The sequence below is a fragment of the Globicephala melas genome, chromosome 1 (genome assembly GCF_963455315.2).
Source record: "Globicephala melas chromosome 1, mGloMel1.2, whole genome shotgun sequence".
Lineage (NCBI taxonomy): Eukaryota > Metazoa > Chordata > Mammalia > Artiodactyla > Delphinidae > Globicephala > Globicephala melas.
Genome location: NC_083314.1, coordinates 175,677,337 through 175,882,236, shown reverse-complemented (window position 1 = coordinate 175,882,236; position 204,900 = coordinate 175,677,337). Strand labels below are relative to the sequence as shown.

Genomic DNA, 204,900 nt, shown 5'->3' with positions numbered 1-204,900 from the left:
TCAATAATGTTACTACTTATAGAAAAGGTTGAGGAATACACACCACGTTGTTGATGGTCTTGACTCTGCAGAAGAGAGCATTTTAGGGAGAGTTTACTTCTCTTGCTCTGGGTTTATATAGTGCTTAAATTTTATGTATTATGTCATGCATATTTATTATCAGTAAAAAAAAAAGATAAAAAATAACCTTACCTTGAATTGTCTTACAATGTTTCATATGCTTTCCTTTTTCCTTTCTTCATAGAGACTTGTTTTGTTTTCAGATGAGTCAAGATGATCAATTACAGGAATGCTCCCAGGAGCCTTTGAATTATGCAGCGTTAATTTGTCTTTAAGCAGAATGCCCCCAGACTGCAGGACTTTGGGTTGATTTTAGGATGTACAAAAGAAAACATATATCAAGAAGCATAATAAACTGTGAACTTGCTGCTCAATTTAGGAATTAGAACATTACTGATAATGTGTCCTTCTCTGTCCCATCCCCTGAGTCCCCACCAGAGGAAACCACTATTCTAAATTTTGTATTCAGGGAATTCTCTGGCAGTCCAGTGGTTAGGACTGTGCGTTTCCGCTGCTGGGGCCCTGGGTCTGATCCCTGATCACGAAACTAATTCCCACAAGCTGCAGCGTGGCCAATAATTAAATAAATAAATTTTGTGTTCAATATTCTTCTCTTTTTATTGTTACTCCCTTTTAAAAAATAATTTTTGACTTCTCACCTTCTGAGATGGCCCAAACTCTGTCTGTGGAGTGTGTTTTTCCCAAGGCTGTTCTCGCCTTTTGAGATGGACTGAATTCTGTCTATGGAATGTGTATCTCTCTAAATAAATCCACTTCTTACCTAAGGAAAGTTTTTTAAATATAAAATACAACATAATTTTTATGATAAATGCATACATCCTTGATCAATGTATTTGTAAAAATTCATCAAGCTGTATACCTACAACTTGTGTACTTTCCTATCTGTATGTATGAACATCCATCAAAAGTTAACAATAAAAAAAGGACGGGGGGCTTCCCTGGTGGTGTAGTGGTTGGGAGTTCGCCTGCCGATGCAGGGGACGCGGGTTCGTGCCCCGGTCCGGGAGGATCCCACGTGCCGCGGAGAGGCTGGGCCCGTGAGCCATGGCCGCTGAGCCTGCGCGTCCGGAGCCTGTGCTCTGCAATGGGAGAGGCCTCGGCGGTGAGAGGCCCGCGTACCGCAAAAAAAAAGAAAAAAAAAAAGAGGACAGGTGCTCAGATAGTTCTGCCCTAAGACCAATGTAGGAGGAACCCCTGCCCTGGGCTCTGCTTTAGAAGACCCTGCTTAGTGGCAAGTCCCCAGAGCCCAAGGGATGAGCCCACCCAAAGCCCGTGGCCCAACCTCTCCACCTTATTCCAGGGGGACTCTGAAATTTCCGGCCCCTATACTCTGAGTCAACTTCCCAGGCCTTCCCAGGACTCTTCCTGAGTCCATTCTTCTGAATATTGACTGTCTTGCTGGTGTGTGGGCCCCTAAGCCAGAGGAGCGGCCAAGGGCTCTTTTTTTTCTTTTTTTAAAGAATGTCACGGAGCTTCCCTGGTGGCGCAGTGGTTGAGAGTTCGCCGAGTCCGCCTGCCGATGCAGGGGACACGGGTTCCTGCCCCAGTCCGGGAAGATCCCACATGCCGCAGAGCTGCTAGGCCCATGAGCCATGGCCGCTGAGCCTGCGCGTCCGGAGCCTGTGCTCTGCAACGGGAGAGGCCACAACAGTGAGAGGCCCGTGTACCGCTAAATAAATAAAGTGCCAAAGAAATATAAATGATTATTAAAAAAAAAAAAAAAGAATGTCACAGGTGATTTCTCCAGAGGGTTCTTCCTTTTCTTTCCTTTTTAAAATTTTTAAAATTTATTTTTTGGCTGCGTTGGGTCTTCGTTGCTGCGCACAGGCTTCTCTAGTTGCGGCGAGCAGGGGCTACTCTTCGTTGCTGTGTGCGGGCTTCTTATTGCGGTGGCTTCTCTTGTTGTGGAGCACGGGCTCTAGGCACGCGGGCTTCCGTAGTTGTGGCGCGTTGGCAGGCTGGTTCTTAAACACTGCGCCCACCAGGGAAGTCCAGGGCTCTCTTTGTAGGAAGCGTGACTAGCTCCTAGACGCGGAGGCTGAGGTGCCCACACCTGTGTGCATGAGGCTCCAGGTGCGGAAGAGCAGTAGAGGCGGGAAGAGGAGAAAGGGGGAAAGGCTGCAGGCCAAGAGCCGACTCTCCTCCAACTGCCACCTCTAGTTTGGAACTCCAAAGAGTCAAAGAACTGTACATTTGAACCTGGACTTCCAAGCTATTATAAAGTTGTATTTGTCAAGATGGGAGAATAGAAAAATATTTGAATTAACAGTTTGTTTGCTTGAATTTTAAGTATTTAGACTCAGGTATATGAATCTCCAGTGGTACTCTAGTTCCAGGTCCTGCAAATGTTAGGGATGAGGCTGTGCCCGGGGCCCACTCCCAGAGGGGATGTGGCCCGAGGATTTCTTTGTTCTTTCTTTCTTTTTTCTTTCTTTCTTTCTTTCTTTTTTTTTGTGGTATGTGGGCCTCTCACTGTTGTGGCCTCTCCCGTTGTGGAGCACAGGCTCCAGATGCGCAGGCTCAGCGGCCATGGCTCATGGGCCCGGCCGCTCCGCGGCACGTGGGATCTTCCCGGACCAGGGCACGAACCCGTGTCCCCTGCATCGGCAGGTGGACTCTCAACCACTGCGCCACCAGGGAAGCCTCTGAGGATTTCTTAAAAGCCCCTCAGGTGATTCTCATGTGTAGCCAGAGTTGAGAACGTCTGTTTTAAGATATCTTTTGATTAGTGTTTTTTTTTTTTTTTTTTGGCTGCATTGGGTCTTTGTTGCTGTGCGCGGGCTTTCTCTAGTTGCTGTGAGCGGGGTCTAGGTTATTTTTCATACCTAATATTTAAACTAATCCATTCTTTTTTTTTTTTTTTTTTTTGGCTGCGTCGCCCAGCTTTCGGGATCTTAGTTCCTAACTGTCAGAGAATTCCCTAAACTACTCCATTCTAAATGTACACTTTCAGGGGGAGTTCCCTGGTGATCCAGTGGTTAGGACTTGGCACTTTCACTGCAGTGAGCCTGGGTTCGATCCCTGGTCAGGGAACTAAGATCCTGCAAGCCGTAATGAGGGAAGAAATATTAAACACCTATCAAAAAATCATTTATTCATTTAAAAAACAACAGAATCGGGCTTCCCTGGTGGCGCAGTGGTTGAGAGTCCGCCTGCCGATGCAGCGGACACGGGTTCGTGCCCCGGTCCGCGAAGATCCCACATGCCGCGGAGCGGCTGGGCCCGTGAGCCATGGCCGCTGAGCCTGCGCGTCCATCCGGAGCCTGTGCTCCGCAACGTGAGAGGCCACAACAGTGAGAGGCCCACGTACCGCAAAAAAAAAAAAAAACCAGAATCAGTGAACATGCAAAATTAAATTACTTTTGTAGACTTTGGTAATATTTTATTACCTACACAGACCTCAATCTTACTTAAAGATCTTTTTATGCAAAGTCACCATCAGGATTTACTGAGAAAAAATCGTGGGTATTCACATGGCCCTAAATGTCCTATTCCAAAGAGGAACAGGTGACTTTTGAGGAAAAGAACTGCCTTGGTAACCTCCCTCAAATACTTATTTTAAATGAGCATAGTTAATGGAAATATTTTGTAAACCACCTTTGGGTACTACAGAGCACAAGGCCCACCAAACAGAAAAGGAAATCAAAACTTTCTTTCCTTATTCAGGAAACTTTCCACCTTTACTTTTAAGATTACAAGCTTTTCACCTTTTTTTGACTGCTTCATGCAATTTTTAAAATTCTGCATTTCGATGTTGTAAGAGTTCTTTTTCAAATGATCTTCAGAACACAGACAACAGAGCAACACTCTCAAGTCATATTGTTTGACAGTGATGAAGAGATGAAAATGGACGGATGTCTGAAAAGAGGTATTCCCTCTGCTCCAAAGGTGAGCAAACTTTTAACATGTGAGCAACACAGAACTCCATTCCTCTGGCGATCCCTCAAACTCAGAATGCTTCCATTTAATAAGTCGATATATTATTCTTTTTTAAAATTTTATTTATTTACTTTTGGCTGCGTTGGGTCTTCGTTGCGTGCGGGCTTTCTCTAGTTGTGGCGAGTGGGGGCTACTCTTCGTTGCGGTGCGCGGGCTTCTCATTGTGGTGGCTTCTCTTGCTGCGGAGCACGGGCTCTAGGCACACGGGCTTCAGTAGTTGTGGCTCACGTGCTTAGTTGCTCCGCGGCATGTGGGATCTTCCTGGACCAGGGCTCGAACCCGTGTCGCCTGCATTGGCAGGCGGATTCTTAACCACTGCACCACCATGGAAATCCCTGATATATTATTCTTAAAAATTAAAGTTGGATCACTAGGAAAGACTGAACAAAAGTTATTCCCCTTCCCCCCAAAACGACAACAAAACAGCTTTAATCACCTCCTTCTCTCCCCACAAAAACAGGGAAGTAGTTGGGGTTGAAGCCTTTAAATCTGAAATTTCAGCTCCTAAAACATTGCTGCTCTTTGCTCAGAAGTGCAAGTCCACATATTTTCTTCTCCAATATTTCCCCCATTTATAAGTTTATTTCCATACATGCATGCATGCACACACCCACACATACTCACTCACACGTGCTCTTAGTCTCAAGTGAGACACTTTTTTTGTGTCTGTTGATAAATTATGAGGATTATGAACTAGGTGTGTACAGGATTTCAGAGGTGCTTTGTCAACATGAGTCACTTGAGTCCTTTTCTCCAAAAGCCTGAAATCAAATTACACAGCTGAAACTGTTAGGTGTCCTTTTGGGGGGCTCCGAAGAGCTCTGGTCCTTTATGTCTCAACACAGAAAGAATTCAGTGAGAGGCAAAGTGATAGATAAGAAGTGATTTATTAGAATAGGATGCTATGAGGCTTACAAGCGGGCAAGCGAGAGGATGCTGCCCGGGAGAACTTAGTGGGCTACACTTTTATAATCAAAGGAAAAGTGGGGAGGAGGAAAAGACCACCTTCTGCCTCATTCTTGGGTAGATGTCATGCTTCCATCATTAGCTCCTCCTCCAAGTTGGGCAAGGGAGTTTTCTTGTCCCTACATGGTCAAGCTAGGGCTGTCATGGCACTATGGAAAAATTATTTTAGGTCTTAGTATAATGAGGGTCTTTCACTTTGAAATGTCACCTTTCCATAAATTATTGTTTTTAATGTGTGCAGAGAGCATGTCCTAGGGGTCACTAACTTACTGAGCTCACTGGGCAGGATGTGGGTCTCATGCCACCATTATTTTATTGTTTTGGGGCATGTCTCGTGCTTCTGTTGCATAGTTTTGTTGCTAAGCAAGCCTGCTTGGTTTCGTGCATAAGCAAACCTGCTTTCTTGAGTGATCATTAACTTAGGGGGGTCTCCCATACTTTTTTCTTTACTTACAATCCCCTAGTGGGATTGACTATTTAATTACCTAAATTTGTCCCTTTATTCTGTCCCTATCACAACCAAGGATCACTACTTTCCCAGATGCTGTTCACAGGCTGCATATTGACGAAGGGCAGAGAAAAAGTCCTCATAACTGATGTTTAGGTGGGAAGGCAAAGAGACAATCTCTGTCAGGCTGATGTGCCAGGGCAGAAAGCCTAGTGCGCTGTCCTCAGGACTAAACTTCAGTACTAAATCAGGACCACGGGCACCATTCGAACTAAATAAACGGTCTGATATATCTACATCCAAATCTGTGGATTTCTTTTGCTGCTGGGCTACTGACTGGCAAAAGTCTTGAGCAGCTCTCACCATATCTGCTTTTGCATCTTCTGGGGACAGCACCTTGACTGCCGAATGGCAATCTTCGTCATTACGATTTGCAAATTCTGGTGAGTATTTGGAACCATCTATGTCCAGAAGTTCCTGCTGTTGTTTTAAGATTTCATCCGTCAATCTGGAGTTATTTCTTTTGAAAATTCCTTTGTGGTCGTAGACGCTGATGTAAGAGGTGCCCACTGCCATACATCACACCACGAGGCTTGCGATGTCGGAGAAGCTGGGCTCTGGCTCTTCAGAGATCCCTAGGTCTACGTGCACAGGCAGCTTCTTCAAGGAGCTGGCGTCCTCGTGCCATTGCAGCCACGGGTGGGCGGCGAGCGGGGCGGGCTCCCCGCGCGGATGCCTGTGGTCAAGGCTGTTCCCGCCGACAGCCGGGGGCTGGCGGAGCGCGAAGCCGAGCGGCGCTAGGACCGCGGCGGAGGCGGCGCAGCAGTAGCTCCGCCAGGTCCAGTTCCAGGTGCCGAACCGCAAGCGAAGCCGGGAGGTGAAAGTGCGGTGCAGGCCGAGCAGAGCCTGTAGCCCCGTCATAGTCTCGTGGCGCCCGAGCGTCCTCTCCTCCCCCTCCCCCTCCCCCACCCGCGGCCAGACCGCTTCTTATCCGGCTATCGCCCCGCGTTCCCCGCCCCCCGCCCCCGAACCCCTTTTTATATACTTTTTTTTCCGAACCCCTTTCTGCTGCGAGCACTTCACCTCGCCTCCGCCGCTAGCTCCCTCCAACACCAGACTGTTTGAACCACGCAGACCTGAGTTTGCACACTGGCTCTGCCAGCCTAAGGGCTTAATTTGAGTCCCAGTTTCCTCCTTTATAAAGTTAGGATAATGCTGCCTCCATCACACAGTTGTAATGAGCCGAAGTATTGGAAAGGGCTTTGTAAACTTTAAAGCTCCTACCAAATGTTAGCCCTATGAGTAAGATGTCCGTCTAACCTTCTGGATGACCGTCATCCCAAAAGATTACTCTCCATAGTCTTTCCTAAGCAAGAAGAAAAGAGATTTTTGAGAGTAAGTTTTGTAATTCACTTACCCTAACACCATTGGGCAAGAGCTGAATCACAACATGTGAATTACAGCCTGGACGAACGCTTGCTAGAAACATTCTCCAACATTTTTAGCTAAAAAGTTGTTCATTCCTCAGTGTTCTCCCTCTTTTGCATCCCACACCCATTCAAGGACTGACTCAGTCGTAAGGCAGAAGTAGCATGAATTCAGCTGCAACTTTGTATTTAACATCTTCTTATATTCTTACACTGAGCCAAACTTCTTTAGGTAAGAAGAGCCCGGGAACTGGAGGTCTTCAAGAAACCGAATCAGAAGTTGCCAGAGATGTCGGGGATTCAGACATTAGGTGAGAGGTTGGACCAGATAAACACTAAGATCTCTTCCAACTGTAAAGGTCTACATGGAAGAGTTCCTGCCTCTAGAAGCATAGAATCTAATTAGGGAGATAAGACGCGAAGAACATGAAGGTGTTGTAGAAAAAAGGCCAAAATGAGTGACAATGAAGAAAATGCTATACGATCTCAGAGACCAGTGGGAGCTGGAGAGGGGTGCATTCTTTTTTTAAAAAAATTTATTTATTTTATTTATTTATTTTTGGCTGCATTGGGTTTTCGTTGTGGTGAGCAGGCTTCTCACTGTGGTGGCTTCTCTTGTTGCAGAGCACGGGCGCTAGGCGCGTGGGCTTCAGTACTTGTGTCATGCGGGCTCAGTAGTTGTGGCTCACAGGCTCAATAGTTGTGGCTCACTGGCTCTAGAGCACAGGCTCAGTAGTTGTGGCACACGGGCTTAGTTGCTCCGTGGAATGTGGGATCTTCCGGGACCAGGGATCGAACCTATGTTCCCTGCATTGGCAAGTGGATTCTCAACCACTGTGCCACGAGGGAAGCCAGGGGTGCATTCTTGCAGGTGAATCTTGAGGTGAAGCTGGAGGGGTTTGTTGGATTGGGAAGGGGAAAGGGAAGAGAAAAATACATTTGTAGCAAGTGGCAATGGATGATATTATCCAAGGTTGGAATTCAATTCAACAACCATTTACTGAGTGCATCTGTGGGGCAGATACAAACATAACTCAGTATTTTAGTCCTGAAGAAATTCTGAAATATCATCTTGGTGTCAGGTGAGTGACTTCCTCTTCAAACTGGTTGGTTCTGTGGACAACGGGGTAGGCTGTTCTTTGATCCAGGGCAGTGATCCACCGGAGTATGTGGAAACCTGACCCAAGGATGGTCCAACAGCATCAAGACAGGAGTGGGCTTCTGGGCTCCTTCCTCCATTTGCTCCTCCAGCCCTCTCAACCCTTTTGCTATCAGTTGCCTACGTAAAATCCACTTCTATTTGAACTACCTAGACTATTTTCTGTTTTTCCTAACTGTTCTGATATAGCATTCGACAAACTGATAATTTAAAAAAACAAAATATGGGAATTCCCTGGCAGTCCAGTGGTTGGGACTCCAAGCTCTCATTGCTGAGGGCCCTGTTTAGGTCCCTGGTCGGGGAACTAGGATCCCGCGAGATGCGCAATGTGGCCAAAAAATTAAAAATAAATTAAAAAACGCATTGTATGGTGATAGAAGTAGTCACTGGGCACCCAGAAGAAGCCCTGGACCCACGTAAGGCACAAACTCTCATTGGGATAGCACTGAGATTGGTCTGGCTGGGGCAAGGATACTCTGGGAGGTGGCTAAGTCGAGAAGGAGAAGGCTGGAGAGATTCACTTCACTGACTGCTTATTGCCAGACTTTCTTCTAGGCACTGGAGCTTACATTTCAGCGGGAGAGTAAACAAGAGATCGCAGATAGAAATAAGCACAAAGAACAATAACATAAGGGAAAGATATAGGGCAACGGTGTGGGAGTGTTCTTGATGGTCACAAAGGACCTAAGGAAGTGCTAGCTGAGATCTAGCGATTGATGTCAAGGAGACTTGTGTGTGCAAATCTAGATGAAGAGACAGCAAAGAGAACATCCTGAGGCGGGAATAAGCATTGCGTATTTGAATTACCACTGCAAGGAATGGTGGCAAGTTTTCAGCTGGGTGAGGCGTGAGGGTTTAACCCCTTGAGGCGCTCCTTGGAACTGAGAGGTATGGTTTAATAAGTCAGCGAATGTGACTTGGGACAACTAAAGTTGGCAGGCTTGGATTAGCTGTCACTCAAGGAAGGGTGGGTCCTTGGTCTGTAACTGCCAATCAGGTTGTGGAGATTTTAGGGCAGCCGCAGCAGCAGCAGCAGCAGCACTGCAGTTGAAGGAAGAGTACAGCCTGCTAGTCAGAGGGAGGCTAGAGGCAGCAGCTACCTGTCATCGCTACTTGCTTTCTGGAAACTGTTGGGATATCGTAGAGCTCACAAACTCTCATACATGTTCTTAGTTCCCGGGGGGTACAGAGGATCTATTTTATTCTCATATTGTAGATGAGGAAACTTAGTGAAATGCCTTACCCTTTACCTAGTGAGCTACAGGTTAGGCTGAGACCCATTTATCCTGACTTCCAGATGAGTGCTTGTTCCTTAAAGACGGTCATGTGAACTCCAAGATATTAGGGACTTTAAAAAGTGGATGTGTGGGGAGAAGCTGACTTCTGTCTCACCCCAACTCTATGTTTTCAGTTGTATCTTGACTCCCCACCTTCCATTTCCAGACCCACACAATGATGATAGTTAAATGTATTACTGCAAATGCAAGAATACAGCATTTGAATGTGAAACAAATCTGAAATCAATGAAACAGGTAACGTCCTGGAGCAGTGCTGTTCAGTAGAAACATGTCAGCCACGTATGTTACATTTTCTAGTAGCTCCTTTTTATAAATAAAAAGGGACAGAGTAAATTAATATCTTTAATTTAATTCAATATATCAAAAATATTTTTAAAACAATCAATATAAAATATTAATGAGACAGTTTAAATTCTAAGTCTTCAGAATCTGGTGTGCGTATTACACTTAAGGACATCTCAGTTTGGACTAGCCATATTTCAAGTACTCAATTCAACTTGTAGCTTGGACAGTCTTGGTCAGTGCAGTTCTAGAAGTAGAATTGCTAGTCTTTGAGGCTGACCAGTGTGAAGTTGGCAGACATCTTTTTGGGGACAAGATGTCTTCTAACATCCCTCATGTCACACGAAATAAGCATGTACTAGGCCATCCTTCAAGAAAAGGAAATGAAAAGGAACTATAGCTAAGTCAACTTTTTAAATTGTAAAAGATTGTATTGGAAGGGCTCTCTGAGATGACCTAGTCCAGAAGTTGGCAAACTTCAGCCCTGGGCCATATCTGGCTCACTGCCTGCTTTGTTTTTTAAATTTAATTAATTAATTAATTAGGCTGCGTGGGTTCTTCGTTGCTGTGCGCGGTCTTTCTCTAGTTGTGGCGAGCGGAGCTACTCTTCGTTGTCATGAGCGGGCTTCTCATTGCACTGTCTTCTCTTGTTGCGGAGGACAGGCTCTAGGTGCACCGGTGTCAGTAGTTGCGGCTCGTGGGCTCTAGAGTGCAGGTTCAGTAGTTGTGACGCACGGGCTTAGTTGCTCTACAGCATGTGGGATCTTCCCGGAGCAGGGCTTGAACCCGTGTCCCCTGCATTGGCCAGCGGATTCTTAACCACTGCGCCGCCAGGGAAGTCCCTGCCTGTTTTTTTTCTGTGGCCTGAGAGCTAAACAATGGTTTCTACATTTTTAAATGGTTAAAAAAAACTAAATGAAGAATAATGCTTCATGACGTGAATATTATATGAAATTCAAAATTCAGCGTCCATAAAATAAAGTTTTTTCAGAACACCTCCACCCTCATTTGCGTACATTTTGTCTACGGCTGCTTTTGAGCTACAACGACAGAGTTGCCACAATGACAAGTGACCCACCAAGCTCTTTTACAGGAAATGCTGGCTGACTCCTGCGCTGACCAGTCGTTCCCATTCTATTGGTAGGGAATTGAGGCACAAAGAAATGACGGGCCTGAGATCACACAGTCCGCCAGTGGCTTAAATGAGAACTCAGCGGTGCCCTGTTAAGTGTTCTTTTCACTACACCATCACATAAAAGCAAAAGCTTCTCAGTTTATCATGATAATGTCTGCTTGGTCCTTTTACTTGCATATCTGCTTCTCACCCGCAGGCCTAACCTAGGTTTCAGTAGGGGCGGCTGCAGTCTGCAACCTCGAGAGGGCAGCAATGGTTAAGGTGACTCCAGAGTGCAGCCTCTTATCCAAGAAATAACCAAAATAGAGTATATTGTCCCGACTTAAAAAAAAAAAAAAAAGGAAAAAAGAAAGCAGGTCAAAAAGGGCCTGAGTTGCTTTTGATGATGACATGCATACATACTAGTGCAAATGTAAGGCATTTTCAGTTTTTTTTTTTTTTTTGGACAAATTGCCAAAGGTGAGTTCACGCTCAGAAAATCTCCACATCTAGCTGGAATTGAAAGAACAAAAGCCAAATCGGCAGCGAAACAAAGGTAGGCATTTAAGAGAAAAGCACCCACACATTAAAAAAAAAAAATCTATTTTCTGAGTATTGGGGGAACATGGAGTGGAAATTAGTTCTCCTCGAGCCCTAGGGACAGTTTTAAGTAGGCGAGTGGAGCTGTGCTCATGACCCAGATTTGTCCTCGTTCTGAGTGGGCTGAAGAAGGGGTTCCATCTCTTCATTTGGGGGATGTCTAATCATAAAATGTGTCTAGTGAGGCTTACAGCCTAGTATCTATGAAGTATCATTAATATTTGCAGGGCTTCCCTGGTGGCGCAGTGGTTGAGAGTCCGCCTGCCGATGCAGGGGACACGGGTTCGTGCCCCGGTCCGGAAGATCCGCGGCTGGGCCCGTGAGCCATGGCCACTGAGCCTGCGCGTCTGGAGCCTGTGCTCTGCAACGGGAGAGGCCATAGCAGTGAGAGGCCCACGTACCACCAAAAAAAAAAAAAAAAAAAAAAAATTTCAGTGGTATGTAAGATCCTTCATATTAAAAGGTGCCCTGTGCAAGATGCAAGATAGACTGGTGTTACTGTGAGGGCAGATATATTTTGTGGATGTCACCACTGTTGTTGTTTACTGAGGTGTCATGGGAAAAAAAAGTAGGTTAAGACCAGGTGGCACAGTCTTTCAACATGACCTAGAACTGGGCCACAGGAACCTGTATAGGCAGACTATCACATCAGATGGTGTAGGAGAAATCTCCCCAAGAATGCATAACTCCTCAGAGGCAGAATGGTTAGTTTCATGACACATAATCACGCCTGGAAGAAATCTGGTGGGGCTAATTAGAAACACACATATGGCACTCCCGACTTTACAGGGGAGGGGACTGAATTGTATTACTCAGCAAATATTTTCCTCAGCCTGAGCTTGACTTCTGAGATTTTCTGAGAACTGAGCATTTTTTCTAAGTAATCCTAAAAGGCCTGGTGCTGGGTAACAGCAGGAACTAGGCTGGTAGCCTAATTAAGCATCCCAATACTGCAATACTTAAAAACACTTATGGGAACCCCAATGAGTTCCTAATGTCTAATTCCTAAATTTAATCCTAAAGTGCTCCACTGAATCCTCTTGTATGACCTTGGTTAATTATGTAATATCTAATCACCAGAGATAACGATGAAAAATTGAAAATGATGGCATGAGCTGATTCACTCTCCTTGCAGGTATTCCATCAGGACCAAAGATTAGGGCTTCTCCTAGGAATAAAACTTCAGCATATAGGGAATTGCTTTCAAACTCTAGCAATTAAGTGTATTACTTACTTTAGTCCCTGGAATGATAAGAAAATGGAAATGAACTGAACGGGATTTTTTTTTTTTTTCAGTCACAACTCTGGTCCAAATCAGTCCTATAATGTGGGAAGACCATACAGAATTATCATGAAAATAGTCTGGTGTACTTGGAGTATGTTAAGAAATCCTCAGCAGAAATATCATTATGTTTAAACCTTTTTTCTTTTACCTAGAAAAGTAAATCCACAACTCCAATACTGTATTTACTTTGGAACTTATAAATTACCAGAAAATAAAACAAAGACAGGAAGAAAGAAAAGAAAAAGAGAGGTATTATACCACTCATATGCCCAGTATTGTAAATATAACTTGGAACTTAATTTACGACATTGCATAAAGCTAACTGACTTAGATGGTTTGGGTTTTCTGGCCTTTGTATATTTTTGTCAGTTCTGTAATGTTACATGGTTTATAGGATCAAATCCTATTTTACAAATTCAAATACAAAGGTTGTATTCCACCTTTGAATTTCAAACCAGTTGACAGAATCTTTAGGTCTTGGTATATCCCTCAAAGGAAAAAAAAAATCCAAACTAACAATGACTCTGTTTCCATATTTATATTGTATTTCTCATTTAAGGAGTCAAAAACTCAGTGGACTTTACTCCAACTCTTTCTAACATAATACCTTGGATTTCAGTAGCATTTCTCAGATTATAAAGTACTTTTACATCCACTCTCTCATTTCATCGGGTCTTCAGAACAACCCTGTGGGGTAGGTATGGCATACATAGTACAGTTCTTTAATAGATTAATTTCCAAAAATTAATTCAATGAATATCTATTGAATAGCTATTGTTTGCCAGACACTCTTTTAGATAATGACCATTCAGTGGAAAATAAAACACACCAAGGGCCTGCAAAAAATGTTTGTGATTTGCCCAAGACCATAGAAAGTAAATCCAAAACATTTTGACTGTTCCCATCCTCAGCTGGAAAAACGGAGCATGGAAAACTTACTTATCTCGACTCTGTCTCTTAGTACAGTAGTGGCATTTCTTGTATAGACTTGCTCACCAGCATTTGCTCCCATACATTCCAGCTCCTGGTCTTTCACTAGATCAACTATTTTATACTCCCAGCTAAGGTCAATTCCTTGGGACTTCCTTGGTAGTCCAGTGGTTGAGAATCCTCCTTCCAATGGAGAAAAGTGGGTTCGATCCCTAGTCAGGGAACTAAGATCCCACATACCGCTGGGCAACTAAGCCCGAGTGCCACAACTACTGAGCTCACGCGCCTCAACTAGAGAGAGAAAAAACCTGCATGCCACAACTAGATAGAAACCTGCGCGCCGCAACAAAAGATCCCGCACGCTGCAACTAAGACTCGACGCAGCCAAAAATAAATAAATAAAATAAGTCTTAAAAAAAAAAGTATTGAAATTCTTCCCCCTTAAAAACAAACTTCTCGGGAATTCCCTGGCGGTCCAGTGGTTAGGACGCCACACTTTCACTGCCGAGGGTGTGGGTTCAATCCCTGGTTGGGGAACTAAGATCTGCAAGCCGTGCAGTGAGGCCAAAAAGAAAAAGAATAAATAAAATAAAAACAATCTCTCAATCCTACTTCCCCCCCAGCCACTCTCCCCTTACCAGGGACCACTCCATTTTTCTTCTCTTCTTTCACAGCAAACTGCTCCCATTCTCTAATTTATAAGTCAAATAAGTATTTATGGAACAGATACAGAATAAATGAACTAGGAATGTTTCACATGAAGATAAGTAAGTTTGAATATTCAGAGGACTTGTAACAAAAAAAAACAAACAAAACAAAACTGGTTTTATATTTCTCCAAAAGGGAGAACTGTTAACCATTGGCTAGAAACATCCAGCATAATATTTGCACATATAGTTTCAATACAAGGGATCCTACACTTTTTCAAAGTAAGAAATCTTTTTTTAAAAAAATAGTATTCTTGGACCTTCCAAGGAAGTCGATTTTTCATGACATATCCTCCACACCAGCAACTGATGCACTCATACCATCAGAAATACATCTCAAGTCAACTAACTGGTTTGTTAAGGAAGTGGTCTTTTGTTCCTCAGTTATATTTTAAGTTCCACATCAGGGATTCTCAGGAGGTATGAGAAAAGTCCTACAAAGCAGACATATCAGAATCCCTGGAATTCTGATATTCCATTCTAGGGAGACAGTCTCCCTTCAACCCCTGAATGACTCTCTTACCAGTACAAATCAGTATGAATTGATGGAAGTATAGTCTGTGCTAGTACAAGAGAGTAATTAGAAAATATAAACTAAATAATGAGCTAGGCTTCATAAGTAGAAATTGTTTCAACAATTATTAAGCATAAATGTTTCAGGATAAAATATACATAATACTTTATATTTTATCACAAGCTCCAATAAGGAATGATAAAGTAATACAGTTGAAAGTAAAAATTTTAATGTCTGTATTTATCAGAACACAAGATTCTGAAGGTGGAGCTTGAGCCCAGGATGATAAACACATTTTCAAATAAAGCATGTAGCAAAACTAGTTAACTGTTGTTCATTGGGGAACTACAGCAGGCTCCAATATGACAGGTGGAGAAAACCTGTTAAAAGGAAACTTCTGGGCACTTACCTTCTAGGGCATTACCATTCTTGTGATGGAGTCAGTTTGTCATCATTGTTCTAATACTTTTACAGGAAGTCCAACAAAAGTTGCAAAGTCATCAGCAATTATTGAAGTATACACTTGAGAAACCAGGGTAAAGTCTGCCTTGTTGCATCTCTAAGCACTGCACGACTGGCTGGCTGAATCACCTCAGACCACTGGTGAGCATCAATACTTATATAAATTCCAGGAAAATCTCTCTGCTAGATTCTTCGTCCTACTAACCAAATTCTTCTAAGTACTGACCAAATTCCAAGTTCAGAATTTTCAGATTTCAAAAGATAGTATTCTTTCTCAAAGAAATCGTGCATTATTCAGATCATTATGGAACAGATACAAGGCTAGCAGCAGGCCGTATCTTGAGAGTGTAATAACTCTTCCAAAAGCCTAAAGGTTTTGAGTTTCTGATTCTTGCACTGATCCAGGAACTTTTTGAAACTGACAGTACTTTATATCACCATAGTCCCTGGCATCTTTATCTCCAAGTCCACTGTAGTACATTTCCAAAGGTCAGACTTCATATACTAATTTTTTTTTTTCAACCCGGTCCAATCAAGCTTTTGTCCCTTCTGCTCCATTAAAACTGCTCTTGCCAAGATCACCAGTGACCTCCACATTGCTCCAAGAGTCAATTCTCAGGCCTCACCTTAACCTCTCAGCAGCATTCCACAGTTGATCACTTCCTCCTCCTTCAGATATTTTCTTCACCTGAATTCCAGGACACTACTCATCTCTTGGCTTTCCTCCTGCCTAACTGGTTTGTTCTTACTCAGTTGCTCTGCAAGTTCCTTGCTTCTGAGACCTCTTAAGTGAGAAATGCCTCAGGGCTTTCCTGGTTCTCTTTCCTTCTGTATCTACACTTACTCTCTTGGTGATGTCATTCCGTTTCAGACTTTAAATGCCATTTATATGCTAACAACTCCCAAATACACACGTACACACGATTATGCATTTTATATATATATATATATATGTAAAACACATCTTCAGAACTTCATCCTGAACTAGACTCATATCCAACAGCCTACCTAATGTCTCCATTTGAATATTTAATAAATATCTCAAATTGAACATGTCCAAAACTGAACTCGTAATATTCCCCTGGATAATTGTTCTGTCTAGTGTTTCCTATTTCAGATGACTGCAACTTGATCTTTCTCGTTGCCCAGGTGAAAAACCTCAGGCTCATCCTTGACACCTTTTATGAACTCTATATTCAATCCTTCAAAAAGTCCTCTTGGATTTACCTTCAAAATATATCCAGGATCCCTTAGTCATTAAAGCTCTCTTATTTTTCATTTGGGTTACTGAAAGAGCCTCCTTTCTAGGTTCCTGCTTCTATCCTTGATTTTTTTTTTTAATTTATTTATTTTATCTTTGGCTGCACTGGGTCTTTGTTGCTGTGCATGGGCTTCCTCTAGTTGCGGTAAGCAGGGGCTACTCTTCGTTGCGGTGCGAGGGATTCGCATCGCAGTCGCTTCTCTTGCTGTGGAGCAGGGGCTCTAGGTGCGTGGGCTCAGTAGTTGTGGCGCACAGCCTTAGTTGCTCCGCGGCATGTGGGATCTTCCCAGACCAGGGCTCGAACAAGTGTCGCCTTCATTGGCAGGCGGACTCTTAACCACTGCGCCACCAGGGAAGCCCCTATCCTTCATCTCTTATTCTCAACGCTTCTCAAAACCTAAGTCATACCATGCAACACCTCACCAATTAAAAGCCAAAGCGTTCCTGCTATGGCCTACCAGGTAGTGTAGATCTGCCTCTCACTCCCTTTACCTCTTTGATATCCATCATATCTTATACTCTCTCCCTTGCTCATTCTGTTTCAGCCACACTGGTTTACCCTGCTGCTTTTCATGTGCCCGTCATGCTTCTACCTCAGGGTCTTTGGACTTGCTGTTCCCTCTCCCTGGAATCTCTTCCCTAGATATCCACAGTTTGCTCCCTTAGCTCCTTCAAGTCTTCAGTATTTTCTTGAGGCCTACCCTGGTTGCCCCATTTGAAACGGCAACACATGCTTCCTCTCTCTTATCTTTATATTTCACCATCTTACTGCTATTATTTAATTTCCTTTTTATTGTATTTATTGCCTCTTCTTCCCCTCTCCCCCACAATAAGCTTCACGAGAACAGGTATTTGTTTTATTCTGCAACGTATCTTAAGTATTTAGACTAGGACCTGGCACAAGGGTGACGCTCAAAAATTATCTGTTGAGTAAAGACCCTGATTTTAGAAGTCTTTTTGATGTGTTGTCTAACTTGGCCATTTAAAACTGTGATGCCAAAATGATAAGCCTACAGGTTTCATATAATCTGCACAATTGTCTTGTTTTAGGGATGACCATATATACTCTGGCAGGACAAACAAATGTTGGGCTGTTCAAGAGTATTTTTAATTTGTAGAGATATATTTCTATTTTAATAAAAAATATACTGTTGGCTGCAAGGATTTGTTCTTTGAACTCCAGTACTTCTGAAGTGCTGAACTTCTCAGCTTTGCCTCAGAAGGGAAGAGACTATTACAGCATGTGGGAGTGCTTAACTACGGCCAAAAATATTTTGAAAAACTTCTCATATTACTAAAGTCTTTAAAGAAGATCATTTATCTTTTCCAGGAAAAGGTTATTATTGTTTTAAATTTGCTTCTACGCCAGAGTTTGACATGAAAAGCTATCCTTTCCTGGAACAATGAATAGAGATATTTAATATTTCTATATGTTGTTTAGAAAAGTTGCACACAAGCTTCACCAAATGCCAAAAGATAAAATCAAAGGCATGAGCCAAAGAGGCCTAGCACATACCACTTCAATTCTACACCAGCTGTCTTAAGGATCTGGGTATAATTAAAGGTTTTGGTTAACACTTAATTTCTTTCAGGGAACACAAACTGCTACAAATTAATTCAAAACCTGTTTTAGAATAAGAAAGAAAAACTAAAGGAACAATGGATTGGTAATCCTGGAATTCACTAGTCCTGCCTGCTTCGACAAAGTGAAGAGACCCAGGACTACATATACAAAAGTATTTTCACTCCTGGGGCAGATTATGAGACTATGAAAAGTTGGAAAATGTTTTGAGGCCAACAATAGAAGGGGAGAATGGGGAGGAGAGTTATTCCTGAATTTCTGTTCGACTGTTTTGCAAATGTATGGCATTGGTCATAAGGGAGAAGTGAACAGTGCAAGACACTACCTACTTTTTTTTTTTTTAAGTGGTATCACTTTTTAAGTTAACCATTTTTTAGAGCAGTTTTAGGTTCACAGCAAAATAGAGCAAAAAGTACAGAGTTCCTATATACCCCGTGCCCTCAACACATACAGCCTCTCCAACTACCAACATCCCACATCGGAGCAGTAAATTTGTTACATTTGATGAGGGTACATTGACACATCATCACCCAAAGTCCACAGTTTACATTAGGGTTCACTCTTGGTACTGTAAGTCTATGGGCTTTGACAAACATATAATGACACATACCCACCATTGTATCACTGCCCTAAAAAGCCCCTGTGCTCTGCCTATTCATTCATCCCTCTCCACTAACCCTTGGCAACCACTAATCTTTTTACTGTCTTCATAGTTTCGCTTTTTCTAGGATACAGTTGGAATCATATAGTACATACATAGATACTACCTACTCTTAAGAATATACGAATTGCGGGACTTCCCTGGTGGCACAGTGGTTGACAATCCGCCTGCATGCAAATGCAGAGGACACGGGTTTGAGCCCTGGTCTGGGAAGATCCCACATGCCGCGGAGCAACTAAGCCCGTGCGCCACAACTACTGAAGCCTGCGCGCCTAGAGCCTGAGCTCTGCAACAAGAGAAGCCACGACAATAAGAAGCCCACACACCACAACAAAGAGTAGCCCCCGCTCACCGCAACTAGAGAAAGCCCACGTGTAGCAACGAAGACCCAACAACGAAGACCCAATGCAGCCAAAAATAAACAAATAAAATAAAATGAATGGGATTACTGCAAAAAATATATATGTATATACGAATTGCAAACATTTTTGTGTAAAAAAACGATGTGCTTTTGTGTTAAATGTAATAGCTAAAGATGTGAAATAAGTACTCGTTTTATAAATTTAAAAAATTCGAATTAGAATTGTTTAAACATACTTCTATGTCTGTACAAAGTAAAAGAAAGGTTGTGCGATCATTCTCTGAATTTCAACTGCTTGGCTAATTAGGGGCATGATATTTTGTTTGCATTATTAGGATACCATATTCTAATTTCGCAATAAAACTAATAGTTTCATACCATTTAATTTTGGTTGTGTAGGCAAAAAGTAACAGCATTTAAAAATAACACATTTCAGGGACCTCCCTGGTGGCGCAGTGGTTAAGAATCCGCCTGCCAATGCAGGGGACATGGGTTCAAGCCCTGGTCTGGGAAGATCCCACATGCCCCGGAGCAAGTAAGCCTGTGTGCCACAACTCCTGAGCCTGCGCTCTAGAGCCCGGGAGCCACAACTACTGAGCCCACGTGCCACAACTACTGAAGCCTGCGTGCCTAGAGCCCGTGCACCGCAACAAGAGAAGCCACTGCAATGAGAAGCCTGCGCCCCACAACTAAGACTAGCCCCCGCTCGCTGCAACTAGAGAAAGCCCGTGTGCAGCAACGAAGACCCCAGCACAGCCAAAAATAAATAAATAATTTAAAAATATACATTTCAGTAAATCAACTATACCCCAATATAAAATTAAATTTAAAAAGGAAAAAAAATGTTTCATAAACTCTCACAACCAAAAGAATGTACAGTATTCTGCTTTACAGAAATCTTGGGTATAAAAAATCAAAACTCCGTGCAGTGCTTTTAGTCATACTGGAACTGAAATAAAATTTGGAATCTAACATCCACTCCTCAGACACATCTTTCATCTGGAAGCCATCAAATCCTGATCTGTTCCCTCAACAACAAATATATTTTTTACATTTCCATCCTATCATTATAGCTTACCCCCCCATTACTGAAACAGATAGCCGCCTATAATTAAACGTAGTAAGAAGAAAGAAAAACCTACTGTAGCTGTGACACCAAAAAACTTGAGCCAGAAAAGTCTGTTTAAATTATGAACTCAGGCTACTGTGGAAAAAAAAAAAAAAAGTTAAAAACAAAAATACCTTGTACAAAAAGCAAGTCTAGAAGACAAATTCAGCAGCATTACTGTTGAATTTCCTGGCTTTGTTGATTCGAGTCGCAAAGTTAAGATTAACAATGCCAACATTCATATTTAAATATGTCCCTTGAAATCAGGAAAATAGCTCTTTCAGGATTTCAAATGATACTGGAAGGCACAGAACGGAGATTTTATTGAGTCAATTTGTTATTCACATACTCACAAAGGATTTTAAAAAGAAGTCAAATGGAAGATATTCTCAATAGACAGAAATAAGACATTCCAATCTATTGTTCCAGTTTATAGCTCAGATATAAATGGGCTATAAAACCTGATCTGAAAATAGTTGCGCAGTGCGTGCTTCACAGCCAGCCAATGAAAAGCAACGTCTCGTTTCTCCTACAGCTGACAGCCCTCCAAAGACACTACTTTTTTTTTTTTTTTAAAGAGACCAACCTCTTGGTTACACTGGCGTTTAGCACCTTTGTTGGGTCTCCCAGCTCCGCAGTTTTAACTTCTATTTGCGGAACGCCACTGTGATTCAAGGCATGGCATTCCAGCGGGCTTAGTACCCCCGGCAGCACAGGGCTGCAGAAAGCGCCTCCACTCTCAGGGTGAAATTACAGCTTCCCACGCTCCAGTTCTGAGCACTACCTTGTAAAATCGATCCCTTTCACACTGCAAGGGTGGGGGTGAGCAATCCCACTTTTCAAGGGCTTAGAGAGCAGAAAGAATTCGGGACTCCGTGCACGCCTCTTGGAGCTTTTCAGAGGTTCACACGCCGCGCGCACCCGGCGCGTGTCCGGGGCGGGTCGCGGCACAGCCCGAGCCGAGCCCAGAGCCCAGAGGCGAAGAACAAAGGGCATTCGCCCGCCTTCGCTGCCGGAGGCTGCCCGCGCGCGCTCGCCGGCCCCGCCCCTCCCCCCCACCCCTGCGGCTGCGCGAAATGGCGGCCACACCACAAAATGGCAGCCCGAGCGGGCCCAGGCGAAGAAATGAAAGGCGCCGCGGACCCCTCCCCCACAGCGCAGCAATGCCAGGCCGAGCTTTCTCCTGATGGCACTCAGGGGCCTCGGCGCGCCTCCTTAGCCGCACGGAGACACCACGGCCTCCCCGCGGCGCCCCGCCGGGCAGCACCGTCGGCCACCCCGCCTCGAGTCCAAACGACGCAGCGGCTTTATGCCTGGACTGCCTCTGCTCTTCCAAACGGGCCCCTCTTAAGGAGTCTCTTACTTAAGGGGGTACAAACTGGAAAGAACTGAGCGTGGCACACCTGCCGGGCGACCCTTGCCCGCTCAGGTCGCCCCTCGGGCAGGGCGCGGGGAGGGAGCAACCTTTTCTAGGGTCTCCACACTCGCAACTTTAGCTCCAGGTCACCAAAGAGAGGAAAGGGGTGATCAAAGAAGCCCCCAAATGAGGGGGAACTAAGGAACCAGGGGCCAAAGCCCCAGACCACTCCTTCAGCAGCCACGTCGACCCCAACGCACTGAGCCCACACCCGAGAGCGCAGCGAAGAGCCGCTGGTGGCCCGTCGTGCGCGGGCAGCTCCAGAGCGCGGATGTCGGCTTTCCCTCCACCACGCAAACATCCAGTGAGCGTTTTAGGTTTTTCATCGTTCCCCCCTGCCCTCTCCCTTCTCCCTGTGGTGAGGGGCCTCGGGGGCTGGGCACAGGTACAGGAAGGAGCGGTTGCTGTGGTTCCCTTGCTTTTTCCCCTGGCGTAAGGGTCTCGATGGGCTTGGGCTTTGCTTTGGTCGTGGCTTGATGGAGGCAGGGTGGTGGCGGTGTGCTTTGGATTTTTCGCTTTTCGTTCTCTCAAACGCTCGTTTCCCTGCCCTCCCCATCCCCCAGCTTCCCCTGAGCTCCGTCTTTCCAGAAACTTCTCAGGGAAACTCAGCAAAAAGCCGTAGGCTCCGACACCACCTTCCTCCCGGAGCATGCGCGACGCACTGGGCGGCAAGCTCAACGCCCGAGTGTACGAGTGTGAGAGTCGTAGGTGTGCGCGCGCGCGCTCGCCTTGCGGGGCGGGGCGGTTCTCTCACAATGAAGGGAATAGGTTTTTCTCCCCTCCCCCAACGTTCCGTCGTTGCGCAAGCGCGTTGAGCCAACTCCCCTGGCCTTTTGAGAGTAGTGGGGGAGGGGCAGGCCTAAAGCTCTGGAGTCGCTGCTCCGCGCGCCTGCGCACTGGGTTGGCCGCGATTTTTCCGCGCAGCTTGTGGTAGTGTCTTTGATGGTGAGGTGCGTCTGAACACCTCGGTTGTGCCCTACTCACTGTGTCCTCTATTCCCTCTCGCGAAAACTGTAGCCTCTTGAGGGGTTATTAATTACGTCCCGCGGGTTTCCTGAAGATTGGCCTTCCCTTTGTGTCTCAGGGCTAAGGTTGCACCGTGTCTCGTTGGCCCCCTTCCACCCCTGCCTGTGCCAGGACCCCAGACTGGAATCGGTGACTGGAGTGTGTTGGAGCCTTCTCCCAAGTGGGGGAAACAGCCCTGGCCGAAGGACTGGGTGATGGCCGCGCTGGCTTCCATCAGGAACTGCCTGCAGTTCTTGCTTACTAAGCCAAAATAAAGGTGTTCTTTATTTGGTACGCTGCCCTTGGTCCTCGACACCAGCCTCTGCTCGGGCTGGCGGGGCTGGCTGCTGGGTTGGTCCTCCATGTATGGATACAGACAAAGAAAGGGCCTTGGCGTACCGCTCTGTCTTCATTTGCAGAATTGAGCTTGGAGCGTGGTAACCATAGTAACCGCATTTACTCTCTTAAGGTGCCTATTGTTTTGTTCTCCTTTCCTCTTCCTTTAGGAGTGTGATGGAAATTACTGCCAGAGTTGTAGGTTCTTAACCCGCCCCCCCTCCCACCCCAAGCTCTTTACCTTGCCATGTAATCCACTTCCACCCAACCCTGTTTTTGAAATCCAGAAGGTTAAGTAAGGTCGTCTTGGCAGGGCATGGAGGCTTGCCACTTTTCCAGTCTGAGCTTTGTTTCCTTGCCACTTTTCCTTTTGAAGTACCTTCGTTTCCCCAGTGGAGTAATTGTCTTCCTATATTCGTTAGCCGGGTAACATATTCAAAGCCTCAGAGATGTAAGGTTTAAAAGAGGGAGCTTGTTTGCGAAAAAGGCACCTTTCGGGGCTCCAAAAGACTGACGTGGCGGTTGCAATTTGGCATTTTATCATCGTGAGCGCTTGCTAACTCGCCCGCAGGTGCTAGGGAGCCATTGACCACACCGAGTCCGAGGTCAGTCCAGGTCATCGCTGTGGGAGGAGCCACTCAGTGGGTCCCACCTCAGGGATATCTTTCTTCCTGGTGGGAATTTTGAGTTGGTGCCAGATTACTAGCAGGAACTCTTAGTTATCTCGAGGCTGTTGAAGTTCTAGCAAGCAATAGAATTCTACCCCTGCTAACAAGGCTGTACTGTCATTTGAGGCTTGGAAATGACCAGATCAAGAGTCCCTTGAGTTTGCAGAACTTCTGTTAGAGATTCTGCCTTAACAAATTATGGTTAGTGAGAGTATTTAAAGACAAAGTTCCTACAATAAGGATAATGCTACTAAAAAAGGGGAAGAAAAATTTGAGTATGTACGTTTTGCAATTTTAGAAAGGCATAAAATCAAAGTTTTTATGTGCTGTCTAATAATTAGAATCTTGCAAAACTGATCTCGAGGGAAACAATGTATTTAAGTTGAAAACTATGGAGAACAAAAGTAACCAAGTTTAAAGCCACTTTTTCGGATGAATGTTTTTAAAGTAAAGGGTTTAGGCTTGGGTGTGTGTTTAAATTATCTTGTGGGGGTGGGCAAAACACAAACCCCTTTTATTAGTTCGTCTCACTGCACCCCTCCCACCAGCTAACAGTATACAGTGAAATCTTTAGTTGTGACTCTTGCTGGTTCTGTTTTCTTAGAAAAAAACATTTTAAGTTAATCTCCTATCTTCAAAGAGAGTTATCTTGGGACTTTCTTGGTGGTGCCGTGGTTAAGAATCCTCCTGCCAAAGCAGGGGACACGGGTTCGAGCCCTGTCTGGGAAGATCCCACATGCCGCGGAGAAGCTAAGCCCGCGAGCCACAACTACTGAGCCCACGTGCCACAACTAACTGATACCCGTGCACCTAGAGCCCGTGCTTCACAAGAGAAGCCACTGCAATGAGAAGCCCGCGCACTGCAACGAAGAGTGGCCCCCACTCAACGCAACTAGAGAAAGCCCGGGCGCAGCAACGAAGATCCAACGCAGCCAAAAATAAATAAATAAATAAGAGAGAGTTATCTTGAGGCGAATGCTTTTCAGCCAAAGAATTTTCCAAATAAAACTGTAAGGGATGGTTCCTAGGACTTTTGTAGTATATAGCCTGAAAAAATTCTATTACCTCCTTTATCAAAATACTGAAATTTAACTTTTAAATATACATTTAAAAATAATTCCAGCATTTAACTCAGAAATGCATCATATCCTACCTAGCCTTTAAACAGAATGTGGTTTTATTTTAAGCCAAAGGTTTCAAGTGTCTAATTATGGCATATCATGTAAAATTAGCAATCATTACCATCCTGAAGATTAATAGCAAAATATTGAAGCAGTTACGTGATTTAAAGAAGCATTACTGGGACTTCCCTGGTGGCACAGTGGTTAAGAATCTGCCTACCAATGCAGGGGACACGGGTTCGAGCCCTGGTCCGGGAAGATCCCACATGCCGCAGAGCAAGTAAGCCTGTATGCCACAACTACTGAGCCTGCGCTCTAGAGCCTGTGAGCCACAACTACTGAGCCCACATGCCACAACTACTGAAGCCCGTGTGCCTAGAGTCCGTGCTCTGCAATAAGAGAAGCCACTCATTCACTGCAATGAAGAGTAGCCCCTGCTCGCTGCAACTAGAGAAATCCTGCGCGCAGCAAGGAAGACCCAACGCAGCCAAAAATAAATAAATAAAGGGCATTACTATTAAATAGAAATAATTTAATTAAAATGGAAACAGGTTTTTTTAAAAAAATAAATTTATTTATTTTTGGCTGCGTTGGGTCTTCGTTGCTGCGCGCGGGCTTTTTCTAGTTGTGGCGAGCGGGGGCTACTCTTCGTTACAGTGCCTGGTCTTCTCATTGGGTGGCTTCTCTTGTTGCAGAGCATGGGCTCTAGGCGCATGGGCTTCAGTAGATGTGGCACTCAGGCTCAGTAGTTGTGGCTCGCGGGCTCTAGAGAGCAGGCTCAGTAGTTGTGGTGCACAGGCTTAGTTGCTCTGCGGCACGTAGGATCTTCCTGGACCAGGGCTCGAACCCGTGTCCCCTGCATGGCAGGCAGATTCTTAACCACTGCGCCACCAGGGAATCCCAGAAACAGTTTTAAAACATATTTGGAACAAGTTCATGATGTTTTGAATTCTCTACTTCAAACTAGAGCAAGGCTTTCAGAGGAGCAGTAGGGGAGCTTAACACCCGAAGTCTGAAAATGTCAAGACACATGTAATAAGTTACTAAATATATTTTATTTGGTATCATTGTTTTTGAGATTCCCATCAAGTGCACTTTGATAGTCTTCTCTGAATTAAATAGTAGCCTTGATTTGCATTATGTGTATTCTGCTGACTTCCTGATGTTTAAGTGACAATCTCTTAGACCTGGGGTGTTTTTGCTATTGTATGTCATTTATAATGAAGAGGTTAAGTTTTTTCTCACATGAGGATTAGTAGTAGAATTTTAAAAGGTTGAATGAACTCTCTGAATTAACATAGAGAATAATAACGTTTTGTTCATGTGGGATCTGTTAACATAAATATGTTGATTTAATGTAGTGAAGTATCAGCATTTCATAGGAGCCCTAAACTAAAGTAACCCAGATGCTGACTTCCAGCTCATTTTACTGTAACTTTTTCTAATTACAAGAGCAATATATGTTAACCAAAGAAAAGTTTAGAAAATATAGATGAATAAGAACTTTAAAAAAAATTGAATTCTACCACATAGGCACAACCATTATTAATATTTGCAAGTATCCTTCCAGTCTATCTTTTATTCAGTGCCATAAACATTAGTAAATTGTATTCACAATTCTAACTATTAGGTATAATCTACTGTATAGCACAGGGAACTCTGCTCAAAGTTATGTGGCAGCCTGGATGGGAGGGGAGTTTGAGGGAGAATGGATACAGGTATATGTATGGCTGAGTCCCTTTGCTATGTACCTGAAACTATCACAACATTGTTATTATTTATTTATTTACTTTAAAAATTTTACTTATTTCTTTATTTGGCTGTGTTGGGTCTTCGTTGCTTCACGCCGGCTTTCTCTAGTCCTGGCGAGCAGGGGCTACGCTTCGTTGCGGTGCGCGGGCTTCTCATTGCAGTGGCTTCTCTTGTTGCGGAGCACAGGCTCTAGGTGCACGGGCTTCAGCAGTTGTGGCTCGCGGGCTCTAGAGCACAGGCTCAGTAGTTGTGGTGCATGGGCTTAGTTGTTCTGCAGCATGTGGGATCTTCCTGGACCAGGGCTCGAACCCGTGTCGCCTGCACTGGCGGGTGGATTCTTAACCACTGCTCCACCAGGGTAGTCCTTATCACAACACTGTTAATCGGTTATACTCCAATATAAAATAGAAAGTTTACAAAAAATAATAAAAGGTATATTAGCAGTATTTCCTCATAGAAGGAAGAAAGTTACCTTTAGCAACTTTCCAAGGAAATGGTGGAAATATAAAAATTGATTTTTTAAAAAAGAAAATATCAGCCATTATATTCATTTCTGGAAAACCAAAAACAATGTGGAATAAATTATTTAGCTTTCTTAGAGAATTGAACAGTAAAGTAGATTATGAAGTGTTATGCTGAAAGAATGATTTCGAGAAGGACTAGCTAGCTAATACTATTCATCTGATTGGCGTTTTGATCATTTATGTATATATAATTTCACTACAGTGAGCCTGCTATATCAAAATAAATCCGTTAATAGACTGGTCTGTCTTTTTCACTAGTTGACCCTCAGAACTAGCAAGATGTCAAACACTCTTTGACAATAATATATTAGTGTTGTCTGTTTTATTTTCTACTGTTTAGGAAAAAGCAAAAAACAAACCCTGATTCTAATAATAGGAGTTTGTTAGTATTGACAGGTTCTCATGTGGTTGGTTCTTTGATCATTTTAGAGCTAGTTAATATATATTTATATGATGCCTTTAGGAACAGTGTTTATATTTTAAATATATGTTTTCTCATGAAACAGTTCAATTTTAATAGTGTGGAACTCGATTGGTAACAAAATTTTTGTTAAATATCTGGTAACTATTCTGTTCTCCTGTTTAAATGGTGGTAGTAATTTATCTGCTCTATTGGCTAGGTTAGCATTCAGAGCCTGAGTTTGAGGCTCAGATGCTTTCCCCAACTGGGCTTCCATTATGCATGACTGAACTCTTTGAGCACATCTAGCATGCTAAATACAGGTGCTCTTCACAGTGTGAAATAAGACCTGATTAAAAACACATCTTTTTTTTTTTTTTTTTTTTTTTTTCGGTACGCGGGCCTCTCACTGTTGTGGCCTCTCCCGTTGCGGAGCACAGGCTCCGGACGCGCAGGCTCAGCGGCCATGGCTCACGGGCCTAGCCGCTCCGCAGCACATGGGATCTTCCCGGACCGTCCGAACCCGTGTTCCCCGCATCGGCAGGCGGACTCTCAACCACTGCGCCACCAGGGAAGCCCAACACATCTGTTTTAATTCCACTTTTCAAATGCCTCTGCTTTAATGTCACCTTTCTGAATTGTCTTTCACACTCAAATGGGGAAATTCACTTCACCATCCATTTATCATAGATGAGAGATCACACCCTACGTTTTGATCATTTTCAGTGAGCGTCAATTATTAATTGTTAGACTAAATTAAAAAAATCAGAATAAGAGTGGGTTGTATTTCTATTGAAAACATACAAAAATAAATGCTTATGAAAAAAATTTGTAAATATTTGTAACAAGGACAGAAACAAAGAAAAGCTTTCCCAGTGTTTCCTGATACATTGCCAATAAACATGAAAGCACTGAGAAAACCCAACACTTGATTTGGGGCTGTGCAAAGGGCATGTACTTACCAGTTTTGTTGTTATTAAGAGTTTTGCAATAGAAAAAGTCAGCAAAAGAGTGCAAGGAACTTCGTACTTGATATGCAATCACTGCATGTTGATTTGATTATAAGACCTGGCTATAATCCTGAAAATGTTATAAATGGATCATGGTATGTTTTTAACTTCAACTGATGCTTACTTTTGGTATTCAAATGAAATTAGCAGTCAACTTAATAGTATTCATGATATTTTTATTCTGTGTTACTTCCAAATACTTTTACATATATTATCTCATTTGATACTTCTAGCAACCTTACCAGGTAGAGAAAACAGATATTTTTATCCTCATTTTGCAGATAAGGGTATTGAGACTTTGAGGATTTAATTGACTTTACCTAGGCTGTATAGCCAGTGACAAAATTGGAACTGGAATTTTTGACTCTTTATTTATTTTTAAAAATTTATTTATTTTTGGCTGCATTGGGTCTTCGTTGCTGTGCACGGGCTTTCTCAGAGCGGGGGGGCTACTCTTTGTTGCGGTGTGCAGGCTTCTCATTGCGGTGGCTTCTCTTGTTGCGGAGCATGGGGTCTAGAGCGCAGGCTCAGTAGTTGTGGCACATGGGCTCAGTAGTTGTGGCTCATGGGCTCTAGAGCACAGGCTCAGTAGTTGTGGTGCATAGGCTTAGTTGCTCCGCGGCATGTGGGATCTTCCCGGACCAGGGCTCGAACCCATGTCCCCTGCATTGACAGGCGGATTCTTAACCACTGCGCCACCAGGGAAGCCCCTGGAATTTTTGACTCTTAACCCAGAGGTACTTCCATTATACTATAATGTCTCTCATTCATACCATCAGTGTTTTTCAGTATCCCCCAAAGTTCAGGGTCAAGTAGCATTATGCTGAAAGAATCTGTAAGGAGCATGGACATTACTTTTAACCTGCAAATATTAACTTTTATAGAGATGGATAGAATTCCCACCTGAATTGCTCATTTGAACTTAGCATCTATAATGTGAACTATTTTTCCTTCAAATGAATCTGCCTTATTGAAATTAGAATAATATTTTTGGGGACATCATAGGAACACATTAAAAATTTGAACAGAAATGAAATTTGTTTTACACATTAAATAATCTGCATGTCTATTTAAGCTGATGTATTGACATTTTATAAACTGAGAATTCTCTTTTGATAAGTGTGTATCAGATTTTTTAAAACCCAAGAAGCTAAAATGAACACCTTGGGTGCTATTTTTGGTGTCTGTAATTCTGAAAACAAGTATTTTGATGAAAGTAACACTTCAAGAGAATCTGAGTATGAGGTGCTATCAAATGATGTTTAATGGAATTTTGCGAGCATATGTGTGTGTGTGTGTGTGTGTGGTGTGTTTGTGTGTGTGCGCGTGCAGGCGCGTGCCTTGCTGCTTGTGGGATCTTAGTTCCCTGACCAGGGATTGAATCTGGGCTCTGGGCAGTGAAAGCGTGGAGTCCTAACCACTGGACTGCCAGGGAATTCCCTAGCCTTTATATTGTTAAACAGAGACGGTTTCTCAGTTGTTTGATAAATCTCTGGTAAAATGAGAAATGATAATTAACTTAATTTGGCATTTGCTAATCATCTTTTTGATATCCTGTGATCTCTAAAGGTCTTTGGGAGAACTTTAACTCAACTTTGTTTAACAATTTGTATGTTAGTAATTTTCCACGCAATTTCTCTTCTGTTACCTCCCAAAGGTGGGGAGCTTGAAAGGATTTGCAAACAACTTTGTCCATTTCAAATTAAATTTTATATAAAAATTATGTATCTACTCTGCTTTCTACATGGGGAAACAGCACTGCTGTAACAAGACCTTTAGGATAATCTAAGAGAACTACATTAAAAAAAAAATTAGCTGGCAAACATGTTGCTTTTAATTTTCATTTAATGTCTCCTTATTCTTGTGCCATGGAGAAAGTATAAATACCTCTTAGTTGGTTCTTTGTTTTAGCTTATCCTTTTACTGTTCTGTGGGAGTACATAGATGGATACAAAATACCACATTTAATAATGACTCTAACTAGGCTCTCTTCTGAGATTTTGCTCTGAAAGCCCCCCCCCTTTTCAGCCCTTTAATTTTCTTCAGCATGATTTTAACTGAAGGCTGCCTTCAAGGTGAGATATGCCCTTTATTTCTCTAATTGCAAGGTAGTGTTTTCTGAATCCTCTTCTTTGTTGCCCCTTTTAGTGTGATTGAGCTCAGCCTTTTCTGTTCTTCCTGGTGACACCAAGAAGATGCAGCTAATTCAGGGCCTATCAGGTTTTATTTATTTCATTTTTAAAAATTTATTTATTTATTTTTGGCTGCGTTGGGTCTTTGTTGCTACACGCGGGCTTTCTCTAGTTGCGGCGAGCGGGGACTACTCTTTGTTGTGGTGTGCGGGCTTCTCATTGCGGTGGCTTCTCTTGTTGAGCACGGGCCCTAGGTGTGTGGGCTTCAGTAGTTGTGGCTTGAGGGCTCTAGAGCACAGGCTCAGTAGTTGTGGTGCAAGGGCTTAGTTGGTCCGCGGCATTTGGGATCTTCCCGGACGGGGGCTCGAACCCGTGTCCCCTGCTTTGGCAGGCGGATTCTTAACCACTGCACTCCCAGGGAAGCCCCGCCTATCAGGTTTTAAATGAGTAATTTACATAATATTTTTAAATGTGTTTCAAATTGTGGTTGCTAATATTGAAATTTATGCTTCGTGGAAAAATGCCCATCGGTTCAACACTAACTGCAGCCACATATACAGAACTATGAAGTTCATGAGTTTAGGTAACTGTGCTGGCCTGACACTCCTTATGTGATAGTTGTGGCAAATGTAAATGGCTAATCCTACATCTGAATGTAGGTTGATTTGCTTTCACTTTTACTGAGGAATCAATTCCATAATATTTTCAAGAACAAAAATTTCCATATCATTTAATGACTGATTTGCATGAAGACAAGGTCAACCTCTGTGGTGGCGTTAAAGGCCTTAACTGAATTATGAATGAGGGCCGTTATTGTGGTGGTGCTTTTTCTAACTTTTCTAAACCACCTCTTTCCATTTCTGCCTGTTACTGGCCGGCCCCTCCCCCCCGCAAAAAAAGTGTGTTGAAATAGAAAATGTAAACATAAGCCAGAAAAATAGCATAGAAAAAAATTACCTGGCTCAAAATCTAGAATTTTTAGAAGTAACTTGTCAAAATTCCAAATATTATTTCAATGGATGGTAAGGTTATTACCTGAGCTAGCACATCTTGTTCTGTAATTGTTGCAACTGTGTAAGTAAGACAAGGGCTTGCTTAGCCTTCTAACATCCTGAGAGAGGAAGGAAGAGAGACGATCTTAGTTGAGAGTTGAGTAGACCTGCTGAGATCAAGTTTAAGTATAGACAATTAAACCAAATGCAAGAAAAGTTGATGTGACTCTCTGACACATCATTAAGAAGCTTATGTTAAACTATATGGCAAACAAAAAAACTACTTGGAGCTTTACCATATGTGGAATTAAAGAAACAATTTATGCACAGGTGACCCCATATATTAGTACTATTTATTATGGTGACCATATTTTCCAATTCAAAATAGCACAGTTTGATGATAAGTTGGCTTGTATCAATATTTATGGAGAAAGTGTATGAGATCGAATATTTAAAATCTGGTCTGTACCTAAAGCACTACACCTGTGATATTTTATTTCTGTAGATAGAAAATGTAAAAGAAAGCTGAGTTACTGACTGTTCTAAAAAATTCCATTTTTTCTGGACTCAGTACTGTTGCCTTAATTTTGTGGGTTTTCCCCGGGGTTCTGTAAACTAAAAGGTTCAACTGTAGGCTTTAAAATTTAAAAGCTTTTAGGCCTGGAAAGGCTGGAGTTCTAATCCCCTCCTCGGCTTAGATATTAAATTATATAGCAAATCCTCTGAGGGGAACACCATCAGGCATGTAACCGTCTCACTTCATTCAGTTCTATTCCTGGTATGCCATAACGATCAGCAAAGAGAACGTGCAAACGGTTTCGCAAGATTCTATATAAAATGAAGTTGCTTAATGTTACATTCTTGGGAGGGATGGGTTTCTGAAGCCGTCACAGCTTAGCTGGGCCGTGAGAAGGGCGGCCTTGTTCTGACACTTTCCCAAGCAGGCGCGTCTCTAAGTGCCCGGAAACGCCAGAAGCTGGCCAAAGGTGAGCAGGGGAAGAGGTCCTGGCTTCTCCTAGCAGAGAAGCCTTGGCAGCCGCTTTGACACGCAGCCCTGTGAATACCAACCCCCTTTCTCTCTTTTATTCCCCCAGGCCAGCGCCTGGGACACCCTACTCGAGGGGCTGGAGGCTATGCCCGCCTCTGCAAGCGCGGGGCCCCAGGCCTGACACGGCACCCGCCCTAACAGAGTGCTGCGCGCCTGCGCACCGGGACCGAGCGCTCGAGCGTTCCTTCCTGGCCCTGCGTTCCTCCCTCCCCCGCGCGCCTGCGCATCGGCTGGGAGGAACTCGGCGTCTCAGCCTCGGCGGGCTGTCGGGAGGCTGCGCGCGCGCCCGAGGTGAGGGAGGCGGGTCGCGCGCGCCGGTGGGAAGCGTCCGGCTGCCACAGCGCCAGCTCCGTCGTAGTCGCTGCCGCACGGGTCTCGCTCGCCCCTCCTACCCGCTCCCCCTCCCGCCGCCTCCCGAGCGCATGCGCCGCCGGAGCGCGGGGGTCGGCTTCGGGTGTGTGGTGGCGGCAGAGCGGAGCTGCGAGGCCCGAGAGTCAGAACCTGGGGGAGAGGGATGGTCTCTGCACGGGGGGGAGCCGGAGGAGCCGCCGCCGCTGCCGACGCCACCGCCGCAGCCGCCGCCGCCGCCGCCTCGGCGCCCGCCTCCCGGCGCTGACGGGCTCGTACGAAGCCGGCGAGGGGGAACCAGCACCAGCGGTCGCCGGCACACCGCCCAGCATGGTCCGGGAAACCAGGCACCTCTGGGTGGGCAACTTACCGGAGAATGTGCGGGAAGAGAAGATCATCGAGCATTTCAAACGGTGAGTGACATGAGGCCCGGGGCCGCGCTCTGTCCTCGGGCGCCGCTGGCCCCTCCGGCCCGTTGCCGGCCCCTCCCCGTGCGCGGAACTGGTGAGGCGACCCGGGCCAGACCCACGGACGGGTGCGGGGGGCGCCCGGCTGCCTGGCCGCTGCTCGGCCCGTGTCGCGGCGTTGGGCCTCGGGCCTCGGCGGAGCGGGCCCGGCTGCCGCCCTCTCCGTTCCCAATAAGGAGGCGGCTGTCTCTCGGCCTCCGCGAAGCCGGCGCCGGGAGGGTGCCCTCAGGCTGGCCAGCCGGCGGTGGGGTCGCGTCCTAGCGCGCCGCTGCCCCGGCTCCGAGCAGCCGCCCCCGCCGGCCTGGCAGATGCGGCGGAACCGAGCCGCCGACGGGCCGGGACCCGAACCCCTACCCCGCCCCGACAGCCCCCGGCCCGGCCGACTCCAGAGTCCCGCAGCAACTCGCGCTTCTCGACCTGCGGACGCGTGGACATGTCTGATCTAGAGAGGGTTTTGTGGGGAAAGGAAAGGTTATACAAAAACAAAAGTCTTGGTAGGTATCGTAGGGATATCTCGGAACTGGGAAGACCCTGCTGGATTCTAGGGACCTCTCACGGAAGGTTCACAGACCTAGAAACGAAATGGAAATGGCAAACGCAAATGTTTTGATTTCTTCCCCTTGTTTATGTGGGGTTGGGTGGGGGGTGGTGTCTGAAAATAAGTTGGTGCGTCTGTTTCGGCTCTTTTCGCCTTTCTCCCTTCAGCGCTCTGGGGTCCCTGGATGAGGAGGGTGGTGGGGACCGAGTGCTCGCAGAGGAGGAGCCACCTCATGTAGCAGAGTCCCCACCGCGCTGTGCTCCCAGCCTCGGGAATCTCCGCTGCTGCGGCCGCGCCGGCGTTAACACTGCAGAGCCTTTTTAAAAAGGATGGTGTTTCCCTCCCACCCAGGATTCCTAAATCAGTGGTTAAAAAATGCATGCCTTTTCAGATTAGAAGATGTAGCTCTTTTAAAAAAAGATGTAGCTTTTAAAAACGTTCTTCCCAGAATATTTTTTTTTTGTTCATAGCGGAGTAGGAATGAATGTTCTTATTACATTTTACTTATTTAGTAGCTTTTACCGTTTGATTTTGTTTTGTGAAATCTATGTGGGTCATAGCTGATAGAGCCCTCCATGTGAAATACTGAAAATGACGGTTTACTTACACTGGTGTAAATTGAGAAGGACTGTAGCAGATATGTGATTGTCCTCGAAAATTACTGTTTCTTGCGATATTAAAGACTGCGGAAGGTTTTAAGTTTGGTATACTCTAAATTCCTCTTACTGTCTACTGAGTGAAGGGGAAATTATGGAGCGTCCTTATTAGTGAGTCACCATGGGAAAAAGAGATTGCGTCGCTTGCTCTTGAGCAGCTTGCATAAGGAAATGGAAGCAGAGGCAGCGGAGCTCCGCTCTTTCAAATGGAGGATCATTGATTCTGTTGGTGGTTGCTGTTACTGGGGTATTAAATCTTCACCGCTGGAGCGCGCGTCTGCGCGTGTCCGCGTGTGAAAAGGAGCCTGGAATAGTGAGGCCGTTCATAACCCGCTAAAGCTGTCCTCGTTAGGACTGGGGGAGGCGCGCTTCCAGGCACTCCCGGTGTTTACTACGTTGTGCTGAGAAATCAGGCAGCGGGAAGGCAGGAGCAAAAACTCGCCTCTGTCCCCTGTGACAAAGGGGAGATTTCGGGCTCAGTGGGGAAACAGATGGGAACTCTCCGTGGCGCTGCTCCACCCCTTACCCCGTATGGAGGCCCCATATCTTCAGTATTTTGGTGGAAAAATCATTTAGGTGCAGATTATTGGACTGGAAAAGCCACTTAGATGTGCTCACTTTTATCTCCTTGTGGACCTTCTCTGTAGGTGTCTGCCTGGGAAATTCGTATGCACCGACGTGCAAACACGTGCATTGCAGCATTTGCTTTGCCCCCTCAGTATCATGTGGCCAGACGTGTCATTTCGCATTATGCAGATTCTAGAGACACTGTATGCCTGTCGCGGGGAGTTTGACCCCTCTGCAAGATGAGGGGTTAGAGAGGAAAGAGGAAATCGTCCGAGGGAGTTTTGGAAGGTTTTTTAAGTGGATGGTGCTGCCGGCCGGCTTGTGTGAATGACTTTCTAAAATGGCGGCCAGGACCCACTTTAAGTGGGAATCAGCAGAGCAGATCTCAGAATGCACAGAGGGAGGAGCGGGCAGAGGATGCGAGCTGCCTTGGAAAGCGGCGGTCTGGAGGAACGTTGCTGTATTAAAGAGGGCTTAGCTGGCACATTGCTCACGACTGCATTTAAAGGAGTGTGTTACGTATTGCAGAGCAAAAGCAGATGCTATTGATGAGATTATCTTAAAACTAAGTAGACCTAGTGTCCCTGAAATTCCTTTATTTTAAAAGCGACTTTTGAAAATTTTAAACAAGTTTGCTTAGTTCTTTGGGTAGATAGTGCATTCTTAGTGGGTTTAAAGAGTGTAAAAAGGTTTACAGAGAAAAATCTCCCCTTTACCCCGACGCTGGGAATTCCGGTTCCCACTCTCCCCTTCCCATCTCCACCCCCTAACAGGTAATCTCTATTTCTGGCTTCTTGTGTATCCTTAAAACGGGTACAAGAAATGTTCTTGCTGATCCAGCTGTGAAGCTAAATGGACTTTGTTTGGAGAAATTCAAGGTCTTTTATCCTTATTGTAGAAAATGTTTTGTAAAGTGTGTGGTTGCTACCGGGAGGAAAACTAAATGTGAATGATTTAAGTGAAAGGGATAAAACGGTGCTTGTACCAGAATGAGAGTTCTGCAAGAAAATTTAAGAACATCCAATTCTGATGTCTTCTAGAAATCATAATGAGAAAAACCATGCAATACCTATACTAAAACTGAGGTTGAAGTGCCTACTTTTACCGTTTTCCCTAGCTGATTTCAACGTTAATAACTGTTTTACAGGATTAAGAGGTGTACACTGGGAATACATTATATAAAATGTTTTCAAAATGAATGTTCTCGTAACGGTGATTAGGCTTTTGTAGTAAGTATTTGGATTAAAAAAATGATTAAATGAGGCAGCTTTGGGAGCAGGGCAGTTTAAGAGGCATTTGGGATGGGGGAGGGTCAGAGCCAATTCTTTTATTTATATTTTGATCAGTGTTTTTGGTAGAAAATAGGTTGAGGGAAGGTTGCTGATTTGGCTTTTTTTTTTCCCTCTGTGCCAAAGAAAGAGCAAACCTTTAAAATGTAATCAGAACATTTTCAAAATTTGGCTTTACCTTCTTGCAATAAGAATAATCTATTGTGCTCATGATTTTAACAGCATTCAATATGCTGACTGAAAAGAATTAAATGAGTATTTCTGAATCAGATTTAGTTAACAAAGATCCATTGCAGGGACTGAATTTGCACAATAGAGAAAGTCCTTTCCTTTGTATGGTATGTTAGCTGGATTGAAGGGGGAAGGGAGGAGTTATACAACAATTGGTCGCTGTCTTAGTTGTTAGAGGGAGAGAGGTGTGTGCAAAGGCGACTCCCTGAATCAGAATGAGCAAATGAATAGAACCCTTTAAAGGACATAAAAGTCTCTGTATCTTATTTTCAGGTTTGAAGTAAATCACATATTCAGGTTCTTCCCATCCATTCTCCACTTCTAGAGAATAAGTTAAAGATCACAGAGAGGTTGAGCAAGGTAGCAGCTCATGTAAAAATTTTGTCAAAGAATGAAACTCATTTAAAAGTGTTTTGTTTTCTTAACTTTATTTATTTTATCTTGCTGCGGTCACTTTCTTTAACCTCTTTATTGGAGTATAATTGCTTTACAATGCTGTGTTAGTGTCTGCTTTATAACAAAGTGAATCAGCTATACATATACGTATATCCGCATATCTTCTCCCTCATTTTGCTAACTTTACATGTCCAATCATAATAGTTTTCCTGAGTTTAAATAGCTGGAATATATGTTATGTTACATGAATTTGGTTTACTTCTGGGACACAATATAAAGTATTGTGGTAAAGTTTCCTTGTCCTTACATACTCCTATAACTAGAGATACTTTTAGACTTAAACAAATTTGACTCCCTAGCCCGCATCACTGCTACATGGTTTATTCTTTTGAGCTGAGCCAGTTTCTTTGAAGAAACCCCTCTGTTTTTGAATGTTATAATTTTGAATACCTATTTTCATGACAGGCTTTTTGAACATTAAAAAAAGTAAAGTAAAATAATTTTATACTTATCTTGAGAAATAGCATTAGAAACTAATACAGAATACTTGCGATGTTGTATTTTATTTCCTGAGTTAGAATGCTTCTGGCAGATTGGAGGAAAACATAGGGCTCAGTGCCAAGAAGAATGATGGTGTTTGACTTGTATAGAGGGCACCTTTTCCCAACTACGTTTCTTGTGGACTCTTGATTGCTCAGGCGTTGTATTGTTTGGTATGCTTATGAAGAGATTTCGGGCTTGATTTAGGAGACATTTTTAATCCTGTACGCACCAGTGGTTTGGAAAGACTTGTATAGAAGTTATAGAGATAGTGGTAATGTGGAAGTTTTTCCAAATATTCTTCCAAGTCTCATTTTCCTCTTAGTTTGAAATTTTGCCTAAATTAAAAAAAAAATTGAAATATTTCATGAAAACTAGCATATTCCAGTTGGAGACTATATATTTTTTTGCTTTTACTTTTAAGACTCCCTAGTGTTTGAGCTGTATTTAACTAGTCACAGTATTTAGAGTAAACGCTGTAGGCTGAAAAATACCTTGAGTATGTATATTCATTCAGATTGTGCTCCTGAATGTTGATGTTGGATGATTTGAAATAAATAGTTGTTCGTCAACTTTAAACTGACATATTAGTCTGCTGAACAAGGAGACTAAATAATGTAACACTTTTCTATAATTCAATTTCTAACCTTTACTGTTTGTTTTGTTTAATGTTTTCTTTATCATTATATGTCTTACAGCTACTCAAAAATTTTTTTAAAATTTTTTCTTTCTTTTCTTTTCTTTTATATTTTGGCTGCGTTGGGTCTTCGTTGCTGCTCCCGGGCTTTCTCTAGTTGTGGCAGGCGGGGGCTACTCTTTGTTGCAGTGCGTGGGCTTCTCATTGTAGAGGTTTCACTTGTTGTGGCACAGCATGGGCTGTAGGTGCTCAGGCTTCAGTAGTTGTGGCACGCGGGCTCAGTAGTTGTGGCGCACGGGCTTAGTTGGTCTGCGGCATGTGGGATCTTTCCGGACCAGTGCTCGAACCCGTGTCCCCTGTATTGGCAGGCAGATTCTTTAACCACTGTGCCACCAGGGAAGCCCGCTACCCATATTTTGAATGAAAATAGCATACTCTATTGTGGAAACCAATTAGGATGTTTAGTCAATTTATTAGAAATTATATAATTTTGCGTGCTGTCTAGCTGGTTTTTAGTGTGTGGAAATACGCTTTGCAGTGAAAAGATGTTCTTGGTATGATATTAAAGTATTGCAATATTCCGATTTTTCCCCCTACATGTGGCACTGTCTGCCAAGTTGAAAATTATAAACATCTAAAAAAACCCCACAACGGGATGTCTCTATAAAACCCTAACTTAAATTTAGTGAATTTTTGGATTTAATTACTTAGGATTTCATTTTGAGTATAGGGATGAATTGAAATCTAGCATGTTTAAAGATTTTTATTATATAAGAACTGCTCCACCTCTTACAGCTAAGGAATATTTCTGGGAAAATTCAAATGGAAGACACCTATTATTGCTTGTGTTATGCACTTGGTGCTAGATTTTTAGTCCAGCATTAATCTCTGGGGGTATGTGTATGTCTTTGTATCTTTGTATTAGATGCTGAGTTTGGGTGACATTGACAAATGAAATTAAGATTTTTCTGTTTATATCTTGTATTGGCTTTGTTACATTTGTATCATGTTTACACACAGTATGTGTACTTTTACATATAATACATTTATAGTTTCTTTGATTCTCAAAATTGACTCTGATTTTTTTAGAAAAATACCCCATCATTTTATTCCTTTGATTAAAAAACTAGGGGCTTCCCTGGTGGCGCAGTGGTTGAGAGTCCGCCTGCCGATGCAGGGGACACGGGTTCGTGCCCCGGTCCGGGAAGATCCCACATGCCGCGGAGCGGCTGCGCCCGTGAGCCATGGCCACTGAGCCTGCGCGTCCCGAGCCTGTGCTCCGCAACGGGAGAGGCCCCAACAGTGAGAGGCCCGCGTACCGCAAAAAACAAACAGACAAACAAAAACCCAAAAAACTAGGATATTTTTACTCAAAAACACTTTGTATTTTACAAACTATATTGGATGTATAGTGATTTGCATCTTTTGTAAGTCAGTAAATTGGTAGGTGGTGGATTTTTGTTTCAACCATTAATTTTTAAAATTTATGCTGTCTGCAGTAAAGGCTCTTTTTCACTCAAGATTTTTTTATTCTTTATTTTAAAAATTTTTTAATTTTTATTTTTTGGCCACGTGGCTCAGCATGCAGGATCTTAGTTCCCCAACCAGAGATCGAACCCATGCCCCCTGCAATGGAAGCAAGGAACCCTAACTACTGGATTGCCAGGATATTCCCCACTTAAGATTATTTAAGTAACCTCGGATAAAAAGAAAAAAGATTTTAAAAGTTCATTGCTTTATTATATCAAAAGGATGTTAGAATGAAAACTATTACTATTTAGACCAGAATTTAGGAGGAGGTACTTAAATTTGGATAGGAAAATAGTATGTCTTTATTTTCACTAACTTCTTAATCAGAATTTAGCATTTCCATCAATTATAACTATATTGTGGTGTAGTACCAACCTGGTAGTATTAGTAGTACCTGTGATGATTTCACCACCAACGCCAATCAGATGTATTTTCATATTTTACATTACAGTTGTTGCAGATATTTCATTTATGCTCATCACAACTTAGAAATGACAATAGCTGTTAGACCTGCTGCTAAATACTTATATTTAATGCATCAATAAAGATGCATATATATATTACTGTATGATCAATCTGTGTTGTAGATATACTTTTAAACTTTACCTTGGAGAATTTTGAACATACACAAAAGTAGAAGAATAGTAAGTAAATCTCATGTACCCATTGTTCAGCCCCAGTGACCATCAACCATGACGTATTCTGCCTTATGAGGAAAAATAAAGCAGAGGAGGGGATGGAGAGTAAATGCGGGTGGGAGTGACGAGGAAGGCCTCTTTGAAAATATGGCATTTGATACACAGGAATGAAGGCCTATCCATACACGCAGATCCACTTCTCGCCTTCCTATGTGTTTGTTTGTTGTTTTTCATTTAAAATTTATTTTGAAATAGTTCAGGAAAAGTGCAGAGAATTCTCACATTCACTTCACACAAATTCCTCAGTTGTTAGCATTTTGCCACATTTGCTCCATTACCTTCTCTTGTCTTTTCCTGGCATGACATCCTTAAATTCTCCAGTGTATATCTCCCCAAAACTGCATTGCACCATACAGTATTTTCGGCAAGGAAATCAACATTGGTATAGCACTATTACTCAATCCATAGACCTCATTCAAATGATGCCAGCCATCCCAACAATGTCCCTCTTTCCTTTTTGGTCCAGGATCCTAGCCGGTACGTGTTGTTCGTCTGGAACAGTTTCTTACCCAAATTCTCATGTGCCTGATAGTCTTAAAGAGCACAATTCTTTTTTTATTTTTAATTAATTAATTTATTTTTGACTGCGTTGGGTCTTCAATTTTTAATTAATTAATTTATTTTTGACTGCGTTGGGTCTTCATTGCTGCGTGCGGACTTTCTCTAGTTGTGGCAAGTGGGGGCTACCCTTCTTTGCGGTGTGCGGGCTTCTCATTGCGGTGGCTTCTCTTGTTGCGGAGCACGGACTCTAGATATGCGGGCTCAGTAGCTGTGGCTCGCCGACTCTAGAGCACAGGTTCAGTAGTTGTGGCACACGGGCTTAGTTGCTCCGCGGCATGTGGGATCTTCCCAGACCAGGGCTCGAACCTGTGTGCCCTGCATTGGCAGGCAGATTCTTAACCGCTGAGCCACCAGGGAAGCCCAAGAGCATAATTCTTTCATTCTGCAGGCTGACCCTCTACCCAGGTCTGTCCAGTATTACCTCATGACCAGATCAGGTCTTGCAATCTTGGCAGGAATACCAGAGAAATGATTCTGTGCTTTTTCATAATATGGAGACAGTATTGGATCCATCCCACCACTGGTGATGTTAACTTTGATCACCTAATAAAGTTAGTGTCTTCACCATTTTTCCCCCTTTATTTGATTAGAATTTTATGGGAAGATATTCCAGTATTACACTGATAGTCTTTTCCATCATCAACCCTAAACCCAGTAGTCTTAGCAGCTATTGATAACTTTTTGTGAAAATATTTATTTATTCATTTATTTATTTTTGGCTGCATCGTGTCTTAGTTGCGGCATGCGGAATCTTTTGTTGCAGCATGCGGGCTTCTCTCTCTAGTTTTGGTGCATGGGCTCAGTAGTTGTGGCGCGCGGGCTTAGTTGCCCTGTGGCATGTGGGATCTTAGTTCCCTGACCAGGGATCAAACCCACATCCCCTGCATTGGAAGGCAGGCTCTTAACCACTGGACCCCCAGGGTAGTCTCCCATTGATAACTCTTGACTGTATTATATACTGCTGTGATTGTTGCCAAATGAGCATCTATTACTGTGATTTCTTATACATTTATTCTGTAGGTAAGAATTTTCCATAATTATATTTGGAAATATATATACACACACGCATATATATGATTTCCATTTTTTTCAATGGGTTTTAATTCAGGACTTGCTTATTTTGATACCCAAATCATTCTAGATTTGACCAGTGGGAGCTCCTTCAAACTGGCTACTGTGTCCTTTTGATATCTCGCCACTACTCTTTTAAGCATTTCTTTATTTCTGGCAACAACAAAGGCTCATCTTGTATTTTCCCTTTCCCAGTCCTGTAATCAGCCATTCTCCAAGAGACTCTGGTTCCTTTTAGGGAGGGATGGTATTTAGAAACCCAAGATCTGGGTGCACAGTTTACCCATTGCTGCAGAGCTAAGAGGATATGTATTGTGTGTGTACACATGTATATATGTTTACATGTATATATAATACATGTATCTCTATATAATATATTTTGAAACTATGTTCACACATGTTTCAATACATGAGGATTCTTTGTAACCTCCCCATTTCCATGTTTATAAATCCCTTCTCAGACAGTGAGAAACTTATTATTCTCAATATATTTACTTAGTTGCCCAGTATGTTCTTAGTGTAACTAATAGGCCAACCACTCTGCCTCCCCCACCTCTGCCTGCCACCTCTGGGCATCTCACCCCTGCTGCCTCTGCCTCAAATCACCTCCCTCTTGGCTTATCTCGTTGGAAACCAACATTGTGGGGGAGGTGGAAGGCAAGGCAAGAAAAGGAAGGTGGGGCTGGAAATGACTTGCATGTTTTTGTCTTCAGTTTTTTCTCTCATAGGAGGCAACTTGTGGATGAATGAATTACCTGCCTCTGGTACCATTTGTAAGCAGATTTAGAGCTACCCCACTTTTAAAATTTTAGTTTTGGTTCTACTTCCACCACTGACTTTATGACATGAGGTTAATCACAGGATCAGTATGAGCTGTATTATATGCTGAGTCATTCAGAAGAGGGGCTAGTAAGAAGGGAGTTTGTTTTTTAGGTATCATCATTGCTCCATTTATTTGGGCGTCAGTCACTCACTTTGTGTGGTATCTCAGCAAAATCTTGCCCTCGCCCCACTTCCCCCAGGCTTACTGACCTCAACCTTATTTCTTTTTTTGTTTAACTTAAAATTTTTAATACTAATTTTAAATTAAGAAGTTTTAATTAATTTAATTCTTAACTGAAGTATAACTGTCATATAACATTATATTGGTTTCAGGTGTACAACATAATGATCTGATATTTGTATATATTGCAAAATGATCACCACAGTGAGTCTAGTTAACATTCCTCACCATACATAGTTACAAAAAACGTTTTTTTTCCTTGTGATAAGTACTTTCAAGATTTACTCTCTTAAAGTACTTTCAAGATTTACTCTCTTAGGAACTTTCACATATGCAATACAATATTAACTGTAGTCACTGTGCTGTACATTATATCCCCATGACTTATTCATTTTATAATTGGAAGTTTTTATCTTTTGAGCCCTTGCATTCCACCCGTCACCCCAACCCCCAACCACCAATCTGTTTTCTGTATCAATGACTTTTTTTTTTTAAGATTCCACATATAAGTGAGATCTTATGGTATTTGTCTTTCTGTAACTTATTTCACTTAGAATAATGCCCTCAAGGTTTATCCATGTTGTTGCAAATGGCAAGATTTCCTTCTTTTTTACGGCTGAATAGTATTCCATTGTATGTACGTCCGTGTGTGTGTGTGTGTGTGTGCGCGCGCACATGTGCACACTCCACATATGCCACATGTTCTTTATCCATCCATCAATCCCTGGACACAGGTTGTTTCTGTATCTTGGCTTTGGTAAATAAAATGCTGCAATGAACATGGAGATGCATATCTTTTCAAATTGGTGTTTTCCGTTTCCTTGGTTATATACCCAGAAGTGGAATTGCTGTGTCATATGGTAATTCTATTTTTAACTTTTTGAGGCACCTCCATACTGCTTTCCATAGTGGCTGCATCACCTTTTTTTTTCTGCTCCCTCTACACTACTCTTCACCCCTGTCCAAAGAGTTCCTTAATGAATCAAAATCTTATTCCTTTGCACAAGCCCTACAATGTGTATAGTTGGTATTATTTTGAAGTAGATCCCAGACATCTTATTTAATCCACAAGTATTTCAGTGTTTCTCTCTAGAAGATAAGAACTGTTTAAAGATGTTCAGCAATACTGTGGTATATCCTTATTTCAAATACCCAGTCAGTATTTTCAAATATCCAGCCAGTACTTGAATTTGTAATTGTTTTAAGAATCTTTTTTTTTCACTCAGTCTCTAAATAAGGTACATAAGATATATTTTAAAAATTTTATTGAGGTATAATTTGCATACAGTAAAATGTACCTATTTCAAGTGTTGAGTTTGTTGAATTTTGAGAAATGTAGGCATCCTTGTAATCACCACCACCACAGTCAGGATACCACAGTTTATTTACTTACTGATGGACATGGGACTGTTTCAACCTTTTTTAATCCATAGGTTTTAATCTCTCTCTCTGCTTACAACTTAATTTGTTGGAAACCAAGTTGTAGAGTTTCTCAGTGTGTGTTTTGCTGATTACATGCCTGTCCTGTGGTATACATTAACATCACCTTTTGTCCTCTGTATTTCCTGCATGTTCAAAAGTTGATAATTGTATTTCAATATAATTGGTTTCTTTGTAATTCGTGCATTTTACTTGATTAATTTAGTAATAGTCCAAGAAAGGGTTTATAGGTTTCACTGGCTGTCAAAGCAGTCCGTGGAAAAAAGTGTAAGAAATATTGGTTTAGGCAAACCATTATGTTAAGAATAGAATGCTAGCAGTATATTTAAGTACTTAACTTTAGCTTTGACATAAAAAGGTTGAGGTTAAAAAGTTAAGAATCACTGAAAAACTTTAAGACTAGTAAACAAAACAAAGATAGTGTCCTGTGAATAGCTTTATTTTTCCCCTCCTCTTTTTCCTCATTGTAAACTTATAGGATTAGAACTGCTGTTTTTCTTGTGGGAATTTTTTTCTGTTTTTTCATCCACCGGCCCCCCACCCCCACCCCGCCTCAGTTTTATCGTAGAAATCATGGAATCCTTAGATTTTTTAAGGTTGTTCCTTTTAGTCAGCTTGAATTCTTTCAATGAAATGAATTTCAAGCACATTCAATGTTAGAATTAAATGCCATAATAGATATTAATTTCTCTTATGTGAGGGGGTTCAGCCTTAATCAAAGAAAACAAGGTTTGCAAAAATCTCAATTTATAGAGAGTATCTAAAATTCAGTTAGTATGTGATGCTGTATATAAAAAAGACAGGGAATTCCCTGGCAGTCCAGTGGTTGGGACTCTGTGCTCTCACTTCCTAAGGCCCAGGTTCACTCCCTGGTCGGGGAGCTAAGATCCTGCAAGTTGTGCGGCGCGGCCAAAAAAACAAAAACCAAAAACAAAATAAGACACCTTAACTCTTCAGTAAAACATTTATTTGTTTATTTATTTAAATATTTATTTTGGCTGTGCTGGATCTTCATTGTTGCACTCGGGATCTTCGTTGTGGCACGTGGGATCTTTTTTGCAGCATGTGGACTCTTAGTTGCAGCATGCAAACTCTTTAGTTGTGGCATGCATGTGGAATCTAGTTCCCTGATGAGGGATTGAACATAGGGTCCCTGCATTGGGAGCGCGGAGTTTTACCCACTGGACTACCAGGGAAGTTCCCAGTAACACATTTATTATATAAAGTAGGTACATTTATTTTCTCCCATGAATTGAATGGGTCGGATTATAAGATTTATAAGGGGACTTCCCTGGTGGTGCAGTGGTTAAGAATCCGCCTGCCAGTGCAGGGGACACGGGTTTGATACCTGGTCTGGGAAGATCCCACATGCCGCAGAGCAACTAAGCTCGTGCACCACAACTACTGAGCCTGTACTCTAGGGCCCACGTGCTGCAACTGCTGAGCCCCCGTGCTGCAGCTACTGAAACCCATGTGCCTAGAGCTTCGCAACAAGAGAAGCCACCGCAATGAGAAGCCCGAGCACCGCAATGAAGAGTAGCTTCCGCTCACTGCAACTAGAGAAAACCCGTGCACAGCAACAAAGACCCAATGCAGCCAAAAAAAAAAAAAGATTTCTAAGGTCTTTTTAGTTTAGAAAATCTTGTTGTAGGGCACACCGTGTTAGAACTGGCAAAGGGTCTTTATTGGCATGGAAAAATATTAAATGACAAAACAAGGTGTAAAATGGGACATGTAACATCTCTGTGGGGTCAGTGAAAATCTATACGTGACTCTCCTGTGTCAGCTTTTGATACAAATGGTGTTTCCATTGATAACTGAAAATCTAAAGTGAGAGATGAATAAGTATAATATTAAAAGCTCTCTCATGCAAAAAAAAAGAAAAGAAAATCTTATTCTAGCCATTCTCCATAGTGTATAAAGGTCACTGGAATGCTGTGAAGATTTTTAAAAAGTATATTTTGATGATTAGTTGGATTATAAAAGAGCTTAATATCTAGAAATACTGTGTAGCCATCATACAAAACATTGGTGTACCAGTTCCTTTCAGATAAATCATCTCCTAACCAGCTATGCTCATCAATCAAAAATAGGCTTTCTTGGGTTCAGACTTAAGTGGCATTTGTAACGTTTCAAATAGTTTTAAATTATATTGCAGTTAATTTAAAAAAATGGTGTCTGTGCTTTGTTATACTAATCTAAGGTGTATAATGATATACTGTAGTTTTTCTTGTCACTTATACCTTTCTGTGTTTTTTTTTTTTTATGAAGTAGCCCTTTCCACGGTGGTTTTTGACACATATTATTCCTTTTCAGCAAGTTTGCTGTGCCGCTCTAAAAGTAGATGTATAAAGGGAACTTCAGTCACAGCTTGGGGTCTCACAAGGTTATGACATTTGATTTCCTTTGTGTTGATCTTATTGGAAATTTGTATAAAGGTTTTGCTTGTAAAGAAAAGCTTTTTAGTTCTAGAGATTATAATTAATGACTAAAGTGTTGACTGGAGAAGTTTGCATATTTAACAGGTTTCAAGAATGATTGGCATAGAGACTGGTGACTTATTTCTTAATTTAATAGGCTTAATTTCATGCAGAGTTTTTATTGGGAAGTATGATTATTTAAACGTTTATAAACCATTGGAAGTGAGTAGAAAAACCCAAAGACCTTTTAAGATTAAAGAGTGATAAAGAAGACCCATTTCCTTAATCTGGAAGTATTGGTAGTCTTTAAAGATTTACAGAAATGCAGTGGTGATAAAAAGAATATGGAATTTATGTATATTACAAAAAGATCACATTTGTCCTGATTCTGTTCTAAGTAACCATATATTGTGAAATAAGGATAGAAGTCTAATCAAGTGAAATATTAGAGGGAATTTATAAATTTCTGAAAGTCTTTTTTTAAACTGTTATTTTACTAAGAAGTAAGCCATAGGTTAGAAGTTAATTTCCTTCTCAGCAGTTGTACTGTAATAGTCCTATTAAGCCAGGTAGGAAGCACATTTTCAAAGAGTCCTTTGTATTTACACCCCGGACTCTTGATGTGGATTTTTGTTAGTTTCTTGGCTTCTGCTACTTCAACTTTGTTTTCTCCAGCCTTCCCCTTTTGATCAACTTGCCTTGCTCCTTTTTTTCTTCATCTAACTGTTTTATTTACTGCCATTACTTTAAGAAATGGTTAATCATGGTCATTTGCATTCTCTTTACAATTGTACTTGAGCTTTTCTCAGTACTATGTAAATCAGACACATTTATGAAGTTGTTCATTAATTATTGTGAGAAGAAATGTCCAAAAGTTAACTTAGTGGCCACCATCATTGTCTGTATTCCTGCATTGTGTGTGTGTATGTATATATTTTTTTTTATATATATATATATATTTTAATATTTATTTATTTGGCTACACCTGGTCTTACGGCACGTGGGATTTTGCGGCGTGTGGGATCTTTAGTTGCGGCATGTGGGATCTTTTAGTTGCGGCATGCGGGATCTAGTTCCCTGACCAGGGATCGAACTCAGGCCCTCTGCATTGGGAATGTAGAGTCTTAACTGCTGGACTGCCAGAGAAGTCCCCTGCACTATATATTTTGACTTTTAGAGTGTAAACTCCTCCCTCCTATTCTCTGAAGAAGTACCTTATGAATTCTTTCTAAGATTGTCTAAAAGATTCAGGCTTCCTATTTTATGTAGCCAGTAACGTCTAAAGATCATAGAATCTTTGGGATTGTTTTCTCCTTATAATTGGATAATCTTTCAGAGGTTTATGTATCAGTTGCGCACTCTCTTTTTGTCAACAATTAATTTTAGTTAGTAAATAGTTATTTTGCACCATAAGATTGGTGCAAAATAATGCATGTACGTATTTTTTTCACTGAAGTAATGGTGCCGTTAATAGTTCTGAAGAATTTTGTCATTCAAAGCTTTACTGAAAACATTGCCTTTTCCCAAGAGTTGTAGTCATCAAGTTTTCATGTACAGGAATCTAGGCACTAACCATGGATTTGATAAACAGCTGACTATAGTTTTGTTGGTTGAATTAAGCTTATCTTCAGTCTTCAAGTTTTCTTAAACCTTTTCTAATTAGAGTCAATAAATCGTTTCTCATCTTAAAAAAGTAATGTATTATGTTCATAGAAGCATTTACAATAGCCAAAAGATAGAAGCAATCTAAGTGTTCATGACCCATGGAAGGATAAACAGAATGTGTGACAACAAAATACGTATCACGGAGTATTATTCAGCCTTAGAAAGGAAGGAAATTCTTCTTTTTAAAATTGAAGTATTGTTGATTTACAGTATTATGTTAGGAGAGGAAATTCTGACACATGCTTCAACATGGATGAACCTTGAAGACTTTATGCTAAGTGAAATAAGGCTGTTACAAAAGGACAAATATTGTATGAGTCTACTTACATTAGCTTCCTGGAGCAGTCAAATTCATAGAGAAAGTGGAATGGTGCGTTCCTTTTTTTTTCTTCTTCTTTTTTTTTTTCTTTCTTTCTTTTTTTTTTTTTTAACTGTTATAAGCAGTGTTGCTTACTAAACAGTCTATCAAATTGTCTTCCTAAGAGGTTTCTCTAATTTATACTCCTGCAGACGGTGTTATGAAAGTATCTATTTTCTTAGACTCTAGCTAATATCTAGGTATTATTAAAATTTAGGTCTTTGTGTTGCATGGCATTTTTTTTTTAATTTGGATTTTTGAAATTTTGAGTGGAAATTGAGCAGCTTTTTTGAGTGTGTTTGTTTTGTTTACCATTTTGTGTGTATGGGTGTATTTTTAAAGAATTTCCTGGAACTTCCCTGGTAGCGCAGTGGTTAAGACTCCGTGCTCCCAGTGCAGGGGGCCTGGGTTCGATCCTTGGTCTGGGAACTAGATCCCACATGCATGCCTCAAGTAAGAGTTCGCATGCCACAACTAAGGAGCCAGCCTGCTGCAACTAAGACCCGACGCAACCAAATAAATAAAATAAATATTAAAAAAAAAAATTTCCTATTTGGGTATTTTGCCTGTGTTTTGTTTGGACCTCTGTCTCCCTTGATTTGGAAGAATTTTTATATTTAGGAAATCACTTATTTCTCATGTGCAAGTATTTTTCCCCATGTGTTTTTTGACTGTATTTTGCTATTTAGGAGCTGTAATTTTTATGCGGTTTAATTTATATGGTCTTTTCTTTTATGACATAGGGATTTTATCTCAGGCTGAGAGTCTTTCCCAGACTACAACAAACTAACATATATATATATATATATATATATATTTATTTTTGGCAGAGAGAGAACACAAATCAGCAAAATATTACAAATCATTCTCCCCCCGCCCTTCTTTTCCCACCTCTCCCCCATTCCTCCAAGTAGAGAAACACTTTAGGATATTAGCTTTTTCTAAAATGAGGCTAGGGGTCCTGTGTTTGACTGCGCTTTGCTGGCTTTAGGGATTCTGAGTCTGTTTTTTTCATCTTTAGTAATCATTTGTACTTACTCCAAAGATAAAGTGATTAAAGGGAAATATATTAATTATTTAAGAATAATTTTAAAATCTTTTATACATAAATTTATTTCACAGTAGATTTCCCGAAAGAATTCTGTATCTCCATGAAGTGAAGATAGGTTTTGGCTGTCATCTAATGGGTTACTTATCTTCCCAGGCAGGCATGCTTGAAATAGAAAATGTCTTCCTTAAATGTGCCCATTTACAGGAAACATGGCAGGCAGTTGATTTGTATTGAGATAACGCAGACACTTGTGACTAAAGGATATGTAAAATCTGTTGTATTAAAAGACGGTGACAGGGACTTCCCTGGTGGTCCAGTGGCTAAGGCTCTGTGCTCCCAGTGCAGGGGCCCCAGGTTCAGTCCCTGGTCAGGGAACTAGATCCACATGCCGCAACTAAAGATCCCGCATGCCACAACTAAGACCCAGTGCAGCCAAATAAATAAATATAAAAGACAGTGACAGGTACTATTTTTTGTCTTTTTTTCTTTTAATAATAGTTTTAACGAGATATAATTCGCATGGCATAAAATTTTTCCTTTGAAAAGTGTACAGTTGTTTTTAGTATATTTGCAGAGTTATGCAGCCATCACCACTAATTTCAGAACATTTCCATCACTCCAGAATGAAACCCCCATACCCATTAGCAGTCATTCTCCATTCTTCCTTCTCCCCAGCTCCTGGAATCCACTAATCTATTTTCTATTTCTGTGTATTTGCCTATTTTGGACCTTTCACATATATATGGAATCATAAAATATGTGATTGGCTTCTTTCCCTTATAGTGTTCTTGAGGTTCATCCATGTTGTAGCATGTATAAGAACTTCATTCCTTTTTATTGCCAAATGACATTCCATTGTATGGACATATACCACATTTTAAAAACTCCACTCAGCAGTTGAACGTTTGTTTCCATTTTTTTGGCTATTATGAATAATGATACTGTGAACATTCCTGTATGTGTTTTTATGTGGACTTCTCTTTTCAGTTCATACCCAGGAGTAGAATTGCTGGCTTATACGGTAATTCTAAGTTTAACATTTTGAGGAACTGCCAAATTGAATTCCAAAGTGGCTGTACCATTTTACAATCTCACCAGCAATTTATTAGGGTTTAGATTTCTCCTTATACTTGTTATTGTCTGTCGTTTTCATCAATATTCTAGCCATCCTATTTCGTGTGAAGTGGTATCTCATTGTGGTTTTGGTTTTTATTTTCCTAAAGTCTAATATCGTTAAGCAAATTTTTGTGTGTTTATTGGCTATTGGCTGTTTGTATATATTTTTAGAGAAATTGTCTATATCCTTTGCCTTTTTTTTTTTTTTTTGCGGTACACGGGCCTCTCACTGCTGTGGCCTCTCCCGTTGCGGAGCGCAGGCTCAGTGGCCATGGCTCACGGGCCCAGCCGCTCCGCGGCACGTGGGATCTTCCTGGACCGGGGCACGAACCCGTGTCCCCTGCATCGGCAGGCGGACTCTCAACCACTGCGCCACCAGGGAAGCCCCCCCTTTGCCTATTTTTAAATTGCATTTTTTTTTCATTGTTGAGTTGTAAGAGCTCCTATCAGATAAATAATTTGCAAATATTTTCTATTTTCTGGGTTTATATCAATTTTTGATCATTGTCTTTGGATAGAGTAAAACTGTTAACTTGTAATTTATCATTGTCATGCTAACAATTTAAATTTATCTTTGTCATTCTAGATAATTGTTAAACCAAGTTCTTCTTTTGGATTTTAACTTATTTTAACTGATATAATGAGACATATGACATATTAAAAATATTACTATCTTACTTGGTTATGTCCAAATTGCAGGAGTTTTGCCATCTGAGTATATGATTCTGAGCTACTTACTACATTTAATGGTTTGAAGTATGGGCGATATCAGTAATTGTGAATGAGGTAGCTTTAATGTCTGCCTCTACTATGTTGATGACAAGAAATAGCCGTGATTAATTTGAAAAGATTGGGATTGTACACTTAAAAATGGTTAAAATAGCTAATTTTATGTTATATTTTATATAACAATAAAATTTTACAATAAAAAATTTTAAAAATTTGATCTGTGATTATGTAGGAAAAATGTGTCCAGTTCCAATTTAAATGCTGTTATGATGCATTAAGTTTCTAGGGAATTCTGCCTTTTGGCATTCTTGAAGTATTTGTAGTCACTGGTATAGAAAATAAAATAAAGGTCTAACACAGAGGGGAAACCAGTCTTTTGGTTTAAATATAGGATCAAGTGGTTGATTTATAAATTAGTAATTCCTTCATAAAAATTTTTTACTATGAAAGGGTTATATAAATAAGTGTTGATGTTACTGCATTATTGCAGATAATTTGCTGGTTGTAATGGGTATATTTATGACCCAACTGTCTGAGTTTGGAAGAGGAATGATTTTGAATATTTTCATAATATAAAAAATAAGTGAGCTTCCCTGGTGGCGCAGTGGTTGAGAGTCCGCCTGGCGATGCAGGGGACGCGGGTTCGTGCCCCGGTCCGGGAAGATCCCACATGCCGCGGAGCGGCTGGGCCCGTGGGCCGTGGCCGCTGAGCCTGCACGTCCGGAGCCTGTGCTCCGCGGCGGGAGGGGCCACGGCAGTGAGAGCCCCGCATATGGTAAAAATAATAATAATAATAAGTAAACATAAACATTTATTGTTTCTACTATTATAGGTCACCCAACCAGACTGTAATACTCATCTCTTAGGCCTTTTTATCCCTTACAGCATGCTCATTTGCTTTTCGCTTTCTGTCTATTCATACTTATTGATCGTTTTCTTTTGAATAAGGAACAGCTTAGCCATGATGGTGTGGAAGGGTGGAAAAGTGGGCAATACGCAAAGAATTGATAGTTTGATAAAATATGTAATCTTTGGAAAATGATGTATTGGGTTTTAGATGAATGGGTGTTTTAGGTTAATTGCATGCCTGTTCAAAGAGGCAGATATTCTCCTCATTACAATTCTGTAAGTCTATCCTGAATAACAGGTAAATGTTTCAAGAATGACTTGGGGAGGATTGTTTTCTGTAGTAGGAGAACTTGTGTGAAAACGAATTGTGGCTATTCTTTGTTATTGCTTATTATTAGTAGGGGCACTTGCAAAAAAAGGTAGGATTAAAATAAATAATTGCATTCTTATTGATAAACCAGCTAATAAAAGATAAATGTAGTAACTTTTAGAAAGAAAGGGTATTGAGAGAATTCATTGGGTTTTAGCATACTAATGATCTTTAGCTTTATGTATTTAGTGTTGCTTTGGAAATTAACAAAGTAAGTTTCTTGTAGAGTTGAGGAAAAGTTTAGAATAGGAGGAATCTTCTTTTCACATATCAAGGAGCTGAAAATTGTAAATAAATCAATTCCATGAGACTAGGGATCTTTGTTTTATTCCCTGATACGCATCAAGTGCCTACAACAGTGCCTGTTAAGAACCATAAAATTAAAAATAATTGATTCAGGATTAGAACCCTACTCTTTTCTCATAGTGGAGGAAAAACATTAGAGTATATCATGATGCTCTCAAATGTAAAATGTGAGGCCATTAATACACTGCAATTATATTCTTCAAGGAGATGCTAAGGACTATAAATTTGACTGTATAAATAGTCACATGTTGAAAGACCAAACATCTCAGCAAATCTGGCATTGTTTTGGGTTATTTTAAAATTCTCTCTTAAAAACGTAGAAGAATTATAGTGTATGTTGATCAGTTTAATATTTTTTGATGGTGAATATTTTTGACCAAACAGAAACCAATTTAATGTTGTTTTTTGATTGTGTTTTTGAAGACAAACCCATTAGATTGTTATATACTGCAGCTTTAGCAATCAAGCACACTTTCTTAATTTTATGTTCTTATTTAAAAAAAAAAGGTTTTCTTGATTCTTTAAAAATTACAAATGAGTTAACTTATTACTACAACCTTTGACTATGTAATTTAAGAAAATATTTTGTGCATATTACTGGAGACTATTCCATAGGTTCTCTGAAAACCTGTAACTAAGGCTCTATGTTTAAAAAAAAGAAATACTATTTAACTGTGGTTTTATTATTTTTGCTCTTTTTTCTTTTTTAATTAGTAGATGTCAGTAAATGTTTCGTTTGAATACTTAAGGAATACTTGAATACTATAGGAACTGTGTTGTTTTGGAAAGAGTAGATAAAATCAGGACATCACATTTACATTTACCAGCTGAGTTCTCATGGCTGTGAAGAGTTAACAGGTTTTTTTTTTTTAGTATAGAAGAGTAATGCAATACCTGATAAAGTTCTCTTATGTTAAATTTGGAGATAAATTCGTATTTTGTTTCCAGAGTGTACTCTCCTTATGTAAAAATTATGGGAACCGTGAGCCCACCCTTTTGAAGACGGAGGGCCATTTGACTTTGTTCTGCATGCATAATCTATGCATTAAGTATTTGGTTCTTCTTTTCAGTATTGCATTTAGCTCTTTGTTATTAAGAATTTAAGCTTAAATATTTGTTTTCCCTGTATTACACTTTGGCTAACTGACTTTTTTGATGGGGAATTGGCTGATGCTTCCCTCTTTTTTTCTTCTTTCTAATAGAAAAACCTATGTAGTCTTGGGCTTAGTGATAAGTTGTGTGTGTGTGTTAAAATATACAAAATTTATTATCTTAACCATTTTTAAGTGTACAATTCAGTGGCATTAAGTGCATTCACAGGGAATTCTCTGGCAGTCCAGCGGTTAGGACTCGGCGCTTTCACTGCCAGGGCCCAGGTTTGATCCCTGGTCGGGGAACTAAGATCCTACAAGCTGCTTGGCGTGGCCAAAAAAAAAGTGCATTCACAATGTTATGTAACCATCGGCAATATCTATTTCTAGAATTTTTTTCATCCCACACAAAAACTCTGTGTCTCCCCAGTCCCTGTTAACTTCTGTTCTACTTTCTGTCTCCATGAATTTGTCTATTCCAGATTCTTCATGTAAGTGGAATCATAAACTAATTGTCCTTTTGTGTCTGGCTTATTTCATTTAGTATGATGTTTTCAAGGTTTATCCATGTTGTAGTGTGTATCGAAACTTCATTTCTTTTTATGTTTTAATATAATATTCCATTGTTTGTATATGCCACATTTTGTTTATCCATTCATCCATTGATGGACAGTCGGGTTGTTTCCATCTTTTGGTTTTTGTGAATAATGATGCAGTGAACATTCGTGTAATGTATCTTTTTGAGCCCCAGTTTTCAGTTCTCTTGGGTATATACCTAGGAATGGAATTGCTGGGTCATATGGTAATTCTGTGCTTAACTTTTGGAGAAAAATGCCACTTTCCACAGTGGCTGCGCCATTTTACAGTTCCACCAGCTATGCAGGAGGTTTCAAATTTCTCCATATCCTTGCCAATACGTGTTTTGTTCTGTTCTGTTCTCTTTTCTAATAGCAATCCTAGTGGGTGTGAAGTGGTATTTTATTGTGGTTTTGATTTGTATTTCCCTATGCCTACTGATTTTGAGCATCTCTTTCTGTGCTTATCTGCCACCTGTATTTCTTCTTTGGTGAAGTGTTTTTCCTATTTTTTATTTTTTACAAATCTATCTATCTGTCTAACTATCTATCTATCTATCTATCTATCTATCTATCTATGTTGGGTCCTCGCTGCTGCGCGTGGGCTTTCTTCAGCTGTGGCGAGCGCGGGCCACTCTTCACTGCGGTGCACAGCCTTCTTATTGCGGTTGATTCTCCTGTCACGGAGCACGGGCTCTAGGCACGTGAGTCTCAGTACTTGTGGCTCACAGGTTCCAGAGCACAGACTCAGCAGCTGCCGCTCCGTGGCATGTGGGATCTTCCCAGATCAGGGCTCGAACCCGTGCCCCCTGCATTGGCCGGCAGATTATTAACCACTGAGCCACCAGGGAAGCCCATCTTCCCTATTTTTAAAAAATGGGTTGAGTTGTAAGATTTCTTATATTCTAGATACAAGTCCTTTGTCAGATACATTGGAAGGTATTTTTTTTAATGTTTGTATGGAAAGAACTATTTCAGTTTCTATTTTTCCCCCGAATTTAAGAGATCCGTTCATCAGTTAATTTACGCCAAGTAATTTCGTTACATCTAGTTCAGTGGCCTGATGAAACTGCATTTTAGGATTATGTTTCCCTTCTGAGAGGTAATAACTTAAATCATACTGTAGGATGTAAAAGGAAAGTTCGGCTTTCTGATAATGTTGTCAGCTTCTTCAGGGGAAGTGTAAAATTATGATATTGGGGACTTCCCTGGTGGCACAGTGGTTAAGAATCCGCCTGCCCATGCAGGGGGCACGGGTTCGAGCCCTGATCCAGGAAGATCCCACATGCCGCGGAGCAACTAAGCCCGTGTGCCACAACTACTGAGCCTGTGTGCCACAACTACTGAAGCCTGTGTGCCTAGAGCCTGTGCTCCAGAGCAAGAGAAGCCACTACAATGAGAAGCCCATGCACTGCAGCAAATAGTAGCCCCCATTCACCACAACTAGAGAAAGGCTGTGCACAACAGCGAAGACCCAATGCAGCCATAAATTTTAAAAAAAGAAAAAAATTATGATCTTGGATTGTCAGCATGTAAGAGTGCTATATTTAAAAGTGCTGTGCCCTTCTTTCTAAAATGCCAAATTATAAGTATACATAAGAACCTGTCAAAAGATTTTCTGATTTATTAATTTATATAAATAACAATTATACATAAATTATAAATTTTAACACTTTTTCTTTTAATCCCCTGGAAAAGAGAATTAAACGGCAAAAGATTACATTAAAAACTAGACGCAAATGCACAAAATATTTGAATTTATTTTGCCTTCCAGTAAGGAGTGTTTGAAGTCATCTCATTTTTTCACTAAGATCATTTTCACTTAATGAATTAAATTAAAATGAGATCTGTAAAATAGCCATTTTTAGCTACAGTTTTTACTTTAATGAAAATCTCTTAAGATTGGTAAGTTACTTGGATTATCTTAGGTATAATATCCTTTTTTAGAATGTAAAAATGCCTAAAAACTTCTGAGAGTCATTTCAGCTAAGTGTTCCAGGAAGGTAAAAGGCAGTTTATAGTAAATACTATATTTAAAAAGTTAGAGCAATAAAATAATGTGGTAAAAATGTTTGTAAATATTTGCCTCAAAAAAGAAAAATGTGAGTTTAAAAGCCATTTTAAATTAACTTGCAACCCCTCCCCCATACATGCATAATGTAAATTGTTTAAAAATAACAAACAGTTTTTAAAACTATTTTTGGAAAATTATTACTATGCAACAATAACGTTGACTTTATTTTTTTTCAGATATGGCCGCGTGGAAAGTGTCAAAATTCTCCCCAAGAGGGGTTCTGAAGGAGGAGTGGCTGCCTTTGTGGATTTTGTGGACATCAAAAGTGCACAGAAGGCTCACAACTCAGTCAACAAAATGGGAGATAGAGACCTACGCACGGATTATAATGAACCAGGCACCATTCCGAGCGCTGCTCGGGGATTGGATGATACAGTTTCCATAGCATCTCGTAGTAGAGAGGTTTCTGGGTTCAGAGGAGGTGGTGGAGGGCCTGCTTATGGCCCCCCACCATCACTTCATGCACGAGAAGGACGTTATGAGCGGAGACTTGATGGGTAAGTTCCAAGGTTTCTGTAGGCAGGTATTTTGTATTTGATATGGTGAAACAGAAACTCGTATTTAGGGGCCCCAGATGGATTTAAAGTTTTGGGCATTCTCAATGTTTCCTATTTTGGGTTGGAAACGGAAGTGATTTCTATCCCAGTGGCTGGTATCTTATGGAATCGTAGAGGATATTTCCTGCAGCTGGTTGGATATCTACTCCTGAGATATAAAGTGGTGGAAGATTTTATATTGCAGCATCATTTTTGGAGTTACCTGTCTTCTAGAATTAATTATTCCTTCTCTTGGATAATGTTAAGTCTTTCCTTGGATATATCCCTTCTACCTGATGGAGCTACTTGGCTACAGATTTTGTGGTTGTACTATATGGAATATTTCTGGAATATTAGAGCCTACAGATTCTTTTAGAATTTGATATCTGCTTCTCAGTTTTCACTACACAAAGTGTACAAACGAATTGGATTGTCACCAAAAAACCTAGCAGACCATATGATTCAACCTCTTGGATTCTACAAACAATACTTTAACCTGGAAATGTGTACTTGGATGAAGAAGAGTGAAGGCAATGCTTCATTTTTCCATTTTGGATCTACACAGTTTCCATGTTGGAATTATACTCCTTGATGGAATGGGGAAAAATTGAGATGATGGACGTTCCTAAATCCTGGAATATAGCCATTCTTTTCTGTTTGCTGGAATGTATGGGATGTCGTGCAGTCAAGATTCCATTAGCCCAGGAGAAGAGGATTACTATCTTGTTTCTTAAGCAAGTTGCTGTCCAATTAAAGGTACTTTAGCTTTGAACATATGGTGACGATCAGTTGTGGATACAGCAATCAAAATTGACTGTGCTGGATGGCTACAAAGGTGAACTGTTGGCGAGCAACTGTGCCTTCCTCATTTGGTGGAATTGTAGAGGATATTTCCTTTTCTGTCAGCTGCCTGATTCATACTTAGGGCTGGACATTTTTGTGAATGTGGATCAATTTATAATTTTCTGCTATCTCAAGAAAGAAGTCTGGGGGTTTGAGAGTTACAGTTTGTCTGGGACTGCTTGCTTCCAGTGGAATTATTTTGTCTGGTCATTAAGATTTTTTTTTTCCTTGTGGTTCATCTAAATATCATTTGACACCCTTACCCATTAAGAAGGTGGATTACCCCCATAAGAGGGGCCAAAATTGGGGAAGTTATGTTCACAATTCTCTCCCTAGATTTAATTGGGATTATAGGTCGTGTTTCCACACTTGGAAAAGGTTGGTATGTCCTGACCTGTGTATATTAGCCCCTCTCCTAACCCAAGTCAAACTTTCTTTTTTTCCCACTAACTCTAGAATCATTTAGTACTAATAGATGAATCAAAGAATAGCTATTAGATTTCAGCTCTGCTAGCTCTGTGCCTGCCTTCTATATCTTCCTAATGGTTAAGAACTTTGCATATTTATAAAATATCAGCTGTAACAGTAATTCTCCTAGAACTATTGCCTGTTGCTTCTGTTATATCATTAATAACAGCTCTTACTGATTAACATTTGATAGGGTACTAATGGAATTATTTATGAAATTTTCTCTTGTCTCAAAGGAACACCTCTTGTTTGTTAGAAGTTGAAATATCTATTCAAATTCCAGAAATAGTGAATAAAAAAGGAGAAAGTCATTTAATATATTTAAGTAGGAAAGATAATACTGAATTTTTGCCATGCCAGTTGCTTTTAATAATAGCAGTAAAAAGAAAAAAACAGCCTAGGAGAAGGTATGGTTGCTAAGTGAAATGGTGGGTGAAAATGAAGGTTAGTGGAGAGATTTGGAATCTAAGCACGTATTGGGGACATAGTATTAGTTGTAAGATTTTGCCACATATTCTTTATTGGAGAGATTCTAATTCTTCTATGTCTTTCATAATTCCTTAATCACTTTTGATAGAAGATAGACCCAAAGGTGAGGTTGAGAAGAGACTCAACCTCATGTTTGAGATTCAAGTGAAATTGTCTTTTAGGAACTCTCTTAAGTAGAGAACTTAAGATTTCTTTGTAGGATTGGAATCGGTTTTTAATATTAATACGTAATTGCATGTGTGTAATTGTACATGCAACAGTTTTTGTACTCTTCGATTGACAAGTATTCATGCCCTACAGGAAGATTTTTTAAAGTTAAACCATTGCTAATAGCAGTTTTTAGCGTATCTTAACGGTTTCCCAAGTTGACTTATTTCATCAGAGGCAATTTGAATATAGCTGAACCCTAAGAGAATATATTTCCTGTAACCATTAAGTAATATATTAACACATTGAATCATGGAATAGGCATTTTAAAAATTATGTGGAATTTGATAGCACAAGAAGATAAAATAACCATTATTCTTTAATTAGTTAAGTTCATCATAGAATAGCATGTGGCAGCCCAATATTTTTATATCCCAAGTGGTTTTTTGGTTTGATTTTCTTTTTAAAATTCCATTATTAAATGTGATTGTTTGGGCACAACAATTTACATAATTTAGTAATTTTTATAATTACCCAAGAAGTTGAAAGTTAATAAGAAAAAGTTACACTTAACATTTTTTTCTGTACTTCTTTGAAAATGCCCTCCTATTTCTGGGACATGGGCATGCATTGCAATGGGGCTTTCATGTCTGTGTGAGAAATCTATCATGGAAATTTTGCCTGAAATACACTTGCAAAGTAAATAAAGTTTGGTATATATTTTAATCAGATGAAAGTATAGAAAACTTTCATATTAAAATGAAAGTCTCTTCTTGTTCCATTAAATTTAAAATAAAAAGGAGATGGCATATGTATATTTCTGTTTATAAGCCAGAAAATCCCTAATAAAAAGAACAACTGACTTGCAGAACACTAGTCATGAAAGTCCAATATACAGTTACAACAGTGATTTCTCAGCTGTGAAAATAAGTTTTGGAGTCAAGTAAAATGTTAAGCTTATTAGTGTTTGCTTACTAAGTAGGTTAATGCTGTTTAGAAAATGACCAGGTGCAAAGACAAAGACAATGCTCAAGTGAATGTTTGCATGACTTGCTTTTAGTTTTGCTTTCCCCTTTCTGATTGATTAAATATTTTTCCCCCCCTCCTAAATGCAGGGCTTCAGATAACAGGGAGCGTGCTTATGAACATAGTGCCTATGGACACCATGAACGGGGGACGGGAGGATTTGATCGGACAAGACATTACGATCAGGATTACTATAGAGATCCTCGCGAGCGGACTTTACAACATGGGCTCTATTATACTTCTCGGAGTCGAAGTCCAAACCGTTTTGATGCTCATGATCCCCGATACGAACCTAGGGCTCGGGAGCAGTTTACACTGCCCAGTGTGGTACACAGGGATATCTACAGGGATGATATTACCCGGGAGGTACGAGGCAGAAGGCCAGAGCGGAATTACCAGCACAGCAGGAGTCGCTCACCACATTCATCCCAGTCTAGAAATCAGTCTCCTCAGAGGCTGGCTAGCCAAGCGTCTAGACCCGCAAGGTCCCCTAGCGGCAGCGGCTCTAGGAGTAGATCCTCCAGTAGTGATTCAATCAGCAGCAGCAGTAGTACCAGCAGTGACAGGTAGGTTAACAGCCTTTTGTTGTAACAGATGAGCTGTTGAATAAATTGTTACAAATTTGCTACTTTCAGTGGTACTGATTTTTAGTATAGTAATATTTTTAAAAGAAAGTAATCTTGGATCATGTATATAATGAATGAAGAAACTTTGATTAGCATTGTGGCCATTGAATTAACCATTCTCCCAAGTACTTAAAGCTAAATGATGATTTGCAAATACTGTTTCATTCTCCAGTTGCTCAACATTAAAATTGCCAAAAAGGAAGAAAAGTAGTAACGTTACTTGTATGAAACAAATCTTGTGCCACGTAATGAACTTTTAAAAGTTCTTAATTTCTTAGGTATATAATACTATTTCTATTATTTGGTTGAAAATTTGTAAAAGCGCTATTTGGGTAAAGATGTATTGGTGAAATATATTTTTGACACACTTATTATCAATGTATAAATGAACTTACGTATATTTTAACTAATTTTAACATCAAGATGGTAGTCAATTTATAAGCAAGTAGGAAAGCTTTCTTTAAATTCAGGTTGTAACTTTGCTGTTCACTAAGGCTGAGTAAGCTCATTTCATTAGTTGGGAATTTTTTTTACAAAGGAGTTTTATTCCAAAGATGAAAATAATAAATTGAAAATAATCTTAACAAGAAACAGCTTAGAAGTTAGGTATATGGGTTTTGAAAAATAATAGATCAAGGTAGACAGTATACTACTTTTACAATCTTTGGACAAGTTACTTAAGCTCTCTAGGACTCAGCTTTCTCATCTTTTATAAGAACCATGCTTCATAAAGTTATTTTGAATATTAAAATGAAGAAATATGTAAAGTGCTTAGCTTGATACCCATATATGTTAAATAAATACAACCTTTAATAACTGCTAGCTATAATTATTACTGCTATTCAGTACTTCACATGTTGATAGTCTTTTGAGTATTTCCCATTTCTAGTGATTGTTATTCAATCTGTTAATCTCAGATATTCTAGTTTTAAATTTAGGTGGTGTGTATATTATTTATTTATTTATTATTTTTTGTCTGCGTTGGGTCATAGTTTCGGCACATGGGATCTTTCGTTGCGGCGTGCTGACTTCTCTCTAGTTGTGTTGCGAGGACTCCAGAGCGCGCAGGCTCAGTAGCTGGGGCGTGTGAGGGCTTAGTTGCCCCGAGGCATGTGGGATCCTAGTTCCGCGACCAGGGATCCAACCATCATCCCCTGCATTGCGAGGCCGATTCTTAACCACTGGATCACCAGGGAAGTCCCAGGTGGTGTGTGTTTTAAATTTGCAAGATACAGATTCTTCAACCTGATTAAAAATGCCCAGATTATTTTTCCTTTAGTATTGCCTGTTTAGAATTAATTTAAGGAAAGTAAATGATCATGGAATTGATAAATGGCTCCTTTTAGGCCTCCTAAATTTTCAAATTCAAAATAATAAATGGAAACATTTTATATCTCTATCTAGATATAATTCAAACATTCTAGAAGATGTAGCATATTATAATGAAACAAGCACTTAGTTTAGGAAGTCAGGAGAGTTAGTTTCTGGCTTCAGCTTTGCAGCTCTGTGACATGGGTAAAACCCTTAACTTTTGATTTCATTTGGTATATTATTGAGTTAAATGATTGACAGTATTCATTTGAATTCTATAAACTGATTATAAAATCTTGTCATGATTCACTTTCTTCTACGTAGAATTGTCTAAGATACTCAAGTTTTTAGTCATTTTCCCCAAACCTACCTCATTAAAGGAATGGCACTGCATTCCACTGGATCAAACCTTTTTGAGAAGTCAACCAATTGTGGAAGTGTAGAAGTTAGAGGTGAAACATAATTCACGGCTTTCAGGATGGCATTGTACTTTGGTGGGAGTTACAGTGGTTTGAGATCTGGCCCTTGGCATTGTGGGCTCAGAAGCTGGAACCCATAGGTGATCTGATGAATTTGATGGAGATAATTCCCTGTTTACATAATCAAAAGAAACAGTTATATGCTTCTGAATATTTACATTTAGAAAGATAACTGCCACAAAGGCAGGATGAGCTTGGAAAATCTACATGGGGACTAAATTACAACCGTAGAGGATATTTTCTCTTCTGTCAGCTGCCTGATCCATACTTAGGGCTGGCAGTTTTTATGATTTAGGGCTGTGAAGGATATGTATTCTTCTCTTCAACAAGAAGAGACGAATTTTAGGCTAGACAGGGAACATTGTGAGCAGAAGGAACAACTTGAAGAGATACGAGTGGGTGGAAGAATGTTTTGAGAACAGCAAATAATTTAGTATGACTTAACCACGCTAATGTTTTTGGGTTTTTTTCTTTATGCAGAGATGAGCCGTTGAAGGATTGAGAAGGGAAATATCTTGTTGAGATCTGCTTTAGGAAGGCATCTGGGAACTTAGAATAGGAAAGACAGAGATTCCAGTTAGGAGACTCTTCCAGTATTTCGGAGAAGACAAACTTGGACTATGAGAGTTCCTAACTTGGGAAAAGCGGAAGGGACATTGTATTAAGAATCAGATTATGTTGATTTATGAAAAACAGCATCAATTTTTTTTGAAGATATGACCAAATGATGAGCCTTTTGGTGTCATCCTGTAAGAACAGGGCCAGGTCTTCCTTTGTGCACATTGCAGAGCCAACCAAGTGTTTTTATTGCCCTTCTCTGAGTACGTGTTCAAATAGTTGAAATACTTAGATACAGTTCTTAGCTAATAGGAAGGTAAAAGCAAAATTGATGTAAATAGTTAAAAGATTTGGTCATTATATTGTGATTGAAGCAAGTACAGAGAAATAAAATCCTTTGGTGTTCAGAGTATATCCATTATCCCTGGGTTCATCCCCCCTTTTATCAGATGTCCTCTTTTCCTCTATAATTATATTGATTTTAGAATGTACTATTTTGAGGTGTTATGTCAACTCAGAATGTTTAATGCCCTTTGGAAGAACTAAGTTCTTTTTTGTAATCTCTAAAACTTGATTGTGAAATGGTGACATTCCAAGTCCTTAAAAATGTTTAAAAGCAACATGTAATAGTAGACAAAATATAGCTTGTTTTAGCTATAAAAACAAGTTTGTATTCTGTCTGTATGACTGGGAAATTAATCATCCTCCATCCCCCTTAATTGTTACAGCTTTGGTGAACAGATTCCTAGCAGTGCATTTCAGATGACTAAATGTGGGATTGATGAGAGTCTAGTTGTGAAGTCCTTATAAATGATACACTTAATGTTTCTGCCAAACTATTCACAGTATTTAGCTGGTGAGAAGTTTGGGGGAGGAGGGGGGCTTAATGTTACACACTTTCCTGTGTGCAGCCCTGTGCTGCTGTATGTCTGTTTTCTTTCTCTGCCTTGGTCATTTAGGGAGTCCCTTTGCTTTTCAACATAAAAATTTAAATACATAAATTCCACAGAAGCATTTATTTTAAGTCCTTGATTGAAGTTGAACGTATTTTATTTCTGTAGTTCCCTATCAGTTCTTTTTTTCTATCATGTTGTTAAGAATTTGTTTTAATTCAGGCTACAGGAGTTGAAGAATTTATTGAAATTAAATTAGTTCATAATATCCTTTCCTACTATCTTAAAGTAATTTTAATTGAGATTTGTTTCTCCGTTGTTTACTTTTTTTTTTTTTTTTGTGGTACGCGGGCCTCTCACTGTTGTGGCCTCTCCTGTTGAGGAGCACAGGCTCCGGACGCGCAGGCTCAGCGGCCATGGCTCACGGGCCCAGCCTCTCCGCGGCATGTGGGATCTTCCCGGACCAGGGCACAAACCCGTGTCCCCTGCATCGGCAGGCGGACTCTCAACCACTGCGCCACCAGGGAAGCCCTCCGTTGTTTACTTTGATCACAGCCAAAGATGATTAGGCTGGCTCAGGGTCCCTGAACCTTTTTTTTTTCCGGCTGTGCTGCGCAGCTTGTGGTGGGATCTTAGTTCCCTGACCACGTATTGAACGCAGACCCTCAGCAGTGAGAATGCGGAGTCCTAACCACTGGACTGCCATGGAATTCCCTTTTTAAATTTTATTATTATTATTTTTTTGGTCCCTGAATTTAGATGCAGGGGAAAAAATTACATCTTTTCACTAACCTGAAAGTGAATTAAGCATTGCCTCCCATTATATGAAAGTAGCCAACAAAAAGTAGATTAGCAGTATGACTGACTTTGTTCTCAGTATAAATACACAGGTAATTTATGATTATTATAGTTGCAGAGATCTCAAAATTGGGCTTATATTAATCATGAGTGGGAAATTGTTATTAAACTCAGTGTTAGGTATTGTTATTTAATGTTAATAAAGACATTACTATATCACAAAATTTTAAAACATTTTAATAACTGTGTCAGTATAATTTGTTTCCATTTAATTCCTATTTATTTTATTTTATGCATTTAGAAACATTATTCTGAAAAGGAGTCCATAGACTTCACCAGATTGCTGAAAAGGGGTCCTGGCTCCTTTGGAGCTGCAGTTAGCCCTTGATTCTATATCCTGTAAAGGTTTACAGAATGAATGAGGGGAAATGGATGAAAAAGTAATGGGAGGGAGTTGAGATTTGGATAATCCAAGACCTTTTCTTATTTTATCCCTTCCCCCTCAGTAGATTACTTCCCTAAATCTTCTTTCAGTTTAGATAAAGTTAACTTTTTTTTGGGGAGGGGGGCCCTGCTGTGAGTCATGTGGCATCTTAGCTCCCCGACCAGGGATCGAACCTGTGCCCACTACATTGGAAGTGCGGAGTCTTAACCACTGGATCGTCTGGGAAGTCCTAAAGTTAACTTTTGAGTTTATATTCAGCCATCTATTTGTTTAACATATATTGCTTATTTTTGCACCGAATTTATGAAATAAAATAGCTGGTTGTATGGAGTCCCAAAAATAGAGCCAGTTTGGATTAAACATTGGCTGTGGCTAATCCAAAACAAAATCTACATATGTCTAATTAAGAGTTAACATGTAATTAAATTAACCTGGGCATCTATGGCTAGGTGCATCTTTACAGTTTTATCAAAGGCAACCCCATCTTCTGCCCCCTTAAAAATTTTGGAGGTGTCTTGTCAGCCTTTTTCTTTTTGTTCCTCTGAATCCTTTTGGTTTGTCTAAAGAAGAATATGTCAAGTAACTACAGACTTTCATTCTTTCTAATCACAGAAATAGGCATTTAGTTGGAAACGCTTAAAATAAATGTAGTAGGAGTAAGCACAGAAAAACTACATGAAAATAACTGTAGTGGGTGACATCTCATTGTCTCTTGTCTCTGTGGCTTTCAGTAAGCCCTGTGGCCTTAAATTGTGCTTAGTTTACCTGTTTGAAAAAATCAGAATTTTAGAGCAAGCTTTCTTCTTAAGTAGATTTTAAGAATTGAAATAAGTTGATTTAAAAACTGTATGTTGGGCTTCCCTGGTGGCGCAGTGGTTGAGAGTCTGCCTGCTGATGCAGGGGACACGGGTTCGTGCCCCGGTCCGGGAAGATCCCACATGCCGCCGAGCGGCTGGGCCCGTGAGCCATGGCCGCTGAGCCTGCGCGTCCGGAGCCTGTGCTCCGCAACGGGAGAGGCCACAACAGTAAGAGGTCCGCGTACCGCAAAAAAAAAAACAAAACAAAAAAACAAAAAAACTATGTAGGGAGTTCCCTGGTGGTCCAGTGGTTAGGACTCCATGCTTTCACTGCCCAGGGCCTGGGTTCATATGTTGGAATATATAAGGAAGAAGCTTGGAGACAGGAAGTGGGAGAAAAAGACACACATACAGTATCAGTTCCAGGACAGGAAAACTAGCATGTGAAATAGTCTTTGTGGTGTTTGTTTAATGTAATAAGAAAAGCCTATAGACCTGCAGGCAATCAGACTTTTCAACTCTGATGCCGTATTAAGATAACGGCATGCTTTATGCCCATCTCTTGTCCAGTATATTAGCTTTGCATTAGAATAATTACTTTTTATTGAAAGGGAAATGAAAAGTATTTCTTATTGCTGGTATTATTTGTAGAACTTGTTTGTATATTTCTTTTATATGTTTTGAGTAAAATATATCAGGGCTTCCCTGGTGGCGCAGTGGTTGAGGGACTGCCTGTCGATGCAGGGGACACGGGTTCGTGCCCCGATCCGGGAAGATCCCACATGCCGCGGAGCAGTTAGGCCCATGAGCCATGGCTGCTGAGCCTATGTGTCCGGAGCCTGTGCTCCGCAACGGGAGAAACCACAACAGTGAGAGGCTCGCGCACGGCAAAAATAAATAAATACATAAATTAAATATATCAAAAGTTGTCTATAACCGTATTAATTTTTTTCTGTTAGACAATATAAGAATATTTTACCTGAATTATAGTTAAATAGTAATTAGAATATTGACCAAATTCTGGATTTTTACAACAGTTAAAAGTTAAAAGGGAATGTGACCCTTTTAACTAAATAAGGATTAACACGACGACAGTCCCTAATCTTTTTCTTTTTTAACAAAGACCAATTCTACTAATCATTTTGTGAATGATCTAGACGTTTTATTTTTATTTATTTTTGGCTGCATTGGGTCTTTGTTGCTGCGGGCAGGCTTTCTCTAGTTGCGGTGAGCGGGGGCTGCTCTTCGTTGTGGTGCGCAGCCTCTCATTGCGGTGGCTTCTCTTGTTGCAGAGCACGGGCTCTAGGGTGTGCGGGTTTCAGTAGTTGTGGCGTGTGGGCTCAGTAGTTGTGGTGCACGGGTTTAGTTGCTCCATGGCTTGTGGGATCTTCCCTGACCAGGGATCGAACCCGTGTCCCCTGCATTGGCAGGAGGATTCTTAACCACTGCGCCACCAGGGAAGTCCTGATCTAGATGTTTTAGATTTCTTAGAGGGGGAATTTTATTCAAATATCCTTTTGTCTGATTTCATGAGGAAGTTTTGCAGTTCATTTAGTTTATGAAAGAGGACTTCCTTTCAAATTCATATAGAAAAATTTTCAAAATTGCTGTCATTCTGAAGCTTTGTGGAAGAACATGGATGAAGCTGAAAATGTAGCTCCCGGTGGTTATTGGATAAGGTTGCAATGCATGTATCAGAGTGATAGTGACAGTGTACTTTCCATTTCTCTTAAAGTCTGCTTATTTAGAATGTTGATTGGGGGAAGGAATGCTCATTTTATTACCTGGCTGTATAATTTGTTACGATATATATTACGTGCTAGACCTGTCAGATATGGCACCAGTTTTAACAAATACATATATGAAGTAAGAGTCAGTTTCTTAAAGTTGTTAAAGGAGTTAATAATTAGTGGGTTTTTTGGTGATCATTGCAGTGCTTACTCATAAAAACACGTTTGTCTGAAGTTTTAGCATCAAAGGTGATCTTATCTATAATAATGAATAGTAGACAGATAATTTCTGTTTAGCCGTGTGTGCTTTGAAGAGAAATACACCCCCCATATATATTAATGTATACATAAATTTTTATTTTTATTTATTTGGCTGCACCGCACGGCATGTGGGATCTTAGCTCCCCGACCGGGGATCGAACCCGTGCCCCCTGCATTGGAAGCGTGAGTCTTAACCACTGGACCTCCAGGGAAGTCCCTATTTTTATTTTTATTTTATTGGTAGTATTCTTTTCCATTCTCATCAGTGGCAGGCAAAATGAAGAGCCCATATTTTGGAAACAACATTCCTTTGTAGGCTACTGTAGAGTTTGTTACTGGGCAGCAAGCTACACACTTCTGCCTTTTGGGGTCATGTTAGCCAGCCAAGCCTTTTTTTGTGCTAAATATGGAAAATGGAAGTGTTTGCTTTCTAATTGCTCTGGTGGGCTTAACTTTCATTATGGAGATTTATAAATCAGACTAGTTCCTTTCTGGTTTTCCTTTTTTGTCAAGTACAGCATTTCAGTAAGGCTTTTGAGAGGTGTAGTTGTTGCCAGTTTTAGCATTCTGTGCGGAATGGGCAGTTGGCTTCGGAAACAAGTGCGGGACTGACCCATATTTGCTGTACTGGGAACCTTGCTTTCATTTCGAGCCTCTGCTGCTAGGGAAATGAGAATGAGGTAGGCTTAGATCTGAGAATAAATGAGGAGAGTTCATTGTGCGCCGCCTGAGCAGCCAGTGCCTCTGAATATGGTGGGGAAAGCTAGGAACTGCTTGTTTGTGACTGAAACCAGACTAAACTGGAATCATCCAGTTTGAGTTGGCTGCTTGCCACCTCCCAGAGGCTTCCTTATTTTGCCAGAGTTTTTGCCTGGCCCTCAGCCCAGGGAGTGGGGCTTGCGCACTGTGACCGGCTGCTTAGGGGAGTAGAGGCTGTGAAGTGGGTGCCAGTTAACCTGGGTTTGTTCATGGGAAGGAGGCACTTCAAATAAAGGATTGAGGAGCCGAAGGCTGGAAGCTGGTGTGAATGCTACTATTTTCAGTGCATCTTTCCCTTATTACTCCCTTGCTTTAACTGTAACTTTCTGTCTTATGCCCCTTAGAAACTAAGGCTGGAAAAACAGCTTCTGTCATGCTGCTGCTTGGGTACATCACAGCATGGTCTGCGTTTAGTATTAAAGAATTTATTACCAAAAAATTAATTAATTACCAAAGTTCCCTGGGAACTTGCTTTTAGTTGTTAGTCTGTTTGCAGTAAAGAACTCTCTCCCATGCCCCTTTTCATTCTTTCCGCTGGGGTTGTGCTGGAGTTTATTTTGGTTTGATTGATTGTTAGGTGGAAGGAATGAAAATAGGTTTCTGGGGTAAACTTGTGACTTGGTATCTTGTGAGTTTTAATTTAACCTTGAAGTAAATTTTTAAAATGTTGCCTTAAAAATTAACAAAAAGTAATTCACATTAAAGTCCTAAACAACAAACTTTAAAATTAAAAATGCTATGCTAGATTGTATTTGATTTAGAAGCAAACTCTTTAAAAAATGCTTAAATTGGCATATTTTTAGTGTCATGACTGCTTTGTGCATAGCCTCTCTGTCAGCTTTCCTCTTTGACAAGGGAGTTAAACGTGTCCTAATTCCTGATCAGAGAACACTCAGAAGTCACTAAGAAATATTAAAGCCACAAATAAAGGGGTACATTTATTTTTGTCTTTATCAGCGCCAGGGCTATATAGAAAATGTAAGTTCCTATAACCTTGCTTATGTTTTAAACTTTTGGAATGACATTGAAACCTCTGTTAGTCTTTTTTACTTACAGTGAAAGTTTGCTCAGAGCAGTTTCAGAGACCTTGTTATTCTCTTTTATCCTTTTTGGGTTGTTTTCACTTGGAGGCCTTCTATGGTAATTCTCAGAAGTCATGATATAATTTTACCCTGCCCTGAACAAAGGGATCATCCATGCACAGAACTAAAGGAAAATGTGGTGTTCTCATTTTAAAATAAACATTAGCATTTTCTGAAGCTCAGAATTAGCCAAGATTTCATTACCCACACCCTCTCCTTAATTTTTTAAAAAAAATCTGTGTCTTAGACTACAACCTAAGTGCTTACCTTTATCTATAAAGGGTAGGTGGTTTTTTTTGTTTTTTTTTTTGCAGTATGTGGGCCTCTCACTGCCATGGCCTCTCCCGTTGTAGAGCACAGGCTCCGGATGCGCGGCCTCAGCGGCCATGGCTCACGGCCCCAGCCGCTCTGCGGCATGTGGGATCTTCCCGGACCAGGGCATGAACCTGTGTCCCCCGCATCGGCAGGCGGACTCTCGACCACTGCGCCACCAGGGAAGCCCTAAAGGATAGTTTTGTGATTGCTTCTCCTGTGAGAAAACGGAAAGAGCACCCTCTGATAATTTATTTACTTAAATTATTAGTCATTACTTAATCTAAATGCTGTTAGGGTTTCCTGCTGCTACAAATTGTATAAAGTCATTTCTGTGGAACGTCTTCCTAAAAGTCTACTTTGTAGGATGAATGAACTTCCTCTTTCCAGGTAGACAAGATAGTGAAATATATTTTAAAATTAACTTTGCAGAACAGAGTTGGTTTTTCCTAAGAATCTGAGTTACACTGTTTTTAATTTAATTAATTTATTTATTAATATTTATTTATTTGGCTGCGTTGGGTCTTAGTTGCGGCACATGGGATCTTTCATTGTGGCTTGTGGGCTTCTCTCTAGTTGTGATGCATGGGCTCCAGAGTGCACAGGCTCAGTAGTTGTGGCATGAGGGCTCTCTCGTTGTGGCACATGGGCTCAGTAGTTGTGGCACCTGAGCTTAGTTGCGGTATGTGGGATCTTATTTCCCCAACCAGGGATCGAACCTGGGCCCCCTGCATTGGGAGCTTGGAATCCTAACCACTGGACCACCAGGGAAGTTCCTAACATGGTCTCTTATTTAAGGCTGATATGCTTGTTTATTGGGGAGCTTTCTGGTTCTAGAACTAGGTTGTCCAGTACTGTATCCACTAGCCACATGTGGCTGTTGAGTGCTTGAAATTTGGCTAGTCTGTGCACCAGTACTGATCCACACTATAACATGGATGAACCTCAAAAAAATGCTTAGTGAAAGAAGATGGTACAAATCATATGATTCTCTTTATGTAAAATGTCTAGAATAGGTAATTACAGAGACAGAAAGTAGATTAGTGGTTACCAAGGCTGAGGATGGAAGAGAATGGAGAGTGCTGCTAATAGGTATGAGGTTTCTTTCTGGGGCAATGCAGATGTACCAAAGTTACATTATGGTGATGATTGCATAATTCCATAAATATACTAAAAACTACTGTATACTTTTATTTATTTTTTGCTGTATGCGGGCCTCTCACTGTTGTGGCCTCTCCCGTTGCGGAGCACAGGCTCCGGACGCGCAGCCTCAGTGGCCATGGCTCACGGGCCCAGCCACTCCACGGCATGTGGGATCTTCCCAGACCGGGGCACGAACCCGCGTCCCCTGCATCGGCAGGCGGACTCTCAACCACTGCGCCACCAGGGAAGCCCCTTTTTTATTTATTTTTTATATTTTTAAAAATTTTATTTATTTTTGGCTGCGTCAGGTCTTTGTTGCTGTGCGCGGGCTTTCTCTAGTTGCAGCGAGCAGGGGCTACTCTTCATTGTGGTGCGTGGGCTTCTCATTGCGGTGGCTTCTCTTGTTGCGGAGCATGGGCTCTAGGCGCATGGGCTTCAGTAGTTGTGGCACGCGGGCTCAGTAGTTGTGGCTCACAGGCTCTAGAGTGCGTGGGCTTCAGTAGTTGTGGCACTTGGGCTTAGTTGCTCCGCGGCGTGTGGGATCTTCCTGGACCAGGGATTGAACCTCTGTGCCCTACATTGGCAGGATTCTTAACCACTGTGCCACCAGGGAAGCCCCAGTAGAACTATTTTTAAAAATACAGAATTTTGATGATATAGCACACAAAAAAAAGTATTACTGGTTTTTATGTTGAGATAATATTTCAAGTATATTACATTAAATAAAATACGTTATTAAATTTCACCTGTTCTTACTTTTTACATTTAATTTATTTTGGCTGTGCCGGATCTTAGTGCAGCACTTGCGATCTTCGTTGCGGCATGTTTAGTTGCGGCATGCAGACCTCTTAGTTGCGGCATGTGGATCTCTTAGTTGCAGCATGTATGTGGGATCTAGTTCCCCGACCAGGGATTGAACCCTGGCCCCTGCATTGGGAATGCAGACTCTCACCCACTGGACCACCAGTGGGTAAAAGTCTCTTACTTTTTGAAGTGTGGCTATTTAAAATTACATTTTTGACTTCTATTAAATTTCTGTTGGACAGCACAGAATAGAAATGAGCTCTGTCAAAGTAGAATGTCATGGAGTAATTTGTGTGTCCATTTACTGCTTTTCATTTTGTTTAAAGAATAGAGTCCACTGTTTTATTCTCAACACCCTTCTACTCTTTTGAAATTATGGATTAATGGAAAAAGTTCTTGGGACTTGTAAGCTTAAAATATATATTGAACTATTTTGCAGATTCTGTCTTTAACAAATTTAGGATTGGTTAGGCTAAAATATTAAAATGCATGTTGATTTCCAGGGTGGCCAAGGGAATGTCTCAGCTGTTGAAAAACTTTAATATTTAAGTCCCCAAATAAATTAGTTTAATCCCCCAAGAAGAAAATTAAGTCATCTTAACCAGAGTAATTTTTTTTAATTAAAAAAAAAAACCACACACGCAACCCCTTAATCTGAAGGTAATTTTGAAGCGATGGCTAATACTTTTGATAGAGGTTTAAAATGTGTCTATTAACAGGCATGGAGTTCTGATGTTGGAATTAGAATAAGACACACATTTTATAGATGCTCGTCTTGCTTCTAGATATGATTTATGTAACCACACCTGGGGAGTTCCATGGTTCTTTGAATGTTATTTTTGATTGTTTGGGGAGGGGCAAAGTAGCTTCCTGAATGTGCTGTGTCATGGTGGTTGGAGCCATTTGGAGTGTAGCTTTGTGTTTGTTTCCACTGGAAGAAACTGCAGAGGAGTTGTTTAAGTAGAAGGACTTTAGGTTGGAGTTTCTTAGTGAGTAATTTGAAGTCATTTATAAATAATTAAACAAGTGCATCAAACAGTGGGTGGCTTTAGGCTTCCTGGTGGGGAGTTAGGTGCCCTTCTAACCTCTTGAGTATGGAGCTGCCTTAACAAAGAGTTCAGAAGTGGGAAATAGCAAACTTTTTTATTCTGGATAGTAAGGAGATGTAATTAGCACCAAAGTTAAATTGGAAAAAGGCAAAACCCAAAGTTCAAATTTACTTGCAGATTTGGTAAAGGCTACGGCATTTGTACATAACCATTTGGAACTTAACAACAACGACAGCAGAACGGTTTCACATGATCTGTATGCTTTCTTGGTTTATGCCTTTTAAACCATTTAGTTGTTCATATAAGAAATATATCTAGTTTTTATACTGCATGTGGTTAAGGAAGTAAGAAATCCCGCTGTTACAATTAACAGTTTAGATTTCTCCTAGTTTGTCCCTTGAGTGAGGCATCCATCCCGTGGATGTTCTAAGGGCTTTGCTGCCATACAGAAAGATTTCTTGTTCCTTAGGCAGGTGTGTTATATCTGCTTATTACTTCTAGGGCGCCTGCATGTTTGATGGTTTTTGCTTTGAGTTACCTGAGTAGCAGGTTTTGTGAGTCTTAAGGGATTGCCAAGAATGTAATGACACTGCAGGCCTAGGCTCTTTGGAATTTAAGACAGAAGTACTCTTGGCCCTAAGGGCTGTGTTTTGGACACAGAATATGTAGAAAAATAATTTTTTCACTTTATCCTCTGTGAATTTTGTACTTAGCAGAATCTGTCAGTAGCAGAATCTGATCACATATCTGCCCCCAAAAACCTGTTTTAAAAAAAAAGTGGTAAGCTGCACTTTGTGACTAGGTCTCTGCTAACCCATCATCTTAATAATTCTTAAAGTTAACTAGGGAATTTTTGAGAGTCCCATAAAGCCCACCAGCAAATACGCCACGCGATTCTTAGTGATAGATTTATAAGAGCATAGCCGCTTTCCATTTTTGCTATTGTTATTAGAATACTTAGATTTGAAACCACGAAATTATGCTTTTAATGCCAAAAACTTGTAAGCCTTCAATTTTTAAAAAATTGTGGTAAAAATATACATAATGTGAAATTACCATTTTAACTATATATATTTTTTAAAATTAGGTCTAAGTTTCCGTGTTTTTTAAAACAATTTATTTTATTTAATTATTTATTTTTGGCTGCGTTGGGTCTTCGTTGCTGTGCGCGGGCTTTCTCTAGTTGTGGCGAGCGGGGGCTACTCTTCATTGCGGTGCTTGGGCTTCTCATTGCAGTGGCTTCTCTTGTTGTGGAACACGGGCTATAGGCATGTGGGCTCAGTAGTTGTGGTGCACAGGCTTAGTTGCTCTGCGGCATGTGGGATCCTCCCGGACCAGGGCTCGAACCCGTGTGCCCTGCGTTGGCAGGTGGATTCTTAACCACTTCACCACCAGGGAAGGTCCTGTCTTCCTTTTTAAGACTGAAAAATATTCCTTCAGGCTTTTTTTTGGGTAACCTTTAATTATCCAGCAGTCATCCTATAGATAAACTATTTCCATATTCCTTTTAATTCTACTAAAAATAGTAGTAAGCTTAAAACATTAACTTGTAGCTGTAATTGCATCCCAAAGAGTTACTTGTGCATAACCACACATAGAATATTTACACTTAATTTTAAACAGTATTTTCCACCAAAATAAGGTGCTCTTTAAAAACCTGTCTTTAATGATTTTGTTTTTTCCTTCATTTATGTAAACTATTGGACTTTAGAATAGGAAGATAAATAAAACCAATTATTTTAATTACTGTGGTTGAATTTGCCACCACTTTAGTGACCATGAACACTGAACATGTTTAATCTTATCTGCCTATGAAATGGAGCCAGTACCTGTCTAAGGTTTAGGCATGCTTGATATTTATAAATGCTCACAGGGGAAGGCCACTAGAACTCAAGAAAAGTTAATTTTTGAGGTCTAGATTTTCTGTTATACTTAGAAATCCTTAGGAAATAAATTATTTTTTTTATATCAGCAATAAAAACTGATTGCAGTGAAAGGAAAAAATACTGCTGGTGGATTATGGCTCTCTTTCTGCTTCTACCTGTTTCTATTAAGAGAAGACTTATACACACACACTTAGGAATATTACTCAGCCATAAAAAAAATGAAATAATGCCACTTGCAGCAATGTGGATGGACCTAGAGATTACTATACTAAGCAAAGTAAGTCAGAGAGAGAAAGACAAATATCTTACGATATCACTTATGTGTAGCATCTAAAAAGATGATACGAGTGAACTTACAAAACAGAAATAGACTCACAGACATAGAAACAAGCTTATGGCAACCAAAGGGTAAAGGAGGGGGGAGGGATAAATTAGGAGTTTGGGATTAACAGATACACACTACTGTATATAAAATAGATAAACAATAGGACCTACTGTATAGCACAGGGAACTATATTCAATATCTTGTAGTAACCTATAGTGGAAGAGAATCTGAAAAAGAGAATATAAATAACTGAATCACTTTGCTGTACACCTGAATCTAACACAACATTGTAAATCAATTATACTTCAATTAGAAAAAACAGATAAATGATGGAAAAAACTAGGAGAAAAAAACTTCCTCTGTTGTCAGTTTCACTCTTAATTTATTTAGTCATAATTTTTTAAATCAGATCTTTTCCCATTAGAAGTCTTTGTGGTTTCTAATGATAGAAGAAGAAATATGTGGACCAAAACAAAATTGAAGTTAAAATATTGGTTCCATAATTTAAAAAATGCGTTTTCACTGTTTAATATATTAATACAGTTTTTCTCAATAAGTATCCTAAATACCAAGAATTTAGGCAACTTTTCATTAACTTTGGCTCTAAAGAGTTTAATTTATCATTTATACAGTCGAGTCCTAAAGTGCTTTCCCCGTTTCTTTTGCAGTAGTTGCAGAATCACCAGTTAGAGCTGACTCATTTCTCTGAAATCATTTCTGAGGAACTTTTACCTTGATAAGCCAGGTTGTGAGACCTTTTGATTCAGCAGAGCCTTATTGACAAAACCCAGCAGGTAGCCTGTTACATTGACTGGTTTGGAATCTCATTTTTTTCTAAGGCGCAAAGAGAAGAACAGTTCATTTTTGTTTTTTTTTTTATTTGTTTTTAAATAATTAATTTATTCATTTATTTGTTATTTGGTTGAGCCGGTCTTAGTTGTGGCCCATGGGCTCCTTAGTTCTGGCACATGGGCTCCGTCGTTGCAGCACGTGAACTCTCAGTCACGGCATGCATGCGGGATCTAGCTCCCTCACCGGGGATTGGACCCCGGGCCCCCTGCATTGGGAGTGCGGAGTCTTATCCACTGCGCCACTAGGGAAGTCCCAAGAAGAATAGTTCATTTTGTACTTTACTTCTTAGGTCATGTTTGTATGTGTGTGTTTGTGTGTGTTAAAATAACATAAAATTTACCTTTTTTTTTTTTTTTTTTTTTTGCGGTATGCGGGCCTCTCACTGTTGTGGCCTCTCCCGTTGCGGAGCACAGGCTCCGGACGCGCAGGCTCAGCGGCCATGGCTCACGGGCCCAGCTGCTCTGCAGCATGTGGGATCTTCCCGGACCGGGGCACGAACCCATGTCCCCTGCATCGGCAGGCGGACTCTCAACCACTGTGCCACCAGGGGAGCCCTAAAGTTTACCATTTTAACCACTTTTAAGTGTACTGTTCAGTGGTATTAAGTACATTCACCTTGTGGTGCAGCAATCACCACTGTTCATCTCTAGAACCCTTTCATCTTTCCGTTAAACAACTCCCATTCTCCTCTGCCCCAGCCCCAGGCTATGCCACTATTCCTTCTGTCTTTATGAATTTGACTGCTGTAGTTCCTTCAAAAAAACTGAATCATACAGCATTTGTCCTTTTCTGACTGGCTTATTTCACTTAGCATAATGTCCTCAGGGTTCATACAAGTTTTAGTGTATGGCCGAATTTTCTTCCTTTTTAAGGCTGAATAATATTGCATTGTATATAGATACCACATTTTGTTTATCCAGTCATCTGTCGCTATATACTTGGGTTGCTTCTACCTTTTGGCTGTTAAACATGCTCTGAATGTGGGTAAACAAATATCTATTCAAGTACCTGCTTTCAGTTCTTTTTGTTATATATCCAGAAGTGGAATTGCTGAATAATTGTGGCAATTGTAAGTTTTTAAGGAACTACCATACTGTTTTCTATAGTGTCTACACTATTTTACTTTTCCACCAGCAGTGCACAGGGGTTCCAGTTTCTTTACATCCTAGCCAACACTGTTATATTCTGTTTTTTGATAATAGCCATCCTAATGAGTGTGAAATGGTATCTTGCTGTTTTTTTTTTTTTTTTTTGAGGTACATGGGCCTCTCACTGTTGTGGCCTCTCCCGTCCCGGAGCACAGTCTCCGGACGCGCAGGCCCAGCGGCCATGGCTCACCGGCCCAGCCGCTCTGCGGCATGTGGGATCTTCCCAGACTGGGGCACGAACCCGTGTCCCCTGCATCGGCAGGCGGACTCTCAACCACTGCGCCACCAGGGAAACCCTTGCTGTTGTTTTGATTTGAATTTCTGTAACAATCATGTTGAGCATCTTTTCATGCCTTGGCCATTTCCATCTTCTTTGGAGAAATGTCTGTTCAAGTTCAAAGATGCCCATTTTTGCATCTGGTTGGTTGATTGGTTTTTTTGTTTTTGTTTTGCTGTTGAGTTATGTTTTCATTCTTAAAGGCAAATTTAAAAATGTCTTAAAGTTATAAGACAAAATACCGCCTTAAGCTCTTCATGCAGAATAGAAGTTTTATTCATTCTCTGACCATGGTACTTGATGAGAAAAAATCTAGTTGTGATACTAAACTACCATCTTAAGTCCCTAGTTTGAGGGTAAACAAAGCTATTGAGCTGAGAAACAATTTTAACATGAATTGGAATAGTTATCATTGATGTAAGCCTTACTAGGGTAGGGGTAGCAGTACTATATATTTCACCCATTATTTGTTCAAAATTATAAAATAGTTTTGTCTACAAATACTTTGACCCTGCTATTGACATGGCAAAACACATACTGTAAAAAGCTATTTGCATTTTCTCTTTTTGTCACGTTTGCCAGAATCGAGTGACATCAGAACGTTTTGGATCCCAGCTTCTTCTCAGTCTAATCTTTAGAAATTGACCTTTTTCTTTTTTCCCCTGTAAGTTTGGACTTATTCAAAGATTTTTATGAAGTGATATATTAGTAATAAGGAAGAACAGTGACTGTAAGGATCCTGCATTTGAATCGCAGCTTAATATTAGCATGTTGGATTTTCAAAAGAAGGGAAAGCGGTCAAAGAAGGTCATGTAGGCTGGGGTTTCTCAACCTTGGTACTATTCACTTTAAAAAAATAATAAATTAATTTATTTTAAATTTTATTTAGTTTTGGCTGCGTTGGGTCTTAGTTACTACGCGTGGACTTTTCTCTAGTTGCGGCAGGGGGAGGCTACTCTTCGTTGCAGTGTGCGGGCTTCTCATTGCCATGGCTTCGCTTGTCGCGGAGCATGGGCTCTAGGCACGCGGGCTCAGTAGTTGTGGTGCACGGGCTTAGTTGCTCCGTGGCATGTGGGATCTTCCCGGACCAGGGATCGAACCCGTGTCCCCTGCATTGGCAGGCGGATTCTTAACCTCTGTGCCACCAGGGAAGCCCCCACTATTCACTTTTGAGGCCAGATAATTCCTTGTTGTGGTGCTGTCCTGTGCACCATAGGATGTTTAGCAGCATCCCTGGCTTCTACTCACTAAATGGCAGTAAACTTCACCACCCACCCACAGTTGGACAACCAAAAATGTCCTTTGGGGCGCGAAATGGCCCCAGTTGGGAGCCACTGATGCAGGTATTCACAATTATAGGATTTATGAATGAAATTGAATAGTGCAAAATCCACACTCTGGACTTTGTTAGATATTTAGAGCACTGTTTTATGTGTTATAATTGTGCTTTTGCTTTCATCCCAGAAAAATGTCTATTTTAAAAAATCATCTTCTACCAAGTTCTAGATGACAGGATCCATGAAGTGTTTTTGTTTTTACAGTTACCAGTGATTTTTCAGTCAGGTTATTAATATATGTCAAAGACCTAGAGTCTTGGCTAGAACAGCCATTAACATTAAAGAAGAAAGACATACTTTGCAGTTTCCAACAAAGTAATATTTTCTCAGAAATGTTCCTTTCACTCTTAGATACTGAATGTAGTTAATACCTTCATTTTATTGAGCTTGGTGTACTTTCCTAGGCATTAATTTCAGTTGCTTGGATAATTCAAATCAATAACTTTCTGGAGTCACACATCCATTACATATTGGGCACCATGCTAGGCTCTGTTTACAAAGATGAATCTAGTCTTGGACTTTTAGGAGGCTGGTAAAGGAGTAGTTATAATACAGAGTGAAAGGGTTTGAGATAGACATTGTAGTAAAAGAGGCTTAGAAATACACAACTAAGAAAGCAATGAATGCTGTGGGGCGGGGTGGGAATGTCAAGAACAGCTGCAGAGCAGGAGGTTAACACTGGAGCTAGCTAATCCTCGAAGGCAGGGCAAGCAGGGAGGGACAGAAAGGTGTCTTCAATAGGAATAGGTATGGACAAGAGCTCTCATATTCTTGCTGTATGCTAGGCAGAGTGCTAAGTACTTTACAATCACAAACTCATTAAATTCTCACCATAGCCCTTCACAAGTGATAGGTATTATCACCATTTACATACAAGAAAGTGAAGTATTAGAGAGGAAGTAATTTAACCAAGGACTTATATCTAATAAGAAAAAAAGGGGGGTGCCCATGATTAGAAACTGGTATACTCTTTTTTTGTTTTGGACACGCTTTGCGGCATGCGGGATCTTAATTCCTCGACCAGGGATCCAACCCATGCCCCCTGCTGTGGAAGTGCAGAGCCCTAACCACTTGGTGGCCATTCCTGGGCCACCAAGGAATTCCCAAAACTGGTATACTCTTATGTGGATAGATCATTAGTGGGTAGGTTAAAGAGTGACAAGGGAATGAGAATAAGCGACTAGAAAATTAGTTTGGGGCCAAGTTGTAAAGGGTCCCCTCTCTCCCTTGTTGGACAGTGTGGAGCTGTCAGAGCTGGAAGGTTTGGAGGTAGATGGAGAGTCACAGAACCCTAGAGTTAGCAGGACCTTTGAAGGTTATGAGGTCTGGTAACCCACTAGGGAAATTAAAGTTTAGAGAGGCAAAATGTGGTACCTTACCAGACTGAACAGTTGAGTATTTCCTTCCTGATTTTCTTATAAAACAAAAAAGACAGAGACTTAATTCAGGTTGTATCAGAAGTGGTAGAGTTGAAAATGGAATTAAGATTACATCAGAATGCCTACTAAGCTAGTGGGGTTTTTGTTTTTAGTTTAAACTTTCTGGGCTCAGGACCCTTTTGCATTCTTAAATTATTGAGCTTTTGTTTACTTTGTAATATCTATTGACATTTGCCATATTAGAAATTTAAACTTTAATTTGAAAATTTTATTAATTCACCATAACTTTTTTCTTTCCTTTTAAATTTTAATAGTTTATTTGAGCAAATATCTATTTGAATTGGGCAGCGCCAAACTGGAAATGGTTAGGAGGGCTCCATCAACAGGAGCTGCGGGAAAAGCTTTTATAGAGAAAAGCAAAGCAGAAAAATTAGTTGATCAGTTATAGCTTTAGCGTTTGCCTTATTTGGAAAAGCCTCATTGGCTGTTTGTTATTGGTTGTCCTTAGGTTTGATTTCTTAGCCTTGAGGCAGTTACAGGCTTAGGTTTTAGTTTGCTTATGTAGGGTTGCTAAGGTATTAGAACCACCTCAGTCTAATGGTCTCCTTGTTTAATTAATTTAACACATTCCCCCCTCCTTTTGGCCCTCCTCTCATATGGGAGAGTTTAACCAAAAATTTGGTGATAGTGCCACTCTTGGTCACCATCAGGTTGTTGTTTTTGTCTCGTCGTGAAACTCATAGGTTATGAGTCTGGTTTGTGGAAGAATTGTTTTTGCTGTTCATCTCATTGTTTATCTTATTTCTCTGCAAGTGCAGTGAGACCATCTGATGTATTGCTGATGGCTACAGACATGAATTTAAGACCCTTGAGAGAACATAGCCCACCAGGGAGATTATAATGATGACGGTCAGTCGGATAATACCAAGAGACTGAGTATGCTCCTTAGGGCTCCCTATGAACCAAACAAGTTCTTATCAAATAAAGCAAAGAATGTACCCAAAGGGCCATCAACCTGTTTTACGTCAAGAGGCTTGTTTGTTAATTTCCTGTATTTGCTATAGTATCAGAGGATGTGATCCAGTTATAGCAGGAGGTTTTTGCTATGGCACAGACTTACGGCTTGTTTTGCCAGTAAGTAATCGAAAGCAATGCTATTATCCAAAACCACCTTAGCAAGAAATTTTAGGGACTTTTGTTGTGGAGCTATGGCCTTAGTGGTAGATTTAGAGGCAGTTGCCAGAGTTAAGGAACATTGTCTTTCTGTGCATTTACAGAGAGCAAAAGCAAGAGGCAAAAAGGCAAACGGAATAAAGGTTTCATATTGGAGACAAAGATCTTCATCCATGATATTGGGAGAGCCAAATACCTCAAGATGTTGTCTGCTTCTGGAGAGGAAGCTCCAAAGTCTATTTTATTTTATTTATTTATTTAAAAAATTTATTTATTTTTATTTTGGGCGGCACTGGGTCTTCATTGCTGCATGCAGGCTTTCTCTAGTTGTGGCGAGTGGGGGCTACTCTTTGTTGCGTTGTGCGGGCTTCTTATTGCAGTGGCTTCTCTCTTTGTAGAGCACAGGCTCTAGGCGCGTGGGCTCAGTAGTTGTGGCGCACGGGCTTAGTTGCTCCGCAGCATGTGGAATCTTCCCGGACTAGGGCTCAAACCCATGTCCCCTGTATTGGCAGGCGGATTCTTAACCACTGGGCCACCAGGGAAGTCCCTATAAACTTTTTATTGAAGTGAAGTTGATTTACAGTGTTGTGTTAGTTTCAGGTGTACAGCAAAGTGATTGAGTTATACATACATATATATCTTTTTTTTCCAAATTCTTTTCTCTTATAGGTTATTACAAAATATTGAGTATAGATCACTGTGTTATACAGTAGGTCCTCGTTGGTTATCTGTTTTATATAGTGTGTATATGTTAATCCCAAACTCCTAATTAACCCTCCACTCCCTTTCCCCTTTGGTAACCATAAGTTTGTTTTCTGTGTCTGTGGGTCTATTTCTGTTTTGTATATAAATTCATTTGTATCATATTTTTTTAGAGTCCACATATAAGTGATATCATGTATTTGTTTTTCTCTGTCTGGCTTACTTCAGTTAGTATGATAATCTCTAGGTCCATCCATGTTGCTGCAAATGGCATTATTTCATTCTTTTTTATGGCTGAGTAATATCCCATTGTATAAATATACCACATCTTCTTTATCCATTCATCTGTCATGGACATTTAGGTTGCTTTCATATCTTGGCTATTGTAAATAGTGCTTCAATGAATATTGGGGTGCGTGTATTTTTTCAAATTATGGTTTTCTCCAGATATATGCCCAGGAGTGGGATTATAGAATCATAAGGTAGCTCTCTTTTTAGTTTTTTAAGCAACCTCCACACTGTTCTCCATAGTGGCTGTACCAATCTACATTCCCACCAACAGTGTAGAAGGGTTCCTTTTTCTCTACACCCTCTTCAGCATTTATTATTTGTTGACTTTTTGATGCTGGCCATTCTGATCAGTGTGAGGTGATACCTCATTGAAGTTTTGATTTGCATTTCTCTGATAATTAGCAATGTTGGAGATACTTTCATGTGCCTCTTGTGGCCAGGTAAATTTGAAGTTCACTTTCTTAAAACTATTAGTTGATGCACCGTCATTGCCACTACTTTAGACAATTTAGATTGAAAAGCTTCTTATTAACTACTTCTGGCTTTTAAGAAACAACTAAAATACTGTATATCATAAATTTTGGTGAATTCTTGTGATTCTTCTGTTTTAACAAGATTCTGAAAATAAGGATTTTTTAAAGTTAAAATTGACACACATATTCTGGGCACTTGGATTTTCTTTCAGTTTATAGGACTAAAAAGTATTTGCGGGGGCTTCCCTGGTGGCACAGTGGTTGAGAGTCTGCCTGCCGATGCAGGGGACACGGGTTCGTGCCCCGGTCCGGGAAGATCCCACATGCCGCGGAGCGGCTGGGCCCGTGAGCCATGGCCGCTGAGCCTGCGCGTCCGGAGCCTGTGCTCCGCAACGGGAGAGGCCACAACAGTGAGAGGCCCGCGTACTGCCAAAAAAAAAAAAAAAAGTATTTGGGGGTCTAAATTTGTGCCCCTGTTTTGATTCAGGACCTTAAAATCCATAGTACATTTAATAGACTACACTGGAAATATACATTGCAGTTTTGGGTTAGCATATTAAAATGTGAACTCAAAAGTTGTATCGTTTTATCACTTCATAATTTATTTAAAAACCTTTCCTTCTTTTTAGTTATAACTTCAAATTGGTCGACAGATATTTCTGCCGGTTAAATTTTACATCTTGTTTCAAAATTGGTGTGGTAGCAGGGAATTCACCAAAAGTGTGATGACATTTATAACAAAACTAATTTCTGTCACTATTTTATACTTTAAAATCATTGCTCCCATTGATTCCTTTGCATTTTTATAATATGGACTTAAACAGAACTTGGTTGGCTCACTATTTTAGTACCCAGAAATTCTGCTCTTGCCCATATTTGTTTACTTCTTTTTTTAAAATTAAATTAAATTAATTAATTAATTAATTTGGCTGCGTTGGGTCTTCATTACTGCGCGTGGGCTTTCTCTAGTTGTGGCGAGCGGGGGCTACGTTTCATTGTGGTGTGCAGGCTTCTCATTGAGGTGGCTTCTCTTGTTGCAGAGCATGGGCTCTAGGCGCGTGGGCATCAGTAGTTGTGGTTCGCGGGCTCTAGAGTGCAGGCTCAGTAGTTGTGGCGCACGGGCTTAGTTGCTCCATGGCACGTGGAATCTTCCCAGACCAGGGATCGAGCCCGTGTCTCCTGCATTGGCAGGCGGATTCTTAACCATTGTGCCACCAGGGCAGCCCCTATTTGTTTACTTCTTTACCCACTACGGCCATTGATTCCTCTACATTTTTAAAATATGGACTTAAACAGAACTTTGTTGGCTCATTATTTTAGTACCCAGAAATTCTGCTCTTGCCCATATTTGTTTATTTCTTTACCTACTACTGCTAAGGAATTTTGGTGTATATATTATTGGTGGTATTGTAATTAAAGTGTTTTCCTTAATGGTTATTTTATGATTCCTTGGAATTAAATTGATAAGTCACATACATATTCTATACTGTAGTCATCTGGTGGCCTTATGAATAATCTTGTATTGCTTGGAGTACGTTATACATGTAGAACATTTTTTTCTTTCTGTGCTGAAAACAGAAGATAAATTAATTTTGTTAACCCTTAATTTGAGAAAGTACAATGTCCTATTCACTTAGTACTAGTAATACTACTTTTGCTTAATGATACGGAAAAAAATTTATTGATGGGAAAATTGAAACCGAGTCATTTCTAGGAGGCTTGGCAATGATGACTTGTGGTTCTACCTTGAGGCTTTTATCATAGTAGTTTGTATTTTGTAACTCAGGTATCTACTTTTGGCTCTTACTGGCATAGGTTTATTTCTTTATGTTTCAAACTGCAGAAAGCTCTGGTAACTTCATAAAGTTTTCATCTTTTGCCTTATCATGTGAGAGCTAAATAAAAATGCTATGTAAATTCTATTTTCTTATGGTATTTCTTTTTTTAAAAAGTGATAGCAAATTTGTCTCAGATCCTGGAGTTAGGCTTATTCATCTGGCTGGTTTAGAGTTTGTATTGGATGTGAGAGCTGTAGTCTGAGCGCAAATGACAAAAACTGTTGAACCTGTCCTCTACGGAGTGTGCCTGAAGTGGATTAACTGCCTGCACTCCCCGCCCCCCACCCCGAGTTATTTGCTTTTAGGATTAAGTCTTCCTCAGCAAGGAGGGGAGAGTATGAAGCAAAATTTCAGAAACCTGTAAATAGCTTTTTATTAATGTATTTGATAATGCTATAAAAGAACTTAAAACCGTAGCAGTCTTGTACATGCAGTACTGAAATAATTTAATATTTCTCACATGGTTCTTGGGCATAATAAACTTGTTCTGACCATGTTGGTAATATTTTCTCCTTGTCTTTCAACTGTGACGGTCTCTCCCTTAGAGGTTTGTATTAAACTGAAGAGAGAAATTAAATTTCATTGCCTCTCATTTCCCACATTATTCACAAAGAGCCTAAACTAACAAGACTCAAGTAACTTATATTTCTTTATTAGTCCTTCAAAAATTTAAATTACCTGGGAAATTATTTTGGATGTCTATTTTTTCCTAAAGATTAACTTACCCATGAGGCGGTGGTGGTAATAGTAGTAACAGTAATAGTAACAGAGCATTGCCACTTCATTTATGGATTGCCGTCATATTCCAAACTCTGTTAGCCTGTGTGTTATTTTTTTAAACTCTTAACCTTGTGTTATTATTTCCATTTTACAGATGTAGAAACTGAGGCTTAGCAAGAGGTTAAGTGACTTGTCCAAGGATACATGCTGTATGTCTGAGCCAAGATTTGAATCGAGATCTCTGAATCCAAAACCCATATATCCACTATTCTATTAATATTACCCTTAAGTCATTTGTGTTTACTAGTCATATTTCATTTGGAAAAAATTGTTCAGATTTTGCACAGAACGAAACATTGGTCTTTCGGTGGCATGTGGTGATAAAAGGTTGTTACTTTTACTTCCACATTCCCAGGCTGGTATTTGCTGTCTTCTGCCATCTCTGAAGGTAGAGTAATGAAATAGATGTGGAGAAGGTAGGGTGTCTAGAAATCCCAGATCTGAAATTTAGACCTTTTAATTATTGCCATTTGTTAATTTGAAGAAGTTTTATATGCGACTCATTTCCTGTTTGATTTTTTCACGTAAGTTTTTTTTCCCCCCTTCTGTAGCACTGATTCCAGCAGTAGTTCAAGTGATGACTCTCCAGCCCGATCAGTTCAATCTGCAGCAGTCCCAGCACCCACTTCCCAGTTGCTTTCATCCCTGGAAAAAGATGAGCCCCGTAAAAGTTTTGGGATCAAGGTTCAGAATCTTCCAGTACGCTCCACAGGTAGAATTTTGTTACTCTACTTTCCTCTCTGCTACTGTTGGGGCACGAGAGATTGAGCAACTTAAATTCTATACTTTGTACAGAATTTGTTTAAATAGCTCTCTTTCTTATCTGACTGTGTTGGTAATATTTTCTATTTGTCTTTCAATTTGACTCTCTCCCCCTTTTTCTTTTTGTGGTTCATTGATATTTAATGCCGTGTAATAAAAAGCAAGTGATTATAACTGTATGTAGTTTCTAGATTGTTATATATGTAAAGATTGCATGTTACTTATACTTAATTATATACACATATATAAATACACATTATTACGCATATTATATGCATATACATATACACACATAAAGACTTTATGGTGCGTGTTATGTAAAGAAAGCATGGTTCATTTTTTATTATGAATGTATTTAAAAAAATTTTTTTTTGGCTGCGTTGGGTCTTCATTGCTGTGCATGGACTTTCTCTAGTTGCGTGAGTGGGGCCTACTCTTCATTGCGGTGCGCGGGCTTCTCATTGCAGTGGCTTCTCTTGTTGTGAAGCACGGGCCCTAGGCATGTGGGCTTCAGTAGTTGTGGCTCGCAGGCTATAGAGTGCAGGCTCAGTAGTTTTGGCGCACGGGCTTAGTTGCTCCATGGCATGTAGGATCTTCCCGGACCAGGGATCAAACCCATGTCCCCTGCATTGGCAGGAGGATTCTTAACCACTGCGCTACCAGGGAAGTCCCAAAGCATGGTTCATTTTTGAATAAAAATGCTTTCTGGATTAAATATTTTGATATTAGAGAAAATTTGGTACGATGAAATTGTAGAAATACTATTTTCAGTTAGATTTATATTGGTCTGGAGTCCTGTGTGAAATAACTTGGATATAAAAAAATTATGATAGGAAATCCACTTCAAAACATTAACATTATAAATGAGGAAAGTCATGAATAATCACTTTATATAGTTAAAAGCTATACCGTTGTCTTTTATTCCTAATGTTTTTGACTGACATTTGGCCATAATATGTTTTTATTTCTATGTCAGGCATATTGAGTATGTGAACAACTGTTAGTAGATGGTCTAAACAACTGTTAGTAGATGGTCTAAACAACTGTTAGTAGATGGTCAAACCAACAAAGACCAAACTAAGCATTTCTTAGCTAAGTGCATTTTAATGATTACTTAAATTATTTATTAAAACAGCCTATAAAACCTACATACCAGGTTTATGAATAGAGATATTGAGACACAAATGTTGGTGAACTTTTGATTTAGATTACTTTGTAATTTAGGAATGGACAGGGGTTATAATTGGCTTGTCTTCTCTAGAATTTTATTTTTTATTTATTTATTTTTTTTTTGCGGTACGCGGGTCTCTCACTGCTGTGGCCTCTCCCGTTGAGGAGCACAGGCTCCGGACGCGCAGGCTCAGTGGCCGTGGCTCACGGGCCCAGCCGCTCCGCGGCATGTGGGATCTTCCCGGACGGGGGCACAAACCCGTGTCCCCTGCATCGGCAGGCGGACTCTCAACCCGTGCGCCACCAGGGAAGCCCTACAATTTTAATTTTTATAATGAAGCAAATTAACACAAGACCTCCAGATAGTATAATTCATCTGTAAAAGGCCTTAACGTTGTTTAGCATGTTACATGCCATTTCCCACACAATTTTATCATCAACATGATGCTTGGAAAACTAGAAATATGGCTTTCTTTCTAAGTCTTTAAAGTTTTATATATGCATATATATGTGTGTTTGTATAGTTTTTATCATGAAAATTTTAAACATACCCACAGTAGAAGGAGTAGCAAAAATGAACTCCCCTTATACCATACCCCAGATTAAAAAATCATCAATATTTTGCCACATTTGCTTTGTCCGCCTCCATCTTCCTTCTTTCCTGTTCTTTGTTACCTTTTTATCGTAAAGTAAATCCCTGATGTTACATCATTTCACACTTGACTTAAAAGATCTATACTTTTGTATTTATTTGTAAAATATAAGGGTATTTTCCTGTGTAAGCATGATATCATTCTTACCTAACAAATAACTAGTAATATCTTCTAACCCCCGGTTTATTTTCAGAATTGTACGGTAGTCTCTAAAATTCATTTTTAGAGTTATTTTATTTGAAAAAGTAAAGTTTTAATGCTAATTAGGTCAAAAATCAGACTAAAGATTTAGTAGCTTACACTTCGAGTTGTAACTAAATTAGAAAAATAAGCAACTTGTTTTTGTTTGGGGATTTAGATACAAGTCTCAAAGATGGCCTTTTCCATGAATTTAAGAAATTTGGAAAGGTGACTTCAGTGCAGATACATGGAACTTCAGAAGAAAGGTATGGCCTGGTATTCTTCCGGCAGCAGGAGGACCAAGAAAAAGCATTGACTGCATCAAAAGGAAAACTTTTCTTTGGCATGCAGATTGAAGTAACAGCATGGATAGGGCCAGGTAAGAGACAAGGAAGCTGAGTTTTAGTGTAATTTTTATTCCATTATATGAAAGGGCCACATGTTATCCTGAATGTGGACAGTATTCCAGCTCTGTTTATTTTATTTTATTTTTTTTTTAACAATTTAAATTTATTTATTTATTTTGGGCTGTGTTGGGTCTTCGTTTCTGTGTGAGGGCTTTCTCTAGTTGCGGCAAGCGGGGGCCACTCTTCATCGCGGTGCACGGGCCTCTCACTATCGCGGCCTCTCTTGTTGCGGAGCACAGGCTCCAGACGCACAGGCTCAGTAGTTGTGGCTCACGGGCCTAGTTGCTCCGCGGCATGTGGGATCTTCCCAGACCAGGGCTCGAACCCATGTCCTCTGCATTAGCAGGCAGATTCTCAACCACTGCACCACCAGGGAAGCCCCCAAGCTCTGTTTTTTAAAACATACCTTTGGTGTCTTCTGTTTTAAAGAGTGGTTACATTTTGTCATTCAACTTAATAAAATAGGTTGTTTTGGCTAGGAAGGGTTAAAGATTCTTCTGTTTCTGTTAGAGAGCATGCTAACTTTTAAGAGTCGTGAAAGGCAAAGTATAGTCCGTTGTTGAATCCTGCTTTCCCAAAAGGATTGAGTTGATTGAGATAAGGTGATAGTTCCGAGAATGACGACAGAATTATTCTGAATTAGAAAACAGACTATATCAATTTGAGGGACTAGTTAGACCAGTTTTCTTTCCATTATGCCCAGCACAAATTGGATCTGTTATTCTAGCTTCCATGACCTTGAAAGATAGTGGCAGAGTGGCAGGACTAAGTCTTTTGAGTGCAACCCGTTGAAAATTTCAAGGGGACATTTTATTGTTTGAACCTACCTGTAAGACCTATCTATTCTAAGGCAGGAAGTCTTGTCAGGCATGACTTGGGTCAGTGTTTTTCCTGTTTCAGAACCACCTGCAGTGCTTGTTTAGAATACAGACTCTTTGATCATACCGCAGCTTACTGGTTTAGAATTTGCATATTCAAGTTTTAAAAACCCCTGATTTACTTGTGAGTAAATCTGTAGAAGAATGAATAGAAATGTTAAAATTATGCATTCACATTAAGTGTGTGGGACAGTTGAACTTTAAGACTAAAACTTTGAGTGGAATTTATAGGGTAAACATAGCCCATTTTCTTGGAATATTCATTTTATGTGACAATTAAGAGGAAAAAAATAGAATTTCCCTGGTAAGAATGTGTCATTTGTATATTAAAACAGGCACAGTCAGGGTTGTTAGAGTGAAGGCTATAAAGTGTGCATAATTTTATGATAAAACACAGGAATTCAAAGACATACTATTTTTTCAAAGGAATTATAAGTTATGCCTTCACATTCCCTCCTCCGCAAAGTTTGAGATGTACTGCCCTAACTTGTACTGGGCTAAGAGCAACTCAGGAGTTCTTATTTAACACAATTGGAACAGGTCAGAACTGACTTTGAGGAATAATATTTAGAATGTCATATCATCTCTGTAAGTTTTTAGAGCCATATATGATTATTAACTAGTGGGGATCTAACTCAGGGGCATTATCAATAGGTGACTTTCTAATCTCCAAGTAGTGGGCTTAGCTTGAGATATTTATTGTAAAAAAAAAAAATCATTTTACCTAATTAGTTAGCACCCAGGATGTTAATTGGGGCTTTTTAACCACCTACCACTGAAGATGTTGAGAAGTTTGATTGGTTCAAGCATCGGAGAGCTGAAGGTACTTTTTCCAGATGGGACAGCATTGAAACACCAGTTTAAATGGGATATTTGAAAGCTGAGTAGGGACACTTGGTTGGAATTACGCTGTTGGATGGTTGTCATAAATGTTTTATATTGAAATGTATGGAGCTGATTGCTTCCTTAGGTCAAGGACGTCTTGGAATTAAAAAGATCCAAATCCAAGAAACCTAACTCTGTAGACAGACCTCTGGTGGCTTCTAAGATTGTGCTTTTGTACTCCTATGCACAGCATTACAATCCCCTAAACATGAAATTGCAGGATAAAACAGTCTTTTCAATGATGTGTAGGACAGTAAGACTTAAAACTGGTCATGAAGGTTGAATAGATTACATGTGGAAAAGACACTCCCTCCCTGCCCCCAACTGAATTTCTGATTTTGAAATTTTAAGTGAGCTATTTGGTAGAAATGAATTCATTACAGATTTTAATGGTTGCAAATCATGCTTTATCCTTCTGATTCTGCTTTTTTTTTTTTTTATTCTACGCCACGTGGCTTGCAGGATGTCAGTTCCCCAGCCAGGGATTGAACATGGGCCATGGCAGTGAAAGCCCAGAATCCTAACTGCTAGGCCACCAGGGAACTCCCCTGATTCTGCCTTTTGAAGTACAAACCTCAAGATGTGCCTGAATTATTTTTTTCTTTTTCTCCTTTTAAATGAAATATTCCTAAGTATGTGCCCTCTGTTAGTTACATAATTTTAAGAAGACCTAGTTGAGCTTAAAATGAGATATACCCCTGTGAAATAAGATGAAAATGTAGAGATAGGTGTATGAGTGCTGGACAGTTTCTGGGTCCACCTGACTGAAAAAGTATGTACTCTCTGATGACACAGGTAAGATTAAGCTGAGCTGCCATTATCAAACTGGAATCAGGAGTGAGATGTGTTCTGGCTGAGTTCACCCAACATCTCAGAAGTTGAGTCATTTTAATGCCGGTGTTGTCATTGACATTATCAGTAATGTTTCAGTGGCTGGCACTAAACACTTGGATTTAGTCAGGTTGATCAAATACTAACTTTTTGGGATGGGTTTGTTTTACATTAAAAAAGAGAGCGAGAACATACAGGCTGTATTATAATTACTATCAAGAAAACGTTGACTGTCCCTGCCCTAGACGAAGTTAATAAATGGAGCTTCAGAGAAAGCCTGTGATTGAATTAGACGTTGAACCAGGGCTTTTGATCATAAGAAGTAGAAACCTTAAGAGTCATTTAGTCTCTTTCTGTTTGTCATTGGGTACCATGCAACACCAAAAGAAGATATTTCATAAGCGTTACTTCAGTCAGTTTTCATACAAGTATTATTCTTGTATTTAAAAATTGCTGCATTTAGACAGTTGGGTATGGCAAACATAAAATGCTAACTGTTTTATAAAATGTTGAAATGTAAATTAAATAATGAAGCTGGACTATTTTTAGCTGAATTTTATGTTTATTTCAGATTATAGTTTTATACTGCACATTCAGAGCCTGCCACATAATTTTGGAACCTAAGATTAGGCTCAAATAATTACTATTTTTTGCTGGGGATTAAAACCTATTTCTGTATTAGTGATTATTTTTTAAAACAAATCAACTTAGATTGAAATTCAGTCTTCTTTTCTATTTTAAAGATCAGGGTGTTAACTTTCTCTTAATTTTTTGGACAAGTTTCTCTAGCCTCTGTATTCTTCTTTTGATTTGGAGCTGTTTCTGATGGTGTGTATAATTTTTCAGATTATATGAGAATTAATCCCAATATTTCAGAGATCTGATTTTTTAAAGTAGATTTTCCCATGATATATGAATATATTAAAACACTCTCTGTCCCCATCCCACTTACAGAAACAGAAAGTGAAAATGAATTTCGCCCTTTGGATGAAAGGATAGATGAATTTCACCCCAAAGCAACAAGAACTCTCTTTATTGGTAACCTTGAAAAAACCACTACTTATCATGATCTTCGCAACATCTTCCAACGCTTTGGAGAAATTGTGGTATGTTTTGTTTTGTTTTGTTTTTACAATAAAAACAGTGTTAGATCTTTGTCACAAAACATAAAGCATAGCAGAGATTATATTTGGAAAAACGATACTTAGATGGTGTAATGAATATTTTTCCCATTTGCCCTATGTGGTTTATTTTTTTTAAACATTTTTTTATTGGAGTATAATTGCTTTACAATGGTGTGTTAGTTTCTGCTTTATAACAAAGTGAATCAGTTATACATATACATATATCCCCATATCTCTTCCCTCTTGCATCTCCCGCCCTATGTGTTTTTAACTGCTGCTAAAAGATGATCTGGCAAAACCCAGCAGGGACTGCTTTATGTGTGTATGTAAAAATATGTAATTGTCTGTATTTTGTTTACATATATATTTTCCTTTCCACTTTTCTTATCTTTGTCCATCTGGTGCTGTTTTAATGCCATCTCTAGTCCTGTGGGTTGAAAGGAAAATCTGGAAGAGAAAACGTGTTTGTAAGAAAGAAGCAGCAGATTAGTGTATGATTATTTTTATCACAATGCACATCAGAAGTACCTTGGGGATTACTAGAATGTGGATAGCATTCTGGAAACTCAGTTCTATTTTGAAATTCTAATTAGAATCATTTTTCAAATTACGCAAGTAATTGTTAGATTTAGGGATAGAAAGATTTTTCTATTCCCCATGACTTAAAACTTGAGTCATATTATAGTGAAAATAGTTTGGCTGCAGCTTTGTACCCTTAGGATATACTATTTTGTTTTGTGTTTGAAAAAACAGGGAAATACTTCTGTTTTCCTAGATTTTCTCTATATTAATAACAGTGAAGAAAGTACTCTAGTATATTTGGACTTTGGAGAGTAAAAAAATGTTTTGGATAGAAACAGCTATTGTTAATCTTTTAAGGGTGTATGTGATGTCCATTTATCCATCTGTATTTATACACTAATGCTCTAAACAAAAGATTCTTAATTTTTTAAATGACATAATCTAGTCCTGTGAATAAAACATTACTTGTGCTTGTGGCTGAGCTAAACCTCATCTTGAGGGGCTTGAGGCAAGAGATTGCAGTGGTTGGTAGACGTGGAGGAAAAGAGAAGCTGCATATTTAGATGCACCAGCAAAACACTCATCTTTCTTTTTCAATTATTTCGACTTTTCTCAGTTTCGTATTTTTGTGAGGGTAGTGTATACTCTTTTTTTAATTTAAAGTCATTTATTTTATTTATTTTATTTTTGGCTGCACTGGGTCTTTGTTGCTGCATGCGGGCTTTCTCTAGTTGCGGCGAGCGGGGGCTGCTCTTCGTTGTGGTGCGCGGGCTTCTCATTGCGGTGCCTTCTCTTGTTGTGGAGCACAGGCTCTAGGCACGCAGGCTTCAGTAGCTGTGGCTTGCGGGCTCTAGAGTGCAGGCTCAGTAGTTGTGGCGCACGGGCTTAGTTGCTCCGCGGCATGTGGGATCTTTGCGGACCAGGGCTCGAACCCGTGTCCCCTGCATTGGCAGGCAGATTCTTAGCCACTGCGCCACTAGGGAAGCCCAGAGGGTAGTGTATACTCTTAATTCCAGCTCTACTGCCTACCTGGATGAGTGACTAGACGCTCAATTACCTATCTGGGCTCCAGCTTCTTCTGTCTTTATACCACGATCTGTTATTTAATTTGCTGTTTGGCATTCATGAGGCTTTGAATTGATAAAACTTTCAAACATACTTTTATTGAATGTAGCTGTTACTATAAATTTTGGAGGAGTATAAAAGTTGTATTTGGGCACATGGATACATTTTCATCATCAGGGTTGCTAAAAATGGGATGATTATTGTGTTTTAAGAGCTATGGTTATCAATAAGGTGGACATGTCAGTACTCTGTTTGAAAACTGTTATCTTACCATGTTTGCAATTGCTCATGATTGTCACTGTTTTAATGACATACAGTCTTTGAGAACATGGTCTTCTACTTACCGATAACGGATCATGCTATAGCCGGAAGCACCTATTTAGTGAATCTACCCACCAGTATTCCTTTGAAACATTTCTCTTTAAGTAGAGCTATCCTGGGTTATTACATTCTACATAATGATGAAAACAGCTTCTGTTTACCATTACTTAGAAAAATTTTGAGTGTAAATTATTGCTTTTTTTTTTTTAAAGACCCATCAAACAGCTCTTTAAATGCATTACTCATTTTGCTCTGTTTCAGGTTTTGATTATTGGCTTGTGACCCTTAAGGAGGCTTAGATAATCACAATACATAATCTGCACTATATGGCCCAGCTCATTATTGTTTAAGTACAAGTTTTGCCATCCAGGTGTCTGGTTTCTCTGGACCATTTTCCTGTGTAAGCCAGGTTTTTTCACTACCTCCTTTTAATAGGCAGGACCGGAGTGTCAGATGTGACTACAGGTTTTGAGCATTCCAAAGAGATGGGGGTATTCCTTTATAGAGTGTTTCTTTAATCCAGGGATGGTGTTCTAATGCATCTTCACGGAGTAGTTCAGGTATTTATATAATCCATTCATTCTGGTTATGAGAGATTATTACCACATTTATCATCACCAGGTTTGATTCAGTTAGATATACTGATAGAATGAGTCTTCTAATTTAGGATTGCGTATTTTAAATCACTTTTTGAAAACTTGATTTCTTTATCATTCTTACTCTTCTCAGATACTATATTTTAAATGGCTTACCCCAATAAGGATTTTAGATATTGCAGAAGAGAATTATTTCTTAGATTTTCATTAAATAGGCTGCTTTTTTTTTCTTCTCATAAATGTCTCTTAACACAGGTGTTGTGGATTTAAAATTTTGAGTTTTGAGTTGCACTGCAGTTGCTCTTCTGCAGAGAGCTTCACATGAGAAGGATTTCATGGTTTGTGACTACAAATGCTGTGTTGAATAGTTTTTTAGGCTGTTAATTTACAGTTGCATTAAGATGTATAATTGTAACTAGGAAAATGATTTGGGGGAATATGACTATTTTGAGAAATATGTAGCTCATATGGACTTGGTTTATTCTGATTTATTTTTTTATTGGCATATCACTAAGTGGTATCCATCCATTGGCTTTTTCAGGATATTGATATTAAGAAAGTAAATGGAGTTCCTCAGTATGCGTTCTTGCAATACTGTGATATTGCCAGCGTTTGTAAGGCTATTAAGAAGATGGATGGGGAATACCTTGGAAATAATCGTCTCAAGGTAAAGGAATTTACATAAGTTATTGTACTGTTAATAGTCGCTGCGTTTTTTTTTAAGATTTGGAGTTTTCTGTTCATATGTCTGATTATTTAAAATTGTAGTAGTACAGTTAGATAACCATAAAGGTGATAAACCTCTTCGCATCCTTATCCTGTTATACTGTAATCTGAGTTAATCCTCGCTTAGCCAGGCAGGATAATTTTTGTGTCAGTTTCTGTTTGATTTTAACCTGATGGTTCCCACTTGAGGTGTTGGTTTGATAAGATTCCTACAGAAGACAAGTTTTCTCAGAATTTTGTTGTTGAATAATTGGTGACTTAACTAATAGAAATTTTGCCTTTTGTATTCAGCTGGGTTTTGGAAAGAGCATGCCTACAAACTGTGTGTGGTTAGATGGGCTTTCTTCAAACGTATCGGATCAATATTTAACACGACATTTCTGCCGATATGGGCCTGTGGTGAAGGTAGGTGGGAGGTTTGGTTGTGTGGTTTAAAGTTATTTCTGACTCCCTTTTTTTGGTATTCTGTCCTTTCAGTCCCAGTTTCTAGTACTGACTTTTTCTTTTCTTTAGTAACTCATACATTAAAATTCTCTTTTCCAAAATTGGGTTTAGAAGAGCATTTGCATCTATTAGCTTATGATATGAGTATTTTGAGAAACTTCTAGAACCCGCCAAAATGATTAATTTTGGAACTAATCTGCATAATACTGTTAAATAGAATATTTCTTAGGGATTTCTGTAACTTTATCTCACATTAAGATTAGACAGCCTAATTATATAATTACTCACATTCACACTAATATGTAATTAGACTTGATTTTTTTTAAACCATGATGACTTTAAAGGGACACACAACAGAATACTCATCTAACCAATGTTTGTTATGTAACACATTCACAAACATAACAGGAACAGGGTCTCTGGGCCCCATTCCGTTATGCGAAGGTAAAGATTTTAACTTCTTGAAAGCAGATTTACACTGTGGTAGGTATGTTGCATAACTTTGACATTTCTTTAAATGTAGCTTTTGTTGTTTGAAGAAGCACATCTTAAAGACTATTAGTATAAATAAAAAATCTAAAAGCTTTAAGACAGTGCTGCTTATGACCAAAATTCATTGCAACTTACTATTTTTTTCTTATTTTTCCTTTGCTATAGTGTAGTTTTTTCTTTTTTTTTCTTTTTTTTTCTGAAGTACAGTGGATGTACAATATGAAATTTATGTTGATTCAGTACTCTTTACTTTTTCCCCCCTTTTTCAGGGGTGTTGTTTTTTTGAGCCAAAATGAGTCAGTCAACATAAAATAAAGAAATAAAGTAAAATAAAGTAAATACAGAAAAACAAAGTAAAGGCATAATATACCTCAAGCCACAATATCCATGGTTCTAAATGGTCCCTATGACATTTTGTTGTGTTTTCAGTATAACATGCATCATCGGAAAAGCCTGAAATTTTTTCTAGAATTAAAAAGTATATATATTTTTTCTTAGCAGTGTCACTGTGATTTAGAATTTTGTTGAGACTGACACTAAGTCTAGTGGATGAGCCTCTTGTTTTTTTTTGTCGTCGTTTTTTTTACAGGTGGTGTTTGACCGCTTAAAAGGCATGGCCCTGGTTCTCTACAATGAAATTGAATATGCACAAGCAGCTGTAAAAGAGACCAAGGGGAGGAAAATCGGTGGGAATAAAATTAAGGTGTGCAGAATGACTTCAAACAGAAGCAAAACAAAATCGTGTTCAGATCCCAGTCTCTTAATAATTGGCATTTTGTTGGTTTACAGGACATGCAGTATATATGGCCTCAGTTTCTAAGGGCGATATTACATTTTTTATATTTGGCTAGCTACTTAAGGGCACAGTGTCTTTTAAACCATTAGCCACAGAACCTTCCCTAAAAATCCTCTCATTCAAGGATGTGTGCTTCTCTACGCCCCAGGTACCTGATGCTCACTTGTGTGCTTTTAGTGCAGGCTGGCCCACAGTCACCTGTGGGTTTCTGCACACCCAGGAGCTCCAGGTATCAGTCCAGCTTCTTGAACGATCCTCTCTTCATCTTCTTTCCTCCTCTCCTAAAGAGTGGGTAACCACTGAAAGCACGATATTTGTCTGGTGTTTTTGTTTAGAAACTTTTGTTTATGATAGTTTGAAGGAATTTTTGCACTTAATAACTATGACAGTTAGATTGAAATCAGTCTTTTCGAAATAAGATATTGATAGATGGTGGGTATCATGCTTTAAGTGACTCTGAGTCCTGGCTGTGAGTAAAGTTCAAACGTTCTTCCATATTTTATGTTCTAACTGTGGTTCCAGCAAATTATGCACAGTAGATTACTGGATTTAGTTGGTCTGATTATTTAATTGACAACCTAGAATCATGATAGGTATGTTTCAGTTTTCCATATTGCTTTTTCCACTCCTCAGGATTGGGTTCTAGAACTTTAAATTGTAATTCTTTATCAAGATTTGTGTAGAATTTGAGAGAGATTTCAGGTTAAAAAAATACAGTTTTAGTTATGAGGACTGTTTCACTTAGATAAGTTACTTTTTCTTGAAATTTATCCAGAAGGCTATGTTGGGAAGAATTTTTCAAATTTGGTAACACTTTCCATCATTAAAATCTGAAACTTGGATTAAACACGCAGTATTCTTTTTTTTTAAAGGTGGATTTTGCAAATCGGGAAAGTCAGCTGGCATTTTATCACTGTATGGAAAAATCTGGTCAAGATATCAGAGACTTCTATGAAATGTTAGCAGAAAGAAGGTATGTATTTTAAACCTATCACCATAGCTTGAATTTTAAAATTTCTAATATGTAAAATTTAGATGGGATTAAATTTTGTTTTTTACCCCTTATTGCTACTCTCATTCCCCCCAAACTTATCCCTTTTATCCCCACATACAGAAAGAAACACATAAAAAACACATAAAGGGACTTCCCTGGTGGTCCAGTGGGTAAGAATCCGCCTTCCAACGCAGGGGACACCGGTTCGATCCCTGGTCTGGGAACTAAGATCCCACATGCCGTGGGTCAGCTAAGCCTGCGTGCCGCAACTACTGAGCCTGCATCCTCTGGAGCCTGCGTGCCACAATGAAAGATCCCGCATGCCGCAACTAAGACCTGACGCAGCTGAATAAATAAATATTTTTAAGAAACAAAACAAAAACAAACACACATAAAAACTGATTTTTATGGATCCAGTTTTCATGTAGCTCATGGGAGTTGGGGTATTTTCTCCCTGAGAATACTCATTAAAAGAGTTACTGTTTTCCAGATTATAACTATGTACAAATCATTTTGCCTTACAGTTTTAAATTAAATATAACTTGTTGAAATGCATTGTAAACTTTTTTTTTTAATTTATTTTTGGCTTTGTTGGGTCTTCATTGCTGTGCGGGCTTTCTCTAGTTGGGGCGAGCAGGGGCTACTCTTCGTTGCGGTGCACAGGCGTCTCATTGTGGTGGCTTCTCGTTGCAGAGCACAGGCTCTAGGCACATGGGCTTCAGTAGTTGTGGCACATGGGCTCAGTAGTTGTGGCTCGCGGGCTCTAGAGTGCAGGCTCAGTAGTTGTGGCACAGAGGCTTAGTTGCTCCATGGCATGTGGGATCTTCCCGGACCAGGGCTCAAACCCGTGTCCCCTGCTTTGGCAGGCGGATTCTTAACCACTGTGCCACCAGGGAAGCCCCGCATTGTAAACTATTAAATGCCCTGTGAATTTAGTAGTGACAACATCCAGGTTGTCACCACGCATGAGCTCATAGAATTAATTTAAAAAAACAGAAACTTTCAAAAGACTGTCAAGAGCTTTGTTTTAAATTCAGATCTCTTAAATTTGTGAATCAGTAAGCCAAAGCTGATAGAAATTGGTAAGTTTAGCTGTGTAAAAAGTAAACCTTGGGAATTTCTTGGCGGTCCAGTGGTTAGGACTGGGTGATTTCACTGCCGTGGGCCTGGGTTCAATCTCTGGTCAGGGAACTAAGATCCTGCAAGCCATGAGGCACAACCGAAAAAAAAGAAAAGAAAAGTATACCTTACTTCTCCTTGTTAATGTTTTCAGTCATGGGACTGTAGTATTTTTTTCTGCAGCTTGTGGGAACATTTCACAATCGTTTAAGGTCTCACAGTCTGAATCAGGCTGTCTCCGTTAGCTTAAAAATTGCCCCAGAACTGATGATTGATTCTTTTTTAGACTAAATATATTAAAACACCCTAACAGTGTCACCAGGTTCTTCAGTAGCTGATCACATTTGAAAATGGAAACTATCATCCCTATGATGAACCTGTTTGTCCAAACATGCCTCTGATTAAGTCTCCTGGAATGTTACTGCTAGGTCTCCACCCCTTCAGATGTGTGTTAGACAAAAGACCGTTTGACAAATGCCTTTAGACACTCAAGTTCAAGTATAAAAGGGCTTTATGACCAGGATGAGGCAAAATCCTGATCGTGCTCCCAGAAACCTGTTGAATGCATTCCCTTTTTACTACCTCTTCTTGCCACTTCATTTTTGTTTAAATCATAGAAGATATGTATTTCTTTTTCATTTCCTCATGGAGTATAGTGTAATGGTCATTGAATACTTGAGAGGTTTTTTAATGAAAAATGTCCCCTACAGCCAAATTTCCAAAAGGTTGAACTTCTAAGGTTTCGATGGTTTTTCACTAGTGGATTGGAATCCACATTCTAAATTTCTCTCTCTCTCCCTCTCTCTCTCCCTCTGTGTGTGTGTGTGTGTGTGTGTGTGTGTGTATGTGTGTGTGTGTGTGAGAGAGAGAGAGAGAGAGAGAGAATGAACATATGTAAGAGAACGTAGGTGTCTGTGGGGAGGGTTCTCCATCTTGGTGGCCCTCATCCCCCACCGCAGCAGTCGGAAGTCATTGTTAATACTTTAAGTGCTTATAGGAATTCGTACCTATAAGTGAGTGAAAAGTGTGTTGATGGTCTAGTGGCACTTAAGACATAAAAATTCCATTAAAATTGTCTGTGTGCACATTAAATATTTTTCAAAGAATGGTATCTTGTGAGGGCTGGATAATGTTGTGTGGGTGTTAATTTTTGTATATTATCACTTAAATTCACTCACTTTACTGATGATCTGGCTCTGGCTTTGTTCTTTGGTTCTTACCTGTGGTTATTTATCTCTGTTGAATGGAGTTTATCTCCTAAAGTGGGAAGCAGGAGGGTGTGGGACTTTACTGTGACCCAGTTTTGCCCCATTTGGTTTCAGATGGCAGTGCTTCTGGAATGCATTCCTTGCAGTAGAACTTGAGAATCTTTGCCCTTTCCATAGAGTGGAAGGAAGGTATCCCACTGAATAGTTGATGAATAAGTGGCGGGGGGGGGGGGGGGAGCTTTGCCCCTAATGACAGTTCAGGTCAGGAATGCAAATGATGATCCATTTACATAGTGCCCTGCAGTTTAAAAGTAGTATTTCTTTTATTCCCTTAAATACAGTGTCAGGGAAATAGGGCTGTGGCTCTTGTCATATATTACTTATGGTGGGAACTGAAGATCAGGTGACTTGGCTGATAAGGTCACAGGCTAGTAAGTGGTTGGGCTGGGGGTAAACCCAGGGCTCCTACCTGGTATGCATTGAGCCTTCCAGTTTACCAAAGTGATTCTCAAGACATTTATAGGGTCACATTATGCTTTAGATGAATTTCCCACTTACTTACGGTGGTTTGGATATTGTGCAGTCATGGGAACAGAGTTCTCTGAAAACCTGACATTTCAAAGTTCCTCAGAGCCCTGCCAGAGCCTTTTGTGTATAGTACCAGTGTGCAGTTGTATTGTCCCTTGCATAAGTTGAGTTCCTTGGTGGCAGGAATGCTCATTTCTTTTGGTAGAGCCCGGCAAAATATGTACAAAATCATCATCTATTAAACTGAACAGTGCAGCACTAATGTTTACACGTATATCTTTTGACTTCTGTAACTTTTTTTTTTTCATATTTTGGATATAGTTTTAGTTTGCTTATTTTAGAAAATATCTGGAAACCATTTTTAAACGTACTTTTAATGCAGGCAGCAAACTAGTGGCCATTCTAGGTGTCTTAACCACTTTATATTAGAAAGTTAGGGAATTCCCTGGTGGTCCAGTGGTTAGGACTCGGCACTTTTATTGCCAGGGGCCCAGGTTCAGCCCCTGGTCAGGGAACTAAGATCCTACAAGCAGTGCTGTGGCCAAAGGAGAAAAGAAAGCTTGTAGTGTGTTCACCTTTACATAATGAAAGTGATGCTTCCTTGGAGTTTGTATTTATGATGGTAATGAGTTAAATTAGCCTAATTTCATTCCTAGTAACATCTATTTGCAAGATGGCTGGCCAGTATTGAGGCAAAGAATCTGATTCCTGTGGAACTGTAGAAGGATCATCTTGAATCAAATCAAGTCAGATATCATAGATATGTCATAAACTATTCTCTTTGAAATGAGAAAGCTCAGTATAAATGCATATAATAATGTGTTATTGATGCTTCCAGTGTTTGAATGGTAAGTCTAGATGCTTCATTTGCTATTGAAACTGGGTTAGAACATTGCCCAGTAGCAACTTTGACATATTTTTCTAAGGTTCATTTTTTTCAACAAATGAGTACCTGCTGTGAGCCGAGAAGACAAAAGCTCATGCCTTCAGAGGTTTAAGTTCTAGGTTCGTTATGTTTCATTGAGCCGCCACTGACAGTACTATGTAGACTGAGTAAGCCATACCTGCTTGAAAGACAAAAATGGAAAGTGAACAAGAGTAAAGGAATTGGCCTCTATCACAGGTGAATTTCATTTTATACACCATACATGTTCTTGAAATTTAATCTTATTTTGAATGCACTGGGACGTGTCACTGTGGGAGAAAATCTGAGGTGAATTCTTTTACAATTAAGGAATTATCTCACACAGTTTGTAATCACCTAATTTGTTAGTTGGCAGGTTGGGGAAAAGTAACTACTGAAGGCCAAGTATGTGCCTTGTATTATGTTAGGAAAGTTTTTACAAATGTTATCTTATTTAATCTTCTTAAGATCTTTGTGAAGAAGAGCTATCATTTTGTAAGTGAGGAGACTGAGCCCAGGGAGACTGGCCCCCAGCGTGTGTGGGGATTTTTTTTTGTTTTGTTTTTTTAATATTTATTTGGCTGCGCCGGGTCTTACTTGCGGCACATGGGATCTAGTTCCCTGACCAGGGATTGAACCCGGGCCCCCTGTATTGTGAGTGCGGACTCTTAGCCACTCGACCACCAGGGAAGTCCCCAATGTGTTTTTTTAAATTGTGAATTGAGGTAGAGGTGTTACCGATATACAGGTTGCATAGGTGGGAAGATTTTAGTTAAATTGTTATCTTTTCAAACAGTACATTTGTTTCCCAAGTTGTGGTAAGAATATCTTTTGGCAGGAAAGTAATTATGAAAGACTTAGAAATGTGGGATGTGATACTGTTTAATACTAGTGCTCATCATAAGTCACGACAACCGATACCAAAAGAATAACAAGGGGCTGAAGCACTGCTGTCCAAGTCCAGTAGAAATGTAATGCAAGCTGTATATGCGGTTTTGCATTTTCTAGTAAAACTCAAGGTAAAATTAATTTTATTTAACCCAATATGTCTGAAATACTGTTTCAACATATACTCAATCTGAATAAATTATTGAAGTGTTTCTTTTTTTTGAAACTAAGTCTACCAAATCCAGTGTGTATTTTACACTCACACCTCAACTGAGACTAGCCAGATTTCAAGTTCTCAGTAGCCACATGTGGCTTGTAGGTATGGTATTGGTCAGTGCAGTTCTAATGATTAAAAAATGGAAAAGATTTTTGGAAGCAGGACTTTGTAATCTCATATGTATGATTAATGTGTAAGTGACGAGGAAACAAAAAACTAATACATTCTTTTTTGTCTTTGGCAGAGAAGAACGAAGGGGATCGTATGACTATAGCCAAGATCGTACATATTATGAGAATGTTCGTACTCCAGGCACATATGCTGAGGATTCCAGACGGGACTATCCAGCTCGAGGGAGAGAGTTTTATTCAGAATGGGAAACTTACCAAGGAGACTACTATGAGTCACGATATTACGATGATCCCCGGGAGTACAGGGATTACAGAAATGATCCTTATGAACAAGATATTCGGGAATACAGTTATAGGCAAAGGGAACGAGAAAGAGAACGGGAAAGATTTGAGTCTGACCGGGACAGAGACCACGAGAGGAGGCCAATTGAACGCAGTCAGAGTCCAGTTCACTTGCGACGCCCACAGAGTCCTGGAGCATCACCCTCACAGTCAGAGAGATTGCCTAGTGATTCCGAGAGGAGGATTTACAGCCGATCCTCGGACCGGAGTGGAAGCTGTAGCTCGCTTTCCCCTCCAAGATATGATAAACTTGACAAACCTCGTTTGGAACGCTATACAAAAAACGAAAAGACAGATAAAGAACGAACTTTTGATCCTGAGAGAGTGGAAAGAGAGAGACGTTTAATAAGGAAGGAAAAGGTGGAGAAGGACAAAACTGACAAGCAGAAACGGAAAGGAAAAGTTCATTCCCCTAGTTCTCAGTCTTCAGAAACAGACCAAGAAAACGAGAGAGAACAAAGCCCTGAAAAATCAAGGAGTTCTAATAAACTGAGCAGAGAGAAAGCTGACAAAGAAGGAGTAGCAAAAAACCGCTTGGAGCTCATGCCTTGTGTGGTTTTGACTCGAGTGAAAGAAAAAGAGGGGAAGGTTATTGACCACACTCCTTTGGAAAAGCTGAAAGCCAAGCTTGATAATGACACTGTCAAGTCTTCTGCCTTAGATCAGAAACTTCAGGTCTCTCAGACAGAGCCTGCAAAATCTGAGTTGTCTAAACTAGAATCTGTTAGAATGAAAGCGCCAAAGGAAAGGGGGCTTTCAAGCCACATAGAAGTGGTAGATAAGGAAGGCAGGCCTAAACCCAGGAAGCACCTAAAACCAGAGCAAACTGTTGATGGGGTAAGTGCTGTGGATCTGGAGAAGCTGGAAGCGAGGAAAAGGCGTTTTGCAGATTCCAATTTGAAAGCAGAAAGGCAAAAATCAGATGTTAAGAAAAGTAGCCCAGAGATGGAAGATGCTCGGGTGCTTTTAAAGAAACAGCCTGACATATCATCTAGAGATGTCATTCTACTGAGGGAAGGAGAGTCTGAAAAAAAGACGGTGAGGAAAGAAATTCTTAAAAGAGAATCTAAAAAAATCAAACTAGACAGACTTAATGCTGTTCCCAGCCCCAGAGAGTGTCAGGAGCTTGCCAGCGTTTCTGTTGGGACTGTATCAAGGCCCAACTCAGATCTGCAAGCAAGGCTGAGAGAACCAGTAGGCGAATCTGTGGAAAACCAAGAAATCCAGTCAAAAAAACCCACTCCTTCAAAACCACCACTTAAACAGCTGGAGCTATTAGATGATCAAGGACCAGAGAGAGAAGATAATAGGAAAAACTATTGCAGTCTTCGTGATGAACCACTTGAATGTAAATCAGGCCAAGATAAACCACATTCAGTAAATACTGAAGAAAAAATTGGCATTGATATTGATCACACGCAGAGTTACCGAAAACAAATGGAGCAGAGTCGTAGAAAACAGCAGATGGAGATGGAAATAGCCAAGTCCGAAAAGTTTGGCAGTCCTAAAAAAGATGTGGATGAATATGAAAGACGTAGTCTTGTTCACGAGGTCGGCAAACCCCCTCAGGATGTCACTGACGACTCTCCTCCCAGCAAAAAGAAAAGGATGGACCATGTTGATTTTGACATCTGCACCAAGAGAGAACGGAACTACAGAAGTTCACGCCAAATCAGTGAAGATTCTGAAAGGACTGGTGGTTCCCCCAGTATCCGACATGGTTCCTTCCATGAGGAAGATGACCCTGTTGGTTCCCCTAGGGTAATGTCAATAAAAGGGTCTCCTAAAGTAGATGAAAAAGGTCTCTCGTATTCTAATATAACAGTCAGAGAAGAGTCCTTAAAATTTAATCCTTATGATTCTAGCAGGAGAGAACAGATGGCAGACATGGCCAAAATAAAGCTGTCTGTCTTGAATTCTGAAGATGAACTAAATCGGTGGGACTCTCAAATGAAACAAGATGCCAGCAGATTTGATGTGAGTTTCCCAAACAGCATAATTAAGAGAGACAGCCTTCGAAAGAGGTCTGTACGTGACTTGGAACCTGGTGAGGTGCCTTCTGATTCTGATGAAGATGGTGAACACAAATCTCACTCACCCAGAGCCTCTGCGTTATTTGAAAGTTCTCGGTTGTCTTTTTTATTGAGGGACAGAGAAGACAAACTACGTGAGAGAGATGAAAGACTCTCCAGTTCTTTAGAAAGGAACAAATTTTATTCTTTTGCATTGGATAAGACAATCACACCAGACACTAAGGCTTTGCTTGAAAGAGCTAAATCCCTGTCTTCATCTCGAGAAGAAAATTGGTCTTTTCTTGATTGGGACTCCCGATTTGCTAATTTTCGAAACAACAAAGATAAAGAAAAGGTTGACTCTGCTCCAAGACCTATTCCATCCTGGTACATGAAAAAGAAGAAAATTCGGACTGATTCAGAAGGAAAAATGGATGATAAGAAAGATGACCATAAAGAAGAAGAACAGGAAAGGCAAGAATTATTTGCTTCTCGTTTTTTACACAGCTCAATCTTTGAACAAGATTCCAAGCGATTGCAGCATCTAGAGAGAAAAGATGAAGAATCTGACTTCGTTTCTGGCAGGTTATATGGGAGGCAGACATCTGATGGAGTGAATAGCACAACTGATTTGATTCAAGAGCCAGTAGTTCTTTTCCATAGCAGATTTATGGAACTCACACGAATGCAACAGAAAGAAAAAGAAAAAGACCAAAAACCCAAAGAGGTCGAGAAACAGGAGGATACAGAGGATCACCCCAAGACCTCAGAATCTGCTTCTGAAAATAAAGAGTCGGAACTGAAAACTCCACCTCCGATTGGGCCTCCTAGTGTCACAGTTGTAGCTCCAGAGTCTGCAGCAGCATCCCTGGAGAAGACAGCTGCTGAAAAAACAGGAGAGGTGCCTTCAGTGACAGAAGAGAAGACCACTGAGCCAGCCTCTGTCTCAGAAGAAGCAAAACCTGTATCTGATCTGACTCCCATCGCTGTGGAACAACCTGAACAAGTAGACTTGCCCCCAGGAGTGGACACCAGGAAAGACGTTGCTGAGACTCCTTTAGTTGTTGAAGAAAATTCATCAGTCGATCAGCTGCCTTATTTGGATGCCAAGCCTCCAACTCCTGGGGCCTCATTTTCCCAGGTAGAGATCAGTGTAGACCCAGAGCCTGACAGTGCCCAGACACTTTCAAAACCGACTCAGAAGCCTGAGGAAGCCGATGAGCCAAAAGTGGAGAAGCCAGACTCAGCTGCTAACGTCGAACCTAATGCAAGTCAAAACGCTGAAGATGTTCACGAGGTCCCGCCTCCAGCTACTGAAGGTGTAGAGGTTGATCCTCCAGTTGCTGCAAAAGATAAAAAGCCGAACAAAAGTAAACGTTCCAAGACCCCCATTCAGGCAGCTGCAGCAAGTGTCGTGGAGAAGCCTGTCACAAGGAAGAGTGAGAGGATAGACCGGGAAAAGCTCAAGCGGTCCAGTTCCCCTCGGGGAGAAGCACAGAAGCTTTTAGAACTGAAGATGGAGGCAGAGAAGATTACAAGGGCTGCCTCTAAAAACTCGTCCGCGGACCCTGAACACCCTGAGCCAAGCTTGCCCCTCAGCCGAACCAGGCGCCGGAATGTAAGGAGTGTCTACGCAACCATGGGTGACCACGAGAGCCGCTCTCCAGTCAAGGAGCCCGTTGAGCAACCACGAGTGACCAGGAAGAGACTGGAGCGGGAGCTGCAGGAGGCTGCAGTGGTTCCTACAACCCCTAGGAGGGGGAGGCCTCCAAAAGCACGCCGTCGAGCTGATGAAGATGATGAGACCGAGGCAAAAGAGCCAGTGGAGACAGTCAAGCCAGCTGAGGGGTGGAGGTCCCCACGATCCCAGAAAGTAGCTGCTGGTGTCCAGCAGGGGAAAAAGGGGAAAAATGAACCAAAAGTTGATGCTGAACGTCCTGAGGCCACCACTGAGGTGAGTCCCCAGTTAAACGTGAAAGAAAATAACACAAAATCCAAGACTGATAAAGAAGAAGCAGGAAGTGAACAAAAACGTGATAGAAAAGAAATTAGCACAGACAAAAATCCACCCGAAACCCCCCCAGCTGAAGTGGTGGAGAAAAAAACAGCCCCTGAGAAAAACTCCAAGTCCAAGAGAGGAAGATCTCGAAACTCTAGATCAGCGGTGGACAAATCTGCAAATCTGAGAAATGTGGAAGCCACTGTAAGTCCCGGCGCGGCTGCAGGCCCTGCGGGACTGCCGGCGGAGGAGGCGGCTGCAGTCGCGGCAGTTTCCCCTGAGAAGAGCGAGAGTCCCCAAGAGGAGGCTAGTTTATCGTTGCATTTGAGCAGTGAGCCAGCTGATCTGGACAAGGAACCAGAGAAGGAAGATGGGTCTGCCTCTAAGCCGTCCCCGGAAGCAAATCAGCTAGCCAAGCAGATGGAGCTGGAGCAGGCCGTGGAGAACATCGAGAAGCTCGCGGAAACCTCCACCCCCACAGCTTTCAAGGCGGCAGCTGCAGATGCCCCAGAGCGCCTCTCCACAGAGGACCGGGACAAGCCCGCACACCAGGCCAGCGAAACAGAGCTGGCTGCGGCCATCGGTTCCATCATCAATGACATTTCTGGGGAGCCAGAAAACTTCCCAGCACCTCCACCTTACCCTGCAGAGTCTCAGACAGATCTTCAGTCTCCTGAGGAAGGAATGGAGCCTGAGACCGATGAGGCTGTGTCTGGCATCTTGGAGACTGAGGCTGCTACAGAATCTTCTAGGCCACCAGGCAGTGCACCTGACCCCTCAGCAGGCCCAGCAGATACCAAGGAAGCCAGAGAGAACAGCAGCGAAACCTCCCACCCAGTGCCGCAAGTCAAAGGATCAAAAGAAGCAGAAGTTACTCTTGCTCGGAAAGACAAAGGGCGCCAGAAGACCACTCGATCACGCCGCAAACGGAATACAAACAAGAAAACGGGGGGCGCTACAGAGACCCATGTCTCTGAACCTGACCAAGTTCAAAGCAAGAGCCCTGCTACAAGCGAGGGGGCCACGACACAGCCCCCAGAAACTCCACAGGAAGAAAAGCAGAGTGACAAGCCCCAGTCCACTCCCCCTGAGTCATGTGCTTCTGACCCAAGCAAGACTACATCCCAGGGAAATTTGTCCCAAGAAAGCAGTGTTGAAGAAAAGACTCCAACCAAAGCATCTGCGCTCCCAGACCTTCCCCCGGCCTCACAGCCAACCCCCGTGGATGACGAGCCTCGAGCCAGATTCAAGGTGCACTCCATCATTGAAAGTGACCCGGTGACCCCGCCCAGTGACTCAAGCATGCCCACCCCCCCAATTCCTTCCGTAACGATAGCAAAGCTCCCACCCCCTGTCGCTGCTGGGGGGATCCCACACCAGAGTCCGCCGACGAAGGTGACAGAGTGGATCACGAGGCAGGAGGAGCCACGGGCGCAATCCACCCCATCTCCGGCCCTTCCCCCAGACACAAAGGCCTCCGACATAGACACCAGCTCCAGTACGCTGAGGAAGATCCTCATGGACCCTAAGTACGTATCTGCCACGGGCGTCACTTCCACGAGTGTCACAACTGCCATTGCAGAGCCTGTCAGTGCTGCCCCTTGCCTGCATGAGGCACTGCCCCCTCCGGTTGAATCTAAAAAGCCTCTTTTAGAAGAAAAAGCAGCAGCTCCAGTAACTAACACCTCCGACACACAGGCCTCAGAGGTTCCAGTGGCCACCGACAAAGAAAAGGTGACTCCAGTCATTGCTCCCAAAATTACTTCTGTTATTAGCCGGATGCCTGTCAGCATTGATTTGGAGAATTCGCAAAAGATAACTCTGGCGAAGCCAGCTCCTCAGACCCTGACTGGCCTGGTGAGCGCCCTGACCGGCCTGGTGAATGTCTCCTTGGTTCCAGTGAATGCGCTGGCCGGCCCAGTGAATGCCCTGAAAGGCCCTGTGAAGGGCTCAGTGGCCACGCTGAAAGGCTTGGTGAACACTCCCGCTGGCCCCGTGAACGTCCTAAAGGGACCAGTGAATGTTCTGACAGGGCCCGTGAATGTTCTCACGGCTCCAGTGAACGCCGCCACGGGCACAGTGAACACTGCCGCGGGTGCGGTGACAGTTTCCGCAGGCGCGGTGACTGCTGCATCTGGGGTTGTGACTGCCACGACAACAGGTGCAGTGACTGTGGCAGGTGCAGTGATTGCACCATCCGCAAAGTGCCGACAGAGATCCGGCACTAATGACAACAGTCGGTTCCACCCAGGGTCTATGTCTGTGATTGACGACCGTCCGGCAGACACGGGCTCTGGCACTGGGCTGCGTGTGAACACTTCAGAAGGGGTTGTGCTGCTGAGCTATTCGGGGCAGAAGACTGAAGGCCCACAGCGGATCAGTGCCAAGATTAGCCAGATCCCCCCAGCAAGTGCAATGGACATTGAGTTTCAACAGTCGGTGTCCAAGTCCCAGGTCAAACCCGATTCTGTCACGCCATCTCAGCCTCCGCCCAAAGGCCCTCAAGCTCCTTCAGGCTATGCAAATGTGGCCACCCATTCTACTCTGGTACTAACTGCCCAGACCTATAACGCATCTCCTGTGATTTCATCGGTTAAGGCCGACCGTCCGTCCTTGGAGAAGCCTGAGCCCATTCATCTCTCTGTGTCCACACCCGTCACCCAGGGTGGCACAGTAAAGGTCCTCACCCAGGGCATAAACACACCCCCGGTGCTGGTTCACAACCAGCTGGTCCTCACCCCAAGCATAGTCACCACTAACAAAAAGCTTGCTGACCCCGTCACCCTCAAAATAGAGACCAAGGTCCTTCAGCCAGCAAACCTGGGGTCCACTCTTACACCCCACCACCCTCCTGCTCTGCCCAGCAAACTGCCTGCAGAAGTGAACCACGTCACCTCGGGGCCCAGCACCCCGACAGATCGGACTGTCTCCCATTTGGCAGCCACCAAGCCAGATGTGCATTCCCCTCGACCTAGCGGGCCGGCTCCGTCCCCATTCCCGAGGGCATGCCACCCCAGCAGCACCACATCCGCCGCGCTCTCCACTAATGCCACGGTCATGCTGGCTGCGGGCATTCCTGTGCCGCAGTTCATCTCTAACATCCACCCAGAGCAGTCCGTCATCATGCCACCCCACAGCATCACCCAGACCGTGTCGCTCAGCCACCTGTCACAGGGCGAGGTGAGGATGAACACGCCCACGTTGCCCAGCATCACCTACAGCATCCGACCAGAGACACTTCATTCTCCTCGGGCCCCCCTGCAGCCCCAGCAAATAGAGGTCCGGGCCCCGCAGCGTGCGGGCACCCCGCAGCCAGCCACAGCTGGTGTGCCCGCCTTGGCCTCCCAGCACCCTCCAGAGGAAGAAGTGCATTATCACCTCCCCGTTGCTCGAGCCGCAGCCCCTGTGCAGTCGGAGGTGCTGGTCATGCAGTCTGAGTACCGACTACACCCGTACACTGTGCCCCGGGACGTGAGGATCATGGTGCATCCTCACGTGACGGCCGTCAGCGAGCAGCCCCGGGCAGCGGACGGGGTGGTGAAAGTGTCACCAGCCAGCAAGGCCCCTCAGCAGCCAGGGAAGGAAGCCGCCAAGATGGCAGATGCCAAAGCCGCCCCCGCCCCCGCCCCCCACGGCGAGGCCCGCATCCTCACAGTCACACCCAGCAACCAGCTGCAGGGGCTGCCTCTGACCCCGCCTGTGGTGGTGACGCACGGGGTGCAGATCGTGCACTCCAGCGGGGAGCTCTTTCAGGAGTACAGGTACGGGGACATCCGCACCTACCACGGCCCGGCTCAGCTCGCGCACACGCAGTTTCCTGCTGCTGCCTCCATTGGCCTGCCTTCCCGGACCAAGGCTCCTGCTCAGGTGAGAGCGCCAGAAATCTGCCGTCTGGTCCACATGGTGGTGGAGGTGCCAGTAAGGTCCCTGAAATATGTTGTCCTTGTTGTGGATTTAAAGAGGCGCTTCCTAAATTTCAGGATGGAGGGGTGAATCACAGCACGGAGAGCCCGGGGACATGGAGGGAGCTCATTGTGGGAGCAGGTGGCGGGGCGGCTCTTGCCTGCGGTGGGTGAGGAGGTAGGGAACAGGTGACCTTTCACCGGAACCCTCAATCCTGAATGCCCAGGAGCATGGCCGTCTGGTTAAAGCCCCTTCCGGGGGCCTGGCCTACAGGAGATGCCCTGCAGCTGACCTGCCCAGGGGCTCACGGCTGCTTGGTTGGGGCAGGATGTTGTTGGTGCGTAACAGACTCTGACTCTGTTCCTTTCTCTTCCCGCCCAACTCCAGGGCCTCCCTCCTGAAGGCGAGCCCTCGCAGCCTCTGCAGCCTGCGCAGTCCGCACAGCCGGCCCAGTCCACGCAGACCTCCCAGCTCAGCCAGCCAGGCCAGCCACCAAGCAGCAAGATAACTCCAGTCTCCCAGGAGGCAAAGGGCACCCAGACAGGAGTAGAGCAGCCGCGCCTCCCAAATGTACCTGGAAACAGGCCGGCGGAGCCTCATGCCCAGGTCCACAGGGCACAGGCGGAAACAAGCCAGACCTCCTATCCCTCCCCCGTGTCTGTCTCGATGAAGCCTGACCTCCCGGCCCCTCTTTCTGCTCAGGCTGCCCCAAAGCAGCCATTGTTTGTCCCTGCACCCTCAGGCCCCAGCCCCCCTCCAGGACTGGCTCTGCCGCATACTGAAACCCAGCCCGCCCCCAAACAAGATTCCTCTCCTCATTTGACTTCCCAGAGACCTGTGGATATGGTCCAGCTTCTGAAGGTAAGCCTGGGCAGGGCCTCCCCTACCACCCTTCGAGCTTTGTGCTATTGTCAGTGTCCCGAGAGCCCCACTTGACTTAGATCAGCAAGCTGCTGCCTGGGGCCGTGGCCAGCACAGCTGTGTTCTCCAGCCGTGAGCTCACTTCTGTTTGTTTCCCTGTGAGCAGAAGTACCCCATCGTGTGGCAGGGCCTACTGGCCCTCAAGAACGACACAGCTGCTGTGCAGCTCCACTTCGTCTCTGGCAACAATGTCCTGGCCCATCGGTCCCTGCCGCTCTCTGAAGGAGGGCCCCCCCTGAGGATTGCCCAGAGGATGCGGCTGGAGGCCTCACAGCTGGAGGGGGTTGCCCGAAGGATGACGGTAAGACTCAGGGCCCAGGTGAGCAACTGCCCCGCCCACAGCAAGGGAAGGCACGGGTGGCCCCCCACTGCCTGTCTCCGTGGCTTGTCACGGGGTGCAATAATGGCTTTCTTGGAGGGGATGATGAAGGGCATGTCCTCTCTCCACTAGGGGTGTAAAGTGCCTCTAGATCCAGAGATGCTTTTTTTCATTCAGCAAATATATGGATGGCCCTCAGGGTCATCATAGAGGTGGGGATTGAGGAGCCGAATCATCTGGGTTGGACAGGCCTCTTCTTGGGCTGTTTTGTGAGGTGGCCCCCCGATCACTGACAGCTTCCTGTTCCCCAGGTGGAGACAGATTACTGTCTGCTGCTGGCTCTGCCCTGTGGCCGTGACCAAGAGGACGTTGTGAGCCAGACCGAGTCCCTCAAGGCTGCCTTCATCACGTATCTGCAGGCCAAGCAGGCAGCAGGCATCATCAACGTTCCCAACCCTGGCTCCAATCAGGTCAGCCCGGTGTCCTGCCTCGGCGCACACACGTGGGGCTGGTCTCGGCTGGTCAGGCCGTCTGACTGATCTGGTGGCATGGGCTGCCAGTGCCAGCCAGAGTAGTCAGGACAGCTTCCCAGAGGAGCTGGACAAAGGGGCATTCTGGATAGAGGAGACCAGTGGAGTGCATGGGCCGGATTACTGCTGCCCATCCTGGAGACAGTCAGTGGACGGCTGAGGCAGCAGAGGTTTTTCTTTAGCTTAAGGATAGAGAAGAAGTTCTCAGGGGTTAGTTTCATGTTAGTTCTCTGATACCTAGTTTTCTTCTGGTAGACAGTCTTGGAGACCTTAGCTGGTTGGGAAATTGACTCAGCCTGGCTCTCTGTTGGGCCTTTGGGCCCCCAGTTGGAAATGTTTTAGGGAAGAGTGGTAGTGGGGTGGGTGACGTGAAGACAGGAGGTCCCATTTTTCTCTCTTGTCCCTTTCTCCAGCCCGCCTACGTGCTGCAGATCTTCCCGCCCTGCGAATTCTCTGAGAGTCACCTGTCCCGTCTGGCCCCCGACCTCCTGGCCAGCATCTCCCACATTTCTCCCCACCTCATGATCGTCATTGCCTCTGTGTGAGCCACTGAATGGTCACCACTCGGCGTATCTTCCTGAGGCTCTGCAGCAAAAAGTAAAACACAGGACAACCCAGCCAAGTGGAGGAAGAAGCTGCCGAGGGGGACAGACTCCACTGCCAGACGGCCAGCCTCGCTCTCCTACCCGCCCGCCCGCCCGCCCGGCTCAGTCAGACAGACCCCCGCCCTGGGCAGTGGTGCTGCTACTCGTATGTTTACATGACATTTAGCCCAAGGACAGACCACCAACCAATGGACTTGCAGACACCTTGAGGCTGGGTTTCTCTCCTCCTCCTCTTGGAGAAAAGGAACAGGGCAGTGGAATTTTTTTGTTGTTTTTGTTTTTAAGAAACAAAACAGAACTGCCTTTGCACTAAATTAGTGACTTGGACTTTTGCACAGTGAAGACAGGCTGTGACACTCTGGATGTCTTGGTGTACGTGAACACACATGGCACACACATCACAGACTCTCATGCAGGACTTCAAACTTCTGCTGAAACCTTGGGGTCAAGGAACATTTCATTGGGCTGTGTTGTCCCCACCCCTCCCTTCCCCTTGCTCATTTGGATGTCATCTCTCTTTAATTAATTCTCCTGCTGCCACCATCTTTGATTCACCCAGGATGTACAGTTTACAATCAGAAAAGAGCAAACAGAAGGATTTTCTCTCTTGGTGGAATATGCAGAACTTGGGATGTGTGTATATATAAATATATAATATATATAAATATATATAATACTGACTTAAAAATCAAATTCCCCGACATACATTTTTTTTAATCTGTGCCAAAAATGTGTTTTCAGAGAAAATCTTATTTTCATACTCAGACTTTGTATTGTCACTCATTTGTATAAGTGCGCTTCGTTACAAAACGGGCCCTGCTCCCGCAACTTGGAAGTGTCACACACACAAAAAGAAAGAAAGACTGTACAAAAGACTGGCTTCCCTTCTTCCTGTGACCTTGACCTCTCCCCCGACTTCCTAACACTTATTAATTTATGAAAACTGTTTTTCTCAGCGCAGTTTTGTTTTGTGTGTCCATTGGATTACAAACTTTATTAAAAAATACAGAACATGTCAAGTGTGGATGTGATTGTCGCTTGGATGGGAGGGCCAGGGGTCCTTGGCTTATGGGAACAGCTAGCCTTCGTCCCACTTTTGCTTTCAACCCCCCACCACGTCTGTATGTGGAACCTGTTATTTCCTTTCTGCCACTGATCTTCCCAAGGATCATTTTATCTTGTACAAAAGAAGATTTTCATCACAGACTGAACTTGAACTGTTCTTCAGTGCTGTGGTGTTTATCTGACACTTCAAGGTCCCAATTGGCTCCTGCGTAATGTCGAAGGCACTTCAAATTTGATTGATTGATTAAAGAATAAAGCCACCTCCCACTCAAACTCAGAAACATCTTAAGGAAGCCTTGGGGTCTTGCCTCTTGTCCCTTCCTCCTCCGGGTGTGGTGCAGGCTGGCCCTGCAGCAGCTGCCTCCCAGTTGGCACTGGTGGGCCAAGCTTCCCCAGCAGCTGGACCCACCACAAGCTGGGGAGTTGGGCGTGGGGGACGGGAACACAAGGACCACAGAGTTGCTGGTCTCACTTGCAGTATCCCTGGGGCTCCTCCAAACAGAGCTATGCTTTCGGTGGGAGATGGTACCATCTCTGAGTGAGGAATTACAGGTGCAGGGGACAAGCTGTATGGAAAAGCGGCAGAGACGGCATCTCATGTCTCCCTGCTGACAGGTAAGAATGAGCTGCTTCACAGTCCGCATTGCTGCTCCTGGTTTAAGCAGTGCTGCCATCTCCCACCTCCCCATCACAGCTCCTGGCTGCTCATCCCTGTCCCTCCAGGCTCTCAGCCTTGTAGAGACGCCACTGATTCAGGGCAAGTAAACGTTCTCAAAAGATGACACTGGCTTGGCCCCGATCTTGCGGCCAGGGTTCTACCGTGAAGCGAGCGTGGAGCCTCTCCCTCTTCCCTAGGCCCAACAGAAGCAGGCCTGCTGCCTGTTGGGTCTGGTGCTCTGCCTACCTTGCTGTTCTGGCTGAATGGGCCCCCGAGCTGGGCTCTGTACGGGTGGCCTGGATCCTGGTAAGCAGTTGTGGCCAAGCCCTGTGGGCCCAGCTCCCAACACAAGGGCGCAGGGTCACAGCCGTGGCTCCACAGCGGAGGGAGGTGGAGAGGGGAGGTCCGATCCTCACGCCGGGCCGACGAGAAGCCTCCAAAGAGGAGGCCAGATGGGGCTCGTGGAGCCGCAGTTTCTCTGGCCTGAGTGTGCTGCCCACACCCCAACTCAGGCAAAGCAACCAGCTTGCTTCTAGACGGGTCCCGGGGCTCCAGTCCCATCCTGCAAAGGGACAGCCTGGCTTCCCCCACAAGCAGGTCTCTGCCGAATGGTCGCTGGGTGGAGCAACCCTTCCCCGGCATCAGCCCCAGCTGCCAGCTCCCCGCCCCAGCCCCACAGGGAGCTATAGGCAGCGTTAGAAAATAATCAGATTTATTCTCTCTAGGGAATGGGCTCACCCCTCTCAGTTCCAGGGTGCCGTCCAACCTTAAATAAACAGGAGGAGGGGGTGCCTGCTCACTCAGCAGATGGTGGACATTCAGGGGCTGTGGGAGGTGTCTCTGCCAGGGCCGGCTGCCCATCAGCCCCATCCCGAGGGCGGAAGACTAGCTCCCCAGCCTGCAGCACCTGCCCGGCCGGCCACGTGCTGCCTGGCCCGTACTGCTGGTAGAAGTCCGCATCCGTCTGGAACATGACCAGTGCCTGGGCCGTGTGGATCCGCACGTGCTGGGCCAGGCTGTTGGCATCCAGGAACTTATCTCCACAGGAGTCACAGGCGTAGAGGATGTGAGTGTTGGGATCTGTGGGAGTGGGGCTGCAGTTAGGACGGGAAGGGCCCCTGGGTGCAGCAGCTTCCCCCAGGCAGGCCCTCTCACCTTCCTCCTGCACTTGCTTCACAGCTTTGCTGATCTCGGCTTTAAGTACTTCTGTCTCATCTGCGGTCACCGCCGCCCCCACTGGCACCACTGTGGGCGGCATCGGCAGAGCCTGAGACCAGACTCACCTGCCCCTTTGCTGCCACCCCAGAGGCAACCCCTGCTGTGACCACCCCCTGCTGCCCTGGGAGCTGAGTGACGGTCCGCACCTGTGAGCTGAGTGACGGCCGTTGCCGCCAGTGCCTCGGTGGCCAGCGTGACCATGTCATCGACGGTGACCACGCTGACCTCACCGCCCTCCTCTGGCTCCAGGATTTTGATGCCTGCCTTGCCCTGGTGCACAGTCTTCACATGGGAACGAAGGTTGTCCACCCGGTTGAAGCCGCGACCGCACTTGTCACACAGGTAAGGCTTCTCTCCTGGGGGGGGAGGCAAGGTTCTCTCCTGCCATTGGGGGGGGGTGCAGGGGGGGGTAGGACCTCAGTGGCCTCCAGCTTCCCCCGCAGCCCTGTCTCTTCCAGCAGGAAGCGCTCTGGGGCGGCCACCTGAGGCACAGGGAAGCTTCCAGTGGCCCCTGCACCTTCCAGAAGCTCTGAAAAAATGGGGCCCTCCTTGGAGTTAAACTGCTTTCAAGGCCGCCTTCAGCAAGTGCCGGCACCGAGGGCTGGGGTCCGGGGTGCCTCCCACCCCACCACGCGCCCCAGAGCCAGGGCTTGGGACAGAGAGGCGGGTGGCACGCACTCACCAGTGTGGATAATGATATGCTTGGACAGGTCCCCCACGTTCACGAAGGCCTTGCTGCACACGCTGCACTTGTGAGGACGGATGTTGTCATGGTGGCGGATGTGATTGGCCAGCTGGCTAGACTGGACAAATCTGCAGGGCCAGAAGGAAAGGCTTACACAGAACCGCCCAGGCCTGGGCCGGGGGTGCTGGGCTGGGGCCTCCCACCTCAGGGTCTAGATCCGAGAGGACGCCGGGACCTGCGCTGGAGCAGTCTGCCCGGCTACCGACCGAGCCCTGGGCTTATTCTCTGACCCCCTCCACCCAGCCGAGTGCCAGGACCCCACAGGACGCCGGCCGGGGGCCGGAAGGGCAGGACCTCTTTCCGCAACGCTCGCAGACGTAAGGCTTCTCCCCGGTGTGCTGGCGCACGTGGGCGATGAGGGAGCTGGCCTGGGTGAAGGCTTTGCCGCACATCACGCACTGGCATGGCTTCTCACCTGGGGACGGAGGCAGGGGACGGGAAGGTGTCGGCGCCTGCTCTCCTCCCTTGTGCCCGCACCCGGGCGCCGCCGGGCCGCTCACCCACCCGTGTGGATGCGGACGTGCCGCTGCAGGGCGCCGGGGTCAGCGAACTGCCGCTGGCAGTGGACGCACACGTAGGGCTTCTCACCACTGTGAATCCGAAGGTGCCGCTTCAGGTTCCCTGTGGCGAGACCGAGGGTGGGCCTGGCACTGGCGCCCGGGGCCGGGGGCGGGGCCGGGGGCGGGGCCAGCCGGGCCCTACCTGAGGTGGTGAACTGCTTCCCACACTCCCGGCACTTGAGGGGCCCGTCGGCGATGTGGATCTTCAGGTGGGCCTTCAGGTTCCCCACCTGCGCCCAGGCAGGGGGTCAGACGGCAGGGAACCACCGATTCTCGGTCCTCCCGGGGGCCTGTGCGGGGCTCCCCCTTTCCTCAAGGCCGGGGGAAATGGGAACCCCACCCCCCTCAGTTCTTCCTGGCCCGCGCCCGCCCCCCAGGCCTGCCTCCCCAGTTTGCTCGGCAGAGCAGTCAAGAGCTCCACCCGGCAGGATCATTTTCTGCTCAGCCACCCCCACCTACTTCCCCGCTAGGCACCCCGGGCCCCCGAGACGGAAGCCGCCGGAGCACAGGGGCCCGGGGCCGGCTCCCCCCACCTGGTTGAACTTCTTGTCGCAGTGAGGGCACTTGTGCTCCTTGTCGGTGTCGTGCGTCTCCAGGTGGCGCATCTTGGACGTGGGGTCGGAGAAAGAGCGGCCGCAGTAGTCGCACTGGTAAGGCTTCTCGCCGCTGTGCACCAGCTGGTGCCGCTTGAGGTTGCCCGACGTGGTGAAGAGCTTGCCACAGTCCTCGCAGCGGTAGCGCGCCTCGCCCGAGTGCCGCTTCTTGTGCAGGTTCAGCAGGCTGATGAGCCGGTAGCTCTTGCCGCACTCCTCGCAGCCGTATGGCTTCAGCGGGCTGGCGGCAGAACACGGGGACAGGAGGCTCGCAGGGCTCGCGGGGCCGGGGCGGGTGGGCGGGCATGGGGGGCGGCCGCCGGGCCTACCTGTGGGTCTTCTCGTGGGCCTTGCAGGCGGCCGGGTCGGAGAAGGCCTTGCTACACTCCCGGCACGAGAAGGGCTTCTCGCCCGTGTGGATGCGGATGTGCCGCTTGAAGTTGCCCGTGTGCGTGAACTCCTTCCCACAGTCCTGCGGGCACAGGGGGCGGGGTGTCAGGGGCGACGCCGGGCGGGGGGCCGGGGTGGGGCCGCCACTGCCCAAGGCGCACCTCGCACTTGTGGATGACGGAGCCGTACGCCTTGGACTCCGTGCGGTCGCCGTAGGTGCCCGAGCGCAGGCCCCGCGCCTCCGCGCCGAGCTCCTGGCCCGAGTCCGTGCTGGCCGACTCCTCGCTCTCCTCTGGGGCCTCGCCCTTTTCCAGCGGCGGCCCCTCCTCCTTGACCACCGCGGGCACGGCGCCCTCCTCCTCTCGTTCTTCTCCCTTCCTGGCTGGCTCCACCTCCATTTCTGCCACAAGAGGGGCAGACGCTGAGGAAGCCGACCTGGCAACTGGCCAAGTGAGGCCTGGGCACGGCTCATCTCTGCACACACCCTCTCTCTGCGTGGGCGCCTCGCAGGGGCAGGGCAATGTCTGGGACCCGCTGATAAATGGTCCCCAGCACCGCCAGGGCAAGCCCAGGGGAGACCAATGACCGGGACAGTTGCTGCTTGGAGGACGCAGATGGGCCTCAGTCCACCGGGGGCCCCATATTTGGCGACACAGGTGGGAAGGGTACCGTCAGCCAACAAGCACCGGGGGCGGGGGCTGGGGTGGGTGCCATGGGCGGCCAGGTTCCGCCACGGTGCTCAGCCCAGGGAAAAACAGCAGGGCCAGTACTGCGACAAGGACACTTCTGTGCTAAAGGGAAGCATGGCCAGGGTGTACAACCAAGAAACTGATGTCAAAATTCAAGAATGAGGAAAGATGTCGGCCCAAAAGCTGATGTGAAAGACTGACTCACAGTGAGATCAGCTAAGGGAGGAAGAGAGCTGGCGGAAGGGGTGTGTGTGTGTGTGTGTGTGCGTGCGTGCGTGCGTGTGTGTGTGTGTGTGACGTGTGAGTGGGGACGCTTGCGTGAGGGAGGGCGCCCCAGCTGGCAGAGGGTACCTTGCTCTGAACTCTCCGACAAGGCAGCCTCGGCCTCAGCAGCAGCCATGCCACTCGTGGGGTCCGGCTTGAGCTCCACAGGCTCCCGGGGGGCATCGGCCTTCTCCGTCTGCTCTGCACCTGGGGTAGGGGTGTGGGGGCATCCGGGGCTGGACTGGCACCCTCTGTCCAGGGGCTGGTCGGCTCTCCTGGACCAGACCCCTGGAAGCGGCTATGGCCCCAGGGGTGGGGGGAGCACATCCAAGCTCGGGCTGCTTGAGCCTCTGCTCTGGCTTCAACAGATGCCCCAGAAAAAATAACCGGTGGTTTTGGGTAACCTGAGCTCAAGGGATGCAGTTGCCTGTGCCTCCCTCCCCCAGGAGCCTCCTGAGAAAGCTGCTCACTGCGCTGGAGCCCACGCTGCTGGCAGGTGATGGACAGTCAGCCAGGTCCTCAGCATCACAACTCACCGCTGGCCGCGCTCTCGGCCTGGCCGCCTCGCTCCTCTTTGGGCTCCCTGCCCAGGCCCGCGGGTGGACTGCTTCTGGCCAGGTCCAGCTCGCTCAGTGTAGTGGCAGCCGTCTTCTCTTCTTTGGCCCTCTTGTCCCCCACTGGAGGTGGAACAGGACAGACCTGCCATTTCCCATCAAGTGTCCACCACTTGGCGGGGTGAGGTGGCCCAGAGCTGGCAGCTCTTCCAAACCTCCCTGGGGATACGTCTAAGGAGCGGCTTGTTGGCTTGCTCATTCAACAGATTATTCACAGGCACCGACATCACACCAGGCTGCCGCCGGGCCTGGGGTACAACAGTCACGGTTGCTGCTCCCACGGGGCTTGCAGACTGGTCGGGGAGACAGTCGTCACACGTGAAATGACTCTGAGCAGAGATGGGTGCTTACAAGGAGAGGAGCGTGGTTCTCTGAAAGTGTGCCACAAGGCACGTGGCCCACACTGGGCCGCAAGGGGCCTTCCTGAGGCACTAAGGGGAGCAGGAGTAAGCGTGTGGGAGAGGAGACCTGCCGGAAGAGGGAAGTCCTGTGCAAAGGCCTTGAGCCAGGCATGGCTGCCGGTGCCCTCAGTCAGGGAGGGCAGACGGGGCCCCTCTGAGAGGCATTCTCAGACTTCACTGCAGCTGCTCCTCACGAGCTCCCCACAACACAGGCGAGGCCAAAGAGGTGACACAGAGAGGCGGGGGCAGAGCTCCCATCAGAAGCCACCTGCTCAGGAACAGCCTGCCAAGAATCTTACCTTCCAAGGCCGAGGACTCCATACTCTCCCCAGGGCTGGCAGCCGGCTCAGCCAGTGACTTGAGGGCATGGCAGGCCGTGATGATGTCCTGCATCTGCAGGAAGCTGGCCACAGCCAGCACATCGTCCACGTTCTCAGAGCTCAGGCTCAGCTTGGCCGTGTACATAAACTCCAGCACCTGCCCCAGGCCTGCCAAGGACACAGACAGCCATCACGGACCCACCTCGAGGCCTGGCCCCAGCAGCCTGTCCAGCTGCCCCACTCCGTGGCAGGATCCAGGGATTTGTGAAAAGCAGCGGGGCAGTGGCAGCCCACTGTCTCCCCATCTCCCGTGCCAGTGGAGAGGCGGGCAACCTGGAGATTCTCAACCCAGACAACAGCCTCCAAAAAGCAGCACACCCATAGAGGGCGGAGGGTGTGAGTGCCCACCCTGAACACTCTCTGCCCATCCACTGCACTTCACCACCAGAGGACAGAGCCTCTCACCACTGGCTTTCATCAGGGCTCTGCCACAAACTCTCTACCTGACCTCCAGGCCAGTCACCTGACCTCTCTGGGCCTCAGTTTCCGCATGTGTAAAATGGGGGAACGACAGCTTGCCCGAACTTCTGGCGGCATGGCACGTCATTCTGGGTTGGGAACCTGAACCTAGGACAGTTAGTTCCTTCCTCAATCCCAGGACCTTCCTGACACCCCTCCCCATCCTAACCCTTGCCGTTCCCATCAAGGTGAGCACTGGGGTAGGGGGTTGAGGACTGACTCAGCAATGGAAAGGGACCAGGGCTCAGAGCCCTCCCGCTCTCTGTCCCTCCTGACGAGCTTGTCCTGTGTTCACTCCGGAGCTTATCATGAGCCCTTCCTGCCAGCTCTCCCCTTACCACCCCACTCCCAGTCAAAAGAGGCCCCACAAATGTGGTAGGAACTTGGTACCCACGCACTCATGGCCGAGTCTTGTGTGGGAGGTCTGGCGCACCCCACAGCTGGAAGGTGCTGCTCAAAGGAGGGCCTCACGTGGCACGGGGCCCGCCACAAGCTCGGCCCTGGACCCAGTGGGGTACCTGCCGCGTTACTGATGTCCAGGTGCACCACATCCTTCTGGTCCACGAAGAGCATCTTGAAGTACTCGCTGCAGGCCGCCAGCACTGCTTTATGAGCCTTAAAGTCAACACCATCCACCACAAAAGTGCAGTCACACAAAAGCCCCAGTTGCCGCTGCTGGTTCAGCTGCTCCAAGACATGCTGGCTGTGCTGGGGAAAATCCATGGCTGGGGAAAGCCACAGAGCCCTCGAGTTAGCACGAGGGAGGACACCAACCAGCCCCAACAGCAATCCCAGCACTCCCAGGTGAGAAGCAGGGGGATGGGTGGGAGGGTGAAACCAAATCCACACAGGGCAGGTGCCTCTGCAGGCCCAGACCGACGGGGGGTGGCTTCTAGATTCCTGTGCTAACTGGTCAGGAAAGTTCCAAAACGCAAGAAGCATGGAGGGACCAACACAAAATAGCCACCTTTGTGCCTTGCCAGGTAATGACATTAAAAAATCAAAAACCAAGCACACACAAAACACTGATTACTGTCAGCATTTCAAAAAAAGAAAAAGACACGGTCGCTTAACTTTTTTATTACAAAAAGAATGCATGACATAATCTTAGACTAAAAGACAGATCTTTCTCGACTGGATAGATCTGGCTTCATGAAAACCTTTCTATTTTGTTCTTATTTTTCTCAGTTCGTCACGTACAGGTGAAATATGAGCTTGGGAAGGCAGACGTTTCATCATCCAGCATTTCAGGAATCAGCCCCTCTCCCGCTGCATCCACAGGGGTCTGTGCAGGTTCCCTTGTCCTCGGCAAAGCCTGGCCCTCGGGGGTGAGGATCCATCTCTCTCCCCCACTTCCCCAACCTCTGATTCATGGGCTCAGGGAACTACACGAGAGCTGGTGAGCCTTCTGCGTCCAGAAACCTCTCTAGGCTGTCCCTCGAGAAAGAATGAACTCTGACCCTGAGGCCTGGAGTTGCTGGCCTGGCTGCAGTTTCTCTGTCAAAGGCCTCACTTGCTGCCTGGAAATTTCACAACTGTCTCAAGTAAAAATGCTCACAAAAACTCCATGGCCTGGTGCCGAATCATCCTGAACTGCACAAGCCAGGCCTAAGTTAAGTATCTAAAACGGCTCTCCCCTCCCCCTCAACACCACACCAGAGCCAGTCTCAGGATCGGCATTTTCTAGGGAAAAGCAGCAGACTCTCCTTTCAAGAAAGAACCAATTTCTAAGTAAACGTCAGTGCCCACTCCTGGAACCACATTACATAGATCCAACCAGGCTGGGCTGTCACGCCTTGGCCTGGAATCTGATAAGTGGCAGTGGTTTCTCTTCCAGTTCTTCTAGAACTTTTCCTCTGACGCCTGGGTCTGCTCAGAGCTGCCCCAGGTGGTTTCTGGGCAGGTGAGCATGACCCTGGGAGGCTCTCGGCCTCCAGGTTTCAACAGCCACTCACTGGCTCCGGCTGTTCCCCTGTTACATCAGCCTCTCGGGGCTGAGTCACCACGCTGCAGCTCTGGAGCTGCAGTGACCATGTATGGCTGTCTGGCTGTGATGAGACATAACGAAAGCCACGCCCCCGCCCACGTAGCTTAGCCAGCACTGATCGGCTTTGAAGGATGCAAAGCCCACCCACCCATGGTGTCTGGAAACTTTTCACAAGTGGAAGGGTGTATTTGCTGAACTGGGAGAAGTCACCGAGTAGGTGGGTAGGACTCCATCAAGTAAGAGGGGACAGGCAGTGGCAACAGGCCGTGTGCTATGGGGTGCCAGCCCCTGAGTCATGAGTTCAGAGTTGCTGCTGCTGGAGACTTGAAAATACCCTTTGTCTCCCTCCAACGTCCCCAGGACGGTCCTTTGGTCTCAGCCTCCACACACAAGCTCCCAGCCAGAGGCACAGTTTCTTGGACCGCTCAGATCATAAGTGGCTGAGGCGCAAGCTCTCGTATAAGCAGAGGAGAGCCGGAAGCCAGCCCTGGAGTCAAGAGGTCAGGCGCAAGGCAGCTGGGCCCGCTGCGTCTGCTGAACCACCTGCTCGGTTACAAACCAGCCGGCACAGCACGGAGCTGCCGGAGCAAAGGCTGCTACTGACCAGGACACCCCATGAAGGCATCCTCCTCTAGGTCTTCAGTTCCTAGAAAAAGCAAGTTCTCATTCGTGACCTCGAGGGATACAAGGGAGAAGTTCGGCTGTTCTGTTCCTGAGCAGGTCAAAGCTAAAACAGAGAAGTTTTGGAGGACATGGAAAAGAGCCAGTGTACAGCCTGTAGGGTTAAACAGGCAGGCTGGGCACTTAGGCCTAGGACCTAAAGGGGGTACACACAGGCAAGGTGTAAATGGAACCAAAGGCAGGTGGCAAGGAGAGGCCTGGGCCAAACCGACCTGAGCTGTCTTCTCTCTGCTGTGGAAAAAGCCACGTGAGCAGACAAACGTGTGCACGTGTGCATGGGCAGCCCCTGAGCTCCCATCACCAGTTCACCCTCTTTGTCCTCAGGTGAAATACCCTCCAAGTGCAGAAAGGGAGGGGCCACCAGGGCCCACAGGTGCCTTCTCAATCAGCTGCAGAATAATCCCCTTCAGAACTTCCCAATCAGATCCAAACTCTTCCCTCCTGGCAATGGACCTGGCTCCCTCACCTTCACCAGGAGCCAACCCAGGAACTGAACTGGGAGGAAGAACCTCCCAGGCTCAGGAACAACTGGGGAGCACTGGCTGAGCACCCATGCCCTGTGCACCCACCCCCACCCCCCGCCACCGCCAGGTACAGAGTTGTTCCCAGGCCCCTGGGCTGGAGCCTGCCGAGAACAGAACCCTCCAGCCAGAAAGCAATCTGACTTGCTGGGAAGACAAACATGAGAAAAGACTCCTGGCCAACAGGGTGGAAGGGACCTACCAGCTCCAAGGTCAGGTGGTTACTGGCCTTGCCTGGGACCAAGGCTGAGAGGAGCCCTGGGGGGGGAGGGGGGACGACACATCAGGACGGGGCGCACTCACTTCCAGAGGCCTTGGGAGAAGGCTGGTACAGGTCCCTGTGAGAGGGTGGGCGGTGGCCCAGCACCCCAGCCCCTCCCCGCCCCACACACGGGGGAGCAGCTGCGCGCCACGAGTAATGTTTTCCACCCAAAGCTAACTGCAGTGTTCTGATGCGAGATGCCCGCCCAGAAGTGGGCTCCTCCCCAAATGTGGGTGTCGGGAGAACACCAGAGGCTTCTGGAATCCCTCTGAGGCCTCCAGAGCTGTTCCAACGAGAGAGACAGGCCTCAAAGAGCATCTGTTCTGACAAAACCAAAGACAGAAATGGACGAGAGAGAAAACACATGGGGATAAAAGGGAAGGAGGAAGCAGGGAAGGATGGGGCAAGTAGGGAGAGGAACTAGACGGAAGGAAGAAGGGAAAAAAAGGCCATCCCCACAAACAGATAAACAGCGCTAAAACATGCACTCACAAGCCCCATCTTGTGACCGGCCCCCCAGGGGGTGTGAGGGCCCTTGGGGGGCTTGCCGAGTGCTAAATGGTGTCACTTGTCAGCAGCACCGTGCATTTTATAATCGCACAGCCTCCCGGGGCAGTGGAGCTCAGAGCCCCCAGGCTGTCGTCCGGTGCTCACCCACTCACCTCCCCCAGCTGCCTGCCTGCTACAAAGCTCCAACAGCCCCTCTCTTCTCCCCAAGACGGTGCGGTGAGCCGGTGAGGGGTCAGCCGGCTCGGTCCTCCCCTCAGAGGGGCTGAGCTAGAAGCAGGCCGTGCCCCACCTCCAAACCTAGGTGAACTGTTGTTCTAGAATGAGCATGCAGTCCTCTGACTGTCTCCTCTTTTACACTCTACAGTGAAAGGAACCCACCAGGATCTGGCCAAGCTTAGAGGGGACCAGGAAAAGAGGTGAGCGCGTGGGGCAGGATGCACCTGCCTGGGCCACACAGAGGGACACGCGGGCCCCAGGGGCGGGCGGCGATGTGGGAGCCGCGTCCCGAGTGCACGCAAGGAGGGAGCGTTGTCTGAGGAGACCTGAATACAGTAACAAGATCAGCAGCCAGCCCGCTGCTCATGACCCGTGGCGGGGATCAAGTGCGGTTCTGCCGGCCCGCCCGCGGTGTGCGGTGCCCTCCGCTAAGCACGAGAGTGGGGTCCCCTCCTCCTCGTTTCATCTTGCTTCAAGGGTGCTACGTGTGGGCCTTAGTTAAAGCTCCTTCTAAGAAAGACCCCCAAAACATAGCACAACAGAAAACTCACACAGAACTAGACCGCAGAGCCCATCGAGCCCAAAGCCCTCGTGTTTCCGACCAACTCCGGCCTGCGAGCGGGCACCTTCCATGACACTGCCGTCTGCTCGGTCCATATCCCTGACTGACGGGGCAGACCTCGGTGTCAGAGGTGGGATGCTCCCCTGAGGACAAGCAGCCTAGCTGGACACAAGCCCTGGCCAGCCTCACAAGGAATTCATTTGGGAACGAAAACATGAGGGACCTGGGGAAGCCCTGCAGTGCGGATGCAAAGAGGCGACCCGGACATGGATGTGCGGGCACCGTGGGCTCAGTCTCTGAGGATGGCCGCCAACAATCCCTTCCATCCGACCACACCTGCCGTGAGACTCCAGCTGAACCCGGGCGGCCCTGGGATGACTCTGACCAGCAGGATGCAGTGACTCTGTGCCAGTTCCAGGCCTGGCCCTTAAGAGGTCTGGAAGATTCTGCTTTGCTTTCTTGGAACCCGGCCACTCCACTGCAGTGATGGCCGGGCGCTCCTGTTGCGGGGGAGAGGACACATGGAGGGGCCCTGGAGGAGACACCAATGTGCACGGGCCCCCTGAAGAAGAGCCGAGATGCCCCAGCTGACAGCACCAGGGCTCCAGCCCAGCCACCGGCTGAATGCTGGCACGCGAGTGACCTCAACACCTTGTAGAACAAAAACAACTGCCCAGTCGACCTACAAAATGGGGAGAAATAATAAACTGCTGATGGTTAAAGACACTAAGTTTCGAGGTGGTTTGCTTACAGCAAGAGATAACTGATACAGATGGTAAAACTGTAAAGCAAAGGGGATGACTGACAAACCATTTGAGGGCAACAGTTCTCTCTGGACGGGAGGGTCCTCTGAGACACTGGGGGCGCTCTGTTTCTTCATTTGGATACACTAGGTTTATTAGTTAAATATGTGCATTTCATATACTTTTATACGGGAACATTTTTCAAAATTTAACAAAATTTGTAATAAGAAAAAAGTGAGGTAAAAGTGCCACACTCAATCCCTGCAGAGATGGGCTGTTTCCAACCACGTTCCCAGACGCTCTGGCCAGGGCTGCCCTGAGGAGGGGAGAGAGCCGCAAAGGCGGACGGGAGTGAGGGGGGTGGAGCGCGGAGAAAACACAATCCATCTCATTTGTCTTTCGGATCCAAAACATCCGCACACAGACTGCTGCCGTGAGGAAAGTTTCTCCCTGGGTCGTGAAATCCACTCTGCTCAATTCAACAAAACCTGAATCCCAGATCCCCACAGCAACAACAAAATGGCATTTATGGAGGGTCTTCAACACGCCAAGCAGCACGGCACCACGTGTGGCACAGTCCAATCACCTAAAAACTAAGAGCATGGCTACACCAGGCCCCAAGCTCCGCCCTGCTGCCTCCAACAGTTAGGACTTGAGAGGCAGCTCGGCACCAGGAAGGCAGCAGAGCCTCTGGGGCCAAAGCCAAGTAGGCTCACCTCCAGGTCCTGCCTCCTACCACACCCGCAGGTGACCTACAGCAAAGCTCTCCTCTGGCATAGTGGAGCCAGGGGGACTACCTCCCACATTCTTTACAGGATTAAGCTAGGTAACGTTAGCAAAGCCTGCCCAGTGCCTGGCATGTGGTAAGCACTCAGCAAACGACTGTTACCAGGAAGCAGAGATGCTGACTCTACGTATTTTTTTAGGCCAAAGACCACATCAGACGGTTTCTACATATCCTTTTACGCTGGGCACCTTGGGTGTACTCAAAAACTGCTTGGTGGGCTTGCCTGGTGGCGCAGTGGTTGAGAGTCCGCCTGCCGATGCAGGGGACACGGGTTCGTGCCCCGGTCCGGGAAGATCCCACATGCCGTGGAGCGGCTGGGCCCGTGAGCCATGGCCGCTGGGCCTGCGCGTCCGGAGCCTGTGCTCCGCAACGGGAGAGGCCACAACAGTGAGAGGCCCGCGTACCGCAAAAAAAAAAACCAAACCAAAACAAAAAAACACCCTACTTGGTGACTTGAACCTTGTTTAGATGTTGTAATCACAACCCATTATTCCTTCTGAATGCAGTCTGGAAAAATCCCGGAGCCCAATTAACATGAAGAGACGGGGGGCACTGGGCAAGAACCACTCAGAGCAATTTTCTCTGTCAGGCAAGCACTTTATATTGAACAACTATTCCATAAACCCCAAGGGTGCTCCTGGCTGAAGGCTGGAGCGCCTGCCCAGAGCTCTAAGTGGGTCCACAGAGCAACGCTCCATCTCAGAGTCAAATGGGCGCCTGTCAAACATGAAATATCGCCCAGGTTATTAGCAAGCACTGAACTGCCTGCATTTCCAAACTGCTGCACAGAGGGAAACCATTAGCCAGGAAACAACTGGCCTACCACAGGAGATGCCCTCCAATCTCGATGAACAACAGTCCCCAGCTCCCAGAACATGCTGTGCCAGTTGCAGGCCTGGACAGGAGACAGCCATCCAAGGGCCTCGAGGCACCTGAGAGCGATGACAGGGATCAGCGTTCCTGACTTTCCAGAAATACTGGTGGCTCGTGTACACAACCTGGCGTACACGAGCTCAGGCCAAGGGAACGGAAGTTCCCAGCAGGCCAGCCCTGCAAACATGAAAGCTACCTGCTCAACTCCACCAAGCCACCTGCTGTGACAACCCGTCCCTTTTCAGCGCAACGTGGCAGAGAAGCAAATATCAACAAAACCAACCGTACTGGAACTTTCCTCCTTGCCCAGGAAACACAGCTCTTATATTAAGCTTGTGTTTCTCCAACTTTTAGAAGTCCATTTCCACTTTGTAAAAACACACAAACCTGACTCAGCCCTTCCCAACAGCCCCAAACGTTTCATCTTCTCCTGAATAGTGGCCCCGCCCTGAAAAAGCACTGCTTCCTTCTACAGAATGCTCCCTGCCAAGATTCAGTACCGTTTGCTTTGAAGTTTGTGTTATAAAAAACACTGACTTTTTTCTAAATCTAAAAATAATGTCTGAATATAAAATTAAACCGTGCTATTGACTTTGCTTTTCAAACTATACAACTTGTACTATCTCTAAATTTAACCACACTTCTGAAGAGGGAGTGGACATCCCTTTCCCTGACCCCCGATGGACCCTACTGCTCTAGGAACGTGGCTGAGCGGGAAGGCTGGCTGGCCCTGAAGAAAGTGTGTCCTGTACCCCAGCACCTGTGCCAGTTTAGAACCCATCACGCTAGTACTTGCTCTGGGGACTCCTGCAGCTTGACACGGGATAAATCAAGGGCCTTGCTACCAAAAAGACAAAATCAGAACGTGTGGGACTGGCATGGGGTCTGATCATTCTCCCAACGTCTCCCCTGCTCCCCTCTGCCCAGTACTCCCTGAGTGGTGGTGGCACATGGACACAGCCTGAAATTATACTGGTAGGTGGACTCCCCTACCAAGTTTAATAAACTCATTGCTGGGTAGGCCGACTTCTTGTTTCCTCCTTACAGCTGTTTATAGCACCTACCCTAGGACTTTGCCCTCAAATCAAGTTGGGGTACAGGCCTGGTATAGAACCAATTCCTGGCCTTGTTGAATAGGACCAACTCAAGGTCAAAATATTCTGAAATGATCATTGTACTTTTGGTGCTTGTTAACTGAAAAAATATAGACAAAAACCACTATGAAAAATGAATTTCCCATCTATTAATCACAACAGCACTAACATGTATTTGAGAAGCAGTTCTATGTAAGTGAAGGATAAATCTCCCCTAATATACAGAAGGTCTGTGGTGTGATACAGCCGCACAACTACTCATACATACTGCATTCCCCCAGGGGTCCTCAGTCCATAAATTAAGAAACAGATATAAACAAAGGCCAAAGAATTTCTCAAGCATTTAATGAGTGCCTACTCTGTGCTCACCTTAGGGGCAGTATTCTCACTTTGAGCCTGGTGGGGAAGACAGGTAATAAATCAATATAATACATAATGTCACATACTAAGTGCTGTGAAGAGAACCAAAGCAAGCCAAGGCAGGGGCTATTAACTACCTAAGAGAAGGTCAAGGAGGACCTCTCTCGAGGAGGTGACATTTAAGCAAAGACCAGAATAAGAGTGAGCCATGCTACCATAAGCCCAGGGACCGTTACAGTAGGTACAAGGTAGAGCAAATGCAAAGGTCCTGAGACGGGTGTGGCCTTGGCAAAAGGGGCTGGCGTGCCTGAAAAGGAGGAAGCGAGTGGGAGGACGAGAAGCGCTGAGGTTGGCAGCAGGAGAGGCTGCGATCACTCAGGGTTTTAGAGGCCAGTTAGGCTTTGGAGTTCTAAGTATGCTGGGGCGCCCTAGGAGGGTTGAGAGCAGAAGAGTGACTGCAAGGGGGCAAGCGTGGACACAGGAACACCAGGAAAGAAGCAAGAGAGGGAGGTGGCCTCCACGTAGGTGGAGGTGGAAAGAAGCAGTCAGATTAGGGATATGTTTTGGTGGAGCCAACATAATGGCTGATCAAGTAGCTGTGGGTTGTGAGAAAAGAAAGGAGGCAAGGATGACACCAAAATTTTTAGCCTGAGAAACCTGGCCAAGGTTTTAGCCTGGCCAAGTGGCAGTGCCACTGACTGGGGTGAGGAATGATTGTGGGAGCAAAGGTTTAGTGGGAGGAAAGCAAGAGTTCTGTTTTGGCCAACTACGGTTGAGATGTCAACAGCAGAGATGGTTGAACAGATCTCTTCACTTCATTCTAGTCTTTGCCACAAGATGGAATGGGACCACCCTGGGAGAGATTATTGTATAAAGAAGAGACAAGACGTATGGACTCAGACTCAAAGCACATGCATTTGAATCCTGGCTCCAATATTACCAAGGGGGGCTCGAGCAAGCTTCCCTGAGTTCTAGATTGCTCACCCGTTAAATTGGAGAACCACCATATACACAATGGCTGTGAGGATTAAAGAAGATAAATAACAAGGAGTATTGCACAAATCTTGGCAAAAGTAGAATCAGATATTTTTTCTCTAACAAAGTCTGTGACTGATACACAGTGAAACAAACAAGGAAAAATTAATTAAAACAAATTAATTAAAATTAATTAAAACAAAACAAACCAGGTTATCCCAGTGAAGTCCCTTTACCAGTGAATCGCAGAGCTGCTTTTGGAAAAGGCAGCTGGTCAAGGCCTCGGGAAGGCAGTTGGAGACCAAAGTAGCCACACTCTAGTCCAACGTGACAAAAAAGCACATGGACTTTGTTCCTACCTGGCTTCAAACTTCTGCTGTCAGGTCTTTGTGATTGTGTGACTTAGGGCAGAAAGCCTGGGAAGAATCACCCACTCAAGTTAAATATAGATGGATTCGGGGTCCAATCTTTGCATGTGGTGGGCTGAGGGGACAGGGTAGTGGACAGTACTTTAAAGTCAACTGCAGAGCACTACCTAGTGCGGGTGCCCTGCTGGGAGCTGGCGGCTCCAAGGGGAGTAAGGCCAAGGCTGTCTGGGCACCCACTCTCGAGGACCTTCCCCCGGAGAGAAAGACCCAGACTGTTACCCACTGATGAGAGCTGAAAGGTGCCGCTAAGTGCCAACCTGGAAGGAAGTGGTGCTTAGTACATCTAAAAACACACGAACAAAGGCAGGAAGGGTGTCCAGGTAAAGATCAGCACAAGCAACGGTGTTGGATGCATGACAGAGAGTGGTGTGCACGCTTGGGGACTGGGCCGGGGGAGAACAGCACGCTTCACATCATGAGATTAACAAGTGAGTGGAAAATGTGGTGAGAAATGCAGCTGGAGGGACAGGCTGGAGGCCACACCTATCACACCAGGACTTAGCTTCATCCCCAGCTGATGGGAGTCACGCCAGGGGTTTAAGCAAGAGAGAGCCACGGTCAGACTCACATTTCTGAAAGGTCACTCTGGCTGCATGAGTATGGAGAACAGGCTGAAGGGGCAAGGGCAGAAGCAGAAAAACAACTCAGGAAGTCCCGCAGCGCTGGACCCTCAGGACGTGAGGAATGGGACGACGTCACCCCCCGCTGGCACCAGGAGGATCTGGCTGGTGCCCAGAATCCAACACAATTACTCCTCGAGTGCCCCAACATCCCTTAATATTTAGTATCCGACCCTTCCTGGGAGAAGCTGGGCCATGCTGCTTGTCCAAAACCACATCCCAGGCTGAGAATTCCTACCTCTTACTCACGTTTCAAAGAAAACGCCCACATCTCTGCAGGGACATAACAAGAAAGTGGTAACGGGGATCCCCTCAGAGCAGCAGGGAAGGGTGGAAAGGACTTACACTTTTCACTCTGTATCCTTTCTGGATTTTTTGTTTGTTTGTTTTGTTTTACCATTTGTAAATGTTATCTATTAAAATATTAAAACTGAGAAAGTAAAACAAGGAGGGAAGGAGGGAAGAAAGAAAAAAGAGAGAAAAAAAGAAAATGTCCACAAAGTCAGAGTTTCTTTGTTTCTATTCACCGTAAACCTTTCAGACATTTTCTACAAGACTTGGTGACTGAAAACTTCTCAACAGGAAAAATTTCTCATAAGGGAAATGGAAAATTATGATAATTTGCACAAAGAATGTGTCACTCGGGAAAACATGATGAGCAAAAATTCCTTAAGGGGACAAAATGGAAAATCCCCTAGTAGAGCAGCTGGTAGCCTTTTCCAGACCCAGATGAACCCCTCCGACACTTCGAAGGCACTGAAGGCCTCTCCTGGGAGAGTCACACACACTCAGGGGGCTGACTGACTCCCCACACCCGGTTAAAACCCCTGCCTTGGAATCCAGCCAAAGCTGGTTAAGTCCCTGGGGTAAGAGTACTTAAATCTCTGCACCTCAATTCCCTTTCTGTAAAATGCAGATGATAATAAAAGTTTCCACTTCACAGAGCTGCCACTGGCCATCATCATTCTTTCTGGGTTTTTTTTTTTTTTTTTTGCTGTACGCGGGCCTCTCACTGTTGTGGCCTCTCTCGTTGCGGAGCACAGGCTCCGGACGTGCGGGCCCAGCGGCCATGGCCCACAGGCCCAGCCGCTCCGCGGCATGTGGGATCCTCCCGGACTGGGGCACGAACCCGTGTGCCCTGCATCGGCAGGCGGACTCTCAACCACTGCGCCACCAGGGAAGCCCCATCATCATTCTTATATGACTACATATAAACCAATGCCAGCAACATCGATCTATTACAGGAAAATGGGGAACCCAATGCTCTCCTCTTGGCCCTATCTTTTAAAATGGACATAAAATCTCATCAGTAACCCAGGCACCCACGACAGATAAAGCTTCAACCTGAAAAAAGATCAGGAAAAGGCCCTGCAAACTGCAATGCTTATTCCACTCAACCGTAACCATAAGGCAAGGCAGAGGTGCTTTGTACTTGAAGGCAAAAGCTACCTTCTTTTTTTTTAATTAAAAGGTTATTTATTTATTTATGGCTGTGTTGGGTCTTCATTGCTGTGTGCGGGCTTTAGTTGCAGAGAGCAGGGGCTACTCTTCGTTGTGCGAGGGCTTCTCATTGCGGTGGCTTCTCTTGTTGCGCAACATGGGCTCTAAGCGCACAGGCTTCAGTAGTTGTGGCTCGTGGGCTCTAGAGAGCAGGCTCAGTAGTTGTGGCGCACGGACTTAGTTGCTCTGTGGCATGTGGGATCTTCCCGGACCAGGGATTGAACCCGTATCCCCTGCACTGGCAGGTGGATTCTTAACCACTGCGCCACCAGGGAAGTCCCGCTAACTTCTTTCTACAAAGAACATGATGATTTTGGAGGAGCAACGAGGCTTTCATTGAGGAAGAGGATAGACTATAACAAGTCCAAAGGAAGGATTAGTTGTCCCATGGTATTAGTTAAGATCAAGAATCCAAAGCAAAAGAAAAAAGTAGGTTGAATACTAATTATTAGGAGGTAGACGTATATGGACTTCAAGGTAGCACATGCTTTTCATGTGACTGACTTTTTCTGGGTTTGTTTCCTCATTACGATTAGTAACTGTGAAGGTCCCTTCTATTGTTAAGATTTAATAAATGCTGAGTAAATGATTTCATTAATAAGACTACAAATGCATGCATTTGAAGTATAACAGACACCATGTGAATGACAATGAAAATGAGATATTTATCTAGCATTTAGCAGAGTTTTTTTTTCATCTAAAACTTTCCCTATATTGGAAATCTTAAGATTTCCAACTATGAACATGAACTATGAATATGAACATATAGGACATGAACACCAACTACAAACTGTATACGAACATCTATGAACTATATAAGCCAACATCAAGTCGTACATTTACTATTCCAAATAGGATTAAACTAAAGTTAATATTCTGTAAAACTTGAATGGGCAAAACGAAATGTGTAAGAGGATATTTTAGAGGAATATTCTAGGAGACCTCAAAACCTTAAGATAGGCCTGGACAGAAAGTGGTCAAGAATTCAATGTCTCAATTTCCAAGGATTTCTTAAAACTGTGAGGCTACTCAAATCCAGATGCTGAGTGTCGCTCCAGAAGAGAGTGTTTGGACAGCAGCCCTGGGAGGATTAGAAGCAGCTCAGGCCCCAGCGCTGGCCCTTGAAGAAACAGTGCTGCGGACCTCCTGCCCCTCCCACCCACCACCTGCAGCAGCGTGAGGCCTTTTAATGGATGACTTGCAACCCTGGCGGTTTTTCAGCCAGCTATTTTGAAGTGCGAGCTTCTGAGAGAAACTTGGAAACCACCCTAAGTGCTGCCTGGTTCTAGGGCAGGCAGGCTGAGAGACAGAGACACAGAGAAAGAGAGACAGAGAGAGCACCCGCACGGCCATGTAAGGAAGCCGGCCAGCCCCAAGGGGCTGCTTATGGGGACAAGGGTGGGGAAGTGAGGGTACACAAACTTAATTCTTAGGGGTATGAAAGACTGGTCAGAAACCTAAATGTTCTGTTTCATTCACATTTCTACCCTTATCTTCTCAACTTCCCAAATGCAAATATAAACTGGGGGGAAATGTTTACAGCCTATATGGAAAATAAGGGTTAATAGTCCTGATACATAAAAGGCTCTTAAAATTAGTCAACAGTGAAAACGTACATCCACACAAAACTTGTAGACAAGTGTTCACAGCAGCGTTACTCATAATAGTCAAAAGGTCAAAACAGCCCAAATGTCTATTAACTAATGAATGGATAAATAAAACGTGGTATATCCATACAATAGAGTATTATTTGACAATAAGAAAAGTACTGATATGTGCTACAACCTGAACGAACCTTGAAAATATTGTGCTACGTGAAAGAAGCCAGCCACAAAAGGCTACAAGTTGCGTGATTCCACTTATATGAAATGCCCAGAACAGGCAAATCCATAATGATAGAAAGTGGTTGCCTAGGTCTGGGGGAGATAGAGGTAAATGGGGAGTGACTGCTAATGGGCTGTGGGCTCCTTTTGGGGACGATGAAAATGTTCTGGTGGTGACGGCTGCACAACTCTGTGAATAAACTAAAAGCCATTGAATTGTACACTTAAAATAGGTGAATTGTATGGTGTGTGACTGTCTCAATAAAGCTGTTATTAAAATTAAACAACAAGAAAAAATCTCCCAACAGAAAAATGAGTCAGAGAAATGAACAGGCAATTCCCAAAAGAAGAAATATGAGTGGTCAATATACTCGATACAGAAAAAAGACGTTCAACCTCACTAATAATCGAATATGAATAAGTACAAGTTACCACTTCCAGTTTCAAACTGGCGAAGACTGAAGAGACTGAGTTTCCACTGTAGGTCAGTGTATGTCCCCAGCGAGCAGAAGCAGAAGGTGGTACACTGGGTCAGACCTGTCACTACCGCTGTAAGTTCTAAATACATTCACTGGTTAGGTACAAATTAATGCTTGGATGTAAGTAACTGATCAGACAGTCCCATGCAGAGGCTACAATTTCCCAGCCTGATGGGGTATTACCCAGCAGTAAGGAAATCGTGAGTCCTGGTAAAGGACTGTGGGTGGGACTGTGGGACTGCATCTAGAGAAAACACAGTCTTGCTAATAATAAGTCCCACCATGCTAAATGCTTGAGGGGAGGTTACTGCCAAGAGGAATAGTAGGCTCGCTGTTTCCCAAGGGCAGCGACCGGTGGAGAGCACATGTCTAACAGGGGCCACTAAGGGAGTAACTGGAGTAGCTGCTGTGGCAACCTGCCTGCAAAGTGCTTCCTATATACATGCTACCTCATCCATACCCACAACAGTCCTCTGGGAGGGTATTAATATGATCACCCCCATTGTGCAGATGAGCAAAATGAGGCTTAGAGGAGATGTCATCCGACCCAGGTCTCAACGACATGCCCAGATTCAAGGCCAAAGTCCACCACACTCTACAAGCTGTCCTCTTTTCACTTTAAACAAGGACAAAACTTCTGTGGACAGACACGGAATTCTGGGTTCACCAGGTCCTTAGTCTGTCCCAAAAGGGCAAATTCTCTGTCATTAATTGGCACTTACCAACTCCCTTTCCTTATACTAATCAGTGTCACAAAACATGTTATAAAAAAAAGTCAGAAGTGAACATTACTAAGTCTTAGTTCTAACCTGCAGAGTTTGTTGCTGCCAAATGAAACACAAAATTGAAACTCTGAAGCATCTTAATTTCTGGAAGCACGGCACACCAGGTACGCTGGCTGGCTCGCATTACAAACGGCTACAAATACTGAAGAAAAATTGTTTGACATCTTTTAAAATGCATCGAAGAACTGGCAAGTCAGTAAGGAATACTGACAGATGAAACAAACTTAAGCAAAGGCTGGAATCCAGAGAGCAAGTGGAGCTATAAGGGTGGGCAGCGAGGGCATTTGCAGAACTGAGCGAGCTCGAGTTCTCCCCCTGCCGCCAAGAAGGGAGGTCTCTCGGGAGGGCCCTCCAGAATAAAGCTGGCCCCAAAGGGTTACATCTTAGTGGAAAGAAGATGGCACAGAAAAAGCCTATATGAAATCTTGGCACCAAATGGAAGGGTATAAAATTCTCCCTGGGAGAATCTGTAACCGTTAGATGGCCCCCAAATGGACTACAGCCCCAATTAACACATTATAAAAGGTACACTTCAGGTAGCTAAAAAGTGATCTCAGAATGAAAGTATTAAATGCAAGAAGGAGTGAGAACCAACTAAAGTAGTAAGAAATAAGTAAATCTAAACAAATACTGAACAAACGACATCTTCTAAAATTGAAAAAGAACACACACAGCTATAGAATAAAAGTTGAGGAGGGAGTGTTAGGAATTAAAGTGAATTAAGGTCCTAACTGCTTGAGAGTAAAGTGTAAAGACACTGACTAAAGTTAGAATTTGCTAAGTTATGTAAATTGAGAGATATATCATATTCGTGGATCAGAAGATCAATATCATAAAAATGTCAACTCTACCCAAATTGATATGTAATAAATTCAATTCTAATAAAATTCAAAGCAATTCTAATAAAAGACTCCAACAATTTTTATGAATTTGATAAGCACAATCTAAAATGAAGATGGAAAAGCAAAGGGCCAAAGCCTTACCAGATACCAAGAATTATTATATGAAAACTTGGAGTGTGACACTGGCACACAGATAGAGAACAGATGGAAAGAGGCCAGAAACAGACCCATATATTTGTGGACACCTGATGTATGATAATGGTTACTGGTGACATTAAAGACCCACAAGAAAGGGATATATTCTTTCAATAAATAGTACTGGGACAATCTGATGTGCTTATTTAAAAAAAAAGGAAAAAGAAATTAGCTCCTTATCTCACACCATACACAAAAATAATTATAAACAGACTAAAGAGCTTAATGTAAAAGGCAAAATCATAAAATGTTTGGAAGACGATATATGGGGGAATACCTTTATAAACTTGAAGTAGGAACTTCTTAAAAAGAAACAAAAAGTGCTATTAAAAAATTGATAAATGACATTAAAATTAAGAATTTCTGTTCATTGGGGACTTCTCTGGTGGTGCAGTGGTTAAGAATCTGCCTGCCAATACAGGGGACACAGGTTCGTGCCCTGGTCCAGGAGGATCCCACATGCCGCAGAGCAGCTAAGCCCGTGCGCTACAACTACTGAGCCTGCGTGCCACAACTACTGAAGACCGCTCGCCTAGAGCCTGTGCTCCACAACAAGAGAAGCCACCACAATGAGAAGCCCACACAACACAACAAAGACCCAACGCAGCCAAATAAATAATTAATTAAAAAAAAAAAAGAATTTCTTTTCATTAAAAAAAAAAGCTAGAGTGACAAGACAAGCCACAAACTGGAAGTGGATAATTACAACACAACTAACTGACAAAGGATTAGTATCAAAACAAAAAACAAGAAAAAAAGTCTACATATAAATAAAAAGACAAACAATTCAATAAAAAAATAAGCAAAAGATTTAAGCAATTGTTTCAGAGAAGCTGAAACCTGAATGATCCATTAATGCATGAAAAGATGCTCAACACACTAATAATCATGAAAATGCAAATCAAAACCACGAGGGGGCTTCCCTCATGGAGCAGTGGTTAAGAATCCACCTGCCAACGCAGGGGACACAGGTTCGATCCCTGGTCTGGGAAGATCCCACATGCCGCGGAGCAACTAAGCCTGTGCACCACAACTACTGAAGCCCGGGCGCCTAGAGCCTGTGCTCCGCAACAAGAGAAGCCACCGCAATGAGAAGCCCACACACCACGAGGAAGACTAGCCCCCGCTCACCGCAACTAGAGAAAGCCCGCGTGCAGCAACGAAGACCCAATGCAGCCAAAAATAAATAAACAAAATAAATTTATTAAAAAAGAAAAAAACATATAAGGTATCACTGACCTTCCAACAGGTTAGTAAAAATTTTTTAATGTGATAATATCATTGTTTGGAGGATGTGACGCTAACAGAATTGTCAGTTGAAGTGTAAATTGCGGAAACCACGTTGGAAACTATTTGGTCAAATTGCAGATGCACGCACCCTGTGATCCAGTCCTCCTCCCAGGGATGTACCCTGAGAGGCTGTACACATGTGTCCCAGGAATGGTCACAGCATCACTGTCTGTCTCAGCAAAATACTGGAAACAAGTCAAATGTCCATCAACAACAGAATGGATATGTTCTCATACAATGGAACATAATTCATCAGTGAAAATGAAATACACCTATATGTAACATGGCTTAATCTCAAGAACATATGTTAAGGAAAAAATTTAGATCACTGAAAAATAATGAAATGATTTATTTAGTTCAAAAACATGCAAAATTAAACAATACATTGCTTAGCAATACAAACACATGTGGTAAAACTATAAAGAAAAGCTAGAGGTGGGAATTCCCTGGCGGTCCAGTGGTTAGGATGCAGAACTTTCACGGCTGTGGCCCACGTTCAATCCCTGGTCAGGGAACTAAAATCCCACAAGCAGGCTTGGCACAGCCAAAAAAAAAAAAAAAAAAGTAAAAAATAGAAAAGCAAGAGAATGATAAAAGCCAAATTCAGTGATTAGGTGGGGGTGGGAATGGGACAGGATCAGGGAGGAGCACTCCAAAGGTAATGGTAACATTCTTTTCTGTAAACTGGGTGATGGGTACATGGGTGTTCCTTGTATCCTTTTCCTTTATACGGTACAGTATTCTTTTGTATCTACTCAATATTTAAAAAGACAATTTACAAAATTAAACAATGTTCCTTCTGACTTTAAGCAATGATTTGAAGCATTAACTTGGGCAGCTGACTGAGTTACACTAAACCAGGAAAGTCCCTGACAGGGGCCCACCCAGCCCTGAGACTATAGTAATGAGAAGTGCTTCACCACCCTGGCTCCGAAGCCGAAGCTGGAGAGATACAACTTCCCACTGAACCCTGGAGCCTTCCATTCAGGACAGGAAAATTACTGCTTAGATTAATCTGCCAGTACAGGAAGTAGTGCGGGTGGGGTGAGGAGAACAGGTTCTGCTGCCAGACCTTTTAAGACCAGAAGCTGAGTATGTTTTTGATGTAACAATGAACCCACCAAGCCTCCCTTCGGGCTAGGTCCCTACTCTCGGCTGGAATTGCCACCTCTGAGGCTCTGCATTCTGCGGTTTAGACATGAGTGAACAACTCTCAATTCTAACCATGCCCTTTGCTTCCTTCCTTTGAAGCTCAAGGCTGATCTCTCCAATTCATAACAAGCAGGTTTGAATGGAAGAGCCCATGCTCTGGTTTTCTGTACGTATCTGTGACTACATTATTGAGGTCAACCTTAATTGGTCCTTGGACTGTTGAGCTACTGACACCCATGAGGACCTCCGAGAGTGCCAGGCACCTATGCTGACACTCAACACACACATCTGCAGCAAATGCTGAAAGCACTCGGTGCTAAAATGCCTACTCTTTGTGACCTCTGTGATTTCAATCATTTAAAAATGTGGCCAGCAAAAGAGGTAGATTATGGTCTCCAGGACAATATGCTTTGTGCACAAAAGGTAGTGGGAGTTTTTCATTTCCTCTAAGGTTGGGGTCCCTCCCTTTTGTGGTGTCTGTTACCCTGACAGACACCATGTCTGAGTACCTCCGTGCCACCCACGCGGCGCCATCTTGGGGGAATTCCAGGACGGTAGAGAGTGGGCCACCTGCTCTCTTCTGTGGCAAACTGTTAAAACTGAAGCTCTGCCCACAGAGGCTGCCCTTTCAGCGTTCTAAATGGAAGGTTCAGTATATGTGCAACGAAACCAAGCCATTTGGCACTTAAAAATGGTCTTCCTTATATATACATACAGACATATATATGCACAGAAGAGCCCGGGCACGACACACAAACGCTGTTAACAGTTATCTGCGAGGGGAACCGGGTCAGGCGTGGGAGGGTGACTTACTTTCCCCAGTACTTTTGTTAGAACCTTCTGATTTTTGGACCTCATGCATGTATTCCTGTCCTAAACATTTTTTTCTTCCTCAACTCTGCACACTTTCTTTCTTGACCCTCACAGGGTCATCCTCTCCTAACACATAATAATGCTGGTTACCAATTACGGAGTCAAGGACTTGACTAAGCATTTTACATGCATTACCTCATTAATAATTCCACCCAATAAAGTTAGTGTGAGGTCATCATTATCTCCACTTCACACCCGAGGAAGTGGAGGCTTAAGAGAGGTCAAGTACTTCGCCCAAAGGCACACAGCTAGTAAGTGTAAGGACCAGCTCAGGTATGCTTGGCTTAGAAGTTCATGCTTCTAGCCGGCACCCTGTACCTCAGGGGTTCTTAGCTGGGGCAATTTTGCCCCAGGAGACGTACAGCCTCCTCTGGAGACATTTTCAGCTGCCGTACTTGGAGGCAGGTGGGGGCTACTGGCATCTGTGGGCAGAGGCCAGAGATGCTACTTGCGTCCTGTGCACAGGACGGCCCCCAAGACAAAGGCTCACTAAGCCCCAAATGGCAATAATGTCGACGCTGAGAAACGCTGCTCTACTGGAAAAAGAAAGACAGAGAAACTATCTCTGACCTAGACTCTCATAGTTTAGGTCATAGTTTACCATGTCCACATCTCATATTACACCCAAACACCAAATAAACCATTGGGTTGTCCTCTCTTCATTAATAGTATGCCAAACCCTCATCACACTGGAGGTCTCTCCAGCCCCACTGGTCGATCATCCAGTCATCCAACAATGTTTACTGAGCACCAACTGCGTGCCAGGAAATGACCTACACAGTGGGAATACCAGGAGGAATAAGACCCTGTCTCTGCCCACGAGCTGCTGGTGGTCTCACAGGGAGACAGGCAAGATAACCTATGATCATCATAGGAGGTAAGAATGTACTCCGAGGGGCTTCCCTGGTGGTGCAGTGGTTAAGAATCCGCCTGCCAATGCAGGGGAGATGGGTTCGAGCCCTGGTCCAAGAAGATCCCACATGCTGCGGAGCAACTAACCCCGTGCGCCACAACTACTGAGGCTGCGCTCTAGAGCCCGCGAGCCACAGCTACTGAGCCCACGCGCCACAACTACTGAAGTCGCGTGTCTAGAGCCCGTGCTCCACAACAAGAGAAGCCACCGCAATGAGAAGCCCACGCACCACAACGAAAGGTAGCCCCCACTTGCGGCAACTAGAGAGAGGCCGCACACAGCAACAAAGACCCAACGCAGCCAAAAAAAAAAAAAAAAAAAAGTACTGCAAGGTCATTGCAGGATGCTAAGAAATCACAGAGGAGGGGCTCCAAACTCAGCTGGGGCGGGGGTGCAAGGGTGAGTAGGGCTGGGAGAAGGTTTCCCAGAAGGATTTGAGCTTGAAGGAGTTAACCAGGCAGAGGGAATCCTTTCCTTCCCAAAGGACCCCTCACCAGAGCTTTCAGAATATGGTCTCTGAGAATCCAGGTTGACAACTTTAATTAGAACATTGGTGGAACTCCTGAGAAAAACAGGGAGTGCACAGAGCAGTCCTTGATCCTCTGAGTACAACCTGGATAATTCCTGCCTCGAGAGGGACAGACCGCAACCTGGCTTCCCTATCGGTCTGGGTGTTCTTCAACCGCAATCCTAACGTGTTTCTCTGGCTTCGAACCACCCCACACCTTGCAGCAGGAGGGAACTGACATGTTCACAGCAGATCCCGTGAATTACTTGCTTGACCTCACATAATTCTCAAAACAGTTCTCTGAAGTAAACATTGTTATCCCTATTTTACAGATGAGGAAACTGAGGAAGAGGAATGAAGTAACTGACCCTCAGGACAGAGAGCCACTAACCAGGGAAGCAGGGATTCACACCCAACTCCAGAGTCCTTGCCGCCTCTATCTGAGGGGACCTTTATAGTTATCAATCCAAAACATGTTATGTACTCTGAATCTTCACCACCTCAGTACAGCCTTCCAACGTCAGTCATCCTCCTTCTGTACACCACACACTTTTGAACAGGTATCTGTGGTGTTCCTTGTGTTGTACTGTGATCACCCATGTGGCTAAGAGCTCCTTGCTCCCAGGATCCAGTCTCACTTATCTTCACATCCTGAGCCCCCAGCGCAGTGTCTGACACGTCAGGCACAGAAAACACTGAATGAGTAAACAAGCCCGGACTCTCTGGGCCCAAGCAACACAAACTACTCAAAGCCAGGGGAGCCTGCCTTGGAGACCCAGAGGCCTGGGAAACACACCCCACCCTCTTTCACCAGTGCAGTGGACTTCCCTTGGGCTGGGCCCAACCCCCAAAGCCAGCAATCTAGTCACACTGGGGACAGAGCAGGTTCTGTCAGCCAGCTTTCTCTCTAGCACTGGAATAGTCGTGATTCCTCCTTTGGTTGCACACCAGATGCTTGTGTTTGGGGACATGCTGTACAAAAATATGTATCTCTAAACATTAGAACCTTAAAAGGAATAAGCGTGTGCTCCCCACTCTGTCTTTCCCTCTCTGCCAGACAGAGTGCATCTGTGATGGCAGGAGCTAGAGCAGCCAGCTTAGTCCATGAGATGGAAGACTGGGTTTGAGCAAGGAGAGCCACATGATCAATGAAACCCTGTGTCTGGATAACTTCATGGAACAGAGTGAGCTGCCCTGACCAGCTCTGACTGCCTACTTCCAGGCTGTGAAGGAGCAAGGAATAAATTTCTATTTCCTTTCAGCCACCGTATTTTGGAGCATTTTGGTTTGTACTTACTTAAAACAAGGTGTGAACATTGCCCAGGGATTAACCTAGCATGATCTTTGTTAGTAAAACGACAATAATGTTATCAACATTCTCCCAACCAAACTAACTAGGATTTTGTCATTACTGTATAATTTTAAAGAAAAAGCTATCTTAAAAGGGTGATTTGAATCACATTGAGCCTAGAGAAGAAGGACAAACAAACTGACCTCCTGGTTTGTTTCATCTTTGAGTATTACGGACATACCTCAGATTTCCAAGTAGCCCAGGCTACTCTGTTCTGACAGTTTGTCTGGGCCAACTCCAGCTTGGCGCTCCTCCTCCAGCTCATTACCTGAATCGAAGACCAAGTGGAAAAACTGATGAGAAACTGCAAGGTATCTGCTCCCTAAGAGCTGCCCTTCCATCCACCAAACACAGGCAAATGCAGAGCACTGAGCACTGAGCCTGGCACAAAGTGTTCAGTAAGCGTTAAATTGGATTGTTACTGGCCTGCTGCACGCCAGCCCCTGTGCTGGACATCTGAGACACAAAGATCAATAAAGCCAGTGCCATTCCCTACACTCAGGAACGCCTGCTGACCGAAAGACATAACACGAGGTCGACAAGCAAAAGCAATGAGGCTGTGTCCAAGTATCATTACAGCGTTAGCATTCCTCCGGGATGTCCCGGACACCGTGCTTCTCATTCCAGACCCTCACCCAGGTGACACATCCCTGCCCACAACTTTAGTGACCTTCGCTGGATGCTAGATCACCACTGGACAGCTCCACTTGGACGTTTTACAGGCACCTACTTTCAACATGTTCAAAACGAAATTTATCTTCCCTCCTCAGACCTGCCCCCCATCCTGCCCCCTATCCCACTGAGCCGCACCACCAGCCACCAGCCAAACATGTGGAGTCAACCTGACTCCTCCCTGCCTCTAAAGCCCTCATCTAAGTAATCACCAACTTTGGCCAAGTCTACCTCCAAAACATCTCTCCCCACCCTTCTGCCTCTAATCTAACTCAAGTCCACCCTCGTTTCTCACCTGATAGTTCTAGTAACCTCTTAATTGGCCTCCGGGCCCACTCCCTTTAATACGTTCTTTAACTAGAGTGATCTTTCTAGCCCACAAATCTGACTTTTAAATGAAGTCCCATTAACCTAAAATTTCAAGTCCACAGCTAAGTTTAAAAGGCCCTCTAGGGGACTTCCCTGGTGGTCCAGTGGTTAAGACTCCGGCTTCTACTGCCTCCACTGCAGGGGGCATGGGTTCGATCCCTGGTCAGGGAACTAAGGATCCCGCATGCTGGCCAAAAAAAAAAAGAAAAGTGGGGAGGGCCCCCTAGGACCAGACCAGACTGCCTCTTTAGTCTTACCTCTAATCTCTGTCTCTAGGCAGAGAACTTCATTTAATTATTACACTGGCTTCCCAGCTTTCTCACAAACTCTATCTTCAACTGCGAATACTCTCCCTCTTTCCTGCCCGTGCTCCCCAAGCATCCTTCAGGTCTCAGTTTCCTGGGGAACAGAAGCCTCCCTGGATCCGCCTAGACTGAGTGAGGTGCCTCTACTCAGTGTTTCCAGAGCAAGAACTTTTCTGCTTTTCTTCCATCATATCAGAATTGCCTATGTATCTGTATGTCTCCCACATGAATCTCTGAGCTCTGGGTGATGATGTGGATACGAAAGATAACAGCAACAAACACATACAGCGTTTACTTTGTGCCAGGAAGCATTCTCAGTACTTTACACCTATTACCTCATTTAATCTTTATAACCATCTTAGGAAGCAGATTTTATTCTCAACTCTGCTTTAAGGATGAGGAAACCGTGACAGGGAGCGAGAGACTAACGAAGGACACAGTTGGCAAGCACAGAGTCGGGATTCAAACCTGGCTGCCAGGCTCCACAGTTTAAACTTTTTAACCACTATGCCAGTCCGGATCACTCTCTCTATCCCCAGAACCTATCAAGAGCTGAACCACTGTCTGTGGAACCAACGAATGAATGAAATAATCTTATACAGGGGCAGTGTCGGCCTCCTACACGTCAAGCTCCTCCTAGGCCCTGACAGGCTTGTGCCGTCGGGCCCCGCCGGCCAAAGAGAACTACGCCTGCACCCCGCCACCTCGCGGCCTCAGAACGCCCACCAGCTGCGGCGCGCGGGGTCAAGGGGCGGTGACAGCCGGGCGGCGGGGGCGGAGATGCTACCAGCTGGGGTGTCACCCAGCCCGGAGGCGACTCGCGCTCCCTCGCCGGGACGGCGGGTCCGGTCCGCCCGCCCACTCCCCGCCCGCTCGCCGGGCGGCGCCCCCCACCCATTTGCCCCGCACCCTCTTGTCCTGTGGGGTCCCCTCAGTCCGGGTTCCCTTCTCAGTCCACTTCCCTCCCCTCCCCCACACAACCGTCCCCGGCGTCCCGCCGCGCCCCATCCTGCGCCGCCTCCGCCCAACTCCTGGGACTCCTCCGGCCCCGGATGCTTGCTGACCCTCACCTGCCATGTCCTGGACCCCACCGCAGAGGGAGGTGCATCACGGCAGCGAGGAGGCCGGGGACAGCACTTCAGAGCAGACAAAGGGCGCCGCCATGTTGGAGTCGGGCGGAACCGACCTCGCTGGCTTCCCGTCTGCAACTTCCGGCGCATGCGCAGCGTTCGCCCTAGCCGTAGCTCGTGGACAGGCGCATGCGCCTACTGTAATAACAGTTACTTCTACACTTAGAATTGTTCGCCTTGTAACCGTTTCTTGGTTTTCTATTCCAAATATCACAATAACAGCTCCTACGTGTTCAGAGCTTACTGTGTGCCAGGCACTGTGTTAAGCGCTTTATGTGCATTATCTCAAGTCCTCGCACCAACATACGATGTTTTTGTTTCCCTTTTGAAGAAGGGAAAACGGAGTCTCAGGGTAAATGAATTGCCAGCTGTCACGCATCTTGCAAGTGATGAAGCAGAGATGTGAACCTAGTTGTGGCATAAAAGCTGCAGAACCACGATTATGTTTTTCTACTTTCTGAGCCAACCACTGCCCGCTTCCCTGTTTAGAGGAGATCCAGGATTAGCCTGGATGTGAATGAGGGTGCCTGGAAACAAAAGTCTGCCTGCAGACGTGACCAGCCACTCTGTGGCCTCTTTCCAACTTTTCAGCACCTTCAGGCCATTGACTTTTCTACTTCCAAACAGTTCCTCGGCTTTCTCCTTTCTTCACTTCCGACCCTATTTATTTTTCATGATCCATAATTTTAAAAACACTCTTGTCACAATCCAAAACTCCTTTGCTCTTTGTCTTTTTGTCACATGGATTTGGTAAAAATTTCAGCCCTGGGTGAATCCAACTGCTCCTTTTCCCTTTGCTGACACCTAAACAGCCAAACACAATTGGAGAAAGTACCCAGCGGGACAGACTGTTCCCTACAAATCCATGACTGCCAGCCTTAAGAGGGACTTCAGCAAATGTCAGTCTGGCCAGTTGACTGCTCCTCTCTTCACAATAACTAGAGAAACTAAAAAACTCAGCAGCAGTTGACTTCACCCTTTCATTTACAGGAAAATGATAGCAAATCTGATAGGAACTCTCCTGTCTTCCCAATACTAAGCATGCAAATCTACTTCTGAGTCATCTGTGTTGGATGTAGTCAATTGAGACTCGGCATCCATTCCTTCCAGAATTTAAAAAGTTAAAATTTTATTTCCCAGACTCAGTAGCAGTTAGAATCCCAGATACAGATGGTTCTGCCAGTAGGTAAGATTTGCAGGGTGGAAGAGAGGGAGTAGCCATTGGCCTGCTGATGTTAGCTGATTTTTGCTGACAAGAAAGGTCATGCAAATGTGGGGGGTTGCAGCAGTGCATTGTGGCCAGTCTCCAGCTTCATGAGTGTTCAGAAGCATCTGTGAGATGTTGCCAGCCAAACTCAGCATTCTAGTGCCTGGGAACCAGCTTCTAGTCCCAAATTTAGATCCATGGACCCTTGCTGTGGTGATACGTTCTTGAGTGCAATAATCTCAGGGGTGGCCTCTCAATTCCCCATCTTCCTGATTGTGGCAGAAGTAATAGCTCCTAACTGGTGAGTTCAATGGTATTCTGGGAGCCATTAATAAAAGCCCAGTCTAGAGACCATTTTTTCAGCCCCTCCAGTAAGTTTGTAAACATTTAATTCTCTGTATTAAATCCATTTCTAGTTAAAATAAGCTTAGAAACAAGGTAAGGGATCTTTGCATTGATGGAAATGTTCTGTACCTTGACTATGTCAATATAAATATCCTGGTTATGATATTGTACTACAGTTTTGCAAGGTGTTACCATTGGGGGAAACTGGGTAAAGGATGGAGAGGGGGATGGAATTGCTCTGTATTGTTTCTTACAATTGCATGTGAACCTACAATTATTTCAAAATAAAAAGTTTAATTAAAGAGAAAGTCCAGCAAGGTTTCTATTTCTGCAGGAAACTGACGCTCAAAGATGGAAATCAGGGCATTAAGTTTGAAGGTGATGCAGATCTAGTCTATTTCATGCAGGCAAAAAATAGTTACATAACTTACCATTCATCACAATAAGTATTGTTGCCTAGAGGAAAGTGCCTAATGAAGGTAAGGCTGTAGATGGAGCAGTTGCTACAACTGACCATTATGGTGAGAGTGAGGACCACAAGGACTGTGGGGTGAACTGGCTGTTATAATTACACTGAAGAGTTTCAGAAGAGAAATATTTAGGGTTTAAATTCTCAGCTCAAGACAGAGCCAGAGAACCAGGGCCCACTCCTGATTACTCTAAATATGTTTTCTCATCTCTTGTAGCCACAGGGTTTATGCAGTCAAAAATTGGACGGAGCTGATCCTGTGAGTTGCTAAACTCCAATATAATTGCAATGTAAGTTGTAATATAATTGCAGTATAACTGCAACGGGCCAGATGCATTGACTGGGAACAAGGGACACTTAGGAATCGAAATGGGGATGTTTGGGTGGATGCAGATGACTGAGTCCCCTGACTCCCCAAATCCAGAATTCAGTGAAACTCCCATGCCACAGAAGCAGTCCCTCCTCCCATGGAATGGGCTGGTCCTGCTTTCCCTGGAAAGCATGTAATAACCTCATAGTAGGAAGTTATTTTGCAAGGAGATGCTGGTTCCTTTCAGAGACCACTCCACCATCCTTCATTTGTCTCCAGATCTATAAAAAGAGTCTAATTCCAAAATGCCCCAGGGAACAAGCATAGAGTCTGGCTATGGAGATGGTTTACACACAAGAAAGAAAGAAGGAAAGGAAGGGAAGGGAAGGGGGGTGGAAGGAAAAGAAGGAAGGAGGGAGGGAAGGAGGAAGAGAAAGAAAGAGAGAGAGCGAGCACCTTAACTAATAAATGAGCTGAAACCTGGGGAATATAGGTGTAACTGGATTCTAAAGGTGCTAGGTCCAGGAGGAAGGGAGATTACATTAGACTTGGCAGAATGTCTCGATACAAATGCACATTACAGAGATTTGGGTGTTTTAATGTTCCAGCTGAGAATGGTTCTAACAGCACAGTTGGTTGAATAAAATCTGGACCCCATAGTGGTCTTCATTAAATGACGGTGAGATGATGGAAACTCTTTAGAGTAATAGAGAGGAAGAAGTGCAAAAATTTGGGCAGGGTGGTTGTATACATGGGAGTAAGTATACGTGTGTTGATTGAATGAGTGAAGGACTGACTTTCCTGGTTTCTCACTAGGGGCCATTCCTCCAGTGTATTACTAACTGGCCCCCTCACCCTGAGCTCCTCCCCCTCTAATCCCCTCTTCCCCTTAGCCCCCAGAGTGAGACACAGGTCCCGTCACCATCTCCAAAGTCTCCGGCCTAAACCTCATCCACCCCCTACCCTAAAGTCTTCCCAAAGCTCAGTCACTATTTACACATGGGCTACCTTGCATTTTCCCAATAAGGAGATTTTTTTAAACTGGTTGGCCAGCTTGTGGATGTAAACTTGAAGCACTGTAGATAAACTGACAAATGTCTATTTATACAATTTAGTTTATCATTTTGATTATAAACAGCTTAAAAATCATGAATTATATAACAGTGTATTAATTTATAAATGCTACTTTTTTTTTTCTCTGCTCACTTTTCATGTAATGGTTTCCTTTACTCTTCACAGACATCCTCGGCACACATACTTGACATACACTTTTAAATTCCTTTTCATTTTGAAAACTTTGTTAAAGTACACAAGCGTAGTGAAAGTAATGAAATATTTTCTATACCCCTATTTCCCAGATTCAACAGTTAACTTTTGCTAAGTGTACTTAGGATATCCTTCCTTCCTTTCTTTTTTTTTTTTTAAGATATTGGGGGTAGGAGTTTATTAATTAATTAATTTATTTTTGCTGTGTTGGGTCTTTGTTTCTGTGCGAGGGCTTTCTCTAGTTGTGGCAAGCGGGGGCCACTCTTCATTGCGGTGTGCAGGCCTCTCACTATCGCGGCCTCTCTTGTTGCGGAGCACAGGCTCCAGATGCGCAGGCTCGCTAGTTGTGGCTCACGGGACTAGTTGCTCCGCGGCATGTGGGATCCTCCCAGACCAGGGCTCGAACCCGTGTCCCCTGCATTAGCAGGCAGATTCTCAACCACTGCACCACCAGGGAAGCCCCTCTTTCTTTTTTTTTTGGCTGCACTGTGAGGCATGTGGATATTAGTTCTCCCCACTGACCAGGGATGGAACCCGTGCACCCTGCAATGGGAGTGCGGAGTCTTAACCACTGGACAGCCAAAGAAGTCCCTATCCTTCCTTTCTTTTTTTTTTAAATTTATTGAACATATTTGTTTTTGGCTGCGTTGGGTCTTTGTTGCTGTGTGCGGGCCTTCTCTAGCTGCGGCGAGTGGGGGCTACTCTTCGTTGCGGTGCGCGGGCTTCTCATTGTGGTGGCTTCTCTTGTTGAGCACGGGCTCTAGAGCACAGGCTCAGTAGTTGTGGCCCACAGGCTTAGTTGCTCCGCGGCATGTGGGATCTTCCTGGACCAGGGCCCGAACCCGTTCCCCTGCATTGGCAGGCAGATTCTTAAGCACTGCGCCACGAGGGAAGTCCCTGTGACATCTCTTTCTAACCCAGCCAGGAGAAGGTCTCCAATTATAAGGACTAGTGTGATTAGATTGAACTCACTCAGATAATCCAGATCAATATCCCTATCTCAAAGTCCACACCTCTGATAAATATATATATTTAAATAAATATATATTTGGTCTTCTGGTTCCTGGCACAGAGCTCCTAACAGCCTTGAAATTTCCCAAGTCAGAAGAGTGAAAAGGGTGTCTTTTGTTATGTAAATGAGGTGACTTTTGGAAAGCCCCTGTGTCACCTAAGAATGTGGGCAGGAGAACCAACCACGTGATTAGAGGGTTGGAACTGTCAGTTCCACCGACCCACTGACCTCTGTGATGTGAGCGGGGATGGAGACTGATGGCCACCAAAGGCCAGTGATTTGATCAGTCGTGCCTATGTAACGAACCTCCATTAAAACCCAAAAGAACAGGGTTTGGAGAGCTTCTGGGTTGGTGAACACGTGGAGACTGGGAAAAAGTGGCGCTCTCAGACAGTGTGGAAGCTCCTAGCCCTCCACACATACCTCGCCTGTGCATCTCTTCCTGAGTTATATTCTTTTTTTTTTTTTTTTTCGCGGTACGCGGGCCTCTCACTGCTGTGGCCTCTCCCGTTGCAGAGCACAGGCTCCGGACGCGCAGGCTCAGCGGCCATGGCTCACGGGCCCAGCCGCTCCGCGGCATGTGGGATCTTCCCGGACCGGGGCACAAACCCGCGTCCCCTGCATCGGCAGGCGGACTCTCAACCACTGCGCCACCAGGGAAGCCCAGTTATATTCTTTTATAACAAACTAGTAATCTAGTAAGTAAAATGTTTCTCTGAGTTCTGTGATCAGCTCTAGCAAACTAATCGAATCCAAGGAGTGCATTGTGGGACCCTCCCATCTGTAGGTCAGAAGCACAGGTGACAAACCAGGACTTGTGATTGATGTCTGTGACAGGCAGTCTTGTAGGACTGAACTCTTAGCCTGTGAGATGTGAAGCTATCTCCAGGTAGGTAATGTCAGAAATGAATTAATTGGTTGGTAATGTGGAACAAAACAAAACACATCAGAACTGGTGTCAGAATTGGAATACCCTTAATCACACCTGCAAAGATGCTTTTGCTGTGTAAGGTAACATTTTTCACAGGTTCTGGGGATTAAGGCATGGACATCTTTGGGGTACCATCTTCTACCATACATAGTTACTTATTTATAGTAGTACTACTGTTTCTGTTTAATGAAGCCATACCAAGTTTCCTCTTGTGGACAAAGAATGTCACCTGCCATAACAGTAAACAAAGGATGTTGCAGCCATCAGGCCACCAGCCAATGCAGCCACCCCAAAAGTGCAACCTGAAGGGATCCAGGATGGAGAAAAACAGGATACTGACCCTAGGTAAGGTGGAGCCCTCATGATGCGGTTAGTGCCCTTGTAAAAGGGACCCCAGAGAGCTTTCTTGCACTTTCTGTGAGGTGAAGACACAGTAGAAAGACAGCCATCTATGAACCAGTAGGCAGGTCCTTACCAAACACTAAAATCTATAGGCGCCTTGATCTCAGACTTCCCAGCATCCAGAACTGTGAGAAACAAACGTTTGTGGTTTAACTCGCCTAGTCTATCACTGCTTGAACCGACTAAGACATGGACATATTGTCAGCAGTATTCCATATAGTTCTTAGGTAGAAAAGAAGCAAAACTAAAAACAACTGAAAACTGGGAATGCAGCCAGAGAATGACTGAGGTTTGGGAAACTGAGGCCTGGATGAGAAGGTTCCAAGGCTTGTCTCAAGTGAGGAAGCAGCTGGAGTTGGAGGAAACAGCATCTGTTTGGTAGAAGGCCTACCTCCCAGTGACCCGACAGCAACCCTGTTGACATAACCCCGTTGATCAAAGCAATCCCCCAACTGCTCCAAGCCAGTTCCTGTGGCTCGTGGTGGAATTCACTCAGCGGATCCGGAGCTGGTAAATATAAAACGTTTGGTCCTCGGGTGGGAGCTGCATCCTGGAAAAGGCTGCTGACAACGGCTCCCTCTGCCAGTGCTAAGCCAGGCGCTATGGAATCAGTAACAGTCCCAACAGAAGACCCCAGGGACCTGAGAGCCTGCCCCAAAGTCAGGGGCCTGGAGACGGGCTTGGAGACTAGCTCAGGTAAGAGGTGGCAGAGGGTGCCTCAGCCCTGAAGCTGAGGGGGCTGGGCAGGCTGGGGGGTGCTGGCAGCAGAGGGCAGACACCCTCCCCTCTGGGGCCACCAGGATTCTCAAGCCATGGGTGGGCTTCAGTTACAGTTGAACCTTGAACAACTTGGGGGTTAAGGGCGCTGACCCTCCACGCAGTAGAAAATCCGCCTATAACTACAATCAGCCCTTCGTATCTGAGGTTCCACATCCACAGATTCAGCCTACTACGGATTGTGTAGTAATTGGTATTTATTGAAAAACATCTGCATATAAGTGGACCTGCAGTTCAAGCCCGTGTTGTTCAAGGATCGACTGTATTTCCTGTGTTAACTAACCTACCAGCACAGAAGCTTCCTTCTGAAGCCTGTGCCGTAGTGAAGAGCACGTAGTGAAGAGGATGGATTTGTTTATTATGTGGGTAACTTGAAATGTTACTTTTCTAAGAGCACAGGCTTTGGGTTCAGAGAGACCTGCTCTGGCCTTGCTTCACCGATAAATCGATTGACTGGTTCTTGGCTTCTCCCCGTTTGGCGGGGTGGACAGAGCAGGGATCCCCAGGGCAGAGGGGACCGATGGACAAGATTATGGGTGGGGAAGGAAGAACAGCATGATGTTCCCTGAGGACCACCAACATCTGTACAAGCTGAGCCTCACCTGTAGTTTCCTCACCTGTAGAAGGCGGCCGGGGGTCTCCTCTTACTCCTCACTACAGTGCGGCCCGTGGACCAGCAGTACCGGCATTCCCTGGGAGCTTGTTAGAAACGCAGACTCTCAGGCTCCACTCCAGACCCGCTCGCTGTACCAGAATCTGCATGTTCACAAGATGCTCAGGCAGCTCGTGGGCACAGCGGGGTTGAGAGGCTCTGATGCAGTGGCCTCCATGTTCCTGGAAGGCAGAGAGCTGATAGGGGGAAGCCAGGTTTAAACTCAGGTCTCCCCAGTGCTGAAATCCACGCTCTTAGGCCCCGCTGTCTTCCCATCTTTGTGCGTCAACTAACACGCAGTTAAATCCCTGTTAACTCTACTCAGTATTCTGTAATAACCTACACGGGAAAAGAATCCGAAAAAGAATGTATGTGTGTATATGTATAACTGAATCACTGTGCTGTACACCTGAAACTAACACAACATGGTAAATCAACTACACTCCAATATAAAATAAAAATTAAAAAAAATCCCTGTTGAATGAATGAACAAGTGAATGAACACATGAATTAATGGAACCATATCCCTTTCAGTGCTAGCACAAATCTTTGGTCTTTTCCTTCCTTCTAGGTGGAAAGCCGGCCCGCCATCAGAAGGCCATCCCCAAAGCTCACTTAACTTTCGTTATCGACTGTACTCGTGGGAAACACATCTCCCTGGCAGCACTCCCAGGGCCACCCCGCGTCCCTAGTCCCAACTTAGGACCTGTCATCCCTCCAATGAAGACTTACATCTTGTTATGTGGGGAAAACCGGCCCCCCCATATAAATCAGGAGGCTCCCCTAGGTGGGGGAGGCCTTGCCCAGACCAGGGGACCCCTGCCACCCTGCAGAGAGACTACGGCCCCAGATTCCTCCCCAGCCAGCCCACTCTGCCTCCAGGGGGCTCCTGAAGCCAAGGGGGGCCCTGCGAAGACTGTGTCCTCGAGGTCTTCAGCTTGGGGAACGGTCATCGTCTCGCTCAAAGCCCTCTCCTCCTGTGTCTGTGCGCAGGCTGATTAACTGGAAGAGCCTGGCCAATGGAGGAGAGGGCTGGCAACCCACGCTCCAGAGTTCAGCAGATGCAGTTCCCAGGGTTCACTCCCTCTTCCCCAGCCAAGCAGAAGTCTTTTGTGCCTGAGCCAGGGAAGGAGCATTAGATCCCTAAAGGACATCTGAAACAGCCACGAGTATCCTACTTCTCCATCCTCTGCATCTTTGTTCACCTTTCAGCGGAAGCAAGATAAGGCAACGCCACATAGAAAGAGACTCATTCACTAACACAGCAAATTCTGAAGGAGCATCTCCACATGCCAGGCCCTGCAAAGTGCTGAAGAAGATACTACAACTTTCTTGGAGCTTGTACTCTTGGGGGTGGGGAAGAAAGGTTAAACAACCTAATAAAGATGATTTTGAACAGTGTAATGAGTGCTGTGTAGAAACTGAAACAGGGGGCTGGGATGGAAAATGATAGGGCAAAGAGCTTTTCTGATACACTGATTGGGAAAGGCCTCTCTGAGTGGGTAACAAAGTATGATCTAAAAGATGAGAAGGAGCCAGCACTGCGAACCATACTCCCTAGGGTCACCTGGTTGGCATCTCATCCCAGAGCAGGAGTCAGAACCTCCCAGCACAATGGGCAGGAGTAGCACATTGCCTGCTGTCAGCTCACGTGCAAGTGTGTAGGTCACTAGGGATCACCCGGAGGGCACAGGACTCAGGATGGGAGAATCAAGGGCCCAGGTGGGATGGGAAGTAAGGGGAACTGGCTTCTCAAGAGGGGGCAGAAGTACTCAGAAAGGGAATGGAGTATCATGTTTGAATGAATGAAAATAAGAGATATTATTTATTGAGCTGCATACCAGGATTATACTGCCCTCTAGGGATACAGAAAAGGGGGCTGGGGGCTTTGTCCCTACCCCGCAGGGCAGTCCTGTCCTCAGCAGGAAGTGGGGGTTGCTGTGAGGGGAGGTGTAGGTCTAAGAGATGCACAGAGCTGTGTGAGATTCATCTGAGGAAGAGTGTCTCAAGGCTCTTGGTTTAAAATTGCTGAATGTTCATTTATTCAATGACGGTTTTACTAGGTTCCTACAAACACTAGTGGCTAACATGTACTGACCATTTGGTCTGTGCCAGGGATGTGACATCCTCCAAGTGTCAGTACCGGGAAGCACTGTTTTGTACCCATTTCACAGATTAGAGAATAGAGGCACAGAGAGGTTGAGGAATGCACTCAAGGTCTCATAGACTAGTGCAGTTGGGATTCGAACCCAAGCCAGCCTGGTGCTCAATTTCTTGCTCTTAACTGTAGAGCAGATGGCCTCTCATCCTGGCAGGGTCTCTTCTAAACAGAGGGGATCTAGAGAGAGCAGACCCTGTCCTCAACGAGCTCACAGCCTGGTGGGGGAGGCAAGAAGAAGGTGACTATTGCAATAGCTTCTGGTAAGTGCAACAGTAAGGGCACAGAGAATGATGTTGGTGCTGGAGGAGGATGCCCAGCCCATTAGGGAGAGGAGATCAAGGAGGGCTTCCTGCAGGAAGTGGCATCTAAACTAAAATCTGACCAGTGAGTGAATCATACAAAGGCAAGGGGGCCGGGGTGGGGAGTGTTCCAAGGAGAAGGACCAAAGTTATTCAGTCTGGCTGGAGTATTCATTCACTCACCAAGTATTTGTTGGGCACCCACTGTGTGCTACTCTCTGGGCTAGACCCTGGGATGGAGCAGTGATAGACAGACAAGGCCCTGCCATGAAGGAGCTTATCCTCCAGCTGGGGGAGACAATGCATGTACACACTCGAAGCAGAGAGGCCAGAGAAGTGACAGGGACCATATCATGTGAGGCCTTGCAGGCCACGATGAGGTCTTTGTTTTTTGTTTGTTTTTTGGGCAGCGCTGCATGGCTTGTGGGATCTTAATTCCCCCATCAGGGACCGAACCTGGGCCCCCCGCAGTGAGAGCACGGAGTCCTAACCACTGGACCGCCAGGAATTCCCGAGGTCTTTTTATTTTATTCTGAGATGGGGATCGTTGGAAATTGTGAGCAGACAGCAACATGACCTACCTTTAAAAAAATTCCTTAGCTCTTGCGCTGGGATAGGAAGGCAGGGGAGGAAGCTGAGGAGGCTGCACCTTAATCCAGGCAAATGGGGTGATAGTCTGGATTAGGGAGGTGGTGAGAGAATAGTCTGGACCACATTTACCCACCTCCTCTTTCCTCCCCCTGCTGAGAATCACTGGACTAGAAAAGCCCAAAGACGTCGCTGCAAAGGGAGTTTGAGACCCACAAGGAAAAGTGTGGGGCTGCGGGTCTAGCTTTGCGCCAGTAGGTGTCGCCCTATCATCAGAATGGAGGCACCACCCCCTGGTCTGGGTGGGGAGGGCGGGAACCTGCGCGCCGAGGGGCCGGCGCCAAGGGGCCAGCCATCTGGTGCGGTCAAGTTTTCAGAAGCCAGACTTTCATTCTAACCAGAATCCCTCTCATCTAGAAAAATAACTACTGATATTTTTATGTGCACCACCTCAGTTCTTCTCACACTAGACCCAGGAGGTGGGTATAATTTTTGTTGCCGTTTTACAGGTGAAGAAACTGAGGCACAGAGAGATGAAATGATTTGCCCAAGGTCACCAACTAGAAAGAGGCAGAGCCCAAATCCCAATCCCAAGCAGTGTGACTATGTAGTCATAGCATCATAACCCCGTACTGTGCTGTAAGGTGCTCTGTTCATGTGTGTTGAATGAGTGAAGGAAGGAAGAATGAACATTCTCCGAGGACCCAGCCTAGGGCCTGGCAGTGTGTAGGGAGTGTTTGGGGGTCGAACACGTGAGTGAGGCCCTCACTGAGCTGGGGGTACGCAGGTGCAGGAGAACAGCTCAGTCTCTTCACCACAGTCCTGTGAGGTGCTGTCCCATTTTACACATGTGGAAACTGAGGCTCGGGTAGGTTAAGCAACTGGCCCACGGTCACAGATAGTAAGTGGCAGAGCCAGGGTTGAAATGGAGGTAGTTCGCCCTCCGAGCTTTACCTACCCACAATACTGCAGGAATTTACTGAAAAACTGTTGAGAGAATGAATCAACAAAGAGATGAAAGACTTTACTGAACCAGTGAGTGGAATGTGTGAATCAGTGAATGTGTTTCCAGGTTGGCAGTTATGCCTAATCAGGACTGTGTCCCCAGTGCCCTAAAAGTGCCTGGTACATAATAGGTGGTCAAGAATTGTGTGGGAAGGAAAGAAGTAAGGAAGGGAGGGAGTGAGGGAGGAAGGAAGGAAGGAAGGAAGAAAGGAAGGAAGGAAGGGGGGGATGAAGGGGCAGATTTGCTGTCCTGCTCTCTCCTCTCTGGCTCCCTGGGGCCAGCAGCCTCGCTTTGTGCCCTTCAGGGAGGCACCTCAGAGGGTCCCCACTCGGTCTAGCAGCCCTCAGGCTCCCATGGAAGGTTGACCCTGGGTCCAGGCCCTGGAGGGCCTCAGAGCTTAGGACTGGCCTGGCTGGCTGCCCAGCGTGAGCCCCAGGCCAGCTGTGCTGACTGTAAACAACACCTCCTCCCCTGCCCAGAGGCTCCTGCTAGCCGACTCAAGTCACCATGCCCCTCAGGACCCTCTCTTGTTTGAGGGCAGAGCCAGAGGGTGGAAGCTTGGTTTTCCCTGTTCAGAAAACAAGCACAGAGATTTTAACAGGAGCTTAGCATTTATCGAGCTTATACTAAAACACCATCTCTCTCTGGTTGCTCACAGCAGCCCTGGGAGGGGGTTACTTGATCTTTGTTTGTGACGAGAAATTAAGGCTTCCAGGTGCTTTTCTCCCCCACCTCTACCACCAGGACCCAGACAGGTCTTCTGAGAGGACCCTGGGGAACATACCTTTTAGCTCCGCCTCACCTGCTTTTCCTGGAAAGAAGACCCCAGGTACAGGGCAGCTCCTCTGCCCTACCAGCCCAAGTCTTGGTCTTTTTTCTTTTTTAGTTTATTTATTTGGTTGCACCAGGTCTTAGTTGCAGCAGGCAGGCTCCTTAGTTGCAGCAGGAGGTCTTCCTTAGTTGCAGTAGGAGGGCTCCTTAGTTGTGGCTCGCGGGCTACTTAGTTGCGTCACGAGAACTCTTAGTTGTGGCATGCATGTGGGATCCAGTTCCCTGACCAGGGATTGAACCTGGGCCCCCTGCAGTGGTAGCACAGAGTCTTAACCACTGTGTCGCCAGGGAAGTCCCCCAAGTCTTGGTCTTGATGGAGCCAGAGACAGTGTGGGTGAACTGGGGGTGTCAGGATCCAAATCTAAATGAAATAACAGGGCTCTAAATGAGCCCTTCTGGGCATTTTCAATGCATGGCATATGTGGGCTAGAGTCAACCACCATGTGCCAAGCCCCTTAAGTGAATTACAGAACCACCACAGCAGGTAGATCCTATTAAGCACCATTTTATGGTGCAACGGAGGCACAGAGAGGTTAAGTTACTTACTCAAGGTCACAGAGCTCAGGAGCAGCAGAGCCAAGATCTGAAGCCAGGCGCTGTGACTCCAGAGTCCGCAATCGACCCTCCACCCTCTACTGAGGCCTCTTAGCTTTTAAAAAAATTCTACAAACATTGACTTAGCTCCTTTCCCATGCCAGGCTTGGGAGCAGGAGGGCAGAATAAGGCATCTTCTGCAATGGCAGAACTGGGATCCAAGGCAGACTGGGAAGAGGATGGAGGCAGGGGGGAGATGGAGGGGTACAATGTTGGAGGTGAGTCAGGGAAGGGTGGCCTGGGGATGGGGGGTTGGTCTGGTAGAGAAGCTCTGGCCTGCAGTTCTAGAGTCCTGGGTCTTCACCTCATCTCTGCCACTGACTTGCTGTGTGACCCTGGGCAAGATCCTACCCCTCCCTGGGCCTAGGTCCCACCATCAAACCATGAGGAGTTTGGAATAACTCCCAGAGGACACAGGGCTGGCCAACCAAGCCTCAGGGTCTGCCCTCACTCCCAGGCATGTGCTCCTTTCATCTGAATTTGAGCTTCTTTTAAAGACAAGTTTTGGACCTAGGGTTCTTTGGGCTCTGTCTGTGACTCCGAGCTGGTAGCTCTGGAGGGCTTTCTGGAGGAGGAGGCTTTTGGCCTGGGCTAGGACTTTGAAAGTGATGGAACCTCCTAAGTCCTCCACACCCCTCTGGCACCACCTGACCTGGACCTTCTTGCAGGTCTCTAGCCCGAGAAGGCTGCATCTTTTCAACCGCCTCGGCCTCCTGCCCACCCCCACTCCAAAAGCTCTAAGATGTAGGAGTTCCCCTTCCCTATACAGGAAGGGAGCAGGGGAGCTGCCTCGGCCCTTTGGTGGTGGGGGACTGATCTGGGGTGACCCAGCAGAGGACCTTCTAGAGTCACAGACAATGATTCAAATTCCAGCCATACCACTTCTAAGCTGGGTGACCTTGGGCCAGTTGCTTGACCTCTCTGAACCTCCTGTCCTCCTTGGTACCTACCTTGCGTTTGTGATTGTTGTGGGGATGAGCATGTGTTTGGCACACACTAGGTGCTCAATGGATGGGGCTGCTATAATCATTCTTCACGGGGCGGGGGCGGGGCCCAGGGCCCGCAGCCAGGCCTATATTTAGCCTAGAAAGTGTGGGGGACCAGTGGAGACAAAGCGTGGCGGCCAGCCCAGGCGCCAGGGGGCGGAGCCAGCGAAAGAAAGCCTGCAGTCCCCACGTCCCCGCCCTCCTCTTCCGCAGGGTCACCTTGGCAGGAGGGCACCTTCACTCTAGGCGTGGCTAGTCCCCAGCGGCCGCTCTGTCCGCGGCGCAGCCCTCATCCTCTAAAACCGGGATCTGGGGAGGGGACTGCTGGGGCCTGCGGGGTGGGGAGTATTCGGCCCCACTGGTGGCTTAAGGAAATGCCCCCTTTCCCAGCCCAGCTTCCTGCCAGCCCGGCCCAGGGAGGGACGCCACTGGGGTCGGGACGCCAAGGTGAGCCTGACCCCAAGTGGGGGTCGAGGGAGGGGGAAAGCTGGTCCGGCTCCTCCCCCCAACTCCTCGCCGATGAGTGTCGGGCTGCAAATAGCCCACTGGAATCAGTGAGTCACGGAGGCTGGAAATACCGCGCCCCCGCTTCCCTCCCCTCCTCCCGTCTGCACAGAGCTGCGCGGAGCAGCTCCGCGGAGGAACTCCGATTTCAGTAGCGCCTGGGGGTGTGTGTGTGAGTCCCTCCAAAGGGTACTCAGACTCCCTGAACCAGTCAGCTTCCCAGCCAGGTTTCAACCGGGCTATGCCCCTGGGGCTGTGTGACTCTAGGCTAGTCACTCGGCCTCTCTGGTCGTCAGAACCCATCTGGTACGAGATAGGCTTCAAGAGCAACCCAGTGCAGCTGGCCCAACTTTGGTGTCCCTGTGCTTGGGACAGTGCCTGGCAGGTAGCAGCAGGGGTTGGCAGTTGGAAGAGAAGGCGATGCAAGGTTTTTCAGAGAAATAATTCCCAGATTATTGCCCTGGTGGGCCTGGGAGCCAAAGGAGGGGGCCGAAGGACACCCACATTTCTGTGAGGTCTTGAACTTTGCTTGAGCTACCACCCCTGCCCCCAAATCTCAAGAAAGGTATGTCTTTTCATCCCCGGCCTTCGCACTCTGCTGCCTCCAGCCCCATCCCAAGTTTGAGAACTTCAGGCGGGTGTTCTCCAGAAGTCCATGATTCTGTTGTTTATTGTGTGTGCAGGGTACAATGCCAGAACCCTCCTCTGCGCCCCCCACCCCGAGTCATTTCCTAAGGGCCCCAGAATGGCAGGGGTGAGAGGGCACCTTACAGAACACTGACCAAAGAGGTGCAGAGGGCCGAGGCTGGCCTTGTCACTTGCTCCAGGGGCCCCGACTAACTGGGAACCACCCTTACCCATCACCCCTACTTCTGTATGTGGGAGACTGAGCCAGGGTCACGGGGGGCAGTTGGGGCTCCCCAGAATGAAGGCAGACGGGAGGTCCTTGCCCTGGACTGGGGACTGGGAGGGAACTGGGGTGGGGACTCTTCCTGTGATTAGGACATTCTCTAGCAGGAAACTGTGGGCACAGGGCGCACAGGCTGAGAGGCAGAATAAGGAGAACTACCCCCCATTGCACGGAGGGCTGGGAGGGTGGTTTGAGAGCAGCTTCTGACATTGTGGGTTCAAATCCAGCCATCAGAGGTTAAGCTGGGCGCTCAGCTGTTCAGACTCCGTCCCCATTGAGAAGAATGGAGTTTGCAAATCTGAATTTGGCTTTAACCAGTGGTACTGTTCAGTATTTGAAGGACAAAGATAAGTGTGCACGTGTGCACGTGCATGTGTGTACGCCTGTTTGTGTGTGTGTGTGTGTGTGTGGTATACACACACCAAGCCTATAGCTTCGCGGATTATAGAGGAGAGGATGGGGGAGGTGAATGGCCACAGGGGAAGGTTGGCAGGAAGCTGGGGTCCTATCTTGAGGACCCAAAGCCCCATGCATGCTTCCTCTGCTGGGTAAGCTGTCTGCAGTGGAGGCAGCCCCGGGAGCCCAGGTCTCTGGGTGGGAGGCAGAAGGATCAGCCCCACCCCTTGGCCCAGGCTTACCTGGGGGCATATGAGCAGGTAACAGACTGTTCACACAGTTTATCACGAACCAGCTGTATTGGAAAAACCCCATCTATATACAGACACAATGTGGCCCTGCGCTGGCACAGCTGGCTGGCTGGGGCACCTTGTGGGCAGACAGCCTGGCAGCTGGTTCGGGGCTTGGAGGGCAGCATAGGGGAAGCAGACCATCATGGCTGTCTCTGGCCTCCCTGTGCCCGGGCAGTTCACTTTAGCTGGGCACCTCTGCCTGTGATCTCCCTCTGCCTCTCCCACTCCCCTTAGCCAAGGGGGTCCCAGGTCCCCAGTCCCCCTGCCCCTGCCCTGCAGAGACTCCATAGATCAGAATTTGTCTGTCTGTCCTGCAGATGATTTGCCCAGAGATCCTGCCTGTCCCAATCCCCCTTCCCCAAACTGGCTTCTTCGGGATCTCCTGTTCTCCATCCCAATCCCTTTATTCTGGATTAAGTGAACGAGGCCATATCTGGAATCTGGGCGCCACGGGTGAAGCAAGGGGGTCCCTGGCCTGCCCTGGGTAGAGCAGAAGGCCACATTTGGAGGGGATGACCCACCTGGGGTCTGGGGTTGAGGTGTCAGGGCCTGAACCTGGGCTGAGATGTCCTGAAAGCTGTCATGAGGGGGTCAGGAGAGCCACTCTGGCCGGCCAGTGGGGGAGAAGATGGGGGAGCTGGGGGAAGGGAGTGGGAGGCCCTCAGATTTTTATCTCGGTCCGGAAGATCTGCTGGACGTGCTCCGTGTGTGGTTGGCGCCGAGCCCGGATGGTGAGGCTGCCATCCTCCCTCAGGGCCGAGGTCACCGACGTGGGGTCCACGTCCTCCGGCAGTTGGCACTTGTGAGCAAAGGTGTTCATGACCGTGCCATCAGCTGCCAGCTGGGGAAGGGGTAGTGGGTCAGGGCAGGCTGCCCCCCACCCTTGTCCTGCTCATGTCCAGCCACAGCCCCTGCTCCCCAGTCTAACCCCAGCCGGGCCCCCTGTGCCGAGAGGTCCTGCTCTCAGGTGCAGAGGCCTGGTCTAGGGGCTGGCCAGGGCTGAGCAGGGACAGGTGCCGAGGTGCTTAGAGGAGCTCCAGTGGTCCTGGGGGAGAGGCAAGGGCTTGGTGGGGGAGCTCAGATGGGGAGGAGACTCAGTGGCAGAATCTGGGGCTCCTGAGCAGCAAGGAGGTGGCACAGAGCAGAGCTGAGCCCTCTTGGATACCCGGATACACGGTGTCTACCGTCAGGGCTCGGCCGGCGGCCCCTCCTGCGTGACTCAGCCAGCACATAGTGTCCAGAGGAGCCTGGGGCGGCTGAGTCACTGGTGAGGGTGGCAGGGCTGGCACGTGCTGCCCACTGGTCCTGGTGCGCACAGTCCTTGGCTTCCCTGACAGGCGCCCCTCGGGCATCCAGCCTCCTGTGCTCAGGGGAGAAAGCCAGGCCAAGGGGGATCCAGAGGCAGCCTTGGGCCGAGCCTCTTCCCTAAGGAGCAGCAGTGGCTCTGGCCCGCTGGGGGCAGCATCCCTGTGCAGCCAGGGCCACACCCTCCTCCAGGGTGCAGGCCTCCTGGGAGCTGGGACTCAGAGACCCTAGTGACCAAGTGACCCTGAGACCTGTGCGTGGAGGGAGTGTGGGGTTTGGGGGGTGTGTGACCCTGAAGTGCAGGGCCTCTGCAACCTTGGGCCTAATTCAGGGGTCCAGAGGTGAGGGACCAGTGAGGCCCCCACCTCTCCAGATGCCCACGGGAAGGGCTATCCTGCCTCAGCCACGATCTCCCTCCTCTCATCTCCCTTCTCACCTCCCTGCAGCATCCCTCCCCCCCTCCCCCATCCCCTGTGGCTTCCTCAGCTGTCCTGGACTCCGGAAGAAAGCATCTGGGAGCCTGGTGCAGAGAGAGGCAGTAACGGGGGTCCCGTGGCCCACCAGCTACAGGAGCGAGGCCTCTAGTTTGTCCTGGGGGTTGGGGGGTACTGGGCAGGGTGCGGGGTCCCGGGATGAGTGGGGACACGGGGCAGAGGGTACAGGCGTGGGGCCCAGGGTCTGGGGGCAGGGAGCGGGCTCACCTTCTCAGCTCGCACCTCGATGTTGTTGTTGGAGGTGGTGACGATGATGTCTTCAGGTGAGAAGTCGCTCACGTCCACAGCAAACTCATAGGCATCTCCCAGGGTCTTGATGTTGCCCTGCCCCCCGGGACGGGCTGTGGGGAGGGCTGCCGTAAGCAGAGCAGCGGGCTGGCTGGCACTCAGAACCCAGGTCTCCGGCTCCCCCTCCGGAGGGAAGGGGCTGGCCGTCTGGGCCTGAGCTCCCCCTCAGCCGTAGCTGCCACCCTCCCTGCCACCCGCCCTCTTGCAGCACACCTTTTCTGCCTGGGGGGTGGGGCCTTACCCAGCACAGGTGGGGTGGTGTGTGTATATGTCTGTAGTGACCCACCCCAGGCCTGGAGTAGGGGTGCGTGTAGCTGAGCCCCAGGCCAGAGCTGTTTCTTGAAGGCCTGCCTGTTCTCACGGCCACATCTGTCTCTGTGGCCGCATCTGTCCCAGTGGTCACCCGCGGCGGCAGCTGTACGGCACCTGCTCCCAGCAGCTCTGCAGCTGCAGCTACGGCGGGGGGTGCGCTGGAGCAGGTGTCCCCTCCCTGGGCGCCTCCCCTCCCCACGGAGGACTTGCCTGGGAAGGCCAGGGGCTCCGAGTGGGGCCGCATGAAGCTGCCGAAATCCTCGGAGAACATGCTCAGCGCCTTCTCCATGGGCGGCTCCTGGGCGGGCAGGGTGCGGGAGGCTGAGGAGGAGGAGGAGGAAGAATGGAAGCTTCTCTCCGCTCTGAAGGTGGAGGAGGTCCTGTGGCTCATCCACGGGCGGGCGGTCGGGCCCTGGCCAGTGGGCAGGGTGGACAGGAGGGCGCGTGGGCAGCAGGCTCGGAGGGAGCGTGCCGGGCCCCGGCGGCCGCCGCTTTATAAGGCCCGACCGTCCCTGGGCGCGGGGCCAGCCCCTTGTCTACCAGCTAAATTTAGTCCTCTCGGTGGCCCAGAGGGGCTGGAAATCTTCTCCAGTGAGACGGCCCTGCTGACAGTCCAACACAGGCAGGCCCAGGAGGCTGAGCTCACTGCCTGGCATTCCAGGCCGATAACTCCAGCCCTGGAGCCTCCCATGGCAACGAGGTGGGGACCCATGCTGTCCCCTCACCACTCAGACCCCTGGGCCCACCTCAGGACCTTGTGTGTGTTCCGTGTTTCTGTGTCTCCCCCACCAGATTGCAAGCTCCTTGAGGACAGGGTTTTCTCTCTCTCCATCCCCTCTCCCCCAGAGTTCCAGCCCTTGGGGAGAGGGATCTAGGTGTGGGTGATCAGGGCAGAAAGGCCCAAGCCCCTGGCTCTGGGGAGAGTGGGAGATGCAAGGTCAGGAGGTCAGGGGTGCATGGAGGACCCGCACCTGCTGGACCCCTGTGTGAGGCGAGGGGTTCCCTCCCTCAGGGCAGATAATGTTCACAGCCATCTCTGAGGAAGGACTGAGACAGCCCCGGAGGCGGGTATAGAATGTGCAGCTGTCCCCCTGCCAGCTCCCACGGGGACCCAGATTTCATGCTTACCTCCCTCCCCACCCCCCACCTCCCAACTCTGGAGCATTTCGGGACCCAAGAGGAGAAAGCTGAGGCCGGGCTGGGGCTTGGGCCTGGACTCAGGGGAGGAGAGCAGATAATTTAGTAATGGTCCTTAACAATATAGAAGGTTATGTTCCCAGGAAATGTCTGCTTGACCTCCAGTTCAGAGATGCTGGGGGTGGCAGCGGGCAGGGTTTCAGTCAGAGGTAAAGGAGACTTCCGCAAGACAATCATTCTAGCTCTGACTTCTGAGGTGCCTGCTGGGCACCGGCTCCTGGCTGTGAGCTCTCCAGCATGGCCTCATTTGATCCCCGCACGGCTCAGGAAGGAGATGGTATTCCCATTTTATAGATAGAGAAACAGAGCCTCACAGAGAGCCTGGGGCTTGCACACGCACAAGTGGCAGAGCTGGGATTTGAACCCTGTCTTATCTGATCCAAACCCTCCAGGAGGCCAGGGTGGCCTGAACATTCGTGTATGGAGACAGTCTGGTCCCGAACGCCCCTGAGAAGCACCTCTGCCCATGCACAGATCATGCGGGACCAGGGCATGAAGCAGGGAAGGCCGTTCTGGGAGGCCGGGGGTCCTCTGCTGCCCAAGTTGCAGTGTGGGGCCTCTGCTCCCCCCTCCAAATCCTGCCCTTCCTTCCCAGATCAGCTCCAGTTCCTCCTCCTCCATGGAGCCCTCTCTGATTGCTGCAGCCCACACAGGGGGGCCTGCCCAGATGCCCGCTGTACCAACTGGCTTTGCCCACCCCAGCACCTGAATGTGACATGGTCCTCCTGGGTCCTCTCTCCCCTATCAGACTGGCAGTTCCCTGGGTTAGGGGTTCGCCTGTCTCCCCGTTAGATTGGGGGCTCCTGAAGGTAGGGACTGTTTCTCTTTTCTCTGGCTCCCACAACACTTCCTCCCTGCGGCAGTGGGCGGGGGGGTCCATCAACACGGGTAACCACTGGTGCCGGTAGTCCGTGAAGTGGGGTCAGGGTGGTGGCTGGAGCCAAAGGGGTCTGTCGGTCTGTCTAGTGGAGATTCCTGCCTGGCTTGTGTCACCCATCCTGGCCGACGGGGTTCCAGTAGGGCTGCCAGGAAGTTACCAGCACTGAGGTGAGGTGGAAAGAGGGTGGGGTGGGGGTGGGGGACCAAGAAGCCTGCCACCCGCCAGGGAAACAGGAGCCAGTGGCTAAATGCAGACACAAGGTCACGGTGCTGCGGGCCTGAGTCACTGCTCCTGGACGGCAGACCTCATTACCCACCCCCGCCCACCATTCCCGCCCCCGCTTACCCCGTCCCTAAGGCATCACCCACACATGCACTGGATCCACTGACTTCAATGGCCGGGAGGGACCCTGAAAAGTCATCAAGGCCGTTCCCCTGTCTCTGTGCATGTCTCTCCTTTCAGATCCCAGGGACAGAAGGAGCTTCAGAGATGATCCAATGCCTTGAATCCCATACCTGCCAGCGCACCCCAATCACTTGGAGGGACTTTCAACAAACACAGACTCTTCTCATGTACCCCAAGATTCTGATCTGGGGTCTAGGGAAGGGACCAGGAATCGGCTCCCATCAGGTCCCCACTCAGCCAGCCCATAGGCCAGTGTTCGGAAACCACTCATCACTCAGCAGGTATCTACTGAACAACTGCTATGTGCCGGGCACCGTTGAGGCTCTGGGGGACTCGTGATGAACGAGGTAGAGATAGGGCCCTGCTGCCATGGCTCTCAGGCTCCCCTCATTGGACAGAAGGGGAAACTGAGGCTCCAAGTGGTGAAGGACCCATTAGGGGTGGGAGAGCTGCTCGGGCATCAAGCTCTCACCCTTCGCTGCTTGATGCGGGAGAGGGAGAAGCTGGGGGCTGGCATGAGGGGGAAATGGCTTTGGGAGGGACTTGCCACCAGCACCATGTCCCTTTGCTTCCCTCTTCCCGGTTTCCTGATGCTCACAGGGCCGGAGGTGAGGGTGTGAACGTGCGGTGCTGGCTGGCTGGCCGATGCCGGCTATGAGTTGGAGTGAGCAGCTGCCCGAGACCAGAGACGGGTTTGGGATGTCAACAGGGCGGCCAGTTATCCTGTTACTGTACACAGGTTGGGGCAGCCGAGGCAACGGTGGGCCCAGGTCCATGCAGAGCAGCAAGCCCACAGCCCACCGCTCACAACACACACGTGCTCCCAGTTGGGAGTAACTTGGCTGACATCTAGGGGCAGAGGGCTCCCAGTTGGGAGTAACTTGGCTGACATCTAGGGGCAGAGGGTGGCTCAGGGCCTCAGGATTTTAACAAGTCATTGAAGGGCCATCATGATTTTCAGAAAGGGGGCTTTGTCTGGAAGAGCGGGGAGCGGGGGGCGGGTGTTGTCCCAGATCTCTTGCCCAAATCTTCTAAAAGTGGTATCAGGCACAAATCTTCTGCTTTGTGCCCAAACCCTTGCCCTGAAGGCTTAAGCCACAGGTGCTGGAGGAGCTCTGGGAAGAGGGAGAGCCACAGAATCGAAGTCTGGGTTCAGCCTCTGCTTTGTGACCTTAGAGGAGTGACTGCACCTCTCTGATCCTCCATTATTATCTGCAAAATGGTGATACTGTGCCTGACCCGCAAGGGTGCTGGGAGGATGAACTGGGTTCCGGACCTAGTGTGCATGTTCCTACATTCCGTTGGGGTGGGACAGGGTCTGTGGCATTTACGTAGAAGCCCCAAGCAGAGCCACTGCCCATTGGGTGCTGTGGTTTGAGGCAGTCTTCTCAGACTGGAGGGTCTGGACATGAGGATCTAGCCCAATTCCCTTCCCCCGCTCCAGCTCGTCGGCCCCCTCCCCAGCTCTGAGCAAGGCAGGTCTTCAAGGCAGGACCTCGGAGAGGTGTGAAGCCTTTGGAGTCAGGCAAACCTGGATGGAACTTTTGACTTTGTGCCTCAGCCTCTGTGACCCTGGGCAAGCAAGCAGCCTCAATTCTCCAAAGCTCCGTTTTTTTATTTAAATATTCATTTATTTATTTATTACTTATTCCTTTATTTTGGCCGGGCCGTGTCTTAGTTGTGGCACTCAGAATCTTGGTTGTGGCACGCGGGATCTTTAGTTGCAACGTGCGGACTTCTTAGTTGCGTCATGTACGCGGGATCTACTTCCGTGACCAGGGAGCAAACCCTGGCCCCCTGCACTGGGAGTGTGGAGTCTTACCCACTGGACCACCAGGGAAGCTCTGAAACTCCATTTCTTTAAAATGGCCTAATACTGCCCACCTCGCTGGGTTTCTCTGAGCACTCACTGATTTGGAGGAGGGTTGAGCACAGTGCCTGGCATATAGCAAAGGTGCAGTAATGATAGCACCCCTCCCCTATGGGTCCTTCTCCTCTTCCTTCTCTGCTCTTTCAAACCCCTCCCATGCCCAGCTCTGAGAACCCAGGGCCCTGACCTTCAGCCCCTGCAGATGACCCCTCACCATCGTGCTGTGTCATGAGCTTCCCCCTCCCAGGCCCTGTGTACCCCAGCCAGTAGCTGGGTTGGGTGCCACCCGCCTCTGTGTGGCTCTGGTAGGTTGGGGAGCCCCTGCCCCTCGTCCCTCCTGGCTGCTCTGGCCTGCACCACTCAGCTGGCCGGGGCAGTTCCAGTTGGTTTGTCAAGGACATTCTTAATGGCCAGGGTAAACCCCGGCAGGGTGGGGCGGGGAGGAGGGGGGGCCAGGATGTTGATTGGTGGAACACACACCTGTCCAGGTGCACCTGAGCTGCAAGCAAAGGAGTCTCTGTCAGAGGAGGGCTGGCTGGGGCCACAGCAGAGCGGACTGACAAAGGTGAGGGGCCGCCGGGTGCAGAGCTGGGGCAGGGACTTGGATGGAACCTGCCAGGACCAGGGCAGGCAGGGCAGGAGCAGGAAGCTGGGGGGGCAGGGAGCCAGCACCTCCTTTGGACCCTCACGGCTTCTCCTTCTGGGCCTGGGGTTTTCCTGACTCTGGCCTGAGCCGAGGGGTTGGAGGCTCAGGGATGGGCATGGGGAGTCAGAGTGGTCCATGGGGACCCCACCGTGAGACAGTGACTCCCCTGGGCAAGGAGACTGCTCTGAGCAGCGGGAGCAGACAAGCGTCCAGGGAGGGTAGGAGTGGCAGCCACAGGATGGGGAAGGGGGCTCTGAGCCTGGGGTGCGGCCTTGATCAACCTGCTGCTGGACATGTAGGGGACAGCTAGGAACCACTGCCCTCATCCTAAACATTAACACACACACTCGCACCCTCGGGGTCACCCCCTCAGGAATGAAGGCACACCAGACCCACGTCCCCTCCTGAAAATGCCACCTTTCCCTTCTATCTGGGAAGTAGATATTGGAAGGGCCCAGTGGCTTGGTAAGGGCGTTGGAGCAGCTCACCAAGGGTCCGTCTGCCTGTCTACTCTCTCAGGGGCCTGATGGAGGAGCTGGTAGGGCTTCGTGAGGGCTCCTCGGGGAATCCTGTGACACTTCAGGAGCTATGGGGCCCGTGTCCCCGCATCCGCCGAGGCATCCGAGGTGACAGCTAGGTTCCCTTCCGCTCCCTGTCGAAAACCCCTCGGGACATCACCCTCCCTGGGTCCGCCTCCCCACCCACCTTGGAGCCCAAGAGCTGCCCCCATCCTGGGCGGCAGGGAGGGTGGGGATCTGTCTGCCAGTCTGTGGGACAGATGTGCTAGAGGTCTGCTCTCTGCCTTTTGGGAACGCAGCCCCCAGGCCTGATCACTCCGCCGGGGACCTTGCTAGGGGCCCAGTGGGTGCTCTCTGGCCTGACACCAGGACAGCCCCACCGGTCCTTGGACCACAGAGCAGTCTCTCTAGACTCTCGTGTCCTCTAAGCTATGTCCCCTGCGGAGATGCTGGAGAAAGTGTAGTTTCCAGCTCTCCCTCCACACCCTGCCCTCTCTGTCATTCTTCCATAAGTACCTCAGGAAGGGGCAGGGGTGGGGAGGGCGGGTCGGTCAAAGGCTCCCTCCTGGCGGGGCCAATAGGTCTGGCGCCCACCATGCTTCCACCTTCGCTTGCACGAATCCTGCTGTCTCTCACGTGAGGCAGAGCCCCCTCCCAGCTTCCCTGGATTCGACCACCTGGCCCCAGCCCCACACAGCCCCCGCCCCCCCCCCCCCGTGCCCTCTCACTGGGCCCTGGGCTACGACCTGATGCCCCTGCCCCAGGTGGCCTCGAGTGGTTGAAGCAGAAGCTGTTCCGCATGGGTGAGGACTGGTACTTCCTGATGACCCTCGGGGTGCTCATGGCCCTGATCAGCTACACCATGAGCTTCACTGTCGGCCGTGTGGTCCGAGGTAACCCCTCCCCGGCATGCACGCCTGCTCTGGACCCGGGGCTTTCGAGCACGCTTTCGGGATGCCAGATGGGCCGCCAGGTGCAGCGGGGGTGGGGGAGGGCTCTGGGTGGGGAGGAGGCCTGGGTCTGGTCCTGGCTTTGCTCTTGACTTGCTGTGTGACCCTGGGCAGGCTCCTGCCCCTCTCTGGGCCTCAGTCTCCTCATCTGCCCAATGAGTGAAAGACCAAATAGTCCTTCTTCCTCTGAGCTCTATGCCCACCGCTTCCTGCCGCCCCTGCTCCCTTCTCCTCCCTCCTTGCTCTCAGCTCAGTAACTGTGGGGGAGAACACTTGTCTAGACCACCAGGCATAGAACGTTCTCTCCCCATGCTTCGGCAGGCTCTCTCCACCCTGAGGTCTCCCTGGAAGAGGGGGCACGGGGCAGGAAGTGTCTAACACACCTTCTCTGGGAGACTTGCTCAGGTGGGATTACGAGGACCTGCCATGCACCAGACCTCATCTGAGAGCCCATTTGACAGATGGGGAAACAGAGGCTCAGAGATGTTGAATGGCCTGCAAAAGGTCACTCAGCTAGGGAGTGGCAACACTGGGATGTGATCCAGGGTCCTACTCTTGCCTCCTCTTGGGGATCTGCCACTTACTGGGTGGTCCTTGGCCACCGCCCTCTGAGCCTCCATTTCCTGGCCAGCAAGTGGGTGCCTGAGGGCGGCAGAGCCCGTGGATGGCTCCCTGACTCCCAGCTGTCCCCAGCACACAAGTGGCTGTACCGGGAGATTGGGGACAGCCACCTACTCCGGTATCTCTCCTGGACCGTGTACCCTGTGGCCCTGGTCTCCTTCTCCTCAGGCTTTTCCCAGAGCATCACGCCCTTCTCGGGAGGTAAGCCCATCGCCCCACCACTCACCTGTTTGCCTTGCCCCTCGGTGCCCACCGCCCAAAGCCTTTTCCTGTCCTTCGGGGCTCCTGATGGGGGGAGGCAGGAAACAGTAACCCCACTTCACAGCCAGAGAAGCCAGGCTCAGAAGAGTTGTGTAAGTTGCCTGAAGTCACACAGTGAGAAGGACAGATCTTTTTTTTAAAATAAATTTATTTATTTATTTTTGGCTGTGTTGGGTCTTCGTTGCTGCGTGCGGGCTTTCTCTAGTTGCAGTGAGCGGGGGCTACTCTTCGTTGCGGTGCTCGGGCTTCTCATTGTCGTGGCTTCTCTTGTTGCGGAGCACGGGCTCTAGGCACGCAGGCTTCAGTAGTTGTGGCACGTGGGCTCAGTAGTTGTGGCGCATGGGCTTAGTTGCTCCGCGGCATGTGGGATCTTCCCGGATCAGGGCTCGAACCCGTGTCCCTTGCATTGGCAGGCGGATTCTTAACCACTGCGCCACCAGGGAAGCCCCAGAAGGACAGATCTTGCTTGACTCGGGTCACTGTTGGCTCTGCTCCCTTTCTGAGGGCTCCTCTGGGCCGGCACCATGGCTCCCCAGGGAGGGGCTCACGGAGGGGCACATCTCTTCCAGGCCTCTCAGCTCTGCTTTCAGCTCCAGGCCAGCCGCACAGGGGAGCTGCAGGGATGCATCTGGGTGGCCTGAGCTTCTCTCCTAGGTTCCCCCCATCCTGCAATAGCTGACTGGCAGGACCAGCTGGAAGAACGTAGGCAATTCACATCCCCTCTCTGACCCGCAGCTTCCTCATCTGCAAAATGAGTTTAGGAATCCTAACTCACAGGGTTTAGGAGAGCTGATGAGATCACGATGTGAAGCCCTGTGCAGGGTAAAGCGATAAGGGTTTATCTAGATATCGTCCCTCCTCTTCCTCCCGACCCCCACCCCGTCCATCCATCCCCTGCCAAGGTTCTGGAATTCCGGAGCTGAAGACCATCCTGTCGGGCGTGGTCTTGGAGGACTACCTGGATATCAAGAACTTCGGGGCCAAGGTGGTGGGCCTCACCTGCACCCTGGCCACGGGCAGCACCATCTTCCTGGGCAAAGTGGTATGGACGGGCATGAGAGCACCCCACCCCGTCCCACCCTGCCCTCCTGCCCCCTCTGCCTTTTCTCCATCCCCACCGAAGCTAGGTCAGGGGGAACTCAGGCCAGGGCCTGCCTTCGCAGGGCTGAGTCTTGGGGAGGAGACAGGCCAGGTCCCCAGAGTATGACAAAGGAACTGGGGAGATGGAGGCATAGGGAGTGGGTGGGACGGCCGAGCTGTCTCTGGATGAGGCTCCCTCTACCCCCAACCCTGGGCCCGGAGCGGGAGGAAGGAGAGAAGCAAGGGCCCCGGCTCCCCTCAAGGGGCGGACCCTGTGCCCTGTGCGCACACCTCCTCTGGCAGGGCCCCTTCGTGCACCTGTCTGTGATGATCGCTGCCTACCTGGGCCGCCTGCGCACCAAGGCCATTGGGGAGTCTGAGGTAAGGGGCTCATGGGCCCCCCCTCCTTGGAGGAAAGAGACGGAGGGGAGGGCGGGGGCTGACTCTCAGCGCGGGACTCCGGATCCCCCCAGAACAAGAGCAAGCAAAACGAAATGCTGGTGGCGGCAGCGGCGGTGGGCGTGGCCACAGTGTTCGCAGCGCCCTTCAGCGGTGAGGCCCTCCCCCTGCACCCCGGGCTCCCACCCCCGACCCCCAGTCCCTCCCCTGGCGGACTGACCAGCTCGCTCCTCCGCCCAGTGGAGGAACCCGCAGGGAGGATGGCGGCTAATCTGGTCTTGGTTGTTACTTCAGTCTTACCGGGAGGGCAGAGCCGCCCCAGGGTGGAGGTGGGGGTGGGCGTCGAGATGCTTCACGGTCACATTAGACAGACTTGGGTTTGAAACTCAGCTCGCCTTGCGTTACCCTGGGCCGGTGAGTTCAGTCCTCAGCCTCATTTCCTCATCTGTAAAATGGGGATTGTAATCGTCCCCACCCCAAAGGCTGTTGTAAGGTTTGGGATGGCCGAGAGGAGCGCCTACAAGCCTGTTCCCTAGGCAGGGGGCTCCCGCCCTGCCCTCCTCTCCCCTCAGCTCAGGACCAAAGAGAAGGGGTGGCCCTGTCTGTTCGGGCTGTGGGAGAGCAGGACAGGAGTGGTCAGGGCGCTGGGATGGGCGTGGTGGTGTCTGTCGAAGCTCAGTGTTGCCCCCAGGCGTCCTGTTCAGCATCGAGGTCATGTCCTCCCACTTCTCGGTCTGGGATTACTGGAGGGGCTTCTTCGCTGCCACCTGTGGGGCCTTCATGTTCCGCCTCCTGGCTGTCTTCAACAGCGAGCAGGGTGAGCCCCGCCCTAGACCCTGCCCCCTGCCCCGCCTTCCCTCCCTCCTCCCTCCTCCCCCCTCCCCTCCCTTCTCCCCTCTCTCTTCCCTTTTCCCTCTTCCTCCCCTTCCTCTCCCTCCTCCCTCCTTTCTCCTCTCTCTTCTCTTCTTCCTCTCCGCTCCCCTCCTTCTACAAGTGTGGAAACGAATTGACCTGGATTGGGCATGAAGGATGGGAGCCCCGAGGGTAGAAGGGGGAGGCAGGGCCAGGGAAAGGGTATTTGGGGGCAGGACGTGGCAGCACCTCCACTCCTGCCTGTTAATTCTGAGCCTTCGGTTTGGCTGGGGTAGGAGTGTGGTCCCTGATCCCCACTCCCCTCCTTTCCCAGAGACCATCACCTCCCTCTACAAGACCAGTTTCCGGGTAGACGTCCCCTTTGACCTGCCAGAGATCTTCTTTTTTGTGGCGCTGGGGTGAGTGGATGACTCTAGCCCCTCAAGAGCCCAACTGGGGGCCTCCCCCAGCCTGAACTGCTGCCCTCGGTTCTGGCGAGGGGCTCTGGACTCCCCTCCCCCCCTTGCAGGGCCATCTGTGGCATCCTGAGCTGTGCTTACCTCTTCTGTCAGCGAACGTTCCTCGGCTTTGTCAAGACCAATCGGGTCCTCTCCAAACTGCTGGCCACCAGGTGGGCTCTGAATGGGGGCCAGGGACCCCGCAGGGTGATGCCCCTAGACTCTCCTGAGCCTTATATGGAGATCCCCACCCCTCACTAACACCCCTGTCCAGGTCCCCATAGTAACGGCTCCCCCACTTACGAGGCTCCCAACCCCAATATTTGAGCCCTCCCTCCCTCACTAACCTCCCTCCCCCTCACTGAACCCCTACTTCCCCGTGGAGCCCCAGGCCCTTTACTGAGCCCCGTCTCCTTCCCAACCTTGTCTGCCCCCTGGCGTTGGCATTTCAGAATCAGCCCTCCTCCACCTTGGCCGGTCCTGCCCTGGTCCCACCTGCCTGGCGGGCAGCCCGCCTGTGTCCCAAGCTCTCCTATGAGCCCCGACCCCTGCTTACCCGAGCGGTGTGGGGCTGACCCCCACCCGTCCCCTGCTCCCTGCTCCTGTGCCTCTTTCTCCCGTCCCTGCCTCAGCGTCAGCCAGCAGGGTGGCGGCCCGCTCCGTGGGGTGGGGGGAGGGGAAGAGGACGGCTGGCACTGGAGCTGGCCCTCCGCCCCCACCCCACAGCAAGCCTCTGTATTCCGCTCTGGCGGCCTTGGTTCTCGCCTCCATCACCTATCCCCCTGGCGTGGGCCGCTTCATGGCTTCTCGGGTAAGGGGTGCTGAGCTGGGGTGGCCAGAGGGGGGAATGCCCAGTCGTTGTCCAACTTGTGCCCATCATCTCAATCCCCACAACGCCTATAAGGGGATGGCTGTGCAGCTCCAAGAGGGCCAGAGCCCTTCCCAAGGTCTCCCCCCAACAGGAAGTGGCAGATGAGGATTTGAGGCAGGGTCAGGCAGTGGGGGGGGGGTGGCAGGGACTGCTGCCCGGCCCTCACGCAGAACTCCAAGCTGCCCCCTTCTCCAGCTGTCCATGAGGGAGCATCTGGACTCACTGTTCGACAATAACTCGTGGGCGCTGATGACCCGGAACTCGTCCCCACCCTGGCCCTCGGAGCCCGACCCACAGAACCTATGGTTCGAATGGTACCACCCGCAGTTCACCATCTTTGGGACCCTCGCCTTCTTCCTGGTTATGAAGGTGGGCTCCCGGGGCCCCCAGGGATGTGCACAGAGCTGAGGCCAGCCTTGGGTGGGATGGGGTACCTCCCCATAGCATGTACATAGCGCAGGGCCTAGGCCTTCATGCAGACTCCCTGGCCTGACCTCTGCCCGCTGTGTGGTCCTGGGCAAGTTGCTTCAGCTCTCTGAGCCTCAGTTTCCTCATCTTTAGAATGGGCTAGTTACTGTGCTTACATCAAGGAAGGTTGAGAGGGAAGAAAGGAGAGTCCCTGGCACAGTGCCAGGCACACAGTAGGCACTTTGCCAGGGTGGGGATCCTTCCCCTGGGCACACCTTCCCTCACACCAGATACTGGCGATGGGCATGTGCCTGGGCATCCTCCTTCTCCCTGGGAAACCCCCCTGCCCCCTGTCTTGTCCCTCCCTTGCCTACTCTTGTCCAGCTGCCTCTAACCTCTGCCCCCTCGGTTCCCGCCACCCACAGTTCTGGATGATAATTCTGGCCACCACGATCCCCATGCCCGCTGGGTACTTCATGCCCATATTTATCTTCGGTGAGTCTGGGGTGTTGAGGGTCTGAGAAACTCAGAGTTATCGGGTCAGGGCCATGGCTCCTGGTCCACCCACCTCCCCAGGATGGTACTGAGGTTGATCCCCAGGGATGGAGGGCTGTGGGGACTGGGTCAGCCTGGCTCCCTGCCCTCACCCTAAACCTGTGACCAGGAGCTGCCATCGGGCGCCTCATAGGGGAGGCCCTCTCTGTTGCCTTCCCAGAGGGCATCGTGGCTGGAGGTGTCACCAACCCCATCATGCCTGGGGGGTATGCCCTGGCAGGTGAGTAAACCGGGTTCCCACCGGACGGGCAAACATCGTGGGTCTGGGCTGGACCCGGAGAATCAGCCAGTAGCTCTGCAGGGCATGGGGAGGTCATTAGCCTCCCAATGAGCCCCACCCTTCCCTGAGCCCTTCCCCTTAGCCTCCATTACTTTTTCTAGCTCCTGTCATGTCCCTGGTGCCCCTTCTTCCTTACTGCTCTTTCCCTCACCAAGCCCAGGCATAGGGCACTTCCAACAGTGGCCAACGTGTGGCCTCTGGACAATTCCCACCCCAGCCCATGGCCATAGTCACAGCAGCCTTGCCCTTTGCATGAAGCTGTCTCCTGGCCTGAGCCCCCCTCCCTGGCTCTGCCCCCTGCAGGGGCTGCGGCTTTCTCAGGGGCTGTGACCCACACCATCTCCACAGCATTGCTGGCCTTCGAGCTGACTGGCCAGATCGTGCACGCACTTCCTGTGCTGATGGCGGTGCTGGCGGCCAACGCCATCGCCCAGAGCTGCCAGCCTTCCTTCTACGACGGCACCATCATTGTCAAGAGACTGCCATACCTTCCGTGGATCCGATGCCGAAAAATCAGGTGAGCGGCGTCTGCTCAGGCTGGCTGACTGAGGTGATGGTGTCTGGGTGGGCTGACCTTGGACATGGGTGAGCATGGGAGGGGCCGACACATGGCTGCTCCCTAGTCTCCATTCTCGCCAGCTCCCTGTGTGACCTTGGGGGCGTCCTTGGCCTCAGTGTCTTACTGGTCATCAGTCAGTCTCCACAACAGTAGGACAGATATTGCCCATTTGTCAGAAAGTGGGGCTCAGAGAGGTGCCACGCCTTGCTCCAGGTCACACAGAGAGTCAGCGCCAGCTCTGGGAGGCCCCACTCCTGCTCTGCTGTCCTCACTGGGGCGTTGGGAGCTGGAGGTGGGACTGGAATACTGCAATGGAGACGAGCTTTGAGGTCCTGACTCAACCAGACAGGGCCGAGCAGCCTCTGTCCCCAGAGAAGCAGGACTAAGAGGCTCTGAGAGCCCTGGGTCCAAGGCCCAGCTCCAAACATGTGCAAGTTGCCCCCTTCTCCAGACTCAGTTTCCCCATCTGTTAAATGGGGGCGGTTACTCCCGTGATTTTCAAACTTTAAAGCTCTTTTTTCCCTTTATGCCATAAAACTTTTCTTCAAATGAAATTCTCCAGCGACGGCTTCTGAATAGAACAGGTCAAAGTAGAGCTGGTGTAGGGGGGAGATAGGGGTCCAGAGGGCATAGGCCAGCTGGTCCCCAGGTTCCTCCCTCCCTACCTTGGGGTGCTAGGAGCTGTTCATCCCAGGAATCTCTTAGACCCTGCCCATGCTGAAGAACCGGCAAAACTCCTCCTGGCTCGCCCCAGCTTGTCCAGGGGTCTGGATAACCCGCCACCCCAGGACCTGATGGGAGCATCCCTCTGCCCCAGCTCTCACCATGTAATTGTGGAGCACTTCATGAACTGTACCATCACCACGCTGGCCAAGGACACACCGCAGGAGGAGGTGGTCAAGGTCGTGACCTCCACAGACACTGCCGAGTACCCCCTGGTGGAGAGCACAGGTGCCCGACAGGAAGGGGGAGCACGAATGGGGAGGAGGCATTCCCTCTACCTTCCTCTTGGACCTGGGAGGGTCAGGCCCAGGAATGGGTAAGCAGGGCATTGTACCTATCAGGCACCTGGATCCAAAACCGGGCTCTGCAACTGTGTGACCTTGGGCAAGTCACTTCACCTCTCCGAGCCTCAGTTTCCTCATTGGTAAAATGGAGGTAATAGCCATCCTACTTGCGGAGCTTAGTCCTACTTACATCCTACAGTAGGATGATGGGAACACTACTAGGGCCTCCCAGAAGGCTCCTTCCCTCAGTCTCCCCTTCAGGCATTCCCCAACTGAGTCACCTCCCTCAACCCTGTTGCCATGAGAAAGACATCCTTTTAGAGAAAAATGAGTGGGGGCCCTTGTTAAAAGACACATAAGCTGAATTTTGGGAGAGGACCTAGCTAGAGCATCATTTCCCTCTAGGACAAGTACAGTATGAGTGGGAAAGATAAGCTGGGGGGTAGGGAGGGGACAGCCATGCCCCACTCAGGGCCACTGTCAGCCCATATGTCCCCTTTGTGCAAATGAAACAAAATGCACACTTGGCAGCATAGCACAGCTGGATTTTGATCCACACTTGTCCTTTGGGCAGGTATCTTGTGCAGTGAGCAACCTGCACAACCGTATGGGTCATCCCCATACCTACCCCAAGAGGCATAAAGCTATTTATGAGCAGCAGAACTGTAGTAAATCCCTTAAGCTCTATGAACTGCAGTTGCCACATCTGGAAAATAGGGAGGACAGAGTTGTCAGAGGTTCTCATCCCAAAGGCCAGGCCCTTCTCCCCACCCAAATTGGGACACCTATAACATTATCCCACAGAACACGCCAAATATCACACTTGAAAATACCTGCACATGGGTGACCCCTCAAGAAGCTTCACCCCCCCTGCTAGAACAAGACAGACTCCACTTCTACCCTTAGAGCCACAGGAAGCAAAGAGTTCCCAACCAGCACAGGCCCAGCCTGTGGGACCTGCTGCTCATCCAAGAAACAGCTTTAATTGTTTTTGTTTTTAAACAGGGAGCCTTCGTATGTCCAGTTGTAAAGTTTTTATTTTACTGGACAAAAATCAAAACTATCAGGCTGTCCCTCAAAACGAAATACCTGCAGACTCCAGTGGTACCCTGCAGTGAGGCTCGCCAGGCCTCCAGCACACAGGAGGACCTCAGGACATGGCGGCCTTCCAGGTTCATGCCTTCACTGGGCTGAGCCAGTGCAACTTCCTATGGGAAACGAGGGACAAAGCCCAGCCCTGACGCACAGACAGTTTCATGCAGGTGTCCCAGACCTGCTCCTGCCTTGAGGCCCTGCCAGGTGGGGCATCTTGGGGTGGGCAGGTTACCTCCCGGCCCCCTGGCAGCCTTACCTGGCCACCCTCAGCTACCACTCCTCCACGTCAGAAGCTGAGTGACCTTGGGCAAGACAACTAACCTCTCTGTGCCTCTGAGCCTCGGTTTCCTCTCCTGTAAAATGGGTGATAATAGTTCCTGACCCATAGGTGCTGTATGTTCCCGAGAGTCATGAGAACACCCAGCATCGTTCTTGGCACATCGTAGCAGTCCAGTAAACGTAAGTTCCTTTTTCATAATGTGGCTTTTTTCCTCTCCCTCTCCACTTGTCCAGAGTCTCAGATACTGGTGGGCACCGTGCGAAGGGCACACCTGGTGCAGGCCCTCCAGGCTGAGCCACCCTCCCGGGTTCCAGGACACCAGGTGAGTGCTCATATGAGGTGTGAGTAGAGGATGGGGAGTCAGCAGGGTTGTGAGGGGAGTGGCCAGCTGATAGCCTGTGGTTTGAGAGGGGCTGCCTGGGGAAGGGGGAGCTGTCCCAGGCCCCCATAACCCTTCCCCCATCCCCAGCAGTGTCTGCAGGACATCTTGGCTGGGGGCTGCCCCGTGGAGCCAGTGACCCTGAAGCTGTCCCCGGAGACCTCCCTGCACCAGGTAATGGCGAAATTTTTCGCTGTGGGCAGACAGGGGCCCTGGGATAGAGGGGAAGAGCCTGAGAGGGAAACTTGGCTCCAGCTTCCCGGACATGCTGTGTGGCTTTCTGTTCCTCCTGGGCCTGCTTCCTCACCTGTGGAATGGGCATGCAGTTCCTGCCCTCTCTGTCTCTCAGTTCCAGGGCTGTTGGGATGATGCAGAGACTAGGGAAGAGGGAGAGCTTGGGAACCAGAAGATTCTGGATGGAAAGAAAGAGTGGTTAAAAATATGTCTTTTCATCAAGGCACACGTGGGTTTCAATTTCAGGTCTACTACATTCTGCCTGTGTGATCTTGGGCAAAGTACTTAATCACTCTGAATGCTGATCCCCTCCCCCCTGCAAGCACAGAGCCTGGCACATGGGTCATGGAGGGACAGAAGCAGGTTGGGGACCTAAGGGTGGCCCCAACCCCTCTGTGCCAGTGGATGATGCCAGATGATGCTGAAAAACGGGTCCTTTCCACTAGTCCCTTGTGTGGACTCTGGGGACCCCTGGTGGTCACATTGGACATTGCAGGCCCAGGTCTTGGTCTCCCACCCTCCATCACAGCTGTCCAGCCCTCCCAGGCTCAGAAACAAGGTGGGGTGGGCACCACTGGGACAGAGCCTGGCCCGGGCCTTCACCTCTGCTCAAAGCTGCCAAGCTAGGAAGAAACTGAAGCCAGAGGGTTCGGGTCGGTGTCACCTATCCTCCAGTGTTTCCTAACCGCCCCCCCTGCAGGCACACAACCTCTTCGAGCTGTTGAAACTTCAGTCCCTCTTCGTGACGTCTCAGGGCAGAGCTGTGGGCTTCGTGTCTTGGGTGGAGGTACCATGGTCCCAAGGGTGGAGCAAAGGGGAGGAGCCATGCTCAAACAGGCTGGGGAGGTGGGGGGGGCACCAAAATTCTGCCATCAAATTTGGAGGGGCCTTGGGACTTCCCTGGTGGTCCCGTGGTTAAGATTCTGCTCTTCCACTGCAGGGGGCGTGGGTTCGATCCCTGGTCGGGGAACTAAGATCCCACATGCCGCACAGCGTGGCCAAAAAAAAAAAAAACTTGGAGGGGCCTCATGGGATTCTGATGAGCCTCACTTCCTGGCCCAGAGTAGCCAGCCACTTGGTCCAGCTACCTCTACCTTATTTTGTGGCCAGCCCTGCCATTCTCTGGGCCTCAATGATCTGATCTATGCAATAGGGAGGCACTGGCTCTAAAATTCACTCCAGAATCAACCCTTAGGGGAGTCAAACTATACTGGTGCCCCCCACTTGCAATCTCCTCTACATCCTCCCCACTCTGTTCTCTGTTCTAGTTGAAGAAAGCAATTTCCAACCTGACAAACCCTCCTGCCCCAAAGTGAGCCAGCCTGGCAAGATGAAACAGGGCCCCTCAGCTGCCCTGGTGACGGAGATGGGGCAGAGACCCTGCCTCTCTCCCCCCCCATCATAACGCACCCCTCCCCTCCAGCCCAGCTCAACTCTTCGGCAAAGTAGGCAGCTAAGCTAGCACTGAAGAGGCCCCATAGTCACCACGTCCCATTCTCCATGAAACAAGTGCTACCTGCCTTGAAGGACAAATCCCCCTCTGGACAGAACTCAGAACGCAAGACAGCAGAAAACCAGCATATGGTGGGTGCTCCATGAAAGAATCAAATTCACGAATGAAGACATTGGGATATTCTGTCGCCAAGGGCACGCAGAGATGCCCTCTGAGGGTTGTATGACTCCCAACCGGAGGCTCCTGAGAAAAAATAAAGCTGATTGCCAGAGCCGTCTGTCCCTCATCTCAGCATCCAGGGTGTTATCTTGCCGCCTCAGCAAGGCCACATTTGCCGGCCCTGAGTGAGCTCTTGGGGGCCCCCTGGTGGTCATGTGGGCCTTGCAGGCCTGGGGCCTGGTTTCCCACGCCTCCTCATGTCCCCCTTCCCGGCAGGGAGTTATGAAAGCAGGTTCCCACCAGGTCTTATGATGCCTGTCGTCATGTGTGAGCACGACCCTGTGGCCCAGTTTCCCTCACTCCAGCAGCCTCAGCCTCCTCCTTGGCTGAGCCAGGGTTGACACAGCGGGGTCCCCACGTGTGGTTCCTTGGAGAGTCCACAGAGCCTTAAGCATCCTCCACGGGGACCCTCCTGGCTGCTGGCAGCAGGTTGACCAGCTGTCTGTGTATTTTGGGGGTAGGGGCCCTCTCCAAAGTCCTTCTAGAGCTCCCCCCGCCAGGGCCTGAGGACATGCCGTCCCCAGCAGAGACCAGGCCAAGTTCCTCCAGGGTGAATCCACCACTTTAATGTCTTCAGAGAACCTTCAGGGAGATGGGAGGAGAGAGCAAGGATGGGGGAGCAGGGCACCAGGGAGCAGATCCAGAGAGTGACGGACAGACAGACACTCCAGAGACAGAATCCTCGTGAAGAGCACTAAGGAGCAGATGTTAGGTACCCCAAGAGGCCACCCCGCCTCTGGTGGGGGGCAGGAGCACAGAGGGGAGGGGCGAGGAACCGAGCCCTGGGGTCGAGGCGGGTCTCCCAGGCCCCTCCGCGGTTGTCTGCCTGGGAACCTGGCTGTTGGCCCCTCTGGGCGGCCTGCCTGCTGTCTGCTGAGAGTCCTTGAGCTCGCTGATGGCAGAAACTGCAGGGGAAGGTGCCCGCCTGAGCCAAGTAAAGAGGGAGAAGGGGATTACGGCTCCCACTGCGGGGGGCAGGTCCACAGAGGCACGGAATGGTCCCCAAGGAATGCTGGCCCCCATCCCTGCCGCACCCACCCCGTGCCTGCCCTGAGGGGTCAAGAGATGCCCAGCCAGACCCTGGTGTCCTGATATACCTGGGCTTCCCACCAGGCAAGGTCATGGCGTGAGCAGGCTCCGGCCCCCGCCTCAGTTATAGAACACCTCGTCCTCCTCCGAGAGGGAGCCACTGTCCACCGACGGGAGGGAGCCCTGCAGGCGGGCCCCACCCTCGGGCCCCGGGGCCCCCAGGAGCCGCTGCCAGCGCTGCTGTTCGGGGCTGGGGGGCTGCGGGCCAGAGGCTATGGTGGGGGGCTCGTCAGATGAGGGCCATCCATCGGGGGAGGAGAAGGCCAGAAGACTGTCATCCTGCGAGGGGACACTCAGAAGACTGTCCTGAAGGTAGATGCTCTCCAGGTCTGGAAAAGCAGCAGGGGTGTGGGGGTGAGGAAGGGAGTTCAGAAGACCCGGCTCCACACCCTCTCCGGGAGTGTGAGGCAGGGAGAGGGGCAGAAGACCTGCCTCCAAATCTGGCTTTGTCACTGCCAAGCTGTGTGACCTTGGTCACGTCACTGAACCTCTCTGAGCCCCAGTTTCTCCCTGGGGGGGTGACAGGGTGGTGGTGGCAGTGGCAGTGAGCAGAATAGTTAAGAGCAGGCTCTGGAGCCAGAGCCCTCAAATCCCTCTGCGCTCTGAGAAGTGGGACAGCCAGCGCTCTTCCCAGGCCTCCACTCCCTTCCCTGCCCTCACTGTCGCCGGGAGGAGCAGATGAGATAGTGGGTGCAGGCGCCACCTAGGACCCAGGCTCCCTGAAGCCCTCGGTAGTAACCTGGGGTCCTAGAAAGGTGTTAAGGCTCAGATCCTGGCTCTGATGCCTGTAGCTGTGTAATCTGAGGTGAGTGTCTTGATGCCTCCGTTTCCCTCATTTGTAAAATGGAGGTAACAGCACCTACTTCCTAGAGCTGTCATAAGAATAAAGTGAAATAACACATGTAAAGCACTTAGCACAGTGAGCACTTAATTCATGTTATCTATCTGTCTATCATCTATCTTTCTCTCCTTTATGCTCGCGGCACTCCTTGGGCAATGGGCAGGGCAAGGATCACCAGCCCCATTTTTCAGATGAAGAAAAACTAAGGCTGAGGGACAGAGGGGCTTGTCTGAGGTCACAGGGCAGAGAGGGCACGCGGCCCCAGCTCTGCCACACCCAGCCCACCCTGGCGCCCGCCGGGCTGTACCCTGTAGCTGGATGACGTCCTGGGGGCTGTTCTCTGGGGGCAGCTCCTCGTCGTCCAGCGAGGACCAGGCACTCAGTGTGGCCTCCGTGATGGCAAACTGCTCGGCAACCCCTGTAGGGGATGGACCCGGCTCAGCAGGGGCACGGGCAGAGGGTGTGGGGGGCCTCCGGTGCCAGGTCAGGCTGGCACCAGACACTGCCTTTGGGGCTGCCCATCCATGCCCGGGCACGCTGATCAGCATGTGCCCACCAATGCCCCGGCCACCCCATGGCATTATTCTTGCCTGCCCAGACGATGCCCAGGTGGTGACCCTGGGTCCCCTAAGGACTACAGCCCCAGCCAGTCCCCGTCCCCAAGCTCCCCCTCCGCCCTCTGACCTGCAGCAAAGCGGGCCTCGCGCAGCTCATCTGGGAGGCAGCAGTAATGCTCGTCCTCGGCTGTGGACAACTCCCAGCCTGAGCGCTGGGCACTCCAGCCCTTCCACTCGATGAGGTGGGCCACGCGGCCACGTGCCATGGCCGTGGGCTTTGTGATGTGGTCCTTGATGCTCTGCACCACTCCTGGGGCAATTGAGGGCAGCTGAGTGATGGTTCTGACCCAAGGCCCAGCTCAGGGCCCCACCCCCAATACCCCAGGCCCTCCAGTACCTCAGGGCAATCCAATGGCCTGTACCGCACATCCATTCAGCGCCCCGTCCTCTCCCAGTGCCCTGCGTCTGCAAAACCCACACCCACAGAGCCTGTACCTGTCCAGTTCCTCCCGCCAGGACAATGCCTCGTGCCCGCTGCCCGCTTGCCCCGCGCCCTCCCACAGCCTGAGGCCCTCTCACGGAGATGCTCCCCACACATCTGCAGGCCCCACGCCCCCCGCCGTGTCCTGCTTCCAGTCAATGCTCCTGCCCACCTGGCGCTTCTTCTCCAGACCTGTCACACCCTTCATTCCCTCTGTGACCAAGTTTATACCCTTCTGCTCAAGGAGATTCACTCAAGGATCCATTCAAGACCCACCCAGCCCTCCCTGTATCCATTAGTTAACAAGTTCCAAGAGAGAGCAGCCCCTGTGCCTAGGACACTGCCCGCTCAGCTGAGGGTGAGACCTGTAGCAGGCAGGGAAGGCTTCCTGGAAGAGGTAGACTGGAGTCCAGCTTGGAAGGCAGCTTGAGTTGGATAAACAGAGGCAAGACTGGAGGCTATTCCAGAGATGAGAAGAGGATGAAGGCATAGAAGAGTCTGGCATGGTTCCAGGACCACTGGGGACAAGACATGGGGCAACACGAGGAGCAGGGAGGCAGGAGAGGCTGGGAAGCCCAACAGGGGCCAGACCGGGGGCTCAGTGAGCCAGACTGAGGGTGCCACTGTTCTTCTTAGAGCAATGGGGAGCCATAGCAGGGTAATGAGCAAGAGAGTGACAAGCCAGACCTGTCGTTTAGGAAGAACATTAGGGGCCATTTAGAAGAGGATTAGGGGCCAAGGGTGGAGACAGGGGGACATTAGGGGCCATTGAAGGGATCCAGCAAGAGACAGGACAGGGCTGGGCAGATGGGGAGGAGGGCCTGGAGGGGTTCTTGTGAGTAGACCGGTCGGATGTGGAAGATGATAGATAGAAGGTTGTCAAGAATGATTCGGCATCTCCTTTAACCCAGGCTGAGAACTCAGATCTGGGAGTCACTGGTCCCAGAAGCCATGACGTGAGAAGCAGCAATATTTAAGAAAGAAAGGCATCCATGAAGGAAACTGAGACATAAAGCTCTGGGGAAATGGGAAAGATGGAGGTGGAAAGAAGGGGGAGACCCCCCCCACAGGTTGGGGAGTGCTGGCAACCAGAGAAGGTTTCTGGAGGCGGTGGTTCAGTGGCCCCCCGAGGCGCAGGTGAGGTGGAGGGAAGGGGTTTCAGGTGGAGGGAACGACAGGGGCAAATGTGCGGGGGCAGCAAGGGCCCCCTGGGGAGCTGTGAGGGATGTAAAGAATGGGAGCCTGAGGATCAAGGAGCAAAGCTGCGAGCAGAGGCTGGCCGGCTGAGAAGAGCCGGCGCTGTGGTCAACGCGGGGCAGATGCCGTGCTGGTCCGGCGTGCCCACCCCCTGCCGCTGCAGGTGCTGCTGCCGGCTCACACCTGTGCCCTTCTTGGGAGCCTTGCCCTTAGCTGATGGGAGCTGCCTCACCCAGAGGTGCTCGGAAGGTGGCAGCCAGTGATGGACCGATGGAGGAGTAACATGAAACCAGCCACCTTGGGACTTCCCTGGTGGCGCAGTGGTTAAGAATCCGCCTGCCAATGCGGGGGACATGGGTTCGAGCCCTGGTCCAGAAAGATCCCACATGCCGCGGAGCAACTAAGCCCGCAAGCCACAACTACTGAGCCCGCGTGCCACAACTACTGAAGCCCGCGCGCCTAGAGCCCACGCTCCACAAAGAAGAGTGGCCCCCACTCACGCAACTAGAGAAAGCCCGTGCACAGCAGTGAAGACCTAACACAGCCAAAACAAACAAACAAACAAATACATTTATAAAAACAAAACCCAGCCACCTTGCCCCAAAGTGCCATGAATTCTGTGGTGCGAGTCATGCTCCTGTGCTCCCCATGGGATCAGGCTGAGAAAGACAAGACTTCCGCAGCTACACCTCTGCTGAGCTCCCTCCCCTGCCCTGTCCTGCTGCCCTTGCTCCCTACAGGCTTCCTCCGGGAATAACCTCTCAGGAAATCACTAGCACAATTCCCCTCTTGGGCTCTGCTTCTAGGGAATCTGACCCAAGTTGGCACGAGGGCAGGTTTCATGTGCTGCAGAGAAGCAGGGAGACCACAGCTGGCAGACACCTGGAAAATTGGGGCCATCCCCTCAGAACTTGTGGAGAACCCAACAATTTAACCCATGGTGGGGTCGGGGGTGGGGTGGGGTGGGCAGGAACCCTAAGTCCTGCAGAGCTCAGCACGGAGCCTGGCATTTAGAAAGTGCTGAATCCAGCAGGGCCGCAGTCCTTCCAGCTGCAATTCAGCTTTGACCTTCCCACCGCCAGGGCCTGGGGGTTGCTATGCGAACTTCCAGGACAGGAGAGGGCAGCTGGAGCTTACCCACGAGGGACGAGGTGGCCAGGGCTGCCACGTTGTAGTTGCTGGAGCAGGATCTGGAGTCGGACAGGTAGCCGTTGGTGGTCTGGAAGCACCTCTGGAGAAACAGGGGTCGGGGGTGAGCAGGGTGGGGCAGACCTGCAAGATGATTTCCCCCCACCCCTCCCATCCCCATTACGCACCCTCCCCACATCCTCTGGCCATCTTGCCACTCCTCCACAGGACCATCCCCAGCCCTGTTTCCATCAGGCCCCCCTCCCCCAGGGCTGGCAGCCCTGTGTGCCCAGGCTGGGCCCAGCAGAGGGAGGGGCAATGGTGTCAGCTGGGGCTGGCTAGACTGGGGGATGGGCAAGTGCACTGACCTGCCAAGGATCCCAACAGAAATCCATCTGTTTGTCCTAAAACAAGAGGAGAAAGAGGAACAGGCAGGGTCTGGCCCACTGCGCCAGCAGATGGCGCGAATCCTGGAGCCCTGGCTGGTGGTGTGGGTCAGCCTTCTGGTCGCCCCTGAGGTCGGGGTCTGCCTATTCATGGGTCATGCCCTGGTGTCCCCTGGCATGCAGAGAGAGGAGCGGGGGGTGCAATGATGGCTCTGCCAGGAGACGCAGTGGGTTAGGGGATAGATCAGACCTGGGCTGGCCTTTGACTCTGCCACTTCCACCTGGGTATCCTTGGACTAGTGACTTAACATCTCAGAACATCAGCTTCGTCCTCTGTAAAATGGTAACAATGCCATTTATCTCACAGGTTGTGCTGAAGCGTAAATGACATAACGTAGGCAAAGTGCCTAGCACGACGCTTAGCATGTGGTATGTGCTCAAAAAAAAAAAAAAAAGGGTAATTATATCAACTGGTAGGTTCAAGCCACAACCTCTGGGGCAAAGATGGAAATTATGCACGGGATTTGCGGCCCTAGCAAGATCGTCCTGATCTACCTGGACTGAGAATTCCATTCCTGTACTCTCCAGCTGGAGTGCAGGCTGCTAAGGAGTCCGTGGGCTGGTAACAGAACATCTAATCTGCAAGGCTGAGTTAACTTGGGTGGGAAGCCCTTCAGCGTGGGACTCTCTTTTCTAAATAGGTCTGGTCCAGTCCCTGATGCCCAGCCCAATTCAGACCTTCATCCAGCTGAATACCAACCCTGAGGGGTAGCGGCCAAGTTCGGCAGGGACAGAGGAGGCTGAGATGGTTTCTGCTCCCTGTGGGGAGCTGTAGGGCACAGCCCAGGAAACAGGGCATACGTGGGGGTGAAGGTGGGGACGAAGCGTGACCAGTTACCTTGCCAATGACATGGTCTGGAGCCATGATGGGTGGGCGGCTGGAGGGCGAGTCTGGGCTCAGGGGGGCCGTGCCCTGGGGCATGGGGCAGTCCTTGTGGGAACTTGTGAGCAAATCTGGAAAAAAGAAAGACAAGGAACTTAGAAAAGCCCAGAGCTCTCTTGCTCACGAAGCTTGTTCAAGCCAGTCCTGAGAGATGGGCGTTACTATATTATTACATCATTTCGTAGAAAACAGACTCAAGCTCACAGCAGGTGAGGAGTCCAGCCAGATCCCCTCAGTGGGGGTTACTTGCCCACCTGCTTGTTACTCCATTTGCACTAATTCTAGTACCCACACTCCAGCAATTTTTTGACCTCACGGAGACCTCCAATCCACTTATTCTACCTTCCACTAACTCCTCATGTCCTCACTTCCCTCCTGGCCCAGCTAAGACTTACTGGCGCATCCTACAAGCTCTCCTTTGCAGACGCCCTTAACTCTCTTAACCCTGTTTAGTCTAACCCTCTGCCTGCTTCGTGCCTGGACCCTTCGAGCTGCACGTCGCTGGGGAAAGTCACGGGCGTCATGTTAAACCGGCACCTGCCAGCCTCACACAGCCCGCTACCCAAGGATCCTTCTAGGTTTCTGATTCCTGCTAGTTTGCGTCCTGCGAGGTTGACTACCTCATCCTCTTTCCTTCTTGAACTCCCAACACTGACACCCCTGCTGCTCCCCGGACCTTGCTGCTGGCTTCTCTCCAGCCCTCAATGCAACCCAGGAGCCATCAGAAGGCATCACCCCACTCTCTCCACCTCAAATCATTGCCCTGCCCGCATGCCACATCGTCTGCTTTCCTTCTTGTGACAAAGGAATAACTGTCCCCGCTGGGTCCAAGACCAGTCCCTCCCCGCCCCCGCCCCCCGGGGCTCTGGGCTCCGTCTCTGCCCTCCCTCCAGGGCAGGCTTCTGTGCTTTCTCGTGTTGCCTGTGTTCCCTCCCGACCAAGCCAGTCCATCAGCGTGGCACGGGCTGCAATGCCTCGCGGCCCAGGGACTCTTGCCAGCATCCCCTCTCCTCTCTTCTGCCTCATGGAGTCCCGTCACCTCTGGGCCAGCCCCCAGCCCCCTCTCTTCCCCCCTTTAAAGACCTACTCCCAGCCCCTGCTTCCCTCTACTCCGTGCTCACTCCTCTGTCCCCTTCGTGGCCAGACTTGTGTCCGACCTCTACTTCCCATCTTTCCCCATTTTCTCCTCCGCCTGTCCCAACCAGCCTTTCATGAGACAGCCCTTGGCAAGTGGCCAGAATCCTGCACGCGCGGGGTTGCGGGGGCGGCAACTTCAGCGGCCCCATCTTCGGTGGCCACCCAGGAGGCACAAGGGTGTCGCCCATCCCTCCTTCCCTCTCCAGCCACACCCTTCTCCCGGCTTCCCTCCCACGTCCATGGCACTCTTCTTCATCCTCCCTCACTGCTCATCCCCTGAGCCCGCCCCACCGCTCCATCCCGCGCCCCTTGCCTCCCTTCTCTCTCTCCCAAGAGATCTCACCCATATGTGGCTGACACCCACATTTACACCTCCAGCCCCGACTCTTTGCTTGAGCTCTTGAATGAGTTTCCAGCTCCCTACATGGGTGCCCAACAGGCATCTCAAGCAAACCCCGGGCAAAATGGAACTTGCAAACCTGAGTCCACCTTCCGTTACTTCCCCAATTCTAGAAAATGATGCAATGGTCCGCCCAGCTGTACCAACAAAAAATCCAGGAGCTTTCTGGGTGTCCTGCTTTCCCCACCTCTCCCCAACAACCCCATCCAATCACCCAGCAAGTCCCACTGGCTCTCTCTCAGAGCTCCATTCCAGATTTATCCTTCTCCATACCCGCCACTGTTCCCCTGGTGGGACCCATCACCTTCTCTCACCAACAGTCACCTGCTTCCCCTCCTGGCCCTGCCATCCACTCTCTACCCAGCAGCACAGGGACATTGCATTCCAGGTCAGACTGTCTTCACCTGCCCTGGCTTCCTTGCATCGCACTTTAGGAGAAGAGCCAGCCCCTCACCTCGGCCTTCAGGGCCGTACACGTCAGCTCGCCCACTCCTGACCTCAGTCCTCTGCCCGCCCCCTCGCTCACTGTTTCGGCCACTCTGGCCTCCTTGCTGCTCCTCCAATGGCCAAGCTTGTTCTTTGGCCTTGCTGTCCCCTCCCCTGTGCCTGGAACACTCTCTCCCCAGATCTTCCTGAACCTCATCATCCAGGACTCAGCTCAAGAGAGCCCTTCCCTGGCCACGCTGTTCAATGTGGCCCTCCCTGTCCCCATGCCGGCCACCAGTCATCACCCTCTGATATTTTTGTTTATTTAAGAGTCCGACCGCTCTCCCCACAACGAAAGTGAGCACCTTGAGCACGGAGACCATGGCAACCCTGCTCAGCGCTCTGCGTCTTAGAGCCCCGCCTGCACTTAGTAGGTGCTCTGTAAACATCTGTGGGGATGATGTCCACCTTTATTACAGCATTTAGCACAGGATGTCTGGTAAAATTATTTATGTGTGTGGTGGGGGCGGGGCAGGCATCGGCCTGCCCCTGATGCATCCCCAGGGCCCACCACACTGTAAGTTCACAGTCCTTGCTGAGGGAATGAACACCTTGACCTGAGCAACTGGAATTGCTGGACTGAATCGCTGGGCCAAATTGAAGAGGACTCCTCCACCCCCCCACCCCCCCAGGATGACAGAGAACACCATGATCATTCATTTGATTCATGCATTTAGTTACTCTTCCATTCACTGAAAAGTATTAGCTGAGCACCTACTATGCGCCTGGGGACACAATGGTGAAGAAGACAGAGGTGGTTTCTGCCCTCATGGAGCTGACGTTCTAGTGAGGGAGAGAGACTATTAACCGAAAACTCACAAATGAGTCAGACCCATTAGGAAACAATAATAGCTATGAAGGAAAAAATGACAGCGTAAGTGGGAGAGGCTAGAGAGGGCTTCTCAGAGCTGAGGCCTGAGCATCAGGAAAAGCCCTGTTATGTCCAGATCTGGGGGATGATCGTTCATTCATTCATTCATGCATTCATTCATCCATCCATCCATCCATCCATTCCTTCACCCGCTGAGCACCCATCTACTGGACGTCTACACTGTGCAAGCACCTGGGTACAAGGTAGGATTAACTCCATCCCTGCCCTCGGGGAGCTCCCAGTTTGATGCAGGAACACCTCCCCCGCAGAGCCCCTCATTCAAACACAAGGCTGAGCCAGGGGAACAGCAGTACCAGAGGACCGCTCTGCTTTCTACATTCTCCTTTCTCAGTGTGATGGCAGAGTCCCCACCTTGACCTAGAGAGGAAGGAATCTGTGGCTCAACCTGACAGGTGAGGAAACTGAGGCACAGATGGAGAAGCCACTAGCCCCAGGCACACAGTCAGTCGCCGGCAGTCAGGACCTGAGTCCTGTGGGTCTGACGCCGAGGTTCACTCTCTTCCAAAGCACAAAAAGAGTTTTGATGAGCTCAGGGTGGGGGTTGGGGGCTGCGCAGGAGAGCTGATGGCAGGGAGTTGGCCAGGAGGTAGGCGGTCCAGGAGAGCTGGGGATGGTGGTGCGGGAAGACGGTGGGGACGGCGCGGGTGGGCGGGGCTTGCACGAAGCCATGGGGTCTGGAAGGAGTCGGCCAGGAGCAGAAGCGTCTGGGCTGCCACAGGGAAGGGGGCCCTCTGCGGGACACTGGTCCCAGCCTGCAGCCTATCCAGCCCTGGGCACTGGCTCCCACCACCCCTTTCTGGCTTGGGCCAGCGCGGGCAGAGGCGGAGGAGCTGACGGCATGGAAGCCGACGGGGCTTCCTGGAAGAAGCTGAGGCCAGGGAGGGTCTGAGGCTGGAGATGAGAGACGTCAGGCAACCCCAGAGACGGGGCTGGGGGCGCCACTGGTGGATGGAGGAGAGTGGGCTGAACTGGAGACTCGGGGTACAAGGGAGGGAAGAACTGGGTGGCAGGGGACGGTGTGGCTGCTGCACCCAATCCCCCAGATCCCGGTGGATCTGTTTCTCCCGATTTTGTGCACCCACAGCCCCCTCCCCACGTACTTTGCTTCCAACAGGCAGCACCTGAGGCTCTTTCTAGGCGGGCTGCCCGCGGGCAACTGGGCTGAAACTGAGAAGTGATGCTGCTCCCACCGGAGCGGCCCTTAGCCCATGACTGGAGGGGCAGGACCCCAGGTCCTCTGTTTTGGGTGGGAAAACACTGAGCTTCACTTTCATCCCAGAGTTCCCTGTGGGATTAGGCGGAAACCACCCCCCGCAGGACGACAGACACCCTTTCCTGGCTGCATCTCCTCTGCCTCACTCTCTCCACTCCTGTACTGGTTTCCTCTCTAAGATTTCCTTCACATTCCAGCTGTACCCACTCACACTCCAGCTGTACCCCCATCCCCGTTTCAGGGTCTGCTCCTGAGGAACTGCTCCTAAGACAGCTGGGTGAGGCTCTGGTGCCAGACTGCCCAGTTCAAATCCTGGGTCTGCCCTTTATGACCGTGGGACCTTGAACAAGTGACTTTGCCTCTCCAAGCCTCTACTTCCACATCTGTAAAATGGGCAGCTGAGGGGGACTGCTCCTGTTCCTCAGGAATTGTCTACCAGGATCCAAACTGAGAACCAAGACGCTTTGAGGGCCCCGCTTTTGAAGAAAGTCGCTGTCAGGGGGTGGAGGCGGGATGGGGGTAGCAGACGCTCTCTTCAAAGTGGCTGAAACCGGCTCTGCTACCCCAGCCGTCAACCCCCTTCTGACTCTGACTACCTATTTCTCCCCACGGGGGCTCCCAGAGACTCCCCTGCAGAAATCTGGGAAGCTTGCAAAGGGGAACATTGTGTTGTCAAGGGTCAAGGAGATACTGAGGAAGGGGCCAGGTTTAAGCCTTGCTCCGCCCAAGGCTCCGTTTTTGCTCCATTCGTGAGCAGTCCCCTAAGAGGGCTGCTTGCAGGCATGAGGACCCCAGCCCCAAGAGGCTGCAGGGTGGATCACTTTAGGGGGAAAAGGGAATTCGGCAGGGAATGCAAGAGGTCAAATCAGGTCAGATCTCCCACAACATGGGCTCTATAGTGGGGAGCCCCTCCCGCCGCCACCATGGCTCCCCAGAGAATTCACACGTGCTAACCCGAGAGACCCTGGCCCCCCTCCCACCTCATGTCCCTCCTCTCCTCCTCTCTCACTCCAACACACTCCTGCCTCAGGGCCTTTGCACTGCCCGTTTGTTCCTTTTCTCCATCTGGGACTCTCCTGCCACCTACAGGTTCACTCCCTCCCTCCGTTCATGTCTCTGCTCAGATGTTACAACCTCAGCGAGGCCTCCCCCAACCATCTTATTTAATATGACACCCGACTCTTTCTATCCCTTCACCCTGTTTTACACCCATCACTCCACAATGTGTGTGTCTGTTTCCTTGTTCATGGTTTCTCACTGGAACATGAGCTCTGTGAGGACTGGGACCTGGTGTTATTTGCTACGTTAGTCCCAGCACCTGCCTAGGGCCTGGCACATAGTAGGTGCTCATTAAACATTTGTTGTAAGAATGAATATTTGCTTGCCTACAACACAGAGGCTTCATCGCTGAGCCAGTGGTAGCCAAGGGAGACCACTAGAGCTCCAGATAAATACAAATGTCTAGGCCATTTTTTCTCAAGTTCCTCATGCCAGACCCCACCATGTCAGAGAAGAAAGGGACCCAGAGAGGAGAGGGAGGCCTGCAGAGTAAAGAGCAGCCAGCCATGGCCGACGGGGAGAAGGAGAGGGTCAGACGGGGTGCGAGATGCAAGTTGTCATCCAAACTGGGTGGACTGGACTTATTGTCCAGAAGAGGCTAGAGAGTTCTGGAATCTGCCCGAAGGCTGTTACGGGTGGGCAGGTCAGGGAGGTTCAAGTGAGACTGTCTGGAGAGGGGACTGGAGAAAAGGACAGTGGAGCCAGGTTAAGCCCCCACCCGCTGAATCCACAGCTCAGTGACCCGGGTGCTAAGAACAGCGAGGGCAGCGTGGGATCATGGGGGCTAAGCCGTGCACCCCATAGTGTCCAATACATCTTGCTCTTTATGCCCAGTCCTGGCTGTGTGACCCTGACAGAGTCCTGCCCCGCTCCGGGCATCAGAGTTTCCATGTGTGCAAAGGCAACGTTCCAGGTCCCTCAAAGGTGGTGTTCAAACCAGGGGCGCAAAAAAAAAAAAAAATTAAAAAAAAAAAACAAAAAAACCAGGGGCGCATCCTTTAGTGGGTCAAGCAAGCAATTTACTAGGTCATATTTTAAAAGAATGAAGTAGAATTGAGTAGAATAGAAAACATCAGAACCCACTGCAGAGACAGGCTAAGTCTTATTTCACGAAGCCTCTGTTTAAATTGCACAGACACACATGTGTGCACCTGTGTGTGTACTGGATTACGATGCGAAATAATTTATTCTTATGGGTCCAGTCAAAAAAGTTTGAAAGTCGCACTCTTAAGGTGCCAGCGTGCACAAGCTGGGGCCTCCAAGGTGGAGACAGGGTGATGCTGGCTACAGACTACCCCTGGGAACTCTGAAGGGTGAGGGAATATCTCCAGGCCCCTGCCCATCGCCCGAAGCTGTTTTAGAACTCTGCAACCACGGGCCAGGGAGCAAGGGGAGCTGGCAGGTGATGTCCAAGGCCTGGAGGGACGTGACTTGAACAAAGTGATCTGTCGACGTGGTGGCGGACGTGGGCTCCTGGCTCCCAGCCCCCTCCCCAGCTTTCCTGCCCCCCACCTCAGCGGGGGTGCAGGCGCCTCTGCCAAAGCTGCCTTCTCCCCTGAGGACTTTGGCCCCGTGATGTCACAGACTGGTTGCTATGGAGACGTCAGGTAATGAACCAGCCCAGGGTGAAATCACAGGCTGCTTTTCGCCCAGCTGGGACTGGCAGCCACGTCACCACCGGCAACTGGAAAAACACAGCTTTCATGTGGGGTGGGGGCTGGGGGATAGCCTGAGGAGACCCCTAGCCTCTGCTCCTGTGGGCACCTTCCTCTCCCAAGGGAGCTGTGGAGATACCCCCCCCTTTCCCAGTCCACACCCTACTTCCCCGAACTCAAGGTCTGAGGCTCCTTCTGACTGCCCCCCTCCCCCACCTGCCCTGGCCACAGAAGTGACGGGCCTCTGGTTGCCACGGCAGCCTGGACGGGGCCACCCTGATCCTTCAAAGAGAGGGGTGTCATCTAGATGTCCCCTCCATCCCTCTGCCTTCAACCGGAGCTTCCCTGCGAACCAAGGATGCTTCCTGCCTTCCCATGCCAGCTCCTCAACCTGCTAGAGTCCAGCCACCCGAGCAGATCCTCCTGATGTTTCACCTAAACCCCCCTGGCTGCAAATGCTCCCACACTGGTTTTCTCTGCTCGTTCCTTGGGTGCGTCTGCAACACTACCACCCAGATTCTTCTCACTTCCTTCCCAGTCGTCCAGCCTCTTGAGCTGTTCCTTGGTGCCTATGTCCCAGCCCACTTGTCATCGTGGCTGCCACCTCCCCCAAAGTGTCTCCCAGGGCTCCACACCCCGGGAGGACATAGTGGTTCCAGGCTTAACCTTGCTCCTTCTCAGCAGCCCAGAGAGGGCAGACCTCCTCTTGAAAGCACACAGTAAACTGAGCAGCAGTCGAAGCCCCTTGTGATGACCCTCCCTGGACAGTCACGGGCCTCCCCACTAAGCTTCTTGGGACCCCTGCAGCCAAGGACACGATGCGGTCCTCCAGCCATCTGCACCCTAGGTGTGTGCCGCGCAGCTGTAACATGCCAGGTTCCTGCCTTGCACCGAAGACAGCACAGCGGGCAAGGCCTTCCTTGCACAGTCCCTGCCCTGGGTTTAAATCCTGGCTTTTCACTGTCAGCTCCAGGGCTGTGCGCCTGTGACGCGGCCCCTGGGAGCCTCAGCGTTCTCATCTGTGAAATGAGAATACTGGCGGGTGGCCGTGAGGATGAAGCACTCCATAAACGACAGCGGCTCTGTCCCCCCTCTCCTCCAAGACCTCACATCCTCTTTCTGGACCCTGGGACAGATCTCAGGCACCACTCCTCTGGTCCTTCCCCAGGGCTGGAGCTTGCCCTGGGGGACTCTGCAGACGGAGGCCACCAAGGGTGAGTCCTTGTGAGTCACTGCCATGGCCGCAGTCCGTCCCTCTGAACTTGGCAGTGGCCTGGCCTTTAGGAGACAAAGTGCCCCCCGCCCCCCAGGACACTGATTTACAGGTCACCAGGTCCATGTCCACGGCAGTAGCTCCATAAGTGAGTCGATACAACTCAGAGCTGCCCAAAGGGGTCCCTTTCCATGTTCTCTTCAGGACTTTCCACACATCCTAGCTCCTTTTTACTCCCTCTGCCATCCTGTGGCCCAACTTCTTTGAACACCCTGATCTAGCCTCACCTCCTCCAGGCAGCCTGCCTAGATTGTCTTCAGATGTATTAGGCTATTACCTTACCAGCAGCCCTAATGGGCAAAGTCTGGCATACAGTGATTTGCTTGCACTGTTTATTGAACACCTACTATGTGTCAAGTACTATCCTAGGCCTTTCGATCCATTATCTCTGATTCAATCTTAATAACAACCCAGCAAAGTAGGTACTGTTATGCCCATTTTACATATGGGGAAACTGAGGCTCAGAGAGGTTAAATCACCTCTGCAAGGTCACCTACTAGTAAGTGGCGGAAATGAGGTTCAAACCTAGGCCAGTCTGAAACGCCAAAGCTTGTGCTCCAACCACTGACCAGCGCTGATCTCCTGAGAGGGTCCTCAGGCTGTTTTTCCACCTGTGTGTCCGGCCTCCCCCACTAGACAATTCCAAGGGCAAGGCTGTGTCTCCCTCCTCAGACTGTGAGCTTCTAAATGGCAAGGCCGATGGGGGCGGGGGATGAATTGGGAGATTGGGATTGACATATATACACTATTGATACTATGTATAAAATAGATAACTAATGAGAACATACTGTATAGACAGGGAACTCTACTCAATGCTCTATGGTGACCTAAATGGGAAGGAAATCCAAAAAAGAGGGGATATATGTATACGTATAGCTGATTCACTTTGCTGTACAGCAAAAACTAACACAACACTGTAAAGCCACTATACTCCAATAAAAATTTTTTTAAAAAGGGGGGGCAAGGCCCCATCTACCCCTTCCTCAGTCTCTCCACCGTGCCCAGGGGGACTCTGCTCACGGCTCTGCTAGGGCCAAGGTGAGACGGGCCTTGGGGGCTGGGAATGGAGGGGTCACAGTCAGTGGGCCTGAGTACTGGGGGTGGTTCTGGTCGGCTCCTTTAGAGCTTGTGCCTCCTCCCAGACATAATCAGATGCCTGGCCTTCCAGAAGGAACTCCTCGGTCTCCAGTTTCTGCTCTCACCACCCGCCAGTGCCCGGTGCACTAGACCCAGGCGGGAGGTGCGGGGGGTGGGGGTGGGGCAAGAGGCTGATGGGTTGGCCTGGAGGAGTGGGCTGGGGCGGAAAGGGACAGGCAGAGAGGCTCCGGAGCCAGGGGCATGGGATGGGCACTGAGAGACCCGGAGCTGGACAGAGCGGGGTAGACAGATTGCTCTGTACAGATTGTCACCATCGGTGGTAGCAAAGCCCAAACCGAATGCTAACACTGGAGTTATTCCAGAGGGCTGAATTTCTCGAGCGTTGGCCACACGCTCAGTACCTCCCTCCATGTGGGGACATGAGAAAGCAAAGGGCAGGTGTTCCGTGCTCAGGCTCTGGGATCCTGGATCCCAGACAGTCCTGGATTCAAATCCTGCCTCTCTGTGTTCTGGCTGTGTGACCTCAGGTAAGACCCTTCCCATCTCTGAGCCCTACATCCCCCCTCCAGGGCTGAATGAGGACTAACGAGGCCAGGTGAGTGATGCCTCAGGCAGCGCAGGATAAGCAGCCAACAAATGGTGGCTTAAAAATAGATAATGAACACAAAATAGCCTCCAGAAGCAGCCTTTGTTGCCTTAATCTGGTCCCAATCACTTTCCCCCATGTTCTCAGCACCTCAAATGCTTGTTTCTTTTCCCATGAGGCAGGACGGTGCCCTGAAGCCTCCGTAGCTTGCCCTTTCCCAGCCAAGAGAGGGTCTGGATTAGCTGTCTACATGGAAGGGTAATAATAAGAATTAAAGTGACAGCTAACACAGTATTTACTACATGCCAGGTACTGGTCTGAGTGCTTTACGTGAATTAAGTCATTTAATCCCCTCCCAGTAACTCAAAGATGTCAATACCAGTGTTATTCCCATTTTACAGACGAGAACACTGAGATACATATACAAGGTTAAGTAACTTGCTGAGGTCACAAAGCTAGTGGATGGCGGAGCAGGGATGCGAACCCAGGCTAGCCGGCTCCAGAGTCCACACTCTTTTTTTAAAAAAATTAATTAATTTACTTTTGGCTGCGTTGGGTCTTCGTTGCTGCATGCGAGCTTTCTCTAGTTGCGGCGAGTGGGGGCTACTCTTCGTTGTGGTGCATGGGCTCTAGGCGTGCAGGATTCAGTACTTGTGGTGCATGGGCTTAGTTGCTCCATCACATGTGGGATCTTCCCGGACCAGGGCTCTACCCGTGTCCCCTGCATTGGCAGGCGGATTCTTAACCACTGTGCCACCAGGGAAGTCCCAGAGTCTGCACTCTTAGCCTCCCAGGCCTGGCTCGCAGAAGCTAACTGCTGCCCAGTGCTGGGATGGGGTGGCTCTCCCAGGTGTGGCTTGCACCTGGGGTTTGGCTGGGGTGGCCCCCATTGCACGTGGGCTCTGGACTTGGTATGGGCGTCAGCAGGAGGTCAGCAATTCCTGGCCTGGCTGCAGGTTGAGCCCTTGACACAGGGAAGTGCTTCAAGTAACAGGGCTGTTGTTAGCAACTGGTGCAGGTGTGGAGACCCAGAGGCTCGTGGGGGCTCCAGCTGGCAGCTGGAGAGGAGTAGGACAGCCCGGCCCTGGGTCCGAGGGCTGGCTGTGTGGTGCAGAGGACAAGGGCCCAGGCTCCAGAGTCAGCGTGACTGGTTTCAAGTCCTGCTTCTGCTCTTTCTTTCTTTCCTTCTCCCTTTCTCTCTCCCTTCGTTCTTTCAAAATATTTATTTATTTATTTTTGGCTGCATCGGGTCTTAGTTGCGGCATGCGGGATCTTTCACTGTGGCACGCGGGCTTCTCTCTAGTTGTGGCGCGAGGGCTTAGTTGCCCCGCAGCATGTGGGATCTTACTTCCTTGACCAGGGATTGAACCTGTGTCCCCTGCATTGGAAGGCGGATTCTTAACCACTGGACCACCAGGGAAGCCCTGCTCTTTCTTAGCTATGCAGCCTCGGGCTCTGCTCAGTTTCCCTGCTTGTAAAAATGGGGACTGTGATAGTATAAGACCCCAAGTTAGCTAGTTGCGCCTTGAATGTTCCCACCAGTACTCGGTAAGCCGTAAGCACTCTGGAAGCATTAGTGATGACTAGAGGGGTGGGTGGCCTCCACTTAGTGGTTTGGTCACCCAGAACCCGGAGTACTGGGACGACGGCTGTCCTCTGCTGAAGTGGTCTCACACCTTCTTTACGGGCATCCAACTCGCCTGCGTGCATGTTGAGACTGGAAGTAGGCCGACCCCTCAGGACGGGGACAAGGTCAGAATACACAACGGGGAGCCCAAGCCACTGAAGGAAGGGTGGAGAAGACCCATCTCAGGCCAGTGTGACCTCAGACAGGCAGGGCAGAGGGTTCCAGCACCAGGTATGGGGTAGCAGCCAGAGGACCTGGGTCCCAGCCCCAATCCTGGCACCACCTGGCAGCCTGACCTTGGTCTGCAGGTCACAGGCAAGTCCACCTGGGGCTGGGCCTCCAGCACCTGGCACAGGATGGCCAAGTGATGGGGGAGGGACACAGTCAACAAGGAAACTCCAGATCCCCAACACCTGGAGCCTGCCCAGAGCCTTCGAGGTTTCTGCAGACACACTGAGAGCCTGTGGGTTCTGAAGAACACGACATACTCTTCACTCTTAATACCACCTTCCCCTCTGGCCAGGCTGTAGGCGTCAGAGCACATGCTGTGCTGGGCTCACCGCCTCTGGGTGCCCAGCATGTATACAGTGCCTGGCACACAGTAGGTGTCATGCTAACAGCAGCTTAATGAATAAGTAAGTGAATGAACCTTACGCAGCCTAAGCCCCACCCAGGATCCCAGCCCCGACACCCTCCTGAGACACCCTAAGCCACTTACCTGAATGTCCCACATGGACTTGTGGGCAGAGCCCCACAGAGGCCAGAGGATGGGGGGAGGGGACAAGGTCCCCTCCAGAACCTGCCCAGCCCCTCCCCAAGGCCTGGGCATCCCTCCACACCTGAGTAAGCTACTGGGGGTGATGGGTGGGGTGGCAGCCCCCCAAGGCCATGGTTGGAGTCAGTGGATTGGGCTTCAGCCTGCAGAGCTGGAGCCAAGGCCTCAGTCACCCCCTCACCTCACCCCCCCCAACTGGTCCCACTGTGGGGTGAAGTTACCAGGGTGGGAGAATGACCCAGCCAGCCTCTTCTACAATGCTGCTCAGCAGCCTGTCGGGAAACTGATGGTGGGGAGGGTTCCAAAGACCCATCTGCCCACCCCCCCCTGCTCTGTGTAGAAGTCCCTGCCACCCCCAAACCTCCCCCCACCCAGGGCAGCTCTCTCAGGCTCCCTGGGGACCACCTTGGGGAGAGCCATGGAGCTCAGGCACAGAAGGAGAGTGGGATAGTGCCCAAAGGCCCAGGGGTTACTGGGAACATCAGCTGTCTCTGTCCCTTCCTGTCCCCTGACTGAGGATGGGGGTGGGGCTGAGGAGTTAGGGATGAGGGTGGGGGAAGGGGAACCTCCTTTATAACCTGTTCATCTCCATTAACCCCTTGCTGCCAATGGGGTTCAGGGTCTCTGAAGACAGGGGCATGGGGTAAGGGGACAGAGTGGGGACACTGAACTACTAAGGCCTGTGTCTTGCGGGGTGTGGGAAGGAGGGTCAGCTTGCTCTCCTGGTGCCCCGCAGTGACCCCAGAGAAGCCAGGAGCAAGCAGAAGCCTCCGTCCCTTCCGAGGCACACGGCAGGGGGTGTGTGGCTGCCTGCTGGAAAGGAAGCGACCCTGCTTCTGCCGCCTGGTGCGGTGTGGGTCTAAGCGGGGCTGGGGATGCGGTGACCTCCCCACGCTCTCTCTCCGCGCTGCTACCCCCCCCCACAACGCCCTGTCCCCCTCGGGGCACCGTGTCCCCTGGGGCTCGGCGGGGGTGGGGTGCGGCCGGCCGGGAAGGGCGGGTCGTCCCCACTACCCCCACCGAGGTTCTTTGGAGCGGCCGAGGGGACGTGCGCGCGTCCCCGGCGCGGGGCCCCGGACGCCCGATGTCCTTCCCTTACGGTCCGCGGCCCCCTCACCTCGCGACACGCAGGAGCCCATCACGGGGCCGCGGGGCCGGGCCGCTGCGCCTTGGGTGCGCCGGGCCGCCGGGCGCTCATGTCTCCTCGGGCTCGGGGCTCACGCGCGGCGCTGGCGCAGCGGAAGCGCGGACGAGCGGAGAAGGGGCCGGGGCTCCGCTCGCCTCAGCCGCCGCTCCCGCCGGGTCGTCCACGCCAACGCCGCCGCCGCCGCCGCCGCAGCGCCCGGCTCGCCTCGCGCCGCCGCCTCGCGAGCCGCGCCCGCCCCTGCCAGACGCGGGCAGCACGGCGGGCGGGGCGGCCCCGCGGAGCGCTCGCCCGGAGCCCCGAGCCCCGAGCGCGGAGCCCGCGAGGCCGCTCCGCCCCCAGCGCGCCCGCCGCCTGCAGACCTGTTGCAGCAGCCCGGCCGGGGGGTGACGGTGGGGTAAGCAGGAGCCCGGCGGGGGGCGGGGGGAGGGGAAGGGGAGCCAGAGGGGGAACTTCTGGCCCTCCCGCCTCCCGCGCCACTAGGCGACAGGGGCTGAAGGTCAGGGAAGAGGGCGGTGGGGGCGGGGAGATTCCGGCATTTGGGGCACAACCTGGCCGAGCGCAGTAAAAACAATTCCATTGTACCCATTTTGCAGGGGAAGAAACAGGCTCACGGAGGTCGGATGCCTCGCCTGAGGTCCCTTAGCTGTGAGGGACATCGACTTTTGACCATCAGCTTCTCAGTGGGGTGACGGCGGCCCAGGCTGGGGATACAGAGGGTGGGGATGGTGTACCAGTGGCCTCACTGACGGATGAGAGTTAAACTTCACTCCACGGGGTCAGGCGGGTGAGAGGCCTGGGCTCTCTCAGCCCTGCACCTGCCGTCCGATGGGGCCACAGTGGCCCATCTGATCACTCACACTCTCTCACGTACCTACTCACGAACACATGTGTGTACGCACTTGCACGTGCACATCCACACACTAACAGCCACACACACTCATATTTACACACAGACGCCCCGCCCCACCCCCCAGCTCCACAGCAGATCTTCCCCTGCACGCTGCTCTTCAGCATCTGAGCGCTCACTTTCACATCCTTCTGTCTCACTCCATCTTTACACCTACCTGTGCACCAGGCAGGGCAGGTGTCACTGTTTCCCTTTTACAAGGGAAGAAGCCAGGTTCACTGGTTCTCTTCGAAAACCTGGTGATGGCCCAGCAGGACTCTGAAGGATGAACGAGGTTTGAGGCAGGGGTGCGGGTGGAGCCGGAGGCCTCTAGCAGGGCAGGATCTGGGTCCTGTGGGACTGCTGGGTGGCGGTGGGGTGAGCAGTGGGGCGGGTGCTGCCGTTTTTCTCTTTCCCCAGGCCTGGTGCCCTCTTCAGAGTAAAGTCCTGATGGGGAGTGACCCTGGCCACGGGTGTCAGCAGAACTGGTGTGAATGTGGCTTCAGCTCACACAAGCTGTGTGACCTTGGGAAAGTTGCTTCACTTCTCTGAGCCTCAGATATTTTCTTTGTTAACTGGGGGTAAAAATTTTACCTCATGGGATTGCTGTAAGAATCAATGAGATAATTGTGCAAAAGGACTGACACAGTAGGTTCTTAGAGCTAAAAATAATTAACGGTGATGGTGAACACAGGTGTGATGCACTATTACTTCACCAAGTGTCCCTACCCC

General features: G+C 47.3%; 6 protein-coding genes, 1 long non-coding RNA gene, 1 other non-coding gene and 2 pseudogenes across 23 annotated transcripts; 4 read left to right on the top strand and 6 right to left on the bottom strand.

The window, feature by feature from the left end:
• Positions 1-5,515: 5,515 nt before the first annotated feature.
• On the bottom strand, positions 5,516-6,355 carry LOC115867140 (dehydrodolichyl diphosphate synthase complex subunit NUS1 pseudogene; annotated as a pseudogene).
• Positions 6,356-15,162: 8,807 nt separating this feature from the next.
• LOC132593976 (COP9 signalosome complex subunit 8 pseudogene) lies at positions 15,163-15,665 on the bottom strand (annotated as a pseudogene).
• Positions 15,666-21,745: 6,080 nt separating this feature from the next.
• On the top strand, positions 21,746-115,674 carry SPEN (spen family transcriptional repressor). Of its 4 annotated transcripts, none has more exons than XM_030877423.3 (15): positions 21,746-21,906; positions 57,343-57,663; positions 60,765-61,241; positions 86,735-86,895; positions 89,127-89,327; positions 92,904-93,055; positions 96,119-96,244; positions 96,595-96,708; positions 97,829-97,942; positions 98,908-99,008; positions 104,138-112,244; positions 112,668-113,141; positions 113,308-113,502; positions 113,832-113,990; positions 114,464-115,674. In XM_030877423.3, exons 2-15 carry the CDS (start codon positions 57,464-57,466, stop codon positions 114,593-114,595), a joined length of 10,713 nt encoding a protein of 3,570 aa, XP_030733283.2. In that variant the 5' UTR covers positions 21,746-21,906; positions 57,343-57,463; the 3' UTR covers positions 114,596-115,674. The 4 variants fall into 4 exon arrangements, with proteins under 4 accessions (XP_030733283.2, XP_030733271.2, XP_060166725.1 ...); XM_030877411.3 differs by lacking the exon at positions 21,746-21,906 and adding an exon at positions 32,940-33,351; XM_060310742.1 differs by lacking the exon at positions 21,746-21,906 and adding an exon at positions 33,826-33,899.
• Positions 102,327-102,399, top strand: TRNAK-UUU (transfer RNA lysine (anticodon UUU)). Its single transcript has one exon. It is a non-coding gene; the product is annotated as a tRNA-Lys (tRNA).
• On the bottom strand, positions 115,635-147,568 carry ZBTB17 (zinc finger and BTB domain containing 17). 5 transcript variants are annotated; one of them, XR_009566459.1, is made up of 17 exons: positions 147,438-147,568; positions 145,203-145,289; positions 123,210-123,416; positions 122,152-122,340; positions 121,374-121,514; positions 120,925-121,044; positions 120,046-120,284; positions 119,824-119,966; positions 119,435-119,735; positions 119,044-119,131; positions 118,846-118,962; positions 118,636-118,756; positions 118,279-118,409; positions 117,743-117,952; positions 117,534-117,623; positions 116,625-117,458; positions 115,635-116,286 (listed from the first exon to the last, which is right to left on the bottom strand). XR_009566459.1 is itself a non-coding variant. In XM_030877467.2 (16 exons), exons 3-16 carry the CDS (start codon positions 123,412-123,414, stop codon positions 117,175-117,177), a joined length of 2,379 nt encoding a protein of 792 aa, XP_030733327.1. In that variant the 5' UTR covers positions 123,415-123,416; positions 145,203-145,289; positions 147,438-147,568; the 3' UTR covers positions 115,635-117,174. The 5 variants fall into 5 exon arrangements, 4 of the variants coding, with proteins under 4 accessions (XP_030733327.1, XP_069902030.1, XP_030733350.1 ...); XM_030877467.2 differs by having other exon boundaries at positions 115,635-117,458; XM_070045929.1 differs by lacking the exon at positions 123,210-123,416 and having other exon boundaries at positions 115,635-117,458; positions 121,374-121,536.
• Positions 147,569-153,954: 6,386 nt separating this feature from the next.
• On the top strand, positions 153,955-156,259 carry SRARP (steroid receptor associated and regulated protein). Its single transcript, XM_030883131.2, has 2 exons — positions 153,955-154,135; positions 155,440-156,259. The coding sequence occupies exons 1-2, from the start codon at positions 154,042-154,044 to the stop codon at positions 155,868-155,870; spliced, it is 525 nt and encodes a 174-aa protein (XP_030738991.2). The 5' UTR covers positions 153,955-154,041; the 3' UTR covers positions 155,871-156,259.
• A 6,324-nt stretch (positions 156,260-162,583) lies between these two features.
• On the bottom strand, positions 162,584-166,292 carry HSPB7 (heat shock protein family B (small) member 7). The gene is made up of 3 exons (XM_030877397.3): positions 166,046-166,292; positions 165,443-165,576; positions 162,584-164,277 (listed from the first exon to the last, which is right to left on the bottom strand). The coding sequence occupies exons 1-3, from the start codon at positions 166,224-166,226 to the stop codon at positions 164,098-164,100; spliced, it is 495 nt and encodes a 164-aa protein (XP_030733257.1). The 5' UTR covers positions 166,227-166,292; the 3' UTR covers positions 162,584-164,097.
• A 5,067-nt stretch (positions 166,293-171,359) lies between these two features.
• LOC115864025 (chloride channel protein ClC-Ka) lies at positions 171,360-183,448 on the top strand. Of its 3 annotated transcripts, none has more exons than XM_030877386.2 (19): positions 171,360-171,459; positions 172,116-172,244; positions 172,995-173,123; positions 174,086-174,225; positions 174,567-174,644; positions 174,737-174,815; positions 175,354-175,479; positions 175,849-175,933; positions 176,044-176,145; positions 176,699-176,783; positions 177,039-177,212; positions 177,677-177,746; positions 177,916-178,026; positions 178,390-178,603; positions 179,463-179,596; positions 181,261-181,349; positions 181,500-181,580; positions 182,341-182,427; positions 182,909-183,448. In XM_030877386.2, the coding sequence occupies exons 1-19, from the start codon at positions 171,360-171,362 to the stop codon at positions 182,954-182,956; spliced, it is 2,061 nt and encodes a 686-aa protein (XP_030733246.1). In that variant the 3' UTR covers positions 182,957-183,448. The 3 variants fall into 3 exon arrangements, with proteins under 3 accessions (XP_030733246.1, XP_060166697.1, XP_060166702.1); XM_060310714.1 differs by having other exon boundaries at positions 181,497-181,580; XM_060310719.1 differs by lacking the exon at positions 172,995-173,123 and having other exon boundaries at positions 181,497-181,580.
• LOC132598357 (uncharacterized) lies at positions 173,360-176,286 on the bottom strand. Its single transcript, XR_009566451.1, has 3 exons — positions 176,075-176,286; positions 174,963-175,107; positions 173,360-173,996 (listed from the first exon to the last, which is right to left on the bottom strand). It is a non-coding gene; the product is annotated as an uncharacterized lncRNA (long non-coding RNA).
• On the bottom strand, positions 180,672-203,450 carry FAM131C (family with sequence similarity 131 member C). Of its 7 annotated transcripts, none has more exons than XR_011377574.1 (10): positions 203,253-203,450; positions 189,890-190,005; positions 188,974-189,009; positions 188,615-188,708; positions 185,927-186,109; positions 185,550-185,660; positions 183,161-184,730; positions 181,714-181,818; positions 181,004-181,100; positions 180,672-180,860 (listed from the first exon to the last, which is right to left on the bottom strand). XR_011377574.1 is itself a non-coding variant. In XM_030865680.2 (7 exons), exons 1-7 carry the CDS (start codon positions 203,272-203,274, stop codon positions 184,462-184,464), a joined length of 831 nt encoding a protein of 276 aa, XP_030721540.1. In that variant the 5' UTR covers positions 203,275-203,450; the 3' UTR covers positions 180,672-184,461. The 7 variants fall into 7 exon arrangements, 1 of the variants encoding a protein (XP_030721540.1); XR_011377575.1 differs by having other exon boundaries at positions 180,672-181,100; positions 183,161-183,336; positions 183,553-184,730; XR_011377576.1 differs by having other exon boundaries at positions 180,672-181,100; positions 183,161-184,237; positions 184,410-184,730.
• Between the last annotated feature and the right edge of the window lie 1,450 nt (positions 203,451-204,900).

Bases quoted from the DNA above. Each gene is read 5' to 3' on its own strand.
- FAM131C (XM_030865680.2), bottom strand. From the start codon at position 203,274: ATGGGCTCCTGCGTGTCGCGAG. The intron at 188,709-188,973 runs GTCAGTGCACTT...CTGTTTCTCCAG, and splicing joins TCTGTTGGGATCCTTGGCAG to AGGTGCTTCCAGACCACCAA. The intron at 184,731-185,549 runs GTACAGCCCGGC...CTGCTTTTCCAG, and splicing joins GGACGTCATCCAGCTACAGG to ACCTGGAGAGCATCTACCTT.
- ZBTB17 (XM_030877467.2), bottom strand. From the start codon at position 123,414: ATGGATTTTCCCCAGCACAGCCAGCATGTCTTGGAGCAGCTGAACCAG. The intron at 121,515-122,151 runs GTAAGATTCTTG...TTCCACCTCCAG, and splicing joins GGAGTCCTCGGCCTTGGAAG to TGGGGGACAAGAGGGCCAAA. The intron at 121,045-121,373 runs GTGAGTTGTGAT...CCCCTACCCCAG, and splicing joins GGCCGAGAGCGCGGCCAGCG to GTGCAGAGCAGACGGAGAAG.
- LOC115864025 (XM_060310714.1), top strand. From the start codon at position 171,360: ATGGAGGAGCTGGTAGGGCTTCGTGAGGGCTCCTCGGGGAATCCTGTG. The intron at 177,747-177,915 runs GTGAGTCTGGGG...ACCTGTGACCAG, and splicing joins CATGCCCATATTTATCTTCG to GAGCTGCCATCGGGCGCCTC. The intron at 179,597-181,260 runs GTGCCCGACAGG...CCACTTGTCCAG, and splicing joins CCCCCTGGTGGAGAGCACAG to AGTCTCAGATACTGGTGGGC.
- HSPB7 (XM_030877397.3), bottom strand. From the start codon at position 166,226: ATGAGCCACAGGACCTCCTCCACCTTCAGAGCGGAGAGAAGCTTCCAT. The intron at 165,577-166,045 runs GCAAGTCCTCCG...CCCTCCCCACAG, and splicing joins GGAGCCCCTGGCCTTCCCAG to CCCGTCCCGGGGGGCAGGGC. The intron at 164,278-165,442 runs GTGAGCCCGCTC...CCCCTTCCCCAG, and splicing joins TCGAGGTGCGAGCTGAGAAG to CTGGCAGCTGATGGCACGGT.
- SRARP (XM_030883131.2), top strand. From the start codon at position 154,042: ATGGAATCAGTAACAGTCCCAACAGAAGACCCCAGGGACCTGAGAGCC. The intron at 154,136-155,439 runs GTAAGAGGTGGC...CCTTCCTTCTAG, and splicing joins GGGCTTGGAGACTAGCTCAG to GTGGAAAGCCGGCCCGCCAT.
- SPEN (XM_030877411.3), top strand. From the start codon at position 33,269: ATGGTCCGGGAAACCAGGCACCTCTGGGTGGGCAACTTACCGGAGAAT. The intron at 97,943-98,907 runs GTGTGCAGAATG...TTTTTTTTAAAG, and splicing joins TCGGTGGGAATAAAATTAAG to GTGGATTTTGCAAATCGGGA. The intron at 113,142-113,307 runs GTAAGCCTGGGC...CCCTGTGAGCAG, and splicing joins ATATGGTCCAGCTTCTGAAG to AAGTACCCCATCGTGTGGCA.